Genomic DNA, 288,358 nt, shown 5'->3' with positions numbered 1-288,358 from the left:
CTGCCCTGTATTTTCACTATTAGCTCTGTCTGTACAAAGTGAACATAAAATCTCTGCTGTCATTGTGCTGGTACTTTCTCTTCTCTTTGCTCCATGACAGGGGAGAAAGAGGCTGTTTTTTATTTGACCAAGGTGAACGTGTTGCTTGTTTTTCTTCTGCATTCCTGACAAGTGAGGAGCAAATACCCATGTCAGACATGACTGAACAGGGAAAACCTGCTCCTTCTCTGCCTGGGAAGTGCAGTGAGTTGTAATTCAAACTGTCTTTGAAAAGGCAACTAGAGCTGTGAAATTAGGTGTTAGGAAAAAGCAAATTTATCCCCATTCATGGGCCATAGAATGGGCCCCTCTGCCTTTACCAAGCATGATGCAAAGCACCATAGATATTTTTAATGAATAAACAAGAGAAAAGTGATCTCATTGAAGATGTAGGGAGCATGGGGTAAAAGCAGGTGCCTGCCCTTGGAAGAATGCCAAATGGAGCCAACTATGCCCCCAAACACTGCTGATTTCTTCCTTTCTGTAGCAGCGGCATCAGCCAGGGGGTCCTGCAAACAGTACAGGCACCACGGGAGGGGATTGACCCAATGTATTAATGGCACTCGTTACCCCTTTTCACTTTCATCAAGATTTTTCTACAGTCACAACCAACATCATGAGTTTCAAATAAGAGAAACTGAGGCACAGACAAGAAGCCACAGTCACAGGTTTATTGCTAAGCTAGTCCTTGGGCTACTTAGCGAGCCAAATTTTCCCTGCCTGCCTTTGCCCCTAAGGCATATGACTATTCAGGTCATGAATACATATCGGTATTTAAAAATCCTTACACTGTGGCTCCTAGCATTCATACAGGATTTCCTAGAAGCTCTACAGCTTTCACACTCCCTTGCCCTCGGTATGCAAAAATGGTGTGAGGCATTTACAACTGCAGTGTACCAGAGCTCTCCAGCAGGTTCTTATTGGGTCCTGGTGGCAACCCAGGGAGATGGCACTGGAAATGCCCTGAGCAACATGGGCAGCAAAAGAGAGATGGTTCAAGTCATATTTGAGTTCAGGATCCTAGCCTTGTGCCTCGAATTCTCCCACCCTACTACTATGCCGCATATTAAGAGCCCTAATTCATCCCCTCTTCTCCTGAGCACTTCCCTCCTGTTATCCCCAACCAAGACCCCACTCCACTCCTTCTCGTTCCCAGATCCCCTTGCCTTTCTTGTCTCCCTGCCTCTGACCCTAAGACACTGTTAATTGCGTGGTAGGTTAGGCACTGGGACCATGCAAGCTTTTTTGCCTTACCCATATTCCTGCTGCTCTATGATGAGTCACCACATGAGAGCAGGTCCATCCCTAAAAATGGCATGAGCCTTCTACCCTACATATGCCTCAGGGAAGGCAGTGGCCTGCACACGTTACTGGCTGGCTGTTACTGCAGAGCAGCTTGTGAGCGGTAACTTGATTGGGGCAAGGCAAAACGTCTGAGCTGCTGGGACCACAGGCTGGGTGCCCAAAGCAGTCCTCGCATCTCCTGAATGATGTCCTCACTGGTAGCCCAGATCTGGCTCCCTTCTGCAGAAACCTGAGGCAAAGCCAGGAACTGGTCCAGATCTCCTACATCCCCATGGTGTGCTCTGTCCCATGGACCATGCTATGGCAATACCCTGTGGAGAGCCCTGGTCCTTGTCAGTCATCACTGCAATGCTGGGTCCTGAAAGATGGGAAGGGGTCCTTTCTCTTGCAGACTGAGAGGGCTGTGGAGCACTGCACAGTGCTTTGATTGCCTCTCTGGGGGTATTAACTCTCCTCACCAAAGAGTAACAGGAGTCAGACTTTCTATTCCTTCCTTGGAGGCCTGGTGAGCAGAGCTTAGCTCCCTACATGAGGTTTAGCTAAAGCAAAGCAAGCCCTCTCCCTGTGTTTTGCCCTTCAAGGGACAAGACATCCCTGACATGCCACATATCCTGTCTTTTCCTGATGCTGCCAGTGGCTTTCAGCTCTGGCAGACCTGTCAGGGTCTCTTTTTATTGTGCCTGTCAGTGCCAAATGATGCTTTCATTCTTCCTAATCCAGAGGAATGTTTAAGCCTGGGTGATCTCCCGAGGCCAGATGCTCTAATTAGCTGCCATTCACGATGGGAAGGAAGGCTGGGCTGGCAGGAGATAGCATTTTGTTACCTCTCAGAAGAGCAAGTCCGAGCTGCCGATCGGCCAGGCATAGCTCTCCTTGTGCCTGTTGAACGATTTCTGTTCAGAGCGAGACCCCGACAGGCACCCCAGCAAGGTGCTGCTGTCAGGACAGTCGGTGAAAGCACAGCCTGGCCCAACATGGGCTGTTACCCCAGGGAGATGATCTGTCCCACAGCTCGACCAGCCACCCTGGGTAGGGATCTTACACAGGGAGCCCCAGGCTTGCCTGGGTTCCCCACACAATGAGTGTGAGCAGAGACACTTTAGAAAACAGGAAAGAGTTAATACATTTGTGGAAGAAACCTTAGCACATGCTAGTTTTCCAGCTGGGATAAACAAGCCTATCCATCAGACCATCCGCAGGACGTCAGGAGGGAGTGAATTCCCTCAAGACAAATATCCCCTTTTCTGGGTGAGGTGTGTGTTGCAGAGCTGGGTTAGAGAAGCAATGGTCAGAGTCACCCAGGAGTGGCCGAATACAGCTGCAGTGCTGATGTGCTTTGCAAGCAGTTCAAGCACAGCTCCCGTGCTGCGGTGACCTCCGGCAACTGGCAGAAAGTCTGGGCTGCTCCAGGGACCTTTGGAAAACCCTCATCTCGGAGAAGATGAGAGCTGAAAACGGCTGCTGTGGGCAACATCGCCCCATCATGCAGGAACTGGACTGTGTTCCCACCGAGCCCTGGTCTGCACTGGGACTAAGCCCCCTGGGGAGACCAGCACTGCCCTCTGCCTGGGGACTGCCCCACACCCTCCCCAGCTCCCTGAGGGGTGCAGCGTTTCACTTGTGGGCCCTGGCTGCCTGCAGATTTGATGTACATCTCTTACTAAGGGAGGTGGGTCACTCCTGTGTTAGGTTAAACTTTCATCGCTAAAAAAAAAGACTTGTAACACCATTTTGTGGAGAAAGGGCCCCGGTAGCTTTTAACTTTATATTTCTCAATGACACAAGTACTCCTGTCTCTTCTTGAGATAAAACCCACGGTGCCTGTTCTTTATTAGGACTTTACCACTAATCTAGTCAGACATCTTGATGTTAAACCTGCACTTAAATTTTTTATGAAAGAGTACTCTTAGAACACGAGGCACTAAATACCTCCTGGATAACTGGCAAAAATCCCTGCTGAATGAACGCTCAAGATTTACTGACATGTTCCATGGTAGAGACCATGTAAAACATACAGCCTCACACTTACCTGCAGGAATATGTCAGCAAAGCTATTTGAAAGTTTCTTGAGTGGGGCATTTGGAATGTGGCTAGAAACAATGCAAAAGGAAGGAATATTTTGGAGAAGAAAAGTATTTCCTTCATTTTTTACAAAACCAAAGCTTATTTTAAATTCACACGTGAACAATTTAGGTAGAATTTGTCTCACCTCACATTAGGCACCTGGGAAAAACAGCATCTAATTTCAAACAAGTTATGCTAAGCTCCCGCATGGCCAGTGGAGAATAGCAGTCCTCCCCATCTTTGACACACGAGGTAGGGTGAGACGAGGTGGCCTCAGAGGTGCCTATTTCCTTCCGTTGTCTGTAGAGACAGTGTAGGTCAACCAGCTCGGGCATACATGTCTCACTTTTGGACAGCTCTGTTTTGGATAAATCTCACTCTTTACGACCCTCTCCAGAGGTACAAGGTGAAGACCTATATAAAGAGAGGAACATACTGGTGTCTTTGCCCTTGTTGTAAGTGGAAGACAGAAGGTCCTCACCCTCACTCAGAGGTCCTCACCTCATTTAATGTCTGTACAAGTCCAGCTGTACTCAGCAGTCCTGGTCTGGTGCTTGACCTCAGCGGAGTCAGGTACATACATAAACATCATGAGCAGGGCAGGAGCTATTCACATTTTGCTGTGAATGGTGGGAGGTTTGTGCTTCTGCAATGACTAAGACCCTGGCCTGGAGTTCAAGGTTCAATTCCTTCCCGCACCAGATTGCCTCCATGCCTTTGGTGAAGGTCATTTTGCCCTTCTGGTTCTCTCTTCCCTACAGCAAAGTGGAAATAACAATTTTTTAATGTCTGTTTTGTGTCCTCGAGGAAGAGTCTGCCCCTTCTGTGGAGAGGAGAGGAGGTTTGAAGCTTGCTGTTCTAGCAGGGGTATGTGGTGGACTCTGGTCACCCGTATGAATCCTTGGCTACAGAACTGTTAACACAGTCTCCTGTAGCCAACCCTGATCTCTGTAGCAACCTGGTTTTATAAAAATGGTCATATAGAGTTTAGCAAGGTCTGAATGCTGTTTTCTTATCTGCCGTTAGGTGGTGTTGGAGGAAGCAGGATAGACACAAGCACAGTCAGCAGAGTTTCAAGCTGTAAAAATCAGAGAATTCCTTAAACTTTTCATGGATGAAATAGTCTTTTGTCAGCTCCTCAAAGTAAACAAAAAACTGGTAGAGGACCATGACACAGTGTGCGTGTGAAAGAGGGGGAGCTGGGGAACGCAGGGAGCAAGCTGACACATTTGCGTTGGGGAAATGAAGCCGCGGCTCCCATGTTCTTGCAGAAGACAGCGTGCATCTGCTAGGGAGAACACAAAGAACAGCCCTTCTAGATATGGGAATTACCGGAGGAGGTGAAGGAGGGAAGAAAAGAGATGAAAACACTGCAAATTTTCTCCATGGCATTGCTGACACGCCAGTCGGGAGGAGGAGTGTGAGGGGGTGGAAGACTCTGCCAGAGCAAGATGAAAGGAAATGTGTGAACGAAGCAGTGCCTCTGTGGCTTGATCTTGGGAACAAAACCTTCCTAGCTGTTTGAGATCTTTTAAGGGCTGATGTGTGAAAACTCAGAGTTTGAGAAGAACGGGAAGAACACCACCCCCCTCCAAATAAACAAACCGCCGTGCACACATATCTCAGCTCTGCTTTAGTCTCCCTAGCTTTAATTTACCGTGACAGGTTGGTCTGGAAAATGATAAGTCTTGTCTTTTCCTGCCTCGTGATGCCAGTTCTGGCTGTCACATCACCTGCCAAGAAGATGTGATGGGTACTGTGAATACCCTGCAGGGAGTGTGGCCAACCTGGGCCAAGTAGCGCAGCAGTGTGGATGGGGGAGCTGCACGGCTACTTCATCTTGCAGCATATCATCGCATCTGTAGCCTTCCAGGCGACATTAGTGAAGGGACTATGGCCCCCTCGGTCTCCTCAATGCCTTTTTTTTGCCACTAATCTTATTCCAGTGTGACGGCTAATATTTGTATTGTTTTTACCTCTTTTTTTTCAGAGCAGAACCGTATATCCAGCAGGGTTAGATTTCACTGTCTTGCTAAACTGAATACGTGGTGGGGTTTGCAGGTGCTTACAAGGATTAGGAGCTCCAGTTCTATGGAATTTGGGCATCTGTTCCCTAAGGCTCTTTGCAAAACGCCAGCCTCAGATAACAATTTCAGTGCTAAGCCGATGACAGAGGTATTGTCACCTCAGCAGCAGGATAAAGCAAGTGTCACACTGGAGCACATACAGATATTGTGTTTCCAAGAAAAGCCAACACCAAGAACTGGAAGGTAAGAAACTGCTGCAGTCCGTTTTGGTGTAACACATCCTTTGCCTGAACCTTTAACAATTAGAAATTGATTTAAGATCCCCAAAGTTCAAATGGTTTGACCTGAGAAGCTTCTGATACTCACGAGGAAAATCTTGGCTGTTTTCAGCATCCAGAAGGAAATATCCCATCCTTTTCTGGAGCTGGCCATGTTTTTATCCTCACAGCTTTCATGGGTGTTTCTCTGTCTCCAGAGGTTGTCGCTTGGCACACACCACCGGACCATCTAAGCCTCCAAAAGGTTTCTCTCACTTCCAAGCTCCAGTCCTGACACTGGAGGGGTGGTTTTTAATAGAGTTTGAGAAAGAAATTAAGCCTTCCAGGCAGCTGAAATGTAATCAGCTTCTTGTTTTTAACTTGTGTCCTGGATGCTGGTGTGCTGCATTTTTCACTTTCTTCCTTTTCCTTCCTCACTCAGAGCATTTATTCCTGGGTAAAGGAATAACAGCTCTTCTCCGCTTGAGAAGCACGTCTGGTTTCAAGCCTGCATTGTGGTGTTCAAAGTTACTCAGTATGAAAGTGAAGTGCCCTTGGAGTTGCATGATGATACTTGAATCCCAGAGAGAGACAAAATTTAGCTAATGGTTTGGGTACTGGTAATTGCAAGGAATAAAAGACATTGAGGATGAGGTGCTGGAAACAACAGTGATAGATTCCAGGTGCCAGAACTGGAGCTGATGCTGGCTTCAAGCTAATCTGAACCCATGAATTGCCTGCATGACTTCATTTAACCTGATCCACTCACAGCCCTGTTTAATTACAAAGCCTCTTTTGTCAAAGCTGGCTCTTGGGTCTCAGAGATGTGGTAGCTTCTTCTTGAACCACGCTGGCTCTTTCTTCCGTAGAGATGTAAAAAACATTCAGAGAGTGACAGAGGCAACAGAGGTCACACCAAATTGCACCAGGCATTCAGTAGACCTAAAGTCCTTTTTTATTTCAGCTGTAACTGGGCATTGGTTTCTTGAATTTCTTCAGAGAACAGGAGGGTGCCTTTAAGAGACCAAGTATAGGCAGATTCAAAAATGCACTGGTATGTGCGTGAGTGTGCGTGTGCGTGTGTGTTTGTGTGTGTGTTTTTGTGTGTGTGTGTTTTTGTGTGCACTGCAGCCTTTGAGAGGCTGGAATAAATATTTGCCTGAGCAGGCATTTAGGAGTGCCTGCATTAGCTGACCTTGAATCTGACACCAAAGTTTCCTGATTACTTCTAGAAGTCTTTATGGGTGAGTGGGCAGTAACAGGGCAGCTTCATGCTCACAGCACACGTCAGTGATAAATTTTGTGCCCATGCAGCTCTGAAGGGACAGGTTGTAGCAGAAAGCCCAGGTACTGCAGGTTTTTCTGAGCTGCCACTGAGTTAATCGGTGGTTTGTTTGCACCTTAAATCCGGGGGGCAATTTTGGTGCTCACCTCTGGAGAAAGGACGTAACAGAGCTGAAGAAGAGAAGGGGTGATCAAGGATGTAGAACAGCTACTGATTAAAGATGGACTGCATAAGGTGGCAATCTTCAGCCTGGAAGGACATGACTGAGAGGGATGGGACATGGTAGAAGTGTATAAAACCATAAGTAGCATAGGGAAGGTGAATAAGGAGTAATCACTTAATGCAAGAAATAGGGAGTGTTGAATAAACTATCATCAGGTACAGGTTCAAAATGAGGAAAAGGAGAGGTTGCTTATGGGGAATTTGTGGAACTTATTGCCCCAGGATGCTGTGGCAGCCAAAAATTCATACCAGTTCAAGAAACAACGGGACAGCTTCATAAAAAAAAAAAAAAAACTGGGGCTAATAAGTGGACAGACATCATTTCAGGCTCACCCAGTCTTTGAGTCACAAATCAGTGCAGGGGAGAGCCGTAGATTGCCCCTACTCTCCCTTGGGCAGTCTCTGTTGAACCCTGTTGGAGACAGTATACTGGGCTAGCTGGGCAGTCGATTAGACACAGGGTGGACCAGCACTAAATATATTCACTCCTTATTTTTTTTGATTGTTTTGTAGGCAATCACTGCATCGTGGTATAAGACACAGTTGACCTGGTTTCTCTTGAGAGGAGTCAAATAGGAATGTAGGCTACCTGGAATCATTAAAAAGCCAGTGTTGTGTTTTCATAGCATTAGCAACACTGTTCTGGACCAATCTGCGTCCTGCTAGAGACATTCTTCATGATCAGGAACAAAGCTCCTTCACCTAAGGGTAGGATGTTTAAAAAAAAATAAATGCTCAGATACTCTAGTAATGACACCCACATAAATATTTGGATAGATAGAGGCCTCCCTTTGCAGAAGGAGTATGTGAAGAATGCTGAATACTGAGTAAAGAATCTAAATGGATGACCGAGTAGCTCACCAGGTTATTCCTGATATAAACACAGAAATGTTAAGGGACCAAGACTGTCCTCCTGGCTATGTTTTGCCTCAGTCCAATAGTTGTTAGGTTTAAAAAAGGGAAAAAGGGAAAAGAAAAGGAGGAATACTTCTCTTCAAAATGTTCAGGTCAACTTTTGAAGTAATATTGCTCATCTTGAGCTGTTGCCTTGAATGGAAAAAGCAAACACAGCAACCTTGAGAAGTCTGAAGATATTTCAAAAAAGTTTGATCCCAACTCTTTGGAGCCTCTTCTGTGACCTGAAGTAAGTTCTGGGCATATCTGGCAGTGGGCAGTGGTACCTGGTCAAATAGCTGGGTGGCCATGGCCATGTTGCTGGTTTCCAGATTAAATTTGGCTTTAGTTTCTACTCTTCAATTCTTGTCCTGCATTCTCTGCTAATGAGCCTTCTGGTACCCAGGATTACCTCCCCTTGAGGTATTTACACACCTCGGTCAAGTCTCCTTTTCATTTTTCTGTGTGATAAACTCAACGGATTCAGCTCTTAGGTATTATTGTGAGGAATTTTCTCCTGCCTATGAATCATTTTTGTGGTTATCATCTTCTGCATCCGCTCCTTTTTTTTTTTTTTTTAGCAGTCTTTTAAAAATAGCTGCATCACTGTCCTCTGGTTGGAAATTGTGACCTTTGGGCCATGTAAAAGACTTCATAGAGAGATCCGTGTTTCCATTTCCATTTTCCTGCCATATTTTTTCCCCTCTCAATCAAAATGGAAAGTTGTCAAGAATGCCAATATGTAGCTGTGATTACTGCCTCCTTCCTGACTGAACTGGGACCTTCCCAACTTAAAAACCCAGACTATGACACACTGATTTAAAAAGCCAAGGTACTCTGGAAGTGGGGGGAAAGCTGAAGCAAAGAAATTCAGAAGCTCTCCTTTGTCTTTTTGTTGCTGTCTTTGGTGAAACTTGCCCAAAGTAAGAAATATAGTGATTTCACAAATCTGAAATATATAGAAAATGTCTGGTTATTTATACTCTACATGACAAACAGCTGTCACTTTGCTTTGCTCTCTTACCACAGCCTACTAAAGCCCATCTAATAGGTACTGAAAAATCAGAGCAATTTATTAATGATGTATGTCAATGACAGGAGTTATAGCAAACTCTGGCCTGACTAGGAGCCGTGCATGTGTCGCTTGTTAGCACTGATGTGGAGGTGTCTGTGTGTATGTGCGTGCTGGTGTGGGCAGCCCAGCTTCCTTCACCCTCTCAGCAAAACTAAAGCTGTCACTTCTACACAGCCTGCAAGGGGGGGGGGGGGAAGAATTCGATCTCCAAAACCTCACATTGATTGACTGTAGCTTACAGTTTATGTCCAGGGTAATGTAGCTTAGAGGCATTTATTGCTGCTAGGTAAAAAGCAATTGTGCTCAACATTTTAGGGATCTGGAGACTATTTATCCTGTCAGACTTTGCTGGAGACTGCATGGGCTGCTCTAGCATCAAGGAGAATTTGCCTTGTTTTGTAGCCCTGGAGTGAAGCCTGGAATTAGGGGGTTGCGATTGGGAATACTGGAGAACGGCAAATGGCTGACAAATGGCTCTCTGCAGGGCTCTATAAATGATATTAAAATACCATGGCCAAGGACTAATTCTTCATTTCTCTGCTTTCTGGAAAACCCTGTAACCTCCATCAGAACCAAGAGCAGCACCAAGGTCTGCTATCAGATTTCTTCACTGGGATGAAGGGACATGGGTGTAGAGCCATTGCCAGAAAATGTAGCTGTTGTCCTCAGTGATCCTTTATATCTATGTCCTGTGTTTTTTGATGGTATCTTTTATACCTACAGAGTGCAGAGAGCTTGGAAAGGGAGCAGGATTGTGGTGCAGTTAGAAGAGAGCAAGATGCTCTCCTATTGCACCCATCACTTCAGCCACCTGCCTGATCAATCTTCAGGGCACATTTCTTTTGGATTGTACTCTGTTCAGAAGTTAAACCTTTAAGGACAACGTGGTCAGTGGCTTATTTAATGTGGGATATCACTAGTTATCTTCCTATTAGACAACTTTAGTCTTCCTATTAGTCCCCTGTTTCCCAGGGACTAGAAGTGGCCTGAGGGGACTGGTGGGACTCTGGTTCCTCTTCTGAATTGCCCCGCTGCTCCCTAGAAAATCATCTTTGCTTTTCTGCATGAATACCAGCCGTATGGCCGCATGTCCTGACATTCTCCCCCATCCCCAGAGAGGATGGTGTGGAGAGAGATGCTCAGTGCTTCCCCAGGCCTTTCAGGTACAGCCTTCTGCTTGCAGGACAAGGTCCTGTGTGGCTCAGTGTAGATATCTTGGCCAAAACACTTGGTGGATTTTGGGTAAAGGTTTCTCTTGATTTTTTGCTGTGTCCAGGCCAAGCCAGAATGCTTCCACCATGGGACAATGAAGGATAGGAGCAGACCCTGGTGTGAAACTGCCTTCTGCTTCTGCTCTCAGAGCCAGCTCTGCCTCTGTCAGCCCTCAGGGAAGAAGCATCCCCATCGAGGAGCTCAGGAGGAGAGCCGAGCACTAATTGCGTTTCCTATGGCTGCTCACAGCAAGGAAGAGCGATGGTGAAGAGGATTTGCCCTTTCCCAAGAACTCAGGATGTCGTGACTCAAGTCCTTGTGGTGCTGCAGATTTCCTGAGCGAATGGCCAAACTGTGTCGCTTCCCCCCTCTTCAGAAATAGGGGAAGCCACGCTTATCTCTGTCAGCTAAACTATTAAAAGCTCTGTGGCGATCAAATGCTACTGTCATGAAGGAGTAAATAAATGCCACAGGCAGCAGGAAGACCTAGAGCTGAGCTCAGTTCATGTGTCCTAGCCTTGTACTCCCACGCCTGTGGGACTAAACCAGGGACATCTTTCTAGCGGGCTGCTGGAGAGCTGCAGAGGATGGCCAACCTAACTCCCCCTCAGGAAAAGGGGGAGCCTGGTTTCTCCAAGGTTTGACTCAGTCTTAGCAATAACGAGATGAGTGGGAGTCCAGTTAGCACAGTCAGTGTTCACAGGCTGCTTCGTATCTCGGGCATCACCAGTTCTGGTCAGCTGCACTTTTGTGATTTTTTTTTTTTTTCCAAATCTTTAAAGTTATAATCTTGGTTCTCGATCGCAAGAGGATGTCTGCTTTCTATTTTAAAGTTGTGGTCAGAAAACAAGGCAGGAGGAAGTGTTGACTTGAAACACTGTGGTTATGTTCTTTGCCTGCTGTGCTTGGATCTTGGTTAGATCTTTTTATATCGAAGTTCACTCTGCTTCAGAACATTGTTTCCTTTGCGGTCAGGTACCTCCCCTGACCAGGGAGATACCTCTTGCACAGTGCTAACAACTGACCCAAGGGGAACATCATACAACTTATCTATGAGCGAGAAACGACAACGTTTAGATAAGTAGATAAGAGTGTGGGTGTTGCAAGCTTTTATTATACTCATGCACATGTACTCGGAAGCCGTGATCCTGAAACATATAACATATTCTTACCATTGCTGTGAGCTTGCTCAGTGCTTTCAAAGGGGCAGTGCAAATGCATCAAGCTGATGTCTCTGAGAAGGACAAGAGCTGCCCTTCCCTTAATTTGTGGAAACTATTCTCCACTCTCTCCACTTTTTTGTCCAGCACTACAGAAAACGTCTTCTTAATTTTGGTTCAGACTGGCTCTGTCTCCACAGTTCCACGTTTATTGTCAATAGTCCCTGAGAATCCCTCTACCTGGCAACAGACCACGTTAGCATGCGATTGATCACTGGAAAATATGCATGCCTTGACTCTGTTTACTTACTAGTATAGACATGACCTATCTGGAGAGGTCATTTAAACTCAGTTTTCTATCTGCCACGTGAATACAATACTGCTTTTAGAGGGGAGCTGTGAAAATAAAGCTTGGAACTTGGTGAAGCCCTTGGATATAAGAACTGTAAGGACATCAAGTGCATTTTACCGTCATGTGTCAGCTTTGGTCAAATTTCTCATATCATTACATTTTCTAGCACCTCCTCTGTGACAACCTGCTGTTGCTCCTCCTACTATGAAACCTGGGACCCAAAAGCACCGAGAGATTTCTTGACTGCAGCTTCTTGAATATCCTGAAATGGCTGAGCTGCACATAGGAAATAAAATAGTGTCAGGGCTATGATAACCCGCTGGTGAGAATATCCTCTCAAAGAGTGGTGAGAATAAATGCCTTCAGTAAGAAGAGATGTTTGCAAGTAGGGCAAAAAATACTTTGCTTGTACTGAAGAAAGCAAGATCAGTGCAACTAAGTTAATTTTATACACTGTTATAGAGGAGAATCAAAGCAAGAACATCAGTGCTGTGTAGGAAATCCCAACCTGTTCAGGTGCATGTTGCATGCTGGTCTCACAAGAGTCCCTTGGAGACATAAAGACAGTTCAAGGGCGACAATGTGACGCAGTACTAACAGCAACAGCAGACAGATAAGCTGACTCAGCAGGCCAGACCGATACTTCTGTAAAAGGAGACTGGATGGATGTTTCTGCCAGATCTTGGTGGGGCAAGGAAAAAGTCCCTCTCCTAGCTAATATGTTCTGCCTTCTTGGCAGAGAGTTGAGGCTGCTCCAGTTTAGCAGTGTGTTTTCCTTAATCTCCTTACTAAATCAGCAGAGCTGAAGTAATTTAAGCATCTGGTCTGAACTAATCTGTCTGATTTTGCCTGCAGAGATTTGGGAGAGCTCGTGCAAGCAGCTCAGCCAGCACATCAGTGCAATCACCCAAACTGGGGGAGGAAACACATTGAGGTGGCTCATGTCATCTCTCACCAGCACAGCTGGATCCGGAAGAGCATATTTGCCTCTAGCCCGAGGGCTTACATGTCATCACTGGAGCTCTATGAATACAGAAGAAATTGTGTAAATCTACCACTTTAATTGTACCCACACGAGGGGCTGTACTGGTATAACAGTACTGGCTGAATAAAAGCATGTTGCACCACCAGAATAGATATAACCAGTGGCTGAAATGGGGTTTTGTGCACACTTTGCCATACCAGCCCTTCTCATAGCATCAAACTGGCCATGCTGGTCAAACTGGCACCATACTGGTCCTTTTCAAAACTGGCCCTCTAGAGCACAAAATTTCATTCCAAGACACATCTATTTCCATCACTGATTAAACTGGTACAGACACTGTGTTGACCAGGCCTTATAATACATTCCAATAGATTTTTTGGTTTTTAGTCCCATTTGAAAGAGAAGAGATTTTCACCTTTTTCTTTGACAGCTTCTGCAAACTGAATTGAATAATCTCTCCTCGTTGGTACCCTGTGCACCTCTTTCCTTATGTAGCTGCAGATATTTCTCTTCAAAATCATCATGGCCTTTCTATATATCCTTCATCCTGTAAAGTGCTCACCATGCTGTCTTGAGCAAAGGTAGACCACAAGCTAGCATCAGCACTCACAGTAACCTGGGGCATGAAGTTAGAGGAAAAGGGCTTTGTGTGCTTGAAGGATGGAGGAAAGATGTTGCAGTGACAAATAAGCAATGCCCTAGCAAACCCTTGCAATTAAGCCTGTGCCTCTCAGAGCTGATGGAAATAGAAGGGACCTATAGATGAGGGCTGGCCTGCTCCAACAGGAAGACAATGAGAGGTCATGTCTGAGGAGACATGGAGTTGTGAGTGGAGGGCCAGGAGCATAATTACATGAGAGGTGTGCAGAAGCTGTCATTTTGGACGAAGGTACTGATTTTGGACAAAATGCAGCCTGTTCTCATCAGACCTGGGATTTGCTAGGGAAATGAGAGTTTCAGCAGAACGAAAACTGGTCCTGTTCTTGTCCTACTCTGTCCAGATCTGGCCTGGGGATAGAAGATAAGTAAAAGGTTGAATTTTCCTGGCTTCCTTCTCTCCTCCACCCCACAGCATGGGTAAGCATTCCTAGATCCACCAGCCTAACCGTTGTTCCCTGGGGTGTGCTGACTGTATTGATCCCTTGACTGTGAAGGATCCCAGAGTGATGAGATGTCAGATGAATCCTCCTTTAGAGGTTTGGACATGACATTCTGTATGAGTCATCTAGGCTCTCTCCATAGTGTCGAGGGAGACAGGCACCTCCAGACAGAGGTATATAAGAGAAGTGGGATGACACGCTCCAGAAGGGAGGTTAGGTCCTTGGATGCTAGCGTATTGGCCCCAGGGCCAAAGAACAGGACTCAGCATGTTTTCCTTACTGTTGCAGACATAATAGTATCTGGAAAGTGGGCATTTCCATAACCCTCTGGGTCACTGCAAGGACCAGCGCACTATAGCCTAGGGACTGATCACACACCCCAGTGATGGGACCACCTACGACTTGCCCCAAGGTAAAAGCCAATGTGACAAAGAAATGAGAAAGACTGAGCTCTAGCTTTGAGTTTCTCATCTGAAGTAATGGTGGATTAGAATGGAAATGTTATTGCTGCCATAAAGTCAACCAAGATCATATGGCTCCCCTGCAGTTTACTACCTCCATTTAGAAGGGCTCTGACACACATTCACAGAGGCTGCAGTTATATTAGCAGCAGCTTTGCAGTTATTAGAAGCTCTCTGAAGGGTCTTTGTGTGCCAAGCAACCATGCTTTTTATTAGCATCAATGGTATGTGTCAACTGTTGGCCTCTGTTTATGCTGGCATTAACAAGCGTTGGGAGGAAAATTGTGTTGTCAAGTGCAAGTCAAGCAGAAATAATGGTACTTGAATTCAGTTTCTGCATCCATAAAGTGATGGCATTTCTGGTCTTTAGCATCTATTTTATGTTTGTGTGTGACAGCAAAAATCTTGCAATCTCCCATTTTCCCTAGGATTAGTTTAATTTTGTCTTCTCTAAATATATTATTTTGGGGGGGTTAACAGCTGCTTGTTTGCACCCCTCATATCCACTCTGAATGCAGTCTCTTTCACAATAAGCAAAATCTCGCTTCCAAGCCATATCTGGACTACAAAGCTCCTGTATGAACTTCTGCCATCCTGCTCTTTGCAGGGAAGTCCCACTGTGTTAAGAGAAGCTCAGCTGATGTGCAGCTGCATTTTCAAAGCATGGATGTCTGCCCATGTTACTTCTCTGTGCCATGTCTGGAAAGAAGTGCAGGTTTCAGTAATGTAGCATGTCTCAGGAGCTTTGGATTTACTCCCCTCTTCTGATACTGACTCCCCAAGTGATTTTGGGGAAGTCACACACTGAGTCTCACTTTCCTGGCTGTAGAAGAGGAACACAGCCCTATCATTTTTTCTATCTTATATTTGGATTATGAGATTTTTGAATCAGGAATTGTCTGGCACATTTTGTGCCTGGATCAGTGAGGCCTTGATCTATGCTAGGGTCTGCAGGCATGTGTCTAATGCATCAACACTCTCTCTAGATCAGCGTGGCAGTCTGTGCTGGGTTTCAGCAAGGAGTTTGTGGCTTTTAGGCACACTCCTGACAAAAGGACACATGTCAGTATAGCAGAATCCCTGCAGCTGCACAGATGAAAACATCTGTCAGGTGGAAACTTCTGTAATTTTGCTAGGGCATCTCCTTGCCAAGCGCTGTATGGATAGAACACATGCTGTCTCATTAATGATCTATATGTTAGACTCTCCCAGGATTGAGTGAAGAGCCTGGGTCAGTGATGTGAGGAACCCAGGCAGCCACAAAACAGTCCGGGTAGACAACAGAGTTTCTCTGCTGTGCATCCTCCCTGATGCCAGTTCACGATCAGCTGGTACTCAGAAGCATGATGTTATCTACTTCGGAGAAACGTACCCCAAAGCCCACAGGCTTCAAAAACAGGATGAGCCAATGCCTCTTTCTGCCTTCACAAAGGATTCATTGCACACAAATGCCATAAATGCCCACAGCCCCCTTCTTTCCTTAATGAATAACCCTGAGAAGCACATAATTTTCAATTCTTTAGTTTTTCTTGGCTCTTTATTTAACCTGAAAACTAAGATGCATCCAAAGCTTTTGTCAATTATTCGGCAAGGGCCTCATTCATTTCTGTTATTCTCTGGAGAGTGAACAATAGTAAATCCCTCATCTCAGTTCTGAACATATGCTTGAAATTCATCATGAATAAGTTCTGCAATTCCTTTTTCTTCAACTCCCTGCCTGTGCTAATGCCCAGACAGCATGTACCTCCTAATGTATTTGCTTGATAAATTTAAAGGACCTCAGTGTAATTGATTTTTCACTGCTAATATTAGTCCAGCAAATCAGAACTCCTATCCATCCTGCCAAATGAGGAGAATTTATTGTTGAGGTAGAAGCTGTGCTGCCTGGTTTCAAATCATTCCTGACTTTGGGTGTTTCCCTTCTGCATTGTCAGCATGCTCAATTTCTTTGCAAGACCTGAATGCTGAATGCTGAGCTGTGGGATGTTCAAGTGAGTGACTCTGGAGTGATAGATAGTGTGTTCATACAGTGGTGTGTGCTAAAGCCAGTGGGGAGGGAGGCCAGGGGCTCCTTTATAATCTGATCCTCCTCAGCAAGAAGAGCGTGTGTGTCCTTCACATGAAGCTCTGTGCTGTACCACGCTTGTTTGTGCACAGCAGCTTGGGCCGGGTCCCAAACTGGGCATTTTGCACCTGTAAAACCACTTGGATTGACAGGTAATGTTTTTTAAACATCCTGTTTTTGTAGCATCAGATACAAAAGCTCATGTGCTGGCAGAAGGACAATCTATCCCCTTTTCTCTCTCCAATCTGTCAATAACGATATTCTCTCCAAATCATTACATTTCTATGGCCTGGCGGTTAATGATGACGCCTTGTTTTGTATCCACGGACTGGTAAGAATGATCTAAGATGTAAGAGTGGAGTGACTGGCCCTAAGGGTGTTAAATAGCTTTAATTGCAGTGATTTGAAACAGTGCAACCTTTGTTCTGAACCCGCAGACACGTTACTGTCAGCTGAGCAATGGTAGCTTGTCATAGGTGAGCTGTCAGTGGGGAGCAAATATGAAGCAATGAAAGGGGTTATGACAACTCACGTTGGCACAGCCCAAGAACACACCCATTAACTGGGGATTGGTACCTTGTTCCGTAACTTGTCACCCTCTAAAATCTTGTATTTATATTCACACTGATATTTTGCCAGTTGCATTAAAAAAGGAGCAAGCACGTAGCTTTTAGCAGTCCACCAGCAGAGTATTTTCATGCATTTCAAAAACTTCAGCTTTGAAGAGCTTGGTTAATTCATTGTCTGGCTTTTAACTGCCTCCAGGCAGCACTTTTTGCCTGAGGTATCCAGTACCCCCTGGAAACATCCTCTACAAAGTGAAACAAAACAGGCTTGTACTGTCTTTCAAAGCCCCATGACAAGACAGCTGGAGTAGCAGAGTATGCAGGCCCCTTTCTACCAACCAAGACCCAGGTGGAGGAAAGCAGTCAGCTAAAATAATGACAGCACGACCCTGGTGCTGCAGAGCTTCGAGTGGGCTGCACAGGCTGGCAGGAGACGAGCCTGCGGGTCGCACCGAGTCCTCCTCCAGCACAGTTAGCGGCTGAAGCAGACGGTGTTGATGCAGCATCTGCTGCAAAGTGATAGTCTGGGAACAGTCGATTCCCAGTCCTCCTTTGGATCCCGGTTGTCAGGAAGCTCTTGACAAAGAAGAAGAACAGGAGGCTGTTGAAAGCCACCTGCCTTTGTGCTCTGGAGAGAAGTGGTTTGACCAATCACTTCCTCCACAAGCAGACAGGAGGACAAGGAAGAGTTGTCTGATGAGGGAAGACTTTATCGAGTCCATTGCTGGCCTCAGTGCAAAATCTGAAGTTACTCCCCTAAATCTTTGCTGTTTCATTAAAACAAAAACAAGCACAAAATCAAATGGTTAGAAAATCTAACCATTTCTAACTCTAAATCTGAGTTAGAAACTCATACTGCTAAGTTCAGACAGGCCAAATTTCCTCTATTTTACTGGGTCATTTTTTTCTCCGAACAACCGCCCATCCTGCCCTTCCTACTGAAACAAGAGGGGTGTCACCTAACTTTAGATGTTTTAAAGATAGGTGCTAATTTTAAATTAGTCATCCAGACTCTTTCTACATCTGTCAAAAGAAAAAGACACCTCTAAAGTGTGCTTCATTCTCTGATGATGTATCTTAGGCTGTAGAGTAGGATTCAACTGTATATCAACAGGACTATGTCCCTGAGATAAAATTTTTGTGGTTGGACCTATGGACTGCATGTGTATTGCAGGTTCCTGCCCAGGCACTCTACAGTTCCCATCTTTCTAGGTGTCTCTTTTTCGGAAAAGCAATAACTGCTTGCACTTCTGTTCCTGAGATCACTGGTTCAGTTTCCTCATTTGTCAGTCACGAGGACATTTGTCACCTGTGCCCTGCTAAAATACGCTTTGATGTATTGCATGAGCTAATTCCCCTGACTTTGCCTCACAAATCTCTGTTTGTCTTGTTCATTAGCATAATTACTTCCCTGCATTAGCTGACGACTGTAATAAATGTCTCCGTTCCTCCTGTTGAAAGCTGTAGAGGTTGATAGCATGCTAATAAAAATCAATGGTACGGGTGACTTAACAGACGACTTTCCCTTCCCTATTTGGCTGGCTTTAGTAGAGCTCCCTTCCCCCACATGCTTAGCATCAAGGGAATTCAGGAGTTTGCATGCTAACAGTCTTGCCCAATGTAGAAGGCACTAGAAATTCCTTTGGAGAGCTCACGTTGATTATTTGCCTCTTGATAGCTAAGAGCAGTTGTGAGATACGAGGAATGTACTTGCATTGCATGGAGCACAGCTAATTCTTGAATGCAAGAATGACATTCTGTGCTAGAAATGATATAGTGAAGGAGCGGGATTTGGCTTTTAAGAAGACTTTAATGCAGTTCTTAGTCCTGTGAATTATATGCACCGACTGGGAATGAATTCCCTTTAAGTGCCATTTTCCATTCAAGCATTATTTTTGCCCTACTTTGTCTATTGCTACCGCCCATGGAAAAGATATCAGAACTGAAAAATAGATCTTGCAGTAAGAGACCTCACAAACACTATCTACCCTGCTGCAGTCAATAGGGGAATTGATTGCTGTCTTTCTTTAAAAGTACATCACTGAGAAGAAAATATTGGTTGCTAATGGGCTCTTTAATCTAGGCAAGAACAACAAAACACAGCAAGGAGCAAAGAATTAACTACAAGGGTGATTCACTCACTGGAGCAAACTCCTAAGGGAGTTATTGGTTTCTCCAACTCTCATGTTTGTGATCAGCTCTATTCGGTTGACTAAATGTGCTTAGTGCCTTTTGACATGACCTTGGGACATCGGGAAGGGGCTGGCAGAACCTGCAAGGTACTCAAAGTCTTCTGAAGTGGCAGCTAGACGCTAGGTGGGAGAACTCCATGGGTCTCAAATGACACTAGAAGTCTGTTTTTAGGCAACTAACTTATACCCCTAGGCTCTGGTTAGGGTTTAAGGAGAGAAGTTAGTACTTGTAGGGAGCAAGATATTTCACCTATTTATACATCCCCTTTAGGAGGTGACGAATTGCTCCCTTGACTGATTTCGTTTGGGGTGATGAGCTCAGCTGGAGGTATCTATGTCTGCTCAAATGAATGCCACCTACAAAACCTATGGGAGCAACTGGAATTGAGCCCTGTCTCTCCTGTCCCTCTCCTTTGTCTCTCTCACAAGACCAACATGAGGTCTCAGCTCCGACTCCTGAGAGCAAAAGGGCCCTTTGATACCTTCTGTAATAAGCATGCAAATTGCCCTGCCTCTGCAATTAGAGTAATTAGGGAAAATGATGTTTTGAGGTGCTGGCAACTCTAAGAATAAAACATTTCATTTGAATCAAAGTGTTCTGATCAAAGTTTCAGCATTAAGATAACAATAGAGCAATTAAGAGAAATTTCAAAATGAAAAGCTGGTGTGGGTGGAAATAGTTTCTTTCAAAAATGTCATCAAAACATCTGAACTCTTTAAGAATGTTTCTTTTCCTTTTGTTTTAGAATTTCTCATTTAGTAGAACAACATAGTAACGTGTGTGTGTCACAGGTTAGTACCACCTGTTCTCCTCTTTCCTCTTTTTCCCAGGACATTTTACTATACTCTGTATGATGTGGGAAAGGCTGTTTCCCAGATGTGGGCCCGAGACCATGATTTGACTGCTGAAATTTCCACACCTAAGGGCAAGTTTGTACAAAGAGTAGTCCAGTGAAGGCTATCCTGTTAGGCTCTCATTCCTTTCTAAAGATAAAAAAATGTGGAAAGACCCACCACAGGGGCTGAAAATTTATCTAACGGGCTCCAATAGTGTGCAAATTGTTCCGGTCTGCAGTGATGGTTTGTGAAAGAAAGAACCCGGGTGTAAAAAACAAAGGGAACCATGCCTAGGAAATAGCGCAGATTGCACCTTGCTTCAGGCAGCGAGGTATTTACTGTAAGAAATCCTGTCTGAGGTTGATCAAAAAGACTCTGTCTTGCTGACAAGTGAAATGGTTTCCTTGTACTGGGAAAAGAGACGAACCGTTAGTGAATGCCTCTGAGCATAAATGAATGCAGAGCACAGGAGCTGCTCTGACTCTGTAATGAATCCAGCTCAGGCTGAAATCATCTCACTACCCAGATAGGAATTCAGACTTGCCGTCACTGCGATCGTGCAGTATGACACAGCACTCCCTTGATGGGGCGTGATTCAGCCAAGATCAGGCTCTTATGCAATTGAGATGATCTTATGAACCCCTTCCCATGAGAAGGTAGGCAGAAAAAAAAACCAAACTCTCTAGGAAACATAGGATTTCGTCATGCATTCTGTGAGTGGTGAATGAAGGCTTTGGATGTAACCTAAACACACGTAGTCTAAACTGGTGAAATTCTAATTGCTTCAGCGGAGTGATCCAGTGTGATTTTTCAGGCTCGGATTTACCAGGAAGACCATTAGCTTCTCATTAACCTCCAGTTTGTGCTTTTCCTGCTGTGGCTGAGAACCCACCTGTCCTCCACGCAGAGACGTAGGCTGCTTCCTCATCCCCAAATGCTGGGGGTGGGAAAGGGCCTGATGTGCCCTTCAGAGGCGAAAAAAGGTGGTACCTCTCAGCCTGTCCACAGCCCTGTGATGTGGAGACAGAGCCAGATGGAAAAGAAGGGTCTGTTCTTTTCACTTGATGTGGTGGGAAGGAGCAGGAAGGAGATTCAAGGTGAGATTCGTATCTTCTGATTTTAGGCATCCAAAAGTTAGATGACCACATCTGAACTTCTCAAGCTGGGCTTCCCCTGTAACTGGAGGCTGGAAATAAGTCCTTCCAAAGGATTCCATTTGGATTGACCTTAGACTCTTATTTTAGGGTGAAGTGAGTGAATGTGCTCATTTCTCTCCATTGACTATAGAAGGAACCTGGGGGGAGAAGCTCAGACTCAAATATCTGCATTTTGAACATGTCAGATCCAGAAGAAGGGTACTCATCCTCACCTTCCTCACTGTCCTCAGAGCTGCACCTACCCCAGGTCCTCAGGAGAACAATAGTTACAGAGAAACTGGCCCATAGCCACATTGCAGCATCCAAAAAATCCACAATATCTTTAATCCTTTGGAAGCTGTACATTCATACAGAGTTATACATACCATGGTGGCTTCTAATAAGGGAGAGCTATACCAATGAAAAGGTGTTGTATACCAGTAAAACTCCTTCTCCATCTCTTGTAGAAATACACTAAACTGGGTACATATGGACAGAATTGGCATTCTCCGAACCAACTTTTAGCATTCATGGAAGAGATCCTTTCCTTAATCAGCTGCACTAGCTATACCTCCAACTAGCATGAACTGAGCTGGCCCATGGAGACATGGCAGTGCAAATTCTGGAGACAGTGTTAAGCCTACTCTGGATATATTCACTGCAGTATCTTTATTACCATCTTCATCAGCAACATGAAGAAGCCTAGCATACCCAGCAGTCATGAGCTAAACCACATCAGTTCAGGTTCGAATATGGAAAAAGATCTATGTGATAGTATTAAAGCAGAAAAGATATCATTAGAAGAGATCTTTGCAACTTAGAATTTTGCAGATATTAAACGGAGAACAAATGAATCTCTCAAGAGGTTACTGGATGTGACAGCTGGAACATTTCTTCACCAAATCCATACGGAATCAACAAAAAGGTGTTGTCATCTTAGACTTCATGTTGGTACGTAACAAAGATATGGTTGGAGAAAACAGTCTGTGGTCAAGTGATCACAGATTGTTTCACTTTGTATCAAATCAAAAGAGAAAGAGGTCTGAAACACATTTAGTTTTCAGATGGGCAACCTCTGTTAAATCAAAGGTGTTAGCTTTCAACCAAAGCTACCAAAGGCATTAGTGAGGTGAACTGGCCTGAGGAGCTTAGGGAGCTGAATGAAGGGGATCTGGAATCTCCTGAAGTCTGAGTAACAACACCTGAGCCCTAAACAACTCGTAGGAATAGAAATCTGTCTGGCTGAACAGCCACTTCTAAAAGGGTAATAAACTGCCCTCACCCCAGATACATAGAGTGGAAAGGAGAATCAGTGAGTCAGGAGAGAACTACAGGACCTATTAGCTGAATTTTAGTATGTAAATGGAAAAGGAGCAAAGTGCTTGAGAGTCCAGCTGAGAAGACCCCTGACCAACTTCCACCTCTGGAAGAATATCAACTGGTATTCACTTCCTAAGTGTGATCTGGAGCTCACAGGGGTGCCTGGGAAGGCTTCTTCCTTCCTATTCTACTTTATTAGGTTGAGTTTGGTGACCAAAATGTCATCACAAAATCTGTAGCTGTAACCCTCCGGACTGGCACAATTACGAACCATCATCTGTCTCGGGTCTGAGCTAGTGAAGGATCCTCTGCTGAGCTGACCAGACTGCATCTAGGCTTATGCTGAGAAGATCAGCCTCCTGGTTGGTCATCGGAAAACCTGTAAAGCACATGAATAACAATGAGAACAGGAGGATTTGGGTTTTGGTGAAGGCTGCTTGAATTTTCGACTGCAGGCACACAACCTATCATAAGAAGAGTCCACTCTATTAGGTGGGGGACTCATCTGACTGGGAAGAGCACTCCACAGTGATGAAGTCCACCCCTAGGTATGTCAGCCCAGATTCACGCTGTAGTTCCTGGAGTCAATATGATCTGCCATGCAGGTCAGCTTGTCATAAAGGAGGCATCTAACTTACGTCAGAAGAACCACTCAATAAAAGTGCCCATTTGTCTCCGCTGACTGTAAAGGTGGCTTGCAGTGATTAGCCCAGATGGAGATGTCCACACTACAGATGTCCACTGTTGGGTGAACTGAATCCCACCCAGTATAAACATCTGTGGATCTCTGCCTCTCCCAGCCAGACCACAAGTGGGAAATGTGGCAGATGGTCTCAAACGCTGATGTCATGATGTTGTGCTTTGTACTGCTAAGATGACATCAGATGATGGAGATTAGCTGCTGTGTCTTTCCCTTCTCTCAGCTGTGAACTCTTGAGTTTTAGTGATCGAACTTGTGGTGCACCGGGTTTTCTTTCCCTGCCAGTTTTGAGCAAACGACTTAGAACCCCTGCTGGTACGGGGCATAGCTTACTGCTCAGTTCCCACTAGACCCAATAAGTAATTTTTAGAATTAATTTTGTGTTTCAGCTGTGTCATCACATAAGTCAATTCCTTTCAGTACTTGCACTGACTATTGCTACAGCTAAATAAATTGCACTGGTTTGTTCATTTACACCACCTTAACTACAAAAGCTCTGCGGATATTTATGAGGCATTTTGGAGCACCATTTGGACAAAGATTGCATTCTTCTTGTTTATACTTAATGTGACACTTTGCTCAGGCTGGATTGTTATCTAGACATAGGAGAAAAGTAGCTTTTTGAACTTTCATATTTAGCTTGATAAAAGCAAGATAAAGTCTTCCATGAATGATGATGATAAGTGATCAATGTAAAAAACAGAGAGTCTGTCCTGTTCACTCACTTTTTTTGATCACTGATAGCATGCCTACACAATTGACATGCACAAAATATAAAGGCCAAGTAACCAAAACTTAATGGATGCTATAGTTAAGGCTGTCTGTCTGCACAACCTACGCATCCTGGGGTGGAGCTTCAGGATTCATATTCCTTCTGTCATCGCTTCCTTTTTTGCTTATTTTCTCATTAGTTATGATAAAACTGGGAAAGGAAAAAGTGAACTCCGAGAGAGGGGAAAGCAAACCTCTGAAATGATGAACACTGAATAAGCAACAACCATTTCCTTACTGAGACCTGCCATAGGTAAAGGGTTTAAATAGCCTTCACCCAGTCCTCTCCTTGCCTGCTGCCTGGCTCTATTTAAAGTGTATTTGGTTACATGGTCTAAGTTGTGATTATACCACTGGAGGCACGTCTACCAATAATGCATATTAATCTTAAAATGCCCTTCTCTGCCGGGAATACAAGATGTGCTTATCCATCTCAATCAAGATAAATCAAGAGCCTTTGTAAAAAAGATTTTCAGCTATAGGTCCAAGTAGCCTTGAAGCTGCAATTTGGGAAGAAAAATGTGATTAAACTTCTGGCAGTTTCTGATATGGGGGGGGATGTGAATATAGAGTGTTTAAACCAGTAGATTTACACATGGCCTCAATAGGCCTTGAAGCATTTTCATATATCCCTGATGGAGACACAATAAAGATGATTCTGTTACTCCCCTGTTAATTGCATTAGAATCTGGGCCTTGCTGAACCAACGTTGTTAACAGTGAGCAGAGACTTTTCAGCAGTGTTACCCAGAAGCTAGGAAAACATCCTGCGCTATTTCTTTGATTGCATCAGGCCAAGATGACAGGAAACTCAGGGCAAATACTGAGCTGAAGGAATGGTGTACATCACAGCTTCTGATACATTATTCAGATGTTACAGTATTGGAACTAAAGTTACACGGAGAAAATGAGACTCCCTTCTAATAGGGCATCTGTTTCTAGCAGCTGTCTGAGCACCACTGAGAGAAAAATAACAAGCTTCTGCAGGCCACCGCAGAGACTGGGATAAAGCAGAGGAAACTCCAACGATGTGCTTGCCTGGAAAGAGAGTGAGCATCTGGCTATTGCCTCTTCACCAAAACCTTCAGTCCTAGATTGGCGTGCTAAGATCTAAAACATTGTTCTTTCAAAATCCAGGAAGCACTGCTTGATGCTGACGAGTCACTGTATGCAGAATTATTGTGTTCAGAAACATAGACCTAAGGTCCTATGGCCTCCCTCCCTACCTAGCCTAAGGGACAAAGGCTAAGCTAGCATGGAATCAGGGAAAACTTCCACGGAGGGGTTCTGGAGAGGTCATCCAATCCATTTCCTTGCTCCCAACTCAGCATCACTTATATCCCTGCCTTTTTCTTACTGATAGCCATCTAGGCTGTTCCTAAAGATGTCCAGACATGGAGTGGTACTGGTATGGGTATCAGCTGGTTCTGGGGGGGAGTTGCTGGAGATATATGAGACTGAAGCTAAAGAAGCACAAAGCTCTAGCAGGGTATGGGCACTGTGTGCGTATGGGGGGCAGACAGGGAGAGGCATGTACGTTGGGGGCTAAGCCTGAGAGGACAGAAGAGGGTAAGGAGAAGTCATCCCCTAAGCCGAGCACCAGCATTGCTGCGCGACGAAGCGGTGATGGCAGGGAGTGGAGCTAGATGGGACTTGTTTCAAAAGCTGTTCAAAGTTACGAGGCCCAAATGCTGGCAACACAACCTGGGATGGAAACTCCAGGGCATCCTCTGGCAACTGATCCCAGCCCTTCACTTTTCTTTGTGGCTGCATTGCTCTGCTTAAAGCTTGATTTGAAACTACATTTGATCTAAATCTCAAAGCATGGCTGTCCAGTACTGAGGTCAATTGTGCAAGTCACTGGACAAGCAGCAGTTGGCTTGTTCTTCTTCCAGCTTACTGTTGGGGAACCGGGCAGAGCTGACTTCTGCTCCACAACTTGCTCAGGGTGGAAGAGAAAAATCAAATATCTCTTCCTGTGCATGAGCAGTCACTGCTGCTCAGCAGTTGTGTGGTAACTTCTGGCGGTGCCATAGCTCTGTCATTGTCTCCATGGGCGAACTTGTTGTTGCAGAGTGCAGGGTGCTGAGGATCACAGGGGGTGTTGTGAAGGCCTCCAAAGATCCTAGTCATGGTGGAAGGACTGGTGCCATCCCTCAACATGTTGTTCTTCCTTCCTGCTCATGACTCAGTCCAGCACCAGGGGTGGTGAAGGTAGCTCTTCTCTCAGACTTGCACCCTCTGGGACCAAATCAAAGTCACAAAGCCCTGATGCTGTGTCAACAGCAGAGAACCACTTTTCTCAAAAATTAGGCTTGAATTTTAATTCCAGGGCTAAACTGCTGTTTGAATAGCTGTTTTCTGCCTCCATCACTGCCCAGCACTCAGGTTTCCTTTATAGAGTATATTTGTCTCTATTTATCACAGAGGGGGTTGAGGGTGATGTTTAGATACCAGGCTGAGGAGTGTACTGCAAATTCTGTGGATAGAGACTATGATAAATACATAAAGCTTCCTCAGCTGAAAAGTACTGTCTGTATGGATACTGTCACGATGATGGATTAATTCATTGGCTTATTCTCTTTCCCATTTAATGTTGAGGGCCAGGCCCAGAAGTATTTCCCAGCACAGTCAGAATATGCTCCCAATCCCATGTCTTTGGCTTTGCTAATACTTTTCCGTAGCAGCCTCCCCCTTTTGTCCGGTGTAGCAACTGTGGAGCTCGTCCATATTTGCACACATTTCTAGGAATCTTTCAAAGTCAAAATCTCAATGTCATTCCACGTGTGATTTTGGTATCTGCTGAATAATGTAAGTAGTCCTGACAAATGAATGTGTTAGGCTATGTCAGAGGGGCAAAGCCTGCCCACCTTCCTGGAAATTGTCTGTTTGAGAAAAAAATACCATGTTAGGTATTTTACCATCAGATATTAGGAGAATTCAACAGCTGGAGAAGGATGGACTTTTTGCCGCAGCAAAGGGAGGTCATGCACCCCTGGTCCAGAGAGCAGTCACCAGGTACCTGAGGTCAAGGAGAAAACCACTGGCAGCAGAGCTTGCACTGTGCTGCATAGCTGGGAGCACATCTCCCCTCTCCTGGGACAGTATACATATACGCAGACATTTTGTGCTGGTATCCACTATGTGACATTGATATGTTTTCATTTTTTATTCATTTTCACCTGCTTTCAGCATGTTTGAGCAATGTAGCTGCCCATGTCTAGCACAGCTGACCACTTACAGTCTCCAGGGTCCACCATGAGATAGTCTAAGGCGGCAGTTTCTTGATTGCTCTGAGCTGATCCAAATGATCAGTACTACGATGTGCTAGAAGAAATAATGAAACTGCAGCCCAAGTCCAACCATTCTGGGCTTAATTGCTGTTAAAATACTAGGGAAACAGTAGACACTGTGGATTTTTAAGTCTTCAAGATCTTGCAGCACACCCCCAGACTTTATACAGCAACACAGAGAGTTCAAGGAACTCCCCAGAGAAAATAGGCTCTCATACAAATAGAAATGGAAGGAATGTTTGCTTAAAATGTTAAACATATTCTAATTAGTAAATAAAGAAAAGTGCAATTTAAATAAGGCATGAAGAATTCCTACGTGAGAGAATTATGCCACTTGTGAAATTCCTATGTGTAATAAAAGAGAAAGAAAACAGATGCAAAAGAAGATAAAGCTTTAGATTCAAAACTGAGTTTTGAATTTTTCTTTGAAAGTCACTTACTATCAGCCAGTCTAGTGGAGAAGAAACCTTCCCTAACCTACCCAAACGCAGAGGCTAAGTTTCCAAGGAACGGGAGCTTTTGCAGGTATGAACTTTATCACGAACACAGTCTCAACGCCTCAGCAAAAGCATCTTAGTGTCCCCTTTTTATTATCAGAAATGTAAAACACTCTTAATCCGTGGAAGACAACTGGATATTACTAATACTAAACAACCTTCACCTCTGCAAAGTACATTGATATAACTCCTGATAGCACCAAGTTATCTTATTCTGTAGAATGCCAACTGTTAATCATTTAATCAAGTCCGCTTTCTGACCTATGACCAAGGAAAGTCCCTGGCTCAGTTTTTACTCCTGAACCTTCTTACCCTTGTCAGACAGTTCTCTGCTGGCCTAAAGGCAGGGTGGAAATCTATTATCTGTGACTTTTATTCTATTATCTATTACTTTTATTCACGTTCTGCTAAGTTGCTGTTTATGTTACTATCTGGAGCTATGTTGTACTATTAAATATACTAAGGCTTAATAAACTAGTGACGGTGGAACAACAGGTCTGCAGTCTGCCCTGTGGAAGTGGTGCCGACGGTCCTTGGGTCGGTACAGCCGTGGTGGTTAGGGAGGAGAGCACAGCCTTGTGAGATGGCCTCCTCTCCAGAGAAGAGGAAGAGGGGCTACATCCATCCTAAATTTTCCCCAAGTAAATATTTGCTCTTCATGCCAGCCAAGAAAGTAAGAATCCAGTTTGCTTGTAGAAAGAGGTCATAATGGAGAAAGTGGGGTGTGATGGGTAAGGATAGAGATACAGGTTCTGATCCCAACACAAACTTCTTGCCTTCCCTTGGAAAACCATTTCATTTTTCTTCTACTGCCCATTTTCTGTCTTGCCTCTGTCTTCGTTAAGTACTTTTTGGAAGGATTTGTCCCTCAAAATCTGTGTGCTGCTTAAGTCTATGGGTTTCCAAGGCCTTTAGGTGTGATTTAGGTCACCCCTTCTTCCCAGCTGGTCACTGATTTCCCATGTGATGTTCAGCGCCGGGTGGTTAGTGATTCATGCAGGTACCTGACTGCTGTGGGAAGGGGGTGAAGCAAAGTAGAGCACTGAACAAGCAGCAGTAGCTTCTAAATCAACTTCTCCCACATCATTTTCAGAGAATTTGTCCTCCTGTTTCAGATCTTTCCACTTTGGACTCCACATCTTATAGCTGTATTATTTATGAGTCTCTATCAGCTGAAGTGATGCAGATCATGTTTTATTGATGTTCTTCTTTCAGACTAATCACATGCTATATGGCAGTCAGAGCATTTCCACTTCTCCTTTTCGTCAAGGATTGAAAGGATTGAAAGAGCCCTCCCCCACTGCAGAATGCTGAAGATTTCCAAAGGAGTTTTGGTGGAGGAATTGTCAAGACATTTATGTGTCCTTTAAGAAACACCGTCCCCCCACCAAGCACACACACATGTTTTCTCCTCTCTCTCTAATAGTTATCATGACCCAGAAGAAATACACAAACACTCACACTTGCAAAAGAAAAAAAAAAAAGAAAAGAAACAAATTCATTTTGTCAAAGGTCCATTTTCCTCCCCAGTGTATGTGCAGCCGCTACTGTACTACACCTGATCTTTGATTTTATAGGTGTCGAATGGGATACTCCATTACCTTTAATCAAATAAGCAGCTGGCAGAATCAGGGGCACACGATTTTGGGAAGTATCCAGAGGCACTTTGGAATTCAAGAACACTTTGTAAAAGTAGTCATAAAGTCAGGCTTCCCTTGTACCTGGTTGCCTATAAAAGTGGGGCTGCTGCCCTGGCAGTTTTAGGAAACAAACGGGGAAGTATGTAAGAAATCACAGCTCTATATTCAAAGTGCTTTACTTTCTTAGAGACTGCTGTATGCTCCATACGCAGAATTAATATGGATATTATATGTACAAGCAATGTGCTTGTTAATATTCAGAAAGCAGCAGCCTATGCTTCTTACTCTAGAGTCATGCTCTCAAAAAAATGGCAAATGGCACGTGACTGCCATGTGGGGCTAGCTCCAGGAATCTGACTTGTGTGGGCAAAAATAGCGGTGATGAGCTGGTGGCACATGGGGTGCTCATGTGCTGCAGTCCATGTGCTCACTCAGTGTCCTCGGTGCAGACACTGGCTGCAAGCCCACAGCCATAACGAGGAAAAGGTGCATCTGACTTTCCTGGGAAATTAGCAGCACTGGGAGCTGCTCTCTTGAAATTTCTTTTGCAGACTAATATCAGAAATTATGAACAGATAGTGTGCTTGCAGCTGTCCTAGTTTTTGGCAATGTCAGACAAATCTGGATGAGAGGGGGCAGCAGTCTACTGTGACTCCTTCCACCGTGCTCTTTGCCCAGTGGAGGTGGATGGGGTTAAAGAGTGGGGTTGCTAAGCCTCAGCTGAGCTGTACCTAGGCACCTTGAGGTCTCCACAGGTGTGTGTCATGGAGCTGAGGATCCTGACCCAGGTGCCTCAGTGGGGAAATGCCAAAATAGTGGCAGGTCCCATCAGCCCTTGCTAGCTGCTCAGGAAGCAGGGCTGGGGCAGCAGTGGAAGGGTGAGTGAGGAGGTGCTGATAGCTGGGGGGGGCAATCAGAGGTTGAACTTTCTTGCTGAGGCTCTTCCTGTTCTGCTAACAGCAGCTTTGACCACTGCTCATTCAAGGCAGGTAGAAGGTCCCTATGGAGAGCCAGGCCATGAGCTCTGCAGCATTGCTTCAGCAGAAGAAGGCTCTCCTGAGAGCTGAGAATCTCTGTCCTGAGGGCCACTACACCTAACCATAGGCTGCTCCTCTTCGCTTTTCACCTGAGGGAGAAAACTTTCTGGTAACACCCAGTCCTTGGAAAGGCTTCTAGCAAGGCTTCCCAATGGCTTTTATTGATTTGTGCCAAGCCTTGCAAGTCTGTCAGGTCTCATATGTTGAATGTGAGCTGACTCCATGCTTACCCACAGCATAGACAGTGCCTTGCATGTGCGCAGTGGTGGCCCCTCACCTGGTCCCTGGCCCATGAGCCAGGTGCAGCTGAGCTGCAATCTGTTGCCAGCAGTGCTGGGGGGAATGGAGGGTCTCGAGGAGGCAGGACTGAATCTGTGCCATGGTACAGCTCCTGTTGGACCCTGTGGTCACTGGTGTCTCTCCCTGTGCTTCATCCCAGACTTCTGAGCATTTGAAAGCTACAGCCCACGAGAGCTGTGATTTAGGGATCTTTGCAGCTCAGGTCAGAAGCAATGTGAGCAGGCTGGAGGCTTCCAGTGCCGCTGTTCACTGCTGAGGCACTAGGTCTGTCCAAGCTGCTTGCTGGCCTTAGCATAGGAAAGCAACAAGCCCGAAAAACTCCTAAATTGTTTCTGTGGCCCTCAGCTCTGTGTACTTCTAGGAGGCTCCTTCATAGAAGGGCTTTGCAGTTTAGACCTGACGCTCCTTTCCACCCTCTCAGTGCAGGGAAGGTTGTTTTTTCCCTGGAGAGGAGTTGCCTTTGCGCTGAGCTGTGTGTAAAATCGCTGTGAATCCTTTGCTTCGTTAAGAAAGGGAGCGTGTACGAAGTGAACCAGGCTCTGGGATTTTCCTAGGTCCATCCTGTGCTTTGATCAGCAAAAAGTAGCCATCTCAGGAGGGCATTTATTGGCTAGGGATGGAATCTCTTTGGTGGGCATCTTCAAAAGCTGTGCTCCCCCCGAATGCCGTGCAGATAATGATGAGTTGCTCTTTGAAGTTGTGATCTGCGTGCCTGGCGTGTCAAGCCTTCGCAGCATTCAAGATCCCTGCTTTGGGATCAAGAGCTTCTCTGCCTCAGTTAAATTATGTGCTAGGCACAGAGCTGCGTCCCTCTTAAACTGGAAGCAATGAAGAATTTAACAATCCTGCTGAGCACCGTGGACAAGGCAAGTGCAAGGAACTAAAGAGGAAAGTTGGTCACACTCTTGTCTAGCCAAAGCTAGTATCTTGGCACTGTAAAAGGGGGAACTCCTGTTAGTATCTTTTGCAGGAGGTGCTTTGACGTCTCCCTGGGGCGGGATGTCTGGTCGAGCTGCTGGCGATGTCTCTGGAAGGCCGGTACATCCTGTTTACCGACTGAAAGATTTTAAGGTTCTGCAGAGCTATTACTAAGAGCAGATGTCAATTGCTCCTCAGCATCTCCTATCAAAAGATATACTGTCCTCTGGGACCCTTTTAAAACTCATTTGCTTATAGTCAGTGGTCTTCCAGTTTTCTTTCCACAGATGGAGTGTGGCTTAAGGAAAAGCATCTCATGGAATCCCTCTATTCACGATCGTACAGACCACCTCCCTGAACTCCCCCAACCCATCCTGTAGTAGTATTGCAGCACGTGTAGTATAGTGGGGTAGCGCTGTGGAGTACTTTTAGCTGAGTTCCCATGACCACTTTGTATCTGGAAAGAAGGAAAAGTGTCAGCATCATATAACTAACCAGGTTTTCGAGACTGGCCAGCAGAAACGTCTGTCAAGCCAGTTTGAAAATGCTCTAACTGAAAGTATCCAGATCCAAATCCCAGCAGATGTAAACCAGCACAACTGCACAGGCTTTGGCAGGGCAACACCAGCTCCACTGACATCGCCTCTGACTTTCACTAACTGAGGATCTTTGGCTGCAAATGAACTATATCCATTTATTTCAGTGAAGAACCAATGTGGTTTCCATTTAGCTGCTCTAACGTACACCGCAGTGACTTTGGTGGGTGCAGAGCTGTATTAGCTCAGGATCTGGCCTTTCTTAATGCCTTGCCCTTCCTAACTCGACAACAAGTAATTAACCAGCTGCTGAGCTCAACCTCAGTTTGTAGCTGGTAAGGGAATTCACAGCTTTCAGACCACATAAATATTATCACGCTACAGACCATCACTTTCTCAACGTGAACTGCCAGCAGTAGTTACATTTACTGTGGTTGCTCTGATGGTGTGCATGCTAAGTAGGGGTGATGCTGCAAATATCTCACTGCAGAAATGTGAAGCTGTTAATGATGCTACCGTGTATTTCACTGAAGTAGATGCTTTAATTCTGATTTTGGAGAGTAGGAAAGCTGTGAAGAGTGGGTGGATGTGGCAGAGGAGATATCTGTATGAGGTTAAAAACACATTTGTGATCCTTCAGCCTGATGTTGTTTCTATAAAGGCAAAATGATTTTTTTTTTTTGCTAGTCCAATATTGGTAGCTGTTGTAAAAATCCTCATAAATTTTTAATGCTAGTAAAGAGCTCTAGTCAAGCATCCTTAAAGAAGTCAAGTTTCAAGTAACTGTGTTGGGTCCTCCTTTAATGTGAAATTCTCCGTTCTTCCTGCAACAGAGCTGCAGGCAAAAACACAGTGCTTTGGTTATTCTGAGCATCTGTGCATTTGACCCAATTACTGTACAGTATCTGTCAGTTGAAAGCAGCATATAATACAGAAAACGCCTGATGCTGGAAGCTAATTACTATTTCCTTTGTAACTGACTTAGGAGAGGGAAGAGGAGGAGTTGGGAAGAGGGGGCTATATTGGAGAAAGTATTTCAGGAGCTTGTGGTAGTTTTCATTTCGAGTGTGACTAGCGTCATTTCTGCTGTCGGTTCAATGCTGAACTTAAAAACATCATATATATATAATTGTGTGTGTGTATAAAAAGAAAGAAATATATCTGGAAGATCTGTGATGTATTTGGAATGACAGCAACTGTAGCATATAATTAAAGAAACAATCAATTTGTAGTTTAATAGACTTAGCTGCTCTTGCTGTCAGCAAAGAGAGCTATTTAACCTTTTCTGGACCAGGAAAGTCCTTCCTTGCCTGTGACAGTGGTGTAACTCATCAACATCTACCTGATTTGCACCAGCAAGGGAACTTGTTTTTAACCCTAGGCTTGAGAAACCAGTTGTGGGAATAGCCAGCAGGTGAAAGTTCCCTTAATTTCCAGTGGCCTTTCCATGTACAGGTGGTTTGACAGATTGGAGGATATGGAGCACCCTTCACACACTCAGTATTCAAACCAGCCCCTGCAGAACAAGTGAGTCTTAATACTGATGAATCCCTAGGATAGGGGGTGGAACAAGAAGTGGCATTCGCAGACTTGCGATGTGAGCAGCTCTGAAAACAGGAGGGGTAATGTATTGCATATCAAACCCCTTGGTTCGATATTGCAAAATTGATTTGCACACGCAGAGCAAACACAACATGCCCTGGAGCACCAGCCATGCTCTCAAGGTCAGGCAGACTCTGTGCCACATGGACGATGAATCTGATGTGTCCAGGATGCGCTGGACTCACTGTGCTTACAGTATGGACACAACATGGGTGACCCATACTGGAGATCTTCTCTATGCTAAGAAGAGACAATACTGCAAATACCTTATTGTGGGAATGTCGAGATCTTAGCGATGCCACTACACATTTGACTGAAGTACATTCACTTTCCAGTTCTGGATCGTTCTTTCTTAATTAATACCTGCTCTACAGTAGCTCTGGATGCTGTGCAATTTGTAAATGGTGTCTTCTCTGAAAATCATCCTAGTCAGAGAACAGTGCAGTGAATTAACAGGTAAATCAGGACAATGTTTTAAGGCTAAAGCCTTTTCCAGGGCAGACGTTCAGATTTAGAGGCACCGCAATGCTAAAAGTTCTAGTGTCGTCAGCTTGACTAGACAAACAACAATTGTGAAAAGCACTCAGATTGCCTCTTTGCCTGTTTTTTCAGAATGAGATCTTTCAGCTTTTTGATCTGAAGGAAATTTTAAGTTTTTACAATGCCATTTTTCTAAAAAAACCTTTACTAAAGATTCCTAGAAGAAAACGTTTGAAGATTGAACAGAGAGTTTCATGTAGCTTCAAACAATGCTTTTGAACCATTCATTAGCTGGAATTTGGGGAGGTTGGGGGGGAGAAGATTTTGATTATCCTGAAATGATTTTTTTCTGTCTGTACTATGAGCAAGCTGAAAAAGCAATGCTCTCAGAGCTCTATTAATTAGTTTTATAAGAGGCTGTGGGTTGCAGTTGATGAGAAGCTACTGCATAAGTAGCACCACATCGTTCTATAAAATTATGAAATATAAGTTTTTTTCCCTCTTTGATTTCTGCTATTGCATTTGTATGGGGAAGTCGCATATTTTGCTCTAGATGCTAGAAACTTTTATTTTGGAGACATAACAGTAAACATCCCTTTCCTGCTGTTCAAATTAGGAGGAAAAATTCTATGGGGTTTTGCCTGTCAAAGTGGGGCTGTCTGGTATGGCAGAGATTCATGCGAACTTTTTCTGAGATGTTGAGTTACATGGCTGCATCCCCTGGAGTCTCCAGTCTGGAGGGACTCTAGATCTTAAAATGCAATTAAATTGACATCGCTGGCTATATCTATATCATAAAAAGATTGGGCCTGGAATGGGTTTCTGGCTGTGAAGCCAGCATGGACATAGCCCTTGCACATGCAGCTGAACATTTTTATTCTCCAGATAGGGACAGAGGGATCCCTTGGTCAAACAGGCTGTTGCAAATGGTCCCTGACCCATGGCAACTCCTAACTGTGTCTGGGCAATGACCGGGAGGGTGCTGGCTGGGCTAGCTGGCCTGGGCCAAAACTGTGCCAGAGCCTTTTTAAGGGTTTAACAGTGTGAGCGAGCTTATGCTAGTTTTTGGTTACTGGTATGGACATTGCTGGAGAGTTTCTCCTTTTTTTTTTTCCTCAGGTCAGACTTCTCCAGCACACCAAACTGCTCTGGAGGGTTTTTGTTTGTATCTTGAGAAGAAAGGAGGACTTTCTTCTACTAACAGCGCAGGGCATGAGCTGGAGTGATTTGGTGTTAATATCTACCTCTTTCAGAGTCCACATTTAATGTAATTGCCAGATTATGTAGTTTGTCATTCCTCCTTCTGTAAATTATGAGAATAATATTTTTTCCTTTCTCATCCTCTTTGAGACCTTCAGAACAGGTATCCAAGGGCATCCAAGACATCCATAGAAGGCTGGCAGTTATGGTGCTGATGCAGTGAGAGACTTGTGTCCTTCTGGAGCAATATTTGGAGGCTGGTGAGGTACCAGAGCATCTCAAATGTCACTAGACACTCTTGTGTGGACAGCTGAACTAAGTCTGTTTCAGAAAAACTGTGGTGATGTCCACTATTGTGTGGCTTACAGGTGAGATTCGTGTACAAATTAAGATACTTCAAGGCCTTCCAAGACTAGGTGAAAAGCTGGGCTGTCATACCATCATTAATTCAGTGGATTTTTTTTTTTAAATATGGTTGACTTTCTGAATACAAGAAGTAAGGGATTGCTCTACACCTTTTCTCCGACAAGGAAGTCATTTGCAAAATTTAGCTTAATTCCAGAGAAACTCAGATTGATGATTTAATCACGAAATAGCCATGGCAGGGGAAGAGCATAATCATGGACTCGAATATATTTATGAATGCACAAAAGATGCAACCTTTTCTAGGGAAGAATAGAGGACACAGAGGACACAGATGTATTCCAAATTATTTTGTCTTTTTCTATATTTGTGCTTAAAAGAATCATCCTTATCCCAGCTCCTTTAGGATTTTATTTCATGAGGGAATCAGGGTTTTGCCCAGGTTGCTTGAATAAAGAGCTTTTTCCAACACTTGCATATTTATGCCTACAGCACTGCAAATTTAATGTATTCACCTCATTTATATGAATTATTTAAGAGCATAGCTCCTTAGGGGAGCATCAAAAAATTAGCCTCTGTGTTTGATCGAAATCCAAATGAGACCAATGGAGAGACTTCTCAGGCATTCCTCCCAGTCCATGCCTGGCTTATAACTAAGCTACCATGGGTGATATGAGTTATTGCCTAGTGACTACTCTGTTTGGACTAGGATGTGGAAGGTGTAGTATTTATTGCTTGCTTTGACCACTGGGTAACTTCCAACTAGTTTTGCTGCTTCTTTATGAATTTCAATATCTCTATCTGTAAAATGAGAGAAATGTTAATGGGTTCCTTGAAAAATGATTTGGGATAGATCCCTAAGCGATCGGGTTGATTAGCTCAACCTTAAACTGAGGTCATCAAAATCATGCTCAGCTGGTGCTTCGCTCCTGCTGGTTATAGTCAGATGTTGATCCAACACAAAGCCACTCCAGGCAGAGGTGCTCTAGCTACTCTACTCAGAGTTAGCTTAATTATCTGTATGATATGGTATTTCACTGTAGAAACCTGCGTGAAATTCCATGAAGAAAGTCTTCTTAAAAGCACTCACTCTTCTACTGATGACTGCATGTACAACCTCACAAGCCAACATACTGGATTCAATAAAGTAGATGTTCAGTTATCTTCCATTCCTGCACAGTCTGATCAATTTGGCATGCTGGGAAACCATTTGCTGGCTTGGGGTTCACACAAAAATACACTCAGGAAGGAGGCTGTGCAGTTTCCCAGTGGTTAAAGCTGTCACTTAGGCTGTGTGAGGCCAAGAGTTTCATCCCAGTCTAAATATTGCAGACCAGAGATCTGAATGCCCTGGCCAGGCTTAGCTGTCAGGCTTACAGCTGGATGCTTGACAACTGGATGGAAATTGATTCATTATTATAAATACTGGAGTAAAAATACCAAGGGAGATTTTAGACTTTTTTTTTGGAGAGAGCACTTTCATGTGCTATCTCTTGATGAGAGCTCACTAATCACCCAAGGAAAAAGTAATTGCCATTAATTCAGTGATTGAAACCATAAATAGAGTAGGCAGTGTCAGTGCTGAATTTGGTATCTGCATTATCTTCCAAAGCGTAACTTCTGCTAATTGAGCTAGATGAGAGTTCTTATTATCTGAGGACAGATATATTATTCTCTTTTGCCCATTAAAGAGAATAAGAAACATTCTGGGCATTAGGTACAAAACAGAGTTCACAAAGTGGTGTTGGAATTAGTGATAAGTCCACGCCAGGAAGCCGATGGATGATATTGTAGCACCATGTAGACTGACCAAGGTATGCTGAATTGCAGTGTTGACCATACTGAATAGTTCTCCATTAACACAGCATGTCTGAGATGAGGAACTTAGATGGAGAGTTCTATATATTGTTAGGTGAGTCATGCCTGAGGCCTTTCCAGATAGATCTGTGGTTATTATTGTGGGACAGGGATTCCTTGATTCCTCTTTGATCCTTTCCTGGATCACAACAAAAGTGTAGAGTCCACTGAGCGCTTTTAAGCTTCTACTTGGGCAAAATGCTCTTTTGGAAGTGCCAGTGCCATCCTTGTGAAGTTCAGCCAGAGCTCCAATTAGAGCCATGCCTGCAGCCAACCTCTGTGAACTGTCCCTTTTGATTAAAAATCATCAGAGATAAGTAGTAAGACCAGCCTTCAGGAATCTGAGGCCCGTGAGACCCATGGGAAAGTCTGGAGCAAGGAAGACTTACCCTCAGTGGAGGAGGATCAGGTTAGGAAACACTTAAACTGGACATACATAAGTCCATGAGCCCTAAAGCATGCACCCGTGAGTGCTGAGGGAGCTGGCTGATGTCATTGCAAGACCACTCTTGATTATTTATGAAAGGTCATGGTGATTGTGGGAGGTTCCTGAGGACTGGAAGAGAGCAAACATCACCCCTATCTTCAAGAAGGGCAAGAGAGAGGATTTGGGCAACTGCAGGCTAGTGATGGAGCAAATCCTCCTGAAAGCCATTTCCAAGCACGAAAGAACAGAAAGGTGATTGGGAGTAGTCAGCAAGGCTTTATGAAGGGGAAATCATGCTTAACCAGCCTGATAGCCTTTTATGATGAGATGACTGGCTTGGTGGATGAGGGGAGAGCAGTGGATGTTGTTTCTCAACTTTAGTAAGACTTTTGACATGGCCTCCTGTAATATCTTCACGGACAAGCTGATGAAATATGGGCCAGGTGAGCAGATGGTGAGGTGGACTGACAACTGGCTGAACTGCCAGGCTCAGAGGGTTGGGATCAGCTGCATGAAGTCCAGCTAGAGGCCAGTCACTAGTGCAATACTGCAGGCATTGACACTGGGGCCAATACTGTTTAAACACTTCATGAATGACCGGGATGATGGGAAAGAGTGCATGTTTGCAGATGACCCAAAAGTGGAAGGAGCAGCTGATATACCAAATGGTTGTGCTGCTGTTAAGAGGAACCTCAACTGGCTGGAGAAATTAACTTCATGAGGTTCCTCTCTGCCCAACAAAGGGAAATGCAAAGTCCTGAACCTTGAGAGCAGTAACCCCATGCACCAGTACAGCTTGGGGCCAACCAGCTCAAGAGTAGCTTTGCAGAAAAGGCCCTGGGAGTCCTGGTGGACAACAAGTTAACCATGGGCCAGCAACGTGTCCCTGTGGCAAAGAAGACTAAAGGTATCCTGGGCTGAATTAGGAGGAGCATCACCAGCAGGTTGAGGGAGGTAACCCTTCTCCATTCAGCCCTGGTGGGGCCACATCTGCAGTGCTGTGTCCAGTGTTGGGCTCCCCACTACAAGAGAGATCTGGATTTACTGGACTGAGTCCAGTGAAGGGCTGCAAAGGTGATTAAGGGACTGGAGCACTTCTCATACGAGGAGAGGCTGAGAGAGCTGGGACTGTTTAGCTTCAAGAAGAGAAAGGTTCAAGGGGATCTTATCAATGTATATAAATATCAGACAGGAAGGTGTAAAGAAGACGGAACCAGACTCTTTGTAGTGGTGTCCAGTGACAGGATGAGATGCAATGGGCACAAAATGAAACAACGGAAATTTTGTCCTAACATAAGAAAACACCTTTTTACTGTGAGGATAGTCAAACTGGAACAGGTTGCCCAGAGATGTTTTGCGGTTTCCATCCTTGGAGATACTCAAAAGCTGTCTGGACATGGTCCTGGGCAACCTGAGAGCGGGGGTGTTAGACCAGGTGATCTCCAGAGGTCCTTTCTAACTCCAACTATTCTGTGATTCTTTGAAGTGATCCGAAAGAGCCCTACTAGATGGCAGATGCCTCAGCTGTGGCACCATTCTCTCACGTCCATGACTGGATGTACCAAATGGGCCCCGTGTCCCATAACCCAATGCAGAGCTGTCTTGTGCATCAGCAGGGAAGAGACTTAAGAGATATCGGTCACTCAGCTTCAGAGACTGGGCTGGACAGCAGGACTCTTCTGTTTCTGGGTCTGACACAGACCTCTCGTTACTTCTGGCAAATGATTTGCTCCAATTGTGTCTCCGTTTTCCTGATCTGTAACATCAGGATAGCAATGTTTTCTAGAGTTGCACACTCTGGATTGTTTCCTGCAAACTCTTTGGACCAGAAACTAGTGTGACAATTTTCACAGAGCTGAGCACTCTCTCTCCAGTGCCAGAGCGGCCCTGATGTGTACTTTCCAGGAAAGATGGCTGTTCAGGGCAAGGCATCAGCCATCACGTTGAATCTTGCAGCAATAGCGAGTGATTTTCCCCTGCCCGTGAGTCCCTCAAACTATTTTTGAGATCCTGAGCCCTCAGGAACTATATGTTCACACATTTCACTTGGCAAAGTACAGTTGGCAAGTTTATTTTGATGCCCAAAAATCTCATGTCAAGGTCATACGAGATTTACTCTAGCAAAACACAAGATGATATTTCATCTTGCTATCACGAAGAGAAAAATAAACCCAAGCAACGTTTAAATAACAGTCAATTAAAAGATCCTTCCCAGGAAACCTGTGACACCTCCCAAAACCTTGCTGCACAGCGCAGATGCTGCAGCCTGGGAAACAACGCATTCAAGTGTATTTGACTTCCTGAACCATGCTCTGCAGGGCCGAATCCTCAATCTGGGGTGCAGATCAAATAGGGCATTCCAGGAGTGGATGGACAAAAGGGAGTAGGTTCGTTATTTGGGTGGGATTCATCTATATCTGTCAAATAGCTTGTTGTCCAGCCCAACTTAATTTGCTAGAGTTCAAAGCTCTTTCTAGAGCCTATGAAGGGAGGCAGGTGCCTCTGGAGAACAGTTCAGCCAACCCATCTGAGACCTGGTAGGACTTACAGGGAGTTGGCTAGTGGGCAGCTCGCTCCACTGGTCCAGAGATGGCCTAGGAAGTTGGTAGACTTCACTTCTCTCTCTTAGAGCAGTGCAATCAGGTGAGAGAAATCCCCATTTTAAGGAATTCAACCTCTTGGTTGAGAGTGCAGTCGAAGCGTTGTGCTGAGGCACTGAAGTGCTTTGCAAGGTCTTGGCTCCTCACCGAATCAGGCCCGTGCTCAGAAAACCACCTGCTCTCCCTTGAGAGTGAGCACATTTGATTTCCCATTGTCTGTGAAAGCTGCCCCGTGGATAATCTCATTTACATTCCTTCCCTGTTTCTTTGCAAATGATACTTCATAAACCCCCCACGTGTTGCGACGGATGCAAACAGCAGACTGGCTCAAGGAGCAATAACCATTTCCGCTGCTTAAATGGAAGCAGAGAGGATTTCCAAACTCAGCAATAAAAGCACAATTACCTCGGCTGCAGGTCTGACTGCTGAATGACTGGCGGAGCTGCAGCTGCTTCCAACTTTTACCAACAGCGCAGAAATGGGCCGGTGGCAAAAGCCTTTTCCACGTGTTTAGGAACAGTGGGGAAGAAATGAATGAACAAATCTGAGTTTGTGATAGTTTTTATCCGAATGAAGCCAGGTATGGGAAAGCATGGAGTTCTTCTGCAGGGCAGTCAGCTGGGATTTTGGGATGGTAGTGTTATTCCATAATCCTTCCATGTGTGTCTTGGGGCTGAAGGAAGATGCTCTACCCAAAACAGATTTGGTACAGAGTGTACTCAGCTCTTTGGTTCAACACAGCCTGATCTTGTTTAGCGTGAGGATGGAGTGCAAAGCCATTTTCCCCATGCCTTTTCTAAAGAATAGAGTTACCAGGAGGAATCGTAGACCAGGAGCTAAATCCCAGGTGGTGGAAATAAGCCAAGGTTCCCTACCACCTGATACAGTGTATAATCTTGGACAATTTCTACCTTAACCCTCTTCGCAGAACACAGAAGACTTCTTCCTTACCAAATGCATTGGTCTGAAATCTTTCAGTGGGGGCTCAGATATTGACTGCCAGATTTGTGAGGTGGCTGTGGCAGGTGAGAAGGAGGTAGGAGCTGCACGCGTTCATTGCTCTAGTGGGTTATTTTTCACTTGCACTTTCAAACATGGCACGCAAAGAATTTTTTGCCTTGTAAAACCAGCAAATGTGTTCACTGGCTTTGGTGCATGGCTACAGGTTTGCAAGGTTTTTTTCACAGTAGCAATTATTCATATTCATGTTACCAGGTATTCAAATCTTCTGATCTGGCAACACATTTAAGCACATACTTAGTTTAAAGTATAGAAAGAATTCACAGAGTCACAGGGTGGTTGAGGTTGGAAGGGACCCCTGGAGATCATCTACAACAAGGCTGTATTTGAGTCTTTGTGCTCCTCGGGGGGTGGGGGGGGTGGGGATGGTCACTGAGGTGATAAGGAACACGTGCATGGCAGATCTCCCTTTGTGCGTAATAGGAATTAAAACACATCGCAAGAGGTGTTTCCTCACCGCAGCCTGGCTCAGCTAGAAGCTGTAATACATTAATATGCAGCAGAGCCTTCTCTCTCCTTGGTGAAGAGGTGCAGTACATTGGCTAAAAGCCCACAATAGAGAGGAGGGTCTGGCAGCTGTTAGAGGCACTTGAGAGCTGATGCTATTAAAAAAAAAGAGATCAAAGCATATTAATTCATTGTCCTTCTTTCTCTTTTTTTCCACAGCATCCCAGACTGAAGAAAAACTTCTTTTCCCCCTGTGAACAATGCAGCAAGCAGCTGTTCATAACTGCAAGAAATACTCTTTCCAGGGTGAGTTTTTTCACTTGGTGCTTCACTGAGGCAGGCTGGAGACACAACATGATAAGAGTATTCAGATATGTTTCAGATGACTTAGGGGAACTCATACCTAGCTCCTTCACTAGTTTGCTGCATGGCTTTTGCTATGTTGCTGCACGGGCCTGTGCCTCAGTTTCCCTATGTGTAAAGTAGAAGACTAAAGTCCTGGCCTCCTTTAAAGAGCACTTTGAGATTTCTGGCTTAGAAGATCTATGCTGCTATTCAACCTGATGAGCATCTTAGCACAGGTAGAGATGAAGCACCAGGATGAATCTGCACCAGCTTCCCAGGCAAGGCATCTCATTTTTGGGCATCTCATTCCTGGTTCGCACCAGGATTTTTAGTGAAGTCCTGCAGCTTCTTCTTCAAAGCACATGCTGTTACTCTGGCAAAAGGAATCTCTTTTTGTCCAAGCACACTTGTCTGGACATTTGTCTCCATTTGTCCAGACACGCATACACTGCAAAGACCACAATGGCATTGGTGTGTTGACCAGGGACCTGACTCCAGTAAAACCAGGTCTGCAGATAGGATTTAACCACCTAGATAGTCCTGCTCATGTTTGAGGATATTTCTACAAAGTATGAGCATGAACATTCCCACACGTTGGGATTCATCATCTATATCGTAAAATTGTAATGATACTCCTTGGCGTGCTTTGTGCCAGGTCTAACTAGCCCTTTCCCAAAGAAATGCTGGGGGTGGCTCTGAGGGGAGCTGGTGTGTCTCCAATAACCATTCCTGATGAGCATTTGCATGGAGTCTCATATTTTTTAAGCTAAGAGAGTTTAATAAAATAGCTTTCCATGCCAGCCGGCCTTAGTGCCAGAGAATGATCCCAAACCCATTTCATTTATTGCAATAGTGGTAGCCTTATTGTTTATTCCAAGTGTTTTCTGGGGCCCCGTTGCACTGTCAGACCACACAGGGCATAAGGATATGCGGCATATTGCTTAGACTGCTTGATGGCATGAGCAGCATCCCAGAGCCATCTTTATGGTGTTTGCAATGACACCAGAAGTAAATCATGATGAAGAAGTCTAACCGTGCATGGAGCAGGCACCCTCTGCTCTTCATGGATTAAGGTATCTTTATTCCCTGCCCAAATTTCTCAGCAATGAGCGGAGTCAAACTTAATGTAGGACTGATGAATCACCTCCTGGGTAAATGTGTAGCTTTGACTTTTTTTTTTTAATATGATATTTATATCTACTTTTAGCAGTAAACAACTAGGGATCCTGACTTGTCTAGATCTGGCACCTGGTTAGAGTGGATCTTGTGACTTATTATGGAAACTAAGGTTACATATGTATTTGCCAGTTAGTGCCACAAACTTTCCTGGGAACTGGCACTGAAATACCTGTATGGTTAAATTATTAGAAAAGTGTGTCATGGTTTGGGACCATGCCAATAGTCTTTCTCCCAGGCAACTTTTGGGCATAGTTCAGGAATTAGCACAGCCTAAGAGGCAGTGGCTGTGCAATGATACTGCTCTTGAAGGAAGAATAATTTAATAGTAGGGATTTGAGCCATCTCACACCCATTGGTCTATAGCTTGATCTTGAGCATGCTGAATTTACCCTTGTAGCCATAAGCCAGGATGCAGGAAGGGTCTGCTGCCCCTCGGGGACTTTTCCCAAAACAGAAATTGAAATTTGTCACAATTGGGTGGGCAGGGTGGGAAGCACTCTTGCATTGCTCAAGTTGAATATCTTTTTTTTTTGAATTCCCAAAGTGTTATCTAACCTTGCCTGGACCTAATGCTGCTCTTAGTACCTCTGTGTTGAAGCCCTCTGAGGGGAGCACCAGGCAAGGACAAGTTTTTTGGAGGAAGAGGGCAAAGTGCAGCAGGTACCTTGCAGCACTTCCCTGTGTTGCCTGAGCCCATCCGTCCAGGTGAAAGTCAGGTGGGAGAAATGGCTTTCTGGCTGTGTTATCGTCCCCCTCCAAATCCCAGCTTTTTCCAGCCTTGGAGCTAGTGCAGTGACTCACTCCTGTCTTCTGCAGTGCCTCCTTTTTCATAGGCTCTTCTCAGGGCACAAATTGTCTGTAAATGAACTGGTCTGTTTTGTGGTTTGTTTATTCAATTTTCACCTTGGAGGCAGCATGAGCAGTCAGACGTGGGAGTATCGGTTTTGCATCTTTCTTCTCAGGTTTGTCAAACTCTGACGTTTTAACGCAGGATTAAGTTCAGCAAAACAGGCTAGAACAGAGAGCTGAAATGTTTATTCAGGTGCTCCAAGCAACATCCTTCAGGGTGCCTCATTTAAGGCTTTTGAGTTTGAAAATATTGGCCGTAACACTTCTATAACGCAGCTCCTCCTCCCCTGTGCCTGCTTTATTCGTATTTATACCGTGCTCGGAGCATCGGTGAGCAGCTCCTCAAACGTCTGCCTCCTTTTCGCACATATGAATGTGCAGTCCCTGCTCTTATTTATTGCATGCTTGTCTGACAGAGACAGGTAACCTTCATATTCTGGCATTCCTTAACTTCTGAAGGTTTGACCTTGCGACTTGAAAAGTGGCTTTGAAATGCAATCATTTCGGTGGGTAATATCCTTGTTTATAAAAAGAAGGAAATGGAAAAAATAGAACCACCAGCCAGTGGCATCAATCACCCTTCAAGCTCTAATCCCTCTTCTGAAGCAGGGGTAAGAATTTCTCAAAGAAACAGATTGCAAGATTAGGAAAGAAAAAGCTACCCTCATTGTTGGAGCCTGCTCAACCATTTCAGAAACATTTTCTCTCTAAAAAGTTATCGCAGGTGCGAAACTAGGATAGAAAAGAGTATCCAGCCTGAACTTTTAAATATACAAGCAAAAGAAAAGAGATTACTTTCTGGGGAAAGCTAGGTGAGCATAGTGTTAAGTAGTGCTACCAATTGTATTTTTATTAAAAGATTTTGGGCATATTTTTAGGCTTAAATGTAGGCAGCTCTATTAGTGACTCTGTTAGGAGAAGAGTTTATTAGTTCCATCTAATCAGGGGAGAGAAAGAGAGACATGTCCCGATAGCGATTCAGAATAAGGATATAATTTAGGATCTCTGAGGTGCTTCCTGGCAGACTGTCCCTTTTCTGCTCTCAGCTTGAGTTTCAGTCCAGCCATGGAGAGGGGGACAAAGATTTGGAGTGACTGTAGAAGAATCAAGGTAATGAGGTAATTTGATCATGACCAGGATTTTTAGACCTACCTGCAAAATAATTTTTTGGAGGGGAAAGATGGCATAACCAGCATGATGAAATCAGCACCACAACTCAGATGACGCTGTGCTTTAGATCAGTATCAGAGAAGCAAAGGCAAATGAAAGGAAAGTTTTGGGGTTGGTTGCTCTCTGCTGGGGCAGAAGGTGTTAGGGGAGATATTTCATCAGCTAAATGGCAGGGTACACTAAGTCAGGACACTGCCCTCCCCAGACACATTTGCTCTCTGTTGAAGTGGGGAGCATATATGAGGGTTCCTGGGGCAAGTGTCTGAGGTTGTGATGAGGATTTCATGATGAAATTTCTCTGCCAAAACCGTTATGTCTCCTTGGTCATGTAGCTGATGGGCCAAGGTGGTGGAGGAGGAGTCAGCTGTAACAGAAAGGAGACTGAAATCCAGGGTAACTGCCATCCCTGCGCTCCTACAGGTTTATGTTGTCCTGAGTCTATCTATCTAGCAATAAGCCACATCCTTCATTTCTAAAATTCGTGGTACAGGCTGTCTATATCATCCTGAAAACTTAAAGGGAAGGGAACATTTTCCTGACGTGGCTTCCTTGTCAGAAGGGACTAGTGTGAAGGCTCTACTTTGATCCCTTTCACAGCCTAGGAGTGCAGACACCTCCAGGATGAGTCAGAGAAGAGACACAACCCACACAGGAGCTTCTGAACAGCGCCTGGTCTTTAGTATCCAGTGCCCATGGGAGCTTTTGTACCCAGGTCCCTCAACCAGGCAACCTTGATCTCTCTCTCATGTCTTCCAGCCATATGTCCATATTCCCTTTGACTGCCTAGATGAATGCCCTCCCCATTTTTCCAGCTGTCCCTACTGTGGCTGCATCTGACATAGCCTGGAAATAATATGGATGCATTTGCAGAGTGGCAAGGTCAAGCTAAGAAGCCCAACAAAATATGAGAGCGTGCTGCATGCAACTGCTCAGGTATCTCCACCCCACAGTCCTTATAACCCATGCAATCTCTCTCTCTCTCTTTTTTTTTTTTCCATAAACTAAACTGTCCAAGGCCCTCATCACACTGGGAGTAGAAAATCTGAGCTGGTTTGACTAGTCCTTTTCAACTACCACACAGCCTCCCTGGGGATGCCAGTCTAGTGGGAACCTGAGGTGTTTCCTGTGCTCAACATCACATGATTTAGCAAAGAAAGATGAAGGGGCTTTTAGCTGAAATTTTTTCTAATGAAATTGTAGGAAGAAAAACAAATTTAAAGACACTAAATTCTTGAAGAAAAAATCATAATTTCAAATAAATCAGCCTTTCATCCCTTTATGGGAAATGAGAATTCAATAAAGGTTACAGTGTCTTCTATTTCACTTTAGCAGGATGTTGTGAAATGTCTCACCATAAATCTAATCTTCCCTTTCTGTGATTTAAACAAAGAAATGGTGTCATTTGGTGGCTTTTCTGCTTGCAGTAGCTAGTTTTTTTATCATGTGGGATATTTAGTCAATATGGCATACTTTGTGCCCAGGAAAAGAAACTGGGAACTCTCATTTTGTCTGCTGCGTTAAAAAAGTAGTCTACTTTTAGGCTTGACTTTACTGTTGCTAAATAGTGTTGTGCTCTGTGAATGGATCTGTTGATTATGATGAGATTTGCAGGTGGATTAGGTACTAATCAGCAATGAAGTAACATTAAGCTGGCACCATCTGGTTTATAAATTACTTGAGTAAATGTTTTTATGAAACCACGTTTCCCAATTCATTTTCATGCACTTACCACAGTTTGCCTTTTCTGATGAAACAAGCATTTTCCTCTTGACTCTTCAGCCACTTCCAAGCAATACTTATATAATTCCATATTTGGTTCAGATTCCGTCTCCCAAACTCAATAACCCTGTCACCCCAAGAACCCCCCAGAAATTCAAGTACACTGGCTTCTGTGTCAGGATTTTGGCTTTACAGCAATCCAATTGGGATCAAAGTATTGTACAGACCATGTCTTGGCCCACCTCAGAACTTTGAAGGCTGCATCAATCCTGCTTCATACATGGGGTTCTGGGATAAGCGACGTATCTTAAAGCCTGTGTTAGCACCTTAAGAGCTTAATCCAATAACCAGAGAAATAAATGGAAAGACTTGCTTTGACCTCATGAGGAGGTGTAGAAAGCCAGATGCAGTGAAGTTCATCATAGGTGCAACCTACATCGTACTCAGCCAGCAGCATGGCACAAAAGGAGAATGATTTTCAGGAACTCTCTGTGTGTTCCTTCAATACCGGCAAATCTTTTCTCACTTGAACAGACCACCCCAGAAATTTATTGATTTAACCACAAAACAATGAACGAGCATTAATCACAGCTGTAGACTCATCTTGTAATGCCAACTACTGTAAGGGGATGCTTTCTAAGGCATGAAAAGCCTTTCCTCCTGAGACGGTGGAGGATCTAGTCCAAAGCCACTGGAGAAAATTTGTCACTTTTCATTGTCTCTGGTAAATGCTGGACAAAGTCCCGAAATGTTTGGTTCACCCAGCAGCTGACCTCAGAGGGCTAGGATGACATACTTCTCTGGGACTGACATTTTGACTGAGATTCACCTCACTTAACTTCAGGAGTCGACAGCATCAGAAGACGCATCAGAGCTAGTTACTTCAGGCCACCTTTATAGCCACCAAGAGAAATGGTCTATGTTAGTGCATAATTTATTTATGTTTAAATGAAATGATTTGCTCCTTAAAATTTCTTATTTCTCTCCACTGTCTGTGAAGGCAGCTTGGAGTGACTTGTTCAGATGTAGATCTCACCCTGTATTTGCATTCAGACAGATGAAACTCATCTCTCAACTCCAGTTAACTTCATTTTTTCCCTCCCTCCCCCTACCAGAAGTCCTGCTACCCTTTTCCTACCAAGAGGCCCAACTCACCTAGAACCAATCATCATGGATGTGTTATCACACTTGGCTCCCGGTTCCCTATCCCTAAAAGAGCAGCTGGCCTTCCTGCCTTCCTGGAAGTCTCAGATAATCTAGAGTATCAAGTGGCATGTGATGCCTATGCATGGGACCAGAATAAAGCCAATAGCATTAAAACATTTCAATCAACATCAGCTATGAATTTACAGAATGGTTACAGTGAAGCTGTGGGGTCTGAAGCTTTGTGACAGTTCAGATAGGATGAAGGAAGCCTAAAGGTGGCATAAGGATTCATGTGGATCATTTTCTTCTTACCTGTTGCTGCATCAGAGCCTGGACAGACTCAAGTGATAACTTGAAATAGAATTTACTCCTCAGGGAGAAAACTCTTCCCGCAACTGGCCCAGCATTCCCAAACTGCTTAATGCAACTACTGTCATTAAATCCTTCAAGTGCATCGCTGGTATGTCCTGATCACATGCTATGAATTGGAAGTTAGGAAAAGATGTTTCCCCTAGGTCAGATTGGCAAAGATCATTGGAATTTTTCTCTCTTTGTGGTGTGGAGTGTGAATGACTGGCTTCCTAGGATCAACTGCCATTTTTTAAAAAGAAATCCCCTGCTATTGCAAAGACCTCTCTTACTCTTTTCCTGTGCACATTATACTGGTCTTTTACCTCTCACTAAAGGCCTTAAGTTTGTGATAGATTTCAGGAAGTGTCCCTGGTGTACAGCATGTGGAGCAGTGTTCTGTTGACCCTATGGAAAAGGACATCTATAGGACAGCTGCCCATGGTTTTGGAAACTAGACACCAGATTTCACATGGTCTTCACTCATTTTAAGCTTCTATGCTCAAATGACCTCTCTGATTTTTTACTAAGCAGTGCAGATCTCGGGCACATCCGTGCTTCTTGATTCCAGATCTTCCTGAAGGTGAAAGCCTGTCCCACCATGAGGTCAGGCAGGATGGGTGTGCAGCTGATGGTAAGCCTGTGTAGGTACTCTATGAGAAAGCATTTCTAAGAAGTGGCACTAGGCTCAGTTTGTCATACGTTGCAGTCACTTCTATTTTTGGAGGGTCAAAGGCAATCCCATTAAATCTCCAACAAAAGCAGCAGGCAGTAGCCAATTAACTTGTACTTATTAAAATGCTAGATCAGCAAAATCAGCCCAAGGTCAATCTTGAAATTCTTTATTGGCAGCAGTTGAATGCATTGGGACCCTGCCACTAACTTGGTCTGTAGACAATCAGTATCCAATGAATATTAATTGTGACAATGAATAAAGGTCATTCTCCAGGGTATTTCACATTTATAATGAAATATGGCACTAAAGTTAATAAGATCAGACATACCAGGTGAGGTCAAAGACCACACCAGCCCAGATGGGCCTTATTTGGGTATCGAATTTATCCCTGGATGTAAATTGTTCAAAGTCCAGGGACATGACACTAATGATGAGCAGTCTGTCATTCATAAAGCAGGGAAAGGAGAGGACGGAGAGCAGCTGAAGCATTATTGAAGTCCATATTGATACACAAATCTGTTGTGGATTGTAGGGCTGGAAATGAACAGAATAATCATCTAGTTCAATCCCTTGTAATTGCAGATATCTACCTATTAGTTGCCTAGTTTAGAACGATGCCTGAATGTCCTTAACTAAATATAGTATATATATATATATATATATATGTATATATATATGTATTTTTTTGCATAGTCCACAAAATAGCCTGCAGTGTCAGGCAACACACTTGACATACTGTCATGCTGCCCTAAAATGCAGTGGGTTGATCTGTATATTTGAAAATGTTAATCATCCTTCTGGATGGTCACTTATGTCTTGTAATAGAGGAATGGACCTCTCCAGATCCCATCCAGTTCTGTTGTCAAAGGTCCTAAAGCACAAACATGACCCAACTTGTTTAAGGCTTTTTTAAGGTAGGAAATTTTGCCTGTGTGCAAGCTATGCATAATTTAAGACTTATTTTGAGGTTTCAGCAGAGTTTTTTGGGGGGTTTATTGTTCTTTTTGTAGACCCCTTGCAGAAAGTTCTTTAAAAAGCAAAAAGAAAGGAGTCAGATTTTATTGTTTGTTGATTAATGCTGTGGTCATCCGTGTCAGAATCTGGTTTCTGCCAAACCTGAGCAATTTGGGAATTACTACTGACCTGTACACTGATCCAGGAGGGGTGTCCATCATAAGAAATAGAAAATGAATCACAGCAGAAGCAGCTCATAACACCGGAACCACACTTTTCACACCTGTCTTGCCTTTTTATTATTTCTTGTTTTTCCGTTCTTTGCTTTAGCAGTCTGGTTGTCTTTCCTTAAAGTTTTCCATGTGTCTGTGAGGAAACAGGTGCAGAGAGATAAAAAAATCACTTTGAAAGATTCAGGGTGTTTTTTCATCTAGGACAATATTTTTATTGCTGTCATATACTGTTAAGGAGTCAGTGGAAAAGGTCTGTTGTATTAGGAAAAGAGGAAACTTCCAACAGTTAGGGAAAAGCTCAGACCTCAACAGCCTTCAACCAAAAAAGGCCAAAAGATGTAATGTACATGTGTAATTACAGGCTTTTTTTTTGTTTGTGACAGTTTGCAGAATTTGTACGCTATGGCTTATGAATTCTAAATTATATCATAAAACTGCTGTAAATTCATTCTGCTGCTTGCTGTCTGGGCAGTGTCATTTGTCTCCCAAGTGAAAGACAGTGAAAGGTTATAAAATGATGATGGTTCCCCTACAACTGAAAGCCCCTTGGTTTGCTGGGATAGCTGATGCCTAGGGATACCAGTCAAAGGAATTTCATCCAAAGGGTCCAGAGCCTGGAGAATAGAAAATTCCTGAAAGGAAAATCAAATAATTTTTTGGTATTCATATTTGCTATTATTTCTAGGGTTTGTAAGTCAGAGAACCCAAGGCTGACTTTAAGGTTAGGTGAGGATGACTGTTACCTAGCCTAGCAAGAAGCAAGAAGCAGCATAAAAACAATTTGCATATAAAAAAGTAAAAGCGAAACAATAGTTATCATCTGTTACACCTCTCTACCTGATGAAAGTGGGGAATTAACAAGAGTGATGGATCTAATTCAATTAGTATTTTGCTGAAGAAGTAAGACATTGATGGGATGGGACCATGGTCAAAGGTACTTCTCCCTGCTCCAGAAAATAGGCAAAGGCTGGTTCTGCCACAACTAGAGACATTCAAGAAGAACTAGAAAGGACTGTCACATGCAAGAAGCTTAAATACAAAATGGGTGGAACTGGGACAACCTTTCACAGCATTGGTCTTAACCGTAGGATAAGTTACAGCAAAAGGAAAATGCCTGAGAGAAGAATGAGAATGCCTCCTCCACTGAGGAGGAAGAGATGATTTCAGCTGAAAGGTTTTCAGTGCCCAGAGGTGCTCACAAAAGCCCAAGGGCTGTTCCGAGGCGGTGAGGAACAGAAAGAGGACCAGGAAATCTGTCTTAACTTGCTCATCTCTAATGATACGTAAATGCTGTTTTCTGGAACCCATAACAAGTTGGTGTGTCTGCTTTCTTTAAGAAAGTAAATCTTGAGTGTACGTCTTTGGGATGTACACAAGTCAGGCATATGCATGTATGTGTGTGCCTGCTGCCTTACGCGAATGCTACTCAAACTTATATGGCTGATACAATCTTATACAGGCCTAATGCGACTCTCTTACCAACGTAAGGAGTGAACACTCCACTTAATCAAGTGTCATAAAATCATATTTGGGTGGTAGGACCCACCGTCTCAGAGGTGTTCTTTTGCTTGTTGAGTAATCTTAGCGAGATCTTCCTTCTCCAACTTAATTGACCAGTCAGAGAGAGAGAGAAAAAAAAAAAAAAACCTATAGAATGCTTTTACTTCAGTAAAACTGCATTTCAGTGAACTAAAAAGAGATTTGCATGTCTAAACATGTCTAAACATGCCCAGATTATCCCAGTGTCTGAGGATGAGCATCCTTTATTATTAATGGATGTAAATTAATTTATCAGTTATTACTAAATGAGGCCTTCAAATGCACCTTTGCAAGGGTCCCAGGCGCAAGAACACTGTGTTTTTCAGTCTGAGCAAGTTATTGCATGAAATTCAGGGAAATTTGTGAAAAACAAAGAAAAACAACCCCCAAGCTTAGCTATCTGTGATAATTGCAAACATTTGCACATCAGTTTATATTTAAGCAAGCCGCCACGACTTAGACAAATGGTGTCTCACTTGGTGTCAGATTGTTTACGCGGGAGAAGTCAGCCAGTAGAACTACTCCTTAACATCTCTGACTGGTGCAGGTCAAACAAACATAGCAGTCTACTGCAAAAACAGACCCACCTTGCTTATTTCAAAGATAAATGGTGATCTCTGCATGGCTCTGCGTATCCCCTGTTTCTCTGTCTTTTTTGCTTGGCAGATGAACATCTTCTCAAATTCCTAAAAGACATGAAATGACACACTGGGGTAAATGAGGGTTAATTGCAGCAAGGGACCAGAGCTGGATGGAAGGGGTGAAAACAGAGGGATGGAAAGGCAGTGAAACATGGTTGGCTCTTTACAATGATGATTGTGAGCTTGCTCTGTGCTTGGGGTGTCATTTATTTTTATTTTTTGCATTAGATGTGAAGCTTAGCGATGCAGCAGGCAGGACTAACAGCCATTATTCAGCCACTGCTTGCTGCCACTGGGGCAAGAATTTAACAGCAACACTCTCTGAATCTCTGCATGATCTGGAAGCTGCTCTAAATGGCACCAGTCACCGTGAAACTGGTAAATAAAAATCTCAAGTGGCTGGCTTCTAGCTGTTTCCTTTTGGAGGGGGGTGGGAGGGAAGGAAATGTTCCCAGCAGGCAGTATGGAAAAGGTAACTTTTTCTGCTTAAGGAGCAAGCTTATCTGTAGGGACACAAGCTGTGCCAGGCCAGTCCCCTCCGAGACAGAGAATGAGCCCTTGCCCCTTTTATTTAGTAGGGCAGACATAAGCACGGCGACGAGGGTATTAGCGAGGTTGCACATTAGTAGCAACCCATTTCCCCGTCTGTGTTGCCTGATAAGAAAGCCCATAGCTTTGTGGACATCGTGCCGTGACACCCTGTGATGTCTTTGAAGTTGAGGGCTTGTTTGGAGCAGGGTAAGCAGCTCTAATTTGGGCTGCTCCAAGGACAGTGGGATGAGTTTAGGCTAGGGTCAGGCTACAGCTACCAAGGAGGAGAGAGGAGCCGGGCTGTAAAGCCAAATAGGTGGATGTGGGAGAGAGCTGTGGAGAGCTGGGCTGGAAGAAGGATGTCAAAGGATGCAGCAGCAGCTCCTCTATCTCTCAACAAGTGGGGTAGTAGGCAGAGGCCTCTTGCACAGGCAAAGCAGGCAGCAGGACTATGGCCATTTTTTGCAGTCTAAGGACCTCTGCTGCTGAAGGCAAGTGACCTCATTGCATTTGTCAAGAGCTGCCCCATTTGACCTAGATCATCCTAGACAGCATGAGGAATTCAGCCAGGAGAAAAGCTCTCAGCAACTAATCTCTCTTCTGCTGTAAGAAGTCCTCATCTGACTGTGGCATATTCAGTGTGATGACTTGGATCCGCAAGGTCGTCCTCTCCTGAGAGCAGCCACTTCCCTCCCCCTCGCACTGTCTCTTGTGGTTATGAGCAGTGATGTAATGTGTAAGAGTGTTTACATTCTACTTAAGAATAACAGACTACTGGAAATAAGACATGGGAAAAAATGCAGTTCTAGCACTATCACTTAAGTTCTTTGAGAATAATAAGCAATGAAGTAAATTTAATATGCTCCCTGCTTAACCATTAGCTGCAGATGTCACAGTTCAACTTGAACTGGGAGGAGGGGAATGAGAGAGGTTCTAAAAACCTGCTGAAAATGAAGGTGACAGTGGCTTATCTGCTGGCCTTTCCCTGTCCCATCAGAAGCAATCAACACTTTCTATTACTTGCCCTTTCCGGACAGTTTTCATGCAATAGGGGCAGGAACAAATGGTTTGAGCCTTGGTGAGGAAGCGAACGGCAGCACATTTGCGTTCAGGAAGACAGAGGCAGTGGAGAACGTGGAAGAAGAAAGCAGGTGCATGAACATCCTAAAAGCTGTGGATCTTGGCCAGGATTCTTCAGCTATGGTCCTGTTTCTCCCACAGCTTTATCCAGAATTTGAAGAAAGCCATCTCTGTTCAGGAGCTTGGAAGTCATACTGTTGCTCGGACTGTACTAACTTGTACCTTGCCACTTATGGTTGCGACCAATGGGTTATATTCTGTATCCAGGAAAAAAGAGTCCTTGCTATGGAGAGCTTACTGTCACAATAAATCCAGATATGCGGTGGAGAGTGTATTGACCTTGCCTAGTCTTAGATGTCTCCAGTGCTGGCATACCCATTTGTCTTCAAGGCAAGAAATGGACACTTTGGGGGAGATTCATTTGCCTAAACAAAGGCTTCTAGTGTCGCTGTGGAGTATCATTCCAGGAGTACAGCTGCCCTCTCAGAAAGATGTGTATCTTCTCTAAGTCGTGTTACATCTTTCATTCCTGTGTAGATGTCTACAACACATTGTGTGTGTCGGGGGGGTCTCGCATGGCGTTAGACACCTAAATTTATACAATAGAGTCCTATTATCTAATGTGTGATTAATCTGATCAAATTTAGATGGCTACTTGAGATGAAAAGATTGTATTGTTGATGCGTTGCTTATATTGACCAAATCTCCAGTGACTATAAAGACAGCTTGGCTATAAAAGTGCAACCCAGAAAACCAAAATGACATGATTTCAACCTTAACAGATTAATACTAAAGTTGAAATTTGGGTCTGGGAAACTCACTAGTCTTAAACAGTTTCATAGACCATGAGTTATGTTGCTTCAGTTTTTGGCGACCATGAAATTTATATGTGAAAAAGACCCCCAAACATAACTCTACATTTGAGAGCAGACAGAACCAAGCAGAGCCAAACATGCATCTTTCATCACATGTGCAGAAGGAAAAATGGAGCAAGCAGAGGTCTGATTTGTTGTTGCTCCCATCTGGAGGGTAAACCTGACATTTCTCTTTGCCAATAGCAATTTATTCTGATGCAGACCCACAGGGAAAGTTTCTTCATGCTAAATCAACCATCAAAAGAAATGAACCTTGTGTTACAACAAAATGAGAAACTTAGTCACAATCTACATGGCTGGGTGCATAAATAATTTAAATATATGCTGCTGTAATTCAATATGTTAAACCAAAACCTCCCAAACAACCCCCTGAAAAACAAAAAGTGTATGTTTACTCTTATTTGATCTTTGGGGAGAAAAGGAACTTTTTATGACCTACACGGAAAATCACTGTGTTAATGATCATCTGGTGGGATGTTCTATTCCAGCTAATATTCTCTTTACTGGACCCATGTTCAAGTTCACTCTCTGCTGAAGTTGTCCAGAAAGATGCTCTAAAGAGTACTGTCAATGAAACAAGGTCAGAAGTTACTGGTATTGTATTAGTAAGTATTGATATTCCTGGAGGTACCAAATGCTTTTTTGTTTTTTTGAAGAAAAATATATTTTATATATGCATGATAACCTTCACTTAGTGCTAATGTAGCAAGGTTAAATATGTTCTTAACAACAGTCCTTTCTGATCATGAGCATATTTTAAATTGTAATACTCAAGGTTTCCATATTCAGTGGCCATCAAAAGATTCTTGTGACAAGAATTTGTATTCAATATTTAAGTGTAGCAGAAACAATAGAGTATTTTTTTAATGAAAGCATACTGGATGTACTGTGAGACATGTAGGTGTAGGTGCATATTTCAAGCAACACTATAGTTGTTGCCTCTTTCCTTCTCCTAATTTGAACTGAAATGACTTTGCATAGCATCTTCCTCTTCATCATCATATTTTGACTGGTATTTCCTCACAGAATACACATTTTTATTCACTAGAGCTTGTTACTAAGTTTTTGTGTTCACTGGGTAGACAGGAACCAGAGGAGGTGTGTTTCATAAGGTCAAGGACAGCTTTGGGTGCCGGTGATCCAGTCATGCATTGAATGTCCAGGTTCCCATTGACAACACCTCTGTAGTCATCACCCTAGACTTTTGCAGAGTGGCTTCACATACATCAGGCATCTCTAAATCCCTTCTTGATGGTTTACGTGCAATGTATTTTGGAAGAGGAGGTCTTTGCATGGTGGAAGCCAGCTAGAGTCAATTATACACCTTTCAAACAGAAGAACTGATAATCTCATTTACTGATATTAAAGGTGTTATTTTAGAGAAAGGCAGATGATATGCAACTACCTACAACTTCTTGAAACCATTGAAAAGCTGAACTATGCTTTCTTCACTACTTTGAATCCTTTCAGCAGGTTCTCAGCAAACTGTGGCTTTTCTCAACAGACTGACAGGATCTATCTGATCAACCCTCACCAGATTTATCAAGTTCTCAATCATTTCAAGCAAAAGATTTCCACGTTAGCTATGTCTTTTAGTATCCAAAGTCCTAAATCAACTAACCTGGACCCTGTGGTTGAATGGGTCTATCAGATCCGTTCTCCTGGCTGATGCTGTGAATTTTTATCTGTCTTGTTAAGATTAATTGAAGAAAGCAGTTCTATTTAACTGAGCCAGAGTTCAGATCTGAGGAAGTTAGAACAGGTTTAAATGGGGTAAATTATAATTCAGAATAATGAGAAACCGCATTGTCCACCTCACCAGCTTGCACTGTATTATATTTTATTTTTTTTGACTTGATTGTGAAAAGAAACAACTTTGGTAACAATGAGGTTCTACAGCCAGATTCTTTGTTGACAATAGTGAGGAATCTGTCATTCATCTTCATTGCCAAAGTGCTTCATACCTGTGTGCTGGCACTTCACCAGCTTTTTGCAAATCCTTTGCCTTTTCAAGTACTTGTTTTTCTTCTAACAAGAGATATGTTCTAGCTGAATACGTGTGATCCACTTGGTACCTGTCTCAAATACTCCCTAGAAATTTCTCCCTAACAGGAGTAATTACTGTCTTGCTCTTTGACTTAATAACACCTAAAAAGCTTTTTCACTGTGAACAGGCTGTAGCACTTCAGATAATATTGAATCTGAAGAATTTCACCCTTTTTCAAGGTTTGGGTAGCTTCCAGAACTGGAATATTACTCCGGGCAGCTCTCAAAAGTATGTTCCATGAATTTACATCTTGCAATGTAATTAGATTGACGTTTGAATAACAGGACTTGTGTGAATTATATATATCTTTTGTTGATATTAGGAAGGGTGCCCCTTGGCTCTTTTCTATTCACTGCTTAGCTCCATGGATGTGATCCTTAAGCTTCTAATCTGCAATAAGAATTATGTAAATCATAAATTACTTACAAATTAATCATCATGTACGTGAAAATAGTGAGCTGATGTAATATGATACTGATATTGCAGCAACCAGAGTTAATTTTGGTGACAATCTTGAAAGTACTACTCATGTAGAAAGACTGTTGTAGATAAAATAGTTCTGCTAAACCATACAAATAAGTTTAATTTTTCTTAGAAGTTGCCACCCTCAACAGTATAGATTACTAACCTAGCCCATACAATAATCTGAGATGGTAGCACCGACTCCAGCTTTTGTGTACCACTACTCTTTGTTTCGATAAGACTTGTTTCAATAAGTCTTTCCTAGGTTGAATAAATGCCTGATTTCAGTTGTGACTTTAGACAAACCCCTAATATCCTACAAAAGGAAAGAAGACTGTGCATCTAAAAGAGGCACCATTTGCAAAATTTTCTGAAACAGAGGATAGCTCTTTGGGCTGGTGATGGGAACTCTTACCAGGCTAGGAGACGGATTGCAGAGCAGGAGCACGCGAGCCCCAATTTCTTCCAGTTAATGCTTATAGAAAGTCACAGCAGTGCAAATGGAAAGAACTGAGAGATGCCAAGTTCTTCTATTTCGTAGTCTAATAAATAAATCAGTCTCATCCAACTATGTACAGTGGAAAAGGACTCGAACTTGGATCTTGCAGATCCAGGTTGTTGCTTTAGCTGTAGCTACTTGCTCTGGCTATCAGGTATGTTAGTGGAAGGGAGGCAGTGCTGTCTTTTTTCTTTTTTTGTGAGTGTATTTGTGTTTGTTGTGTTAATTTTTTTCCTTTTTTTTTATAATTCCAAATGGCAGAAGTTCAAATGCGTCATTTTGTATCACAAATGTTTCTTTTCAAATGACATTTTTTAGATTTCTCTGTTCAGGGAAAAACAAAACAAAACAAAACAAATTCATCTGCTTTAACATTTTGTTCAAAATAAACCACGTTTTTTTCCTTCCCTCCCCTCCTTTCCTCAGCAGCCAAACAAATGCAATCAGTTCTTCACACAAGACCTAATAATCAATCTAGCTCATGAAAGCCAAAACCTTCCTCTGACATGGGGGAGCTGGTGAGAGCCCAGAACTGAGGAGTACTCTCTAATTTTGATTCCAAGCTTTATTCTTGTCCAGCTCTGGCCACAATGAGAATAATCCTCTCAGAAACTGCCCATCTCTGGCCAGTAATGGAAGCAGGAAAGGAGAAAACCGTCCAGTCTTCCTCCCCACATCAGAAAAATGACTATGATTACAAATAACCTCTTCATTTACAAACAGTTCCTTGAAAATGTGACCAGCATGAACCAAGAAAGGGGTGAGTTCAGACAGCCAAGAAGACAAGGCTAGACATGCTTTGGCAGCGGGAGGGCCAGGCTGAGCAATTTGCACTCGTGCTTATTGCTGTCTCAGGGAGATTACTGTGGGCTATGAGATATGTGTGGACCTTCTCCCATCGTAGACCAGAATAGCTGGCATTTTCTCAAAGGCCAAAGAGCCTTGCTGGAAAAGCTCCTAAGTAGCTCTCTGTTTAGACTCCTCGCTACAAATCTAATGGGACACAAGGAGAGAGGGCTAGAGTTTTGCTGAGAACTAGATCACACACACTGATTTGGTGGGAAATACGTGATGGGATGCAATGAAAAGCTGCACCCAGTCAAAACCAGAAAACGCATTGCATGTAGAGCTCTGTAATAAATTCCTCCATCACTGCAGGCAGAAGCTATGTTTCTATCAGATGTCCATATTTATTAGCTGGGAGCAGACATGACATAAATATTATGGCTTCTAACTGTTACATGCTGTAGCGATCAGAATTAAGCTGTTGAAAAGAAACAACCACTGATTAGGCATCCCAGCAAGGTAAATCTTCAAGGATTAGGGGAGGCAGATTCTTGGCAGATGTAGACAGCTCAGTCTTAGGCTCCTGCCACTGCTATTTTCCTTCCTTTACAAAATAAGATTGGAATGTGCATTCAATTATTCAAATGTGGATTCAGGTGAAAAGTGACAATTGGGTGCAATGAACTGTCAGGACCTGCTGGAAGGAGATACAAATGTGTAGGTGTTGGTATGATATGGTTTTACCCTGATTTTCTTCATTTAGCCTACAGGTTATCACTGTGTTTCAAAAACAAATGCCCAGGTCCCACCCACACCTCTATGTTTCTACATACTTTGGTGTTGTCTGCTGGAAAATGCAAAACTCTCAAAAGCTAATGAAGCACTTGAAACTCATTCATGCAACATTTTGGCTAGAGACTCAGCTTTGACTCTTCTTTCTCCTTGATTTGGAGCTGACATGCATTGACAAGTCCTTGGTCTCAAGTGAGCAGAGTGGAGATATTCTCAATGGGAGAGCTTCATCCACTAGTGTAATGGGGGCAGGGATGGAAGGAGGGAATGCATTCAAGAGGACTATGGCCTCTAGGAGTGAGTTCATGACCAAGCACCCAAAGGGGAGACACCTATTGCCTTTTACACAAAACTCTTGCCTTCTCTGGTCTTTGGTTGCAAGGCCGATTTGTTTCAGAGATTGTTCCCACTACACGGGAAATGGCTATTTTGAGATGACCCTTGGATTTACCCAGTTTTGTTCATATGATCCAACAGAAGTTTTAATGCATGGGAAATTGTACTGGTAAGAATGCTTTCTCTGCTAGTATATGTCACCATCTGAGGAGGATATTTAGAGGCTTTCAGAAGTATATGGTAATGGAATTACAGCAGTAAGAAAGTGCTTAGGTTCTTTGTGCCACACTCCTTTGTGATCCTTAGACAATCTAGAGTCTTTCTAAACTTGTCTGAAGCCTACCAGACTTTTTCTATGGACTGTGTTGAGTCATAGTTCAAACCTTGTATCCCCAGTAGTGGGAATGAATGCAACTGGTTGCGTGCAGAGAGAAGATAATTTAACAACTAAAATTGATTCACTAAGCGGGAAATTGCTTTAATGTCATGGAGATCACGAAAGTCCTCATCTTGGCATTTTGCCATGGAAACCACAGGGGATCAAAGGAAAAGGATGCTTTTGGCCATTTTTAATCATGTCTCTTTTTTATCAATAATAATGTTTTTGCAGCCATGAAAAGCCACTTCACCACTGAACTGAGACTTACACAAATAAGCTCTGAAAGCCAAGCTCAAGAATTTCCAGATATATGTGATCACATGTTCTATCAAATTCAGTCTAACTTTGCGTGTCTAGGGAAAGTAGTTATGCTCATTATAAACGAGAAGGGATGGCTCTTCCACAAAGGACACAGAACAGGGATTTAGGATGTTTGCATTTTAGTGATGATTTTTTCCTCAGGATTCTTAGGTGACCTTCATCAAAGTCACTTACATTAATTAATTTCTGGGCAGTGACTGGAGTTCCTCATATGAAAGACGTTTTTTGGCAGCATGCGATTATTATTACTTCTATGGACACAGAATAAATGCAATTGGCTGAGCTTCTCTTTCCCTGGCCTTTGTGTTGTATTTTCCCAACTTTTGATTTAAGCCACAGAGGAATCCAGTCAAAGTCAGTATGCAGTATCTTTGCTTCTCAGAATGGCCTAGGGCATTAGACCCTTTGCTTTTAAATGAAAATGGTTAATCCATGCAGAAAGAAGAGACAGATATGGCAAAGACTTGTCATTTCTAGTAGTAGACTTGGCCTTTCTTCATCAGTTCTGTTAGCAGTGGGGTGTAAATCAGCTTAAGAAGGGGATGAGCTGTGGATCTGGCCCCATGTAGTAGAAAAAGGCTCAGTGATCTCTCACTGTGATTTATTTTCACTGATAAATATTCATGTGCATTAAATAACGTGTCTCTTATAAGAATAATTATTGTTCACTTGCTGTTGCATGCTAGGCATTTTTCCAACACAGAGAAAGACCCATGATTTATTTTGAGCAATAATTACCTGAAAAGACAGCTCTAAATCAAATGAGCACACAGCAAGGATGAAATATGTACATGATGCAGGGGCAGGTGCAGCACCACTGGGAAAGCTGGAGGGGAAGCTGCAAAGCTAAGGTCACTACATGAGGATCAGGAGGTATCTGGTCATCTGGAAGGCCTGGAAAGCTGCTGGGGATGAGCACATGGTCCCCACAGGCTGAGCATTACTACAGTGAGCCTTCTGCTCCAGGGACTAGCATACCGGGTGCCAGCGCTTGGCATGCATAGTGTGTCGAGGAGGCAGAGACAAACCGGGGTTCTGCAGCACCACCAGCATCATGAAGGGGCAGTGGAAAGGAAGAGAGCTAAAGTCTCATTAGCCCTGTTGGGTAATTCTGTGCCTGCAAGAAATATTAATTTAAATGGCCTGCTAATGAATTGGAATCAGCTAGTGTGGATTTGGAGGAATTTGCGAAATCCCTGTAAAAAGACCCGTCCATTTCTTCCCAAGGAGGGAGCTATTCTGAACCTGGAGTGCATGTGAAGGGAGTTAAGTGGTCAGATTTGTACTCCACATTCAACACTCCCCGTGAACTCTGTATTTTTGAAAATCAAGGCATTCCTTCTGGGGTGGATAAACAGCACATTTAGAAACCTCACGTAACCTCCAACCATGTCCCAAAGGCAAACTAAAGAAGTAAACGTTGCAGGGTGTTTAACCCAGACCCAGCTGTTGTGCTTAGCTTTACATCTGGAAGTTGTTAATTATCCACTCGTATAATTATTTTTACAGTCAGATCTATTGTGGATTTGCATGCATGTGTAAAGTGACGGGGTGCTGAAGTGCAGCACTCCACAGTAGTGAGGTTGATGGGTCTTGTGCGTATAGTTAAAAGAGCTGAGTGCAGGAGGTACTCATGATGCACGGATTATGGAATTTGTTCACACCACTAGCACTGTGGTATCATATGGTTATGACAAGCCCAGAGTCAAACCACTGCCTTGAGCTGGAACAAGAGAGAAGGAACAACCTGAGGACGAATTTGCTTTGCCAGGAAGTGTGATAAGTTAGCTCATCCTAAACTTAATGATGGTGGGAGAGAAGAAGTTCTCACACTCTAAAGATCCTGCTTGACGCTGACTCAATATCCCTGACTTCTCTCCCTGCACTATAAGATGCCCTTGGTCATTATATGCCGGGTGTTCCAGAGAATGCTGGATTGCAGCTCCCTTGTCATGGATAAAGCATTGCAATTTCATACAGTGGTGTGAGATTTCTGTGGGTGAAATGGATCCCCCACCTATGCTCTTGAAAAGCTGCTTACAGGTTCTCCTACCACGTGGCCCAGAGAATTGCCAGGCTGAGAGTGTTTGATACACAATGAGAATAAAGTTGTTTTTAACGTATTTTTGGGTTTACATGGTCTTGGAGGCTGGTTAGGAACTGCTACGTTCTATGACATAAAAGACGGGCCTTATTTTTGGTCTGTCTCAGAGGGGATGAATCTGGTTGCTTTCTGAATGCCACGACATTGCAAGATAGAGAATGATCCAATATCTAGCCCTAAATTTCTAACAATCAACAGGTGGATATGTGCATGCATGGGCATATATACCTGCAAATACAGGGATTCTTTTGGCTGTGACTGACCCAGCTGGCCGAGGAACTACTGCTGTTGAAAGGACCAGAGTCGCACACACCTCTGCAGGGTAAGGAAGGAACGGGTGGAAGGAGGTGGAGAGATATCTTGAACAGTGGCTTCTTCTAGAAACTGAATGTGTGGGCTAGACTTTTTGTGGTTTACCTCCATTTGACAGCCCTCGATCTTGGCAGAAAGACCATAACGTCTTTGAAGTTGCATGTTTATTTCCTCCAAAGGATGTTGCATCCAGCCACAGAGCACATGCGGTGGTGTTGCCTTTTTTGTGGTGGCTTTGGGCATCACTTCTGCCGGGATTGCTACTGATTCTTATATTGCCGTGGAGATTCTTGAAGAAGTTCTCCCATTTTGAGAGTGATTTGGTCTATCTGGCTAGCTGTGCAAAGTATGAGATTGCTATGAAACTCTAGGCAATCTCCTTACCAGCTCACTACCTCCTTTCTGTCTTTTCCTCCTCTACTGTCTCTGTTTGTGTCTTCTTCAGGCTTGAGGAAAAATAATTAAAATATCAGGTAGAACACCTAAGACACAATGTCTTCACATTGGTTTTATTGCTTGTTTTCAGCAGTGTCAACCACAGAGAACAACTTCCTCCAAAGCAAGGAGATGAACCAACCACAAAGGAAAAGAAATAGCCAATTCCTTGCATATTTACAGTCAGAACAAAATAAATAACAGGGCAAAAGGCCATGAAACAAGGCGGAGATTTTACCTGTGCCAAGCAAGCAGGCCTGTTCTCACTGGCATGAAGAATGCATCACAAGCACCTAGGTACATAAAAGTTCATAGAGAGGTGGTTTAACAGCGGTTCGCTGTTCACAGCCAGTTTTCATCACTCTTTGTAGTCAAAGCCTATTTACAGGAGGGCAGAGCAGAGGTGCTCGCAGTCTGAGTGAGAAAAAAGAGTCAGTTGGCACCAGCTACTGAACGAGAACAGCTTGATCTGTGTTTGAAACACAGAGTCTGAAAAATACACTCTTGAGTTCAAAAGCTCCTTTTTGAACTTAGATTTAGCATCCACAGAGTATCAAAAAAAATTTTTTTTTTTTAATGTGCTATTTCGATTTCTTCTATTTACAGGTTTACAGTATCCACAAAACTGGGGTCTGCGCTCAGCATGTGTAAATCACTAGCGGTCTGCTGATGCCAATTTACATGTCCTAAAGGCCTGGCCCTCAGAACCCAAATCGGGATTATTTCCCTTAGAGATCTGTTCGTGGAGTTTCCAGTCCCAATGTTTGTCTTCTTCCCTGTCATTTCACAGTACGGCAGAAATAACCAGGTTTTCAAAGGTAGGGCTCTTCACTATATAGGACAACGGGGTGCAAGCAAATGAGGAGTTAGGTCTTTCAGATGACAGGAGGTGGAAGAGGGAGCTTGCTGGCCCAGGAAACTCCTAATTGCTAAAAGCCATAGTTTATAGTCGTACAGATCTCTATGGGTTATACCAAGATCAGTCACTGTAATTATACCTCATCAATCTGGTATGTAAATACTGGGTTTGGAGATGGGGTGAAAAATTGAGTGGCTGAAAGAAAATGGATTGAAAACTATCCCCTTCTGGATTTTGGGAAGTCTGACTGGAAGTACCAGTCTGAGATTTAATTCTTTTCCCTGTTACAGTGGTTTAACTCCAGATTGATATCAGTAGAGTCATTCCAGATTGATACTAGTATAATTTGAGGCCAAGAGCTTGGCCTCCTGCCCTTCGAGGGTTTTCCACAGTCAGGAAGCGTTATGCTCCTTGCAGCCACGTGCATTGGTGTATGAAAAGTGCAAAGCTGCACTGCGAGTCAAGGAGTTCAGGATTGCAATCCTTGTCTCCGAGAATTTGGCACATTCAACTGGCGCGGAGAAGCCCTGGGAGGAAGCTCAGGGCTGTACGTGGGCTGTGCCAACGCTCCTGTTGGGAACCCTTCGCCTTTAGCTAAATGCGCTACCTGAAAACAGAGTCTGGGACACAGCGGAGAGAGGGCATGTTTTACACAGGCTGTTGTGGTAGAATCAGAGTCAACTTCCACAGAAGAAATATTGCTTCTCAGTCTCATTGCTTATGCTACCACATGCGTTTCCATGAGCCATAATCAAAGCAGGTGCTAACATGAACTTGTGCAGACAGAATAAACTGAGCTGCACAACGGCAAGTGTTGGCACTTCCAAGTTTGCCAAACTCCCTTTTAGTCTGAGAAAGCTTTCTTATCTCCTGTGAAAACCTATTTTTTTTTCCATGTTTAAACACATCTCTCTCACTCCACCATTGCTTTGGGTTTCTCCTGCACAGCTTCTGCTCGGAGGCTGTGGAGGATCAAAATTACCAGGAGCACACTGTGGTGGTGGTAGAAGAAGAGACTGGAGACAGACTCATCCCACCAAAACCATTGCATCCCCGCAATGGAGCCAAGCAAAAGTCATCCCTGAGCTTTATTTGCAATTTCATTTTGTTTTTTAAAAAGCTAATAGGCAGTCTTTTATTAGTAAGCAGGTACATCTCTCTCTGAAAGTATTTCCATGAGATTGGAGCAAAGATTTGGTGTTAATCCCTTCCTTCGCATAGCCGTGTGACACATACACCACACTACCTCATTGCCTCTGAGCTGAACTGGAATGAGGCGGGATATGGAGATGGAAGTAAATTGACTAATTAATATTTAAAAAAAAATTTCTCCAATAATACCTTCCTTGTGAAAAATATAACTGTTTCCTAGACAAAAAAAAGAAAAAAAAAAAAAAAGAAAGTAATATCAGATGTTTGGCCCCCTGGGCTTTTTTGGGCTCCCTTTTTTCTTTCCAAAATTGCAGTAACAATACTGCTGCAGAATAGTTCTCTTTTTAAAAAACAGATATGGTTAATGGCCAGAAATTCTGCCACAGCCCACTGTTTCTTTAAAGCTCTTTTTTAAACCCTAAATAGGGCCATATTCTCATTTCTTACCGCTTATGACAGGGCCACAAAGCCATGTAGGTCACAGCTGAGTAGAAACATCTGCAGTCTACTGATGACATTGAACCAGGTACCTCTGGATATGGAGAAAATTATTTAACTTTCATATTTTGATTGTTCCCTACTTAATAATAATTACTTAATAGTTTAATCACTGAAATCTAGAGTGATTAATCAACAGGAGTGAATTTGAGCTCTCACTGGTATAAATAGGAAATAAACTGTTCCAGGCTGAAGATGAAGGAATTGTCACAAAAAGTCGAATTCCAGTTTTATGCTGGTGTAAATCAGGAGGCACTGTAGCGAAGTGTTTGGTGCAACTGGGATCAGATTTTGGCCTGATTTCCATAAAGAGTTTTGGAGTCTAAATTTATGACCCTCAAATATATTTAAAAGCTTAACACATCCAGGTATGCTTCTTATCTTATTTTGCACCAAAGTAACACAGTTGCATTCACTGGAGTTATCCCTGTCTTACACTGGAGTTGAAAGAGGACAGATTTGTGCTTCATGAGAAATAGCAGTAGTTCTCGGCACTGGACCATGTATTCTGCCTTGGTTTGGGACAATGCAGTTCAGGTGGTCGTTTGGAGCTGCAGCGAGGTCTTCGAACTCTATTTTATTGCAGGGCTGGATAAAGGACACACTCATAAGGAGACCAAGTTATGGGGCCAAATTCCTGTGGTGGGTCACTCAGATGAGGGCCTGATCCAAATCCCAGAGCAGGCAGTGAAACACCTTTCGGTCACTTGATTGCTCATAACCACGGAGTGAAAAGCTCTGATTTCATCCCTGACTCCTCTGTTCTCCTGAAATATGAGGCCAGCACAGCTGGGCTGCCAGCTTTCCACTGCCTGCATCGCAAATACTGCCATGCCTGTCACAGCAGGTATGTTCAGCACATTCATTTCATCTCTGAAACACCCTTGACAGTAAAATGGCAACACAGCTGGATGTTCAGTGATGAAGTAATTGCAAGTAGGAGGCCTGAGGGTCATGTTCCCAGCACGTTAATGTAGTTAGCAGTTTTGAAGGGTAACCCTCAGTTTAGGTCACATCCTACCTTCAGGGTCCCATGCAGAATAGCCTTGTGGTGCAGATCAGGGGCTGCATAAGGCTCCGTGGCACGGGCAAATAAGCCGCCTAATTTTTCCCTGTCGCATCTCTTAAAGGCAAGCCTATTCATGCTGCCTTTGGCATATGTCTGATGCTGGCACAGGTTAGCACAAGGCTGAAACTAAAGAGAAGCTGTAAATACGAAGCCGCAGGTCCTCCTGCAAATGGAGTTATATGGCCAGGGAGGTGAAAGGGATGTTGAAGAACCACAGAGTTAAAATGCACAAGGTAGCTCATACTGCTTGGGTTTCTCCTGCAGTAAGGTTGCCTAAAATAGATGGGAAGGGTTTCCCTCACATCTTTCAAAAGGAGATGGCTGACGATGGTTTTCACTTATGCTCAACAGCTCTGTGCTCAAATTCCTCCTTGGCTTGTCTGGGACCCAGGATTCGAGTTCACATCTCAGGTGCCTCAGTGAAGGCATTAACAGGATTTGGCAGTGCTTTCCTGCAGCCCACCACATTAGCTGCATGTAAATAGGTACCACAACAGATGAAGATGGTGAAAAACTTTGCAGTCTGATGGCTCAAACCTTTCCAGACTGACATTGCTCCCAAACTTTGAAACAGTAAAAAGAAGCTTGTTATACTAGGTGGAACAACTTGGAGGCTGAGAACGCTTTCCCTTACCTCTTTTGGACTTCCTAGCAGCTAGCCATTCACTTGGGAAATTGCAGAATTGGGCCAAATCCCTGCTTTGAACCATGCATGGGAGAAGGACTGGTGGGGTTGGTGGGACTTCTCCATATTACCTTCTGTGTGAGTTCTAATCTAGCTCTGAAAGTGCCCACCAGAGCAGCACCAGCACTGAAAACAGAGAGGGGTCCTTGCCTCTGAGAACCTCACTGGGATTTAGATGTGGACTTTGTTGCAGGGGGTATCAGGGCATAAGGGCTTCTGTACAAGCAACATGGGGGAATTTTAAGCATCCTCATGGTTTCTCTGGATTGTGGGAATTAGAGAGCTGCTAAGAGGGTATTTTGAAGATCTCATGGCATGTCAGCGTTGGATTCTAATTGTTAATAATATGGTTTCAGTGTAACGTAGCCATAACACAGATGGCTTGCACCTGGTCAGCCTGGGGACCAGTCAGTAATATAACTCCAGGAGCATGGAGCTCAGCATGACCACCTGCGTGATTGCCTACCTATCCTCCTAGGTTTTGCAGCTGCAGTCTGGGTAGCCATGGCTACTGTGCGGTTTGTTGGTAGACACACAGATGCTTAAAACAAACAAACAGACAAAAAAACCCAAAGAACAAAACCCAAACCCACCAAATTAAAGATATTTCCCTTCAGTGAGCTACCCTTCATTTGGAAAGAAGACGTCTTGGTGCTGGAAGTACGTGGTGCACAAATTGAGACCTCTGAACCCTGAAAGAGGAGTCTAGCTTCCCTTCCATGTACACACGTTACTTTGATGATCCAGATTTTGTCATGCTGACAGGGCTCCTATATGTTATAATAGGATGACAGCAGCCCTATTGTTAAGTGTATACCTGGGCTGGGCAATGATTTCACACTTTTTGGTGAAAAACTGGTGTAACCCCATTCAAACCAGTTGGGCAGGACACACATATAAAAACAATCATGAGCATCCTAGCATTGTCTATCTTCTGCCTGGGTTTGGGATTGAGTCAAAGGCAGGGTCTCTAAGTGTGAGTTGCCCATGGAGTGCTGCTAACAGGCGACTTTGATCTCCCCAGCTGTCAGCCTGGCTCTTGTGAGCAGAATTGAGCTTCACCCCACTCCTTCTCCCCTCTGCCAAGAGAAGAAAAGAAAAAGAAAGATTCCCTTGGTCTTAACAGCATCTGTGTACATTCTTCAAATAGGGATTGCCCCAATATGGAAACTAATAGGCCTTTAGAAAAGAGGCAAGATGCACATGCATGTTTTAAAGATCTAACAGTGCCTTCATCACAGGATGAAAGCTCCCTGAAAAAGCTGAAGCAGAAATCAATTTAATAGTTCCTTCACTCCTTCCTGACTCCTGGAGTGCCAGTTACGTGCTGAGCCAACCTTGTTTTGATGAAAGCAATTTTGCTTGCTGCTGTGAAGCTAATTTTTTCATCTGGAGAGTGGCTCCTTACGGTGGGTCTGATTCAATTAAGGATTACAGGGTTCTATATCTCCCGTTCCTGGCAGTGTGTGTTAAGCAAGTGCAAACAAATTGCAGACCAATTGTTTTCCCCTGATCCCTAATGATCCTGGGTGCGGTAATGCACCAAGATCTATAGGCGAACTTAAACAAAATGAAAAACACAGCCGTGCTCTGCTTTTAGCCATCTGTACCTGGATTTTATACATGCAAACTGAGTTTCCTGTTCATTGAAACCAACCAAACAAACTTCGATGTCATGAACATAGCGCAGAGAAGGGCATTCACATTGTTCCTTCTCAGCAAGCTGCTTTTCAGTAGGAACACCCAAGGCGTTTGGAAAGCTTTTGCTAACAAGGATGGGATGGACGGCAGGCAATTAGCAGAAGACACTCCAATGTTGGGATATCCTCTGAGGGGTCTTCCTGGTGCTGTAGCTTCTTCTTCGCAAATGTAAAACGCAGGGACGGGGGCCGTGTGCTGGCCTCTCCCCTTCCTGCTTGTTTTTTCTGTTCCTTCTCCCTGCTGTCCCTGACTCTATCTTCAGTGCCTTATCACTACCCCTTATCAACTGGATTTTTGGCACATTCATACATTTGGCATTTTTTCCACTTCTTGCTTCCCTCTCTCTGTGACTGGCTCATTTAAAAAAAAGTGCAATTTATCTGTTTCAGAGCCGCCAGTTCTGGTAAAGCCACCAAGGACTCGGGCTCCCTTTGCCCTCCTTACTTCATTATTTACGACACAACATGACCTTCCAGGCTCTCCTCAAGTGACTAAGGTCTTTACTCATAGTTATCAACCCCTGAGGGCATAAACTTAGAGTGAGAGGTCTGAAAAGAGGGAGAAGAAAAGTATTTCTCTGTTTCTTGGCTTGTCTGATCTTGTTCTGGATGCCAGTGGCTTTTCCAGTTTTGTGTCCTCTGTTGGCTCATGAGGAGCATTTCATTTCACAAGGGTTTGTTATCATATCACTGATTCCCGGGGATCCTTCTCCCTCTCTCTGTTTCTCTCTCGGTTGCTCGGTGCTCAGAGAGTCTCTCCCCATCACACCAGAGAGAATTCGGCCTGAAAGCCAGAGCACCGGCGTGTCTTTGGTGAGCACTTGGTCAGCATGGAGATCTGGGTGCTGAAGTTGGTGCCGTTGCTGCCCAAGGAAGGGTGGTGATACTTCATATCTGAGCCCAGGAACTGTTCCAGATGCCACCTCCGCCACTTTCGCTTGAGCTCAGCTTGGACCTAAGCCGTGGAAAGACAAGACAGTTAGCAGAGGGGAATGTTTTCTGTTGCTCTAACTCGACTGTATGAGCAGCAATGGGGACCCACTTACTAAGGGGTCAAACTGCTGCTGCTTGGCTTTGGCTGTTAAGGTGGCCAGGGTGACTGTCTGAATGCAATTCCCTGAGCAATCAAGGGTGCTTTCCCGGAGCAGGAAGAAGCAGTTGAATGGGACTCTGAGATTCACCTTATATTTTAAGGAATTATTTCATAAAGGTCATTAAACTGACATAATCTGGAAAGAACTTTGAGCCACGTAGAAGAGTCGTGACACTCCAGCCAGTAAATTACCAGAGCAGAAGTCCATCAGCTTCTGCAGAAAGGAAAGCACAGTGAATTGCTCATCTGATACAACGAAGGTGCTAGACTACTAAACTTCAATGGCAACCTCTTTTATGCTTTTTTTCACTGCCCTATTTTCATCCAAGTACAAATGATTTAACTATATGTTGTTTGTAAAGCCATCGGTACAGATGTGCTTTTTTTGATAGAGGCTCCTTGTTCCTGCTCAGGGGGTTCACATACATCAGCTGGTTTACACTGTCCAGATTCAACTCCTGAACACATTTGGCCACAGTTCCTGTCCCCTCACGTAGGCTTCCAGTGCAAAGTTTTAAATAATAGTATGAATTACATACAGCAGCTGTGTTTGAGGGTCTCTGGGTTCAGCAAGCACAGGAAGAGTAGACTGATGCTAACCCCAGGACTGGAAACGTGGGAAAGGCAAAATCAATGCCCGTGAGCTGGAAGCAAGCTCATGTGGCACTGGTCTGTGGCTAACGAGTCATGTCAAGGCCTGTTTGAGTTTTGGACCATGGGTAAGGTTGCATGGTACTGCCCTGCTCCCTGCAAGCCCACTGACAAAGGTCTCTGCTGGAAGCAGGACATTATGTGCCCTCTGTTCCACTGTGTGATGTACACACAGCCTCGGCGTGGCTGAAAGCAGCAGCAGAGCAGTAAGAGAGCAAATTGTGATTCTGGACACTCTTCCTCTCCCCAGGAAGCTGGAACAAAAAACCCAGATCACAGCTGCTCCTTTCTTGTCTGCGCTCAGTTTACTGAGCTGACTGCGCTCCAGCTGACAGCGGCTCAACGCTGTTAGCTGCTCACACCTACTCAGTGCCTCTGTGATGTTGGTTTAATGAGTCTCTACTGAATTTCTGCTGGGCATGGTAGAAAAATGTATCACTGCACTAACAAGCCTCCATCTTGGCAATGGGCCTGATTCTGGGCCTTAACGTTACAGGCAAAATTCTTTAGGTTTTAAAAGGATGAGGTGGAGCATTCAGAGACACTGAGCATGGGTAGGGCTTAGAGGATGGGTTTTATCCTTCCTTGCTGAAGGTGCTCCCTTCTGATGAGGGTTTATGCAAGGTTATGGGAATTCTGCTGATCTTGTCTACCTCATGAATAAAGGAAGGACTCAGCAGTACCAATACTTAAGTGTGCAAGCAAGCCCTACTATGTTTATTAAATGAGTTGGAAACTGTCAGGCAAACGGTTGAGCTGTTTTTCTGGAGTGAGTTATTTCACTTGCAAGCTTTCCCCCTGTGTGGTAATCTCAGGAACGGGACGCTCCCCAGTCCTCCCGGCAGGAGCATTCCCTCTGCCTTAGTTGCAAACGTGAACCCCGCAGCCTTGTTGATCTTACCTCCCCATTGAGGAAACAGTACAGGACAGCCACCACAAATCCCTGGGGGAAAGAACAGGCTCTTAGCAACTCACAGGTTACATCCCCTGATATCACAACCCAGACCCAACCGCAGCCCTGGGCAAAGGGCATGTGGCCAGGGACCTGCTGAGATGCCCTTCAGAGGTCCCTTGACTGTATTTTCCCTATAAAAGGAGCAGGTTAAGGTATATTACAGCAGATGCATGGGCGCGAGTTCAAAGTTTGCTCCAGAGTGGTGTTTAAAGCCATCCACAGTCGGCTCAGGTCTAAGTGGGGTACGTGGTCATTCAGACTGGGACATGAAAGGCAACCGGATGGGATCCTAGACCCAGCTTTCCTGTATGCTGTTGGCATGGAGAGATCTAACCCTGCTAAACAGAGCACCATCAAGGCCAGAATAACCTTTGGCGCAGTGTAGGACTTAAACTGTTCCTTTCATATCTCACCTACGGTGACATCTCATTTTCCAGAATCCCAGTTTCACTGAAAGAATAAAATAAAACTTGTCTCCAGCCCTTACAGTTGTGAACACTAAAGACAAGAAGTGAGTGTAAGGCATTTCAGAGAGGTCTGCTTGAAACAACAGCTCTGAGTAGGTCCACTTATCTCTCAAAAGAGTGATGTCAGATGCAAAGTGACAATGATGTAAACATGGACGTTAACTCATTCACCACTGAACAAAGTATACAACTGACGTTGCATGGGTACACGGTAATGCACAGCTCCTGCCTGCAAACTGTGAGAACACTAAGCTTCTAGAGCTAACTAATGGATGGATGCAGTGGTACGAAATGCATAAATAAGTGCTTCTTTTCATGCAACACCAGGGCCAAGGTTGATAACCCAGCACTGGAACTGACTGAAGTGAAGTGTGTGGGAGGGTCTAAAAAGCAGACTTCGTCATGGCTCCCTCAAGATTAATGCAGAGGACGACACCATTTTCCACCCTTAGAGTAAATCTGCCTCCTACACCAATGAACTGGAATCCTGCTTGGACAGGATCTAAAGGCAGGACTTGCCTTATAATAAACAGAAGAGATAGCGGGTGCAAGTCAACTGGTCGAAGATGCTCCAGGCTCCCTTTAGTGGCCAGAAAGACACTCTGCCTGAAGGTGATTTATCTCATCTTACAATGTAAATGATAGATCAACTGAACTGAGGTGCTGGTTTTCTCTCTTAAGTATAAAAAAACCATATTGGGACTAGCTTATAGAGGTATATTTTCTTTTTAGGTGCCTAAAAGGAGGAGAGAGAATCTCCACACTGGAATTCCAGGAGGCAAAATATAAAATAATCTCCCATCCCTGCCACACTGGAGTGAATAGCTTTTTCCCCAGAGGTATAAGAGCACTATTGGGTATGTCCAGGAAAAACCCAGCTCACACGTTTGCTTATTCCCCTTGTCATCCTTGTTACATTTCTCCATGCTGATAGACCTGGTGACTACCTGGGGGCAGCAAAGGACGGCTTACCTGGAATGACCCAACCACGAGCTCAAAGACAAGCTTAACTTCTGCTTTGAAATTGTCAGGGAAGAAAGCAAACATGATGTAGTGAATGCCAAAGAGAGGGATCAGCAGCAAGGTGGACTTGGCCAGTCTCCTGTTGGAAAGAAAAACATAAGCCATAAAAGGAAGGAAGGAAGGAAGGAAGGAAGGAAGGAAGAGGAGCCAAAGGACAAGCTGGTGAGAAAACCTGCAGCTGAGCTTTGTGCAACTCTGAAACTTTAATTTGCTGTGCTACGTATTTGGCAATTACCTGGTCAGATAGATCACAGTGGTGTAGCCTGTATCATGCAAGGTAAGTGCCTTTGTTTCCCTTCAGGAATTGTGAGCACTTACACTGAGGTCCTGGGAACATATGGCCTTTCAATAGCTGCTTAGTGCGAGACAGTGACAGGAGGCTGCTCAAGCCAGGAGGGCTTGGGGATGTTTGGGGGTCGAGTTGAGATCGGCTCCTCAGAGCCTAAGCTGCCACGGATCCCTCTGAAGGTCTGGGCTGTGATGTGATGAAATGTGGAGCCAGATTCTCAGCTGGGCACAGCCAACTTATGCCGGTTCACGCTAACCAAGGACTGCGCTGGGAGGATTTCCACAGGCTTAGTTCCCTCTTTGTTAACAGCCCTCAAAGAAATACGTGTGCCTTCAGCTGAGGCATAATGATCAGCCCTATATTATTTCTCCTTGGCCTGCAGACTGCAGATGGCTGGTTATTTCAGATGTGGTGACAACATAAAATGTGACATCTTTATTCCCAGTACCTTCAATAGAGGTATTTCTTTCCCCCTTCCTCTCTTCTTCCCCTCCCACTGGAGATCTTTTTTCATCTCTACAAGCTAAATCATCATCTAGCGCTGTCTTTGTTTGCTTGGGATTTCTGAAAATTACAGCTTCTGGGAGAGAAATGGTATGTTTAGCTCAGAATAATGACAGGCTATCGCACAATGAATGTCTCCAAAGAAGGGGGATGAACAATATTAGTGCTTAACGGCACCAGGCAGGGTAATCAGAGGTCTAATTAGGAAGAGATTATAATTTATTAAATCTAATCATTATTAAAATCTCGCTGACAAAAATAAAATGGAATAAAAGACTTAAGGATGTCTCAGGGGGTTCTGACTCCCTTGGACACCCACATGCTCATGTGTCTCCCTCTCCCAGAGGCTTCTGGAGGAATTGAAGCTAAGGCTGGAATGTCAGAAGTACTTGTTCTTCCATTTGCAAACCCTTCACCGCTGAAGTCCCACCAGGCTCAGTCCTCCCAGGCCATCTTCATTTATTTGTCATCTGTATAAGCCTCCTGCGAAGGCTGATGTGACAGTTTTATGCAGACGATGCTCATCATTGTATCTCCCAACAGACCTTTCCAGCTTTCCCTGGGCCTGGCCCAAAGACAGTTTGTCGTTAAGGCATTGGTTAGAAGCTGTAGTTCCCCGAGGAAAACCTGATTGACAGCATGGCTGGAAAGCAGCTGGCTGCAACCTATTCCAGGCAAAACCAATGCCTTTAGGAAGCTGAGAAACTTCCCAAGAATTTGCCTTTCACACTGCATCTCTCACTAGCAGGCACATCTCTCGTAGTGAATGCACCTAAAACCTGAGTCCTCCTGGATGTCCTGCTCTGCCAGAAGATGTCCTGTCCCCAGATGAGCAAGGACAGTCACTATCACGAGTGACCGATCAGAGCACCACATTCCTCGCTGTCAGACGCTGCTCTGGCCAGTATGATCCAGACATCCAGGAGATCCAGCCCTAGCTCCCCCCAGCTTCTGACACACAAGAAAGCAAATCACTTTCTAAGCAGATCACACTTCAGTGAGGACCAATACTGGCTTTGCAAGGACCTCTCCTCTCCTTTCTCCCCAGTCTTTCAGGAACAAGCCAAACCGAAGGAGTTCGATGCAATGCTACCTTCATGTAACATATCATAGAGATGCTATTTACAACCTTCGACTGATTAGAAAATTCTATTGTATCACTGCAGACAACAGCAAGGCCTCAGTTACAGCTTTTTTCCCTCTTGGCTGAACTGTAGCAATGAACAGGGCCTATAAGCCAAACACTAGGAACCTCATCCTCCAATTTGCACAACACACCAAATCAGTCTCTTGCTCCCGACACTGAGCTCCCCCAGAATATTGAGTTATGTTTCATATCTCATGTTGACTTCAAGGCATGGTCCCTACGGCCTGACCCCCTGAAATCACACAATGATGAGGAACATTATCAAAAATTATCTTCCTCAAGCATGGTGGACTTTCTTCCGTCAGGCTAAAGCCTGACTGTGCAGGTGGCAGAACTGTCTGGGAGGTTGGCCAAAGCTGGTTAATTCTGCCTGCTGGAAGTCATGGGTTCTCAAAAATCTCATTAGCTTCCACTCCTAGCACAAGGTGCACTTCTTAGACCTATCCTCTCTGACAGATTTATGGTGACAGGTAATTTAGGGAAAATACACCTCTATTAGCCTGCACCAAACTGACTCCTCTCCTTGGGAGTGGATAAGAATGAACCTTAAGCTAGCTGTACTCCTGAACACATAAAGGAAGGGTGCCCAGAAAGCTCTGATGATAATATTGATCTATGAACATGTACAGAATAGAATGAGATGAATTTTGCTCAAGATTTATATTACAGAAAACAAGGTGTTTTCTCCTTCTATTTGCCTGAAGTATTGCTGTTCCATTCTTGCGTGAGGCTCTGTCGTTTCCAGAAAACTGTTTCGGGAGACATGCTTTCACAATTTCCAATACAGTAAAGCCCAGCTCAGTGTCTGTAGTACTAATGAGTGAGTCAGCAGCACACCTGAACTTCCAGCCTGCAGCTAAACTGAAACCGGTTGGGATTGAACAATGCTGTCAACATGTCAACATATTATTTTTAAAAAATAAACAATGTAAGGGAGAAAGAAACAGAAGAGAAAAGGAGGGAGAAATGTAAATGAGAGATCCCTGACGTTGTTAGATTAAAATATATTTATCCCAGATTGGCAGGAGGAACCCACACATATTATTAGCAACGGTTTTTGGTAAGACCTCTTGAGTCATCCAGACCAAATCCCTGAAGCTAGCAGCAGCATTTCAGGTACTAAGGGTGTGATATGTAAAAGGAATCTGGTACCTAAAATTGCAGATTGCATACCCGACAGCATTTCTAAAAGGGTCTGGACTCCAAATGCCTCTGCAGTGAGGTGTCAAAATATTAAAAACTTAGGACCACACTCCTCCCCCTGGGTGGGATCCAGCCTCAGATTGAGACATTTAACATTAATTGTACAGGTGAATGTGGTGTCTAGAGTCCCACTGCAGTCAATGCATCCAGTGGAGCCTTTCAGATGCCCTAGCGGAGCCTGGCTGATGGTCAACTGCCACTGTATAAGGCTACAAGGCTCCCATAGGTCCTGTGTCTTATATGCCAGGTCCAGGCAAGTATCTCAAATGTCCTAAGGCATCTCATATGGCTTTGGATGCCTATGTGCAGGCACCTCAATCAAGCCCTAGATCTCAGGTGACTATAATGCAGTTTAGACTCTCAGCTCACATTTAGATACCTAAATTTGTGTGTCATAATCTGAGAGTGGAATCTCATCTCAGATATCTCAGTTATCAAGTCTAACAATGCACTTGAATTAGAAGCAGTGAGTGATAATGGATGTTTCATCTCAGACTCTGAAGAAAATGGAAAGAGTAATGATTCCAAGGTTAAACAGCAGGGAGGATGGCAATATTCATTTGCCTAAGTATAGGCACCTAGTGCCATCCGAGATGCTTTTCCAGAAGGAGGAGGATGGTGAGAAACTGAAGATGTTGTCAAGATCACTGGTACTTCAGAAATGGTTCGTGCTTAGCAGGCCAGAGCAGGGAAGTCCATATTACTGCCCTGCCATGCTAGGTTTGTTCACAAGGCAAAAAGAGACTTCCTGGCAGCTTCCACTTCTGGAAATGTAAAGAAAAGAAGCCCTAAACCCAAAGGTCAGCACGACCTCATAGGTAATCAGGGCATAACCCTTCCTGCGCATGTCAGCTGCACTTCTAGGGAGACGCATTCATTGAGCCAATTGCTCAAGACGGGGATACAGTCTTCTGACAGCACTGCTTAGTACGAGAACATATTTCAATATGCTGATTTAATCTATGTACCTGGCCAAAGCTGTCACAGTCCTTGGGCTAGGAAGATAAAATGCCCAACTGCAAATGCATAAAGGGATGTGGTAGAAAGCACAGGTACCAATAATGTCGGCTTGTTAGTGATGACAGAAAAAGAGTAATTGGTTTTGGCTGCTGCAGGGAGAGGTTAAGGTCAAATACTGGAATTTCCCATCATAAATTTGAGAATGTCTAGGAGCGAATTTACCATCGCTACAGAGAGAGAGACTTGTGTTGTGGTTGGTAAATGTTTAAGGACCATATTGACATTAATTCTTCCATCTTGCAGAAGCACAAACTGAGTTCAGACCCTCCAAGGTACCTAACTGTACAGCTCCCTCCAAACACTAGGAATATTTTATAAGCAGTAAGTAGGTAGACACTGGATTCTCTTTCCATTTCAGTTCTTTTCTAGGAATCCTTTTAATAAATATCCAGGATATTTGAAATACTGAGCCAGCACAGTGATGAGAGGCAAAAATGAGCTGAAGCCTGAACTTTTTTTTTTTTTGCATTGAAGGCAGAATAAATCCATGGGGATAGACAGATTTTTTGCACCCTGAAAATGCTGCAACTGAGACCACTCTTGGCCACTGAGACAAATGCTCATCTCGCCTTCATGCTGTTCATTATAAACAGCCTCATTAAGGTCACCCTTATACCCCTGGAATAAAAGTTTTACTCTAAGCAAAGGTGCTGAGCCAGTGCTACTTCTCAACAGTGAAGAGAAATGAGTACATTTCGGGATGGATTTATCTGATCTAGTTCAGGGGTCTTCTTTAGGATGAGGGAAATTTGCTGTAGATGGCTGCTCTTTGCTCCTGATCAGAATCTCTCTGGCTTCAGAATCCAATAAATATTGAATCTACAAACGAAAAACCCTTTTCATTTTTCGTGATCATTACTGTTGTTCTCACTTCTTCATTGCTAATCCCAGGAGAAAGCCTTCTTGCCTGTCTGTCCAAATTGACATAAAACACGCCCAGCCATTTTAGCAGATGTCCCATTTCCTGATTTCCGATCATCTTTAATCAATTAAAAAATACATGATTCTGATCCGTCATATACAGACAGATGAAATACTCCTTGGTCCAGCTAACAGCCCAACCAAACAGGCTTCTCAAAGTCATAGAATATAGTCAAAAAAGTCTAGGACTTACAAATACTGGCTGGTTTCATTGTGCCCAACATCTGGGGAATGCAACTTCTGGACTAGGATACGGATAATGCAAATGAAGAGAATGAAGTTCACCTGTTGGGATGGGGAGAAAGGAGACAGAGAGAGAGGAAAAAACAAAAATTATTCTCCTGCAGTATTTTTCTCCAGTGAAAAGAGCTGATCGTTAGAGGGGCTTCCTTTCACTGCAATATTTTTGCCATGGAGCAAGCCGTTGTTAAAAAGCCATGAGCAGAGACCCCCACTCTGTGAGCACACAGTAAACCGACACAGGATGGCAGCCAGCTTGGGCCTGACATCAGCCTGCTTGGGACTTTGTGTCATACATCCCAAGTATGATGATGTCAAACCCATAGAGCACAGCTATGCACGACGTCCTGCTGCGCGGGGGGGTGTGCCGACGACAGGGTGGGAAAAGAGCCTTGGGAGCGAGCGGAGCGACGGACGTCAAAGCCCTCGGGAGACGGTGACATGCGACCTGCTGCTGAGCATGTCAAGACTGAGGCAGTGAGCCAAAGAAACCAAACCAAAACACAAAGCAGTATCTACTCAAGCAGGCCCTACCTGATGCTACTGGGCACATGTCCTCTGGAGACCTTGGGATATAACGACACAGTGGAAAACTCTCTCTCCTACTAGATTAGACCAGGCTAGCCCAGAGGAATCTAGCTAATACCTAACTTTTAGACGGTGCCTTTCACTGAAAAAAAGCCCTCGAAGTGCTCTACTAAAATACTCAGGCAAGGTTAAACTTACTTTGTAGCAAAGGTGTAGAGATAGGGTTGTGAATTTCTTAATGGCACATAGTAGATGGCATAAGTTGAATGCAAATTTATCCACTTTTAAAGGCCTATCCACTGAACCAGGCTGTTATTCATGCAATATATGCAGTAGAAAAGTGATGACAGACTTCCGTGGACTTAGTTTAGTTTGACACCTGACCTCTTTTTTTTTTTTAATCTTTTCATGGTCAGTGAATGCATAAATGATTCTGATTTTTAGACATTTAAAGACTGGAAGGAATTGTGTTAACCAGCTAATCTGATTTCCAATAAAACAGATTGTAAACTTTCCTCCAGCAATTCCTACATTTATCTGAACAACAGGTGAATGAACTAGACTGAGGCATATCTCTCATTTAGACATTTATCCTTTGCTCAAAGGCTACGAGTGACTGCAAATTAATTGTATTTCTTGATTACGACATAATTATTGCTTTTTATCCATCCCATACCCTTTATTTCAGTTTCTGTTCATATTAATTTACTTATAAAAAGTAGTTTGCATCTGACTCGATGGCAAGTAAAATTTACCAGTTCAGAACAGAATTATCTGGATCAGTGGGTTTCATCAGCATTGATAGCACACAGGCTGTAGTGCTGAAGGTAAGATCTGAGCTGCTTCCCAGGCTCCCGCTATGTGTTAAACCCCGTATCAGCTCATAGCCATCAAGAGCAAACACTGGGCACATAAAGAAAGAGGGAAGCAGTGAGTCAGATGGAGTATGATTACAAGCTTAGTAAGGCCTTAGCGCTGCATGATAGAAGATACGCCTGTCAGGCAACTGGAGAAGTTGTCTAGTTTATTTCTCAGCCTACAATAGGATCAAAGGCTCTTGATCTCTTCACCATGCTTAAATATATTTAGGTTGGAAACATTTTTCTAATGTTTAAGCTATATATGTCTTGCTTCAGTTGAAGTCTATGCTTTATCCAGTGGACATGGAGATAAATGTTGCGCTTCTCCTTGCAGAAACCTGCTATGCACCTGATAGCTGTTATCATGTCCTTCCTTTGTGACAGATTTATATAATATCTGCAGAAGGAAAATCAGATATTGCTGGGTAGATTTGGTTTGGAAATGATTTATTGGGCAGAGGGAAACACAGACTTGTTGAGCCCAGGAGAATAGGGTGTATTCCTTTACCAAAAGGTTATCTCAGGAAAATGCTATCTACAGCTCTCTATGACAATATATGTATTTCGAGATGTGTAATCTAGATATTTTAATCTTTCCAGTAAGGTGAATAAAGTTAGAAGCAATTATTTAAAATGTTTCATTTTGGGATGTTTGTATGAGAAATGCTACAGGAAAGGTCTTGCAAAAGGCATAATGTATGTGGAGTAAGGAGAATATATGTCTAAGAGAAGATTTCACTTTAAAAGAGATATATTTGGCTTTATTTCTGTTGTTTTCATTTTTCTTCCCTCCCACACATACTTGCCTTGATTTGAGAAAACTCAAAGCTAAATTTAACTTGAGTTCATCTGATTTCATGTTTGGGCTCAATACCTGGCAGAGGAAATGCATAATATTCAACATGAGTGGAAGTATTTAGAGTTCCTCAGAAGTGTTATGGTTCCTGTGGCCAGAACTGATCATCTCTGGGCAAGTGAGCCAAACACTTCTGTTGATTTCTCTTGCAATTAGCCAAGCCTCTCAAGAACTTACTTCTAAAACACGTAGCTGGAATCCAACCGTGTATTGGATTCTATAAGAGGCAAATATCTGGGGGAACGAATCTAACCTTTTTTTTTTGCCAGGTACAAATTCAAAGTAGGACTTGGCCCCTATCCCTTTGCAGTGTTGACATCTACAACTGAAAAAGTCACCCTGGGCTCTCCATATGGTCAGCTCGGAGAAACAAAAACATTCACGGCACAATTCATCTGATCTAATTTAGACATCTATTGGTTCATTAGAGAAGATGAGCCTTTCCTGGAACAATAATCACGTTCCTAGATCTCCACTGGCTACACACACCTGTGGCTACCCCACCAGAGTGCCCAGGGTGACTAGCTGAGATGGAGGTGTCCAGAGTTAAATGAAATGAGTTCCACCTCAGTTGCTCAATAATTCAAACTCTTTCCATAATCAGCGCTTAAAGATAAAGATGTTTATTCAGAGGGTGAGCTTCCTCAAATTGAGACAGACCTTCAGTATTCAATGGGATGTTATCTGTCAACACATTTTCCATGGACTTTTTCTGTGTCTGCAGGTGGATTTTACAGAATACTTCTCAAGCCCCACCTCCCTCCCCACTTAGTATTAAAGAGGGCTTTTCAGCCAGCAGAATATACTGATACTTTACCAAAATAGACACCAAAATAGGAGTTTTAATGATCCACCAGAATGGGGATTCCATTATTTCCTCCCAACACCTAAAAAAAAAAAAAAAAAGAAAAAGAAAAAAAGACTTGAAGTATCAAGTAAAGCAAGCAAGCAGCTAATCTTCTCAGGTACTTGTTTTTCCCGAATTTCAAAAGATAGGTCTGCTAGGTTATGTGAAGAGGACGAAACATGGTGTGCATGAATTGAGAAGGGCTGAAGACTTGCTTTGCAGTTGCTTTGAGGACTGGTAGGTAGCACTCACTCCAGCTACAATATTATGACCTCTTTCCCCCTCGGATGCGACTGGCGCTTTGGGCAGTAGCATTGGACAGAAGATGCTCATGTCAGGGTGAATGTGTGGGAGGACAGAGATTCACTTTGTCCTACACTAAGGTCTGCTAGAAGGAAATGTTATCACAACCAAGTTTTGTGGGGCTTCCGATACTATCCATGAATATGGATGGAGATTGCGTTAAGCACAGAGAAATTAGCACCATCAGAAGAAAACACGCCTTTCTGAAGAAGAGGTCAGAAAGCCTGATGCCATCGGATTAAATTTAGCTAGCCACCTCTGAGCTATAGATCTAGTCAAATGAGTTCATAAGGTCCAAGGTTTGATTTATTTCATCCTAAAGTCAGAATGTAGGTGAGAAAATGAATCAAACTCCCAAAGCGTCTATTTCTCTTCACTGATCACAAAGGAGATGAAGCAGACTAGACTGTACGTATTTCATATATCTATGACTGAAATGAACTATCCATCATTTCTTCCCCCAAAATATTTATTTTCATGCTTTTAGATGTTTATTTTAGCAATTTTTCATATAAAAGGCTGACTTCAGAACAATACTTGGCCCATTTAAAAGATATTTGCCAGTGTAAATAGAATTCTGGAAAATCTCGCATGGGTTTATTAGAAATTTTAATGGGAGCTGCTATCCAGCAAACAAATTCTAGCAAAATATTTCTCAACCTTTGAGTCATAGAGCAAATGGTCAGAGAGCTACTTCGTGATCAGGCCAGTAAGTTATCTCTTATTTTATATAGGAGGTGATTTTTTTTTTATTTGAAGTCTGAATTCACTGGAGTCACAATGACCTGTTCTGGAGTGTGTTGTCTCCAAAAGTTACCATTCTTCATAAGGACTTCTGATTTTCCTTGGTTACAGAGGAGCTGAACAATAACATGGTGTTCAAGGTATTCTCACGAGGGTCTGAGCATGTCAAGGGTTAATGTGGAATTTGGAATGAGCAAATTGGGCTTCTCCGTGTGACAGCCACATCAGACTCACTCAGACATCACTGGAGAAAACCTGAAATTTCAGACTAGTGGAAGATTGGCTGAGTTTGGAAATGGATAAGACTAAAAGTGAATCTTGTGGTTCAAATTGAAGTGAAATTAAACAGAAGAAATTTTCATAAAACCTAAGAAATAGTACAAGAGACCTTCATGATTGAAGCCCAGAAGACTTCAACTGAGGTAGGGTCATCACTTCTTTGAGAGACAGCATACAGTGGACTACAGGTTATTCAAAAATGAGGAATGCATCTTCCAGAGAGAAATGATCAGTTTGTGGTAGTCTGCAAACCACAGCACTCACCTAGGTAACTTGAAAATGCATTTTAGAGCCAACATGTGAATGAGAGAATAGGAATAAAGTGAAAACTATGACAATTACTTGGAATACATTTCTCTACGGACCTCACAACTATCAGGTGATTGAAGGCTCGTTTTTAGGAGACCATTCATGAAAACTGATCTGCATTCATGTTTGAAATAGATTAATGGAACCTGTTGTAGACATTTTGCTCTGGATTCACCTCATCTAACACTAAATTCTGACAGTGCAAATAATGGTCGATTTTAGGCTTCGACTTTAGGATGAAACGAATTACACTCCGTAGGCTACACTGACTAGATCTCCACTAGCTATAAATGGAGACTAGAATGAATTGCTCAGATACAGATGTTTATATTTAGTCAGGTGTATGCTACCCTTTCATTTAGAATTAAAGTGGTCCTAATTATATCTAGTGCACTTCATTTTCAAAATGAATTCAGGCAGTCTGAATAAAGGTCACTTTAATTTGGAGTTAGAATGTTTAAATAGGGGTATACTGCAGTTTAACTAATGCTACATAACTAGGCTTTTTTTAATTGGGATTAATTTCCTGTAATTTCTCTATGTAGGCAATTTTAGTATGCAAAAAAAAAAATCTGCATTAGGTATTAGCATATCCTGTAAATTCATATCCTGCTTTACTTTGCAAAAAAAAGTAGAGCTTCAAAGACCCAGGAAAATGCAAAGAAAGTCTGTATTTTTAATATGACTTGCTGGAGCTGAGTGGGAATATATGCTAATATATATACTAAAACTCTGGTAGCCAGAGTGGTTAAATACTGATGTCTATCTCATTACAGAGGCTATTTATTAATGGAGTAAATAAGGTCAGTCTTTTGCAGAAAGAGTGACACCACAAAAGAAGTCAGTAGCCCTCAGGAAATGTGTTAGCATGACTATACATCAAAAACACAATGTGAAATCTGAGCTGCTTTTCTCCCTGAAATAAGGACAAACCAGGACACATTTGGAGAGAGAGAGAATGCAAGGGAGAAAATGGAGTTAACCATATGCTGTAAATGCAGGAAGGAAGGGCATGCACAGTGAGTACATAATGAGCACCTGATTCTGTAATTCTCCAGAGTTTTTTCTCATAAACATTCAAATTACTCTAGTTTGACTGCTTGAGTGAAAGCATGAGGGAGGACTGGAGGATCAGATCCTATTTACTTGCATATATCCTTGGGTTCCTCTAATATCTGCCCCATTTAGTTAGCTGCATTTTAGCTTCTTATATAAAGTATCAAAGGCAGCTTTTAGGTTAAAGAAGATGAAGAACAGATCCAAAGATATGTTTGGGGAAGAAGAAAAAAGAGTTTTTAGTATTTTTTGTGGGAGAGCTAATGAGTGTTTATTCAGTTTCTGCTGCACTAGCCTACACAGGGTCATTTCTGCAGGATTCAAAGCACAGCTCGGAGCGTGGGGCAGCTGCTCAGCTATGCAGGACCACAGGACCAAGTGGGACCATCTGGGCCATCCAGTGATTTCCCTGCAATTATCCTGCAATTTCCTGCAATTTATAAGAGCTCTTTAATTAGAGAAGGGTCCAAAGATCATCAGTTTTACTGCACACTACAAGCCACAAAGCACCTCCCTAAATCCAACAACAAACTAAGGACTCGTAGGAAATGCCACCAACCGTAATGGTAGCACGTGACCTTCACTTAACTCTCCCAGAACAACGAGTCTGCCCAGAGAGGTCTGTTTTCTATTCTCCTGTACAAATAGGGCTGCGATGAAGATATTAACAGGGCAGCAAGAGGAAATGAAATGCGTTGCTGCAGCGGCATCAGGATTGGCATCTGCCAGCCCAAGTGGGTAACGTGAAATGAAATCCATGCTACCGACGTGACAGTAGTGCTAATGACACTCAAGTTTCTGGTGGTCGCCTTGCTTATGTTCAGCAAGGTGGAAAGATCAGTAGGAAGTTCCCAAGGCGCATCCAAATGTGACCTGGATGGGGGAAGGAGAGCTTTGCCAGCGTGAGGCTATTCCCCTGTCACGTGCACTGGAGCATATGCTGATTGTGCTAATGAATATATGAGTGCAAGACTCATCAGCATCCTCCCTTCTCCGGGAAACCTGTGCCTCATTCCCCATTCACTCTAATATCAGAGGAATTACCTATGAAAAACACTGATATTTAGAACCAAACCCCACATTTTCGACTTCTAACATGTTCTTCCAGGAGTGTGAGATCATTTTGGTGAAACTCATTTAACCAAATCAATCCACAAGGTAACTCCAGTAATGTTAATGCAGGTTAATTTTGGTTAATATACTTGACATATCCTCCTAATACCCCATAATCCAAACACCGTCTTTCCTAACAGCCCATAGCCCACTCATGATTTTAGCCAGGGTCTGTTCACTAATTCCCTGCAAATATCCTGACAATCAGACTGGGAAACAAAGAGGTTAAGTGACTCGCCTAAGGTTACATAAAGAACATGTCTTCAGGGAGGCCTGGGAGTGTTTCCCAGGCATTGGAGGTACGGGAATGCCTTGGCTGTACTCTGACCGCCCGTGGGGTTAGGTCAGGAAGGAAGCTGCAGCAGATGACTGGGTTTCTCAAACTGCAGGACTTTCCTTGGCCTTCCCTGAAGGTACATCAGTTATGAAGGAATGAGAATGGAGTCCGTAGGCTTACCCAACATCGAAGCGGTAAATCCTGACAATAGTCCACGCGGTGATGAACACAGAAGGGGCACCTGGCAAGAGAAGACATGGTGTTCCTGTCACAAATCACTACCCATGTTTTCAAGGCTGCTCTGCCCCACTCTCCATCATCTCTCCTGAATGACTGAGATGGTGGCTTCCCTTAATGGTATGCAAATACGTCAGGTCTTCAGTGCTCAGAGGCCAAACAAACAACATGTTGCCTTTCTCTCTCACTGACCATGTAAGATGAGTTTCCTGTAAACTGCTCCCTACCTGATTTATCCTTCTGTTGCAATGCCTACAAAAAACTGATGATGGTGAAACACAAGGAATACGCGTCATCCCATCTCATTTGAGACATCTATAGTGTGCAACATCTGCATCTAAGCCAGTCACCACAGGCTCTCTTTAGCATCAGTGGAGAGAAGTATGTACTTCTAAGACACAGTTCTGAGCTACTTTAGATGTTTGTTTTAGGACAAGAAATATTCGCTCGATCACCTTGACTGTATTGACTGTATCTCCACTATCTATAAAAGGGGAGCCTGGAGTGACTAGATGTCTGTAGTTGGTCAGATGAATCTATTTCTGCCCCTCGCTCCATGATCTACTGTCTGACTAGGGCGGTCATGTTATGCCCTTGTAGTCCCTCTTTTTTCTAGCTCTGTCTGTTGTTTTTGATTACATTTAGATAGGAAATGCTCCAGGAAGGAAACTTCTCCTTGTTCTGTGTTACTCACAGTATTTCATGTTGTCTGTTGTGATTTCTAAGTGCAAAGGTAATGCAAACAATAAGAACTATAATGAGGGTGTCCAAATCATCAGTTCTTGCATGATGCATTTCAGATCCATCACTGAAGCTCTCGAAAATGAGGATGAATGAAATGACAAAAGTTCCTTCAAGCACCCATTCTTTATTTGAATTGTCCTTCCTCACCCAAACAACCTCAGAATTTCTCAAGGTGTCTACAGTATATGTAAGAATTGTTCATATACATATAAGTGCAAGAGATTTCCTTTGATTTAAAATCATTAGCTCCACAAAGATTTCTTTAAAATCTTCCAGCTCTACAGTGCTCACAGAAAGAGTACCTGTGAGCAAGGCGGGTTTAAAGAAGGTCTGACCTGATTAACCTCATCTGAAACAAAGCCTGCTAACATCACCTTTTCTCATGCTTATAGCACAGAGAACAATCTCTCTTCAGCAGTGTGAACCCAAGCATAACTCCTGTCACTTTTGATGGAAGTTACTCTATGGCTAGCTGATCAAATCCTGAGTCCAGGATTAATGTGCCATGTCCCTGTACATGACACAAACGCTTTTTTTACTTTTCAAGATTATTCCCCACTCTAATTATTTCCTGGTTTCAGCTATCAAGAACATGGAACAGAGAGCCATTTTGCCTGCTTATATATAAACCTTAAGCTAGAAAGCTTAAAGGAGAAAAGAGATCTCCGTTGTCTCTTGGGAGAAAGAAGAAAAGCTAGTCTGGTAGGATTAATTTGCATAAATTAGCATTTCAGCTGTGGGCAACTTGTGCAGTTTCATTTTGTCTTCCTTATTTTATTTTATATTGTTTTGTGTGTGTGTGAGACCGGATTCACATTAAAGATGGAGAAATCATGAATGCAGTAAGCAGAAGGTTATCAGCATTAGCACATAGGGATGTGCAATGGGATCTCTGTGGACAGCTAGACCGAATGAGGGGAGACAGTGAGGGATTCCAGTGTCTGTTGGAAGAGCTCAGTCCAGGAGCCCAGCTTTGCTCTGGGATCCACCCTTACAATTTAAGGACCATGCATGATACTGACTTCGGGATACCCGCCCAGCCAGGTGGAAGAACATGAGTGCGGCTGTCCAGGACCTAATCTAGCAGCTGTGGCTCAGAGTCAGACAGAGTTTGCAGGTGGGACAGAGTCTCCTGGTGATTGTCAATAAACCCCCATCCTCACCACCACACCCCATAACTGCTGTTAAAAATGCCTGCCAGGATCACCTCCTGGCATTCGGGTTTGAGAAGAGGCATACCCCAGCCAATCAAGATGTACCACCAAAAGTACTTCCTCTCTGAAAAGAAGGAGATGACCAACAGGGTGTGAAGATACAAGCCTTCCACAAGCAGCCAGAAGAAGTTGGCCATGACGCAGTACTGAAAGAAAACCATCACAGCTTTGCAGCCGACCTGTAAGAGAAGAAATGGACAGTGGTGAATTGCAGAACGTTTCCATCGTAAACACACCAAATCACAGTAAACTTTGCCCTATGTGTAACTTTGGGATTCTTTTTTGAAGAACCTGTATTTTTTATGGAATGAGCTCTCCCACAGAAAGCCAAAAGGCCTGTCTAGCTTGCTGGGGGCAGGCAGGATCTGGCTTGCTCGACGTGTGCTGACCCCTGCATGGTGAGCGCAGCATGCCTACTTGAGCGAGCCAGCTCAGGTCGGGATGCCGTTTGACTGTGTTAGCCTAGCGAAGCACTCAAGCGCGGAAACCCTGCTGAGTGGTGACGGGCTGATACGCTGAACTATGATCCCCGCCAGCACGGTGCCGCTCTCTGTAGATTTTGGATGTACGTCTATGGGAAGGTGCCTCAGTGGCAAAGCTGATGCCAAGAGGCCCTGCCATGATGTGCAACCCGGCCTCTCTGCTGTGCCAGTGCTTGGCGTGTGCGGCCGAGCTTTGAAGTAAACTGCTGCACTGGTTCGGAAGAACCCTCCAAAAAGGTGCTACTTGGAACTGAGATCAATTCAGCGAGCTGGTTTACGTGCAGCCCATGAGCCCTTGGTTCAGCACAATGGAGGTGGTGGGCACCAGAGAGGCGAAAACAAGCAATGGAGAATGAGTGGGGATTTTTTTAAGCTAGTTTTACCACTGAAGTCAGCATCCTGATGAACCCTGAGTGACGTGGGCAGCCCTTCCCTTCTGGGGGACCGCGATGCACTTTCTGATATAGGAATATCTTCAGATTCCTTATAGATACCAGCCTCCAGAGGGAAAGGGAAATTGCAGGCTGTATTCAACACCCTGTGCACAAATTCAATCTGGGCACGAATTGCTCCGTGCACAATTTCAACGTGCACGCTGCACAGCAGCATAATGTGTACAACGTGCACCTCAGCCAGCACGAGAAGGGTAAGAGTTCTCCTGCTGCACCACTCCAGAGACAAATTTCCAAGCCCCTTCGATTCCCAGTGGCGCTGCCTGCTAGTATTACCTGGACCCCTGAACCTGAAGCAATGAAGGCTCTGACTTAAACAGGCAGACTTCCCAGGGGATAAAAAACCAACTCCCCAAACCTATATGAATTAGCTCTTGAAAGCAAAGTCAGTACAGATCACCTTATGGCCTGGTAGATATGGTAAAAACTAAAGGGGTTTGGAGACAGGGGTTTGAAGAAGGCCAAGTCTACAAAGAACTGTGAACGCTCAGTTAAAAAAAGGCTGATGATGTATCTTTTTTTTTAAATAAAGAAAAGAGTAAAGAGGAGAAGCAGGGCGAACACTAATGAGCATGGAGAGATTTGATTGCCTTGGAAGGGAACAGATCTGAAAGGGGAAGGAGGATTGTTTTTCCTCAGAAAATGAATAATTAAACACAATAACCTGCTGTGTGAAGATTTCACTGCAGCACAGAAATGGGACATTTTGCAGTTAATGGGAATGGTCAGCTTAAAAAAGAAAAAAAAAATGGATGGGAAATTTACCTCTGACTCTCAGGGGCCAAGTCTACTGCAAAACTCGAAGGTGGAAATCAGCTGCCCAAAGAGACACGCTAGCATTGGCCTTTGCACCAGCACCTGATGCATCCAAGTGCAGCCACAGCTGGACCTGTACACCTGGGAGCCTTGTGTGTGCAAGGCCTCCTTCCTCTAGCAATAGCTTCCTCTCCTCCAGAAAATGTTTTCCAGGAAGACACTGGTTGCATTGCTGCTGTCTAAGCATCTTCGAGACGATGAGTTGGCAATAGCCTCATTGATTTCGGTGAGTCTGCTTGGGTAACACCCTGCTCTTACCAGCGCAAGGGCATCAGTCTGGCTTGTAGCGCTCCTTAACAAGCTCCCTGCACACTGCGCTGCTTCCCTGGTGCTGTGCGTGTGCATTACACTGAATTTAGAGCATTATCGATTTGCACCAGTGACAAGCTCTCATTTCTCCCTGTTCCCCTCTCCTGCTGAAAACAGTTGCTATGTAACACACTGGTTAAAAAAGAAGCGCAGAAAGTGTTTTCTCGGTGCCACATGTTTGAGAGAGACACTTGTCCCCACCGATCACTCAAAATTAATTCAGCCCTCCCCTAGCACCCGCCAGTATGTCACGCTGGGGATCCTCATGTGCTCCTGCTAATCAATTTATATGCACATCAGCTCCCTCCTGCGAGCCAGATGGCATAAGCAGAAATTTGCTGCGGGGTGGGAGGGGGGGGAAGGTGGAGGCAGAGCAGACAGTTAACCCTGCGGGAGGGAAGGTGACACAGAGCTGAGCCGACAAGGGCCCACGATGTGGCAGCTTCCTCCCTATGGCTTCCCTATGCTCTCTGCTCCTCTCCGCTATTACACGCGCACGGGCTGCGTGACATTGGCACACCTCATCTCTTCTGCCCAAAGCCTGCTTGCCCGCTTTGTGCATCCGCAGCCAGTGGGGATTTACTGGTGTGAGTGTGCCCAGCAGGGTTTGACCCTAATTCAGCAGCTCACAGACGAAGGGGTAGATTTAAGGGACCAATCTTGATGCATCTCAATCGCACGCTCCCCAAACGTGGATTTACTTTGGCGGGGGGATTGAACCTTGGGGAATCTTTCCTGGATGGTTGTGTTGAAACTACAGCAGAAGTATGAGGCTGGAGCACATCATGAGGAACTGGAATACGTTACGGGACAGGGAAAGGCTGCTGACAAAAAGTGCATGTGAGTTCTGCATAAAAGAGGCTCTCAGGCAGGCATTTCCAAACTGAATTTGTAGAGCTACTAATGTCACAGAGAGGAAACTGTTGAACACAGTTGTCTGGCAGCAGAAACCTCAAGTCTGGGTGACCAAATATATCAGCACTTTTTCCACAAGCAGTGGCAACTACTGCATTTTTTGTAGAATCTAGCCCTGTCTTCTTCTCTAATATGGTTGTGGCTTGTAACTGCCCAGAGATGAATCACACACACGGACAACAGCTGGTTCCTGCAGCTCCTCCTCTAAAGTGGTGGTAGCAGGACCACCTGAGGGGGGTGGTAGCAAGAACAGAACAGTTATTGGCTCTGTGCTGGGAGATATTTGTCTATTTGAGCAGTTGCTGCCACCCCAGCCACTTTTTGCTTTGCCCGGAGAAAAGATATTTTTATGTATTGCTTTGTGGACATGGCAATAACGAATTGCAGTCTGGGATCTCCTGCAACATGGGAATGTCTCTGTTGCATTGGAACAGATTTGGATGCACTATCTGGGACCAAACTCAAGTGGGTTCCTACAATGAAGCTGTATTAGCACAGGCTAGAATGGCACAGGCTAGTCCCTGTAGGTGGGACTCTAAATCTTGATACCTATGAGGTCATCATCTTCTCCTGAGCTAGCCCCCAGGACCCCCTTTCTAGCCAGTGGAGATATAGTCAATATAGTCAACAGAGTCCAGGGTGTGATCTGTCTCATCTGCACGTAGACACCTAAAGCAGAGCAGATGTATTGTAAAAGTGCCCCTTTCCCCACCAGCTACGCAGAGAACCTGGGAAACCCAGTCTAGCTGGAGACATGCTACTGCAGATGTCCTGCAACTCATGAGATGATGATTCTTATCTTACAAAGTAACTCATGGTACTTTCTTGCTGCCTAGGCTTCTTGCTACCATTACCTGAGCTACATAAGTCTAAACTAGGCTAGATTTTTCAAAGAGAGAAGCAGTTTCACTGTTGATTGCAGTGTTGTTCTCTCCTTGAATCCTCTTTGATAGGCAACTCAGGGACACATTTGGAAAGCAGCCCCGTCTGGCTGTTGAGAGACTTCCTCTTCCTTATGATATGCAGCACTTGGTAATGGGGTTTCTACCTTCCTGATCGATCCAATTCAGACTCAGAATAGCTGTTATAATGTTGGGAAATAAAATTCCTGTTTATGTAAGATGCTTTACCCTTTAGATGACAGGCACTAGGTAGAGATGAGGTATAACATCTCACTAGAAGACTTTTTTTCATAAAGAGCAGACCCCACAATGTGTCAGGGTTGAAAGACTAATATAGGCTATGTTTAGAAAAGTCATTTTCAGCAGGAAAAGCAGCATTACAACACTACTTTTTCTATTCTCTTCCCTTTCACTATCTTGTATACAAAAGCCTGTTTCGCTGTCTTTCTACAGGCAGCTTGCCCTGCTCACGTCCACACAAGATATGGCAGTGAGGTGGTCTTCCTCGGCTTTGATGCTGTCACATCTAGCCAAGTGGTCCTTCTCTGCTCCCCCCCTTAGTGACTGCATTAGACATAGGCTATTTGCTTTTCCCCTCAAGGCCAATCCCTTCTACATGTGCTGTCAGTCATCAACTGCTGAGACACTGGTTCTGCCTCCAGCCAATGAGGGATGGAAACCTTTTTTACCCAAACAAGCACTTTTGTGTTTTTCTTTAATTCATCATACTCAATAACAGAATTTCACGTCACTTATTTCAGAAGTTTACTTGAGGACGAGATGAATCATGCCTTAAGTCTACTATATGGAGCAACTCTCCATAGATGCGATGTAGCCATCCATCTATGTTGTAAGCATCTACACTTAGTTCAATTAACTGAGGACTGCTTAACTGAGGACAATCTAAAAAGCAGACACTTGGCAAGATTAAGCAGTTTAAATGTAGGCTTCCAGTGCCTTTTTAGGCACTGTCAGGTATTCTGTCTGGTCTCTAGCTGTTGTTCTAGGAGGATGCAGGTTTCCTACAGGCCCTGTATCATTTCCATCAGTGCTGTGCAGATCTTTGGGATAGCCACAGGCCTCTTAAAGGGTACAAGATGCCCATGTTCAGATGGCAGAAGCCTGCCCATTATGGAGAATCCTTAAAGGTGCTGAGCTAGCAAGACTGGGAAAAATCGTACTTATCACACTGTACTAAAGTAATGTCCTGAAGTACATGAGGAAGGCTGTTTTCCACAAATGTAGAGGCACCTTTGAATTTGATTTCTATTATTTTGCACTTTAGATGGATATTCACGCCTGTGCAAAATGAGTGCAAAGTACTTGTCTTGCTGGTCATGGAGCATTTAGCACTTCCTATGCATGGGTGTGAATGTCTCCCTTCTCGACAGGAATCAGGCCTGTGACTTTCAAAGCACTGATTATATCATGCGAGTGCCATTTATTGCCCTCTGAGTCAAAGCTGCTCCTGAGCACTCACTGATTTAGGCACTGACAAGTGCAAGGGCCGAAAGGCTAACGGGGGAATAGAGAAGGCAAAGAGATTGCATTTGCTTTGAAAGAGAAGAAGGCTTTTTGCAATCGTTTTACAGCACATATTTAATGTGCTGTTGATACTTGGGAATGCAGGCTGGCCCTTCAAAAAGGAGAGGGGAGATTAGGGATGAAGTGCAGAGCTGGTTAGACAGCTGCTGTGATGTGAAGACCTGTGCCAGTAGCTGGGGAGCTGGACCAGAATTTTAGGGTGTCAACAGTGGGCCAAATTCAGAGTTTACTGTAATGACGGGGAAGGACCCGTCATTACCCACAGCATTTGTGTGCTATGTCCGCTGAGCAAAACCACAGTCCACTTTGTCAGACCGTAGGAAAAGTGTGTTCAAGATAGAACCAGAGTTTCTGAGACAGAGGCAAGGAGAAGGGGCATTTCAGTGGGAAAAGCAAGACTAAGCAATGACCAGAGGCTACGAGGCTTCTGTGCTGTGGCTATTAGCCCTTTATACTTTCAAATAATGTCATCCCCGAGAAAAAAATGTCTTTCTCATAAAACTGGTGCACTGACCAGCTGATCCACACAGGAAAATGCAGTCACGATGCTGGAGGCAGTGATTAACTCAGAGCTGAATATGCTGCTTCATTAAATACACATATCATACCCCTCAGCGATAATGACTCTGATCGAGGTATCCCTGCTCGTTAATAACTGCTGAGGATTGGCAGTCTTGACCAGCCACTGAACTTCTCTAGCCCAGTATAAGCAGCTCAGTTGGACAAGAGTTGGCCTGAGAACGCCTTGGTTTTGAGGAAGGCTGAAGGATTTAGATCAAGGAAATACAAAGGGGCCTGGAGATATATTGCGACGTAAAGGGTCTGCCTGAGTCTGATCGCCCCAAGCATGGGAAACGGCGTGCTGGCCAGAATAACCGCTCTGGGAGTCACCGCCTCTAATCCTGGGCTATGCCACAGCTCCTGGCATTATTTATAAAGTCCGGACAGTGCCTTCAGCTCTGTCTCCGGTGCCCTCAGTGAAAATGCGGGCTCAGATTAGCTTCAATCAGTCAAGAAACCTTGAGGTCTCCAAATCCTCTTTAAGGATCTCGGGTCCTTTCACGTGGCCTACCACTGCTGGAGCAGGAGCAAATGACTAACAGAGATTTCTCCAGGCCTCTTCAACAGAAGACAGCTGAAACCTCATTTTCTCAGTGATAGATTTATCCAGTGCTTTGCTTTTATATTGGCCAGAAGACATGACCTATCCAAAAGGCTAGTTGCTGTGTGACTCAAGCTGAATTTGCCCACAGCAACAGCTGCTCTTCTCCTCATCCCGGTCAAGGAGGCTTCCTAGATGTTATTTAAAAGCTTTTTATTATCCCACTCATGATCCTGTTTCCGAGGCTTGCCTCGAGGATGTGGCAGCACAGAGCAAGCACCTTCTGCTGTGGAGATGATGAAGCCAGGGTTTTCAGGCACAGACTGGCCTAGCCCTAGATCTTCATGCTGCCACTTCAGATCCTTATATCATAAATCAAGCAGGTAACTAAATTTGGGAGTTAATCTTGTATTTGCACAATCTCGACATCCTAAAACAGGACTGAATCCCATCCAAATTGGGATAAAAAATATTTTTTTATGTTGAGGCAGCTATCTCAGCCAAGCTATTGAGTAATCAATAGGGAGGAGGTAATAACGAAATAATTGCTCTGCTTGTAAGATTTCAAGATACGATTAATTCCCCATCTCACTATCTGGACACTGGAGTTGACTCAACTAACAAATTGGAAATCATTATATAATCCACATACGGTACAGCACTGTACACAGCTATGCATTGTCCACTAATTTCCATGCATGTTGCATGGAGATATCAGAATAGACATAGTTTACAAACTTACATTTTTATTTTTCATGGGACACTTCTCTCTGCTTTTAATTTTACTTCTATTTTATAAAGTTGTTTTCTTTCTGAGAGGACAAAATGCTGATGGGAGAGGTGGATATCCTGTACTGGCCTAGGTATTCCTGCCTCTGTTAAGAAAGGAAGGGGGGGGGAAATTTTCTATGTGGTTTTCCCTAGGAAGATGTTCTCCAAGCTGTTATCCTTTACTGGAAAGAGAAAGAAAAGGCTTCTCTTCTCCTTTTCACTGGGGATTTTTATCCCAACTAGAGGCTAGAGCAACCTTCTTTTACAAATCGTCTTCAGAGAGAGATGAGAGATGGATTTTCAGTAGTGATTGCTGATCCTGCCTTGGACCTTTCCTCAGGAGGTGGCAAAAATATACTTTTGCATCTTTACAGCGTCAGGCTATTTCTCGTCTCATTCCATGCTTAAGGCTATTGGCTATTACATATTATCTTTTCACTACTTAGTTGGCTTTGACAGAAGAGTGGAGAAACATGCAACACCCAAGCTTCTGCAGCAGAAACTACAGAAGAGAAGGCATTTGCAGAAGTTGACACAGTGAACCGAAAATGCGACTTTCAAGAGATTTGTTATCTCAGCCTTCTGCTGCTGTGTTGAGTCTTCTGCAGACAATCTGGCTACACAGGGTGATGGCTTGACCCCACAGAGGCCAATGGCAAAGCCCCTGCTGACTTCCAGAGGGCTTTGCTCCGGAGGCCTAATGTGCAGAAATTCTGCATGACGTCAATGGGAATTATTGACAGAAATAAAGCAGCTTCTTAGGGGGTGATTCTGTTCCTCAGAAAATGAGCCCTAAGGTCAAGCCAATTTGCTGATCCACAAAAAAATGAAAGGAGAATAAAGAGTGTTAACTTACCCTTGGCACATTCAGCCTTTTGTATAACAACAGAAAAACAAATTAAAAACACAAACAAACAAGACCGGCTGGCAAAAAGCCATCACTTTATTTCTCCCTGCTCTTTAACTGTAGTTTTAGCCTTGATTCAAACAGGTTAACAAGAAAAAAAAAAGACCCCTAAGGTTTATGTTCTACCAGGCAAGAGATCCAAGGTCCATTCAAACGGGACTTAACTTCCTAAATCACTTGGGTGCCTTTGGCTCCTTCCTGCCTTCCCTATTGTGGAGTCTGACAAACAAGTAATTTTAAATGCTAAATTGCCATGCTAGTGGGTGGCTCAGCAAGTTTTACAACAGAAATGTCGGGTGCTGAGAACCTAACCCTATCTGAGGGTATAAACTGACTAAAGAAATTCTTAAAATGCCATCTTGATTGAAGCAAAGTGGCTTCTGATCAAGGCACTTAACCTACGTTTGTGAGCACCTTGGCTACAGTAAATTCTCATTTACCAATAACTAAAACAAGAAACCCTTTAAAGATCTTCATGGGATTAGTAGTCTTAAATCTTGATGATGGACCCTCCACTCCTGCTGCCCTTAGAAGCTTCAGCTGCAAGTCCACCCTATAAAATGTATGGCAGATGGATCAACATGATGGAATTCAGAGAGAGCTCATGGCCATCATCTATCTCAGGCACAGAGGTACGAGGTCTGAAGCACACCTTTTCCTGTTAACATGCTACTGTGCATCAAGGGAGGCCCAGAAACATTATGCAAGAGTGCTCTTAAGCCCTGGCAATAGCAAATTAATTCCATTTATCTTACCCCCCCCCCTTTCCTCCAGGTCTCGATGCAGTACATTTTCATGCACCCTTCATTGCCTAAGAGCATTTACCCCACGTCAGCTGTCACAGGGCAATTTATTAAGCCATTACAACCTGGATTTATCGACTGAGCTTGTAGATCTGTTACCGCTTTCACAAAGTAGAAATATTATTTCTAGACAAATGAGCTGCATAGCACAGCCATATACATGCACGCACACACAGCATAAGCAAGCTAAGTCTTGCCTGCTCCCACCCTGACATGGAAGGATGGAGACATCAGGAAGAAGCTATTAGGCTCAGTTTCCATGTTTTTTTCTTCTTCTGCCAGCACTTCTACTTGTAGTCCTGATACACTACTTGTATCAGGAGTGGGCCAGTAAAGAACCTGAACAAAGCATTGTCTCTCTAGCAACAACTTAACCCGTTTGGACCCCAATGTCCCATGAGATAACCCCGGACTTTCTTCATGCTTTCCCGTCTTTTATGGCAGCTGAAAGCCAGTTGGAAATAGCAAGACTTTTAAAACTCCATCTCTGCTAATATGGAAGTTACACAAGACAACCTCTGTTTTATGAGCTTCCAACACAGAAAAACACGACGGGGTCAGATCCTCAGCTGACAGAAACCTGCTGAACACTATTAAAATAAATGGAGCTATACCAATTTACACCAACAAAAGACGTGGTCCACATCGCTGCACTTTACGCCTTCCCACACAGGCTTCCTCAAAGATAACACAATCTGTTGAATTCAGTAGGAAGCTCTTATGTCTGCTTTACCTCACATAAGAAGCAAGTTTAAGCCCTGTGACTTTAATCCTCAAGGCTATTTAAGCATTTCGCTTCCACTGACTTTAATAGGGGTTACATAACTAACAGCCTCTGAGGGTCTGGGCCTTTCCATTTTTGTCTATTAGGAATAGTAGTTTGATTTTTTTTAGGAGTATTTTAGGAGTATTTTTCTTGTGAGTATTTCTAAGACGGTGATTAGCTCTAGCTGGTCAAGCCTCTGAGTCAGATGACTCAAAGCTGAGTCATTAAAATAGAATTATCTTGATAAATTGGGTAACTCTCCCTCTTTTGTGCTCATCAGTTGGAGAATCATAATGGGGCTTCTGAACGCAACCTCAGTAATAAGGGAAGCCAATCGCAAATCAGCAGCCACAAGAAGGTGATCAGGGCCTTAACAATGCACGTCATTGCACTTGTCACATCCGATCTCATTATTGGCAATACTGCACTGCTTTAAGGTGCCAGCCCGTGACTAGGGCACTGCTGTGTCAGGCATGATAGGGTCATTTATTCAAAGGAAGAGCCTGCTCCGAAGGTCTTACAGTCTGATGTGCCATCTTAACTTCTGCCTTCGTTCCTGGGCCATTCCTACGAGCAAAGGAGATGGCGAGGGGATAACTCATCCAAGCATAACCATGCAAGACCATGTTAGAACTTGGCCAGGCAGATGTTCTCCTGAAAGTGAATGGACTAGCTGGTCTAGCTGATCTCAAGGGCTGGATGATATGACTAGTCCAAGAAACAGATGGGACAAAACTCTGAATGTAATAGTTGCTCCTTGAAGGAATGGATCATTTCATCCCTTCCCTGTGGAGCATTATCCTTTGTGGGACTGGCTACCAGCTCCTGTGATCAACTGACAGGGAAAGAACCCAGCAAGGGCTCCCACCGGTTCCCCCTCTGTTGCTGCCCATCCATTCTCCGGTGGAACTAGGTGGTGAAATCCTGTTTCCACTTTTAGGGATGCCCAGATTGGCTAATTTACAGCTGAAATCCAGACCCTTCCCCTGCTTCTACTGCAAACCCCACATCTCTAAAGCAGAACCCCAGTTCTATGGCATGGACCTTCCTCACCTTCCCAGCCTGGCATGCCTCCAGCTCCACAAAGAGGGAGCCCAGCTTCATGTCCTGCTGGCATTCATCACCTCCCTATCTCACAATGACAATGTGTCAGCTTTAGCTTCTCTGATGCTCATGATTTCCTTCACTCTCCATCACTGCACATTCCCTTTCCAAACTCAGACCTCAAGCCCATGCTCCCTTCTTCTCTCACAACCCATTTTGCGGAGCTCCACCTCCCAACACCATAACCCTTCTTCCCAACCCCTTTTCCTTTTTACTGTTTACTTTTTAGTGCTGACTCTGACTGTGGTTGAGACCCTGTGCTGGGTACGGTGCAGCAACCAAGGCTGCAAGCGTGGTAGCCATAAGCAACTGTCTCACCAGCAAAGAAGGAATTTACTGTTTGTCAGCTGCTCCATAGTAATATTACCTCTGTGAAAACCCTTTCCCTAGGGGATGTAAGAGACAGCTTACACCTTCTTCATAAATGCCAGAGCATGGGCTTGTACATGTGGGGGCTCTTTGGCTGCAGAAAAGGTGATGAGATACCACCTTCTTGGATGGAGTATCAGCTTGCACCTACTGGTCCTTTTTCAGAGTCTGATCTCTGGATGGACAATTTCGATATCTGAACAAGGATATGAACAAGATGGGGTGGATGGTTACCCCACTGCACATGCTCCTGGCTGCTACTGACCATGGACAGGAAACAGTCCAAACCTCTTATTTATAGCTTCTCACTGCTTCACACATCCTTCATTCACTAAACTTGCCGGTATATCTTCAAATTAACTCTGGCACTGAACTGACATGAATACGAGGCATTATCTCTGTCCGACTGTCTCTCTCTCTCTTTTTTTACTGTTAGGTAATGTTTGCATCATTAGGGCCTCTGTTAATGAAAGAATCTAGTTATAGCTTTTTTTCTTTCTTTCCTTCTCCTCCCTCCCCTCTCCCCCGTTTTCTGGTACTTCCTGGAAGTGTCTCAATACCTTTGGTGAAGTGAACCTTAAAGTCCTAGTGTGAGATTTGAAAGAGAATTGGCAAACATATGTCTCCATTCTGTTCCCCAGCTCTCTTTCTCTTGTTTTCTACTTCTTTGTACTATTTACAGGAGCTTTCTCTAGCTATTTTTTTCCCCTCTGTCATTTCTTTTGCTGTAAAAATTAGATTTTAGCTGTGAGGAGAAAGTCAGCAGATACAGGAATAATATTCTTCAGTAGCTGCTAGGCAGATGGAAATCTCTTAATCTAACCTGATGGTAAAGATTCAGACCAAGGGGTGACATTGCACCATGAAGAGATGGGTCTGTTACATTTGTGCTACTATCACAGAGATTCTTAGCAGAATCATAAGTAGAGATCGAATGCTGTTAAAAAGCCCAGAAAGAGGAACTGAAGCCAGTCCATCACAACGCCTGTGTCCCTAAGCCAACAGCAACCTTTTTGGCTGTGTTTCACAGGATTTTGTGGACAGGGTGAGGCAGTTCAGGTCAGACAGGAGTGGAGCAGCTCAGTGAGAAACCTCTGCTCTATGTGAGCTGTGATTTTTTCCTTTGCTCCTCGTGATGCTCATTGGCATGAAAAACAAATGTGGCTGCCATCTATTAGGTGGGAATGGTGAGGGTCTCCTTCAGCTGATCATACAAGAGCATGGTGGACCTCATTTCTGAGGAAGGACAGACTGCAATGCCCTTCCTTACCTCGGGCAGCTCCTTTGTGCCTGGCTGGTCCCGAGGAACTCAGTGGATGGGGTACAACTTTGCAGTATCAGATTGAGCTACCGAAAAAGTGTCAGTTAATGTATTTACACACTTTAGGGCTTCACTCAACTCCAATTAAGTCAAGGGAAAGATTCCTGTTGTCTTTAGACAGAGTCGTGCCAGGCTCTTCCCCGGAGCCAGTCAGCCAAAGTTCAGCAGATGCTAACAAGAGCTTGCTCTCCTCTCTGTAGGTGGAAGTAGATGTCTTTCTCAGAGGATGTAACCTGAGGAAAGGGGTGAGTTTTACATTTCCTACTCGCTGTCTTTCTCGGATGCCTCACGCAGCACTTTCTTATTTCAGAGCAGAGTAGGGGGGGCCTTCTCTTCTTTAAAATGCTGTTGGATGAGCCAGAGGCTGTGCTGGTGCCCTCATCTCTATACCACATCAACAGGCTAGTGGCTTTTCCTGTGGTGCAAGATATTAATGTTCAGTTCCTTTCTGAAACATGGCCTTCCTGTTGCATTATAAAATTATACAATAGTCTGTTCTAGGAACTTCAGGGACTGTTTCCTTGTTTTATACGAAAGTTAAAGAGCACTGAGAAACTGCAGGAAAAATCTGTGTAGCAGGACCTCTGCCCCTCCCTCCCAGATGAAATCTCTACCCACCAGGCCAGAAATTCTTGCTCCTTATGGCCTTCTGAACCTTGAGTTCACTTTTACACAGAAAACACCCCACAATGGGTTTTTGGAAGGCCAGCCTTCTCTGAAGGTCAGTCCACGTGCTGCTGCATGTGCCACAGGATCACCATTGTGCCTAAGGACGAGCCTAATTGATCTGGGCAGTTGGGAAAGGGCAAGGAGCGCGAGACATTTGTAAAGCTATTGTGGCTTTGCTGCTGAGTTTCCTTAACAGGGGACAAAGGGCCGGTGCCACTCTGCATAGGACCTGCAATCAATGGCCATTGGAGCATGCTACATTTAGTTATGAAAACCAGCCTTGCTTGCCAACTCAGGGTCTCCGCCACATGAAAGGCAGGCTGAAATTTTGAAATTTTCCTCCAACCACAACAACTTTTCTGTCCCCCAGGCATAGATTTATCAAGGAAGAAGGATCAAGGAATTTAAGGAGGCTACAGAGACTACAAACCATTACACAAACACCATCCAGCGCAAAGCACGTATTTTGGCTCACATGATGGCTCAGTGATACTCAGTGATACTCATCACATATATTTTGGCTGCATTGGCCTCAATTCCCTGAAATGCTTATTGCACTGAATGCTTATTGAACACTGCAACTGCTCGGGCACTGTGACCCATGGAAATGCCCAACAAGCTAAATTTCCAGGGCCTTCATATTGAACAGATCAATGGTAATCCAAAGCTATTTGAATTTAAGAAAGAAAAGTCTTGCTGTAGAGTTAACACTGCAGTTAGTTTCCTGCATTTGGTAAAATGAAGCAAAAAATGTTACTGCAGCAAAGCCTACAGACAAGTTTGTCTTTTTCAATTACATATGCACCTACATGAAGTGGAGTTCCTACCTGACTGGAGTATTGACACATATGTTTGTGGATAGGTTAAAATTTTTTTATGATGTGGCTGGTGTATAAAACATCATATTAGGTCTTCTTACTGCAACAGGTAATGCTAAACACAGGAATTAGGTCCCTTCATCAGGAATGCTGGGAGACGCCTCCATTCATTTGGATTTTATAGCCCCGATTCTATTCTAGGAGGAGGGTGCCTTTATCCTTTTTTTCTCAAATGAACTAAGTGAAGTATTTTCTTTTCTACTAAAACATCATTATTTCCTTGGTTCACCCCTATTCTAAAACAGCATAGTGGTGACAGCATTCAGTAAATTGAACTGTTTCTTCAAATCTGTCCTCAAACTGAATGAGATCAAGGCCATACTCATATTCTTGCCATTTTCAAAGGAAACAAGCAACCTTCAGAAAACTGTATACATAGTCCCAAGCATATGAACTAGTACCCAGGTCTTCCAAGATAAAACTTTATCCTGCAAATCCAAAACACAAACAACCCAATCATTTAACCTAACTTAGGTCAACCTAACCCAACCAAACCCAACCTAATATAAGTTTTTTTGCAAGCAGATAATTATTATGAGAGGCATTTTGATTGCATTTCAGGTAGGTCCTTTTTTGCCTATGACCTTGTAAGTAAGTTATCCAAAATGTTGGGTCAGGATGGATACAGATTTTGCAATGGGTAAGTTCAATCTAGTGCAGCAGAGACAGATCTGTTCCATGTATTTTTATAACCCTTGTGTAGCATTCAGCCATTCACCCTGAATTGGCATTGGCAACGAAAATCCTCTAATGGGGAGAAACACACAAAATAGTGGTAGCCATGGATCTGGCTGAAAGCACACCGGCTTCCAGGAACTGCGGAGTTCTTCAGGACAAAGTCCTGTATTTATACACAGAAGTGTTGCAGTGGTGGCAAACACTTTTCACACAGTCTTCTGCTATCATGCCTCAGCCATGACCTGGTAGAAACTCCCACAGGGGTGAGAGGTTAGTTCAGGCTCCATGGATCACTGGGTTCTTGGCTTCTCTACTGTGTTTCTCTGCTGTGTTCAGTCCCCTGCTGCATCCTCCCATTGCTTTTACCGGCAAGTAACTCTTCTAATTTTATGAATTCATTATGGAGGTGGAGGTTTTGTTTTTTTTTTTGGACTTCTGGTCACATCTCACTGTCTCCATGATTTTAATTTCCTGCCTGAATTTATTCATGACTGGTGTCTTCTTGCGTCAATATGGCCTTTAAATCAACAGCTCTTCTCCTGCCTTCACGTTTGCTTCAACTGATTACACTGAGTGTGAGTGAGTTATTTTTGCAAAGTGAAAAATTTCTCAGCTCCTTTTCTCCCTCCTTTATCAGCCCAGTGGAGAAGTCTGTTACACACAGTTACGACAGGATTCAGATCCAGATGAAAACTTAAATTTTGCTTTTTATATATAAACTTCTATATGTAAGCCAGCTGTCTAAACTCCTGGGGAAATCTGGTCAATGCAATCAGTGGAGAGAGCTATTAAGCTTACTGAGTGCAGGTGCCTTCTTCAAAGCAAGGTGAATAGCTCTCCAGACCCCACTGAGTGTATTAATTAGATCTCTATTGATGGTGATTGTAGTTTACACACTTAGCTTATGTATAGGTACTTGCCTTGTTAAAAGTCTAAAGTTACTTGTCTGAATCTGGAGCTGACTCCCGCTCTCACTGACATGAGGGGTTTGATGAACTTCCCTGAATACAGTTCTCTAAGTCTCTTTTGATGAGGCTGTCGAAGACATCAGCCTGGGGCTAGGAGATAGACACAGGGCTAATGGGACAGCTCAAAAAGGAGGAGATGCCTACAAACTTTTGAGCATTATTATTTATTTTATGCCCTTTCCATCCAAACTAAACAGTAGCAATTGGGTTTTTGTTTCTTCTCAAATGACTGAAAACTGATATCTTCCCAAAATGCTGTCTCACATGCATTTTAAAGTAATTTTGGCGCATCAATTAAGAGGGGCAAACAGGACAAGGCGAAAACTTCAATGTGAATGGCTACTTACTAAGCTCAGCAAGCAGTGTTCAGATTCTCCACTCTCAAAAAGGATGGCATCTTTTATGAAGACTGCGATAGCTCTCATTATGAAGGACACGAAGAGGTGCATGTGAATATAATTTCGAGTACAGTGTAGTTTTCTGTTGAGAAGCAAGAGAAGAAACAACATTTCTGAACAGCAAGGCTATTCAAAAGCATTATTTATCTATTTGCATGTTTCTTCTGCCAAGATACAGACTTTCAATTAAACATTAGAAACTTTGAGACTGACTATATTCTGACGTGACTCACTGAAGATCCACTTAAGCCTTTTTAAAGCCACAAAAGATGTGTCATTCCGTGTGTCTACAACAGTGTTGCTATTTTTCCCATTGTCAGAAAGAAGGTCAAAATATAGAATGACAGAAAATAGTTCCAACATACTGCTTTCCATTGAAAAAGAGATGCTTTTGACTAAGCAGACTTTGCTCCTGATAAAGGTCTCTTTTCTATAGAACATTTGTACTGTAATGATTCTTTTAGAAGTGAAATATTTCTGGAGGAAGAGAAATAAATTCTTAGCAACCCTTGCCAAAATTAACACATACTGCATATTTTCTGGAGCAATATGAACTATATTTTTATTTAAAAATGACTAGGTATTAATTATACTAAGAATTGCGCTAGGCTTACTCTTTCCCTTACCTGCTAATATATTCTGAAGATCTATTTTGATCAAATAAGTCTGCCTTTCAAGTGAGACTTTACATCAGCTAAAAGTGAAAGGCCTAATACTCTGGAAATGGGTACTTTGTACAGTCATCAGAAGCAGAACAGACCTCACTCAGCAACTTGATCAAATTACCACCTCCTAATGAGTCACTGCGCATCAGCAGATTTTGTGCTCTTAATCTCTGATGATGGCAAGATAATGTGACCGAGCTGAGTCCTCTGATCTTGCAGGTGAAGCCAAGTCAAATTACACTGTTTGCCACAGATGAAGAGTGCGAACCCAGACAGTTTCAGCAGTTTAGCTGGCACCTCGTACTTTGCTGAGATGAGATAATTTGATCGTGGGTCTGATTCACTCCTTTGCTTACGAGAGGAGTGGAGAGAGTGTGTATGCTGGGAGGTGCAAAGGAAGCGGTTATCTCTGCTCAAGGATTGTGAAGGGTCATGAAAAATATAAATAAAAAAAAATACAATATGAAAAAATATATAAATTTGAGAGTTACTGTAGAATATGCTGCTTCCTACATTTTTGTGGGGCAATGATTTCTGGACCAGACTATAATAAATTTGCAATGATATAGCAAGAAAGGTACTTAAATGAAACCACCAGACAGTGGTGTAAGGAGATGGAATACAGACCTAGCAGATTCTTCCATCTCATTGAAGTTTTGCTCTCTGCTGTTCTCTCTGTATTTAAACAACCTTATAATAGGAGACTACCCCATATGCAGGCTTCTTCAGTGGAGACACCCAAATTCAGATGCCTGAATCTATTGTAAGCAATAGAGATTGAGGATGAATTCAGTTGTTGGAACCAGACATTTAATGCCATTTGATGTGCTGTAGAGTACCTGTCTGCCAATCCACAAAGGCTTGTGCCTCCTGAAGGTCCTGCTTCATATCTGCCAACCCTGTGCATGTCACAGTGGCCCTAGCATGTCTCAAATGGCACTAGCTGCCTATGTCTTGCCCTAGATCTGCGTGGGCTATAGTAGGAGACACTTCTGAAGTGCACTTTTGGAGGTAGTTCTGGGGCGTAATTAATCTGTCACATTTTAAATACCTTCTTTAGTTGAAATGCATCATCCTTAGAATCCATATGTACCATAACTAGGTCTCTGTGGACCATAAAGAGAACATGGGGTGACTAGCTCAGATATAGAGATCTACCTCATAAGACTATGCATTTCGTCAGAAAATTCCTGCTCTATATAATTAGACTGGGGTTGTACCTCTCATGCAAAGGTTGCAATTCACATATCGGAAAACAGCGACACCAAAAGACAGAACTTTCCTCTCCTGTCCACCTTAGACATGACAGAAATCTTCTGGTATCCATGTATGACACACATGGCCTATAACCAAGACAGTCATTTATCTGCGCTTAAACAGCCACTATTTCCTCTGAGACATCCCCTTACCTTTGCCTTTTTTGCTCATGGTCTTACCTGAAGAGACATAAAATGAACATAGCAGCTGTGAGAGCAATGAGCGATAAGGTATATCCAATGGTGTAGCCGGTCTTGACTGTGCCGTAGAATGATGTCGTTTGCTAACGTGAAGAAAAGAAACAAAACAGGACTTTCAAAGAGCTGCCAACACGCTTTCCTAAACAAACACAGCATACACCATCATTGAGTTTTTACTAATTTTTTTGGTGAAACCAGGAATAAGACAGAAGTGTCTGGTTGCAGCAGAGCTTGTATCACACCATAACCAGGTCACAATTTCACAGGGAAAAGGTTTCTAGAGGAAGGAGTTTTATTTGACAGTCACATAGACAGTTACATGGTTATAATCTTGTGAAACAAGAGTGACTAATATTCAGTTAAGCAGTGCATTGACATGTCAGCACTGACTATGATGAATTTATTTTATTAATGAAGGTTGAGGACAGAACTGGTGCGAAAATTGCTTTTGCTTCTGTGGAAGACATAGATTTTGTTTTGGCAAGGAAAAAGAAACAGTCCTAAAATGTTCTCACTGAAAGCACACATATGTTCATTCAAAAATATGTGTTAATTTGGAGGTTAGTTCATGGCTTCTCTTTTAGACATGAAAGATAGCACATGGAGGGAGTCTCTGAGCATGGAGCATTGTGGGACTTTAATCTGACATGGAAACCTGGTCTAAAGAAAATGGGGAAATAAGGAATCAAAACTCCATCTCTCATAAGGCTCTGCAGCAACACTCTAAATTCATATATTTTGATTATCAGCTTAAAAAAAAAAGATCAGTTGGTTCTTGGGCATTTCTTTTATTCATGAAGAATCCATATTTTCATGACAAGACAACTCCATTTGTGGAAAGTCTTAAAATCTAGCCCTTGCCATCATTTTCAATTAAAAAAACACGCCAAAAAATCCCAGAAAAAGCAGTTTTGACCGAAAATCTAAACCCAACCCTGTCTGGGAAATCACTCTTTGATTACAGTGAGGACTGACATTTTTATATGTTATTTTCATAGGCCTTGTTGAGTAGTAGGAACTTTACAGAACCGGCGAGGCAGAGGTGAGAGGTAATCCTCCAGCATTTGTACAGGGCAGCTTGGAGGAGCAATAAAATAAGATGGAAATTTCAGGCAGTGCAAAGGTTACAGTGGTCATGTCTATATTGCTTCATGGGCAAGGAGAGATCTAGCCAGGCAGAAGGAGAGAGCTTGTGGCGGGGGACTGAGTTGGAGGAAGAGGTCATCCTACACATATTTGGGAGAGCAGAGAGGAAGGTATAAGGGAGGGAAGGAAATAAAGATATACCATTGGAGATATCAGTAGTGGGCTGGCAAACAGAAACTGCCAAGTGGGAATACAGGTATGGGCCTCTTGCTCTTAGTTATTCACAAAAGCAGGTTATGCCCAGAAGGATCTTAGAGTTATTCAGTAAGCAATTCTGTGCCCCTCTATTTTATGATAACTGGTCCTTCTTGCGTATAGAGAGATGGTTCTGCATTCAACTTTAATGTGGCATGTGGAGTTCTCTCTGCTCTGGAAACAGCACATAATTAATTCTCACTCTTCATTTGTACTTGCTAAGGATGATCACCTCCTATTTTACACAAGTCAAAGTAGAGAATTTTACCCCAAATCATAAATAGAATTGGAATTTCACTTTTAATGCTCAGATTACTAAAATATTCATATTAGAAGAACACGGATTTAGAGATGTAAAGGAAATGCATGCTTTAGCTCTAAACCTAGATGTGCTATTGACTTACTGCAAGAAATTGGACAACTTTATCATTCTCTTTCTGACTTCTAAAAACCTCTGCTTACTTTCACAGGCATGCTATAAGAGCAGCTAGTTAAAGTAGGTGCTATACTGAGAGCAATTCAGAATCAACTTCCTTAACTTCTGTTGAGCAGCCTCTATGTTTTTCCTGTGGTAACTGAGGTGAGACTGTGAACCATTTACATTTGTAATGAGCGTGAGGCAGCAGAAATGCTGATGACAGGTCTTTGCACGACCCTGCACCCAAAAAAGCTTGGAGTTCATCTCACCTGCTTTAACTCTCTAAGGCTAAACTTATCCAGGCTCCCTCTAGAGTAAATTCTCCTTGGAGAGAAATGGGGGATGAACTGACCTGTGGAGGTGCCTATTTCTCTTCATTGCCTCTAGATGGAGCCTATGGGGACATCTAGGGTGGACGGCTCTGACCAGATGAAGGCACACAGTGGGGAAGCTGTGCATCCCTTCTGACAGCATGGTAGCAAAACAACTCCCAGTTTCTTAACATACGGTTCTTCAAAGTCAGGTTGGACAAGGAATCATTATCACCGCAAGGATCACAGGTGCACTATGTCGGTGCCTACACCATCTGCTTTCCAAGGACGGCTAGAATTTAGGAATAAAATCTTACACACATCCCTTACTTATTTTTTGTACTTTTGTTGTTTCTGACTTGAGACCAGCAGACGTTAAAAGTGCATTTTAGGCATGGATGGTTATCAGTCTGTTCTGGACCTCATGCCTCATACAGCCTGCTGTTCTCCTTTTTTTTTCTATTCCCCTTGTTTCTTCCTCCCCAAGCTGACAGCCAATTCAAAAAAAAAGAAAAAGAAAAAGAAAAACTATTCTTCACAAGCTAGTACTGCATGTTCACTCTCCTCGGCCACCTTTTCACACAAAGTAGACTTAAACAGCATGACAAAACTGCAGAAATAAAAAGAAAATAATTAAGAGAGAATTAAAAGAACACAATATGTGTTCTCTTGGTAACGAGGCATTCTGGCAACGCTGCAGTCCTTTGGGTCACCAAGGCATGTCACAGGAATTCCCAAATCCCTTTGCAGCTGGAACATAAACCCGAGCTCTTGGTGGAGGGCCTTCGCGTTGCAGACCGGCAACAATGGCCTTCACAATGCGGAAATGGCGCCATACATTTTGGTCATAGAAACGGGACACTTGAAGATGTGAAGTGGCAGCTGACCCCAAAAGCAGACTAAAGCTCTCCCGTCAGTAGATCCCTGAAATTCTTTGTGTAACTTTCCCTTTGGTATTTTCTGTATTCCTTCACTATTAATGCTGGCTATGTTCAGTTCAGATTTTCCATTAACTGTTTGAGCGCTTTCGTAATGTGTGGTCATACACAAAGATCCTTCACTGCATATATTTGCTCATTAATAAGATTCCTATGTCCAACATTCACAAATACTGACATATGTCATGTGGCAGAAAAAGGCATGGATTTAAAACACACATATAGTTGTAGTGAAATACAATGCCATTCTAGCATGAGCTTTTTCTTGTTGACTATGGGACAGCTGTAGGTAACTAGCTTAGATTAGATGTTGAACTTTTAGTTAGGTGAGATGAATCCTGCTTTTAAAAAACACTTTTGTTATCCTCTTTAGACTTAACCTTTCATGTCTCAGCATGCAGCTACCCAGTAACAATCTTCTTTCTGTGTAAATGCCAATATGCTACAATATTTTAAAGTTAATTACACATAGGTCACTAATTACTAATTTACATACAGGCAATATCCTTGAGAGCTTGCATATTTCCTTACAAAATATATAAATATTTCAAGGGACAGCTTGGACTAACGTTTCAAACTTGAATATGTAAAATCAAGCACCTGAAGTTACACATGGGCATCACAGTGACATTGCTCTGATCTTCTCTGGTGCTGAGCTCCTGCCACTTTCTTGGAAATCAAAGGGAGGGTCAGCTCCTTGACCAGAAGGACACTCGACCTCTGCTTCTAGGGATCCTCAAGAGGATCGTTCCTTCTTGAGGGATCACAGTGGGAATGGAAATATTGGGCAGGGGAAGATCATGTGATTCTGTTGTCTATCCCTGATGAATCTTGCTGACTATCTATCCAGGTTTACCTACCTCTTCCTCTGGAGTGCTGTTGAAATCGTATCCACAAGCTAGGGTGTACGGCGCAGGGTACACATCTGTCCAACCTTGGCTTGTACAATTCCTGGTCACATTCCCTGGAAGGATGATGAAAAGAATGATTAAAAAAGACATGTAAGGCTTGCTGTTAAACAAAGGGCTTCCTACTATATATTCAATGGCAAATCATACTTCTCTTAACATCTAGAATAAAAGTTTTGCACTCTTCCATTATTATGAAGTGCTCATTACACAGAACACATAAATGGGAGGGACCAGTTGGGTCATAAAGTTCAGTCCTCAGAAATTAGTAGATGTTTAATATGGAGTGCCCACAGAACAACTCTTCTAGTGGTATCACAATGCAAATTGGACCTGGACCCATAGTTGTAGGCAACATAAGGAAATATTATTTGAGACTGTCTCTATTCCTGGAGAATTTATGATCTAAACAGAGTACTGAGATATTTACTTCCTTCACTTTGCTTGTGAGAAGCCAAGATATACATGGATAAAGTGCTCATTTCATGTTATACAAGTAAAATGGGAGGGCAGGGAAATGAATGCAGTCCTCAAAATCCATGCCTTGCCTGCAACACAAGCCTGAACTTTACTCAAATATGATTCCAGGGAAATCTACTGCAGGGAAATATATCAAATTTGTCAATGAACGGAGAAAAACCAGAAACTGGCAAGCTGAATTGCATGTTTTAACATGTACACTCAGTGGAAGGAGAATTCTTGGACCTCTACGTAAGTTGGGTGCTTCAGGCCTCTAACAGGCTGGGAGGAGCTGCTTAATTAATTTAAGGACATCTCTATCCTTCAGTCAAAAAAGACAAAACTGTGAAGTTCCCATGCCTCTTTGGTACTCTCTTTGTACTTCTTGGTCCATCTGGGATTGTAAGGAGGCTATCCAGTGTGTATCAAGCAAAGCTGTCCTCACTTCATAAGACATTTCTGCTTCCTGTTCAAACTGGACTGGGTGACTATTAGAACTCATCTGTTGTTCAAAATTGGCCAAAGAAGTGCAAAGTATCCCTAGAAAGACTTTAGTGGCAGCACCTTCATTTGTTCCTGGTAAGTGCTCACTCCTCTGTGAAAACAAGCTCTCTCTGAACAGAGCTAAAGACATTATTGTCAGGAGCACAGGATGCCAAATTTAGTCTTCCTTTTGATTTCTATAATAATTGGAAATTCAGTGTGACTCCCCAGGGTTATTCGTTATTGCGAGGGGTCCTGTTTTGCTAGGGGCTATGCAGACATTAATCAAATAAAAGAAGGCAAGAGGCCAACAAACTGACCAAGATAGACCTTATGCTAAAAGGTTCATAATATGAAAAGCCAAGAAAGACGTTTGTCAGAGGGAAACAACACAGCAGCAATACATCAAACAGTGCACTGCAAGGACCCCAGCATCCACTCTGACCATTGATCCCTACCCTGCCTATTGCATGCAAATCACATCGTTGTGTTGTTAATTTGAACATTTCACAGGTCAACTGGTTGGCATTCCTTTGGCATCATTTATCACATAAAACTGTTTGCCACTCCTGACTGGGCAGTAGTACAATAAATCATAATGAAAAAAAAAGTAGTAAATAGTCAAAACTTGCTTATGACTTCTTAGATGAAGAATTACACCAGCGAACCCCCAAAGCTTTGCAAACATTTCCAACAATGGTATTCTTTGCACACAGAAGTAATAAAACTTCTGCAAATGGGAGCAAATCGATTATGCAGTTATGAGTCATGAAAATGCTCAAGCATCACCTCCAGGAATTTCTGACTATTGAGTCACCTGGACACCTTCCTAACTATAGATCTGATGTATCTTGCACTGAAATCAGCAGCCGTCTATCCACTGATCTTCCTGAATTCTTGTGACAGGTGGACTTTGACACTAAACTTCTTCCTGTAATTCTTCCTTACGACAGATCTAAACTTCACGAAAGCTCTAGTGCATTAGTCCATTTTAACAGCTGCCCCCAAAGTAGTTAACTTTAGCACAGTTTGCTGGATTGCTATTCCCCAGGTTTTCTCTGCATGGTGATTATTTGCATTTCTTTTTTCCCAGCGTTCATATCAGGACCATAAAAGATCCTGTCTGTGCAAATAAATCATTACCACTGAGAGTTTTTTTTTTTTTTTTTGAAGAGTTATATAATTTCTGTCGCTTCTTCCTCATTACAATAGATCCCATCATGCGAATTTTTCTGCCTCCTATTTCCTGCTGAAGACTCCTCCTCTCTGTTTGAGGATGCCTTTAGCTTTCATGGTGGTTTTGATTCCTTGCTTCTTATCCTGAGCAAACAAACAGGTGCTTGTTTCAGCTTCATTCATTTCCTCATACACTCATATTTCTCCTTTTTAAACACACTTCCCCACTACTGTTTGCTTCTTTTGTAATTCTTCTCAAGGTTCTCAGAGTACTTTCCAAAGCTGTCTTAATTCTACTACGGCAGAGGGAAGGAAAATGATACAGCATCACTGGGACGAGACTTGGTCTCCAGCCCAAATCTTATACTAAATAAGCAAACAAACTAAAACACACAAGAAAGACAGCAAATCTGGCAAACCTATCCACCGTGTTTTTCCCTGTTGCCAGTGACTACTGCTGTGCGCTCGCACACAGAGGTAACCTTCCATCAATCCTCTGCTGAGATCAGGGACTCAGGAGGCCACGAAACATCGCTTCCCCTTCAGGGGAAGCTGAATAAAAAGCAGCTCTCTGAGAGGAACCCATAAAGCAAAGTTTACTTTTATCACTTTGCTCCAGATCTGGAAGCATGGATGACTGATTCTCTGCTGATAAGTGAAAAGAAAATGATTTTTTTAAAACAAAACCAAACAAAAGTGTTTTTAATAGTCCTCTCAAACCCTGGAGTCCAACACAGTGCAATTGCTCACGTCTTGCTAGAAATGCATGAGGTTTTAAAAAAAATTCCTCCTGATTATAGGGAATCTCACTTCCCACAGAAGTTTTTACCACTTTTTCCTGCTCAGGTCACTTTTCGATTCACAAATTCAAGCACATGGTCTGATAAAACAAATCTTTCTCATAGTAACTCTCATGTTCTGCACTAGATGCCTGGGAGGTGCAAAAAGGACAAAGTTAGAAGATATAGATTTTACCACACTACAATATTGGCTCAAGTGATGGATGATGTCTCCCCTCAGCACAGACAACATTTCTAATTACTGCTTGACATTAGGTTGATTCCTTTCCATTCTGAAAATGAACATAAAACTTGGGAAATTACCCTACAGGCTTAGTTCTTATTCTGAGCATCACCTAATGGACGGGTAGTGAACTTCAGACTGAGGTATTAAAATTAGATTTTTACGTTATGGGCTCAAATCCCAGCTTGGTTGCAGACCTTCAGTGAAGCTATAACCAGTTCATTTGATCTCCCAGGGTCACAGTTTCCCATTAATATGTATGGCTTTAGCAATAATGTCTGCTCTTCTGTCACTGTTCTGCTCTTCAGCAAAGCATTCAAAGTACTGGAAGTTTTTCATGATGTTTGCCAGAATGGTTTCTCATTAACACTGTTTGTGTAATATAAATTCTCCCCAGAATGATACTAATGAAGTATTTTGAGGCTGCAAAACCTAAGTGGCAGTATCAGAGAAGGCAGAGCTTTACGGTATTTCTGCACTGGGGAAACAGTATCTCCAGCTTGCGGAAGGTCTCAAGGTTTCTGCAACTTTCCCATTCCCTGTCAGATTGAAGCTAAATCATTTCAAACTCGATGGTGCGCGAGTCCTCAGCAAAGCAGACCAGCAGAAGTCAGAGGGCTCTCAGCATGCCAGCTCCTTCACCGTGGGCTTTTCTCTTAGTGGATGCCAGGACACAGGGGTTTAAAGATAAGGTTTTAAAGGGAACAAGGTGATGACTTTTTCATATTGGCTTCCTCCCAGGCATGAGGGGATGGACTTACAAAGGAAGCAAAACAGCAGTGCAGAAATCTTAAACAAAAAGTTTGTTCTCTAAAACTGGCAAATACATTGTGCAGAGGTAATCCTTACACACGCTAAAGGAACCGTAGCTGCCGCTGGAGAACCAGGATGGGAAACTAAGCAGTCAACTTTCCAAAACCAAGCTGATGACGTAAAAGCCACTGTTAACAGAAGGGAGTATCTAGTGTAAATACGAGGCTAGACCTTTGGCTCTTTTATCAGTGTTTATGACAGTCACGGAACAAAACGCTATTGAAATGCAAGGGGCAAAGCAGCAGGCCTGAATAACCAGTTTGTGGGAAGTTTTAAGGCTCGAGCGTAGCACGACAGGCTGTAAGCATTTAATCAAATCACCGCATTTCTTGGTGCAGCCACCGATATGAGACTTGCCTCTTTGCAGATGTCCTGACCATGCCAGTGCAGAAGCGTTAGCAGCTCCGGGCGCAGCCCCAGTGCGGGCAGCGAGCCGGCAGGGTCTCTGAGCAGAGCTCTCCCACGGCCAAGGCCAGCCAGTGTGCAGCAAGCTAAACGCTCACTGATTGCAAAATTAATCAGCGGCAGTGACAGGACGGGCCATCCAAGTCAACGTGAACTGCTGGGTTTTATATACAGCGCTTACTCACGCCTGTGTTCCTTGAAGCTCTGCTTCCAGCGTGCCACGATGATTAATGGTTGTATAGACGAAGCATGAGGAGAAATTGCACCTCCTCCGTGCACTTCTCCATCTTTCTGGTAACGTGCCTGCCATGGGCAGGACTTTGCCATCTGGCCCAGCAGCTGCTCATGTTTTAAACAAATGCTTCTTTAGAGTTCACAAAGCCTTAGCTAATTTGCTAATCTACACGATTTGATGGCATGCTTATTATGAAAATGGAATTGATGGTTGTAAGCAATTAGCTGAATGTTCCAGTCTTTCCTCCTGATTAGCTTCTGCGACTGTACAAAATCCGGCATACGGCTCATGCCTATCCTAAGCGGTGTGTCCTCGCTTCCAGGGTGATTCAGAAACTGGCTGCTCTGGGAAGCAAAGGCAGGGGGAAGGAAACCCCCTCTCCACAAAAATGATCTGGACTGGCCAAAAACTTTCCGTCAACAAGTTCTGAGACAATTTTTTGTTTAAAAAGAAGTGTTTCTTTCTAGTGTAAAAAGTCCAATCAAATAAAAAAGACCCAACCCCCCCAAACTCAAGAAGGGAATGTCCAAGTATTCCTGCTTTTACTCCAATTTTTGGATGTTCAAATTACCATAATTTTTGAATTCAGTTTCTTCTGTGGAAAAACCCATTCTCCTCCCCTCTTCCTCTCCCACACCCCTCTATCTTCTTTAGTTATATCTATAAATAGCTCTGTAAACTCTCCACCTCTGATGGTCACCAACATGCTGCCCCTCAGCCCAAAGTAGGGGACTACCTCTGCAGTGATATGGCAAAGAAGAAAAGCAGACAGAAGCTGTGTCAACTAAGCTTGCAGTACGTCACTTCATAAGCCATTATGTGATGGTTTTGCCTGCGCTGAGTTTCTTTTCAGACCTGAGATGGCTCCAAAATAATTAATCAGCTACGGTTTCCTTGCTAGAAGGTAAGTGAAGGATTTCCTCACTGTACTCAGCAAGTTTTGCGTAGAGACTGGGAATATTCTGCTCATAGAGAGAAGGTTGTGTGGGTTTTGGACTTTCTTCTGCCCCCTCTTCCCTGGAAGTGCTCCTTTAGCCCATTAAAAGCACTGACAGGCCAAACTGGAGTGAAGTATGATAGCACAGGAAAGCTACCAATCAAGTCAAGCATGAAAGACGACGTCTGGTGAATTCACTGCCACAGAGGTCACTGAATCACAGAAAATGTGGCTGCTTGAAATAACGAGTGACCTTTCTAGCCTGGAAGATCTATTGCAGAAGACAATCTTTGCACTTGCATGCACTTGCACCTCCTCAGGCCAGCAAACCTCTTCTGTTTCTCCTCACTGTCCGGTTCCTATGTTTTAAGTTCATCCTTTATGTGTTCAAACCATTACATTGCAATAAAGCAAATAATTGCATCAATGCCTCAGTAAAGGGGACCCATTCAAATACAGCATACAATAGCAGAAATCAGGACAGACCCAAGTCTCAGCTTTAAGCTCACTTACAAACTATCTGAAAGAGTTTGGGAAAAAAAAAAATCATTAATGGGTCCTTTTGGTCAGCGTAAACCTCTGATTCGACATAATACTTCAACAAATGCAAATTCTCTTTTCTTCACCTGTTTCTCTGTGACATATAGGGTCTCCAAACAGCATTTCTTGCCATGCTTCTGGACATTACCCCACTTCCACAGAGTAACACGCACGAATCTTGCCTGCTACAAACACATCCTAGTGGATGCAGACCTACCAGAGGTTTACTTACCCTCCTCAAATTCACCTTCATCACACATCTGCACTGCCATGGGACAGTGCATGACCCTGTCGGCTTTTGGGTAAGTCTGAGCAGAGCTAAATGTTGCAGCACAGTTGTGTCCAATGTGCCTACAGCTGGGCATACTCTAATAACTTACCGAGATGGTGCTGACAGAAGCTGTTTGCTGCAGACTCTTCCCCTCCCTCTAAGCCGGCTGGCTGTATGCACAAGTTGACTTGACTGCAGATGCACAGGCAAGTCCCTCTGCACTGTTGTGTTCACTGCTAAAATCCAAGCCTGGCTCCAGTGGTGCACAACACAAGTCCATCAGTTCTCCCCCTCCACATTGACCTGATTTCTTTATTCAGTGATCTCCCCATTCCTTAGCAGGCTTCCAGGCTTTCAGGGTGGGCTCAGACCTGTGGATTGCATTGGGGATTCCCACATTGCCGGCAGCAGATGCTTTGGAAGAAATGTAAAAAGCAGTAAGCCTGTCCACCTTGAGAAACTGTATCCTCCTAGTTCCCTCATATGGAGTTGCATATGGGCTAGTGTTTCATATACCTACCGCTGAATTTATCTTATTCCTATCCTCTGAATTTATCTTACATCTTTTTGATAATTCTGATATCTATTTATACTTTTGGCTTACATCAACACATTCCAGGTCCATCAGCCTTACCATTTCTTTATATATTGTGTGAAACCATATCTCCCTTTGCTTATTTTAGACCTGCTGGTGGACAACTGCAATACAGTGCCTCTTCTCTCCTACACCATGAGACCAGGCAAACAATCATTCCCCATTTATTTGTTCATGACTCTGACATACACTCTATTCACCTTCACCCTATTCACTTTACACCCTTAGTCCATATTTTTCTGAAGTGTGTTAATCTATCTGCTCTCCGTGTACAATGTCCATCCATACCTCTATTCATTCTCCTCACTCTTCCTCTCTCATCCTCTTCTCCTTTCTCCTGTTGAATTGTTACCGTGATGGTGGCCCTATTCGCCATCTGTTCCACCAGACCTGAATCCCTCCACTATCACTTGATGGATTTGCTCAGCTGCACCTTCCATCAGGTCTTCTCACCTCTCCTTCACTCCCTCTGTTTTCTGCACACAGGCTCAACTCCAAGGCTTCTTCCTTTGTCTCCAAGATCCTCATAGCCCTATATAAGGGGTCTAACTCAACTCTGCAGTGAATACTTTTCTTGATCACTGTTCCTCAGGGAAAATGAAGAGACATTCTTCCCAGGATCAGTTGATCAAGGTGGAATGATTTTCCTCACAAAGGAAGGACTATCACATCTTTACTACCTTCTTCTCCAAGGGCAAGGGGCACCTCTTTAACCTGCCTTTTCCAATAGAAACACACTAAACTGAGGAAAAAAAATCTTCCACGGGAGAACACTGCATATATAATTTATTAACTGGGACAGAGTTTTTGGAACAGAAACACAAAAACTGCAAAACTTATAATTCAATTTCTTGATGTATAAACTTGTTTGGGAGTGATGTGGAAGAGATATGAATTGAAATGACTTTGCGGATTAGGTTTTACCACCCAGTAAAGGGCCTAACAGAGGAACTAACTGATTTATTCAAGGCATAATGGAAGAGAAGTAAGGAGTCAGTGGAAGTGAGATTAAAAACAGAAAATTCTCTTTAGAAAAGATGTTTGATCTGAGTAAGAGTTAAATATTGTGCAGATGAACAGAACAAATATGAAGAGATAATTGTGTTTGAAGCAATTTGTTGCATATGCCTAACTCTCAAAAGGTTTTTCTCAATTTCTTTTTGTCTCTCAGCTGTTGCAAGTACCCACATCAGACTCAGAAATATGTCTGAAAGTTTGTCATAGTTGAGATCTTAGCTCTTTGAACTTACTGGGAGAAAACAACTTATTGGCTTTCATTGGGAGCCTGAATTCATACCAAGAGATCTGAGGTCAGTCATAGCTAAGGGACGTTCTCCTTAATTTCCCTCTTGCTTCTTTTGCCCTTTCCGGTAATAGCTTCTAAAAGAGAGGGGAAGGTCTGCTTTGAGTAGCAATCTTCTGCTTTTCTATCATCATATTCCATGGCCTGAAATTGATTTTTTTCAAACAGAAGCTATTAAAGCAATAGCAGCTCTTACCATTTACTTTTCTTGATATTCTGCTGAGCCCACTGGAACATCTCCAGTTTTCTCAACTCTACTGTTACTGGGAAACACCTGAGATTTCCAGACAGAGTTACAACTCATGCTTAATTGGATGTAGAAGCGGCTAGATCTGGGAGAAGCTTGTATGGTAAGTCATAACAAAGGTATTTTCAGAGCTTGTTTTATCTGCCTCAGTCACAGTGTCATAAAATCATTTTTTCAGTACACTTCCTGCCAACATGGTATATTGAACAGACCATCAAAATATGACATGGTGTCAGCATGTTCCACCACAGACTTCAGTTTCTTTGTTTGCTCTTTTCCACATCATTTTGGTCTTCAGTTATTACTGCCACATCTCCAGTGCCTGAAGCTTACTGCATCCTTGATTTCCTGAGACCCGCGGTTTTTCCTTCTCTTCCCCTCTCCTTCCTGCACATCACATTGCTAAGTGTGGAGATCTTGATTCTTAATAAATAGAATAGATAATTCCTCCCTTCATAACATTATATATTCTTTTTAATTAGGAATTTGAAAACTCTGCTTGTTTTCTCACAACAAAAGTACAGCTGTCAAGCTTTAGGACAAATTTTTCATTAAATCTTTAGACATTGCAATAATGTTCTAAGGAATTCTAAGGAATATTTACAAGAGTAAAACACACAGCTCTTGATAAATGGAGATGTAACAACTCCACAACCATCGACTGGCAACAGGTTTTCCACCTGAGTCCCTCCCAGTAGACACACAACAACATGTGCACTGGTATCACTGGATCTACGTGACCTGGGGGTGCCCTGCACAACACATGAGCATGGTGGGGAGGTTCAGCTGCTAAGAAATCCCCATGCCTTTGGAGTGTCTGTCCTTCAGAGGAGCAGGGCAAATGCCTTTTGACATTCAGTTACAAATGAATCTCAAACGTCTAAAGCAAAAACAAGCTTTAAATAAGCCCTACATCTGGAAAACCACCTGTCTTGCCAGTTGATTGCACTGCTTCATGTTGCTGGAGCTGGCTAACACGAAGGGTGCACTCTTAAAAGCGGATGTAAAATCAACACTGATCTATGGAAATGGAGTAATTTGGCCCTGATTTCTGCCTTGGGCCTTCCGTTGTTCATGACAAATGAGCAAAATGGATGTCAGACAGGGCTGGAGGCTGCCCTGATGGTCACGGGAAGCAGGAGCCATGGCCCACCTCTCCCCTTCCTGTGATATCAATGGTGCAAATAATTGGCACAATTCCACATAAATAAGAAACGTTTCTGGCAAATCTGCCCTTGCGATACCTGCCTTGTGATTTGGACTGAGGCTACTTTGCACCAGAACAGGTTGAGGGCTCTCAGTGAACCAACCTGCATAACAGGTATACTCAACTGCTTGTTTTGTTTTAAATGAGGATTATAGTAAACAAATAGTGGGTCTGATCATTTTTGGGTTCTCAATGAAAGTGGTAATGTCTTTGCTCATCGGACCTTCTCCTTCTCCTTCCCTCCCCCCCCCCCCCCATTTTGTTCAGTTTTCTTTCCAGTTTCAAAAGCAACACAGAAAAAAAAGGAGAAAAGAAATCCAGGAAAAGAATGCTGGCCCAAAAAAGAGAAATGAAGACATTTTCCAAGCAAATGAGAATCATTTTTTTGGGGGGGGGGATATGAACATCATTCTGCATTTTTGTTTGTTTCCATCTACTCATTATAGATCTTCTTTGCATGAACAAAACACAGGGGCTCATCTCACCTAACTTTTGCCATGGAAATGTAGGGAGTTTACAGTAATCTAATCTAAAGTAGACACTCAGGTTCCCTGTATAGTCCATACTATACCTTCACAGGGCATGTTATTTTATCTTAAAACATATCATGGAATGACTAATGCCCTGGAAATGCCTCCCTTTCGCCACTAGCTAGAGGGAGAGATTAGACAAGGTATTTAGATTGGATGCTTAACTATGAGGTGCCTACAGTGAGGTGGAAGGAGTCTCGCTTGTACATCTGATTAACTAAAAAGAAAGGCAGCAGAATAACTAAGCCCTGAGTCCATATCTATGTTCTACTTATGAATTTCCTTCTTCTAATGCAGGATGAGGCCATACTCTGTCCCAGGAATCACCCTAAGGCAGCGGGGACTCAGGAGTGTTTGGAGGCCTCCTTGCAGAGCACCTGAGGACCCCACAAGCCCAAATGTGCCAGGTGGGTCAGCGTATTACCAGTCCTTCTCCCACAGCCTTCCTAGATGGAAGGTGGGCAGGATGCAGATTTATAGTGAATCCAGGGATCAAGCTATCAAAGCTTTTGCTCTGAGATCAGTGTAGCAGCTTGCAGGTGACATCAAGGGAGCTGCCTGCGGCAGTCTGCTTAATCACTTGCTCAAAGACCTACAGGGGCTCATTCTCATGTTATTTCATGGAGACCTCTTCTCTTTGCTCTGTGCGTTTGTGTGCGTGTGCCAGAACTGGAAGAGGTGGGGAGTAGTGATTGCTGGGTTCTGCTTCATCCTGAACCATTAGGAACCAGGTGTTGCCAGCAAATAACATACATCCAGTGGATTTGACTCAATTGCCTCTGTTCTAACGAAGACAGATAATGCTACAAAGGATTAGTCAACATGTGCCAAAGAGAAGGTATGGAGAGAGGTTGTCATTTCCAAAACTCTCCACAGGTGAGTCATGAAAAAGAATGAGAAGACACAGTTAGGTCTTTGCTGTCTATCATACTACACTTGTGAAAAGGCCATCAGACAGAGGCCGGTAATAATATGAACCATGTCTTGAGTGTGTAAGCTCTTAAAACAGCTGGGATGGAACTAGGATCAAACGACAATTAGAATAACACTGGGCATACTATTAAGAAACAGAATGACAAAAGATAACAAAAAGCTCTTCATTTATATTTGTTGAGTTGAAATACAGCATAGAGAGAAAGACATATTTTAAATTCAAACCAAAAAGTTGTCTGGCAGAAGAGTATGAACTTGGAAATTTAAAATGACAGAAGACATGGAAAAATCAAAAACAAAATGAAGACTTAATCTTCATGATGCACCATGATTTAAAACATTCATAATAACATCCATGGTTTCTCAGGTAAATCTTGGGGCTGTGCTTATTCAGAAAAGGGCTTGTTTAAAGACATTAGGTCAGATTTTGAATGCTAATGATGGTATAAGAATAACTTGGGTTCCTCTAGGTTTAAAAGATTGTAAACCCAGAGAAGAATTTGTTCTTTATCTATAAGACAATATTTGCAAAAAGCTCCATTAACTTGCAATAATAATAAAAGCACAAGTAATTTAGATGCATCTGAAAATTTTATCCATGTGTTTGTGGATGAGCAGATTTGGTCCACTTGCAGCTAAAATCCCAAGTGGACTTTCCTCTATGAGCAGTGGGGAAAGAAAGGCATCTTCAGGGCTGATTCAAACCACAGAGAAACACCTCCAGGCTAGATGGGATATGCCTCTCCTGCTGTTGACTACAAGAGATAACCTACATGTCTGGCTAGACTAAATATTGAGCTTTCATATGGCTAAAGTTAGGTGAGATGATGCTTCTCCTAATTACCTGCACCATGTAGACAGAAAGGATCAGGGCTGAACTCAGTTAAAAAGCATCTTTATTAATATTTGCTCTTGTTTAAATTCAAGAATCTTTAAATCACTTGACCAGATTGAATCATCTTTCTCATGTAGCCTGGACATTTTGGATCCCTGTTTCCATGCAGAAAAATAAAAGCACACTTGTTTCATTAATCAATACTGCTAAATACCCTTGTCATTTTGAGATTTGCATGAAGGGGAAAAGATTACAAACCTAAACATTTACTGCTGCCATGCACAAATATGTATCTTAGAAGTGACATACAATACAACTGCCAGTTTGTACAGCTGGTGTTAGACAGCCACAGGAGTTGTTACATGACTCTCATTTCACCTTAATTCTTGCTTGGAGAATTGCACAAAACCTCTTGAATGAGCCATGGAAATCAGTCTAACAAACTGTAAGTGCATATAAAAGCTGTCAATGATAAGCACGGATAATTTTATGCTCATTCTAAGACTCCAGCAAGCCAGGAAAAGTATTGCTTCCATGGAGATCCAAAGTCAGATACAACCTGGAGAATTTGCTTCTCAGCAGGTAGGATTTGTGACTGTGAAACAGGACCAAGAGCAGCAGCTTGGAGCTAAAAAATGTCCTAAGCCTTCCGGAGAGCATTCTTAGCAATGAGAGTCAGAGGAGGGGACATGATTTTACCTGAGACAGGAACTCAAGATTCACCTGAGACCAACGCTCAAGTCCTGGCTTGCCTTCATGACTCATAATGCACAAATCATAACCTAATATTCAGCTGCAGATTTGAGTCCCTCATTCTGCTGGCAGTCACTGAGCTACACAGCCAGGTCTCTTTCCCTCTCTGTCTCTTTGGATCAGTGAACATGAAATGCAGTGGGTCCATCAGAAGAACATACAGAAGCAGTCCTGGAGATGTCCTGGATCCTTAATATCTTCTAATCACTTTAAAAGCTCATCAAATACCATCTCTAAACTCTGTCTTTAATTCTTCCACAAATCCTCATTGGAACCTTCTTCCAATTTCTAGTCTGACTGTATTCATAGCAGTTTACAGCCATCTGTTTTTGTTCCAGTGTTGGATTTTGGCTTGAAATGCTGTTTTCACTCCTTGAAATTCCACTCTTGAAATGGAAACTCACCCTTTCTGTTACTAAACTAAGCAAGTGCTGCTGAGCCACATTCTTCCAGTCTTTTCTAGCATGATGGACTTTATCAGAATACCCATCTTTTCCAACTTTAGTTCATTTTCGTCATTTGCATGTAACAGGGGAGACTAAAAGGCAGTGACAACATTTTTCTGAAATCTTTGTAGGAGCAGACAATTCATTTCCCATCATCTTCTATTCTGGAGGAAGAAGAGTAGCACTGGAGAGCTACCCTACCCCAGTGGTTCACAGTTTATCTCAGGAACCTTCTACATATTAAACACAGCCCAAGGATCTGCCTGGTACAAGGCACATGATTAAGGAATGATAATGTCCAGTACTCAAGAGGATAAGTGAGAACTTAATAGGTGCTTCAGCTGGACAATTAAACTTTTATTTTCACAATCTGTGATCAATGATATATCGGGCAAATTTCCAGATCAATTTCCTGACTACTTCTGTAACTTAACTATTTTGCTTTATTTTTGCATGGATGTCACAATAGTTTTCTGAGAACTTCTGCTGTCTTGTTGTGACCTTGGGTTAGAACTGCACCCTGATGGAGAAGGTCATGTCTAAACGCAACAGGAAGATGGCAAGGCATGAACCAGTGCTGGCTGGTAATACCAGCTAGAATCTCTGATAGAAAATGACTTCCCATCTGTATGAAAAGGCACTGATGACAACATCTGTTTCAGAGGGCACTGCCACAAACAATTAGGCTAAACCTGTTAAGTTGTGCAGTCTCCACTAGTTTGGCAAAAGCATAAATTCATGGTGTGGGATCCATCAGTGTCAGCAAATTCTATTTCCTAGAATCACTCGTGTCCAGTGTTTGGCAGTGGATTTCAAACACTGGGAAAGGGTTAGTATTGGATATGAAAATGATAAGGATGAATGAAGAAAAGGGATGAAGACATTTATTTATTGGAGAGGGAAATCAGGAATTCCTGGAGTAGGGGAGGGAAGATATGTTTGAAGTCACAAAGATATTCGAAACTGTGGTGATGTTGTTTCAAGACATTCAACCAATATTGAAGGATTTTGAGCTGACTATGTATAGACCTATCTCAAGAGGATGCACCTGCATCCAGGCTACTTAGCTCCACACACTGCATCTGCCATGCCAGTGTGACTCTGGAAACAGGCACCACTGGTCTGCAGAAATGCAGAAGTTGGACAGGTCTGTTACAGATGGCTTGAGAAAAAAAATACACTAAACGAGGAAACAGAAGTAAAACATATGCACGAGGAAGGAGAAAGGAGAGCAGAAGTGAATTTAAAACACCAGAGGAAACAAGGTAGGTAGCTACACAGCAGCAGTGAATTGTGCTGGGGTTTGACTATGAGGTGAGCACCTCCAACGTGGAGTTTGGCAATCCTGAAACCCAGAAAGCAATCTCCCTCTTTGAGTGGGATGGCATAGTTCAGCGAGCTCGGTTATTCCCACCCCCCCAACCCCTTAAGCAACTCATCTCATAGTTGAAGCTTAAAAAATGTCAGTGCTAATTTATACTGCTTAACTCTTGCAGTATGGACAATTTGTTTTTGGAGAAACTGCAGGAAACAAATCCCTATTACAAATGTCATCTTCACTATGTATTGAAAGAAAGCTGGAACACTCTGGTACAGAGATCACAAGTAATGCACTTTAATAAAGCAAGGTGCCAAAAATATTTTCATCCATCTCCTTCACATGGTACTGACGAATGTCAGGAAATAATGAAAATCTTCTGGATTTGTGAATGGCATAAAAATTTAATGTCAAATGACATCAGGACTATGCTAGGCATTTTAAGGTTTCCAAATACCAAGATACATTTTATCCTTTATTTACCATGAGATAGGATATTAGTCATCTGAAGAACGTATTCTCCATTAGGCAGGCAAATCACACTAACTCTTTGTTTCCCAATATTTCACCCTTTTCTTGCTATAAATATAAAAAAGATTTCCTCTTGCCCACAACTTTGGTATAAGCTTTCACGTTCTGGCAAAGGGATCAAAGAGGAGGATGTAAACATTTACCAGATAATTAATTTCCTTGAGGACTATTCAGTGATACTCATCACTACAGAGGAAAAACAAACTTGCATGATACTAATTTTGCAAGGAGTCTTGTAAAACAAGGGGCAAGATTACATTCACTTTACGTATGACCATGGCTGCATTTTCACATTTGTAAATGATCATACAAAGTGCACAGCTCAGAGAAATTCAAAGATGTTGTTTTCGCCTTGGAAATGGCATCAGTTTGTCTGTTTACAGAAGGAGATGCTAACATATACGTTTGGCAAAGGTGGGATTCATCCATGTTGTAAGACATCTACATCTGTCACAGCCACTCCACAATCATTCTGTTGTCAATGGAGAGAAACAGGCGGTTTTAAGATGCTATTCAACTCATCCTGAAGTAGACGTCTAAAAGTCAGCTGAACTGAACCTTTAAAGAGTCTATTTCTCACCACTGACAGTAAAACAATCTCAGAGGCAGATTTCCATACGGTAGACTCTAAAATTAGCTGATATTAATGCCATTCCAGGGTAGCATTCGGTTTCCCAAATATAGGTATTTAGTGCCAACTGAGACATTCTCACGGATTTCTTAGACGTCCCAGGGTATCTCTAATAGCTCTATATGTTATGTTGAGGAAACTGTATTGAGCCCTCAGCATCTACAGTGTAGATGCCCATCTGTGAGCTTAGTGCTTCCACTACACTCAACAGACACCTGATCAATACAGCAAATTATGTCAACAGAGCTGTTTAGGTCTCTAAATACAGACATCCCTTGGCTGCACTGACTAAATTACTGTTGACTTTAATGGGAACCTAGGCACCCAGCTTGTACGTGTACAACTGCATTAGAAACAGCAGAAGTTAAGAGCACTGAATTCCCTTCCTCCCACAGAGCAAGTCACTCTGCTTCCTCATACTCAGTGGGAAGAAGGCATTTTCAAGGTGCCATTCAACAGATCTCTTTAGATGGTTACTTTAAGATGAGATGAATCATATTCTAGCCATCACTGACCAAATGGACCAGCTCTTCAATGGCAGGAAACCCTTGATGACCATCAGATGCAGACAACTACATTTAACCAGACGAAATTCGTCCCAAGAAACGGGAGGTTCACATGAGAACCCCCTGCAGAAGGCTGCTGACATTGTCAGCTGCAAGACCAGATGACATTTACTGAGCTCACTGCTCCCAGAACAGCACAAATGCCAGCAGCCAAGCTACAACACGGATATGCAGAGAAGGGTCATGGGCTGGTTTGTATTTGAGGCTGTTTCCTGGCCTGGCACTTTCAGGTAAGCGCACAGGGAGCCCAAGTGGTGCCCTGACTGCTCTTAATGGAGTCTAGACTTCTCTCAGAATAGGAACCACCCATTGGCCTAAACATAGGTCTTTTGAGATGCCCTTAGGTTTTTGAGATCTCTAACGACACATGAGCCATAGGGGATCTACACCCTTCTGCAAGGGCCACCCGAGATGTCCTAGGGCATCTCAGAGGGCAACACAGGCCCCTGAGTGGGCAAACGCATTGAGTCTCATAAGCCTATCTTAGTGCATGGTTAAAGGCATCCTGCTTTCATTTGCTTAAGTTTAACACAGCTCCAGTGACATATATATACATACATATATCATATATGTTCCTCATTGCTCTGCTCTGGTGGGATGAAACACTGGAAAACTTTCTTAGTTGGAAACTTTATTGGTACTTCTGAGATAGTTTCTTTCTATCCGTTTATCTGACTCTGATGGGTCTCTAAGATGCAGTGAGTGAATGCTGGGCTCAGGAGACAGGAGGACACAGAGCATCAACTGAAAGCAATTCCTCCACATAGCTGGAGAAGAGCTCAGTGGTCTTCTTGTGCCAGCTGGGACGTTACAACAGCTTCTGCCTGCTTTTCCTGGGTGCTGATTCAGCAGCGATGAAATACTGGGGAGTTTTGGAAACAGGGAGATTACAGGATTAGGACGGGACTCCAGAGATTTTTCGTCTTCCCTTTTGGCTCTGCTAAGACTTTATGTGTGGCCTTGGGCAAGTCATCTAATCAGTGTGTGCTCATTAAGCAGTGCTTGGTCTGTTAAACAGGGACAATACTGTATCCTTACTGACCCTCATAACCTGTCTTGTGTGTTTGGAGTGCAAGCCTGTAAAAGCGGACACTTATTAGCTTGCTGCATAACCTCCACAGCAAAAGAGCCTTTTTCTCCGTGGAGGCCTGCAGGGCTACTATAATAAAAATACTAAATAATGACTGTAAACCAGCAGGAGACAAAGAGCCCTGTTGCTGTTTGCCCTCGAGACCCGAGTTTTAAATTAAAGCTTCCGAGATGTGCCGACCAGCACATTAACCTGCTTTCTCCATTAGCCTTCCCTGCCCATTATTTGTTAGGATAATTTCTTGGCTAGTGGCCAAATATGTTATTTCGACAGAAAAATATTTTATTACATTCGGTTTCAGCTTATTTTATGTCAGAGACAATTAACACAGTGCTAAACTGTCCATCTTGTACAACAAACATACTATTGCATACATTGATTAAATTTTCGCTGCACACCACCAATAAGATTGAATTTCACCAGGAGCCATTTTTGCATTCCTATGATCTCGAGTAGTATGTTGTGCTGTAACAAGGATTGGGAGGATGCCCCAATGGTTTGGGTATTCATCTACGGCTTGGAGACCTCCTTACTTTGTGCAAATCCTGAGTCCCTCTGAGCCTGTTCTCCCTCTATCTGTACTGAGAAGTTTTTGTTATGATATGATGCAACACACTACAGGCAGTGAAGCCATAAAACCATTTCATTGAGATGAATTGTCTGGTTTTGCTTACCGAGGAAATTGGTGAGGAATCTGAAGTACTTTGGACACGGCCTCACCACAACTTCTCCCACCTCTGCTTTGGGCCAGCATGTAATGTTGTCCCATTGCCTTCTGCAACCTGGAAAAAGAGAAAAGCTGGTGGTAGAACAAGCACGAGTGACTGCTGGGTACACAGTGTATGAGGCCAGAGCAGAAGAACCATGGCATAGCAGATCAGTGGTGCAAAGGCATGTGGAACCTACCACCAAGATGCAGGACCTTGTAGGAAGGAGGACTCCACTACCTTGGTAGCTCAACTACCTTGGTGGAGCTGGTGGGGTGTGAATCACGGTCACCTGCTGAACAAAGGGTTATATTCTTTTTCATTAATTTACCAGCAGTTCCTAAATGCCTGAAATGGAAGATGTTTTAAAAAATCTTCTCAAATCAAATAGGGCTTTAGGAACTTATGTTTTTTGCCCCAAATGAGGAGTACAAGCTGGAAAGAAGAGCATAAGGCCTGGAGTACGCAGGAGTATTTTCTTTAAACATGTAGCTTTCAACAACCCCAGTCCCTGAAATTCAGCACTGGAGGTGTCTGTAGTTTTCAGAAATTCACACACAGAGAACAGCACATCTGTGCAGCACTGGACAAATCAGGGTTAACAATGAACAGTGCCTTTCTTAGACGAAAAAAAGCAGAAACGCTTAAATAAATGTCTCTCTTCCCTGCCCTTACCTCTCCATGTCACATTAAAACACCTGATCTGAAAATGCACAGATGTGCAAAACATGCTCCCACTCCTCTGCTTTCCCCAAACTTCTGTTGCTAGCATTGCTTCCCTGTGAAATTAGATGGTTGTGCAGGCAATGTGCTCAGCAGGAAGAGGACACTGATAACATCCAAGGGATCAGGAGCCAAATCCTGATACAAATCTCAAGAATTTGCTTTTGCTTTAAAAAGGGAGAAGGCCCAAGAGGCTCCAGGAGGCTGAGGAGGGACAGTGCCGTCCCCATGAGTTGCTCTCTACAGAAGGGAGTGTACTACGGTGGCATAAGGTTGTGGTATAAGCCCTACCCAAGCTAGGAAAGAAGCAATAACCAATGGAGCAAACTTCAGACTGAAACCATAGGATTTTATCAAAATTAAACATTTCCAAATAATCTTTCGAATTGAATAGCAACTTTCTGTGAGAAAAAAGGCCAGGTGCATCCTTTCTCTAGAGTTATAATATGGTGTTCTGATTTGCCATTCCATTTTGAACATTTCCAGTTCTTCATAAGGCATTAATGATTTAACATACATGCTACACTGTTGAATATTGTAACATTAGCACTGAAGCCAAAAGGAGTTGGTTGACCTGAATTTAAACATTTCAGGCTTGTTTTTGCCTCAGCACGCTTCAGATTTTAGGATTTTTTCTACGATTTTGAAACCATTTTTTTCCCCCTTGAAATTTCCAACAGACGTGCACTTCAATTTTGGCCTGAATTAGATAGATGGGTTGTCATCAGACCTCCCTAAGAGTCACTTCTTCATAGCACCTTTGCTCTGCAGTTCTTTGTCATGCCCCATTACACTGAAACACTTCCCCAACTGTGAGTAAAGTGTTGTTGTTAAGGTCAACAGCCTCGCGAGAGAAGCCAGAATATGAAGAAGAAAGCTTTGAGATAATACATTTCACTTGTGAGCAAAGGGAACTATGAAAACCACTGTCAAGCTGCATTTCTTTGATAATTGTATCCTGCTCTGAAGTACCTCTTTTAAATCGTCTTTTACCTCTCATGCTAAGAAAAAGCTTGGCGTCATCATCAGTTGTTTCAGACGGAGGCAGCTTGCTATCTCAGATCAATGAAGGGAGCACGCAAATGCTTTGAAGCTGAAAAAGAAACCTCAGCTCTCTTTCAGTTATCGCACAAGTTTTTCCTTCATTCTTTCATGAGTAAATAGAACTTTTCAAATAAAGTCCTGAGGTGAGTTTACTGGAGCCTGAAAAGGGAATAGTTGACAATACCTTCTCGGTGCAAGCTCTACTGCATCACTCATTAAAATTCAATTTTCAGATTTCTAATATCAGTTACAAAGCTCAGTTCCCACAGAATCATATTTATCTGCTACCAAACAGCCAGTAGCTCCAAAAGTATTATGATATTAGGTATTCTGCTCATGGAAAATAGATGATTTCATGACAGAGTCTTTCAAATTCTACAATCTTTACCTCCATCAGCCCTGATAATTATAATGCACCCATTACCCCAGGACAGACTGTAATGCAAAATAAAATACAAGATGATAGTATGAGATGGCTTGTTAAATATTCTGAATTACGCACTTTGAGAATATTTGTGATTCCTGCCTTTTTCTATGAAAGTATTTTTCACCGCCACTGGCAATGCATGTTAGAAGCTCAGTCTTGCTCAGCATTGTAGCAAAAGCGCTCTTCGATTTAAATAAGATGAAGACGTATGACACTGGATTTACAAGATACACAGAGTGGATCTTTAAAAATTATTGCATCTGCAAAGACCTCTTATGTCTGCCTATTAAGTCTTCTAATACCATTCTTCCTTGCTGGACTCCCACGTTGCTGACATTATTTGTGTAGTTGTCAGGGAGGGTCCAGGTTTTATGGGTGGGATTCATATACCTCAATTTATGTATCTACAAGTTAGATGTGTCAGTAAACCTGGAGAAGTCAATGGGAACAGGAGCTCTGGCTGGCATGTCACATCACCCCAGGATGGTTATCTAAAGTAGAGCAAATGAGTAATTCTCCGGAGGTATCCTCTTATCTCCAATGATCAGAAGGTGGCCTGCCATGACTAGCTCATAGATATTTACCTTTGAGGTATCTGAAACTAAGTGAGATACAATTAACTCATACTAACTCTAAATCAGTAAAAAACTTAACGTCTAATGCTTACATTATAATAACTTGTATGGAATGCAAGTTTCTTGTTTGAAATGCAAGACAGAAAAAAAGCACTCCCTTTTGAAATGGATTAGACAATACGAAGATCTGGCACCTGTAAGATGCTTTGAATCTGCAGTCCAATGCTTAGTGCTTATGCTGCAGTCAGCCTATACGATGTCAGATGTAAGTTTGTGCCTGTTGTCCAAACCAGGATGCAGACAGCCTTTATCAAACGGTCTCCAGAAAATTGTATTCTTTCTCCAGAAAGAAGACAAAAAGAAGTCTATCAGCAGACTGATGGACTTTTCCCTGGCAAACTGCTGCGAGCAGGGGGCAAGGCAAGGGCAGGCAATATGGAGTCATGTCACTACAACAGACCAATATCTGGAAAAAAAAACATCTGAGAAAGAGCTGCTATGTGTCTCATAAAAGGGGAATCTCTGTCTTCCCTTTGGCATCACTTGGCCTTCACAGATCCAAGAATGAGTTTGTTTTGCCTGACCAAACCAAATCTAGTGATTATTAAGGGCTTCTCCAAAAATTAACTATAAATGATGTCTTCTCCCTTGCACTGAATGCCTGCAGGAAAGATGCAAAGGACTTCATCAATCCTCATCCAAGGCAGCAGGTGGGAACAAATCATGCATTCACCTTTCACTTATATTGCGATCCTAGCAAACAGTACGGCAAACCCTTTAATGCCATTTCAATCAAAAGAACTGCTCTGTTCCTTTGCTTTTTGCCAAAAACCAAAGAACACACACTGCTGTTCCACCAAGGGCTGTCTTTTGCCTTGCAAAGGATCAGAAGTGAGTCTGGAGGAGCAGTGGGTAAAAGCAAGCATCTGACTTTTTCAAAGACGGGAGCATTTAGCACATCCCTGGGTAATCAGGTGTACTCTTTAAACTCATGCCATTATGTGTATATATATATATGTGTGTGTGTGTGTGTATGTGTGTATGTATGTATGTATAAAGACTCTTTTGCTTTTCAACTGTTTTAACTGTGACTTCCAGACACTCTGCTTTGTCATGCTCTTGCCTGGCAGATTGTGAAGTGCTCTCTGGAGCCAAATATCTTCTTCTGGAGACCACAGGGAGAAATGCTTTACCACTCTAACGAAGCTGCCTTTTAGCCTTCCTTCAGATAAGCAGATCAAACCGCTCATCCTCTTGCTGTAAACAACGCAATCAGCGTAATTAACAGCAGCCATCTCTCTCCCTCTTGAAGAGGGCTCCCCAAGTCTTGCTTGAGGAGAACCATCAGTGAAGGGGTCGAAGGCTGTTGGCTGCACGCCAGACCCAGATCTTCACCTTCAATGCTCAACCTCCCTCTTTGCAAGCCAGGTGCCCGGGTTGCCCCAGCTGTAGGTGGCCAGGCTTTGGGGAGCCCTCCTCTAAGAGGCTCACATTGCAGCATGGATGGAGGCTTCCCCCCACAGCTCTTCTCCTTGCCCATTTGCCAGCGGTCACCACCCCAGGGCGACAGGACATGCCTGTCCCCAGCTGCCACCGCTCACTGGCCAACATCTGCGATGTCTGAAGGCGCTGACACCATCTCTACCAGACTCAGCTGTGGTGGTTTAAATAACCCCCCCCCCCCGGCTACAGGAGATGGTAGCCTTTTCTGCCATCATTGCCAAATGTGAATAAAAGCTCAGGCTCTCACTTTCTCTCCCCTTAAAAGGTTAATAAACGGAAAACAGGTCAATCTGTACGAGGCACAGGTATACGGTGGGTTGCAGAACTGGCAGATTAGAGTGCAAAGAACATTTCTTGCAGTTATATCTACACTCGCAGCAAATATACAGTCAATTCTTATCCGGGAAGCAGCAGAGAACAACTTTCCCTCATGAATAAACATGAATCTACAGAGCTCTGGCATGGCTCTGAGATGTGACTGGGTTTGGCTGAGGAAAGAAATGAAAGAAATGAAACTGAAAACAGTAGGCTGGTGCTGCGGTAAGGTCTTAATCCAGGTGAACTCCCAATTCAGAAAAAAATCCTTTCGGCACTTTTCTCATTCACATCAAATGCTCCCTAACGGGCTGGAGTCACTCCAGGTCTCTTTTGGAAGACATTAGCTCAGAGGAGTCTTGCTCTTTCAATACATGTTCAGATGCGGAGATGCTCATTAGATGCCCAGGGTATCTCAGGATCGCCGTACGCCTCTCACTAGCCACGGGCTGACAACAGCAAGGCAAAGTGCATCTTCATCAAGCCAAGCTGAGCTATCCCTAGTACCTTCCCAGGCAATAACCTGGTGTGCTTCCAATGGAAACTCATTTTCACTCCGGTTTGATATCAGCAGACAGTTTCCAACCTCTCTGGAGTTAGGGCTGTAAACAGCTATTAGGTGACATTTATTCCCCCACTGACAGCTTGTGCGGAAGTTATATCTAGATGTCCTTCCCTGCTTTGCCCAGTTTGCTTTCTTTACAAATGATTATCATTGCATTTGATATTCTTTGATCCAGCCTAGCACTAAGTTTTCACCTGACTGAAGAAAACAGACCGAAAAAGATGGGCTCTGCAACAATTTGCCGAGTATCAGTCACAGAGAGACACGTTGAATTCAGTCACATCAGAAGGTAGGAAAACCGATCCTCAGTCTGGGCTTATTACTAAGCAGGGCAAAACCTGAAGGCGAAACACACTTCCATTTCCTCTTAACAGTTCAGTGCTATATCCTTCTTTTTTTTTTATAAACACCAAAGTGCTTCTATTTACGACGTCTCAGTTTAACTTCCTTCCCTTCCTTTCTTTGTTCTCCTTGCTGCAGCCAAGTTGAGGTAACCCCCTCCGGCCCGTACCACGCCAGCTGAGCCAGGCCAGCGGCGAGGGCTCTTGGGGCTGGTGCGGCTTGCTGCGCCAACGCCATCCCCACCTTTGCACGCAGGGCAACGCAGAAAGAGGGGGAGCCTGGCCAGGGGTGAGGCGCACCACCACGAGCTCAGCTGAAGGAACATACCCTGCATGTTAGCATCTCCATTTCGCTTGCCTCAAGCACAGAGCAAGAGAGCAGCACAGATCTGCTGTTCCTACCTCCAGAAAAGCCCATGGTGAGCTGGGGATTTAGCGAAGTATATAAATGGGCTTAAGGGCACAGAAATACTGCCCCGGCACAGCCTCCCAGCCTAACCAATGAGCAGAGGCTGAGATTGCCTGAATCAATGATAGCTTTCTATTTAAATCTTTAAAAATGTATGTAATAATAAAAAAATCCCAAATAGATTCTTCTTCTTCTATATATATTTTTTAAATAAATGCAATTAAATTTTGTTTTTGAACCCATGGAAATTTTTAAAATGTATAACCTCCTGGAGCAGGGAGTTGCACAGTTTAACTATGCACTGAGTGAAGAAGCACATGCTTTTCTGCATTTGCTTTGAACCTGCTCAGTGCTGGTTTCATTAGGAATTGCCTGGTTCCTTTACGAATACAGAAATATTTATAACCTATTCACAATCTCTCTTTCCCTGGGGAGAAAAACCATAAAATCCTCTTTTATATCCCTCCTCAAGCATCTCTTTTTCCAAGCTGAGGTGTCCTGGCTTATTTAATTGCTTCTTGTAGGGAAACTATTCCCTATCATTTCTCCTTTGTACCTTTTCTATTTCTCCTTCTACTCCCTCCTTCCCTGCCCTGGACTTGCAGAATGGATTTTACCTTATTTTTATGCGACAGATTACTTTTGACCAGGGCTAGCTGGGCACCAAGATTTCACTATATAACTCTCCCACTCTTCATCCCCCACTTAAATTCAAATCTTTCCCTTCCGTATTCCCTCCTGGGACTTCCTCCCCCATCCCCATTCCCCCCCACATGCATCCTGGGGCATCGCTCCTCCCCAGCTCCTCCTCGCTGTGTTTTTATTTTTATCAGCTCCGAGGCTCTGTTCTGAAGCAAACGTTCCCTCTTTCAACTCTGCATGGCATTGCATTTGCTTCGGATGCTTTTTGCCTGTCATGCTGCCTGCTATCGCTCCAGCACTATAGGCAAGGGCAGGATGTGACAGAGAAACCACTTTGCTAAAGGAAAACCACAGTCCTGCCAGAGATGCGAAACCCTCACACTGTAGCATTTCCTTCCCACTGCCGATTTGCACTTCGTGGCACACAGACGCTCCTTAATTCTCCCCCCGGTGAAGAATCTGCAGTCCAAATTCAGCACAAAATGGACCTGGGCAATGAGAGCAAGCAAAAAGGATTCCCAGACTGAGCACAAGTGGAAAGAGTTTATCTTGGTCTTTGCCTCAGTATCTGAAGTGAGAGAGAGAAACATTGATTTTACAAGCTGCAAAATATTAAAACTACCGTTATTCGCTGTAACAAATGGCTTGCATTTCTGCAGTGACTTCTAGTAGAAGCTGTCCAGGCACTCAACAGGAAATGTCGAGATGTCTTCTTAAACATTTGCAGAAATTTGTGTCAAAGACATATAAAGGAAACCTCAGTCCAAGCCCCCAGACTGAGTCACTCTAAGCAGCATGAAAGAAATCACCAGAGAATATTTCTGGAGGATTATTTTTAAGCATGAAAATCCTATGAGCTTTTCCATCATCAAAGTCTAGTAGAAAACGTGAAAAAAAGAGTTTCTAATCTTTCAGCCTTTCTGTAACCAACAAACCAAATCATTCTTTTCACAAATGAACTTCGTGAGCTGAGCACTTCTGTCTAATTCCAGAATGTCTGAACTGAAACAAAAGATGCCAAGATTTAAGACAAAGATTTATAAACAGAGTTGCTCAAACTTATCTCCTCACCAGCATTTAGTCAACAGGCAGTTCTGTAGCGCCCTGACATGTAGCATGCTGAAAAGGTTATTCTAGGGCTTCCTCATTCCTTGTTGAAATCCTCCTGCTCTTGTAGAAGTTATGGAGAACCAGCTTTAGCTCCTTTAAATTTAGGTACCTAACCTCCCTGTACGGCTTTTCCCATGTTGGCACCCCCAATGGCAATTCACAGTGAAGACGATTAAGCTCATCCTCAAGAAATGTTTCTTCGACTCTAGGGGAGGCAACAGTGACTACGCTGATGGTGCAGGGACTAACTCAGGCTGTAGCTCCTCTGCACCTCTCCACCTCACCTACCAGACATAGATCGAGGTGCTGTGAGAAGTGTGTTAATGATTTTGTGGGGCTTCCCAACAAAGGAAGGATGGGACATGAGTGCAGCAGCTCTCGCTGATGGCCCAAGTGCTGTGAAAATCAGGAGACTTTTCCTCAGCTTTCCAACATTTGGCCCGACCAGTGTGAATTCCTTGACTTGCCTAAATGTGCGTGGCAGATGACTGAATGGCAGCACCAAGACCAGTGCTCAGGAGACCTGGCTTCCCTAATGAAATGCAAACCTTCCTACTGACCTACTCAGCTAGACCTGCTCCTTGAAGGCAAACAGGAGAGTGACAGTCTTCCCTTGGCAATGTGCCGAGGGTGTATCAGTCTGCAATCAGCTTCGGAGAGCTCTCTCCTAAAGCAATTAACAGCATGATGAAGAGGAGTATTTATTTTTAAGTGACTTACCTTGTTGTTATTCCACAGGCTCACCCTGTACCCTCAAGATCAAAGGACTTGCTTTGGCAAGGGAAGAGATTCTCAGCCAAAGCTGTGATCTCTGCTTTGTTGCTCTTCTTCAAGGCAAATATTGGGCTCAGATAAAATACCCCACTAGAAACACACTGTAGCTACAGACTGCCTGTCCCAGCTACTAGAAAGATACAGCTGATGCTGGCTATGATTCTGCTGTCCTCTTCCACAGCTGGAGAGGGCTTCATCCATGTGAAGCCTTTACAATCTGGCTCTCATATTAAATGTCCTGGAATAGTTGCTCATTTTACCCATAAAATTGAGGGGCAGTTGCAGAGGAAGGAAAGGTTGTGTGGAAGACCTACACCTTGGCTCTGCAGGGAGGGGTGAAAGGAACAGAAAGGCATTTCCACCTAGGGTTTGATTTTAAATTAAGGCATATTTTATGGTTAGAAGAAAAGGAAAAAAAGAAAAGCTAAATCCGCGAGGCACCTACAGTTTACATGTTTTCTGTAAGAGAAGCCCTGTATAGACCTGGTAGATGTAAAGCATGGTACCTCTGACCTCAACTTCTACAGTTCTCTATAATTTCATTTTCCTATGTTAAAAGTTCCATATATCAAGAAATAAAGGCACCTAGGTTACAGAACATCCAGTGCACAGTAAAATCAGTGGAAAAAGTCACCAATGGCTTTGGCAGGTTTTGGATCACAGCCATATATTATAACGGGAGCTCAACATAATTTATGGCATATGCAACATTTTCCAATAAACTTATCCAAAGTAAAAAGGGTGAATATCATCATGAAAGTTCCCTGATACAGTCAGCAGGAAAAGAAAAGAAAAAAAAAAAGTTCAGGAAGGAGACTTCTGGAGAAATCTGATGGGACAGGAGGGGGACAAATACAAATGATTGTCAGAAACAAACTCAAAGCTCTGCATAAACAGATTTCATCTGAGCAGTTATTCAAAGCTTTGCAAATGCTTTGTTTTCCTTTGGTCTGTAGCAATGGCATTTTCTCCTGCTTATTTTTATAACCTTTGCATAACTGACTCTGTGCATTTATATATTATCCCATGCTAAAATAAAAAGTAACCAAAAAGCCTGAAGGCATTTCCAAATGTTAGATATTCTCCAAACTAAAATGCCTTTTTCAGTACAAGATTTATGTCCATTAAATGGCTGTTAATCCCCCAAAGCTACAAGACAGCTGTTCCTAAGTCAAATAAACACTGCTGTTTATTAGAAAGGTTGCAGCCAGGACATTTCAGCAACAGGCAAAACAAAAGGCAAAGCCTCCACCCCTGCAGTGTATTAAGGCAGAAAACAGATGTTGTAATGCCTTATCTCATGAGCGTGTCCATAGAAAGGTGAGGTCAAGGCAAAAATCAGCTCTTAGCTGTACAAGGCAGAGTGATTATGTGTTGCGTAGATCCGCATTTGAATTTCATCTCTATAACGGGAGTCCTGCTGGATATGACAGGTGTCTGGACTTCAGATAATAGAGCAGGCTTGGACTGCGACAAGGGGCTCCCGAGGGCTTGATTTAGGTACCCAGAAGTAGACATTTAACATCACTTGTGATATCCCAGGATATATGAAACATTCTTAGAGGGGCTGGTGGATATGCCACGAGACACTTCTGAAATGACGAATGGACACTGGCTATCCAAGAGCATCTCGAATGGCATTGCACATCTATGTGTGGACAGCTGAATCAAACCCTCTTATAGTGGGAGTCCAGACACCTACCTCAAACAGACAGCTGAATTTAGATGATTTAATCCATGGGCTGAAGCCATCCCTTTCTGCTCATACACTGCTCTAGAGCTTCCTCGCCCTCTGCTCTCAGAGACACACCATGCATGTCCATGGCAGTTGGCTAGGTTAACATTTTTGATGTGTTGCTAATGGGTCAGGATCACCCTCTGTCCAAGGATCTGTCTTTCCTGACTGTATATTTGACTGCTCTGAACCAAGGGGACAGAGTCTGCCTGCAGGCAACATTCCTCTGCAGGCCTTCTCAGGCTGGGGCCAGGCACTGCCTTCTGGCTGCACCAGTGCCATCTGATGCTACAACACTGAGTCTCCCTTGGACATCTGCCAAGACGTTTATCCCTCCTGGAAGCTACCACCCTTCAAATCTGCCAGTGCAGTGGCTCGTCTGAATGCCCCCTCCAATACTTCATTGAGATTAAAACAGCAGGTTTTTGATAATAAAAACCCACCCAGATCTCTGTGAAAGTAGGGAGTGCCCACGTGAGCACTTGGGAGGTCTCAGGGTTGTACCACCAGGGGCCTTGATGCAGCCAGGAAAAGCACCACCTTCCCAGCCTTGGGTGAGCGGTCCATCCCCCCCCTTCTGTATGCACTACCTAGAGCACACAAATGAAGCCCTTGTGCTGCAGTCAGCCACGCAGTGCCTGGTCTGATGATGGAGGACCTGGCAAGCTGTAGATAAGAGGGCCGTCATACAAACCCAGACCTATGCATCATACATCCTGGGAGGTCTTACGCAACTGGGAAGGTAAGAATTCACTTGAACTTTTACAAGCAAGGAACTATTAATTATTTCTTATCTTACTGCACTATAAACAGATGGTGATGAATAAACAGACTCCTCATTTAAACTTCATTAACGTTTTTCCAGTCTGACTTTTAATTTCCATATGTTCACTGCTTCTTCTCCCATCAAACATGCCTTGACTTCTTGCAAAGAGATGGACAAAGAAACCCAAGCTCCAAATTTGGTCCGTCAAGCCAGTGCCCACCGCAGGTCTCTGGAACTGTGAAGGCAGTTTATGGAGGATAAGCACCATGGGCTGTTCCCCACTTGGATTTGTTTGCATGCAACAGTGCTGATGATGAGCTTGCAGGACTCAGCTCAGTCGCCCACAAGAAGTGTGAAGCGTGTCCAAGTTACTCACATGTGAACTGGGATGGGGGTACGTTTGGCATTATTTTCTTTCATATTTTTGACTTTTCTGACTTTTTGATTGGGTTTCAAATCCTGCTTGGAATTCAGACAGGTCTAGACTGCAAATATAAAGTGTAGCGCTGAAGTACCTAAGCTATCATTAAACAAATCAGTAGTAGAAGCAACTCAACTATAGCAGCTCCTTGATGGCTACTAGCAATCCCCACACTGGAACTTATAAAATCACCTCAGCTATCCCCACATTAGTGAACTGTAGGGTACAGATATATAAAACAGCAGTCTGACCCCGTGAGATGCTGACAGCCTCCAGCTGTGAAATTCTGGACTCACTTCACTTTCACTTAACTTCAGCAAGAATTTAGAATCCAAATCAAGCAGGTTTTCCCTTTTGGAGAAAAACAAATCCTAACAAACCATAAAGTGAGGGAAGTTCCATAGAGGTAAGTGCAAAGTCCTTCACCTGGGGAAGAATAACCCCTTGCATAAGTACAGGCTCCGAGCTGACCATCTAGAGAGCAGCTTTGCAGAGAAGGACCTGGGAGTCCTGTTGGACAAGAAGTTGACCATGAGCCAGCAATGCATCCTCGTGGCAAAGGCCAATGGTATCCTGGGCTGCATTGCCAGCAGGTGGAGGGAAGTGATCCTTCCCCCCTATTCTGCACTGCTGGGGCCACACCTGGAGTGCTGCGTCCAATGCTGACCTCCCCAGTACAAGAAAGGCATGGACCTGCTGGAGCAAGTCCAGCGAAGGGCCACTAAGACGATTAAGGGACTGGAGCATCTCTCATGAGGAGAGGCTGAGAGAGCTGGGACTGTTGAGCCTGGAAAAGAGAAAGCTCTGGAGGGATCTTATCAGTGTGTATAAATATCTGATAGAAGGATGTAAAGCAGATGGAGCCAGACTCTTCTCAGCAGTGTCCAGTACCAGGATGAGAGGCAATGGGCACAAACTGAAATACAAGAAATTCCATCTGAACATAAGAAAATACTTCTTCATTGCGAGGGTGGTTAAAAAACTGGAACAGTTATCTAGAGAGGTTGTGGAGTCTTAACCCTTGGAGATATTCAAAACTTGACTGGACATGGCCCTGAGCAACCTGGTGTGGTTGACCCTGCTTTGAGCAGGGAGGTTGGACTAAACCGTCTCCAGAGGTCCCTGCTGACCTCAACCATTCTGTGATTCTAAGCCAAGGAACAACGTTAATGAAGAAAACTGCATCCCTTCTGCTTAGATCATTAGGCTCTGTTGTCAGGAATCTTCTGTTGTTTAATGGTCTTCTCTATCTTGAATATTTTCACTCACACCCAAACCTCCATGCCACTGAAGTAATCACCAAGTTCTGGTCAGTATTCCCGCACCAGAGTGCTGTCAGATATTCCCGCCGCTCTCCAGGAAGGCCGTTTACCTTACAGCATCATGCTTTCCTGCACAACGGCACAGCCTACACAGCTGTTCACCCCATGCAAACATGCATCACGCAGTACCTTGTTCAATGCCATCCTTAAATGACTCTCACACTTCCGAAAGAATATCTGATTGTGGAGGGAATTGATTAGCAATAACGAGATAAACAGATAATGAGCACAGACAGCTGACCTCAACTTGACTGCTTTGGCTGTCTCACTGTTAAAAAAACAAGAAAGAAAGAGAGGTTTACTTTTTTCTTTTCTTTTTTTTTTGATCGGATACTTCAAATTAAACCGAGCTGTTTGTAAGCTGCAGCCCTGGAGAGAGGAAGTTTTCCTTCCAAAAAAACAAAACAAAATCCCTTAGTTTGTGCTCTGGGATTGTTACATAACGAAAGCGAGTGCGAGTCAGCAAGAAGCAATGCAGTTAAGGTGGTGAGATTTGCCTCGCAGCATGCCTTTGGGCCCTCAGCAACACTCCATATGGGAAGAGATTTGCCACTGTCTTCAGGCCTGGAAAGCAAAACTCCCCTCAGCCATCCTTTCCTAATCCGTGAGAGTTTCCCTACTGTTGCTAACTGCATTATCAGCTAAGCAGTGTACTGCATACAGATGTCCTGAGTGAAAAAGTGTCAGGAGTAAAACCCTGGTTTTCAGTGCGTCTGGGTTCACGTTTTTGGCTTTTGAAATCTGCACATAAGCATTTTCAAAGTAACTAGAGGACTGAGGAACTCAACTCATTATATGCTCCTAAAACTACTAGGCACCTAGGAGAACCCCAGGCTGTAGGATTGCTTTGCCATATTTACTTATTTAAGATTGCATTGCAGGAGACACCGCCGGAGAAGCAGTCCTGCATGCATTTCTCCCAGTACTGCCAGAGAGCAAAGAGAAAAGCAAGAAGACACCCCAGGAGGGCTGCTGGGCAGTGTGAAGCCTCCTCCAGGAGCAGGTGCTTGGCAGAACAGGAACTCCTTTCTGCAGGGTGATTCCCAAAAGCATCCCATCGTCCTCATCCGGCAGGGAGGCAGGGAGAGCTCTCCGTGAAGGGATTCACATCTCAGGCCTGACTTGGCTGAAGTCATCCTGGAGTTGCCCTGGGACAGCGAAGAGCAGAATTTGTTTCTTCCTCCAGGACCAAACTCAGCTCTCAAGGGAGGCTTCAGGACGAAAAGGAAGACTCCCGCGTGCTTTGGCTGATGAAACTTTGGGATGAACTGGGATCCTCTTGAACTACACAGCTGAACCCACAGAGCTGACCTGTTACCAGTTGCATAAAATACACCGACCTTGCAGAAAGCAGTGCCGTGGAGTCACTGGCAGTATAAATGCACCGAGATGATGCTGTGCTAAATGTCTCTGCTATGATGGATGCCGGAGGACTTTCAGGACTGGAGCTCTTACCTCTTCGTGCCCATTAATGTACTGCAGTGCTTGGCACTGGGAACTAGAGCAATGCCTTTTTTGTGTGTGTGTTAGATATAACTTGAGCTTCCCTGAGGAACTCCCTAAGCAGCTCATTGGGAAAAAAGACTTGCAGCCATATCACCAACAAAAACTGCACCCGCAGCCATTAGAGACTGATGTAAAATACTACATACAGATTTATTTTGGAGAAGAAAGGAGGGGAAAGAGAAGAGGTAATCTAACTTGGATGCCCTGAATTTTCTCTTTGAGGGTGTTATTTCCCTCCAGGTGCAGAGTAGCTTCCTGAGAATTGAAATTGTCAGTGCTGCCAAAGTGCTGCATTTTCCATTATTCTGTCTTCACAAGGTGCTTTTATAACTCCAGATCACAAAACAGCCATGCAGCTTTCAATCTGTTTGTTTGTCCTTACCTTACCCCTGTTAAGTAGCAGATATTACTATTTCTATTTTAAAGGAGGAAAACTAAGGCCAAGAGACTCAGGAGCCAACTTAATTTCAGCAATAGCACTGCTGTAGTTGCAATAATTTATGGATATCAAGTGGGGTAAAGTTTTCAGGGAAAACAACCACTAGAGTAGCATGGAGTGGGATTAAAACATGTTTAGGATGGAAAATTAAGGCAGTCACAGTGCATGATTCATGTTTGCATCATGTCATTACAACCACAAATGAGCTGGGTCATTAGTCGTATCTTATCTATTGCACCCCAGCCATGCCTGCTGTGAGTGGCCCACGTCCAGAAAGAAAAGCCAGGCACCTCACACATGACAAAACTACAGATTTCACTAGTCCAATACTGGGGTATAGCTGTGTTTGATGGAACCCAACAGCACCTTCTCCTTGGCTGCATGATGGAGGGAAGTATGACCGAAATTCATTTCCCAACACATCGAAACCCAGCAAAGAGACATCTATATCACCTTACAGAAAAGGTATAGGCAAGGTCACAACTGTCTTTTAGCAACACAGTAACTCTCCTCAAACCAACGGGAGCTGTGGACTTTCACACACTGCCTAGCTGGGCCAAGTTAGCCCATGGCTATCTGCAGTTGAGGATCACCGAGGATATTGGATACTTACCTATTGGGATAGTCCATGCTGCTGGGATCCGAGATTAAAGCTAAATGGCATATGCCTATACATGCTACAGTTGTGTTTACACACAGGGAACTCAGTTTAGCTGCCTGAGACATCTCATACCATTTGAGACACCTTAGGGCACTGGTCTAGAAAACAGAATGTACAGGAGACCCATGTCTTATTGAAGCAGCAGCCAGTGGCCTGGTGAGACGTGCTTGAGCCTCTTACATTGCATGAGACATCTATGTTTAGACCACTCCTTAAGGGCACAGATACCCTTGTGGATATGCCTTAAATACCTTAAGCCATTTCAAACCATGCTTATTTCAAGATAACTGAATTACATGCCCATGTGGGAACTGATTAAATCATTACTGGCTATAGTGGAAGCGTAGATATGTTGCTCACATGCTTTTAAAAATACAGGCATTTTATTTGTTCCATAGTGCTGGTGAATATCAGACCAATGATCCAAGTCCTGCAACCTCCCACTTCCCTGGTGGGAAATAACCCACCAGGTTATTTCATCTCATTTACAGAGTGTGCCAAGGAAAGAGTGCTAGTCCCTCCTAGGAACTAGAATACTATTGAGCTTTATGACTGCAGCACCACATACAAGACTGCTGGAAATCAGACCACAAGGATTTCATAAAACTGAAGAGGTCCTGTACAAAATGCAAAGTTCCAGTGACCAGGATTTAAAGAATCTATTGAAAACTGAATTTCCACAACCAAAACTTTTTCTTGTTTCGCTAAAGATATGGTTAAATCAAATTCTCACCCTTGTCTGAATTAACTCCCACCCAGTATTCAGCCTGGAAGTCTCCATATAACAGACTAGTGCAATAGGTGCAGCCGTGCTCTCAGCAGTCTCTTTCTAAAGGACTTTCATTCCCTGTGCATTCCTCCATAGTTTGCATTGAAATTGAGACGACGCAGTTTGTATGTCATCTCCTGCATTGAACAGGGAAGTTTCATACAATTTGCACAGTAACAAGTTTTTAACGAGATTTTTAAATAATGCTACAAATCTGTGAACACACAGATTCATCATTTGTAATGATGGAACTGGGACTTCACCTTATTTGTCCAAATCCCCTCCACACCAGTGAACAACAGGACGGCGTTCATCCGAGTAATGTGGTTATTTTCAACACAGCTATCTGTTTGAGCTGTTCACCAAGACTCCCATCATACTTATTGAAGATCTAGTCATCAGAGTCAAGAGACTCTGAACACGATTCATCTCATCCTAAAAGAGGTGGCCTATACTTGGCCTATACTTGGCCAGAATAAGTTAGAGATACCTAAAATTAGGTGAAAGAAATCCCTCAGCAAAAGTCATTCCCATGTGATGACTTCTATATTCAATCTCAATTATCACTGCGCATCTTTACCAGTTATCTTAGCATCGAGGCAAAATAACAGGGCAGTAGATTGCAAGGGAAGTCCAGCACATGAAATCCAATCTTGTGTGCAACATGCAACCACATCTTACAGACCCTTTCATAAACTGGGCAAGCTCTCATGAAATCAATAAAACTCCTTGCCCCAGATCTCCTCTAGCAAGGCTGTTCAATATCCTCTGATGGTCAGAAACTTCCTTTAAAGTCCAGATTTCAAATTCATAGCCAGCTTATTCTGGCTTGTTACCTAAAACTGGTCTTCCCTGCTGTTTTTCTCCCTAATGACATCTTCTGCAGGCTATCCTGTGCTGAAAAGCTAACCTCTTCTCCTCAGACCTGGTCACCCCATTCCATTTGTGACCCCTGTGTCTCTCCTCTATCCCTGCTTGAGTCTCCTCAAACATGGACATCTTCATGGACACTAAATCACACTCCTAAAGGAACAGAGAGGCTCTGGTCTTGCCAATAAGTAGTATCTGTGATCCAGGCCTGCTCATAATAGCAACAGCAATTGGAACCTACTATCAGCTCTGAAAATGCAAAGATTTAATTTGAAAGAAAGCACAGATTTAATGCTTTCCATGCAAATACACCCACTATAATGAATGGTTTTGCAAAAACAAAGTAGTGTTAAGAGAGACATTATTGTTTATAAGTGGATATTGTTTATAGTGCTTATCCTGAGCTAGTGATCAAGCTCACTGCTACCATCAGGTGTGGTTAATAAATGACTAATTATTTGACACATCAGATTACACCTGTGATTAATCCCTTCTAATCAATACAATTGATAATGGCTTCTAAACAAAGCTTTATTTCCAGAACGTACTGAAATTGCATGTCTCCTTAATTCAACTCATTTAATTAGAAAGGATAATAAATTGGTTGTTAAACCTCAAGTGATTTTCTTTTTGCTAACAGGATGTTGTATGTGTGGAAGGCAATACACACACCTGCTCATAAATCAAGGCAATACATTGTGGATGGCAGGGAATCTCAATTGCTTTCCATTCTCCTTCCCTGTGGGACTGAAATTTCCTGGAAGATTTAGCACAGAGGTTTTGTGCTAGGATTTTTCTCTTTCCAGCAACACTCCTTAGATTAATGGTAATTGCTCTCATAATTTGGGAGCTGCAAGATCTCTCTCCACCAAAAACCCTGTACCCAAAGTTTTATTTTGCAACTGTGCCCAGTTACATTCATCGAGTTAGGGAACCTCACTAAAGAAAAACAGCTTTTCTTCCTACTTGTGCTCACATACTTGTGCCATGGACACTCCAAGGGGGAAACATGCCATTTGGGCACTTAAAAGTTAGCTGTCCACGTGACTTTCAAAACAGGCATCTTCAGAAGATGATTCACCAGATGTATCATAGCCACTCATTAGAAAAGCCAGATTAATTGTTCTTTAAAGATGCCTGTTTCTGTTGACTGCAAAGGAGGTTGTGAAAGTCTAGCTCAGATTCTGATGTCTAACTCTTAAATGCCTACTGATGCATGGGGGCAAATGGATGCCAACTGCTTTCCGCACAGTTGGCGCTGTAATATTTGGTTGGATACATGCTGTGGAGAAACATGTCCACACGCAGTGTTCCACATTGATGTCATCACTGACCACTTTGACCCAGGATGTGCACACATACACAAATGACATCTTACATTGACTCAAGAGTAACAGATACTCTCTGGATGACTAAAAATATTTCATAGTGCTCACCACCATGATTTCAGAATCAGTCCAGTTTAATGACTACTGATAGTGAGTTGTAGAAATGCAGAATCCTTTCAATCCAGTATTTCAACATTCCAGTATGAAAACCAACCCCAGAAGATTTTTAGATACTTGCTACTGCTTGGATATAAAGGGCTTGAAATATGACTGAGTATGTTATTATGTTAGAACCAGGCAAAATACTTTCAACCATCTATTCAGTGGAGAAAAAAAAAGTGTTTTGGAGTATACCTGGGTGAATTTAGGACCTAAGCTGCTGAGACTTTCCAAAGGGGGGGGGGGAGGAAATGAGGAAAATCATTTTGAAAAAGCAGGAAAAAATATTTAACGCTAAGTATTTATTCTTTCATTTTGAATGCAACTGTATTTAATTGAATTTCTTTAAATGCCCCTGAAAATTAAATAAAACATTTAGCTGGCTTTCAAATGAATGTTTTTAACTACCCTGACTTTTCCCTTCTTTACTAGATTCCAAGAGAACATTTCTTCAAACTGCTCTATTTAACTGTAAAAGGATATTTGAAATATTTTCCAAATCAAAGGAAAGCATAACTTAGCAGATAAAAGCAGGAGCCAAAAGCCATCCTTGCATTCAGTAAAGCTCCTCCAGGGATAGGCTTGGCACAAAAATGTTACTCTACCATTAATACGGAGCATGCAGAGCAAGCCTTCTGTCTAGCCTAATCAAAAGCAACAGTGAGTGAAAGAGGATGAGAAAACATCTTTCACTCCTTCAAGAAGTGGGATGCAAATTTCATGCAGGATATGCATCTTCCTACCCCTTTCCCTGGCAATGTGATCCCTTGTTTTCAGAGCCTGGTGGTCTATCATTGGTCCTACACCTTTTTCACTCACAAAACCAGGACCTGTAACTTGAGAGAGGCACCTGGAGGAGGAGAGGTCGAACACCCAAGAGTGAGGCAGTCCTCACTCTTGGAGCTTTGACAACATCGCTGTGGACAGGACAGGACCAAAAACACCAGCTTTCTCTCTGTGCCTTCCAGAGTCTGGGCGGTTGAGCCAAAAATCTCCTTATCCCAAGCCGAGTGCAGGCCACCCACTGGGGAACTGCACCAGCACAGGCTCTTCTGACCCCATCCCATGTCCTGTCTTGCAGTTTGGTCTGTAAGCTCACCCCTCTTGGCCATGTGCTGTAGCCTCTCTCCTGAAGAAAGGAGTGGATTAGGGTCCTGGAAAGCCTTCCAAGAGAACTGCCTCATGTAGCGTGTGCTTCATGTCACATGAACAACGAGGGGCTTTGCAGCCACCTGATCCAACCTCATAAATATCTTGCAACCTTGGAGCACATCCTTCCTGCCTCCGCTCTGCCTCCAGGACAGAAGCAACCTTGGCACTGGGATAGGAAAGCAGTTCAATAGAAGGAGTAGGTGGCCATAATTTTCCCTGAAGCAAACCCAGGGCCCATGAAAGTTTCAGTCTTTCAGAGCCCAGGGAAGAGTTGGTTAAAGGCACTTTCAGTTAAGAGACATCTCTCTCTCGGCTTGAACACATTGAGACACCTAAGCTAGGCTTTCTCAGCCAGGAGATGGTGGGTGATCTCCAGGAAGCTATTCAAACTTTTGATTGAATCACACTTTGGAAGTGCCTACTTCTCTCCATGGACTCCTCGCAATGCAAGAGCTCCACATTGGCTGGAATGAATCCAGCCACAGCATCTGCTGTCCTGCTCCTGCAGCAGGAGGAGTGAGAAACAGCACAGTCAAGGTAGATGCGAAGCTGGGTGATGCTGGCTTGCAGACCAGGGAGGGAAAAGAGCTGCCCCATACCTGAGGTCTGGTTATCCCCGGGCAGCTCCGCCAAGCACTGGTGGCGCTCTTCTTCAATCTCCTGCATGATGCTGCACTCCGGACGTGTGCTGGACACCTACAGAAAGAGTAGAGAAGAAAAGAGTGAGGCCAACCATCTCAAGGATGCGTTCCAGGTGATTCACGGCCAGCCGAGCTCTCTCGGGTCGCTGCACAACAGGGATGTGCATCCAGCCTTATTTTACATGTGCTTGAGGGAAGGGAGTACAACCCAGTGACAGCTGAAAAAACAGGATTTCCCTTCTTGCCTTCCTTGAAAAACCTGCCTTTTTCTGACAACTAGGAGCAGTTCTGCTTCGTTATTCTCTGGGAGCCCTGCTTGACTAACTGAACACCAGCAGCTATCTAGGGCAGAAAGATGGCAGCTTTAAAATCCATGCCAATAGCAGCAGGATCTCTGCTTACACAGTTTATTCCCTCCATGCTCACGTAGTCTGCCTTCTGGCTCATGCTAACTCAATGCGGAAAAAAAGCCAAATCAACGGCTAAGAATGAAATCTCAGATGCAGATTAAGAGATCAGGGAGCTAAAAAGCAGGAAATTCCCAATGACAAAACTTTTTCCCCCCAAGTGGTTTCTTCTCAGTAAGATCTAATTATATTATGTTTGTAATCCAACAGTGTCTATAAAGGCCCAGGTAATTAATCAGGGACTCCTTACATCACATACTTTATGAACTACCTCAATCACTAAATGTGGATCGTAACAATCTGCACTCCAAAAAAGGAGCCAGGAGCTACACAAGAGGCTGCATAATACAATTTTGTTAGCGTTACCAACATGCTCTCAATTTGGAGGGAATACCTGATTTCTCTGCTATGGCAATAGCAAGTAGAAATCTAGGTACCATTCCTCAAGGCGCTGTATGAAACCAAACAAAAAACACCTCATCTTTCAAAGAGTTTGCATCCAGCCGGAGAAACCTATTTAGAAACTCAGCCGCAAAGAGAAATGATGTGAAGAGAGCAGCAGTCACAGCACGAGGTTATGCAGTCACTGTTGACCGCAATGTAGGAAAAACATGAGTTGAGTGAGCTTCTGGGACAGATCTGAGGAGCACAGGAACAGCCTTTTCATGTTGGAACTCACTGATTCAGTGTTTGCTATTGTTGAGTTTGGGAAAAAGCATACATTTTTATTCAAAATAAGCATAGAAAGAAAAAAAAAAAGACCTTTTCATACTTCTCATTTGAAAATGTGCATGTTATTTTTCTACCCATATATTTGCCAAACAAGTTTTTAAGACAGAAAGCCCAGAAATCCTTTGAAGGAGCAATTGTTTAATATAAGTTGCCCTTTGGATTAAAATTATAAAGCAATTTAGCATATTAACTTTTATCCTCACCATCTCCTATTAACCCAGCCTGGTCTCTTCTCTCTTCTACCACATGCCTTGCTCAGATTGTAATTTTCTTTAGGTTGGGAATAGGCCTTCATTAGTAGTGTGTAAACAAATGTTTTTTGCTAGCCTGTAAGGGGGTGAATAATTTGGAGATGTCTTGATGCTCAAAAGTTTCCTTTTCCCAAAGAGAAACAGATCTAAAAAAATTTTATTCTTGCTCATCTGAAATACCATATACTCATTTCGTTTTAACTTCTAGTGTTTCTTCCCCTTTTACTTTATCTTTAAAAAAAAGTGAGGGGTTTCCAGAACACTTGCTTAAAAAGAAAGATTGAAATGTTCTGTTTTCAAAACATTCTGTTTTTTTCCAAGGAAAGTTAAAATTCTCTGGACTTAAACTATTGCCAAATTCATCTCACATCTATAAATAGCTTGGGTTCACTTTATAAATTAATTCATACAGCTCCAACTTTGATCAGGGTTCGAAAAGCACTTTGTACTTTCATAACATAATTTTACAATTTTTTATGCAGCAAATTTTCTCCCGAGCCCATTAACAAGTACTTCACAGCTGTGTCTCCCCTTCACTAAAAATTCAAGCCTAGATTAGTTGATTGCATATTTACCTCTATAGCTTGATATTTACTTCTAAGAAAATGTTTTATTATCACCTTTCAAAAAACAGAGGCTGATGCATTGTTAGCATTCTGAAAAGTGGGCTCTTGACAGAGTCAGGTAAATTTGTACAGCTGTAATGTAAAAAATGTTGCCTTTCTCAATCCAGTCCCAGAGGAAAGGCATCTGTGTTAGGCAAAAAGCGCTGGAAAAAACAGCGTTCAATAACTAAAACCCCAAGACACAGGCAATCTGGCTTTTGTAGGGCTGGTGCCGACTTGGCGTGAGATTTTAAGCCAGGTGGATGGCTCTAAAGACTGAAGAAGTATTTGGGTGCCCAATCCCCACTGCTTTCAGGAAGAGCTGGACACTGAGGTGGGATTTAGTCTCCTGAATAGAGGTATCTAGTCTCAACCGAGATGTCCTAGGGTATCCCTCCTGGCCAACAGCCTTCACTCCAGGAGGGCATGGTCCCACATAGATCCTACCTGGCATCTGCCAGTCCTATCCAGCTGCCCTCAGATATGCTAAGCTCTCTAAAACAGCGCTAGATACCTATGTTTACGGTGGGGATGTATCTCACCTCATTTTAGCTGGAGAAAAGCTATGCGTTTAGTCTGAACTAATTTTTACCCTCCCTTCTAGTCAACACCATCAGCCAGCGTCAGCCCTGGAGGTGTTCATCCCCCTTTGCTGGCTGTGGTTGGACCAGTTCAGACTGAAAAAAACAACTGTTTAGCTGCAGAAGGTCAGCGATGTGAATTTAATGCCTAAAGACCTTTAACTGAATCAAGGTCAACAGACACTCACATTTGAGGCCTTCTAATTTATGGCTCATTTTCCACACTCACTGAATAAGTAAATAAATAACTCAGACAAACGCAGCAACCCCTTTCTTCCTCCCCAGTGATAACCCTACAACCTGCATACTGCAACTGCTGTTGCTGCAGGCCAGAAAAGCCAGCAGGAAAACCACAGTTTTGACTATGATTAGGAAACAAGAGAGTGTTCCTTTTTTGTTGGCAGGTCAACAGTCCAGCTGGTGGGATGGTGATAGGGCAACGCATTCGATTGCCTTAATTCATCTCCCAATTGACAAAATGCTCATGACTGAACAGTTTCCAGTAGAGCTGGGAATTTTGCTTGCCAAAACGTGTTTTCCCTGGGATCAGAGGCTAAACAACACTCCTTCCTTGATGTATTCCTTCCCGAAAAGGCTGAAGCGGACTTTCTGGATAGCTTGGTAAGAGCTCACTTTACTTATTCCCCAGCTCTTTTTTTTTTGCCCTGTGGAGAGTGCAGTGATTTTGGGCTTTGGCATCCTTCACAGCAGCAGGCAGATGAGAACACAGACATGTGGCTGAAGACTACACCAATTCATGTTTCCTACACAAAAAGTGTAAATAAAGGGAAAGTGTGACCAGCTTTGGTTACTTCACATTGACATCTGCTAGTAAACAGTAATCCAGTTTCCTGGGTATATCCAGGATGTGTAGCTAGCTGAAAAATCAATAAAATCTCCCTTGCTAAGCTCTTCTGGAATGCATGAGGTATCATGTAAGAATTGTGCTGGATTTGTCAGGGGCTGTTTTTCCTGCAGGCACTCTTAAGTCCTTAGCAGAAAGACGAAGGGAATGTTTTTCTGGACATGATTTCTGTAGCTCTGAATTCTGCAGCAACTCTCAGGTGGAATTATCCCCAAAGTCTTTGTTAATGAGAGTTTTCCTTCCCACAGGATCCCAACAATTATTAAGAGGATTACTGCACAGTCTGCTACTGCAAAGAAAGGCATTGTGCACATTTTTTAATTAAATACAATTCAAAGGATTGTCAGAGTCTGAAGGAGCCACAGAAATATTCAGGTCTCATCCATGATGTCTGTCTCCAGCAGGACCAGGGCTAACCATGGGCCAGCTCCTTTGCTCATATGGCAACTCTGCAAAGGCAGGTGGGATCCACAGTGATGCCACAGCTGTAGGCACACAGGAATACAGGTCCACGAGAAGTAACTGGGCTTCAGCACCTCTCTGTTCCTCAATCCCAGAGTGTTCCTGGGCTCACCTGGAGCTCATTGCATGGAGACTCCAGCAGAGAGGCTTGGCCTTGGGTACCAGAGTTACCACAGTGATAACTGGATTTGGAATCAAACAGGAAAGGAGGAGAACAGAAAAGCCTATGGAAGATGAAGTTACATCCCTCACCCATTTCTGTTCAGCTCCCAGAGCCTACACGGCAATGACACTTGGGCATATTTCTGCTAGTTATCTGAATAAAGATACCTTCCTGGAAGCTATAGGAGGGAGTAACAGTGTAAAACAAGAGCATCCATTGCCTTCCTACAGTTTCTATAACACGGCTTTGTAGTCACTGCTGTAGGTGGAGATGAAGTCTCTCAACCCTTTTCCATGTGGACAACAAAGAAAACAAAACATTTTAGTAGGTAGGTCTTAGTTCTGACAGTCCTATTTTTTCCCCCTCAGTCTCAGACTAATTCAGTGCTATTTCAGATGTCAGGACAGCTGAACAAACAGCAAAATTACATCAGTAGATTCTGGATAAGAACCAAGACTCAGCAGCATAAACCAAAGAAGCTACTCTGGCTAGGCTATGTCAGAAGAAGAGCTTCAGTCCAGTCCTTCATTTGTGCTCATTATTTATATGACCACGGGACTGAAGGAACCTCTTAGGCAACAATCTTGGCTCATGATTCCTTTGACAGCTTCATCCAGCTCTTAAAATTAGATTTGCAGTTTCTTTTTAGTTTCTTCCTTTTGAACATCCTCAGGAAAATGGAGTTTTATTCATAAAAACCCTCTGAATGAACCAAAAAATACAATGGTTCAAGAGCAAGAATGAGCAAAGAGAGTGGACCAATGGAAGATACCAACAAAGGACTTCTGTCTTCACCTATGGGTAACACAGTTTCTAAAAATAACACCGTCAAAGCTGAGAGCTGCAAAAGCTTTCGTGGCCTTGACCAAAAAAAAAAAAAAAAAAAAGACATTAATCATTTATGGAGAATTATAATTGTTTGTTCTACTAAAGGACCTTTGCCTAAGGATGCAAAAGCACATTACAAATATGTCATGACAGCATGGGGAAGTGAGCGTTAGACACCAGTAATATAGGCATAAACTGAGAGATAAGGCCAAGTTCAAAACACATCAAACACCCTGTGTGGCCTTCATAAGGTCAGTAAAGAAACTTTAGTTTCACGATAAATTGTGAAAACAATTACTTTTTTTTTTTTAAGCAGAGACAGGCTATATTCCACTGTGACCTCTACTCATGTTTTAAGCACACTTCACTGCAAGTAGGCCATCTGTAAGGGACTCTGAGTGCGAGGGCAGCAGCATATGTCCCTAGGAGGTTTTTCCAAATAAAAGAGGTCCAGGCAAATACCCAAGTATCCTGACTCTCAGTTTGCTGTTCAAACCACTCCATTTTATGCTTCTGCCAAATACAGTCATGCCAATAACAGATCTATCATTTGACAAGGAAAGCAGATGTTCTTCCTGCTCATCTAAGCAGGCCCTGTCAAACAAAGGCAGCTTGCCCAAATCAATCCATCAGCTTGGAGGCATGGAGACTTCATTTAGGCTGATTGTCCCCTCTGTGCAAACAGGGTTGGAAGATCATGGAAACACGTGCAGAGCATTTTGCAAAGAGCTTGGAGACCCAGAAGAAAAGGGAAGCTGAGCAGCTGTGTTGCTTAACTCCTTGGTGACAAGCTTGTATATCCCTCTCTTGGAAAGCAGAGCTGAACTAGGGTCTTAAGCAGGAAGCAATACCCAGGCACTGGAGTAATGACACGCAGTATATTAAAAGAGAGGCAACTCTTCACTAAATTCCCTCTACTGAGTAGGAGGGGGCCCTGACGGCTGGATAAGCACATTTAGCTCCTTAAAATATCATCTTGAGTAGGTAAGTATGAATTTCCTTTTCAGGAAGCTCAGAATGAAGGATTTTAATTCAGGCTATTGCAGAAATACAGGGAAGCCATAACACTGAGATCAGTAGTGTTTAGATCTACAATTCAGGGCACAGAGGAGCAAAATGTCATGGTATCTCTGTTATGGTTGCAGAAAAAAAACAAGCAAGAAAGGATAGTTATATGCCCAAGATTACACAGGAATAGCAAAGGAAGGAAAGAAGGGGACTCCGCTATCTAGCTTTTGCAGTAATCAGAGGGCAGCAAAGTAGCTCACAGGTTGCCCTGAAATACTGGTCATTAACTGCTTTTAATTTACTTTAACCTTTGAGTCTAAAGAGCAGAGCTTGGTTAAGGAAAATTTTGCTCTTTTACTTAAGGAATATCTGGCATCTGGGTTCATAAACTGATCAAACCTTCTGGAGGAAATTCAGCTCCAAAGCTTCTGTTCAGTCAATTACAGAAAGAGCAGGAAGACAAATAAAATTCCCGTTCAGAACTCCTCAGCTCCCAGGACTCAGCTGGGGAGCCACTGAGCCAAATGTACATGTCTACAGTATGGACATCTACATCTGAGTAGTTCACGTTGATTCTCCTTCCTAGTCTGTGGAGAGAAACAGGCACTTGTAGGCCATGATTCACTTTATAACTGTATACTTTTTAACTGTCTAAACTGTCTAGGAACTGTCTAAAATAGGTTAAATGAAATTTACTTTATACCATTTCAGAAAGGGAGACTTAAGCAACTGGCTGAGGAGTGGCTATCTACACGGCCGGTATCTAAAGTTAAATGAGATAAACCCCACAGATCTGGGCTCAACTCTAAACTGAACAATTATGCTCCTAACAGTCCCATCCTTACCCAGCATACTCCAAGAAGAGATGTGAGATGGTAGTTGGCAGGATCCCTGTTGAGAAGTTGGGTGAAAGACTGCTAAGTGCTCCAATACATTTACATGATTGGTTGTTTCAAGATATATTTACTCTGAAATGCTGTTGTTCCAAAAAAGGTACCTGGCTTCATGAGAATGAGGTGGTACCTGTTAATCCTGTCCTGAACTGCTGCCCACCCAGCACTGGGTCATCTCCTGAGTAGCCACCTCTTGACTGCTGTGCACAGAAGAAAGGGTCCCTCATGCAACTGCTGCCTCAGAACAAAGCACTGAGTGGATGTCTCAGGAAAACCTGCTGGTTGCTTGTGTTCGCTCCTGTCTCCTCTGTCCTGGTCCATACCCTAACTCCTGACAAAGCCTCTATCGATCCAGCTCTGCTTCTTGCGCTGGTCAATGGTGGGGAGCCTGACCTAGTCCTGCCTGCTCCTCATTGCATCTCCTGGTGCTTCACTTCACTCCAGCCGTGGCACCTGACTCTCATTTTCCTCCCAAACCCAACTCAGATGTAACCAACCACCCAGAGCACCTGCTGTAACATGGAAGAAGGGTTGGATTGATCCCAGATCTGCTCAGATGGTCCCAGCAAGTTGCCAGGCTTTGGCTGGGGTAGAGAGCAGAAGAGGTTCTCAGATCCAGAGCAACAGAGGCTGGTGGTCTGAGCAATGCCTTGGGGAGCTCACCGCCACATTAGAGTGCAGTTCAGTGTGGAGGCTGTGACAAAATAAGAGATTGATGAAAATTACAATGCAGCACCCGTGGTTTCTTCCCATGAACTTCATGTTCTCAATCAGACCCTAGATCTCTCCCACTGTCTGGGAGTCGTATACACAGACCATGTACACAGTGTTTGACAAATAGGACTCCACAAGCCTCTCATGAGGCAGGCATGCTATTGGATGTTATTTATAACCAGGGAGCTACAGGATAAAGAAATCTAGATTTCTCTAGTTCTCAGAATTACTGTGGTTGTCTGGTTTGAGGAACCATGGTTTTGGTTGGTAACATGGGCAGCTCCTTTTAACCTTTAGAAGAATTGAAAGCTCTGAGAATGAGTAGAAATCCAGTGTCAGAGGGAAACCTGCACTATGAGAAGAGCATAGGCAGGAGTGACTGCCACCTGACTTGCTCACCTTTCATGCTGGGAACTCTCAGAGCTGCACTAAGAAGCAGCTTCACCTGGAGCTCTACGGCTGTCTGTAGACCACACTTCCCATGCACACTTTTTTTTCCCCCTCAGCCTTTTCTTCACACATCTGGGGAAGGACTGTGAGCAAGCAGGGTGGCAATGTTACAGAGCAGTTTAGCAGCCAGTGTCCCAGGTATGGCTTTTCCTATGCAGAATAGGTACTTTGAGGCTCAGTGGCAGCCAGCAATGTGGATGAAAGATGGCATTTGGCATTTACAGGGTGCCCTCTCCTTACTTTGCAGGGCACGTGCAGCCTTAGCATCTCCAGCTGAACAGTCAAAAACAGAGACATTCAGTATTCGGAGTACTCAATGACTGCAATTTTCCCGAGGTCAGTGAACAGTTAGTGACTTCAGAAGATGCATCTTCCAATCTTGAGACCCAGCAATCACAAGAAAGAAAATACTGGATCAGAGCACAGGTCAGTCAAGCTCAGTATCCCTTCCCCAAGGGCAGTCAGGAGGAGATAAAGAAAGAAGAAATATAGAATGCATAGGAAACAAGGCATTGCATATAATAATCTCTGCTATCACAGAATCAAGAATGGTTGAGGTTGGAAGGGACCTCTGGAGATCATCTAGTCCAACCCCCCTGCTCAAGCAGGGTCACCTACAGCACGTTGCACAGGATCGCGTCCAGGCAGGTTTTGAATATCTCCAGACAAGGAGACTCCACAACCTCTCTGGGCAACCTGTTCCAGTGCTCTGTCACCCTCACAGGGAAGAAGTTTTTCCTCATGTTCAGATGGAAGTGTCCGCGTTTCAGTTTGTGCCCATTGCCTTGCGTCCTGTCGCTCGGCACCACTGAAAAGAGTCTGGCTCCATCCTCTCGACACCCTCCCTTCAGATACTTGTACACATTGATAAGATCTCCTCTCAGCCTTCTCTTCTCCAAGCTAAACAGGCCCAGCTCTCTCAGCCTTTCCTCATAAGAGAGATGCTCCAGTCCCCTAATCATCTTTGTAGCCCTTCGCTGCACTTGCTCCAGTAGTGCCACATCCCTCTTGTACTGGGGAGCCCAGCACTGGACGCAGTACTCCAGATGGGGCCTCACCAGGGCTGAGTAGAGGGGGAGAATCACCTCCCTCCACCTGCTGGCAACACTCTTCCTCATGCAGCCCAGCATACCATTGGCCTTCTTGGCCACAAGGGCACATTGCTGCCTCATACTTAACTTGGTGTCCACCAGCACTCCCAGGTCCTTCTCTGCAGAGCTGCTTTCCAGCAGGTTGACCCCCAACCTGTACTGGTGCATGGGGTTATTCCTCCCCAGGTGCAGGACCCTGCACTTCCCTTTGTTGAACTTCATGAGGTTCCTCTCCGCTCACCTCTCCAGCCTGTCCAGGTCTCTCTGAATGGCAGCACAGCCCTCTGGGGTATCGGCCACTCCTCCCAGTTTTGTATCATCAGCAAACTTGCTGAGGGTGCACTCTGTCCCTTCATCCAGGTCACTGATGAAGAAGTTGAACAAGACTGGACCCAGTACTGACCCCTGGGGGACACCGCTAGCTACAGGCCTCCAACTAGACTCTCCACATCAGTGGAGCACAACCCTCTGAGCTCTGCCAGCCAGCCAGTTCTCAAGCCACCTCGCTGGCCACTCATCTAACCCACACTTCCTGAGCTTACCTATGAGGATGTTACAGGAGACAGTGTGGAAAGCCTTCCTGAAGTCAAGGTCGACAACATCCACTGCTCTCGCCTCATCTACCCAGGCAGTCATTCCAGCATAGAAGGCTATCAGATGGGTTAAGCATCATTTCCCCTCGGGGAAGGCACGCTGACCACTCCTGCTCGCCTTCTTGTCCGCCACAGCCTTAGAGACGGCCCCCAGGACGAGCTGCTCCATCACCTTTCGAGGGATGGAGGTGAGCCTGACTGGCCTGTAGTTCCCTGGGTGCTCCTTCTTGCCCTTTTTGAAGAGTGGGGTGACGCTGGCTTTCTTCCGGTCCTCAGGCACCTCTCCTGTTCTCCAGGACCTTGCAGAGATGATGGAGAGTGGCCTAGCAATAACATCCGCCAGCTCCCTCAGCACTCGTGGGTGCATCCCAGCGGGGCCCATGGATTTGTGGGTGTCAGGTTTCACTAAATGATCGCTAACCCCATCCTCCTCAACCAAGGGGAAGTCTTCCTTTCTCCAGACTTTCGCTCTTGCCTCCAGCGTCTGAGAGTCCTGAGGGCTGGCCTGAGCAGGAAAGACTGACGCAAAGGCGGCATTCAGTAACTCTGCCTTCTCTCACCAGGGCAGCCACCCCATTCAGCAGCGGGCCCGCATTTTCCCTAGTCTTCCTTTTGCTCCTGATGTATGCGAAGAAGCCCTTCTTCTTGTCCTTGACATCCCTTGCCAGATTTAATTCCAAATGGGCCCTGGCCTTCCTCGTCGCATCCCTGCAGACGCTGACAACGTGCCTATAGTCCTCCCAGGTGGCCTGTCGCCCTTTCCACATTCTCTCTACTTCCTTCTTCTGGCTGAGTTTTGCCAGGAGCTCCTTGCTCAGCCAATGCAGGCCTCCCGCCTCCTTACTCATAGGGATGCTCCGATCTTGAGCTGGCAGGAAGTGACGCTTGACTAGCAACCAGCTCTCTTGGGCACCCCCTGCTCCTTCTAGGGCCCTAACCCATGGGATTCCTCCAAGTAGGTCCCTGAAGAGGCCAAAGTTTGCTCTGCTGAAGTCCAGGGTTGCGATCCTGCTTATTGCCCTGCCTCCTCCTCGCAGCATCCTGAACTCCACCATCTTGTGGTCACTGCCCCCAAGGCTGCCCCCGACCTTCGCATCTTCGGCCAGTCCTTCTCTGTTTGTTAGTACGAGGTGCAGCAGCACACCTCTCCTCGTTGGCTCCTCCACCACCTGTGTCAAAAAGTTATCACCAATGCTCTGCAGCAACTTCCTGGAGTGTTTGTGCCTAGCTGTGCTGTGTCTCCAGTAGCTATCAGGCTGGTTGAAGTCCCCCCCCTCCATGAGAACTGGCGCCCGTGATCGTGAGGCTACGTCCAGCCGCCTGCAGAAGGCCTCCGCCACTTCCTCTTCCCGATCAGGTGGCCTGTAGTAAACACCCACCACAGTGTCCCCCATGATAGCCTGCCCTTTAATCCTTCCCCATAAGCTCTCGACTCGCTCTTCAGCCACCCCTAGGCAGAGCTCGATGCATTCCAGTTGCTCTCTCACCTAAAGAGCAACTCCACCACCTCGCTTTCCTGGCCTGTCTTTCCGAAAAAGCACGTAGCCATCCATGACAGCATTTCAGTCATGTGAGCTAGCCCACCGTGTTTCTGTAATGGCAATGAGATCACAGCCGTGCTACCGCACACAGAACTCTAGTTCTTCCTGTTTGTTCCCCATGCTGCGTGCATTGGCGTACAGGCATTTCAGAGAGCTGATCAAGCGAGCAGGTTTCCCAGGAGGGGTACAAGAGGATCCTCCATAGCCACATCCCATGTGCACTTCCCTGGCTGCATTCACCTGCTGGAGGCAACCTGACTTGAGCTGTCTTTTGCCAACTACCCTGGCACTATAACTCTCCCCTTCCCTCGTCTTTCCTAGTTTAAAGCCCTCCTTACCAGGTTGGCCAACCTGTTGGCAAAGACCCGCGTGCCCCACTTAGTGAGGCAGATCCCATCTCTCCCCAGCAGTTGCTGATCTTCAAACAGGGTCCCATGGTCGTAGAAACCAAAACCCTGTTGCCAACACCAGCGGCGCAGCCAGTCATTAACTTGGAAAGTCCATCTCCTCCTCCTCTCATCCATCCCCCTCACTGGCAGGATTGAGGAGAAGATGACCTGGGCTCCCAGACCCTTGACCACCAACCCTAGAGCTCTGAAATCCTGCTTGATGGTCTCCAGTTTGCCCTTGGTGTCATTAGCGCCCACATGGAAGAGCAGCAGTGGGTAATAGTCCGAAGCGTGGACAAGCCTTGGCAGTCTTTCCATGATGTCTCTCACATGAGCCCCTGGCAGGCCACAAACCTCTCTAGACAAGAGGTCAGGTCGGCAGATAGGTGCCTCCGTCCCCTGCAGCAGGGAGTCCCCCACAACAATCACCCGCCGCTTCTTCCGGGCGTTCCGGCAAGGCACGGGGTCTGTTGTCCCAGTTACTCCCCTTGCAGCCATGCCCATCTCCTTCTCATCCTGGAGGGCACTAAACCTGTTCCTGTTCTTCAGCTTCAAAGATATGATATATGCCCTCCTTTCAAGCTGTCACCATGGTGCCTTTTAAAAATACACTCAATGATAAAGTTTTAATCTTCTTAGCAATAAATACCTTCAACAACTTTTTTTTAAACCAACATCAGGACCAACACCAGGGGATCTTACTCTTCATATGCCACTTTCCATCCTGAAAAAAGTGCCCCTAAGAGGTGTTTGTGCTTCAAGATAGAGCCCCCAAAATATAAAGGTGTTGGGAAAAGATAACATTTGCTTATAGTACATTAAGAGACTGGGAAGAAATGAATCTTCTCCCTTTTAAAGTAATCCAAAATTATTTAATCAGCAAGGCTATGGGTGAGGATATTACTTATAGATTTATAAGGCATCCTTTATAAAGCATCAGAGCTCACTATAAAGAGATCCTTCATGGATGGCCAGAGGAATAAAACTGTGTCTTCCAGAGAGAAGAGCCTACTGTGATGACCTCCATACTGAGGCTGCATTTCAAAACAAAGGATTGCTCCTGATAATGAGGAACTCAAGAGTACTCCAATGACTCAGAGCCATTAGAGCTATCATCTTTAATAAATCGGGACATGGCCATTCCTCCCTTCATTGGCTGGGGTTTAGAAGGAAGCAAAAGAGTAGGTCACTTCCTAACACACGTGAGGGAGTGCTAGGTTAGGACAACTGCAGGGAGCATTGCTGCAGTGAAGAACAAAGACTCACAAGAATGGGGAAAATCATTCGGGGAGGAATGGAAGAGATCCTTACCCTAGGATGTGCATGATGGACAGACAGAGATGGCTTTGATTTAGAAGAACAGAACATGCTAGAGATCACTATATGGTTTTCCGAAACTCTCCTAGGTAAAGGCTGCTAATTACATTTACGCTTGGGAGCCTCAGATTCAGCAGTTGTCTTTGATATCCTCACTGTACCTGGTAGACAGTCTATACAGAGAAGTCAGTCTATCAGAGCAATTGATAAGGAGGCACATATTCTCATAAGGACTTAATAGACTGACTAAGGATGGAGATTTTTAGGAAGGACTAACATTCCTGGAGGAGACAGTAAACAAGACCTGAAACTATCAGCATTCACTCTGCACAGTTTTAAAAGGTCTCTGTGAACGGTTAGTATGAAAGTCACTTCTAGTTAAACATGGGAATAATTCAAAGTGTTTCCATGCTTCCTTGCTGAAAAGAAGGATTTAAAGCTACAGGTTAAGATGGTCATAATATGAACCTAAGAGCTTTGGACACACATGAAAATCTTAAAATTCAAGTTGACACACACTCGCATGTACTGTCTAAACCAGGCATGCATATGGCATCGCCATTTGAAGAGAGCACTGATGCCTTCCTAGGAGCCTGAGGGCCCCACCTAACACATCTGAAACAAAGCTGACAGCCCCACCACCTTCCACTTAACAACACTCAGCAAAGCCTGGAGATCCCGGAATACGAGGCTGCTGTGACTGGGGCCGCACCTTAAATATCAACATTTCTGCTGAATACATGGCTGAGCTTCAAGTGAAAACGATGAATAAAGTGAAGCGTCAGGTGCTAGAAATACCAGCGTTACAAATCAAAGCGGCCCACAGTAGCTAGTGCCATGGTTTGAGCATGGCTAGGCTTGGCCAGGATGGAGTTTACCAGTGGCTTTAAGGAGGCAAGGATTTCACCCTCTAGCTTCTTGTGTGGCCTTTGCTATCCCAGTTTGGCTGCTAGCTATCGCTTTGCTTCCCTTTGCTCCCTGAAGCAAAGTCAACTTGCAGCTGCTTTCCACCATGCAACTAAATTGTGATGAACTGGCTACTCAGGCAGATAATTAATTCCACTTTATTGGGCTGGGCACTTCGTTTTGTCATTCCTTACCTGCTAGCAACACAGCTGGGGAAAAAGTGCAGGGAGAAGCTGTTTCTGCTTTGTCTATTTGAAAAGGAAAACGAACGAGGGCGCAAGTGATGTGGAAAATGATGTGAGCGCTCAGATGGCAGAACTGAATCTTGGCAGTACAGTATCACCCAGACCACTCAAAGGCGATGTCACCAGCCACAGATCTCAAAATGCTTTACGAAGAAAGTGTCTCTAGCCTCTTTTGACAGATGAAGAAACCAAGGCAGAAAACCCCAAATCGTCCAGCAAGCCAGTAGTGTAGAAAAGATCCCTCAAGATGTGTCAGTCCAGGCCAGTTTTGTGTGGCTGTCTCTCCAAACACCTTCCCAAGATAAGATAGAAGAAATCACAAAAATACTTAAATACCTCACACTCTTTGAAACAAGATTTGCATATCTCTAAAAGACCTTTCCATGTGCCAGTGCACACTGATGTCCACCCCCGTCAGAGGAGCTGTCACACTTTGTATAGAATATTTAAATGTTCTCCTCAGAATACCTGGCTCAGCCAGCAAAAAGTCAACAGAGAAAAAGAGAATTTGGGTGGAATAAAGAGGGAGAAAGGAGTCAATCTTTGTTCCCTGGGACAAAGGGAAGAACTTCAAATCTCACTTTAGGAACACTAGATAATCGGAAACTAATAGATGAAAAAGATAATATCTGAGATGGACTGGAGGAGAGATCAGAACAGCTGGACAGAATGGCAGATGGCTCTGGGAAGAAAACATTGTTTAGAGCAGTAGAAACAGTAGAAAACCTACGAGAATTGCTAGAAGTCTAGTCCTTGCTATCAAGACCAACTCAGTTAAGCAGAAAAGTCTTTCAGCATCATGAATAAAAGGAGAATGCCACCAGTGTGTGTGTGTGGGGAAGTGAGATTGCTGTGCACAGCGCTGAAATTAAAGACACAACGAAACATATCCCAAACAAATGTGAATTCGCATGCAGCCCCCCCATCCCTTTCCATTTGTCCACTGACTTCTCCAACTATTTTGAGATAAAAATGTAAGTTTGTTAATGCAAGGTGGAATAGTGATACACAGTGACTTCTCTTGCATAACTGAGAAGAACAACAGAGCTGACTGAACACAAACAAGGGTATGAAAACTGTTACATATGAGGCGAAAGCCATTCAAAAGAGAACATGCTCAAATTAGATAGTGGGAATGGTACCATCTGACTGAAAGTCAACAAATTCAATTTTTTTGTGCATCAGAAGGAGGAAAAAGGATCCAGGCACCTCTCAGCAAGTTAATCTGAGCACAAAAGTACACAAAACTTTTGAACACTACTTGAAGGAAAGAATAATTGGGAGAACGGCAGCAAGCAGAGATTTGGATAAAATAGATGTGGTTTATCAAAAGTAAATCATGGCAATCTAAGCTGATAGCTTTCCTTGATAATGTCCCTGGGTTTTTTTTTTGGACAGAGGAAAATCATTGGATCTAATCTTTCTTAACTCCAGCAAGCAGTCTGATGGCATGCTGAAAGGAAATGACTGCCACTATAGATGGTGGAGATTAATACAAGAACTGGAAGGCAACTAAGGCAGTGGCTAGTGGGAAGAGGCAGGTTGGGTGAAAGCAGAAATACAGAGCCACAGGGAGGTTTGCAATGGTGTTATTTAAGGATCCAGCTTGGGACAGATGCCAGTTAAAATTTTCTGAATGTTTTTCTAAAATCATCATTTGCTGATGACACAAAGCTGGGAGGCCTTGTCTACACAGAGGAAGAACAGCCGATGCTCTTGATGACTGGCTTTATTAATTAGGGAATGAAATGCAGTGCTAAAAAGAAAGAGGAAAGTATTCAGGAGGCTACTAACAAAAAGGTCCATGAGAACAGGGAACCCTCTCAGCTGGAAATGACGGAGCAGAAAGCCCTGGTAGTTCAGTCAGTCACAGGATGCTTTTGAGCTGCCAAGTGGAGAAGAAAAACACTAAAAGGTTCTTTCCTCATCGTACCTCAAATTATCCTCAAATTACACAGAAGAACTTCGGAACTCAACTCAAACATTTTCAGATTAAACAAAACTGTTTATTTTGGTGATTAAACAAATCCCAGGTGAAGGAAATGGGGGGGGGGGGGAAGCTCCTTCTGAGGTCTCAGCAAGGTAAAAGTGTGTTCATATTGTGCAGCACTTGGAAGAGATTAGGCTGCAAAGTCAGAGATGTGTCCAAGCCCCTGTTACCTCTGATAGCAAGAGTTTCAAACACAAACCTGCTCTGAAGCTCAAAAGCACGATTCAGAATGAGGCGCTAGTGTGTGATCAAATGTGAGCACAGCACCTAGCCCAAGGGGAGGACACAAGCCTTCTTGTGCCGTCAAAACTCTCTGTACTGACAATCCAACATTTTCCTTTTGTTATTCTTTGCCTCCCTGAGATTCACTCCTTTCAATACTGATGAGAAAGGACTCATTGCCCATGCTGATGCTGGCCACAGCGAGAACAGATCTAGCTACAAATGAAAGAGGTACAGAGCAGGAGGAAGACACGTCAGGAGGATGACACCGCCAAGCTGTATGGATCTGTCAGTTCTCTAAAACGGACATGACAGGTCTTCTCCTGCCTGTCCAGGACAAGACCAGGAAGATGGGGCTAATGCTCTATGGAAAGGGGGACCTGCAGCCATAGCATTTGGATCAGACACTATAGACAAAACAGTGCTGTTTAGAGAAAGAAGAGAAAGGGGCAGACGGGAATGTTCTAGGTCAAGGAGTATTAAGCTCTTGGAAAGCCACATTTTAGCAACTTTGGTGGTGTCACTAATACAGAAATGCTGGTGTTTTAGCTCTCATCTTTTTCTATAGCAGCTGAGTTTTCTTTCTCACTCAGCAAAAAAAGGCCAAATGTCCCCAGCTAAAGAGAATAGAGGTGCCACCAACTGTGTCCACTGACCCAGCCTAAATGAGTTTTTCATCACCCGAGCAGCAACTGCAGCTGAAACATCAAAAAAACAGAGATCCCTAACTTTCTCTGGCTCACGTACAACGAGGCTGACTAAAACATTACAGGCTACACTAGATTTTGTTCTTACTGCCGGCTGTTCCTTTAACCTCCTAACTTTATCTAAAGAGTACAGGGAAGATGAGAATCCAACACATACAAGGATTGGGACTGCTGTGCTCAACTACGGCTCCAGGCAGCTGCCCATTCAGAAGACACCACAGATCTGCAGGACCACAGCAGGTTCTCAGCTCCATGTCTGTCACCAACACAGGATGCAAGGAGCCCTTGGAAGATTCCCTTCTCCACATGGTCTCCATCTCCGACAGACCTCTTGCGGCATTTTCTGAACATCCTCACAGAGAGCAAAGCTCTTTTGTTGCTCCAAAGAGCAGGGGGGTGCAGAACCTGTCACGCGTGTGCAGACATGCCTGCAAATGACCAATGCAGATTTGCCTACAACTGGAGATGGAGGCAAGGTCCCTTAAAAAGGGACAGAAAAGAATAATTTAGAGGGGGGTGATGGTGCCTCTGGTAAATGCCCAGCCAAGCTGCAAACCTCCCCCAAAGAACGAATACTATAAACTGAACTGTAGAAGCAAGCTTTAAAAATGGGGTTGAGTATGAACACAGTGACATGAATTATAAATAGAGGCTAGCAAAAGAGACTCAAGATAGTGACGGTGAGAGACACAGGATTAATCAGTCCTTCAGAGCCATGAAGCTGATAAGTCTGGATTTTCATCCCTCCTCCATGCCTTAGCACCACCTGTTTGCCCTGCAACTCCTCATTCAGAACCTGATCTCTCCTGGCTCCCCTTCAGCATCCTTTGGTGCTGAATGCTTGGTCACATCAAACCAGGAGATGGCAATGATACCAGATGGGTATCCCAGAAGGTGCAGTCCTGCAGATTAGCTCCATTAATGCTGCAAAACCAGAAAAAAATAAAAAAGAAAGAAGAAAACAAGAAGAAACCAAATTTGGTTCTGGGGAAGAAAGCATGAAACCAAGACAAAAACAATCTTGCAGGCTCCCAACAGCTTCTTTAAGTATTTAAATTGACTATGCTGAGAAAGAAGCAGTAGCATGCTGAGCAAGAGGAATATCAGCAAGGAACACAGGAACCATCTACTCCCCCAGAGGCTGTACGAGCATTCATCTCTAGAGGAGTGAAAGAGGGGGAAAAGGAAAATTGCTCTTAAGAAATCAGTCCTACCTGTAAAAGCCTGTTGCTTATTCCTCCCTAGTGTTATGTGACTTTCAGATACTGAATATAGGTTGGGCTAACAGAGGAGCAGATACTAAGGTGTCCCCTTGATTTCACTGGGATTTCAGTTGTAAAATGACCTTATGAAGCAGCATGACTTCAAATCGAAGCTCAGCTCTTCTGTGCATGCATAAAGAAACTGCTCTGCACAAAACCAACATTAAGAGCTGTCATTTTACTAATATAGCCTAGGAATCTACCAATACTACCCCGATGGTATTGAGCAATGATTTCTTTTACACTAGAAGAAGTTTGAGATACAGATGCTCTGGCAAGCTGAATACAAGAGCCTAAACCCCAGAAAAAGCTCAATCCTTTATTAGTGACATTAGTAGTATGCTTCCAGCTAATAACGTGATCATGGCCTGATTAACTACCGCTCTCCACTTAAAGCTGGTGGAAATCTATCCAACAAAATAGCAAAGTAGCACAGGTACGAGTTATCTTTTACTGTTTTGACCAACCTTGGCAGCCTTTCTGCAGGGATTTCACCTACCGTTTCCAGATAGCTGGCACAACACACACCTTGGCTAATTGAAAAAAAAAAAAAACAGTGAATATTGAGAATGACATTATGAGAATGATTTAAGGTCTGGAAAACCCACCTCACAGTGCAAAAGGAAAGACAACCCAGCTAAAGTTGTCCAGAAAAAAAAAAAAAAAAGACAAATCAATCACAAACAGCAAGTATCTAAACCATAAGAAGATTTCCTACCGAGGATAACTACTTAATGTAAAAAAAAAAAAAAAAAAAAAAAAAAAAAGGATTAACAAATTCCTGTGGCTGAACTCTCTAACGAGACAAATGCGGATTAAAAGTAAAGTGAACGGTTTAAGACTGAATGGCATGACCTATCAAAAGAGTCTTTCAAGACTGTCGCATCAAATCACGCAGTTTTGTACTGCTGTTCCAAAGCAGAAGTTAACGGTCAGCGTTATGCAGAGAGTCCGACTACATTTTACAGCAGTCCCTCCAGCCTTGGAATCAGGGAAAAATAAATCATGTCCTTGTGACAGAGCCGAGGGACCCTCACTGGAGGGACGGCATTCCCTAAAGACTCAGTAACAGGGCTGTAGGCGAAGATAAGAGCAGGACGTTCGAGCCAGTTGTACGGGTAGTTATTGCAGACAAATCTTGCCATTCCTAGATGCCTCTTTGTCTATTCTTTCTTTGTTTTTAGCTTTTATATTCTAACTCAAATATTAACTTCAAGTTAGGTCCGTGCCCAAGTTTAAATGAAAGATACAGAGAATTTAGAGAAACCTCTGTCTGTACTTGCCTACCTACAAACACACATGCAGATTTCTCTCAAGTACGTTCCCCTTGTGCAGTCAAGCAGGGTAGTCACGTTCCTTACCTCAAAAGGTAAAATTTCTAAGAAAATCATGTCCTTGCTTCATAGAAGAACATAGAAAAACTGAAGATTTGTGGGGCTTAATCTGGAAATTGCGTTATAAAATCATTTTGAATCGGCTGAGAGAAAAAGGAGCATGTGCAATTCTTGGGATTCTTCTTTTAGCTATCTATTTTTCCAAGTTCACAGATTGAGGGGGAAAAAGAAAAGATTAGGAGGATCCTTAAGGGATGATCTATTTTACCCTTCTGTGACATGTGAGAAGAAAAAGTCCCAGCAACGGTTTCTGACAGGCTTTGGCCACATCTCTTCTCAAGTGCCCCCACCGACAGGGACCCCACGGTATCCCCAGCTCATCCATTCCCAGGCTTCTCTACGTTGACCATCAGAAAGATGTTTTCTAGTGGGTGAGATACTAAATCTCCGTGTCTGCAATTTAAGCTCAGAATTTCTAGTTCTATCCAGACTGGTTATGGAGAACAGACTTTTTCCCTCCCTTCTTATTTACAGCAGTCTTTTCACATACTTAAAGACAAGTCGCAATTTTTCTCCTCAGTGTTTTGTTCTCTACAATAAACATCCCCACTTCTTTCACTCTCCCTCCCCTCCCCCCAACTGTTTTCTAGACCTTCATCATTCTTCCTGGAGTCTCTCCAGCATGGTTCACGGTCAGTTTTTACCCCAAAATGGACATATTGCTCCAGTTATGACTCTACCAGTGATGACTCGACTCTGTTTCTTTAACCATAACAAAAGTTTGATTCCAGATGGTTATTATTTATGTTATTGAAAGCCTAACATAATGAGCAGTCAAACATAAGAGGGGTCGCCTACATGTGCAGCCTCTGCTCGGGAGCCTTCACATTGAAAATAGACTAAAACATGAAAAAAGACAGAGGAGTTCTGATTTTACAGGTGGATAAGACAAGCTCAGAAAGTTGAGGAGCACAAGACATTCCAGCAGAACCAGAAACAGAACATAACTCTTTCAAATTCCTTATCAAAGTCTTAATAACAAAATTATCTTTCAACAAATTCTGGTAACATCAGTGTAGCAGGCAAACGCCGCAATTCAATGAACTTAACACTGCACAAAGCCACTTACCGCTGAACAAGAAGAATAAACTGAAAGCACTAACTTCTCCTTGAAGAGCAGCAGAAAAGCTGTGAGAATACAGCCTCTGCCTTCGTACCGCCCAACCCTCTAATTGCCAGCACAGGTTCCTATGTCTCTTTGATATATATGTGCACTTTGAAATGGAAAAGTAAAAATATAGATTTACCCTGCAAAGGCAACAGTAGTTAATAAACAAAGCTTCCCACGAAGAAAGCTAGCTTTTCCCCATTTCAGTTCCTTGCCATTTATACAAGCACAGCAAGTTGCATGCACATGTGAACCTCAGAGCTCCCTAAACAGCCTCACAACACACCTCCAACTTTCCTTATTGCAAATAAGGACTGAAGCGCCTGTACATGTCAGGAAGCTTAAACTAACATAGAAGGAATAGAGGCAACCAGGGAGACGATTCTATGGAGGAGGCCTCTCTTACCCAGCTCGCCGCGGTCTTCTCTTTTTTCCAGGCTATTGCACGGCTGAACAGGACCAACCAGACTACAGGTCTCTCCATCACCCCCTAAACACTGCCACCTCAGCCTCTGAGCCTCAATATCCTTTGGGGTGAGCAGAACTGAATGCAGCTGCTCTTGAAAATGCTATTTTCTACCCAGATCTGTCTCTGAGATCTTAACACTCCTCAGCATTGATGTGAGCGGCACAGGTCTCCAGGGAGCTGCCTGTGAAGCTGTGTGAGGTCTCTCTTCCTAGACCCCAGGCACACCAAGTGCCGTGTTCAAACACAAGCATTCAATGAGTAGTCACTAGCACAGGGTGACACTTCCACAGCTGCAGTGCTTGCTCCTTGCCCTACCGCTTTTGTTAGTAACTACATTAAGCATCCGACTCCATCTGAGATGGCTGCAGCTCCTCACTGGCCTCTAGTGTGTGTCCCTCCTGAAATACAACCAGCTGCTTCAGCCTTTTTAGATCATTTCTAATCCATGACATGCCTTCACTTTTAAACCTGTGACAGCTTGACATGGCACTGCTGTCTTCTCTGATAGCTCTACAGCAATCAATGCAAGGCACTCAAGCAATTCTCAGCCTACACCAGGATTTTGTTTGGGTATTAGTTCAAGACGCAACTGGAAAAAAAAGTCACCTTCTAAGCCATCCAAACTTACCTTCTCTCCCTTTAATGACAGTGAATCCAGCCAAGGGTATGAAAGAGGATAAACCTCATGGCCTCAAGAAGCTCTGGATGTATGTAGAGATGAGTCAGTGCAGGCAGATTTGAAAGAGCTGAGATAGCCCTTTCAGATAGCTCATGCTGCCATCAAAGTTTCTAGTTTTCATAAAGTTTTTTTCTTGAAAACTTCATAAAGTTTTCCTTAGGGGAAAATAACCCCCAAACCCAAGCCATCTTAAAGCAATTAAGGTCTAACAACAACAACAAAAAAAAAATCCAGCCCCCTTTCCCTCCAAAGTTTCATCTCAAACAGAGGTTTCTTGGCCCCATTACAAACTCCTGGAAGTCACAGGTTTCCAGCAGAAGGCATTCACCACAGTAACAACTCAAACATGTACACACAGCAAACATATTCCAAGAACTCTCTGAAAACATTAACTCACAAAACCCAGCCAAATTTTTAAGTTTGCCATCCAAGACAAATGAATAGGAGTGTTCCTATTCTATAAACACAGACATATCTCTGGACACAAAGACACTTATCATGGGGTTCTCATTTGCACATATTCTATCTATTGAAAACAGAGTTTCTCCCACCATCAGGGAATGAAAGGAAATCCTGTTTCATCACTGTCACTGTTAAAGACTAATGCATCCACAGAGTTTTGTGCAGACCATCATAATATAAGGCATGCTTGCTTTTTCTTCTCTGGTATTATTAATTATACTGAAAATAAAATTGTTAATGAAACTGCACTTAAATTGTTCACATCAATGATAAAACTATCTCCCAGTGAAACGAATGAGCGATTTCACCTCTCTCAGAGGATATCCATGAGCTGCAGCAAATTTCACTGCACTGATACAATATTTATCAAAAGTTGAGTTTTGAGTGAGCAACGGTTCTGGGAAGTGGATGACTGCATTTGTGTGCTTCTTCTCTGTTGGTCCTTCATACCTTTCCCAGGGACCTATGCCTACACTTTCAGGAAGATGCAATTAGGATGCTTTTATCTCTTTCCCACTCCAAATGCTGATCTATATATACAAGACGACAGCTCCAGCATGTTGTGATATCAGACTTTGTCTCGATAGGTCCAAGCAAATACTCCATGTGTCCTGTGAAGAAGGTACAGCAAGCAAGCAATTTACCTGGGAATCTCTCTGAGCTTCTCCACCTTAGAAATCCTATTAAAATCTCCCCATCCTCCCTCAATTTATGCTTCTGTAAGAAAACCTGCCTTCACTCCTTTTGTGACCTGTGCCTCCTACCTGCCAAATAACCTTCTCCCCTGATGGCTTAACACCCACCCTAATCATGGAGTTCCTCCTTCATCACGTGCCCCAGCTGCTGGACACGGTGCTGTGGGACAGGTCAGAGTTCTTCTGGGAGGGCTGATCAGGTGGCCAGAAGGCAACAATCCAAGCCAACCATAATTTCCCAATCAAAATGATTGAGTAAAACCTAACCTTGGTTCAACAATGAACTAAAAGAGGCAATTGGAAGTGAAAAAAAACCCAAAAACAACTGAATTCCGAAACCCAATCACCCAAATCCAGAGATGAAGAAAGATGAAAAACTATAGCATAAAAACCCTATAACTTAGAAACATGAAATGGAAACCTCAGGACATCAGGAAAGAGCTGCAGCTGATGGGAATAAAAGATTAATGAGAAGTTATTATTTTCAGGTTTTTACAAAGGCATTGCAACAAACAAAATCCTACAGATGCTACAGCCCAACAGAGGAAAGTGCAATGTGCAATTTCGATCTGTATTTGGAAAGCAACAAGGCAATGTGCTTGTATCTGATGATGATGAAGAAGCTTTTTCCAGTCCATTAGTAACAAAGACGGATGTTAAACAACATCTACGAGGGATAAACATTTAAAATAAGCAGGCCTGGATAACTTGCACCTAAGAGCACTTACAATATCTGGCTGAGAATGTCTATTTGAATGCAGTCAAATGCAAAATCTGCACTCCAGAAAGAAGGAGTTTAGCACAGATCTCCAGCATGGCAGCCTGAATTCTGGAAAGCAGTAACGTGGAGGAGGATTTAGGGATTAGAAAAGATAAATAATTCAGCATGAACACCCAGTATGCGCTGCTGGAAAAAAGGCTAACACAATTGTTTGCTGTATGAACTGAACAGCAATGAAGAATAGGGAGGTAATTCTCCTTTTCTATATGGTGTTGCAAAGACCTGGGCCATAGCCCCGATATCAGGCCAAGAAGGCAATTCTAAGCTGGTCAGACAAAATGTCTCAGAGTGATTGACTCAAGTGCCATCAGCTTGGCTTTAGCAATAGGAGGATTACGGGAAAACAAGACCCAAATATAATTTGTAAGGGCCAACTTTATATTCCCTACATTTAGGGGCTCAGTTCATTTGCCTGAACATAGGTACCTTGTATCATTTGAGACAATCCGGGTATCCATGATATCTGCATGGGATAGGCAGATAGGACATGGGACTTACAGGAGCCCTGCATTCTTCTGGAGCAGCACCTAGATGCCCTGAATGTCTCCAGAGGTTCTCTACTATAAGGCAATTCAGTCTAGCACAGAGAGCCACAATGAGATGCAAAGAAGTGGAAACCCATGCAAATTCATGACTCTCTCCAGGACATCTAGCTTAATAGCTAGGGTGATAATCCACCAGGGCACTGAGCCAATGGATGTGCTGAATTGTCCTTTTCAACTCCACAGAAGAAGACAGGCTGACAGGCTGAAGAGTCAACAAAGTGTTAGCTATGCTTTAATCAGAGACAGGCTGTTGGATTCAACTTACTGGAAGTAACCCGGTGAAAATTAGTTGCTTTCAATGTACTAGTCAAATAAAATAATCTACCATTCCCATCGGGGATAACTCTAATTTTAATATAACTACAATTACACAGACTTCCTGCATTTCTGATATCAGATCTTGGCCTAGGCACTGAGATGCTACACTACAGTTGGATTTTCTCAAATAGCTGTTGGCGTACAATTTGTGGGACCCCACTCGCTTTTGCTGCTATATATTTGGAAACAAACACATATGAATAAGGTAGTTTCTGCCTCAATAATTTTCTGATCTTCAAGAGGAGGAAATGATGCATAGAAATTCTTGTAAACTTCACTTTAAGGTCACCTGTGTTTGATTAATGACCTTTTGTTAAAAAAAAAAAAGAAAACAGTCAGGTGTATCAGATAGTATGAGCCCAAACACAGAGCAGAGACTTCAAACTTTATATATTCAGGCCATGACGCAAGAGGAGACACAGCAAGGTCTTACTCATGCCGCTGGAGCCACTGAGTGCTGCCAACGTGCAGGTTTCATCAGGAGTCTTGCAGTACTTGCCCTTTGCCCAGCACAGTGAGGGCATCCTGCCAAACACAGAAACAGCAGCAACATGTTTCTGCTTGTCTCAATTGCAGAGAAAAGAAAGATCCCAAAAGTTTGTAGTCCAGGAAACAAACAGTTATGAGAAATTCAATTCCCGTTACTTTTTCGGAACTGATTCATGATTTCTGTTGCTGTTTCTGCGGTTGACAGAACTGACCAGCAGCTATTGGTATTTCACCAGTGCAGACTGGTGATGCTGTGCCAGTCTTTGCACATACACAAACACACATGGACATATACAAAGACACCCACGGCAGAATTCATTTGCCTAAAGTTTGGTGTCCAGCGCCATTTGAAACACTCCAGTACAGCTGGGACAGCATGCGGACCAGCTGGTATGGGAGACCCGTGGCCTTCTGCACAGGCAGCTGGGAGCCCAAGAGTATCTCCAACGGTGCAAGACCCTACGTGTGGGCATCTAAATCAGCCCCGAAACTTCAGTGACCATAATGAAATGATTAGATCTCAGTCTACAAGCTGAATCCCACCTTGGGGACATTTTTACAGAACAAAAGAAGGGTCTGCATCCAGTTCTTACTACAGGCTCAGGGATGTTGGCCACCTAGCTGCCCTCTGCATCTGATACAACCTTCTCTATTCCTGCTCAGGGGAGAAGCAAGAAAGGAGCCTAGGGGAAGGAGCTGTTCTGCTGTTCTCAGGAAGAAGTGACACCATTCTTCATTTTCTTTGGTATCTTCTGATCTTCAAAGCAGAGGCATCCATGTTGTCAGTTCTGGGCTGGCAGGACATACAGCCCAGGCTTGGAGTACTCAGCCTGGGACACAGTGAACTTGGCTGCATCTGCTGATTATGAACTACTTGGATGCACTTCACAAAAACAAATGGACCGTGCAATCCCTGGGACTGCAGATGTGCTCTGGGACAGCGTTTCAACCCACTTTCCATCTGGGGTGCCCATCTGTGTAAAAGAAGGTTGCTTTGTGCATTGTTTATCAGCCTAATCTGGGCGTTAAGCTGGGAACATGGTTCCAGAACACATCTGCAGCGCTGGGATTTCACAATCCAACTGCTTTACATTTTCGGTGAAGAATGTAACCTCTTCCCCCAGGCTCAGCTATGGGTGGTCAGAGCCAAAACGCATCTCAGCAGCACAAGGTCATACTGCCATGGCAGAGGTTGCTCTATCCGGGGGAACGTTCCCAAACAAGGTAGCAGAGGCAACAGGCATCACGTTCGAGAAGGACAGGATGCCTCAAGGAGCTTTTCCCAGCTCCCCAGCCTTCCAGCTAGGAGGATATTCTGTTTAGCGTTTAGAGCCACTTAGCCCTCGCCTGCCCACCGCAGGGACAGATTGTGTTTGCCATCATCTGTTTCTTACTGCTAACTTCCTTCAGCTGGATCTCCTGCCCCAAGGGGTTGCTTCCTGTCAAGAGCATCCCATTCCCAGCCCTGCACACATTACTAAGTATTGCTATTTGTAGATGAGAATTTATGGTGCTATGACATAGCACAAAGCCGGACTGCTTTTAAATCACGGCGAAACAGGCACTGAGAGGCACGGCTGTGCCTTGTATATCCCTTATAGGCTTAGTAAGCTATGAGTATTTCCAAAAGAAGTGGCTTCTCTAAGTGTGGAAATACGGCTTTTATTTTCTTTTGATTCCGAAATAACCAGGCTGATGATCAAGAGATTCACACAGAAGGCACAGCAAGGGGACAGGGTGAGGAAAGCAGGGAACGAGCATCAGCACCTAGAATCAAATATTAGTACCTTATTACTATGCATATAATATAATATAAAGCCTACTACTTCAGTGGTCACGATCACACTTACTGTCACTTTTAAGTGCTAGGCTTCACGCGTTCACAAAACTACAGGCGAGGAGAGAGCTCTCTTCCTCCACAACTTTCCCAACCTGGGCAAGGAGTCATTCACTGCTGCACACTCCCAGTAGGACCGTCCAGCTAAACATCCAAAGCTGAGGCTTGCAAAGTGCTTTAGGAAAACGAAACCCAAGGATCCTGCCCCATGTAGCACGGGATGGAAATCAGGAGCCTGATCAGGCAGCTCTGTGCTTTCCCTCCGAGGATAGCCTACTGTTTATTTACAGCGACACTCCAGACTATAACTGTGTTGTTTTCCTTTTAATGAGGGGGAAGCAATTATAATTGGACTGAAAATGCCTTTGTGGGTGAATAAATGAAATAAAAAAATATTAAAAAAAAATCTGTGAGACCCTTGGGAGTTCTGGGTGATGTTTCTAAGATGCATTTCTGGTCCAGCCCCTCTTTTTCCCTTGAAAGATGTGGAGGTATACTGGCTTTTGGGAAAGATATGTCATTCATGCCCTCAACGATAAGAGCTGCTATCAGACAGCTGTTACTAGAGTTGCATGATAGTATATCACCTCATGTAAAAGCCTAATAGCCTAGCCAGATAAGACTGAGCAATGCGAGTGAACAGAATAACCATTATTTGCTCCTAGGTGTACAGCCACTTTCTACCAAACACCACTAAATGTCCCTCAGACTCTTAGCCTAGTAGCAGGCCTGGCCTTTACTCTACGAAATTAAATGCAACATAGAAAAAGGATAAAAAAAATAGTTAAGTGCTTTCCTCAGCATCGGAGTACCTGTATTACCTCAAAATATATAGCTCTTCTCTGAAAAGCCATTGTTTAAAAGGAGATGAAGGTCAATGATGGCTCCCCAAGTGCAGCAGCCCTCCGGGATACCATAATTAACGCATGCCAACTTCTGCATTGTTTCACCAGAATGCAGTGGCTGGTGTCAGTCCTTAATGACTCCACAACTTGGACAGTCAAGTACTATTTTTTGCAAAGTTGATCAGAAAAAGTTTTCAGCTCAAGTCTGGAAAGAGGTTTTGATTCATGCTTCCAGATTCCTAACATGCAGCCTCAACTGTTTCCTGCCTCTCTAACCAAAAACACAAGAAGAGAGATTATTTCATCCTCTCTTCCATCCCTGAGACTCCTGTAGAACCCAAAAGCTTATACAAGCTGGATTCTCTCTTTTTCTTCTCTTGCATCAACGAGATCACTCCTTCCAGAGGCTGGAACGATCGGTAAGTAGCACTTTCGCAACCCAGTCCCAATGGGACTGAAACGGGTTGCAAACCCTGTCTGTATGCACTTGCATTTAACATAGACTTCTTCACCCAACTCGCAGATCTTCGGAGAGCTCTTATGTACAACTAAGAGGAACCATCCACTCTGCAGAAAATATGTGGAGTCAAAGCTGGGGTTTCTTATTGGTCCTTTTGCTAATGAGATGTGGGAGGAAAAAAAATCCCAATACTTCCTACAAAGAGTAGGAAAATGACCCTGACTTGGGATCCAAACCACACTGGATTAAAACTCTTTGGAATGGGAAGAACTTCTTCTTTTTTTTTTTTTTGATCTACAGTAATTTGACATAAAAATTAAATCCAGCTGGAATGGCTTCTTAATTAAAATCATACGTTGCTTATCAGAGTGACAACACTTAACTGATTACAAGGGAAACATGCAAACCTCTGGCATCTTGTTCCTCCTTCTCCAGCCAGGCTGTGCAGCAAAGTCTCTCTGGTTAAACCATGCTGTAACCCTTTGGAGGCCACCCCACAGGACCTCTTCTCACCCCATTTACGATCACAAAAACTCATATAGCAACTATATAAAAAGATCTACTTAAAGCCAGCTCCCTTGCTCTGGCCAAACCTGGTGGAGTTCACTCTTCTTTTCATTTGCTGACTCCTAAAAATTTCCCAGTGGAAGTACATAATCTCCACATATTTAATTTCAACTCCCTGGCTGTGCTCTAATTTATCTTCATAGACAACTGAAAGGTTTCCCATTGTCTCAAAAGGGCCCTCAGGCCAAAGCCTGAAACCATTCATCCGACCCACTTTTAGCAAATACGCCACAGCCTCCCAACCCAGTGGTTAAGGACCATTTTTCACATGCACTGTCACCCTGACTTGTTGCCAGAGTCAAGCAATTTTGCTCAAGGACTCTTCTGATGGTGCCAACAAAGGTGGTGCTCACGGGGCACGACATCACGGGCTACGCTACCTACCCCCCCGAGATGTTCCCCAAGGAACCGTGCGTCATTGGTCCCAGCCTCCATGCCATGGGGAACACTGCTGTTCCTTGCGTTAGCTTGGGGTGTGGGGTTTCAGCCTTCCAGGATTGCTCCCGTAACAATTTCTATGAGCATTAAACCCGCAGTCAGATCCTCAGATGGTGCAGCACAGCAACGTTAACGTCAGCGAAGCTAAGCTGATTTATTCTGCCTCAGGATGGTAACTGCAAGGAAGGATTTTCCCCAGCACAAGTATTCATTAAATTTCTAGGGCTGAATGAATATGTGACTGATTGCCTGAATGCTTTTATCTTTCTGTTTTCAATGCCAGTCCCTGTTATGGAAAGGGAAGTTGAGGCAGATGCTAAAATTGAGGTCTTGAACCCATGTTGTCTGTAAAAATCCTACGGTACTTTCTATCAGAATAGGGTTGTCAGAGGAACTCAGTAGCATTTTCCTGACTAACAGGAAGGATACTACTTCATTTGGTGAAGTTATTTTATTTTTTGTTCCAGTAAGAGCATTGCAACCACAAGGTGCTGGATCTCAGAGGCTGAAATAACCATCTCCCAAACTAACCTGCGAATAGACACGTTGACCTCCAGATGTCTCCCACATAATGAAGAAAATGCAGTTTTGCCCTTCTCACTCCTGACCCTCAGATGTGCCAGTTTTAGCCACAACATTTAAATGCCACCCGCGGGAAAACATAATTTGGGGGTACACTCTAACAATCAACAGGAGACATCAAAACCCAGATCTCCTTGGTCAGGACTTTCTGTTAGGTGCTTAAATGTCTTTAAAATCTAGATCTAGCCTAACATCATATTTCCAAGCCTGGAAATTTTCTTACCCAATTAAATCTGCTGCTGTTGAAGTAAGTTAGACATCTCCAAACTAAGACTGGATATGCTTCTAACTAATAGTTTTGATTGAATGGCCTTCAAAACTGAAACTGTTCCACTAATAGTATCCAGTCATTATCCCTTCTCTGTATGTGTCATTCTTCCAACCTGAAAATTAAGAAAGTGATATTTCCCTCTCTCCTAGAAATGGTTGTGCCATCATTTAAAGGCGAGACTTTAGCACATTCTGGCCATTTTCTGGCCCAAAAAAAGAAAGTAAAAAAAAAAACCTCTCTCCCCTGTCAAGGAAAATAACTCAGCACTTGTGAAGTTTTTAAATCTCTTGATGGGAAGAAAAAAAAGAAAATAATACTTCATTTTTAGCTCCTCTCCAATCAATCAAAAAATTAACACCCTCCCCCCCCCCCCAAGGATAAATCACTTCCTGACTACTGCAACTTTGCAAGCAAAAAAACACCTTCCCCAAAATCTCCCTTAAGTAAAAGGCTAGCTTTTGTTAAAGACAAGACATGGAAGGGAAATGCTCAGCAAGATCTAGCGTGCAGTGATCAGTCAAGCTTTTCTATATATTGGCCTCAAGATTCATTAAACCTCATTTCACAGTAACCACACGTCTCACACCCAGAGGTCAGCTGCAGCCACTAAGTGGGTGAACTGCACAGAAGTAAAATTATTTCCCCAGTACAGGGCTCAGAATTGGTGTACAATTTACAGACCTACAAGACTTACAAGAAACGGAGTTCATCTGGTCTGTGAGACACTGTGTTGGGACTGTCAACCCAATTCACTGGCTGGACATTGAGCACGTAGCCAGGGTCATCATTCTGATGAAAACCTTTCTCTATCTCTATTATTCAAATCACTTCTTCCTCCCCACTCCCAAAACAACCTGAATGACGACACCATTGACTACTGCAGGAAGGCCAGAGTCCACGGTGGATGAATCCCTCAAAACAAGGGGCAACGGTGGCAGAGAACAGTGACTCCTGTCACATGCAGAGCAAAGCCCTCCAGTTTGCACTTCCAGCTTGAACTTCCTGCAACAGGAACATGTCCTGCAAGAAGCCCATAAGCACACACACAAGCACACACCTTCAAAAAAAGAGACCAAGGAAAACTTTGCCAAGACAGGCATCATTAGTGCAACCTTCTCAACCTTGCAAGCTGCAAGTTGGGGGGACTATGTGAAACCCTAGAGAGATCCCGCCCAGCTCCAGACAAACTGGCAGCTTCCAGAGACCACCTGTCTCCACCTCCTACTCTCATCAGTCTCAAAGTTGAAAATACTCCAAGTCCATGTCCAAGCATCTCCAAGTCCATCCATCTTCCCATTGCCACATTCACGGGATTCTGAGGACTGCTAATGCCCCAAGGTGTACCCAGCCTCCTGTAACACTTCCCCTTCCCCTTCCCAGTGGTAGATCTGTACTGCGATGATGCCTCACTCCTAGCTAAAGATGGTTTTGATCACAAAGTTTATTTCCTTGAGCAGGAGTGCTGGCATTACAGCGTGAATAGGTTGTGAGAGCTCAGTTTGGATATACTGGTCCACTCAAACCCCCAGCTTTGGAGCACACAGTGCATCTGATACCACCTTTACAAGTTTGCAACCCAGAAAGTGATTGACCCTGGTCTTCGGCTGCAAGACCACCCTTAGCAGAGAGTCCATTTACAGAGCCTGGGACTGAATTAAGAGCTTCTCAGCCTCATCCTATGCCTGAACTGTGGCTCCTTCTCCCTATGTGTAGCCAAAATGATTGCTCCATCTCCTTCTGCTCATGGTTAATCCAGTGGACATTGTTCCTTGCCTGTATCTCTCCCCAGGCTACTTTGCAAGGGAAACAAGCATTTATTTTTAGTTGTGCTGTACCCTGGTTGTTTGGGCTCTCCTCCCTCGGGCTGCGATGCATATTTAATATTTTTTCCAGAGCTGACAGCCCAGGAACCTTAGTGCTAATCTGGCAGGGAAGAAATAATTACACAACAGAGGGGCACCAACCTGCCAGGCATTTTAATACCCCTTCTAGAAAGAGAGGAATGACTCTTCAGTAGTCCCATAGTGGGGAAGAAAGCAAGTCTGCATCAAAAATACAGTTGCTATTTAATTATTATTAATTGTGCAATAACAAATTCTGTCAGATCTCCAACAGAGAGGTACAGGAGGAGAAAAATATTATTAGGGCAATATGCAGAGAAAAATTGGACTGGAAAAAGGCAGTGCAGGAGAGATGACTGTGCACCTAGGTCTCTCAGAGTTGCCAGCACCAGCTGTCCCTAGCAATGCTACAGCTCTAGGATGTTTCTGGACAGCAGGGATCCAAGTGGGATCAGCAGACCCTGTGACCAACTTGCACAAAAGATTCATCTCCAGGGTGCAGTGTGATAGCACGCAGATTTTCAGGCTAGTCTTGGACCAGAAAGCAGGCCAAAAGCATTTAGGGAGCAGCACTTGTGGAGGTTTGAGCAACTTTTGCTATGGTAAAGCAATGCCACATTTGGCTGGAGACACTGATGCTCTGCTGTGTGCAGGACCCCATGAGGACACAGCATGCACAAGGTCTAGGAATTGTACCACCTGCTCCAAAGCCAGGCCAGGGACCACTCCATGGCTGAGCCACCTGAAGACCTCCTAGACCTTTTGCAGCTAGAAGTTGTGGCCACTGCCTCCTTGCTTCTCTTGCCCAGTGCTTGCAGCTGCCCTTCCCCACAGCACGATAACCCTCCTCATCCCTCCTCGCTCTGTCCCCAGGCATCTTCCACCATCTCCTTGCCCGCTTCCCCTTGCCAGCCCCCAACCTCTCAGCTTGCCACAGCCACTCGGGTTATTTTCCCTCCTGCATCTGTTGTTGCAAAGAGTTAATACATCGCTGCTGAGCGCACGAGTCGTCTTGGCTTTACAAAACGGGTCCACCAGCTCTCTACTCAACTGCTCTTGAGTTTAGCGTTTCTGGTGCTGCTTCAGTAAATCTTAGTTTTGTTTTCTCTCCTTGTAACAATAACACACAATAAAAAAACCCTCAGCAAATGACCAAAGCTTAAGCTTTAGAGCTAGGTTCAAAGATGATTTTTCCAGATGCTTATTGTTCCCTTAAGACAATTCTGAGGTTCAGGTGAGGTAGACCCAAAGCAACGAGCTCCAACTGCTAATTTCCTTTCCATCTACAAAAAAATCAGGGCTTGACCTACACAGTTTAACCAGTAAATTTGGTTCTGGCAACAGCCTTCCAAAAGAACATGGTAAAAAAAAAAAAAAAAAACTTTAAGAACTTGAAGGTAAATATCTGTATGAATGTGATAGGAGCCTTGTGATAGCACAGAGACTTCTTGTAGCCATGATCATCTAGTGCTATAAGGGCGATAGCGATTTTTATTAGCCTAATAAAGCTGGGGGGAAAAAAAAAAAGCTTTTGAAGTTTGTCTTTAACTCTGAAACAAAATCAGGAAACTTCAGGCTACATATAAGTTTGAAATAATTGTCCTGATTGTAGTCAAGTTAGTTAATTAAAGAGAAAAGGGTAATCAACACTTGTAGAGCAGATGAATCTCTTAGCCAGGGAGTAGCTGGTAAGATTGCCAGCACTCGCTGGGCTGCAGGGGCAGGTGGGAATTATCACTTATGTGACAGCAAAAGCTAGCAGATGTGGAGCCACCAGATGTGGAGAAAACTGCAGCGGGTCATAAAAGCTACGGCTCTGCTGAGTCCGAGGGTTTTAATACCCAGAAGGACTATGAATGGTGATTTGCAGCCTTGGCTTCTGGAGATATTTCGTAGGTCTCAGATTTGGTAGGACTGAAAGACCATTGCTCGTAGCAATGGTTTTGTAAAAAAAATAAAAATAAATAAATATAAAAATCGCTCGAGGCAGTACACTTTTCTCTCAAACCGTCCTTCTGACAAACATCTTCAGGCTAAACCCAGAGCAATTGCTACTTAGCTTTGTTTCTCCTTCAGACCTCAGGAAGTGTCTCCATGCCTGAAAGTATATCTGATTTTTTTTTTTAATAATCTATTTCAGCCATTTCAATATAAGCTGTTATTTCTCTTGACAAACCTTGCCTCATCTGTACTGTAGGCAAACAGCCCACAGATAAGCCCTTGACACGCTGTTTGCCGAAGCGCGCGTATGACTTCCCAGGGGGAGGGAGGAGAGGGCAGGGCAAGGAGGCACAAAGGTGAATTTTGCCCAAGGCGGTTGCGGCGAAAGAAGTGGCGTGGAGGGGATGAGACAGCAGGAATTCCCACGCCCGAATGCAGCGCCCCTGCCCCGGCTGCAAAGCGCTGGCTGCAGAAGACGGAGAAAGCTTCGCACGCGGAAACTGTGCAAGCTCTAGAAGCGGGTCGTCTCAGGTATTGCTATCCGGAGGGAAAAAATAAAGAAAGAAAGAAAAGAGGACACTGTACAACAAGTGACAGGGAGTAAGGAAAAACAAGAAGTGGAAAACCCCCGCCACCACCTCCTTGAAAGAAATCATTGCAGCAATGGAATTTAAGTGCGCGGCACAGCAAAGGCTCACGCAGCTCCGCAGCCGTGTTTAATGTTACACCCCCAAAAATGCAAGCTGTCCGGCGGCCCACGCTGGAGCACGTCAGTAATTCTTCACGTAATGTTTCTGGCCTCCTTTCAGTGCCCCGTGAAGCTGGGAACCGTCTTGGCAGCAGCGTTTTCCCGTCCTTGATTATTCCAAGCAGAAGGGGAACCTGCTTCTATTGCGAAAGGGAGGGGGAGGGGGAAATAATTATCGTTAAGAACCGGGGTGAAAATGAGAGATAAGCAGAGAGACGGATGCCGACACGACAGGGGAGTGTGTGAATGACATAACGCTTCTTGGGAGAAACTCACTCACCCCCCGTTTCTGCGAGAGGGCACATCTGCCAGGGCAGTGGGCTCTAATCTGTGCGCAGCACTCCTGGGGGCCGGGCAAGGTGATTTAAGCGAGCAAGGATATATGGCCCGCATAGCCACAAAGGGGGTGAACCTTCTAAAGGGGTTCGCACCCCCCCTGATAAATAGCTACAGGCCCATACGGGGAAAGAGGCTGGAAAAAATCATTGCATTCACCTGAGTTATGAGCTAAATTTGGCAACAGCAGAATAACGGTGGAAGAGGCACAATCTCCAGCAGGCTTTGGATTCTGGCTGCATTTGCAAGCCGAGCGTGTAAAAATGCTGAGAGTCAGTGTTGAACCAGCTTTGCCTTTTGCTGTAAGTGCACAGAGCTCTTACGGATTTTTGGGGAGAAAGGGGGTACATTCAGTATGTTGCATTTCATTTCCTTTTTTGCCTTGCAAAGGGATAGGTTCGTTAAAGTTTGAACTGCAGCAGTCTGACAATTTTCAAGAAATAGGAGAGAAGAGGAAAAAAAAGATGCTTCTGAGTACTGAATAAAGCAGGCTGCGGGGAAAAATTCATCGCGAGCAGTCCTCTTCTGCTTTCATTCTTATACAACACCTGAGGAACCTCGGGGTGAGGTTCAGCTTGCAGCTTGATACCTCCAAACACAGGTGTCTACACGGGGGCTAGGAGACTGGACTGACACTATAGTCAACGAGGGCTCAAAAAGGTGCTTAAATATAGCCCTGTGGTGCCATTTGAGATGACTTTGTGTGGTGGGTTCAAGGCATCCACACGGGGTGGGCAGATAACCCAGCATCTTCAGGAAAAGGAGACGTGGGGCACCTCTCCGATGGCAGGACATGCCTGAGAGCGGGCAACTGAACCGACCCTCAAAACGTCCCTGACCACAACAGGGTCTTTGACATGTAGGTGGCACATAGACACCTACGTATACCCACCGAAACATAGGTGTCTTCATCCGTGTGCCGAATCCCACCCCAAGGTGGTCTGCAAGGAAGTTCACAGGCTGCTTAGCTGGGATAGAAAATGACATTTATAAGGGCCCTGGAGACACTGGCAGCTCAGTTGTTGGTTGTGATGTTACAGATCACTAGGTATTAATTGAAACATCTGTTAAATCCAGAATCAAGGCTGGAGCCCTGAAGAAACACCTTTTATAAAGCCACCCTACAGATTTCAGCTTTACAAAGGAGACGCAAATTATTGCTATTTTCCCCTCCAGACAGTAATTATATTTAAATAGATTTTTTTTTCCCCTGCTTCCCTCTTTATCAGATAGGCTTTCATAGGGATGACGATTAAAAAAACGTGACGCTGATGCTGTAGTGGGTTTTACAGCTGACTGGCAGGAGTGGGAACGTCCCTGAGTCTGCAGCGAAAGCCAGAAAGGCATCGCGGGGACGGCGGCTCAGCCGACGGAGAGCACAGTTCCCCCATCTCCTCCCGCGTTCAACCAAACACAGATCACCAAAGCCAAGCTGTGACGTCCAGAAGAGTTTCCCAGAGCAGCCAGTACCACCGAGTCTGTCCTCCAGCCCACCGGTGAAACATATTAGAAAATAATCCTGATTCGGTTCCAGCTTAATAAATAATCCTGATTCAGTTTGACCGCTTGAATTTCAGTGCAAATGAGGGAAGTGTAAATCTCCACCTGCCTGCAGTGGGAATGGTGAAACGGATGGCCAGCAACTGCCCTGGGGGTAAGAAGTCTACCCAATGTGACTAATGACCGAGTTTTAAGGCTGTTTCCATGCACTGTTTCAGTTGACTGGGTATGTGATTTTGGCTAATGCAAAGTATATCAGGGTTTCCAAAATTCACATCCAGCTCAGAAGCTAAAACAGGTCTTTAAGTCCCGGAAATACTACGTATTGATGCAAAAATAAAAGTTATGGCCGTAGATAAAACCTGGCACAACAAAACGCCGCTAAAGCAGCACTAACGTGTGCTTTCCCGCTGGAAGCAGCCCACGACACACATCCATCCTTGCACAAAAAACGTCCCCAAACTCCCTGTATAAACCAACCGGAGGCAAGGGATATAACTCCGAAGAAATGCCTCACCTGCTTCCCCTTCGCAGCCCTGCCGGCTCGCTTCCAGCGGTTCAAGCCACGCTCGGACAGGCCATTTATATTTGCGCGGATCAGCACTTACTAAACATAATTGCTCTTGCTATTCTCTCTCTTCCCGCATTAGGGTTTATGTATGAGGCTAAGCAGTTTAAAAGTGGTTTGTAACAAAGCTAATAGTCAGCAGATGCTTTTAGTGAGGCTGAAGTTTCGGGAGGAGAAAAAACCTTGCGCTTTATTAATAGCATCCTTATCAGCAGGAAACTTCACACTTCTACTTACATCTGCAGAAGCCTTTAGGTTTTCTAAGAAACTCGGTGCTGCTGGAGTCCGGTATTACCCCGTCAAGCAGACCAAAGGGTTGTATAACGACTGAAGGAACAACCAGCAGCTTCAGGGATACCATCTGCATCCTGAGCCGTCCCCAAGGCACCTTCTGCATGTTAATGAATGGATTCTCCCTGCATTGCTGGTCTTGCAATGTGAAAGGTGAAGCTCGTGCCTGGAGAGATGAATCATCCCAGAGGGATCTCTGGCAGTTCAGGCATACCGCCAAGCAAGTTAGCAGGTTGCTAGAAAAGGGAAGGGCGACCAGAGGATCGCTCAGCTGGCGAGCAGCCTCCCGACCCCGGCACGGGACCTCCCGGCCCCAGCCTTAGCTGTGTTAGCTCTGGACGGAGGCCAACCTGATAGCCGGCACTGCTTCCCTGCCCCTTCCGCACCTCGAAACACAGGGGCTGATCTTGCTTCCCCTGCAGTCCTCTGGGATCTCGTTTTCTGAGGCACAGGCATCTCCTTGCTTGGCTTGGTTCCCACCCAAGCGAAGCTATGAGAGCTCGTGACTCCTGGAAAAGCATCTAGGAGTCCGCAGCTCCGGGGACTCTGGGGGGAGGGAACAGTGAAATGGCAAGTGCTCAGCACTCATTGAAGGAAATCCTGATAGACCACGCGGGGCAGGAGGACGGACCTCCATGGGCCACAGATGGACTCAGCAAGTCTCCCGTAGGGAACGGGAGCTCCTCACCCTCCTGTTTGTTCACGCGCTGGCACAGCTCTCCTCTATCCCACCGGCTGGACCTCAGCTCCAGCCTTTCTCCTGCTCTGGGGGCTCCAGGCACCTATGATCCCGTTCGTCTCTACTTCCATCCCTAGGCTGAGGATTTTTCCTAGCCGCATTTCTTTCTTTTTGCTACTCCCTCCAAAATTAAAAAAAAAAAATTTTTTTTTTTGGTTCTTACAAAGGACTTCCCTTTGCAGGAATTTGTCTTTATAACATGGAAGAGAGCAAGCCGATGAGACCAGAGAACAGGGCTGTTTCCCCTCAGCCGGTGCAATGCAGGAGCGATCCCATTCACAGCAATGAAATTACACTACTACACTTGCTCTGAAAGCAGGATGTGACCCATTCTGTTCATAAAACCAAGCTAAGTCCTGCTCTCATCAAAACTTGAGTACCAATTTTTTCTTTGCCCCATTAATTTGACTCCTTTCCTGAATTTGAGCCACCAATCCCATTCAGAGTGAGACTAATCTCCCTCTTCAGATCTGATGTAAAACTTCTTCTTGTCTTAGGTCTCATTGACCGACGCAGTGTCTAGTGCCCTTTCTCAGATGGTCAATGAATGGGACACTCATTGCTGGACGGGGAGACGTTTTTCACCTGTCCCCCAGGCTCTCTTTCCATCTACAACAAGGATGTGCGTCTACAAACTGCAGCCCAAATACCGGGTAAGCTCCCAGCCCTACCGGACTGTGCAAGTTGGCACGTGATGTGGCAGTCAGAAGACTGATGTCCAGGAGATACCAATCTTTCCAGTTGTTTCTACTGGAGACCATCTGGTAAATGGTACTGTTTTTTCACGAAAAAATCACACAGAATAACCCCTAAAGAGACATGATACAGTATACCCCACGCAGCGACACAGGGCAGAGACAGGTCAAGAACCTGGCTGAGACATGGGCTGAGGGACACTTTCACACGTCACCTGCAGACGTCAGAAGACTCAAAGGGCTTTCAGGCAACTACAACAAGTCACAGACTCGCATGGCTCATCATCACCACAGCCCTTTCCTAAGCCTCTTTTCTTGAGGCCTCGTTGTCTTCTCATTCCCAAGGTACCCTCACAGTGGAGCAGATGGTGCACTAGGCTCAGGAGGACCCAAACACAGACCTCCACTGGTACCAACACTCACTCATGCTCCTGTTCCCAGTTTGCCAAACCGGGAGAGCACCCTGCTGCTTTGCACCCACCAGCTCCTGTGAAACCTTCTTGGATACTCCAGCGCGAAGAGCAGCAGCCGGTGAAGTCACGCCGCTACGTGCTGATGGAAATGAGAACAAAACGTAACGGGAGTTTCACAAGCCAGCACTGGCCAGACGTACACAAAACAAGACGCATCCTACTTTGACTGCATTTTTATTCGGAGTAGCTGTCTGGTTGCTACACTGCTGTTGATACCAGCAGAAGGGGTTTGAACCAGAGTATTTTTAAGCCACTATTAAAAAAAAAAAAAAGGAAACAACCCCCCTCTGCCAATCTCCTAATTAACAAGCCAGCCAATGCTCTCTGTCCACGGGCCCATCTGACCTCAGAGGCCAAAAATTTGGCAACCACCCCTCCCTCTCAAAAGCACCTTGAAGGACTCATCTCCTTTTATGATGTATCATGGTTCCCCTCTTGCTTGGTTCTCCAAAATTTTCGTGCTGGAGACCAGCCTAGCAGCTGCCAGGGAGGGTGCGATAGCGATGGTGTGAACAGCCCGGCTGACATGCTGGTGGGCTGGAGTAACATGCTATGGAAAATGCAGCCTTAAATATTCCATGCAGGATTTTTCTCAGACACCATGTTTCTGCCTATGTGTTCTTTTGCCTTGCTGTACCCTAAGTAAGAGCTTCTAAAGCATCTGTACTAGTGAAAACCTTCTTCCAAAGTTATACAGAGACAAGAAAACTTCCAGAGTTACCCAGAAATGGTTGAATGGAGCTAGGCAATTGGTTCTCTTAAATGTCTTTAAAAAGATCAGCCACACACTGTACATGCTTAAATATTAATAAAACACAAAACCTAGCAATACACTGAGGTTTTGTGACGAGGCCTTTTTTAACGTGTATCGTCACTGCTAAAGGACTTCAGGTTGGGTGCAAAAATGACATTAGAGGATTCTAGTGAGCACCATACATCTTCCCCCCAAAGCATTAATTATTTTTGTTTCAATGTATTTATTTCAATTCTCAGATTCTCAGCCAACGGCAGGATGAAAAAGCAGCAGATACGGCTGAAGGCGTTGCCCCGTGAGCTTAAGTTTAACAAATTGTTTTAAAGGGATCCTCTTTCTAGCATTTTACATTCGGGCTGCTGAAGGACCAGAACTTGGTTTTGCATTCCTTTCCCTCATGCTTATACTCCATAGCTGGAGTGGAATAAAACTCTGAAGAAAAGCCCAAATTACACCAGCCAGGCAGATTTGGCTAATTCAATGTGCTTTCAGGCTGTGGAATCCACCAATTGCTTTGAATTATCCACATCTCATTTACCGGACACATACTGAAAAAAACTGCTGCTGTTTGTAGCTTCCTGGCCCAGATTCTTATTTTAGTTACATGCCTGAAAAAGGTAAAACAATCCATCACAACCTAGTAGGGATGATCCTCGATTTACACCAAAACAGTACAAATCCACCACTTCTCCAAAAGGTTAAAATTGACCAGTGCGGGAAGCCTGATGGACGTGGCCTGATCAATTACAGCAAATAAGATTTGCCCGATTTCCTTTTTCCATGTTTGTAGATCACGGGGCACAGGGGCGAAAGTTTATAACAGCAATTAGAAAACGCTTGGCTGCAACAGTTTTATAGCACCAAACTTCTGGACCAGCCAATAATTGCTGTTCAAGGCCTTCCCAAGGACACACCAATAAAAATTATCACAATAAATTATAAGCAAAATATCACTGGGTAATCTTAGATCCCAGAGTCAGGCTGTTACACTTTCTGGGTTACTTTTGCTTTAAAAGCGAATGCCAATTCCCAGGCTCAAAGCGAGAAACAAAACAACAGGGATTCTCTCCAGCATTTCAGCATTATGACGGAAACTTTACACACTTCGGCATTAGTCACCTTGCAGATCAACGCAGATGCTTATCGTGCGAGTCTTTCTAACCCACCGGCATGAACCAGGTCCCAGTGACATTAACATAAGGCAAAAAGCAACCGATGGCTCCACTAAAGCAAAGGAAGACAGTGAGATAAAGCGCGGAGCGACAGAATAGCACCGGGGAGGTCAGGGTCGAAACGGGACCCGCGGGCTGCACCTAGGCTGTGGCTTGCCGCTGTCCCGCAGCTTCGGGAGTTTGTGCTTAGTGCCAGGAACCATCAACCCAAGTGCACTGACACCTGGCAGCGTACGGGCCCGATCCTGCAAACACGCGCGCGTTAAACTTCAGCAGACCCGGTGACTAACTCGCTGCAGGAGTTGGCCCCAAAGGACCTCATCCTGCCAACAACATTTAAGGAGACGGGACTTCTGCCACGGGTTTCAGTGGAAGCGGGATCTGGAGCAGTTCCAGCAAGCTGATGAGAACTCTACTCCCTTCTTCTGATTTCCTTGCCTTGAGCTATTTTGCATCTTCCCAAAAAGCAGTCTGTAGAATGGCAGGAACTAAATGTCTGGTCATTTTTGGATTCTTTAACCCATTTTCCCAGCCTGTTCTTCCTCAAACAAAGTCTTGGGTGATGCAGATGGTTGGGTGGGTCATACCGACAACCACAAAAATTGAAATAATGCTATTTGTCTCATTTCATAAGGGGAGAGGAGAAAAGAGACGGGAGTGATGCAGTGCAAAACCTGCATTACTTTTCACACTCGGAGGCTCGGTTTGGTTGGCCTTGCTCTGCTCACCGGGGATCAGAGCGGCTTTCCAAGCGAACCCCTGCCACCGGCCGAGCCAAGAAGCGACTTGCCGCCAAGTCCCGACAGCACAACCTAGTTTCTGTGGGCAACCTCCCTCAGCCCAACAGGATGCTGGTGAGGCAATCCCACCTTTTTAAAGGAAGAAAACAAACGTGGGACGGGATTAGAAGAGGGAAACTCAGCCACATCCAGCTCCCAATCCCCCATCCAGCTGGTTAAAACGAGCTAAACTGGAAATCACATGCTGCGAGGAGACAAGTCACAAGAACTGAGGAGCTTCAGCAAAGCGTTCGGTAGCCCCACGCCTGCACTGTTTGCACAGAGAATTAGCTTTTGCACACATGGGTGTGTGTGTGTGTGCATGTGTGTCTGTGTGCGCACGCACACACATCGCCAAGAGAAACAACCACGTTTGCTAATTGTACCGCGTGCTACGAGCCATCTGCACCTGGGGAGGGGGGAGGAAATCACACCGCCCCAATCAGGAACCTGCGAGCATGGGAATCACGAGCGGAAGGGACTCCAAAAACACAGCCTTCGGTCCCAGCTTCTGCGCTTTCCTCGGACATCGCGGCCACGTGAAGGTTTAAGTGTCCGAGAGCCGCACTTTGCACAACTTCTTTGGGGAAAGCGTTCTTCAAGCAGAGAGCGCGCGCCCGCCCGGGAGTCCCCTGCCCTGGTACCACCGCGCTTCCTCTGGGAAATTTCATCCCGTTCCTGCCACCCCGGGGCAGGGGGGGAGCTTTTTATGAAACCATCGCACTCCTAAACAGAAAACACAGCAAATGGAAAGCCAGCCCTGAAACAAAACGCTAACGAAGCCAGAGTGAATGCCGCTAGTTCAAAAGATCGCCGCACTCTTGAAGAGAAAGTATACACCGGGCGAAAATAAATAAATAAATAAATAAATAAATAAGGAGTGATTGCTATTTTCTAAATCAGCCGAGGAGGGGGGGAAAAAGAGCCCAGCAACCAAAGATACACCTGTCTTTCACCGATCGCACTTCCAAAGTTGCCGAAAGTTTGCCCGCGGCGAACCGCCTCCGCCATAGGCAGCGCGGAAGGGGAAGGCGCAAGGCGAAAGCAAAGCGCCGCTGCGCGCAGCGCCGCGCCCGCGGAGGAGGCACTCACCGCGCAGAGGAGGCAGCCGAGCAGCGGCACCAGGACGTGCAGCACCGCGGGCTCCATGCTGCTGCTGCTGCCGCCGCTGCCGCCGCTGCTGCCGCTGCTGCCGGCGCCGGGCGGCCGCTCCGCTGCGCTCCGGGCGCTGCGCGTGCGGCCGCGGCGCCCCGGCTGCGCGCATCGAGGGCGGGAGGAGGCGGCGCCGCTGCCCGCGCTCCGCGCTGCTGCTCCGCTCCGCGCCGCTCCGCCGGGCCGGGCCGGCACCGCCCCCTCCCGCCCGCCGCTCGCCCCAGGTGCGCGCTCCCCTGCCCGCCTTCGCTCCCCCCTTCCTTTCTTCCCGCTCTTCTTCCTCCCCCTCCTCTTCTCCCCCCCCCTTTCTTGTTCCCTTTATTCCCGTTTCCCCCTATACCCGTTTCCCCCCTTCTCCATTCCTTTTCTCCTTCCCCCCTCCTTTTCTCCTTCCCCCTTCCTTTCTCCTTCCCCCTTCCTTTTCTCCTTCCCCCCTCCTTTTCTCCTTTCCCCCCTCCTTTTCTCCTTCCCTCCTTCCTTTCTCCTTCCCTCCTTCCTTTTCTCCTTCCCTCCTTCCTTTTCTCCTTCCCCCCTTCCTTTCTCCTTCCCTCCTTCCTTTTCTCCTTCCCTCCTTCCTTTTCTCCTTCCCCCCTTCCTTTTCTCCTTTCCCCCCTCCTTTTCTCCTTTCCCCCCTCCTTTTCTCCTTTCCCCCCTTCCTTTTCTCCTTTCCCCCCTCCTTTTCTCCTTTCCCCCTCCTTTTCTCCTTTCCCCCCTCCTTTTCTCCTTTCCCCCCTTCCTTTTCTCCTTCCCCCTTCCTTTTCTCCTTTCCCCCTCCTTTTCTCCTTCCCCCTTCCTTTTCTCCTTTTTCCCTTTGTCCTTAATTTTCCCCCTTCCCCTTTTTCTTCCTTTGTTCTTTTGCCATTTTGCCGTCTTTTATTTCCCTCCCTTTCCCCCTTCTCTTCCCCCCTTCCCCCTTCCTTTCCCCCTTCCCCCCTTTTCCCCCTTCCCCTTTCTTTCCTGCTTTCCCCCTTTTCTTTCCCTGCCTTTCCCCCTTTTCTCTTCCCCCTTTCCCCCTTTCCTTTCCCCTTCTCCCTTTTCTTTCCCCCTTTCTCCCCTTTCTTTCCTGCTTTCCCCCTTTTCTTCCCCCTCTCCCCCTTTTCTATTCCCCCCTTTCTCCCTTCTTTCTTCTCCCCTCTTTTCCCCTTTTTTCACTTCCCCCTTTTCCCTCTTCTTTTGGTCCCCCTTCCCCTTCTTTCCCTTCTTTACCTTTCCATTCTTTCTTTTTCTTTTTCTTTTTTCCCTTTTTCCCCTATTTCCCTTTTTCTGTTTTCTTTTTCCCTTCTTTTTACCCTTTTCCCACCTTTTGTTTTTCCTTTCCCCTTTTTCCCCCTTTCCCACTTTTCTTTTTCCATTTCCATTTTCCCTTTTTTCTTCTTCCATTTTCCCCTTTTTCTATTTCCACCTTTTCCCCTTCTTGCCTTTTCCCCTTTTCCTTTTTCCCTTCTTTCCTTTATTCTTCCTCTGTTTCTTTTTCCCCCTTTAACCTTCTTTTCATATTTCCTTTTTTTCCCCCTCTCTCCAATTCATTGCAACAAGATTCAGGGAAACTGAGGCAGCAGAGCTTGATTTTCACTTTTCACCCACCAAGCAGTGCAGTCACTGCGTGATTCCTCCAGCTCCGGAGCGAGATGCCTGCAGAGCTGTAGCCTGGTGGGGAAAAGCAGCCCCCGCTTTGGGGCTCCCTGCGGGGTGCAGGAGACCCCAGGGAAGGTGCTGGGGCAGAGCGGGGTGGTTGCTCCCAGGTGTTAGACTCAGTGAGGCCGCGGGAGATGCTCCAGACAGGGATGAGTGAGGCTGGAAAAGGACCGGAACGGTTGGTCGGAGAATTGGGGAATCTGGCTTTCTCTGAAATAGCCATTTGGTTGGAAGGAGTTGGGTGAGCCACCAAAGCTGACAAATCCCAGCCTGATTCAGTGAGCTGTTTTGCCCTGTCCCTGTCCCTCTCCCCACAAAAAAGGCTTGGGAAAAAAAAAAAAGGGGAGAAAAAAGCACCAAGGTCTGTGCCAGGGACAACATTTTGGGATTTCTCATTTCAGAAGAACAGCTCAAGGCCTAATGTACCTGCACATTTTATGTAAATGTAGAAATCCCTCCTGGTTCCAGCACGATGTGGAACGTTTCATTTCATATCAAGGGAAATGTTCCGTTTGACTTGAAAGAAACCACAGGTATGAGCTTGCTTTAGTGCAAAAACCAAAACAAGTCCTATAAATAACAGTAACAATGAGAAAAATAATATCCTCCTTATTTCTTCTTTCTCCCTGATCTTGCCAGATTTTCAAGCTCAAACTAATGGACAGATTGTGGTCTTACAAGCAGAAAGGTGAAAAGAAGAAATCCTGCTTTCCCCATATGTGGAAAGCCCTAGAAACAGTTCCCTAATTCCAGGCATTTAAACTTATTGACACTACCATAAAACCTGCTGTTTTTAGGGAAAGGGTTTAATGGGTTAAAGGCCTCAAGCCTGTAGTCAAGCACCTCCAGCCTCTTGCTCATGGACATAGGCCATTAAAATATATCCGAAGGATTTTTTTGTCCTTTTTCTTTTCTTTTTTCTTTTCTTTTTTTTTTACATTTGACATGAAAGATTCCAGTCTCATCTCTTGTTTTTCGTAGTAGGCCTCATGGAGGCTTATAAGTGCCAGTGTAAAAAAAACAACAACAAAAAAACACAGAAAAGAGAGAGACAAGATGTTAATTACATCAATTACTTGTACAATGATTTGAACATGCGGCATAGCTATATAAAGCTCAGCTCAGCTCAGCTCATAAAATGACAGGGGAATGGCCATTTAGCTGGTCACCGCATCTCACAGCTAATAATAGCCACTTTATGTTTGCTTATTTCATTTATTCTTGTGGCCTGAATGCTTTCAAGTAGCCCGTTAAAGACATATTTCCCTGTGCGGGGAGACAGGAAGGTCCTGGCCGATGTTGCTCTTTAGATGCTTTGCAGAGAGTGAATCTGAATGATGGGTGTCTCGCAGCAATGGTTTTGCAGGAAAAGTCTCAAGCACTTTCGAGTGGTGCATTTTGCCCAACGGACTGGAGCAGATGGAGGTCCACCTAGTCCAATATCTCGATAGGCGAGACGCTCTTTGGCCTGGAGCCTGCGCATCCTTTTTGCCCTCCTCTGTACCTGTCCTGATCCCAGTGTACCTGTTTGGGACCTGGGGAGGGAGTCAAAACGGTTTGAATCATTGGTGCACTGTGCTTTTTGCAGCGATGGTCACTGATTAAATCTTTATTCTTTTCCCTGGCTGGGGTGGGGGTGGGAGCATTTTGAGGTATTGAGCTGACTTTCCGATTATCTATTATATCATTATATTATCTATCTATCTGACCCTGATTATCTATCATAATTCCAACATCTGTTCCCCAAGGGATGGTTCTGAGCCCCTCTCTGTGTATGCCAGACTGGATGTGTTTTGGGAGATTTTGCTCATTTGCTTCACTTTCCGTTAAACCATGCTGAAGTTCAGCTTCCAGTTTATTGCTCTGCCAGGAGGCTGGTACTTGCCCCTCTGTGTTTCCATCTGATATACTTCTGCGAAAGGTTTTATGAGGATTCAAGACTATAATGTGAGATTGGGAGGGTAGTAGCCGCATAATGTTTAATGGGTTCTTAGCAAATAGATTGATGTAGCAGACTAGAAGGCATTTTTCACATCTCAGCCATGAACAGTTCGAGAGAGTCTTGATCTAATTCCTGCTCAGATCAATAGCAGCACAGTTATCTCAGTGGCCACTGGCCTAGCCTAGTGACTGCTGTCACTGCCTCACCTCATTTCTGTTATTTAACCCTCTTTCTTCTTTAACACAGGTCTAGGACAAAGTGGGATGTTCAGGCATCAATCGTAAGATGTCTTATCTTTCTGGACATTGCCTGGGAAAATATCTTACCAGGAAATGAGATACCAAGTTAGTTCTGTCTAGGGCTGCTGTCTAGCAGCCTGTCTTTGGTGGAGACTAATAGTAGAGGCCTTGGGTAAATAAAAGCAATGGGGGTTCTTCCTCTCTGCCTCCAGCAATCAGCAAGACGAAGACTGTTAACAGTTCTGTCTAAAAGGACAGTGTCTGGGAGCTGACTCATGCAGCAGTTCTCCAAAGGTTGGATATGCAGTTCTGCACGCCTGGGGTTATATTCTCCGTTTAGCTCTCTCCAAACCCAACACAGTGCATCTATTCTGCTTTCCACTTTGTGAGTTTATTTGAATAAGTAATAGCATCACATTCCACAAACTAGCTGTGAAATATATTTCCATGTATTATTTGCATTGGGATTAGAGACAGGAAAACATTCACTCTGATGTTTTGCAAATAGAACAGTTATATTCATCTACGAGACTTCATCATTTGTGAAGTGTGGCATAAACAATTGCTCGTTTAAGTCTCCGGAGTTATCCATCACTGGGGAAGGATTTCAGACTTGGTGGATCTAATGTGGTTCTGTACTCCAGCCCTCCCCATGAATTTCTTTTTGTAGGTCTCCCCTTATTTAGCATTAATGCTTTGGACCAGGTCTTGGGCTGGCTTAACTAGCATCACTCTGCTATCGGAAAGATCTATCAATTTACTCCAAATACTTATCTGGTGCAGTCTCCTATTCCAATGTCATAATGACATATACGAATTTAGCGGTCTATCTTTAAAATGAAGCTCTGTGGATCTGTGCACCCATTTCTGCCAAGAACTACAGGTAGTCCACAGGTACGCAGGACTGATCAGATCTAGTAGGACATCTTTCTGTGAACCTGTTGGGACACTTAGCCAAAGCTCCTTTCCAAGTCTTGAATTGCAATAAGTGAGATCTTAACATCTTTCTCACACTGGAGCAAAAGCTAGTCCAGAGAGCAACACTAGCAATCAAGAAAGGGAACTACTTCACTCTCTAATTTATTAACAAAGTTTAGCGGTGATGTATTTAAATTTGGTGACTTATTTAAATTTCAGCACCTTGAGGGAGCAGCTATTGGGTATTAAATAACCCTTTAGTAGGAAAAAAAAAAAAAAGCAAAAGCCTGAGTCAATGGCTGTTAGCTGAAAGCAGGAAAATTCAAATGAAGAATAAGAACTTCTACCCCCTCAAAAGATAATGATAATGAACATGATTAATATAAAAAATAATGAAAGCGATTAATGGTTGTAGAAAACTCCACATGGGAGTTTAGGGTTCTCCATCTCTTCATGCCTTTGCATGAAGACTGGATGCCTTTCGAGAAAGATTGGCTCAAGACAGGGCGTCAATGAAAAGTAGTGACCTGAGAGGTACATGAGTATGAGTTTTATCAGTCCCTTCTAAGCTTAACTGATGAATTCAGTTTATCTAAGTATGGATGTTTAGAATTTAAATATCTCCACTTGACCACTTCAAAACCATCTTTTATCTAATCTATTTTGTATACCTACTTCAGGATGAAATGACTTGTGCCCTGGATTCTATTGACTACATTGACTATATTTCCACTTACTCTAAAGGGATTTCATGTGACAAGCATGACTGTCAATGTCTACCTATGAACACCTACTTTTCACCAGCTGAAGCTAGTCTATATCCATAAAACTTCTTTACTGAATGATTTTCTTGGCAGCTCTGAACAGCTGATGTGATGTCATTCAATGTAACTAATGCTTCCAACATCTGACCGAACCTGAATTGTCTCTGTCCTCACCATTCACAATTCTGGTTACTCTATAGCCAAAACCAGCAAAGAAAGTTAAGTATCAAGTCCATGCCACTTCAGTAAAAAATGTGTCTTGTAAGTACAAGGAGTTATTATGTTATGGTGAAAAAGCTTTCAAAAGTAAAGAAAATAAACAAGGTGCTAAAACTGAAACGAGCTGCCTAATGTTTTTGTATACAGTCATCAGCTTTATCAACAATCCATAAAATATATATTGTGAGCCCCTTTTATAGCTTACATTTAACTATCAAAACCAGAGAAGTTAAAACAGCTGAAACATCAACCAGTTGTTTCAGTGATTTAGTGATGAGCTTGAACACAGAAAGCTGTATTTGATTTGATGGTTTCACATAAGCAATTGTACAAGCCAGAAATAATGGGAAGGGTCAGATTTTCAGCTGGTGCAAATCACTGTCACATCATATGCGTGGGATTTCTTTGTTTTATAGTATCTGGTTTTATTTATAGTCCTCAGCATATAGATCATACTTACCTTTACTCAAGCTGTTTTGCACAATGTGATTATTAATGATTAATTATTATTAACTTCATATTAGTGCCTGCAGCCTCCAGTTGTGGGTCAGGTTCACACTATGCTGTACTAACACTGAATAAAAAGGTTTTCCTCTGCCAGGCTTATGCCATCAGTAAAAGACGAGATACAGAAAGGCAGATTCAGGCGATTATGTACTCAGTGAGGCAGTACTGTCAGTGTGATAGGTCATAGGTTAGAACACTGTCCTGGACCATTCTCAGGTTTTGTCTGGGTGGAGAATATAGAAACAGGGTCTTTTAAAAAGTTGTGAGCTTTGAGTGGTGCTAACCACGCTTTGGTTAGAAGCACTGCGTGCGTAGGCCTATGCGCAACTCGGCCCTCCAGTCTGTTGTATAAACGTTTATTGAGGTCTTCAACATGTTGCTGTGATTTATTTGCATTTTTCTGTGAGTGGAGTAAAAGAGATAACCCTTAGGATTTCAGTAAATGAGATCATTAAGGAAGGTGACATGGAGAAAAATGACAATCTTTGATTAAGAAAGAGAACTCCATTCATCGTGATGTCTTCTGTATATGCACAAATCCAGCAAACAAGATCTTTGCTGAACCTGAGTTTGACCATCAGCCAAATCTATGTGTTTTAGGCAATATACACTCTCCATTCTCCTACCTTAATGCTGATCCTAACTATAAATACCTGATCTGTAAAGCATCTTTCCTCCACTTGCCATCTGCTTTGAGTTCTCTCCAAGGATCAATATCTTGCTTCAGACATGGACGTCATCCACAGAGGTCCTCAGAGGAGAACCATCACCCATGAAGACTGCTGCCCTCAGAGTCAAAATGCCCTCCCCAGCTGTGAGGCTGGTTATCCAGGAGCACTGCTGTGGCATTGCAAATGGTTCAGAGAAGAGTCCTGAGAGCAAGGGAAGATTGGAACCCCTCTTGTGAAGAAAGACCTGATGAGCTCCATCTGCTTGGGTTTATATGTAGGGGGTTAACAGGAGATTTAATGGTGTCTCTAGTCAATGAAGACTCAAGAGAGATTCAGCAAACCAAATGTCTGTGCAAGATGATCTGAATTGCTCTCCAGGCTCCACTGACTGGACTGACTGCCTCTCCACTGGCTGCTGTGGGACTTCAGACACCTACAGGATGACCCTGAAATTTAAGAGCTGGAGCTGAATCTCACCCAAGATGTTCATTGACTTCTGTTGCTCAGAAAGTCAGGGGAATAGCTTGTGAAGGTCCCTGTTAATCCTCTAGCTATGCCTCTGCTGTTCAGTGGAGCAGAAAGGCTTCTGAAGCAGCCACATGGCCGGCCCAGCTGCAGGTTTGTTGTGGTGAGGCATTGTGCACAGATGCCAGTGTGATCCTAGGAGCAACAGAGAAGCGATCTGGCCACCCTCCAGCAGGGCGAAGAGCTCAGACCTACATCTTCCCATTCTAGAGCTGGCTTAGTCACGGGCGGTTAAGCAGCGGAGATGTTCTCTTAGAAATCTCCACCGGTTCAACAACATACTCGCACAGAGCTATGAAAGCAGCTGAGGTGGATACAGCATAGCAGAACGTGAAATGCCTGAAGAGCACGAGCATGGGTGGAATATTTTAATTAAAATGATCTGTTTGATACAAGCAGACAATGGTCTTGTCCTCAGTCTCTGGGGCAAGGGCAAATTACTCAGCTCCTGTTGCTCCTTTCCTCACTCTGTAGGCTAAAGATAGTAATAATTACCTACTAAACTCCTAGGAGAGTTAAGGATTAATTGCTTCATAGGGCTCAATATTTATTTTCACACAATCAGTACCACTGGGAGCAGGAAAATAAGCTTGGCAATTACTATTACACTTCCACAGGGGACCATTCACTCATGAGGTATTTTGATAAAAATAATAATCTTAAAAATAATTCAAAAAATATTTTTTTGTGTTTGAGCAGAAAAAGACAAACTCTTCAGGGCTCAGGAAAAACAAAGAAAACCCTCCCATACAAACAAACAAACAAACAAACAACAACTTTCTCTGAACTTGGAACGACAGTCTGCTGGAAATAGAACAAATCAAGTTGAGCAGAAAACTATTCGTTATTAAAACAGCATTATTTACCCTGTGAACACGGTGTAACTCCTCCAGGGTATATGATGTGCTAAAGACGCAGTGGAAACAGAGTACCTGCCTTTCCCCACAGACTTTCCTCCGTAGAGCCTTGCAGCATAAAGGAGGACAAAGAAGCAATAAGAGTAGTGCTATGTGTGCAGGAATGGATATGCAGAACACCTAGCAGTACAAGGACCGTGTTTCTTAAGACAAACTATGTCCAGGGGAGGCAGGTTTCCTCCCAGGTCGTGGTCACCAAGAAGAAACATTGTTCTCTCACGAAGAAGAGTCTGGCTGCAGAACCCATATGCAAGAGGACACCTGCTTTCTTTATTGACACCAGAGATGACATAAACTAAAAGCTTGAGCTAAAAGCATGACGCTCTACAGAGTGAGATAAAGCCTCTGGCTTATCAACAGAGGATGTGGCAGAGCGGACATTTTTGTGGAGCAGTCAGGAAGTGGAACATTTTACACACCCTGATCAAATGCATCAGAGGGCTGCTCTGTGCAGAGAATATTTGTTGCTGACATCCACAGACTGAGCTCCAAACAGTTTCTGCGTGGGTGAGGAGAACCACTGTGGCTCATATCATGAACTGTGTTTAAGACATCACCAGCTGAAAACATATTTTTCTCCATTAGAACTAATTCTTGTATTAAATGTTGTTTTATGTTGTAAATAAATGTTGTAAGTCCTGTTGTAGACTGGGAAAGTGCAATACACAGTGAATAGGAGATAACTCCAGCAGCTCTTCCAAGCAGTCTACTTATAATGGTTTTCCGAGATTCCAGGTTTCATTTGCCTCTAACTCTACCAGCTGTGGACAAAATCTCATAAACCTGTGAGACCGGGCATGCCTGAGTTTGCAGGGAGCCTGAAACCGTGGTTCTGAGAAGTCTGAACTGCTACATTCCTCTCAACCAGGTTTAAAATGGGAAAGGATGACATTTTAAATGTCAGCGATGTTCATTGCCTTTGTCCTGTTGATAAAGTCTGCTCGGTCTGTCCATATGGGCAGCTGGTCTGGGGATCATGAGTACTATCACCCGGAGAGGTCTGACAGAGCCCTGGGGAGTCGTGGGCTCTGAATCACGGGATAGCAAGACCCAAGGACGTAAGTGGAGAACGGGAGCGCCTCCTTTGGCTCATGGTGCCCAGCAGAGCATTTGTGGCCAGACTGCAGAGCACCGTCCCCTTTGGGTAGGCCGACTGGGCTGAATTACATTTCTCCCTTTTCTAAATTCAGCCCCAGCAGGAGGAAAGGTCCAGCTGACCTCCAAATAGCTAAACATGCACCAAGACACTCACTGGGATTTATCTGTTGCAAGAGCTCCTGCTATTTTTAAAATTTCCCAGTCCTCTTCCAAAATCAACAGCAAATACAGCCTGCCTTATCTCCCCCACCCTCACCCTTGTGCATGAAAGGAGTGAGCTCTTCTGTCTCAGCAGACTGTTAACAGCCTTGGTCTTTTCGGCTGTCTTCAAGTCTGCTACCTGCATAAAACGGGTAGACCTCATTGGCCGTTGGCCAGCTATACATTAACCTCTGAGCCAGCTGGGCTTTTCCCTCAGCATTACTAGGCTGCCTGTAGGCATCTGCCAGGTACATTGTGCAGAAACCAGAGCGTGCAACTGGAGCTTGGGCCTCGTACGTGGCAATCGAGAAGAGGGAGAGGGAATACAGCCTCCTGCAAAGAACAGAGCGTTCTCACAGCCTGCGAGGAGACCGCCCAACCTGAAACTTGCTGTCTATCATAATCCTCAGAAATCCAGTCTTTTACAATTAAACTAGAAACTCTTTGACTGGCTGGTGCGAACTCTGCAGGTGTCTGCCTGCTTGGAGGACTCTCCTGGGAATTCACTGTCTTGCACCCCAAACCAACCAATGCCAGCACCTTTACATCAGTGAAGAATAATCTCCTGTGGCCCCAGGGGCTTTTTTGACAGTCTGTGAATAGCCTCTGTCAGACTATTGATTTTTCTTCTGTTTGTTTAACTGGGATATCCCTTGTTTCCGACTCAAACTTGCTGTTCCCAATCCTTCTTGCAGCAAAGATACGAGAACACCTCTGCTTGTCCCTTAGTGTTACCCTCTCCTGGAGAGGAAGAGTCCGACCAGACACCACAGCTGGGAGCTCTTCTTCCTTACCTTTTCATCATGAATCTGATTGTAAAGAAATACTTACTGTCTGCTGCAGTTTAGGTCTCTTTCTTTAGCTGCTGAATATCACAAAGACCTGTGCTACTTGCGTAAATCCCTCTGATGCATTTCCTAAGTGTATCTGCTGCCTCCAGGTTCTATTTGTGCAAGCAAATTAAGCATCCTTACTATTTGTTAAGCAAAACATTACAACTATCAATGAAGCAAATTGTGGTGTTCTAAGTCCCTTTAACGCACACACAAAAAAAACCCAGTTTCTGGGATGATAAGAAATGACAGTTCATTCTCTTGAATGAATGTTGTCTGGGAAGAATTAGTCTGATATACATGGCATTTTCCAGTCCATTTTGTTTTGTCAGACAGCTCTTTTCTTCTTTATAAGCAAAAAATGGTTTTGTGCTCAAAACCTACCAGAAGACAGGGAAACCTTCTTCTAATCCAGGGGTATTTGCAGACTAAATCATGTTAGATTTAACTGGATTCACAACAAAGGATTTTCCACTGTTCCTGCCATTTTTTTGATAGCATAAATGTCACTGACTTAATTATATTCTAGAACCAATGAATTCTCTGGAGAGGCCCTGTTCTCATTTGCTGTATCAAAAACTAAAGATAAACAGCAGCGAAGGAGTTAAAGTGCATGACATTACTTTGATGCCTGTGAATTGCAGCCATCTCCACGAGTTTTAACATTAGCCTTTTTAGGAAAAGGGTTTTAAACTGGATGGCATTGTAGCCATCAAGAAAATATCAAGCATATAAAGACACGCTTCCCGTAGCGAGCTAAACATTATCCGAGAAGATGACATAATGTATGTCAAGGGAAGCGAAACACCAGGCTTCAGCGCCTTTGAGTGACGATACTGGCATTGAACATATCGAACTTTCCCAACGTGTTGTCTCTGTGCTGGTCTTTCCTGCATTACCTGGTGACTCCGACAGGGATTTCACAGCAAGCTGATGGGTCTTTCTCAAGGGCGGAAGATTTTGGGGCCAGATTCTCCCTCTGAGATGCCTGTGTTGCTGTGCCCGGGACCGACTCACCATACATTAGAGGGGTAAATCTTCCTTGGCATAGATTCAGGAAGGTTCACTAGGATGTAGTGGGGTCTTATTTATTTACTTCAACTAAAAATCTGTCTCTTGACGTTTATAGCATCAACCTGCTCCCTACACGCTGTCTTACCCCTCTATTTACACAGCATCTTCTGCGTTTTTACAGTGTGTTGTCTTCTTCTGTGTCCATCTCTTGGATTGTAAACCCTTCAGAGCAGAGCTGTTTTTTATTTCTGTGTTGCGTGCTGTCAGGCGCATTTTGGTCAGCAAGCAAGTACTTGGGCGAGGAATAGCAAAGAGCAATCTACTCGTGCTACACAATTTTGTGCAGGGTAGGAGTGGCAGCTTTTCCTGATTCATCCTGGTCTGGGGATATTGTGCAAATGGGGCTGTATGCCATTTGCAAAGGAGCAAATATTCTTATAGAAAAACTAAGGACAGAATCAAGCATATGCTTGAGCATATGCTCAAGATATGCTTATGGAAAATTTTATTCTCAGGCACGGAAGTTCTTGGTTACAGGTAAGATAGGTGACTAGGCTTTTAAAATAAATATCTTTACTGACCCCACTGAGATCCTGCTACCTTGAGGCATTCGTATCAAATAAGATTCCCAGGAGAAACTGGAGGTGACCCGTGCGCTTTGCACATAAAACAGCCCATTGACAAGAGCAGCTGGGCTAGATGACTTACAATATCTTTTCCCTCTTTAATGCCACTAGTTCTCTGAGGGTGAATTCAAAGGCAGCTGTGCCATATCTCATACTGTTTGGGGAGGTGAGTGGGTTGTACTCACTCCGCAGTGAGTCATCCCCATCTTGTTTAACTGCAGCTTACCAATTTTCATTTGTTTATGTGTGTGTTCCAGGCATATCTGATTGATGATGCATGCAGCTCTGGAAACTTACTGCATCAAGTTGCCACACTCTCTGTCAAAGTTTTTCAGCAATATGGGCGGAGGACCACAGAGCAGAGCACTGGATGTGCAAATAGAGTTTGCAGAGCTGAAGACCTTCTTTACCTATTTATCCATGCCCATGCCAAGTCAAGATTCTCTCCTACTCTGTATATGAAGGATAACTATATAACGTAAGTCCATAATCAACTCCAAAGTGAAAGCCAGTCTTCTGATTTGCTTAGAAGTAAGAAAAACATTATTTTAAATAATGTAAAGCTAACAAGCAATCTCTTACTTGCGGGTTGTAGTCAGCTAAGGCTCCATTTTAAGAAACCATGTGTAATGGGGCAATGAGCTTAGACCTGTGCTCAGCTTCAGCTGCATGCTCAAAGACCGTTGGAGCTGATGGGGTTACAGTAAGTGCTTAAAGTTAAACATCTGTTTGAATTGTTTGCCATTCAGGGACTTATTCTTGCATATCCTTCGGTGCTTTCCTGAGCCGGGTCAGATGTGTCCCAAGTCATGTAAATAGCATTCTACTTCAGAGCAGCCAGTAAGGCCCAGAAAAAGAGTCAAACATTTTATAAAGAGTTAGATATCAATAGTGACTGTATTCTGTCTTCCCACTGCTGCTTCACCTTCCCCCGAGCTAAACAGCAGCAGTGCATGCAACATGCACCCTGCATACCCAGGCTGCAACACGTACTCTGCCAAGGTGGTGGTTGGGTTTTAACTCTTTAGTGTACGCAGGGTGAAACCTGTTTCACCTCAGGGAGAAGTGACTGCATTTATACCTCCTCTGACAACCTCCTTTCTGCCCTCCAGGCTATTCCTCGATAGACTGTTCAGCGAAAGGGCCCTGTAATAAAAGTCAGTATTTACATGCTTTTTTTAGTCATGGTCGTACAAACAAGCACACTCCCTGTCAAGGGACAGGCTGTAAACAGTGAAAGTTATCACAGGGCACCATGGTTTGCATCCTTAGATAATCTTCTGGCTTTACTGGAGCCGCTGTGTCCTTTGTACATATAAAAGGAACATCAGTCCCTTATATAGCCTCTTAGTTGGACTTTCTGGGTGGAAGCTGTTTGCCTAAGCATTGGCAGCTGGTGTCATCTGAGATATCCCATCGTAGCCACGTGAACGTGACAGACATGATACAGCATTTACAATACACCTATGTTCTTCTCAACCCACAGCTAAGGCCAGGCAAGATGCAGGCACTATGCTGGAAGAAACATTGCTCTTCCAAGAGGGGATTGTAGGTCTTGAGCTACGGAGCATTGTGTGACAGGTCCTCATGTGTCTCTCAAGGGTGATTTTGTCTCAGCAGAGATGATTAGGCATGCCAAGCCATCACTGGCACCACCACAGAGCACAGCAACCTTGTTTGATTGTGTAGTAATTTGCATCTGGCTCCAAGAACTCAAGGGCACCCTTTAGGGACTTCTCATCCCAGTGCAGTCCAAGGGTGTCCTGCCTTGAGGCTGGTCAGAAATCTGTGCTAGGTATTCCTCAGGGCAGGTGGGTCATTCTGCTAGCCTGCCCCTCCTTAACTTTCAGGTAACTGGGTCCAGTCCTGGTCCTCTGATGTTGTGTAAATGTGTCCTGAAGAGTCTCCCCAGGCTTTGTATGATCATTGGGGGCTTAACCCCTGGAGTCCAGGGCATGATGCAGCTCATCCCAGTGTAAACATCTGAAACTGGTCAGATGAATCCCACTCTAAAAACAGGTGTCTCTGTCCTTGGACTATAATGCAGCTCTGGGGTGACTAGTTCAGATGTAGAGGTGTTTACTGAGGATGTCTAAAGCTGGGTGACATGGATTTCACTGGGAGTCATGTTTTTGGTCGTGACTACTTTAACAGAAAGCACCTGTGGGATCCATTCTTGGCCACCTTGACCATAGCTTAGACCTGTCCCCTGGGCAATGCTCTCTTTTAGGAGTGCTTGGTCACAACTAGTGGTGTCTTCTCAAGACCTGCCTTGTGCTGTTTTTGGACATGTAGCAGGTCATTTCAGGCATAAAAATGGTGGTCTACATGGAAATCTTGGTGTTGAAATGTTTTCAGACACTAGGCTGTCTAGGGTTTAATTCTGAGAAACAGCATGGCTTGTAAACTGGGATCCAAGATTCAAACCCAGTACAGCTCTCTTTCTCCAGCTATTTTGGCAAGCTGAGTCTTCTTCTTTTTTTAGCTATTCAGTTTGCTTAGATTTTAGGCTTTTTTGTGGTAGGTGCTATTTGTTGCTAATGACTGTTCAATGCATAAAGCCTGTAAGTGCAATGGTAATACAAACAGTAATAATCTGAGCTGAAATTATGTGCTTGGACCTATTTCTGCTTTGAATTTGGAAGCAGGGAACCAATTAGCTGTGGGTTCCTTCAAAAGATGGTCATGCTTGAGATCCAGACAACTTAACGAATAAATTAAAAGTTATTTCAGGTTTTATGCCCCCTATAGAGCACTCCTGTAAACTGTTGTGGCTTTATAACCTGTAAAAAAACACACCAAAACATGTTTTGTATCTCCCTAGTGGCTTGTGAAAGATGCACGCAAGTAAGAAAGATAGTGATTTCTATTGAAATAGAGAAATCTAATGTGCTGTGAAAGGATGAAATGCAAGAAGCTGACAAGATATCCATACTTTTCAATTTCTTTTAGCTATAGCAATGGTGGTTGTTGCTTGAAATAATTGCCTGTGTAAATGTTTTCAGAGAAGGCTAATTTTGCAGTTGTCTTTATAGTTCTACCATCTTCCCCTGGTGGCAGTGCTTTCTGCCTAACTTACTTTCACAAGGATAACACTTTGATTTTGGTAGTTAATTAAACATCATAAATTATCTTAAACTATTCAGAAATATCAGTGTTACTCTGTACAGTCCGTTCATTCCCAAAGCCTTTTAAGTCTTCCCCATATATCTATTGATTAAAGAAAGGGAAAAATAGAGGCAGATAGCTAAAAAATCCCCAGTTTTCATTGGGAGGATTTTCAAAAATTCCTTTTCTTATCTAGCCAGGAGTGAATTTAAAGTCACTTTGTGGAAGCGATCTGAAGAATATTTCTAGATGCTAAGCCATCTGTAACCTCAGCATACGACTTACTTATGATCCTCTTGCATGTATGTCTCATAACAGTGACAATATTCTCACCGATACACCATGGAGATCTTGGGCCAGCTTTCATTTTCAGACGTACGAACTTTGCTGGCCCTGCACAGTGAGCGCTGTGGGGCAGAGCGGTCTGCCCATAGCCACGTGACGTCCACTCAACGCGGCTGCGAGGTGTGTCTGCCCAGGGCTTGACTCCTGGCTGCACGTTTCTTTCCCATGGCACGACAGGGAGTGCCAGGACTCTGGCCTCCCGTGCTGGCCAGGCGTTCCCACAGGGTTGGGTTGCATTCAGGTCGTGAGTCCTTTGTATTTGCACGGAAGGTGATTTAAGGAAAGCAACTATCTGGAGTCCAAGGGGTAGCTAAGCTGTCATGCAGACATACCCAACACTCAGATGCTGGGTTTAATCAGCACACTATTTATAGTCTCAGGCAATTATTCACAAATATGCCACACTGATAAGCTAGATCAACAGACAGAAAGATAAATTATAATAGAGGTACCAGGGAAAACTCACACCAGCATGATGAGAAACGAATCCAAAGCAGAGCCCAACCTTCAAATGTTCCCAGACTTGAGAAATACAGATTCAGTCCCCAGAGGTGGATGCACGTCTCCACCATGGGCTGAACCAGAACCGTACTTCCTGGAGGATGGTCCCGTTTTGATCTGAACAGGGTACAGTGCTCTCTCCCTTGGCAGGAAAACCACCCATGGGCCTCTTCTAGGCAGTGCAGTGTTGTGTCTGCTCTCCAAAACTACTGCTCAGGGAGGTGGAAAGTAGATATTCAATCAGGTCTTCACAGCGAAATAAAAACGTGAGAGAAGCATGATGTTCCTGAAAATTAATTCACTGATTAACTTATGGGCTGATTAACTTGGATGTATCACCACAACGATGTGATTATTTTGCTTCTTATACCATGACTGGCTTGTCTGCTGATGTTTTGGATCAGCTTTGAGGTATGTTTTCTTGCCATTTCAAAGCACCTACAACAGCTGTCTTACAGTCGTGAGCACAGAAGATCATTTGCAAAGTCCGTGTTTTAACAGTATGTCAGTAGCAATACTCTCTAATAGTAATCTGGTGTACTGCGATATCTTTAGCTGTAGACACATACCAAGCAACAGGTTCTGTAACTATGTAGAACAATTTATCATATGGGTATCTGGAAATTTATGAGGCACCACCAGTCAAATTTAATTCACATCAATCTCCAGTAAAGTCATTTGAACCATAAGAGGGATGAATTGCACTCAGATGTGATACAGAAATGGAATCAATTCCAAAAATACAGTCAGTTTTTCAGCAAAATCCTATAAAATCAATCTTCCACTTCAGAATATAGCCCAAAGGCTTGAAATTCACTGAAATTACTCACATGCAAAAATGAATGTTTAATTACATGCTTATTTGGGAGGAGAAATATAAGACTGCGTCCCTGGATTCATTTTTCAGGCTCATTTAGTAGTCCTTATATTGAACATCCTCTTTTGATTCTGGACTTTAAAATAAAATAGAAAATCAATATAGAATTTTGCCGTGTGCAAAAGGGTCCATTTCAGTTTTAGCTGTCCAAGTAAGAATTAAATGAGATGCTTAGAGGTTGCCATACTGGACCAAGTCACGGTCTATCTGCTCATATAGCCTGTCTTTGATAGCAACAAGCATGTGGCAGGCCTTTCAAATTTTTGGAAACCTAGTATACACTGGGCAATATCATGGAGACAGTCAGCTGTTCATGTAATAGATGCATGCTTCTGAGTAGTGTCGTGTGATGGGCGTGGACTCAGGTCACACAGTAAGAGAAACCCTATAACAGTAGGCTGCTGTTGGGGAATGAGCTTTCTAACGGTAGCTTCCCTGCAATGTGGCAAACCACCAAGGTCCCTTTCTTGCATTGGAACCTCAAAGTTCAGAGGCAGTTGGCTGATCTGCCAATATCAGTGCCTGATGCATGGGATCCTACAGTGGGAGCAGAGCAGCTTTACGGCACTGCAAATCCATGAGATCCTGGGACAAGGTGAGTGGCTCCAAGACAGGAAATTTAAAAAGTGAGCATTATAATTAAAGAGTAAAAGGTGGCAGGTCTGTTTTGGTTATAGGTAGAAGGACTCATGAGCTCTGGGATAATTTAACCATGTGGGAACTTTCTTCCTAATCCTATTTCTCAGTTGTGGACAATGTAAATCCTTTCCCCAAAACTCTCTAGTAGTTTTAAACCACAGTATTTACTGCTGCATATGCTTTTCAAAATCTTGACCTCAGTTCTATCTTTCAGGAACTGCTTGTATTGTTTAACTGTATGGGAAAGTAGCCCATTGAATCAGCTAGCATTTCAGGGCTTTCCATGGATTTAAAGGTCAGATGGGATCATTAGCTCATCTACCCTGATCTCTTACATATTACAGGGGATAAAATTCATTTCACCTATTTATTTAACTAGTGGAGGTGGAGATAGACTACCAGCTCTAAACTGAGCTGGTTTCCCTCTGCTCCCTATATAGTCAGTGGAAAAGGACTATTCCCTCCACAGGGAGATTCTTCCCAGGCTAAGCTACATGTTGAATATGGGAGGTATAAATTGCTGTGACTGTGGGCTTCATATAGTGAGTTCACTAAATAGTCTTTGGCTGAAGCATAGCCTCTAGGAAGGTGAGCAGTTCGTGCCTGAAAGTATCAAGAGATGAAGAAACCACTGCTTATCCACCCTTTCTTGTTTTACTGGTTTCTCACCCTCATTATCAGAAACTTCTGCCTTATTTCTAAACTGACTCTGGGTGACTGCACCTTCCATGACTGGGTGTAGAAACAGATAAATGCCCTTTACCCACATCTTACCTGGGCCTGGCCAGGAATACCAATAGCATAGTTTACACAGTTTTGTTTACCAGTATATCACTGCTTCAACCACTAGTTTCTCCTACGTCATTCTTTGAATACTTTCATACCTGTATGTCTTTTTAGATATCTATGAATCATGCACTGAACTCCAATGATAACATCGACTGGATTGACATTGATTATAAAGGGAACCTCGTGTAACTACCTCAAATGGAGATACATGTCTTCTCCTATGATGGATCCATCCCCATTCTCTGCTTCTGGCTACCTCATCTCCCCAAAGACTTAGTAGACAGTGAGAGATCTTCAGAGGTAGGTGATTGTTGGAGTGAGGGAGGGGACCCCAGAGTAACGATGAGTCTCAATATGAGTATGGTCGTTCTCCCTTTATTAGAGCTTACACAAAGTATATATATCGACAAGCAATACGCATGCGCTAGCAATAGTTACATGATTGGTTACAGTTTCTGTCCATAACTATAAAGCGGATACATGATTGGTGCAAGGTTGCTGACCGCGCTCCATCGACATGTATGGAACCTAGTTCCGTCCAGACTTGTTTACCAGTTTCGTGAATACCCTCTTTTGTAGTGCTCAAGGCCGCTATACGGCCACGTTCAGCAGGCCTCAGCAGGTTCGCTTGCCTTGGCCTAGATAAGGCCGCTTTCAGCAGGCTCGCTTGCCTTGGCCTAGATTCCTTCCTCTACCCCGAAGACGGGATTGCTCATCCCAATCAGAGCATGCCCGCTCTCAGTTAACCATTCCTCCACAGGTGATAAAAAGATTTCCAAAAGAGACAGAGGGAAGGCAAGGAGTGTGGAGATAAATGTGAAGGGATGTGATAGAAGAATACAAATTATGCAGTGGTGTTGAGAAAAGTTGGGCATACTTATTTCCCCTGATACTAAAACAAGGTGACTCTGATAAAACTAAATGGTGACTATTTTAAAGTTAGTAAAAGGAAACTTGCTTACTTACAGAGACCATAATTAGCCTGAATTAATTGCCACAAGATAAATTTAAAGCCAAAAGCAAGATTAAGAAGGAGAACACAGAGCAGTAGGTGGCATTTATAGATGACCATATTCCACCGAAAGTCAGTGCATAATAAGGAATATCTACTGCAGCATTAAACAGAAATAACTCATGCTTCAGAGTACAAACTAATAACTAAAAATGGAGGGTACAAATCAATAAAAAGCTAGTAGGCTGTGAACCTTTGTAGGCAGCTTCTTCTGAAATATATAATATTAATCCTTGTTGGATACAAACATATCTGTGAAACTTTGATATTCTTCCCTGTCATAGTACCTGAGCATATCATAGTTTGAATGAATGTTTCTTATGACACCTCTTTGGAGTAGGAAGTACGTACATGGATGGGGAAAAGTCTTGGAAAACATAAGGAATGCATTCACACTTCCTGTAGATATAGACTAATTTAGATATCAAGTCAAACTCTTTTCACTGACTGTATAAGCAGATGGAAAGGGCAGCCCTAAACTTTGTGTCATCTGTTTTGATCTCTAGAGCAAAAGGGCCATGGGATTTGTGATTAGGATGTTGAGCACCTGTAATATATGGTCTGATTAGAGCCCTGAAGGATTTGTCCAAGAAAAAGGACAATGCATAATTGAATTCAGGTTTACTAGCCCTAATCATTGAATCCAGTCTATCTGTATATAGAATGAGATCTAATATCCATTTGAGCCTGAGAACTCCTAGGTTTCTACTTCAGTGAACTTTCATGTTGACATGTTCCTCTCTACAGCTGAGCATGTATTATTATTTTTGTTTATTTTGGATGAATAATACTTGCATTAATGAATACATGTTTTGGAGGATCAAAGTATTTGTCAGTTGAATGGCTGAATTAGGTGAGTAACTTCCAGGAAAAATGTGGATTGGGGCTGAAAGGTATTAAAACAGTAAAATTTTCCCCCATGTTTACTTTATTCTTACTTTATGGACCATGGAATCATAGAAATATCGGTGTCGGCTGGAGGGTTTTTTGGTTCATCTAGCCCAGTGTCCTGTCTGAAACAGGAGCATCACCAGCACTAGATGAGATCAGCTGTGGCTTATCTGGCTGAGTCCTGAAAACCTCCAAGCATGGAGACTGCACAGCCTCTGAGGGCAACTTGTTCCAGTGCTGCACTACCCTCTTAGCGAAAATCCATAAGTCTGACCTTAATCCACCTCCTTTTTGCGGGAGGCCATCTCCCTCAACTGCTCTGCATGAGGCATACGATCCAGGCCCCTGACCCTTTCGATAGCCCTGTGCCTGATCAGAGCTGTGTGCTTCTCTGTATTGATGCACCCTCTGCCAAGGGGGGTTGGGGGAAAGAAAGAGATTGTGGATATATTCCCAGTTTTCAAATATGGTCTTAGTGATTATATGGTTATATTGCTCTATATGGATTATATTCAGTATCCTTAACATGTGGAATGATGATCTATTCACAGGTTAAACAGGGATGGCTGGGCTAGTGTGGAGAGGGAATAGATTAAATCATTTCTTGTGGTCCCTTCTAGGCTTACAGTGTATGTTTCTGTATCCTGAGTGCTTGTCTTGACATTTTAGATTTAGCTTGGATATAGGCAGCAATCCTCCAACTGTTGCAGCATGCACCATTGATTCATTAAGCTAAAGTAAATACAGCTGAACCATGAGGATTCATTAATAGTGACCATTTCTGCCTGTGGACTCAATGTGTTTTCAAAACAGTGTTCTACATCCTCGTTAGCATCTTGTTCACATTCATGGATTCACTTGTCGAGTGCCAAGAGAAGAAACAAAGAATGCATAAAATCGATTCTCAGCACTGATGTTTAACTCTCTGGGAATTCAGTGTTTGCTTCATCTTTCCGGGATGCTGGTTTGACACAGGTAAATTCATTGATTGTAGTGAAGTTCTAAAGTAGAAGTACTGATGGATCAAATACAGAGGAAGGAGATTGAAAGGTACAGGACTCTTTCAGCCCCTTTAATAGTACATCTGCTAGCTTGAGATCATTTCTCATATATTCTAAATCATTTTTATATATATGTATATGCATATGGATGCATGTGTACGTGTGTGTGTGTGTGTGTGTGTGTGTGTGTGTGTATATATATATACACTCTGATTATAGCATTCCGGTCTCTTTAAGACTCCTTGAATAACCTCCCAGGAATTTTCTAAAAGGCAATCACAAAGAGATTTTTTTATTCCTTTCCAAGCAATGAATTTGCTTCTGGATACATGAGTAGTCCTTTCTGATGTTGTCTGTCTTAGATCTCTTTCAGCACTGCAAAATGACAAAAAGGTAAATTAAATTTATCCGTTTGGATGCTTTGAATTGGCACTCAATGTCAACAGTTCCAGAGAGGATCTTTGGACCAAATTTAACCAAAGAGAATTGCTAAACGATTTATGGAGAGAATGGGTAGACTCTTTATTTAAATGCTTCTTTCAACTCTTTTCCTGGACAGTGGTTATAAGAAGCCAGTCAATCATTTCTGTGTTCACAGCCGCTCTCACAACAAAGAAACTCTCTGACATTTCCCTGTTCTGTGCAGTGTGATACACCTATGATCTCCCTCTGCTTTGCTTTAACTGTACTCTCTCCAGGACTGAGGTTTTCCTTGCTCTTGGGAGAAAGCTCAAAGATGATTGAAGGAGGCATTGAGCACAAAGCCACTGGAAGCTGTTGCCTCCAAACCATCAGGTGCATTTGGGACCTGATTCCTCTGCATAGCGGGCAACAGTGAACATACTGTCAAGATATAACCAGGCATTTTTTAGTGAAAATGAAGAGCTGGCAAAACAATAGTGTAGCACGGAGAAGGCAAGGCTTGGGCAAGAGATGTGGAAACAACAACCGTAAAGATGAGATTCATTTCACGTAGCTCCAGACACCAGCGTCTGACTGGATTTCCCTAGGGTCCCTTTAGGCTGTAGTTCAATTAAACTGAAATATGCCAAATGAATCACGCTCTAGTAGTGTCGCACCTTATCTGGCATAAATGATTTCTGTTGATGTCAGTCTCAGATAAGAAGTAAATGAGAGATGTAGTCTAAACAATTTCCACTGGTCCGCCCACGAGTTATGGCCACAGTAAAAGAAAAAAAGAGTTGTGTCCCTCTGAGTCGCCTGTGAAGTTTTCAGCAGTGCCCACCACACCGCCTGTCTTGGAAGGCAGACAGAGCAGTGGTGTATTTACGGGCAAGGTGCTGTGTACTGGTGGATAACTAACGCAGCAAGGGGCCTGGTGGGTCCACGTGGCTTTCCAGGATGCTGTGAAAAGGGCAAGCACCTTGGTGGTAGCTGTTGATCATGGAGCAGAACAGAGCATGTTCACATGCCTGGGATGCTCAGACACAAGGTCCAGTGGGATAACACAAACTGGCATTGGAGAGGGGCTAAGTCAGCTGCTAGACTTTGCTCTCAGGTGATTTAGGAGTGCTCATATGCTCTTTTCCACCAGATATGCTGTGACAATAATCTCCAACAGAGTGACAGAGGAGGCAGCCTGGCTGGTAACTGCTTGAATCTCAAGCTAGAGCTTGGCTGAACGGGCAGCCCAGGTTTTCCCATCTACAGAGCAGCGCTAATACTCTTCTCACTTTCGCAAAGCGTTTTGTGCTCTCCAGGGGACAGCACAAGGTAGGAGCTAATGATGATGATGACCTTAGCGAGATGCTTTGCAGACACATAGCAATATCAGTGGTGAGGGCTGGTTTGTTGCAAAATGCAGTTAGAGATGCTCTTTGAAGTCTATGCCAGCTCCCCTCTGGGATGAAGGAGGAAAACAATGCACATCAGTGAATGTCATTTTCACAGAGAAATGACTCCAGAGGAGAAGTCCACAAGGCAGAAGAAGCCACTACTGGCAGAAGAAATTCATATTCTCTATTTGTTGGATGGGAAAGCAACCCACTTAGTAATAACTTGGAGAAACAGATATAGCAAAAAAGACAGCTAGGATGCCAATAAGCTGTGGCAAAGAACACATGCTTTTTATTAGCTCATTTATTAGCTAATAGCTATTAGCTATTTTTACTAGCTTACTTATTATTAGTGTGTTCCTTGGTTGAACAGAAATTAAAAAAAAAAAAATACTAGGCAATGTAATTGAAGAGACGTGATAAGGGTGAACTTTAATAAGTGAGCTGGTCATAAAGAGGATTATCCTGGAGGAGGAACCACAGGACTCAGCTAAGGATATTTAACAGATGGGCAGCATTATCTTAACCACCATCCAAAATAGCATATATTTCATTTTGCTATATCCAGAGGCCCAGGTAGCGTGGTCAGCCTGGAAGTGCAAAGGGAAGTAAAATGGCAACCATGGAAGAGAGAGAGATGAGGTAGGACAAGCTTGGGAGCTGCAGAGTTAGAGATTTTGGCTGACATGAGAGAATCATTGTTCTATTTGCAGAAAAAAAGTAAAATCCCGAAACTAGCCCTGCATCTGGATGAGCAGACAGGATTCGGGAAGGGTTGGATGATGAAAGGATGAGTGTGTCTGAGATATATATTGGGGATGGTGCCTATTTAGGCCACCAAGAATGACATTCAGCTGACCCTGCACATGAGCTAATTAACCTCAGTGTCTTTCTGGACAAGACAGGTCCAGTCAGTAGGGTCTATGGAGTTTAGTGCATGATTTGTTTGTTTCTAAAATAGCTGCCTGCGTTTGGGCAGATGGACAATACTCTGAAATGCCTTTTTCTCTCCATTAACTATAAAGGAAACCAGGATAAATCCTGCAGAAAGTGTCTCTGTTGTGGATATATCACCTTAGGTGAGATGCATCCCAGCCAAGAGGCTCCTTCTGTATCTTTAGAGAGAGCAGATCTACCTTGGGATTATAATGGGGACCTTTTAAAAGTCAGCTAGGTTGACTCATACAATCTGAAAATGTCTCTCTAGGCTAGTATTTCTAAAAGCTATTAGAAACCTAATTCCCCTTGAAATTAGGTATTGAAGAACCTTTAAAATTCTTGCTTTATGCAATGAGACTCTTCCTTTGCAGAAAGTCAGAGGAATCCCACTTAGATTTTACTGGGAAACCTGCAAGATGCTGATTACATGAAATGAGAAGTCTTTCAGTCCGCTCCCATTCTGAGAGCTGCAGCCACTTGGCTTGAATGCCCCTTGATGCTATAAAAAATGTTGATACCTTTGGCTTTGCATATGCTGAAAAGTACTGACTTTGGACACAAGCCAGCTTATGCATGATTTTGTCTAATGCTCATTGAATATAACTTGCAGGAGATCTTAAAGCTGTTCAGTAGAAGCACGGAATCAAATTTAGAGGCAGAGGGACTTTTTTAATTGCCTTCTGAAACCAGCTGGGTAAAAGAAATCATCTACTAAGCAGCTATGGAAACTCTGAAAGGCCACATCGATACCATGGATGAAGATATGTAGTTTTTCCAGTTCACACCAAGCGTGGTACATTGAGTCCAGCAAGAGTAACTGTGGTTGTTAGCATGCAACACACATATGCTCCTTAATTATAAGAGTGATGTTTCTGGATTATCATGCTCAGCTATGATAAGTCTGCATTTGTTGCAAAGAAATCTGAGGAGGACATCAGCCCTGGCAAACAGTAGAGAGGAAAAATGGAGCGTAAGCTGCATGAAAGTTTTGTTAACATGCAGCTGTTTTTTCCATCAAATTACACTTGTTCGATAAAGTTTGCAGTTCCAAAACATACAAGGACTGGGGGGGGGACATATAAACATAGAGGTCGAGGACGGGGAAAATGCCTTAGTGCTATGAGGGCAGAGAACCTGGTAAATAAAGAGAGAACCTTAGTTAATGGTTATCCTCTATGTAAAGATCAGCCCCTTGAGGTTAACAGGCTGAATGTTTTTCTCTGCTCTTTAACGTCTGGAGTGTGAGATCTAGGTTTCTGGACTGGGCTCAAATCTGATATAAATAACTGGTCTTGGAAAGCAAGTTGTGAAAGCTCAGCCTATTCAAGCTAGCTTCCTTTGGCCTCACTGTTTCAAAAGCCTTACCTTGTGCTAGAATCCAACCCATGAAGCAGTTCAAAATACTCAGTTAATGTTTGTTCCAACCCATCTTCATTTTCTTACATTTTCCGTACTTTCTGAGTCTGGCACCAGCTGCTGGGACAACCATAAAAATGTGGAAAAATGGGCAGGTTAAATTTATTTTTATCTCAACAACTATTAAATCGGAATCTCATTTAGCATCTCAGTTCTGTGAATAATCTGGGCTGAAATAGAAGGTTTAGATGAGATTCAGGTATTCCCTAAAAATTTTGGTTATTATTATTCTAGAATTAACGTTGGTAACAAGCACACTATATTGTGTTAAGTACAGTACAAACTCATTATGGGAGATAATCCTGGCTCTACTTTCGTTGCAACAGAGCTGAAAAATTTCTTTTTGTACTTTCCACAAAAAATTGAAAATTTATGTCAGTTAAAACATTGAGAGAGTTCATGTCCAGTTTACCAGAAAAGTTTTTTTTAAAAATAAAATGTCCAGATAGTCTTTTTTTGAAATAACAGTTTCATTTCTAATTTTGAAGATGATGTTATTAAAAAAATATTCTCCATAAAAGATTTTTTTTAAAAAAATGGACAAATGTTCAGTTTGGTATTAAATGGAATTGTTTGTTTGGCACAGAACAGTTTTTTCCCCCTTTTTTCATTCATTAAGAAATTAAAGTCTTTGACCCCAAACATTCCTTTTCCATCTTTACTTTATTATTTCTTTTTGGCACTACAATAAACTTAAAACTCAGTTTTTCATACAACAACAGTCAACAGAGATTGTATCAACAAGGCGACCAACAGGAAAAAGCTCAGTAGCTGAAGGGAGGAGGCAGGACCCTGCTGCCTTCCAGCTCTGTGCTCCACCAGTTAGCTCACCCTGCCTCCGTGAAACTTCTTGGACACCGTAATAAATATGTCTGAGGCTTGAAAGACAGATAGCTTTCAGTCCATAAAAACAATATTTTTTCCCGTAGATAATATAACCATCACTGAAAGAACTTTGCAGCTCACAGGGTGTTACGCTCTGCTTCCTGTGAATATGAAGCTCCTGATTTATTTCTGTTTTATTTCAGTTTCCAATTTGAGGAAGAATATAATTGCAAACCACCTCTGGGAGTTTGGGGGTATTATTTTTTCCCCTGTCATTATTCATTTGGAACGGCATAGTTCTTAGGTGGCGTTCTCACAGGCAACATGCAGTCAGATAGCACAACCTCGTTCAAGGAATACTGATAAGCTGTCTTTCCCCTCACTTCAATCGTATACATTAAACCTACCAAACATGTTCCTGTATGCCACTTTCTGTGCCTATGATGCTCTGCGCAGCAAAAATCATTAACAATAGGCATACTGAGAAGGTAAAAAGACTGTAAAAATGTCCTTACTGGGCTAACCCCTCAAGACATCTCTCCAAGCATCCTATCTCTAGTATGCTCAAAGCAGTTGCCCAGGGAAGGATGTAAGATTAGGGCAAGTTTCCCTGGTATTCTCTCAACCTCCCACAATCTGAGACTTGGATACGAGCTGGAGACCTGGCGGCCTCCTGAGATCAGGGGGTGTGTTTGTGTGTAGCAGCTTTCTTGGGTTTTCCTTTTCTGGATATATCCAATTGCTTTCTGAACTCTTGCAACTTTTAGCTGAAACCTGCTTCAAGGAATTTCACAGGTTAACATCCCTTCCCTTTTGCTTGTTTTGAACTTACCACTTGCTAGTTTCGTTTGATGCCAGACAGTTATTGGGCTAGAAGAGGCAGAGAACATTTGTTACCTTTTCATCTTCTCTGCCACTGCTCATGTCACTCTTCGTTTTATAAATGTCCATCATGTCCCTCTTCAGTCATCCCATTGCCAAACTAGCTACCAGCCTATTCAGTTGCTCCTCATTCAGATACAATTCCTCGCTTTAGTGATGTGTCTTCCCTGGAGCTTTTCAAGAGTTAATATATCCCTTCTGCATGGAGGTGACCAGAACTGCATAGAGTTTTCCAGCCACAATCACGTTATACCTCATCTCAACGGTGGATAATGCTTTGGATAATGCAATAATGCATATTAATGGATAATAATGGAAAGTGCAACGCTTTCTATTTTTTTGTTTATTTCTTTCCTCATGACTCTTAACGTTTCATTTGCTTTTTGACTGCTACTTACTGCTGAAGTGACATTTTCATAAAAGTATTACTGTCCCAAGACCTCATTCTTGAGTGATAACAGCCATATCAGAGCTTTCCATCACACAAGAACGACCTTTCCATCTTCAAAATTGCAATCTGACCCTTCCTGCTGAGGACTAAAGACTTAGTCACTGCCACTTCCATCATGCCTTTTTAACTGGGTTTGTGCAAAGCTGAGAGAGGCAAAACGATCCTTCATTTGTGACAGAGCTATGGAGCAACAGTACTTCACTTTCTGGGTTAGAGCTAACCTTCGCTTCCACAGACACCATGCAAATAGTGTGGAAGTTTGAAGCCATCTTTACAACCTCAGACCATGATGAATGCTACTATTACTTATATGGCTATAAATCCCAGAAGCCCCCAAACATGTACAGGGACCCAGGCTGTGCAGACACAGAACAAAGGGACAGATTCTCTCTAAGGGCTCTTATAACTTAATTCATGATGTGTGCAACTCTCTGTGTGTTTGTGATTAGGTGTGGGTGGTATGTGGCATGCACATGGTAGGATACTGATAAGTTATAGGGTGGATGATAATATTTTTTTGGAGCTGAAGGTTGCTTGTTTAGAGAGAGAAGGACACCAAGGCTGCTGAAAGGTTAAATATTGCTGCTGCGTGGAATTGTTTCTTCCTTACGACTCCTACTCTATATTTGTCACTCCACAGCACAGAACAAAGTATTGTGTAAGGTGAGAGTGGAGGATGGACGCTGTATTTTTTGAAAGAAAAGAATCATCTTTTTATGACAGTAGCAAAATAAGCAGACTTTTAATATAACAATCATACATCTCACCCACCTACCTTAAAAATATAACTCTGTTATTCTGTAGCATCAGTAGCAATTACTCTTATTTTGTGGAATCCACTGCTGGTTGAGAAACATCAGGGTTTCAAAATATGTTCTCATTAAAAAGTAGATATATTGTGATTAAATCCTTTAAGCTGTCTTTTGATTTTTTTTCATATGCTTCATTCATCTTGTATACACTGGAAGAACATGATGCCAAGAAGAAAATCTCTGGTTTACAGGGATTTCAAAACTCGCACTGATTAATGAAAAAGAGTAAAGGCAAAATTCAGAGAAAATCTCCTTCTCCTCTCTTGTAGTTGATTTGCATCACAGATGTTACACGCAAACTCTCTGTCCCCGGCCAATGACTAAGTTGTCTAGGGCAGCCTGTGATTCAGCATGCGAGACAATCTCATTGGGGACAGCCATGGGGAAATGTTGACAGTGGTGGTGTTGCAGGGGACAGGCACTCCACAGGGCCTTGTTGCCAGAGTATTTACTCAGCTCCTGGGGTGGATGAGGGTGGGGTGACTCAGAAGAGCCAGTTTCTAGTTAGTTTTGATACCTCTACAAAAGCAGTTGGCAATAGTAGCGCAGACAGAAGGGGTGGAACTAAGAATTCCAGCAGTAAATGCTCAGTTTCTAAATCCAGGAGTCCCAAGTTTAATCCCAAATTCTGGAAAATCAGTGTTTTCCATTTCCTAAACTAAACACATATCCTAATTGCAAAACCAAACCAAACCAAACCAAACCAAAAACCCTCTGACACATGCTAAAAATACATGCAGCCCTCAGACTTGTGCAATGAGATTATTACATTTCTGTCCACGCAGTCAGAGTTGTTTATATCAGTAGATCACATAAACAAATCCCAACAATAAATACCAAACCAAACACAAATCATGGGCTTGTTGGCAAGAGGCTGGAATGTGAATGGTGTCTTTGTTCAATATGCAGGCTACTGAATGACTCCACGCTGGGAAAAAAACAATCCTATTGTGAAAGAGAACTGAGAACGCATTACCAAAATGAACATCATACATAGTGTGCTGTATAGACCTATGCAATATTAACGTTGTAAGGGTAAGTTTTTTTCCCCTGTGTAACATTGATTTAATGCTCCTCTGTGTTGATGGTCACTTAATATCCTTAAATCATCACAGCAGTCAGTGGAGGAATGCTGATTACTGCCAGACCTGGGTCTGACCTGAGTACTTTTCATTATAGTTCTATTTATTTTTATTAAACAAATGGATAACTTAGTGATCTGGCAGGTTTTGGGGGTTTTCACTCAGAGGAAAAGCTTCAAAGCTTTCAGTATAGCATAAGGAATATGACCCGAAGCCTAACTCATGGTAAGTGGAAGGAATCCCACTTTGGAGTGGGCTTTGAATCCAGCCCAGAAGTGGTGATTACAGTTCCCCCATTAATTAATCCCATCAAATGGCAACGGTGACGAAGTGTTCAGCCCATACCCAGGAGAGGAAAAAGACTTAGTTTAGGGTGGATGAGCATTGGCAGAGCTGTTAGGCTCCTGAGAGTAGACTAAAAGAGCAATTGAATTTCGGGATTCAAGGGAATTCAGTATTGCTTGGGAATCAGGGCTAGAAGAGCAGAATGGACACATGTCAGGATTAAGAGTGCAATAGCCCAGGCTGTAGGGCGGGTGAAGAAGGAGTAAGATGTACATTTTAATGATATCAAGATTAATTTCATCCAATATCAAACATATTAGCAAGAGCCTTCCCTTCCCACTACCAGATTCGAGATTACAATGTGGTTCTTCTGAAATCCATCATTTAATTTAACAGGCTTAGCATGAAGATGTTAGTCATATTCATACTTCCTCTTTATTCCTTCGCCATTATGCCTGTTGTTTTGAGTCTGTGACAGAATAAATGGGAACTGAGAGACAGGATGAATAAGATGAATGTTGAGCAGCTCTACCTATCTGCCAGCTTCAGAGGAGAGAGGAGAAAAAAATGGCGATATTTTAGGGAAGTCAGAAACATTACCCACTGCAGCTGAAGTCATAAGATGTATTAGCTAAAGTAACAAGATGGATTAATTGCATTCTTGTTGTGATGATTAATTGTGTTATGTTGATATTGTCCATGGCTGAGTGATGTGTGTTGCCTCCCCTCTTGCTTCCTACCGGTGGAAAACAGGAGTAGATACGTTATTAAAGGGATTTCTATTCATTTTCAGCAAAGGAGATTCCTGCTTCATTTCCAGATATGTCAGTCAGCATGACTAGCAGCAGATCATGGCTTCACATAGGTTAGGGTCCTGTACGAGTAGGGTAGGGACCTTGGTAGGGAGAGGAGAGTCAGTATGAAGATGAAGGCACACAGATTTTTATGTTAGTGTATAGTTGTCTACATACACTAAGCCCTTTCCCCTCTCACAGTCGATGGAGAGCTAGGGCACATTTTACTTGTCCAGGCTTGGGGATCTAATACCGTTGGAGATACTCTATGGTGTCCCACCTACCTCCAGCTGCTGCTCCAGGAGGGTTTTGGTCTTTTGTCAGCCTTTCTCACATCTGTTGGTCTTATGTGGGTGTCTTAGACAGCTTCAAGGTCCAAACTCCTATGTTTAGGCAAGGGAGTCCCAGTCAAGGGACTTGAGAGAGCTATTCAGCTCACCCTAAAAAAGACAAGTAAATCTGATAAGCCGCAGTGCTCTTTAGGCTCCTCTACTGTTATTGGCTGAAATGGGTGTTTAGACTCTTCATTCAGATGTAGACATGCACAGCTACACACCAAAATATAAGTGTCCCTCTGTGAGCTGAATCCCACCCCAAATATTCTTCTCTAGAAAGGCTTCAGCCTAACTGGAAGATCAACCTTGTTATCTGCCCTTCAGAGAAAGACAATGGAATGGACAAGTAGAAAGATTTGGGAATAGAAAGAGGTATAGGATACCTGCCTGCAATTCCTCATTTCACTGCAAACTTCCAGTGCTCTATAGGGAAAGATACATTGGGCCATATCATCAGAGATGTGTAGGTTCTTATGACAGCCTCAAAACTTCCACTTAGATACCCCTCTTTGCCCCTCCAAGACTGACCTTGTCTGGATGCCTCTAAGTTCTCTGGAAATATGTTCACACGATGCATGTGGCAAAGACCTGGTGCGGCCAGGGTCACTTGGCTCCAGACTGTTTCCAGATTTGATCAGTGGTTCTTTCTAGTAAAATATGAAACTCTACCATCGGGAATGTGTAGCACCTCTCTTATTACAAGATTGAAGCAGACAGTGAATGTAGTGAGGTGACAGCCACCTTCAGTTCCACCAGTCTCCTTAGTGTGTTTATGAAAGATTCTGGAATTACAGGACAGATTCATAAGTAGCAAAAAATGGAAAAAAATAACATTATCAAGCTGACATACTACACTAGAAATGGATTCAAGAAAGATTATCCAGACCTTAAAATCTTGAAGATCTGATATGATCTGTCAGGTCAAGGTTAAAATGCCAGCCCTATTTTGAGGATTACAGAGTTTCCATAGTGCCCATGCTACATTATTCTGAAAGTGATAATTCTCTTTAAATAGTCCATTAAGGAAGATAAAGGGATTCCCATGATTTTCCTGGTTGCGAGATTGCATCTAATGAAAATTTTTCTTTGTGTGGAAGAAGGCAGAGGCTCTGAACAATCATTGGCCCATATTGGTTTGAGGTCCATTTCTACAATCTGTTTCCATATGGCAGAACAACAATAATATTAGGGCTGTCCTAAAACCACATATACAACATTTGAATGCAATTCCACTGGAAAACTTAATATAGTATGTATTATTAACATGCAGATCTAGAAAAAATAGAAGAATAAAAGGAATTGAGGCCATTGCTGATAGACACTCTTGTTTTTGAAGGAAGAAGAAGCCAGAGCTGTCACCACTGTCAGAAAACATGCAAGTTATAAGCAGAATCCATTAGCTACTCAGGTGGAGTAGAACAATGAAGTATTTATGTCATCAAGAAATTACATTTTGCATCCACGAAGACCAGGAGTTCAGGGAGTGCCTATATTATTTCCCCAGATTATATAAGACAAAAAAGACAAATGGAAGGGATATGCCTAAGACATTGTTGAAAATGAAGTAGGAAAGTCCTACTGAAAAGGGAGCAAAGCACTCTGTGAGAAGGAAATCATATGAATAATCAAGACTGGCAGGAGTTGAGAGGCAGCAGAGTACAGAGAGTCCCAGCGTACAGAAACCTCTAAGACCTGTAGAGAAGAACTACCACTTATATCCTGCAAACAAGGACTTTCCAAGTTCAGCTGGCTACATCAGTGGATTTAATAATTGCTGTTTGATGCACTTTCATATTCAATTAATAATAATAATAACCCACCGAGGCAAGTATTGAGATTATCTTGGTTGAAAACTGCTGGTAAATGGGTTTCAGAACTTTTGGATTTCACCAGGAAATTCCATATTGGAAAAATGACCCCAGATTTCAACTACTGATTTTGAAAATTTGCCAAATATAAAAAAATTCATGAAAAACTGTGCAAAGAGTGTGGGCCTGACATCATTTCAGGTTGTTGAAAAAGCAAAATAATGTGGGATGATTTTCAGAAATTATGGCAAACATACAACCAAGAAAATACAACTAATTGAACCCCACAGAGGGAAAACAACACATCTTCTTTCTAAAATCAGCAGAGTAATACGCATTTGGAAGACTCTCAGGGCTAATGAGAAGTGAGCAGAAATTGTGCAGGATGACAAAACGAATTGGTAAGAATGTTGTCCAATCCAGTGCAAAGGGACTGGATTTGGTAAGGTCTGAAATAGCATTCTGAGATGCAAGAGAGCTTCTGGGACCCAGCTTAAACTGTTAGTTCAATAAATAAACCTAGTGCACCAATAGCTGCATACAAATAGTCTGGAAACAGAATGAACTGTAATTCCAGGAGAAGACAGATTCTTTAGGAAGGAAATGTAAGAGATCACAAAATACTAAAGCAAAAATGAAGATATTCTCTTTCCAAAGCCAGCTGAAGTCATTTGACTAATGTATTTTCATTTGAACCCTCAGATTTAGTGGAAAGTCCTAAAATAGCTGATAATTGTGGTTATTTTCTTAAAAGTTCAACAGTAATGTGCTGTGACTTACAAGCCTTGTAAATTTGTTGCTGAGGAGCCTTCAATGACTTTGCACTGAAATATGGGTTCCCTTTTCAAAGAAGCCAAATCAAGAGGAAAAAAAATCTTTAGAATCAGTCATCTTAAAACAAATCTACATGTATTCAGTACGGCAACTCCTTGTCACTCACAAGCAATATTCCAGCTTGAACATTTTGACCACATTATACTGTTGCGCTTGGAGCAGTAGAGAAAGGCATGAAGTTAAACTGGCAAAAGGGTTTGAAAATGTTTATGTTTATATAAGAGTTGCTGAAGCAACAGCATATTTAAATTGTTAAATTTTTTCATTTTAAAAATGCATTTATTTCTTTAAAATAGATTTAAATTAATACAAAAGTATTAAACAAACCCCAAATAAAACATTTTACTATGGTTCGATCAAAATCCTCTGAGGTTGTCTAGAATGGTGTGGAAGAAAGAGGGTTATTCCCCTCACTATTCTTTTTATTTCAACCTTTATTATTTTTTCTTGTCTTGCTCTTTTGCTTTGGGGCATGAGGAATGGGATCACTTATTAAATCAAAAAATACAGCTGTGGCCACCTCCAATTATACTAATTCAATCACTCAACTAGCAAAGCATCTTTTAGGTACAAATCAAAACATCTTGCACAAAAGCACCCAGCCAACCCCTGTCCCAGACCCTACTAAATCCTAATCAGAAATTTCCAATTTCTGTTGTATGCTTCAATCTTTATGAGGTCTGACAATCTTATCCTTCCTTGAGGACACCCATCTTACCCTTCATATAGATGATTCTGGTCATTTGGCAACTGACTTGCCTCCATTATTCTTGTCAGGAGATGAGATATATCCATACAGAATAATTTATTCTCTTGGAAAACTTCAAAGACCACCATCTGAATTAAGAAGGCTAAATGAAATTCCACCAAGCATTGGGTTGACTATCTTTTCCAAAACTGCCATTTGGTCCATAGATACAAGCTAAAAAAACAGTGTAGAAACTTATTTAGTAGAAGAGTTTCACAAACATGGGATAACTTTTGTTTACATTAAGTTACTGTATGTGAGATCCGTGAAATCGATGGTATAGACACAGGCTTCTTCAAATTAGATTTAATACTAATTCTGAGTATGTGTAGCATTGCTTTTGTTAATAGCAAATTAAATTCTGTGTGAGAAGTAGAAGCTACCTGCTAAGAGCTGGATAAAGGGCTTAAACCTTGCTATAAGGAGGGCTGGCATGTCATTGGGCAAAAAAGGGATCCCATTAAGCAAAATATTCATGAAAAGCTGGATTACTAAATAATCAAAGTCTTCAAAAAGCTAAATCTTACTATTCAGAGTGTAACATGAAGAGCAATAGTAACCTGTTAGCCAAGTATCCAGGCCTTTCCCTATGAGTATCGCTCAGTGAGGAAATACAACTTTCATTCTGGAAGCATCTTACCTTTTTCTTTGCTTTATTTTCTGTTCATTTCTTCCTAATGATCTCCTTTGGTAGAACCAATGCAGGTACTCAGGCAGGAGAATATCAGGCAGGGAAACTGAGGTGCCTAAAATAACCAGATTGAACAAATGGACCATAAATACAACCAAAGCCAAAGGGAAGGGAAAGGAAGAAAGGGAATAATTTTAGACATCTGCTTTCCATGCATGTTTAATTTTTTAACATAAACTGATCATTACAGGTTATCCAAATTCTAATATCACTGTAGTGGGCTATGCACTGTCTGTAGGAAGACACTGTCTGAATAAGTCCCAGTGTAGCACTAGATGAGTGATGAGTCATTCAGGTTGCAAGGCTCACTTTAAGATATCTAGGGAAAAGCAAAGGAGAATGTTAATTAGAAGAGAGGTTATTGAAACAAGATTCTCTTCTGTTTATTAACAGCCTAGAGGATTAAGGGAGGAACAGTGGAATATGCAGTGGACCTTTAATTAATCTGTATACCTTTACAGGGAATTTGCAAGAATTCAGCATGGTTGTGTATGTATTTCTGAGACAATGAAGAAGCAAGAGGGACAAATGTCTGCTTTGTTGAGAGTCAGAGGAGGAGAAAAAATTTAATGCAATTTTTAGGTTTGCATTTGACAACATAAAATCTAGGAAATTACTTCAGGATCACAAGAGGCATTTCTGTACAAATATAAGAAGCTAGGCAAATGAATGTTTAAAAAGAAAACACATACAAGACCAAGCCTGGTAGATGAGTAGCTTGTATGTGCATGTGGATTGATGACAAAGTCATCTGGAGACACTCCCATGGAGGACATATTTCACAAGCCACAGCAAAGTTGACAAAACACAAGCCTTCTCTTACATTTTAAGAGATTTTAAGAGATTTTAAGAGAGACATGGCACCACTGGAGCAAGTCCAGCGGAGGGCTACGGAGATGATTAGGGGACTGGAGCATCTCTCTTATGAGGAAAGACTGAGAGAGATGGGCCTGTTCAGCCTGGAGAAGAGAAGACTGAGAGGGGAGCTTATCAATGTATACAAATATCTTAAGGGAGGGTGTCAAGAGGATGGAGCCAGACTCTTTTCAGTGGTGTCCAGCAACAGGACATGAGGCAATGGGCACAAACTGAAACACAGGGAGTTCTGTGTGAACATGAGGGAAAACTTCTTCACTGTGAGGGTGACAGAGCACTGGAACAGGTTGCCCAGAGAGGTTGTAGAGTCTCCTTCTCTGGAGATATTCAAAACCTGCCTGGACACTATCCTGTACAATGTGCTCTAGGTGACCCTGCTTGAACAGGGGGGTTGGACTTAGACAATCTCCAGAGGTCCCTTCTAACCGCAACCATTCTGTGAATTCTGTGATACATTGGTCAACTAATTAGCCTCACCCATTTCGTAAGGCAGGGGTAATTCATCCCACTTATATTAAGCAACTATTTTAGGATCACTCTCTGAATATGCCAGTCTGTCTTTTTTGACTTCAGAAGGAGCTTAAAATACCCCGTGTCTGAATAGATACCTGACATAGATAGTCAGTGCTGGATAAGATGTATCCCATGTTAAGTGACAGAGGTTATTGTAACTTGGATTGCTTTTATGCTGGATGATTTTAAATCCAGTGGAATTCTCTTTGTGTAACTTTAGATTACTTCAGTGTAAACAGGTACACTGAAGCAAGACTGTTCTATTGACAATGGAAAGGCATAGGTATTTTGGAGTCACTATCTGTCTTGTTTAGATGCCTTCTTCAGGACTGAGTGAATTCTGTTCTGGACTCTGCTGACTAGATCTCATCTGACTGTCAAGGGAATCTTCATCACCATAGACATTCAGATCAGATCAGAAGAATTCCTGGGGTAACTATAGTGATTTTCACAGTCACAGCAATACAGGATGGCCAGGATGTTGATCTATAAAAGCCCTTCAGAGATGAGTGCTTGCCAAAGAAAACACAATTATGAATTTATGTTGGCACTGATGCTAACAAAAACCATCAGAAATCTGCTGGAAACCCTTTTTCAATGTATTGGCGGGAAAGGAGCAAGTGATCCCAAATAGAGTCAGGCACTCATTTATTTGGAAGCTAGCACCATGGACAGTGACAGTTGGTCTGGTAGCGAGGCGACGCTTTCCTGTCTGTCCTCGCCAGCTTCTAAGGGAAATAAAGATGCAAATCCTGCTTGACTGTAGATTCAAGGGGCCCTTTGAATTTATTTCACATTTCTATTGGAAGACCTCAGCAGGAATTAAAAATATTGGTTGTGACACATGCATTTTCTTCCCAGGAAAGACAATATAATCCCTGTTTTATGCAAGAAGAACAAAACCACAAAGGCTGCATTTTTCAAAGAGCAGATGATAATAGGCTGTAATTAATCAGTACCACACACAAAAAAAAAACTATCCTGCATATATTTTACCCTCTAAGTTATACTTTATTGCCTCATTCTGTTACTCTTGTGATGTGAGTAAGGTTTGGAAACAGCATTTTGGGAGCAGTTCTCAGGCTGCTGCTCACATCAAATCCCAAGATAATAGCAGGAGACCAAAGCTAATCTGGCAAGCAAACTCAGCTGATGTGACAAGAGCTTACTGAATTGTTTCAATGTTTTGATTAAGAAATGCCTCAGGAGTTATAAAGTGTTTACAGAGAAAATGCTATTGTTACCTGCTTATTTTCAGGACTTCCTGTCTCCATCTTTACCACTAGATTATTATGAGGTTATTTTCCCCCCTCATCCTGTTAATCAACAATTTGCTCAACTTTAATTTCTAAATAAGAAGAACTGCATTATGTTGAAAAGCAGCGACAGCCAAATGGAGATCACTTCCCACTTTCTGTGCTGAACATAGGAAATAATTTCTGTGCCTCTGTGTACACACCTCTGAGCACCACCAGGACAATGAGTCCTTTACCTCTGTCTGGCTTGGTGTTTTTTTTTTTTCCTCATAATGCATCCGGATTCTTTACAATGATCCACAGGCACAAATTTACTTCTCTTAATGGAAATGACATTCATTTATGCAGCGAGTAGTCTAAATAACATTAGGCTATTTAAGATAATGTAGGTTTCATAGGCCTGCTAGGTGATAAAGTTTTCTTATTATTGCCAAATTTGTTGCCTTTGCATTTTCTCCTGACATTTTAAGAGAAAAGGGGTGAAATCTAGAGGGGACTCTGAGAGCTATCACAGATGATTAGATTTCCAAGACTTCATGAGTTATCATGGATTATCTTTTAGCCTATGGCAAACACAAGGTAGAACAGCAGGTATAAACCCACACAACCTCTGCAAGGCCAGAAGGGGCCATTTCCCCAGAATAACAGGGCAGTTGGTGCTGCTTTCACTCAGCAGTGTATCTGGCTTCCCTGAAAGAAGGGCGGTCTGTGACAGCAGATATGCCTGCCCGTGTGGCAGGAATATGCTCTATGTACTGATACATCAAGATGCCTGAACATCCACTGCACCTTTCCACCAACCTCAGGCTGTGAAGGAGGCAATGCATCTTTTTTTGCAGGGGAGAATAACTGTTAAGGGAGCTCTCCCACCTTCTGAAGTCTGATCTTACGGATGTGCTTCTAGGAGAAATATTTATGATATGAGCACCACACATAAACACATTTTTAAAACCAATTGAGGTCTGCCAGTCCTGTTCATAGTGAATTCTGGGGTGCAGTGTTACTCCCCAGGCCAGACTCAGCATGCAGGGTGTTACTGTAGATATCCTATTTACCACCTCATTCCAAAAATGGTCCAGGACCATCAGGACCTCCTGCCTCATGAGAGAGACCTTGTAACACATCGTTAGGCTCCTATCTGGCAGAAGAGGTTCCAGGAGAGGCCAGAAGACATCGGACATGGTGGCAAGAGAGCTGTTTAGCCATTCACTGCCCACCAAATTGTGTAATGGGATATTAAGCTGTGGCAAGATGAACAGGAAGATAATGGGGCACAGTTGGAGAGATCAGGGGGCCTGGAGCTTGAGGCCACCACCCTTCCAGGGTGCTCCTGGAGGTCTGGCAGTGAATCAGTTTGTATTCATAGTGTCAGAGCTAATGTAACTGTATAGGTGTATTCAGAGAAATTAAAAGACATTTCCAATAAGAAGATACAGGGGTCTGCAAGTTAGTATATTTGGCTCTCGGTGTTTTGTGGTCCAGACTCCTTTCCTTCTGGAATGCTCTCCGCTGGCCCCATGAATTTGGCATCACTATTGAGAAAAAGTAATATCTTCAGCCCTGTATTTTTTCCATCTTCTCATTTATTCCTCATCTGTGCTTTGATTGTTAAAGAATCTCTTGTTAGGTGGGTGATACAGGCTTAAAATGCCTCAGGCTGTGTTCTGAACAGCAGGCTAATACACCAAAAGCAGGTCTAACACTACTACTGCGGTCCAAGGAAAGTAATTACCTATGCCTGTTACAGGATGCCCAGTCAGGGGTCCACGTGGGGTAGTTTGGCTCTGAACTAGCTTAGCAGACTGGGCTCAGCCTGCTGCTCCAGCTAGTTTTTGGGCTCCAGTGGTGCGTGCGTGCGTGCGTGCGTGTGTGTGCGCGCGCGCATGTGTGTGTGTGTGTGTGTGTGCCTTAGTTTGTCAAAACCAGTGCAACTCAAGGCATGAGCAGAACTGCAGGTGTCTAGAAAGCTTTCAGGTGAAAAGGGATGGTGCTGAGAGAGTTAAAGTGCCTCTGGGCTTCCGTGACTCCTGAGAGAGTTTTGTTAGTGTTGGCACCTGTTTGGATTCCCATTTAAAATGCAATTTGGATCCTGTAGAAGGGCCCAGTATCTCTTTATGCCAACAGCAGTTATGAAAAAAAAGGAGGCCACGAGGGAAGGATTTGTGCCATCATCTCTCTGGCACCCCTTCTGCTGGGACTTTCTTTTACTGGATCTATAACCTGTCATTTACGCAGCAGTGAACAGCTTGTCATTGCTTTAACTGCATGAGACACAGAGGCAAGGATTCACATATTCTCCTGTTTCTGATTGCCTTAAGGGTCTTCACAGTGCTGTGGGTCTGCACAATGCCATATATAAAACTTCCAGCTGCTAACACATGGCATTTAAATGTCCCTTCAGGCCTTATATGAAGCTTTTGTGCTCGGGTCAGCTGTGATATTAATCATTAATAACAGCACATTTGTCTCCTTGTATAGTCCAGCTGTGACATTAATTACCACTGGGGTCATAGATCAGGCTCAGAATCATGCTGCTAACCTAAACTAATTGATCCCTCTTTTGATAAAGCTCAAACTCTTTTTCTCTTTACTGACTCAGTTGTCATTAACTGTTCTCCCTTTAGACTGGGCCCTCTTTCCTTTGCATAAAAAAGGATGATAAAATATAGAGGAGCCCAGTATTACAGGAACAGAATGAGACATACCTTAAGTTAAAGTTTGCAGGTGGGAAGCCAAATAAGCTGAAGGTTAAAAAAAACAAACTAAAACAAAACAAATAATAAAAAGACACACTGCAATAAAAGCCACTGAGATATAGCAGACAAAAAGCCTGTTTATTTGAGAGTCAGGTACCCCAAGCTCCTTGCCCAATCAGTCATTTTTCTCTGTGGATGTGCTCAAAATAGACAGTTGCAGTCTGGAGAGATGATGGGCGTACCATCATTGGGTAAGGATCTCCATACCTGGGTGAGTGTGTGAGAAATATATTTGACCAAATGTCCACATTTTCATGAATCTCTGTCAATAAAATGTCATTTTAGAACCATCACCCCCTCCTGAGAAGCAGACAGAACTGCCTGGCTCTCTCACTACCTCTTTATTCTGTTTATCCACAGCAGCATGGGATTATCTGAGAGGAGAGGGGAGAGGAATAGAGAGTTTACAGACATCTAAACAGATGCTGTATTCATCACGCTACCTTGGAGTAGATATTTGTCTATGTATATATATATATAGTTTATGCTCAGTTGTCTGTATAAAAACCCCTCTGTCTTTGCAAAGATGCTACCTAACTGACTGAGATCATTGCTTCTAAAAGTCAATCACAAATCCAATTCTAAGGAATAAAACTGAACTATAGAGGGGGTGGCCTGATCCACATTCTCCTCTGGACAGACAAGAGGATGGAAGGAACCTAGTGGGCTTTGACTTGAATCTCTGAGGGCCTAAATTTATTATATGTGTTACAGAATTGGCTAGAGTATTTTTTTTTTGTGTGTGTGTATGTGTGTAAGCACAATAATTGCATGAAAAAGCCAATTTTTACAGGTGTTGACAGAAACAAGTAGATGTAACAGCCACCTTTGGGGGAATGTTAATGAAGACCCACTGAAGATGTGGGCCTCCTGTCCTATTCCACACTAACTCTCTAAGCTGCTGAAAGCCTGATTATAAGTTGCTGGAATGAGCTTTCATTTTTGAATGGTGTCATTTTCTGCCATGTAGTTTGCAGTATGTATTCACGAGAGTGTCCAGCTTAAGCAGGAACATTTAACCTCTGCAGCAGGTTCCACGCAGTATTTCAGTTTTTTTTCTCTTCCAGCTTCACAGGCACATCTTTGAAAGGCTCAGAGACTCAGCCGAGTTATTACTGCTAAGAGGAGTGCCCTTATTGGAATTTTATAGGTAGCAATGTGAAGGCTGAGATGGGGGAAATGGTTTGTTTGGCGTCACACAGTGCGTCATGGTTTTTGGAAAAACTTCTCTCACTCACAAACTACAGTGCTCCTAAATTGCATCAACACAGCATTTCACAAGCCTGAAGCAATGTGAGTCAGGAAGCTCTGAATGCTGTAGCCTTTGCAGAGAAAAGAAACTCCTCTTTCAGGTTTGCATCTGCTTTTAATATCAGGTACTGTCATACTGAATATCAGCTATGTAAATTTTGGTAATGGGGTGGGAGCAGCTTTTGGATCTGCAATACAGACAATGCTCAGGAGGAAGAATATGAATATGTTTTTAAAATGTTTCATATCTGCAGTTACAGCAAATTGTAAGAGCTGGAATAGGGGATACTTATATAGACTTCTTCCACAGCAGGAGGCAAACTGTCATTCTGAGCTCATTCTCTGCTCTTAATACATAATCCCCAAACATATCTAGTTTCACTAGGGAGTCTCAGTAAAATGATATTCCTTCATAATAGCCAGGCGTGAAAATTAAGTCACAGCAAACAAAAACAGGTACCAAAAGTATTAAGACAATAAACCATTATATTTAAGTGTCTGAACTCCCCAATATTGAAGGAGCTTACATTCATTGGGTGACTCACTGTTGAGTAGTAGATATGAATATTTTTAAGGCCGAGAGATTTTTTCCAGGCCTCTGTGTAATAAAGTCCAGAAAATTTCACCTGCTAATTCTCAAAGAAAGACCAAATCCAGATGCTCACTCTACACTCTTCAGCAGTACTGACTACTTTGTTTCCTTTACTTTTTTCCCTGCATTTCAAGAGCTCCCAGACACATAAAACCTAGAAAAATGTGAGGAATACAACTGGGAACAAAGGCAAAGAAGGTAGGGATTAAATCCAGTCTTGTCTATTCTTATGGCAGGACACATTTCATGTCAAATCCTCTTATCCCCATCCCATCATACAATTTCATGGTGCTACCATGGGCCAGCTGTTGCATACCTTGTTTTGCCATGTAAGCAAGTCTGATATACCTACAAAGATGACCTGAACTCTGTTTGCTGTTGTAGAAAGTCAGTATGGGATTCAGTTGCCTAAAGAGCCACCTACTGCCATTTGAGATGCCATAGGATTTCCCTCTGGACACCAGCTGTCATTCCAGGTGTGCACTGGTCTTCTGCGGCTTCCACATTATGTCTGTGAGCCTGGTTCAAGTGTCTCAGACACCCTATGCTCACAAATGGCACTAGATAGCTATGTTTAGGCAACTGAATCCTGTCCTTAGGGTGGCTTTGAACCTGCCAATTAAGACATCTAAATTTAGGCATCTCTATGTGCAGGTATATATATAAACCAGATGCCTGAGCTTCCCTAATAGCAAAGGAAAATCTAGTCTATACAGAGAAGGGAATTTAGCAGAGATATTCAGCTAACCACATACAGGTGCGTACTCTAGGGTGTTCCTTTCACAGTGTGCTTCACCCATAACTCAAGGGGGTTGGGCCATATTGCCTCCATAGATCCCTTCCAACCTAAATTATTTTATGATTCAAATTTCCGTCCAAAGCACGCTAGTCTGTGTTTAAAGGAGAGACTCATACCTTGACAAGATACGGCTTCCAGACAAGTTATAGCTCAACCTAACACTGTGGTGAAAATGATTCTTAGAAACCAAGGAAAGTGTCTGGATTTTCCATCAAAGATTCCTTTATTGTTAGCCCCCATTAAGTTTCTTCTGGATAACCAAGTTCTGCAACTGGTAATCTGGCTGCAGTTGTTCTCCTGAGGGACACCAGGCCTGATACCCTGACCAGCTGAGGAACGAGTCCAGTAAGTCCAGCTGGGGCTATCACATGTGCCAGGCATAGGAGGTTACCCCAGCAGTTGCTTTCTGCAGCTGAACATGTCACTTGGCAACAGTGAAGTCTGTTTCTCTCCTGGTTCCTTTTTTTGTCCTAGCCCTTGGGTCCAGCTACTCATCAGCCCACCTGCCCTTGTCCTAACCTTGTCCATATGCTGCGCTTCCTGAATTTCAGCGTGGTCTCTTCTTTTCTCACCTTTCCATCTTCTTACCTCTCTTGATAAAGGCCTAACTCCTGACCTTTGCATGCCTTGACCACAGTACCTTGCCTCTTGCTCCTGAGTCCATCCTGCTGGTAACCATTGCTCATGGAGGCTCACAGGCTCACATCTTGCTTGTCTGCCTGATTGATAGACCAATAAGGTTAAAATGCACCATCAGGTGTGTTCTCTTGCCTTACCATTAACAGGCAATTCTCTGCCCTCCACCCCCTTTTTCTCTGAAGTTTTACTGAATATACGTGACTGGCTACCTCAACAACAAGCATTTAAATAGAAAGTAGGGAGAAGCTCATTAATTTCTGCAGGAAATGTATCTTTCTCACTGTTAGTTTTGCTAAACTCTTAAGATAATATTACCTGCAGAAAGTCTTTTCAAGTTGTGTCTGAGATTCAGTGAATTACAACAGCTTATCTGCAAATCAAAATATTGCAAACATAAGATCCAGCTCAACACCATTCAACACAAAACCCTTATTGCACTGGAAAGCTGGCTTCCCAGCTGTGTAAAATTCTGTTTCTACATCTGATGAGTTGAAAGGTAATTAGGATGTGGTGGGAAAGGAAGCTGTATTCAAGCATAGTGTGTATTCTGAAACCGTCTCCAAATCCCATACAGATGCCTATTTCTGTAAATTATTATAGGTTAGTGAAAGCTTTGCAAATTTGACTTTTAAAATATTATGGAGAAGCATCGATCCATTGAGATTGATTTGGGACTTTCTCGCAGTTTCAATTCATCTATCCCCAGACTCTGCCAGGGTCAGATTCAGAAAGATTTTTTTTTTCCTTTCATAAGGTCAAAAGTCCTAAATTTAAAATAAATTAAAACTTGCAATATGCAAGAAAAAAAAAAGAAAAAAAAAAGATGACTTTACTTTCATCTTTCAAATAACAGCATGAGATACTGGATATGGCATAAAAATTCAAGTCCCTATGACATAAAGTCAAGTCTAGGTCACTAACATGGTGCCATGCAATCTTTTTGTTATATACTGAACTCTACCCTAAGAGTAGGTAGAAAATGACAGTCACTGTTTATCAGCCCAACCAATCTCCTGCTTTACAATAAGTGCTAAACTAGCCTAATATCAATCATTTTTAGAAAAAGCAGAGCAAAGTTTATACCAGGGCATGCAAAAGTCCCCTGTGATGTCTGCATTTATGGTTAAAGCAAAAACAGTCAATAGAAATTTTTAGCTGGTTGGGTAAATCACTCAAAAGTCTGGCTACATAAAGCAGTAAATGTACCAGACATGACTTCAACGGAGTTATGTCGTTCACAGCATTTTGCCCCCACTTTGCATTCTGTTCTGAACATTTAGATGATGGATGTGCTCATAATCATTTTTGTGCTCTTTTGCTCATGTCTCAGTAGAAGATGTGGAGTTGTCATAATTGGGCAACACTTTCATGGAAGTTAATGGAAGTTCCCCAGAGTGGAGAATGAATGACAACTGTGGGAGCTGCCTGTGTGCAAAAGGGTAATAATGCTTTTCCAAAGAAGAGGAAATGGGGCTCTTCTCTGTATAAATAATGGGCTCAAACTTCTGTACTCCCTGAAATACAAGGATTTTCGCTCTTTCAGAGGATGAAATATGTTGGCAAATATGCCATGCTCCTGGGTGTATTACAGGAGAAAAGTGGGAATGTAAAAGGAACTGATCAGGCTGATGAGAGCAAGGATGGTGGCCGTCTAATCTTGACTGAGAGCCACTGGGGTGTATCCAACCATCCGCACCTTCAGTAATCATTCTGCAGGGGGAAAAAACATATTTCAGTGCAGAGTAAGATTGGAGAGAAGAGAGGAAGATGGTGGAGATCTTTGCAAATAATGATTCCAGTCTTCTGCTGTCACACACAACCACAGCCATTTCATAATCAGGTCAAACTCCATCCTAAAAGTAGTTTGCACTTTCGCCTGGAACTCTACTACTTTTATCAATGTGCTGTCCCAGAACTTCATCACTTTTAGATGCTTAAGAATGGTTTGACCCTGATTGAAGAGCAGAAAAAAAAGCAGGAAAAACAGCAAAGCAGCAAAGTTCATGCCCATTAGAAGACTTCTGGATCTGAACCAGTAACCTAAATGAATATTTTTTCAGTTGCTCACATTTTGGAGTGTTGACTGTCCTTTACTTCAAGGGATTGAGAGGGATGTATTAAAATCCATCTTATATCCTGAGGATCTAAATGTGTGGGAGTTGTTTCTCTTCTTCTGTAAAAAAACCCAGCGTTTATATGTCCCAGCTTTCTCTTTCTGTTGTGTTCATGTTTCAAGTGAAGAGGAAAACAGCAGAAGAGGCTGCATATTTTAGCTTAGACTTTCTCATGTAGAGTATATTAACTCAAGTGTGGGGAGCTATAATGAAAAACCTCATGCAAATCTCAGCTTTTCCTGTTTTTAACTTGCTGACACGTTTAATCGTGCTTGTGAGGACTGTGAACTTTTTAAACAAAATGTTTCACAATAACACCACAGCTTTTTTATTGTACTATGAACATTGCGAGTGCATCATAAAACATGCTCATGCCTTTTATACTGTAATATGCAGAACATATTAAAACTAAAGGCCAAAGTTACCTTTGTCAGGCTTAAAGCGTACAAGCCAGAAAATGAATAGAAAAATAAATGTATCAGCCTTCACCCACTTTCAATTTAAACCCATCCAGCCATAACTCACAGGTATGCAGAGGAGCTAAGGTTCAATGGGCAATAGTTCAATCTTTGTGGAAGCGTTATTTCCAAAGCAAAGGAAAGAAGGCTTTCAGACTTCTCCGACTACTCTGTGGATGGCATCCTGGCATCGGAAAGAGCACGGTTTGCAAAGATGAGACATGGGATCAACACCACTGAGCCCATCTGTGGCTATTTGCAAGGTCGAGCAGCAAGACTGGAACAAAGCCCACTGCAAGCACTACTAAGCATGCCAGTATGCTCTGAGCCAGCAATCAGTGTCCTGAAGAGTATCTCCTGCTCCATTTATGCCCCCTAAACCTTAACCTGCTTTCTGTGTTGATCAATGGAAAACAACAGTGTCCCTCTTCTAATTTTGAGGAATGCAAGGCTAACAAGGCTCTGTCACAGAGTCTGAATGTGGTCTGATTTTCTGGTTGGATATAAGTGAAAACATATCCTGTTGCCCTCAGTATGTCACATATTTGTATTCTTTTCCACTTTGTTACTGCCATGGACTGCGCTGGCTCTTGAGTTTCCTTTTCTCTTTCCCTGAATAAAATTTAGTAAATACAAAATAAAGTTAAAAAAGGCTGGCTGGAGTCTTCCCTAAGCATCTGGGAGTATGTGCTTTCTGTTGATTCTCATTTATAGCTAAGACTTTAGCTCGCAGAACTGGGTGTCCAAATTGACATACACAAATGTGTGGGGAAAATAATTCTCAAAGATCTGTCACAGACAATGAATGGCAAAGGAAACGGAAAGGAAAAGATTTATCCTCTGCAGCCTGGGTGGTTGTATGCAAGTTTTTTTCTGCTTCCTGTCAAATTCTCAAGGTGAAGCAGATGTGGTTCAGATTCACAGCCGAAACAATGGGTCCTGCATAGGTGGGCATGGCACAGACAAATTACAGACAAGCAGGGACAATGAAAGACTATGTCAAATAATAGCATTGCCCTTTGAGAAAATAAACAACTGGAATAATTTACTATTCAAATCCACCTAGCTTTAGGTAATACTAATTGATGCTTGTTTTGAAAGGGGAGAAGAAAATGACTCTCACGGATCTAGTGGTTCTTACCACGGCATTGGGGCATTTCTCTGTAAAACCTTTTATTAAGGTAATAAAATGTCTTTTGTGTTATGGAGGCAGTAGAACCAAGCCCACAAGGGTGATTGATTGGTTATTTACAGTGCAGACCTGTGAGATCTCAATTTAAAGGGTGGTTTCATATAAATGACAAGAAAAGTACAAGGTCTGCACGTTAAAAGGCATTGTTCACCAATGAACCTCTCTTGTGTGTCTCCTTTGTGTTACCTCTTTATCATCTTCTTGCTTGGCCCTGCTGACTCCAAGTCATTAACCCCCTCTATGGAAAATGAAGGGTTAAATCTGTGGATATACACAAATTAACATTTCTCACAAGATGCCCCTCTGCCCACAAACATCATCCAGAACATTAGGATAAAACTCAGCTGAAACTGCGTTTCTGTCAAGCTTGGGACCTCATTTCTCAGCATTGCTGCTCATTATTTGGACCTACCTTAGGTGGGTTATTTATTAGGATGTGGGGAAACATGGTCAAGGGAGACATATATTGTCCTCTCTCATCTTTCCTACTGCCCTGTGGAGGTCAGGGATAAAACTGGACACAGACTAGGAAGGAACGGCTTTTCAGGGACAGCAGCAACGTTGTCTGTATAACTAAGATATGATCCCTTAAATAATACCTGAGACAGTTCATAAATTCGGGTATGGGAACTTTGGCAACCTGTGGCCGTATTTCCAGAGCAGATTCCCTGGCTGAGACCTCAGTGATCTACACGTACTAATGGTGTGCTAATGACTGCATTTGCTCCCGGACCACGCTTGGCACCTCCAAGCAGACGAGAGGTTCTGGCAGGTGGAGGTGCACAAATCTCCTGATACTGGTGCCACGATGAAGAGATGGAGAACATGATGAAGAGCATTCCTCCTTTCCATAATCTCTGTTTAATAAGCAACTGTGACTTTCTTCTTTCCTCAGTGCTGCAGGCAACACTTCAAGCTAATCAGAAGGAATGACAGACTGGTCCCCTTTGTATACAGTTGACAGCACTGGTTACTCTATCCTAAAAGGATTTTCAGAACAGAAAGGCTCAGAGAAGGATGCAACAAACACTAAAAGATGGGGGTGGGGGAGCAGGACTGTGATCTAACTGAAAAACAAAAAACGAAAAACAAACAAACAAAAAAGCACAACCCTAAACAGAATTCAAGGAAAAGACTGGTAGCTTCACAAGGCAAAGGGGACAATTGATAAGTAGTAAAAATAAAGCAACAGGATGCAGAAGGGAGGTACGATTGTTATTCTTTTCTCATAAAGCCAAATACGCAAGGGAATTGAACAAAATTAAATAAAGGATATTCTTTTTTCATTCAACTCATTATTAGACTGACCTCACTAGCTACATCATACCAGTAAATTAAACAGCACATTGAGACCTTCAGTGGCACTGGAATATTATGTTCTGTACTGGTAAATTTTGGTCCAACCAACTAGCACTCATTATCTTGGTTCAGGACTTAGTACAAGCCAGAGACCTTTTTCCATAGGCAGTTTATAGGTGTTCGTATTGTTCTGGTGGCTGAAAAAGTTTAGTATTACACACAGGTGATTCTGCACCAGTTGGCCTCAGAACCTGGGAACATTCCTGAGCACATTTAATTTCCTAGTATGGATGTAGCTACAGTGACAGGGTTCTTTCTAGGGCTAAATATTTAACAAGATTCCTGAAAGGTTCGAACACTTACATGGTGCCAAGAATGAGAGAAAACGCCATTAATGACAAAACTCTCCAGCTTTAGAGTTTTCAACCATTTTTGTGATTGGAAATGAGGAGGAAATCTCATGGTGGGGTAAATTGCCTCCGCAGAGTGGTATTTCTTAACCTCTCTTCTTAGCATCTGACTAAGGTTGATTTCTCAGTGCAGTAGATGTCTGTTCCCATCTGGCAAGTGATATGACCTTTTACTCCTCTATGAAAGATTAAAATGCTGGGATGGGAGAGAAGAGTATGTTTAAGAATAAATAAAAAAGAAGACAAAAGCAGCCAAACCATTTTAGCACAACTGATTTGATTTCCTTTGTGTTGGCATAGGTTTTCTGCGAAGAAGGAGAAGATGGGAACATTCACGAGTGATATGTCTCCCTGGAAGAATCATACATTACGCTTTGAATGAAAATTGGCTTAACGCTAACAAGGTTTGAGGCCTTGTTTATCCCATCCACACAGAAGCATGGATCAGACTTGAAGGCCTATGATGGTTTTATTTGTAGATGATTTTGCCTAGTGCTAGTTATCTTTGACAGCATTTACTTTGATTGAGTTTATTCCCCTTGATGTGATTACACATATGATATGTGCATTGGGCGAAAGGTCGCTGCTAATGCCATTGCTGCTAAATCCTGTTTAAATTCTTTGCGTCATGCAAAATCCCTGTTCCACCTTGGAGCCATATAAATCTGTTAGATTTAATCGATAAAGACTATGTTAGAGGAACGCAGTCACTAAGCAATAACACTGGTGGCTCCATTCTTCTAGTCAGTAAAAAATTAATGCAAACAGACTTTCACCAAGCATGGTCTAGGGAGCCCGGCAGCACCAAGTCCGTAATGAGCTTCTGAGACACACTCCTCTCTGCTACGCTTGGAAATCTGGAACAACTCTATTAGCCACTATGGATTTTGGTCTATGTGTAGGCTTTGCCCCACTTGGGACAGCTGTTTAGGAAGCTCTTTCTACTTTTCTGTACCGTGCTCAGCGAAGAGAAGCCTTTCTAAAGTAAAACATCACCTAATTTAGTTTGCTTTAAACACAGCGCTATAGACTTCTGCAGTTCAGCAGCTGATTTCAAGGGATATGGCCATCTGCGAACCCGGGTCTGTGTGGATCTCTGGAGGCAGCGTCAACGTCTCCACGCTTTTCCACCCCAGCTGTGACTCACATCTCTGAGAACAGAGTTTGGCTCCAGGTCTCTAAGCTGAGCCAGCCGAATTTCTCTCTAAGGTGGTTATTGCTATCTTCAACTTCAAGGAATCATATTAGCACAAACTCTGAGTTAGAGTCATACACAGGGCTCGTGTATGTGTCAGAAAGATAAATATACTTTCTTCGCCTGTGGATTCTCTTAGGTCCAGACTGACTTTGTGTTTAGTTTAGTTCCCACTTGGAGGAAGTTTGGATGAATTTGGCTACACAGTACATTACATATTTATTCTCAAAGTGAAGTAAGTTGCCTTGCAGAAAGGCTTTTAGCACGAACTAAAGGTGCGTTTGAAGGCATTGGTCCCAAATAACTAGAGTGCACAAGTTTTCACCTTTCTTTACTGCACACCAAATCCATATTTAAAAAAGATTTTAGACCCTTAACATTTTTTTTTAGGTGCCAAGTCCACTCTTCAGGAATTACTGACATTCCTGAGACTCCTGCTGAGCTGCCAGCTCACACTGTCAGTGCCCAAAGATCCCAACGGTTAAGCTCCTTAAGGATTTCTGCTGGTGGCTACTGTAGGGCTATCTGGCTGTTTAAGACTCAGGCTGAAATGTGGTACCACTGTCCTGATTAAGGCAGTTTTGTTAATAAGCTGGACAAACGCTAGAGTCTGAAATGAACAATTTTCTGTTCTTTCTGTCTTTTTTACTCCCTAAACTGTTTTCCTTGCATAGTCATTCGCTTACCTGTTAAGTTAAAGACTAATATTTGTAAGGTCATATACTGGTTCCACATGAAAGATGGCATAAAAATAGATCATTTATGAGTGCAAACAATGAAATTCTAGTACGTTCCCACCTTCCACAGGCTTGGCTTCCCGTGCCCAACATGGAGCACAGGCAAGCAAGCAAGGCAGTTGTTTGGGGTGCAAAAGAGTCTTGAGTCCCTCCTCTTATGGAGATACTTCCAGGCATGTCCTTTACCTGCAGAGCAGCAGAACAACCTGGGACATGTCCTGAGGAGGAGTTCATTCAGGGTTATTGTCATCTGCCTGCAACTGCAGGCAACTATAACTCAGATCTTCTTTTACCAACCCCACACACATCCTTCCCTTCTCCATCCCTCCCAGGGTTAGAAGAAGCTCCCCAATGCAGATACAGCTCTTAGCCCTGTGACAACAACCAAAAGTCACAACTGTGGTGAGCACAGGAAGAGAGCAGGAGATCCCAGCAGTTTAGGGACCTGCTGCACCAGAGGATTTGAGGTGAAGGATTAAACAGGTTTATTGCCTTTTTTAGAATCCCTTAGCAAGAGCCTGATTCTGTCAAGGCCTTGAGTAGGAAACTCAGAGGTGGCAAATAACCACTTGTGAATGTTTAAACGATTAGGAGATGTGATGCCTAAGTCCTCGTTATGAATCAGCATTATCAGTATGCAATATCTAAGCAATCTGTACACATCTAGGGTGTGTTTCTTACCACCAACTTTATTTTCCCTTTTCCGTTGTCTGGATTGTTCATTGCCCACAAAGCCCCTTTGACTGTACTGTGTTATTGTACAGCAAAAAGGCATGCACAAACACTGCTGTATGTTATGACACCCCTTACTGCTTGCCAGAAAAATTTGCGATGTATGATAGGAAATTCTGAAGCCTCTTTGACTGGAAGATCTGTGCCATCTGTGCCAAGAGAGACATGAAACTGGTGGGAATACAAAAAATACAGACACTGCCCACCTGAGGAAATCATTCACTAAATGACCACGATACTGCGTCACTGAACACTGAAATTCTCAAGGCACTTCTCCCTGAGCTGCTGTTCGTCTTACAGAAATCCGGTACCTTGTTCTTTTTCCTTTTCTGAATTAAAATGAGTTTTGTACTAGCCAGGTTTCATTACCTTGTTTATCCTTTCAACATACTTGTGTAGCTCAAACTCACAAAACATATCACGATTTTGTTTGCAGATTATTTTTACCTCCCACGAAATAACCAAGAGAACATTTAGTTTGATTGCATTCATTTATTTTCCTATTAGTATGTTTGTAGCAGATATAATAGGAAAGCAAAAGATTCCACCATATATTTTATTTATGTGAGTTATCTGAATAGCAAAAATGCAGAGCCTGATTTAAACTCGAAAAATTACAGAGTTTTGGCATCCAGAGTTCTAATTGAAACTATTATACAGAGAATTTACAAGCTGAAAAGCTTACATGGATGTCACTTGCAGAATTGAAACTTCCTTCTCCTCCTCTCATTGCACTCAAAGTTTAGGGTTGCTCAAAACTATGCAGAGAACATTTAATCGAGGTCTGCCAAAAGTGTATCAACCCCAGAGCAGTGAGGATCAATCAGAAATAAACTATCTTTATGGCGTTCAGCGAAGTCTCTAAAGGAGGGCTTAATTTTTCTGTATTCAGCCAGATACACTGGTTTGTGAGCCACCCTTGTGCTGCATGGTCTAAAGCTAGGATATTGGTGCAAAGTCTCTAGATATTTGATGAAAGCTGTGAAAATAACCAGGTGCTCTCCCTATATCGTGTTATAGTCTTCAGCACTGCATCACTTTTGGGAGCAGCCTACCTCTCCTTGGAGGTGTGCGGAGAAGACTAACTGGAAAAGTGCGATGAAATTCCTCCTTTTATTAGGATTACTGGCATGTAGCAGGTCTTGTGATTATTTTTCCTCCGGTATTTTTGAAATGGAAAGGCCAGGATTTCCACCCGTGGAATGGGCAGGTAGTGTACCTGGCTGTTTGCTGCCTACGTCACAGGAATACCTTATGGAGGAGTTTTTTAAAAACAGGCTCTATCCAGCAGAGATGAATAAAATGAGCCTGGGTTGCTATTTTTGAAGCAGTTTTATTTTTATGAGTGTTCCCAAGGATGGGGACATTTGATCCATTTCGTAATTGTTTTTGTGTCCTGCTGCATGTAAGGCACTATAAAAGGTACTTTATTAGTATAGCTGAGGGGAAAATCCTGGCTCATAGTTCACTAAAAACCATCTCTTGATGAGTCAGTATATTTCTACTTCTTTCCACCTCCAAGCAATTATTCTGATCTATTGAACAGCATAAATGAATCAGATGGCTTCTATTAGCTATATAGATACAATCTGTAAAGTTAAAATGGAAGAAAATGGACTTAGATGTGAATTTTTTATTAAAAAGGGGGAAAAAAAATCCCCAAACCATCACTGACTGGAAAGGTGAATCTAGGCAAAGTAGAAATAAGGCACTAGCCCTTAAAGCGAGTGTGTTTAGTGCGCAGAACAGGTTATCAAAAAGCCTGGTAAATAGTGCATGGCTTGAGGTGTTCAGGCCCAAATGAGATATTTTTTATTTCGCTCTCTAAGCCAATCCCGCCATCTGAAGTTAAACCAAGGTCTATGCAAATGAAACTTGAACTACAGATCTAATTACCTGATGTCAAAGTGAAAAGAAATACCTAATCTAAATGTCAGAAAGCTGTGAATGAAATTAAACTGTTTCCTGGGAGAATTTGTCTGCGTCTCAGCTTTGGATTAAACTATTTCTACTAGTACTATACTCAGAAATCGATCGTGCTCACCTTGGCCGCAGATAGGAACAGGCTGTGTCAGAAGTCGAGTGCAGGCACCTTTGGGCTGGTTTCTGGTGGAAGTGACTCTTCCACCCTCAATTCTCTGTATTCTCAGGGGCAGCCATTTGGTTCTGCCTCACTTGGTGGGGCGCCTCTGAGTTTAGATACCTCTAATGCAGATGTCTCTGTGTGAGTTGGAGGCTCCTTCCCTCCAGCTTCCTAAATGGGGAAAGAACTTTTATAGCATAGTTTGTCCAACCTATTGTAGACACCTACTTCAGGACCTGTAGGGTCCTGCACTCTGAATTTTCTGGGGAGTTTTCCTCTGACTGAAAGGCAGCCTAGGAGACAGCAGGAACTTATTTTTAGTCAGATGAATCCCATGCTGAGTATCTTGGGCTTTTTGCACTGTTTTATCTGTTATCAGCTCTTTCTTTGTATCTAGTTTGGAGACAGTTGTGCCTCTTTAGGTTAAGACTAGCTAACCAAAGGTAAAGTTTCATCCTGAATTATTTTGGTTATGCCTCAGTGAAAGCCTTAACTAAATGTCGTACGGATGCCTGTGCTGAGCTCCACGTTGCTGAGGCTGTGCTGTTATTAGTATTCTGTTATACCTTGGACTGTCGTGTAGATAAATCTTTCAACACCTGGCATTTTCTGATGTAGAAACTGGCCTTTTGGCATTCAGCTGGAAGTTAAGAGAAGACTTTGCACTGGGCATTGCTCACCCGTAACACATTTCATTAAACCACTGCCTTTATGTGCAGAATGCACCCACCATGTGCCTTTCCCAGTAAGAGCAGCAGAATGCAAAATGCACAGAGAAATTTGAACCTGCTCTCCTCCACTTTCCCCTCTCTCCCCAGAATAGCCACAGAACTGTGTCAAAGGAAATTGCTGCATCATTTTCCAGACTGATGCTAGTTTTAAAATTCACTCTCCCAGATGCAGTTTATTGCTGACAAAGATTTGCACTAAACAATAACAAAAAAAAAAAGTAAAGAAAAGAAAAATGAGGCTTAGAGTCATTTTGTCTGTGTGTTTGCATTTGCTTCTTGTAGTATCACTGGATAATTAGCCATTTTATTTGCAGGCAGGTCTACAGCTCGTCTTCTGGACTGTCCACTGTATCTGTTTCAAAGCCCAATGCTCCACCAGTGACATCTACTGGCTAACACCACCCTTGGCATCACACGCAGAGTGGTCTGTCCAGGCATGGTCCAAGCCCAAGGCAGCATGGAAAAGTAGAGGCAATGTCCCTAGAAAACTATTACTGTTGAAACGCTGAACCATGCAATGGGTCTGCTCAGGTATGAAACCCTCAAAACTCTTCTGGTCGGTCCCCATTCCTGGATTGCGGTCAGTCTTTTCATTATTGTTAAAATAGCATTCAGAAGTATGGGAAGGCCTGATGCACGCTTCTGGACACGACTGTTTTGACGAATGTCCGGTGTGTATGTCTGATTTACAGCTGTAGTGCCTCCTATTGAATAACATATATTTTGAGATCAGCCCATCTTTAGCTCTGTTGTCTTGCTCTTATTCATTCATTGAGGAGAATTATTGTAGATGCTGGTTTTACTCTTGCAAAATGGAAAACTTTTGGCCACTGGTTTCAGCCAACAAAAGCCATGTGACTATAGAATGAGAAAACTGCCAGCTATTCAGTTAGCTGTAATTCAGTTTCCAAGAAGATTCCCATTGCCTGACCTCTAGTAAGTGAACTGTAAGCCATAGGCATGTGATTGGTAAATACCTATAGGAAACACAAAGAATTGTCTTGAAAAGGGGATTTCCTGTCTATTTGCATACAGTGATGTGTTATATTTGCTCTCCGCTACATACATCTCTGAGTTAAATTTGGCAATCTTAAACTGCTATACCTTCATTAGTATTTGGTTGAATCCTTCCTCCAAAACAAATAATAAAAAATAAAAGGCAAACATCCAGCTGAATTCTAAAGTTCAATCATGTTTGTGCCCTTTAATATTCACTATTTGCAAACATTACTCAACATCCAGTCCCCGTTAGCGATGAACTGCTGGTTGTTTATTTGAAGCCATTGAACCATGTAAGGCAGGCAACACTTTGTAGCCTAGCAGCAAGTCAAAAATAAACCATGCTGTGTGAAACACTGACGAGCAATGGTGCTTCTATCTTTTATTTTTTTAACATTCTGTGTCTTGGCCAAATAGGAGTGATGTTTAAACAACTAGTGAAAAACACCTTTTTGCGCAACACCTTTTTGCAAAGCTGTTCCTCTGCCCAGATCCCAAAGTTCTGCTTCACTTGGTGTAAAAGAAAGGTCACTCTTTTTTTTTTTTTTAATAGGAACTATGAGACAACTTTCTGAGTAAGGTTACTGCCATTTTACCTACATTGAAAAGACACATTTTTTGCGTCCTCTTTGCTATGAAGAACTAAGGGAACAGACTTCAGCTGTTTCCACTGTGGGAAACCTTCCTAATAATGTTATTTCACCTTAGTGTTTCTGTCAGCACAAAGTCATAGTGAAAAACTAATGGATAAGGTCTATTTCTACTAAATAGAAATATCACTGTGATCATTACAAGGACCGTATAACCTCATTTCTCACTCCTGGAAATGCAATACAAATCCTCAGTTTTGTACAATAAAAACATCTGTATTGCAAGTTGTAACACAGTCTTCATATTATAACAGGCACTTTTAATTGGAAAAATAGCCAAATGTTAAAAAGAAAAAAAAAATTGTCCTAGGGTCAGAGGAGCACTCTACAGGGCCCAGAAAAGACATGGACCACATGTTGTCATGTGGATACACCGCTGTGCTTTAGAGGTGCTAATCTTAAACAGGACAGACAAGAGCTGTTCTGTATCATCTGGGCTGGGGACCAGGGAAGTCTCCCTGTAGTGGATGCATCTAGAAGTGTAGATATAGCCTAAGGCTTTCCAGGTCTTAGCCTAAGGCTTTTTTGGTGGGAACTGTGGGAGTTCAGCAGATAGTCATTTCTAGCATTTGCTTCAAAATAATTTAACCTGCTACAGACCCTTCTTTAAATACAATGAGTATTCACAGACTAACTTATCTTGCAGCCAGTTGGTCATTTCTAGGTTGGCGGGCTTACAAGGTGGTATTATCTGTTGAGCTCCTGCAATTCTGTAGTTTGTGGGCAACTCACATCTATATCTTGGTTCAGTTTGAGAATGAGAGAATTCCTCATTTATTTTCCCAAGCAGAGAATGGAATAGAAAATTCAGTTCTGCTGAGTAAGAGTCATTTTGCTGGACTTTAGCTGACTACAAGGTAGGCATTTACATGAGAGCTAGTCACAGTGTGGCCCCTTATAGTAATCAGTAGAGAGGAACAGGAGAATTAGGGCCATGATTCATCTGAGATAATTTGAAGTGTATTTGAGAAAGAATTGCCCTCTGAAAGGGCTTTTTTCTTTCCATTGACTAATGTTCAAATATGGATGATATCTACACTATAAATTTCTACAGCTCATGATTCCCAATTTTCACTGTTGTTGAAACCTGAACAAGTTTGTTTCAATTCGCCAAAGTCAGATAAGAGCAGATACTCTTAGAATTTCTTCTTTCAGTTCTTTTTCCCCATACTTGTTTTCAGTTTGGTCTCCCACAGATTATGAGCTGCTTGGGGAAGAGGTTAATTCCCTCTGAACAACAAACACAGCCAGATCCTCTAAATAATAACAAAATTCCTACTGTACTCTAACATACTCAAATTTAAATTGCAAAAATCTTGGTAGCACATTTATTTGCTTACCTCTTTTGGCTTTTTTGAATTGGAACCAGTTTAAATCAACCCAGCGTTTCTGTTATAGTGGATCATGCAAAATATGGGATTCATGTAGAACACGGCAAAACTGAGCAGATGCAAATCCCAGTTTAATTAAAATGAAAGAAGCAGGATATTGGTTAAGGTGTCATTTTAGAAAGAGTTTCCAAGGCTCAGATGCAGTATTTAACTGGAAGAAACAGCCAATATTACCTTTTTTATTTGGTTAAGTTTTGAAGTTTTTGCTGACTAGTTATTCTGGAGAAAAGCAATCCAAAAATCTTCCTTTGATAGCAGTGAAATTTTCACTTGAATCAGGGGCTACTGGAAAAAGAGATCTATCTAACCTGATTTGATTTGGAATCTTTGGTCTATTCTCATGCAAAAGCCAGAGTTTGGTTGTACATAACAAAGACACATTCCTGCTCCAGCTTACAGTCCTCAGTTCCCATTGATTTTGCTTAAAAAAGTAGAGACTTTAGGACTGAATGCAAAGCTTTCCATATTCAGACCTCAAGGACACTGAGACAGATCTTGGTGCAATTATAAACACAGTCCCATGGGTCTAGCTTCCTTTTACCTTGGGCTATAAACATCCTTAGCTTTTTCCTTAACAAATTCCTCCCTTCCCCCCCAAACATTAAAAATTTACTATGGAATCTGGTTGACAGCTGAAAGATGAATTATATTCCTGATGTGAGAAGGGTAAGTATCACATTACCTAATGTATTAGAGTAAAAGAAAAAGGTTCATGGCTCCCTAGGGTGGAAATAATATTTATGAGAAATAATAAAAGATGAAACTTAGAAATATGGGCTCAGCTGAACAACTCTATAAATAAAGAAGAACACATCAGGGGAACTAACCAGGTGTGGAAACCACCATAAATTGTACCTTCAAGAAGATGGTGACTTGTAATGATAGAACATTAAGATCATCATTCAAATGTGCTGTCTCTAGAAGAAGCTTCTTGTTGTCTCATTTACTGCATGCTAAACTCCTTCATGATGAATGGTAATGTAAAAAATGACACAATTCCTTTAAAGAGCCCAGTGCTGCCCATGAGATGTAACATTTAGAAGTAGTACATTACTAGATGATTATGCAATATTTATGACCAGTTTCTCACTTTACAAAACCAGAGAAGTGGGGTTCAGGTAACTCAAGCTGTGATTTGTATCTCCTGATTTTAGATATCTAAATATTAAGTGACTATATCTAAGCTGGTTATAATAGGCTCCCTTTACAGACAATAGAGAGAGAAAGTGAGATGCATTGACTGAGATGAATTGCCCTCTGGAAGCGCTGATTTCTCTCCATTATTGCTAAAGGGAATCCATAGTGATCAGTTCAGACTTAGGCATCCAAAAATTAGACTTTAAAGTCAGGTTATATGATTCATATTGAAATGATCATTTTATGTTACAAATTTATTTAGTGGAAAAGGAGGCTAGAGAACTGTTAAGCTATGGAAAAGAAGGAATTACCAGATTTACCAAAGAGAGCAGCAGTTATTTCACCACTATTTATCACAGATTTTCTTTTAACTCATCCAATGGGCACAGGAAAATAGGAAAATGAGCTCTTAACTTCTATAACTCAAGAGATCCTGAATTTAAGAACTGAATCCCTTTCTCTGCTTGTTGCATCCTTCATCCTTCATCAGTGATCAGCATACTGCTGTTGGGATCTCCGGTCTTGTTCTTGCCAGCAGTTGTTGTCTCTTGTAAGTGTCAATGTTATTATCATTTTACTGATTCTTTAAGCCACGAAGGATGATGTGAGTCTGTCCAAATGGCTGTCTCATGCAGTCTGCTGGCTGCCAGTCACTTCCAGGTGTGGATTAAACCTATATATAAGGTATTTCTGTGCTAGCAGGGTGGATCTACGTTTTATTTTGCTCCCCTGTTTTCTGAGTGAAACCAGTTCTGCTGCAAGGAAAAGATTCTTGCTTGGAAGGTTTTGCGTCATTTTTTAACTCCACTAATACAGAAGAAACCAGCAGCTTTAACACACTTATACATGCCCCCAAAATTTGAAGCTTGTGGGGAATCATCTGTGCATTGTTCTTGGCATAAAGCATAGATTTTGAGTTGAGGTTAATGGGCCAATGTCTCTCCCTTTGCTTTGTATCCAAAAATGCTTGATAGGGAAGATTAAGCAGTGATAACACAGGTGTTATATGAGGAGAAAGAAGGCATTTGAGGTGACAGCCAACTACAACTGAATAGGAAAACCACAGTGTCCAAAGACTTGGGCACTGTCCTCTCTCCTTACTACAGAAATTGCCAATCTGCAGATGTTGTGTTCTTGCAAGCCAGAAAAGTTAAATCCTGTAGCATAGAGTGTGACTTCCCCCTCTGTCCTGAGCAAAGGGTGACCCAGGTCCCAGCTGTGGCAATAGCAGGAGAGAGGATAAGTTGCTGACTCTAATCGTGTTCCCTTAGTGAGTGTGGGAGAGAGGATGGGGTGGCTGCGATTGCATCGCCTCTATAGCAGATGAACACAAGGAACATGGAGCTTTGGTCATCCTAACCCCATACCTTTCCCTGTGCTCCTCTTATGGAGCAGCACAGGTCAAAAACAAACACGTCCTTCCCTGCTTTAGGCCCCATCACATAAAGTAAAGTCTAGCAGAACAGAAAGATCAATACCTTCCTCCATTTCATTCTCCAGTGAAGCCAAATTAGAGCTGCAGCCACATCCCTTATAGCTTAAGCTTTGACACCACAATGTTGCAACAAGCCTGGCTGATGAATAGGCATTCCTTGGAAGGCTGAGCAGGAAAACAAATCCTCTTCTGGCCTTGTTTCCATTCTGTGGTAAGCAAAGGGTATGATCTGCTTCAACAGCTCCCTGAGGTTCGTTGAGTTGAAGATGCTGTTTACCCTGTTCCCAAATGCAGACTGAATCTGCTGTGGTCAGGGAGTCAACGTGAGCAATGTGATGAACTGTTGCCTTTCTGACATCAAGACTCAAAACTAAGAGCGAGCAGGCGAACCACTGAAAGTCAAGAGGGAAGAGCCTGACTCCTGGCTGGTGCTGCTGTATGTCAGTCCCCAGATGCAAATCAGCACGAGCACCCACCACTACAAGCAGAGCACACTAATGCATGCTGAATCTCAAGGAGGTACAGTGTTATGTCTTTATCAGGTTTCTAAACCACTCAGTGTATTTAAATTCTTGGTGGCAAGCCATATCTGGCTTGTTGCACATTTCAGCCTTCAGGAAAGTTTTCTTTCAGCTTAATTTGCTTTATCAAAGTGAAACACGCACATACACATACCTAAAGAGGTAATTCACATGAAAGCACATCAGAATTTCATGAAACTTTCCTCTTCCAGAGGCGGTTGCATTGAAGGGGCAGGTTAACTTTGAAAGTCAGTATAAAATGAACAAGTTCTTCTACAGGATGTTCTCAATATGCATCTATCCAAGCTGTATTTGTTTACAGCAGAAACAATCTGAACTCTTTTATGCTCCTGTTGGTACTATAGAACCACAGAAAAGCAGTCTGGATAGTCTGGATTACTCTGCTGTCATGATTAAAGCTGTCCAATGCACAAATGTCTATTGGCTGGCAATTTCAGAATGTTTTGGGACAAGGCAAAGCAGCTAATTTTTAAAACAATTTTCAGTGAATTGCAATTCCAATTCTGACACTTCTTTGAAAAAAAAAATCAGAATTAAACATCAGAAAAGCAGAATGACTTGCTTAAGAAATGTAAAACCAATATATTTCCATATTTTCATTTTTTCCAAAGTTTTAAGATGAACAATTCAACAGAAACTAAACAAATTAATAAGGACAGCTGCTGTTATTCTGCCTGTATTTTTCACATTTAAAAAAGTAAAACTACAGCATGTAACACAAGCTACAGAATACAAGAAAGGTAAACCGAAAAGGATGTCTAAACCTTCCCTGGCTCAAAGCAAGATAATTCCTGTGTATCATTCCTAATAAATACTTATCTGACCTGCCCCTAAAATTCTCTATTGCCAGATACTCCACTCCTTGCCCAGACAATTTTTTTCCATTTCTTTATATCCTCATTGTAAGAAAATTCCTAAATTCTGACTTCCATGCTATGATTTAAGCCCATTTCTTCTTGTTCTATCCGTAGAGATCCCTATCCAGGGATATGGAGAATAGACTATCCCCATTCACCTTGCAATGGAGCTTTGGGTTCTTGACAGCTATTAGCATGTTCCTCCCCAGTTTTCTGTTCCTTAGGCTAAAGATCTCCGGTTCCTGCAGTCTTTATTCACTGAATTTTCCTGAGCAGCCAAGTGTTTAAATTCCCCTCTCTTAGACTTCACTGAGTGGCTCTTCCTCTTTCATGGAGTTCGGTGCCCAAGACATCAACATCACACTCCTGCCAAGTTCTGGATAGTTCTGCAAGATTATTCAGGCTATTTTTCCTGCATCCAGTTCTGGGCTTGAGTACGATTCAGCAGGTCCCATCTCTCGGGTACCAAGAGAAACTTCTCCTTTGTGAGCATCTCTGGGTCGTGGTGATGCCTTTGGAGGTAGCTCGCTATTCAGTTTGATGCTAGTTTTACTGTATTTACATTTAATTATGTTTGCATGAGTATATTTACACTGACATCATATTTTTGGATTGCAGTGTACATAGCCTGACTAACAATTTCTCCTATCTGCAGGCCAAACATCTCTTAATAGTAATTGCCTTTTTAGCAAGCACAAATCATCACTGACTCTTGCTCACCCATTTTAACCTCTTTTCCTGAAAAGCTGTTGTCTCACCTGCTATTTCCCATCCTGTCTTTGTGGAGTCAGCTGTTACTGATAAAGTGCAATATCTTATGCTTGCCCCATTCAATTTTATCTTTTTTTCAGATGATTTTTCTTCTGTGTCATGAACCTTATGAATGCCAATCCTGTCCACCAGTGTTCTTGCAGTCCCTCCTGGCCCATTTAATGAACATATCCTCTACTTGATCATTCACGTCATTAAAAGATATTAAATGCAGAACCGACCCCTAAAGAACCCTAAAGGCACATACTTGCATTTTTACAGGATATTCTCTAGCTATGGTATAGAGTGGATATATACCTACAGAATAAGAATTTCACCAAGACCAGATTTTCCTTAATTTCTTATGAGAATGTCAGCAGAAACAGTGTTAGAAGCCTTGCCGATACCATAATGCACATCATCAACTTTTTCCTTTCCTATTCACAAAGTGCACAAGAAAATTACACTTACTTAAAATGATTTCCACTCAACAAATTTACACTGGCTATTACTCATCTCTTTGCAATTATGATGAGAGAGGTTTGTCATTTTTATTCCGAAGGGATTCAAGCCCCTAAGGAGCACACATTGTGTTTTCAAAAGCTATTTAGTCACTTAAGAACAGAAATTCTTTTGGCTTTCAGTGAGACATATGTCCTGTGATGAAACTGGCAAGCAGATGAATCCTGAACACACGTCAGGAATTGGAAGGTGTAGCAAGTATATGGCAGTGGGGTCAATCTTAGACCTTGGTATTCAGCAGATATGCAACTCTTGGGACAAATACCATGTGGAGCCATGGAAGTCCTGCTGTGTTTTCTGATTTCCTAGGCATTAGTAATTTTAAATGCCTAGTTCTTCTGGAAAACAGAGCTAAAACTTTGTTGGCAGTATAATTCAAAGGTCACCTTGCAGCTTATGTATATAATTCCAAGTTATATAAATATATCTAAATATATCATATATAAATATATCTAAATCTATAGTGTTGAAGAGTTCTGAGAGGGTTTTGTAAGTTTTAATGAAATCTATGAAGCTTGAATAACAATGGGACCAGCACTGGAGAGAGCTGATTTAATATTGTGTTGGATGTGTTTAGAGGAGCTATTATCATGCCTTCGGACTGCAGTGTAGAAATAACCTCAATCACAAACTTTCGCTTTTATCCTTCTTGCTTTGTAGAGGAAGACTAAGTGTTTTCCTTCCATACTTTCTCGGATATACAAATGAAATCTGTGGCTACATCCCAGTTACTTTGTTATGCCACAAAGCTAGCATGGCAGCACATGTATTTAAGCCCAGGCTGACTATACTAACTGACCACAGATCTCCTCTGTCTTTACTCCAGCTTAATTTCCAGCTATTCTAGTCCTGTGCTTCTGCTTCAGGCCCAGTTTCATGTTGGGTCCTTGGCTCTGTTCTCCTGTCTAATTTCAGCATTTGGAGTTATCACTCCAGTTCTGTCTAGGTTTTTCTGCTCTAACCATCGGGCATGACTGACAACCAGATTGTTAAATCAGCCAGCAGGTGAATGGGGAGAGGACTAAAAGAGGTAGAGAGGTATTTTTAGGTTGTACATGAAATCTGACTGCTCCTTCATAACCTTGCACCCAAGGATCAGCGACTTAAGCATAAGCGCAGAAAAGGGCTGATTCCTCTTTCATCCTTTGCATAGGGGTGCAGTCTATCTGGCCCACAAATTTGATCAGTTTCCTATTTCTGGACACTACTGTTACTCAGCCTGATTTTTGTTTGTCTTGCTCTCTCCTGAATATTCTGTACTGAGTCAGTGCCGGGTGACCTTCACTATAACCAGACAAAAAGGATTCCATGAAGATACATACGGCTAGAAAAAAGCATAATCTGCCTCTGATAAAATGGCTATAAGTATCTAGAGAATTTAAAGTAGAGTTGGGGAGACCTTATCTGTCAAGAAAATATTGTATTCTTGTTTGGTTTCTGTTTAATTTTTTTTTTCTTCTGCAGCTTTGGAGCATGAAAATGAATGTTTGAACCAGGAGCAACGCAGCTAGGCTGGACCCCAGGCAATCTTGTGCAAAATCCCTAGGCACAATCTGGAATCAGAATGGAGCAAGTGCCTGATCAGAGGAATTTTCCATCCAGGACTTTGTGATCAAGGTAAAGTTGGGCACCATGATACGTGTTGGTAGATCTATTGGGTTATCAAGATTATCACATCCCAACTTTCAGTTGTCTACAGATTTCATGTCTAGCTGAAGGTAGCCTTCTTGGTCTCCTGTGAAATCACCAGAGAGAAATGGGAACCTCTGTAGTTACAGGTCAGACCATCACATATAGGATCTAATGTATGGGAGATATATTGCTCTCTGGAGTTGTCTACTTCTCTCTATTGATTATTGAGGGAATCTCATCCCCAAACTAGTCTTCTGCTATTGAACCAACTGCTTTTATCAGTTGATCAAATTAATCTTAAAATTAACTAGGCTGGTTTCCTTCTCCAACATACTGAAAGATTGTTCTGAAATATAACTCTTCTATGGTTAAAAATACATTAAAAAGTGTAGCCTACAATTATGGGAAGACTGTTTATATCTATTTGTTCTCATATCAGAAGCATCAGAAAATGTTTTCATTCTTGTCTCTTTGCCAATAATTAGGAAAAATAACAAACACAGTCAACCATTCTCAAACTGAGATGTAGGACACAATAAGGGCATAAAGAAGGAACTGATGGGAATGTGTATGTGTGTGTGCCAGAAAAGTCAATTTCTTGCCGTGAGATTTTCTTTTATGATGCTGAAGTTAATAATAACAGCATAAAAGACAGAGCTAATCTTTCCTATTCCTTTGAAATTGTATCTTTAGGTTAGCTTTTCCATTTTCCAGGGGAAGCTTTTTTGAGATTGTGACTTTGTTTTATTCTGCTAGCTCATATTTGATGTTTGTCATTCCACACATGCAGTGTTTTCTTCTATGAATTACACAGATTCACAATGGTTACCTTAACAACACTTACAGAAATCTGTTAGAAAGACACAAGGAAGCAAGTGCCTCGTTCTCTCTTTATTCTGATGCTTCCACATTACTGCAGTGAAGAAAAGGAGTGAGTTAAAGCTGAGGAATGGCAGTATGTATTACATCTTGGTGCACTGAACAATTTAAGGGACTAGATTTTCAGCTGATTCAAATTGTTGTAGCTCTCCTGAATAAGGACATATGATAATGTGGCTCAGCTGGACTCTAGGGCCAGCATCTGCCTTTCAACTTGTTGCAAGATTTACAGTAATTAGTGTTCACGAGAAAAGAATAAAATATATTTGCAAAGAATGGTAACATTTGATACCTGTAAAGTTATAAAAAAGCTCCTACTTGGTTCTTAACTTTTCCATTTTCTGAGTAATGTGTTGATGTCATACTGAAACATGCTAAATTCTTTATATATATTGGGGGAGAGGGGAGAAAAAGGCAGTGTAGAAATTAAAACCTTTAAGAGTTGAAGAAGTCACATTCTTTCTAAAATATATTACATAATTGTTACATAATTACATAATTTGCTAAAAAATAGAGGCTAGACTAAGCTGAGTAATAGAAAAAAATTGCATTGTATATGAGATAGGGAAGGAAGCATTCAGCATTTTAGATCATTTAATTTGCCCTCAGCTATAACCTGTTAAACTTTTTCTTTCCTTCTGAGCTTATTATTTTCAAAGTTTCCATCAGCCACTGATTAGGGAGTGTCAATCATTTAGGCTGCTGGAAGAATCCAAACACAATGAAAGAAACAGTCAGAGTCTTTCAAAAATAACCATACATGGCTTGAACACTTGAAGCACGTTGTGCACCGCGGCGCAACAGGACTTGACTTTGCCCATCAGTATTTCTTCCAAAAGGATTTGCCTACTGACATTTGAGTGATGAGGTGGCATTTGCTTTTGGGAGACGTGTCTGGTGTCATGCATTCTTTGCAGCGACTCTCTTCTGTTATCATGTAAAGGTCATTTCAGTAGAGCAGGGTGCATTTGTACGCTTCCCGAGAAAGAGATTCTGGGCATGAAGCATAAGCTGAATAGTAAGTGTGCTAGTTTTCGGGAATCTGTTTTTTTTTTTTTTTTTTTGTCTTTTCCAACAAAATGCGCAGGAGTAAAATGATACCAAAAACCCTGCTTCCGCGCTGTGGTGTTGCAATGTTTCTTAATAAATAAACAAACAAACAAGCGGCTCTTGACTAGAAAAGGATAATTTCGTTTTCGTTGTGAAAAGCCCATGATTTTGATGGTTTGATTTTATCCAGGACCCATGTGGCAGTCAGCCTCCAGGAAGCGGTATTTCCTAGCACGCAGTGCAAATGCTCAGTGACGAGCGTTAGCCAAGGTTAAACTGCATGGGTCACTCCTGCACTCTACAGACATCTGCACGCAGTATATTAAGCTTGGGTTTGAGCCTTAGGTTTTGACCCAGCAGGTGAACTAACCGATGTGTTATGTTCAACTCCAAAAACACCGGCAGGCAGGAGCTAACACTTCCCACTGAGCCTGTGCTGCAGTCATCTGCGCGAGTACTGCGGAGGAATCTGCTGATTCCTCTGTTCCCAGGAGCAAAAATCAGTTTGCAAATCTGCCCTATTAAAAGCATGGGGAATGGAGAGGAGAAAACATAAAGAGCAAGATTCTTTTTAAGACACCTGTGATTTGATCCAGGCACCCTATATAGGCATCTAATATCCTTAAAGGTCTCCCTGAGCTTACCATCTGGCTCCAGCTGTCGGTCTGAAAGGGTGCAGGCCCTGTTTTACATCTGCCAGCTCATGTGGATGCTTCAGATACCTTAGGACATTTCAAATGGCACTATAAAACTTTGTGTTATAGGCAATGAAATTGGACTGCTTCTTTTATGCTTGTAATTACTGGTTGTCTAATCACATTTATGCCAATGGAGTATGTAGTAAATGGTCAATAGAGAAGGTCAATACAGTCAGTAGGTCCTGGAAGGTTATTCAGCTTGTCTAAAAGTAGGTATCAACTTGTCTGTGTACTGAATAATGCTGCAGACTCCACTGATTACTCTGCCTGGGTTTTTAATGACTATAATGAGAGTTTAAAAGTCTAACTCACATGTAGAACATCTTGTTGCCTAAGTTCAGATATCTTAATCTTGAGTTAAATCCCGCCCAGGGAGTCTTTCTTCTCTCTTTTGCTCTGTTCCTGGACAACAGAATACCCTGAGCCATGGTGGCTACCTGACTACATTCACATTACAGTGGGTCCTCATGTAGGATTTGCCTTGCCAGGCTGACCTTCTGAGGGCAGAAGGGTTTTGCACCCTGACGGCTAGGGCATGTAAACCATAGTTGAGAAATAAAGACTAACTAAAGCTCTGACTTGGTACAGACCTTGAATGAAAAGAAAAAAAATGTTACTTGCAAACAGATAAAAAAGATTGGAAAATATAAATTATTGACTTATGGCTTTGATTGTATTTCCAAAGATGTATCAGAGCAAATGCCAGCCAAGGCTGGTCAGGTAGTTTTCTTAGCACAGTTTTGCTTCACACATGTATGTGCTGGCCATGATCAGAAAGGACAGTCACTACAGGTTGTCTGGGGTACTGAGCACTGGGATCTCTGGCCATAAATGCCCTGAAGAGATGATGGGAATATTTCACCTGATGGTACAGTCCTGTACATCCAGCTTCAAGAGTACCAGGTGTGTACAAGTCTACATCCCAAAATGATGCACATTTCTTTGCCAATTCCATGGACTTGTCTTTTGAGAGACTCCAGGAAATCAAATATTACAGTTGACAGAGAACAGAAAAAAGAAATCCCCACTTAGTCTGATACTAGACAACTTACACTTGTCATGACATAACTATGAACAAATAGATTATACCTCCACGGTAAGGCTGAAACTAGCTCCTCATTATGCTAGAAATTCACCCTTGCTCAGAGAATACATACAAAATATGGACTCCACAAAAATATTGTTTGATCCTAATATAAAGATTCTGAACCACAGCCAGCTTCTACACAACAATACAAAAGAAAACAAAAAGGGTGTGAAGCTTTGCATGCTAATTCTTACAAGTCATTCCTGGCATATTTGGGAAAAGATATTTAAGGTATCTGAAAGATTTCTAAATATTTGTTTGACATTTTATTTGGGTATATTAGCAAACTGAGAGTGACCAGTCAAGTAGCAGTTCCTGGAGGGCTCATATGGCTCAGGGAGCACTAACATAGCAGTACTATTGCCTGTGCTCAAGCTGGCTTGCTCATGTGATCCATATTCTTTCTAATCTATATTTCTTATGGCTAAGGATACAGCATAACTAATAGCAGGTACTGATCTGACATCAGAATGTCTGTGGTCTTGCCCAAAAGGTATCATTTAGAAGGCATCAGAACTTAAACTATGTTTAAGATAAAATCAAATTGTTTAGCAGCTGGTGAACAGGAAAACAAATGAGCAGAAGAACCACCTGATGAATTTATAGCAATCAAGTTTATTTGCCTATGGTATAAAATGCAAACAGGCTGTGGGAGTAGGAGGGAGGGTCATTAATAGAGGCTTAAATGTAAAATCAATCTATTGTTACACTGAACTATTCTCAGCCTGGTTTCTTAGCATTAGTCAGTTGTGTTAAGCCACAAAAGCAAACAAAATTTCAAACCTACCAACAGCAACGTCTGCAAATTATTTCTGTTATTGCTGCCTTGGAAACACCATTACAGATACCCTAATCTTGTAAAATTTCTATTGGGAAATATCTTTTTTTTCTTATTTTCCATTGTGAAATCAGAAAGATAGAGCCAGAAAAGATGTCAAAGTTACAGCAAGTAATCAAAGATTCCAAAAAGTGCTTTTAAAGGGTGGTTTAAATTGGCTGTATGATGTGAGCATCCCCCAAATTTGTATTTATTATACCGAATAATATCAATTCTCTAAAATTAGGTCATTATGAAAAATGACTTGTCTTTGATTCTCTTCTCCCTCCAAGATAATGAAACAGTACTCGTTAGTAGAAAGGATCCTCTCTACCCAGACCCTAGAGGTCTACCACACTACCTCTACCACTTCAGGGTGAATATATATATTATTATAAGCATCAAACCCAGCTATGCTCCTCATTCCAAGCAGCACGTTCCTGGGGTGGGGGAATCACTTGCCTAGAGAGCAGCTGTCATCCCCTAATGTGAATCATCTGAAATATTAGCTGGGAAATCTTTATGGAAAAGTCTTTACAATCAGTTGGCAAAGCGGAGGAAAAAATTGTTTTTCACTGCTCTGCTCAGTTCAGGGTTTTCTCCCATGGCCCCAGTTGCTGTGCTACCTGAATCCCACACGTTCAGTGTCAATTTACAGAAAAGTAACCAAAGCCTGTAAAATATTTCAAGGTAAAGGCACATAAAGCTGTTTGTTGTTGGATACGAGGGAAAGAGGAGCTGCTCGGTTTCATCTACCAGCTGAGTGAGTATAGCTGAATGTGTTCAGTTTAAAACATGACCTTTTTCAGCTGTGTTTTCTGTACAGTTGGTGGTGAACACTGATCCCACGAAGTGTCATCAGACCAGAACGTCTCATCTGCTCCAGCACAAAGTCTGATAGCTTTGTGTTCACTTTCATGAGTTTGCATTTTCCATTTCCCCAGCTGCTCTGCAGTGGTGATGGCCTTTGGCAGAAGTGGAGGAGCACCTGGAATTGTTCCAGCCTTTGGCTAAAGTTGTGCGGGTCAACAACCAAGAAGCACCCACACTGCTACCTCCACACTGGCCAACAGGTGGTAACCTGTTTGATTGCTAGCACTTGGTTGTGGGGTTTGCTCTGAAGCAAAAATATGTGGTGACTAGGGCAGACGAATCCTATTCAGATATAAAACATATGAAGATCCACACATGAAGTGGCCTAAAGTACAGAACAAGAAAGGGCATAGGACTCTTCTGGACAGATATGTTAATTGGGATTACAGAGAGTTTGAAACTAATGCAGAATAAGTATTTGCAACGAACACTGTGCAGAAATGCTTTCATTCTTTGTTAAGAATGCCCACAAAGTCATATCCTACGAGAAGCCCTCCTGCACAAATGGATATCATGCTTTTAATTTTTTTCACACTAACAAAAAAAAAACAACCCCCCCCCCCAGCAACTCCCCTCCTTCCTCCCCTCCCCTCTGAGAACACACACTTCTGACTTTAAGGCATAAGAAAACGTGAGGAGGTAATGAGGTGCCTTGCTCAAATCGCATGTGACATGTCAGATGCTAACCTGTACACAGCAGGTTCAACTGAAACCAATTTATATAAATTGTGGATGCAGGCAAGAGGGCTTGACAGAGATGGAAAGAACAGACATCCTTAGCTATTAACTATTATTCTATGCTACAATCCTACAGACTGGACTACTGCGAACCTTTCTCTGGGTTTGGTGTTTATTTTCCTTAATAAGTTGAGCATTTAATTGTGCAACAGCGGTAGGATTCTTGATCATATTCCAGAAAAAGGTTCGTACAACCTTCTCTCATCGCAGAAATCCCTAGAAGCTCTCAGATCACGGTGAGAGACAGCTCCTGAGCGAGGAAGTTCACACCGCAGGCAGTTAAGGAGAAGGAAGAGTGAGAAATGAAAGAGAGGTGCACTGAACCATGCATGAAGCGGCACATTCAAAGACCGTATCCTGCAGACTACAGCTGGGAATTGACCTCAGGTCTCCTGAGCCGAGGTGCCACAGCCTGGCTGCTCAACCATGCTGTTCCTCTACTGCAAATTCAGGCTTTTCTGCTACGGTCTACAGAACCCCCTGGGGAGGCCAGAAGTGGTTGTAGCAGTTAATAAGGAGGTAAAACAAACTGAAGAGATCAAAACCATGACAAGAAATGCAGTTCGGCTGTCACATGATATCAGTGGGATTTTTGCTGTCGACCTCAGTAGAAGCAAGAACTAGCCCAGGTCTTCTTTAAATAATTTACGCTTCATTTATGGAGCTCTAACTTGCCCCTACCACAACGAGGTGAAGGAAAAAAAAAAAAAAAAGGCTGATAGAGAGTAAGGGAACAGGGAAAATGTTTTGATGAAAGGCTGTAATTTCATAAACTGGAAGAAGGGAGATTAAATCTTAGGTAATAGTGTTATCTTATTTCTTATTTGGAAAGTTAGGTTACTATGTTATTAAGTTATTGATCAGGCCTCCAAAATCAAGCTCCCTCCGCTGGAGGAGAGCTGATCCCACTGCTAAAATAATAGATATACTTTGTTTATTAAATCCTATTGACCCATGTATAGATTAACTGCATGCTGTGTAGAACATAAGTACACCACAATAAGAAGTGTCCTGGGTGCTAAAAAATACTACTTGCATTTAATTCTAGCTGTTTATTGCAATAGTTCTGCAAAATTATATCTACTTCTGCCTAAAATAATACCTTCAAACAAAATATAAATCAGCTCTTCTATTTCTTGATTGCTGCTTCTGCTTGCAGATCTTTCCTGAAGGCCTAGTTTTGAAGAAATTTCTCCCCCTCTCTGCTTTTTATCTATTAACAAGAGGGAAATTAGTTTGTACAGTGTCATTTGCAGTTCATCCCTCTCTGCCATTGCTCTACAGTCCTTTTCTCTTGATCATGGTAGTTACATATATGAGATTCTTGCAGCTTGTGCTGTGGATCTAGTTGGAGGCTTGAGGAAAAAAGACCTGTAAGATGCCTCCATACAAATGTGGTTTGAAATGCACTAGAACTGGAAAGCAAAGGAAATACATTCAGAACTTCCAGGACAGTGTCCTTTCCTCAGCATCCTCCAGAGCATCTTCTGTTGTTACTCTCTTCTTTGTTCTTTTGCTTTGACCTGTATATATCTTTCACAGCTGTCTCAAAAGACATTGCATTTAGGGCTTGATTCTGTGATTTCATACAACTTCATCCCTTCTTTTTCCCTGATTCTCTTTGATTCTTTCCTTCCATTTCCCTCTTTATCACTTCTTCAGGGAGCTAGGTCAGCTGCAATTTCATTTACAGTCTTATTTATTCCCCTAAATTTCCTTATTTTATTGTCTTTGGCCACAAGAATCACAAGAAAACATTTGGTATTGTTTAACGTCAGCTAATTTGAACATGTCAACAGCTCTGTTTACCTTTAGGGACAGAATTTTCAATCCTTCAAATATTTACCACAGCTGCAACACTTCATTCCTGGGAAACATGGGAGGAAAAAGAACACCCAGAAAGAAAATGGTAACAATAGCAAGAAAGAAACTGAACACAATGACATGGGCTTTGCCTTCTTTGGTCCAAAACAGACTATTGTTGAAGCCAAAATTGGTAGGATGTGTAAAGAAAGGCAGCTGAAGTAACTACATTAATGATTTCCAAGACCCTTTATGGTGCATCTTGTAGCTATACATGGTAGAAATATCCTCTAACCATAAATTTTCACGCAGAAGGTTTATATCTCTAAAATTTTATCTAAAATTTTTTCCACTTATAGTATGACTTATAGCATTTCACACTAGGTGGTTTGAAAACAAGACCCCAGTTTCAAAAATGCTTGCTTAAAGGGAAATATGTTTCACTTAACCCTCACGGTCTAGGTTTCTTTGGCTTTCTCTATGGTCACCGGAGAGAGCTAAGTGCCTTCAGCCATTGTAATTTAAGTCTCCTCTTATCTCTGCTATGGTATATCAGATCTGCTTCAGCAAGTTAAAAAAAAAAAAAAAAGTTTAGTAGAGGTTAAACTTTTAAAAAAGCTGGTCTAGGCAGAGCGTCATCATACACAACATCCCAATATGCTTTTCAGAAAGAAATAAAATAAGATAATGTCCAATCAGGATAATGACCATATCCACCAAAGCAAACAAATTAAAGCAAACAAAGCAACACATAGGGATGGAACAGAGCAAGGAGAAAAATAAGACCTTTCCACCCCTTATTAAAACATGGAAATGTGGGTAACTAGATAAAATTATGTCCCCGACGAGGAGGATGTGATTCAGCCTTTTTATCAGGCAAACGTCCTCTATGGAAAAAATAACAATCCAGAATATAGAAAACGAACAATTAGATGCAATGCAAGGAGAAGCAAAGACACACTTTAAGAAAGGAAGATTCAACCACAATTTTCTCTTTTGTTTCTCATTTTTACTTCTCAGCACGTTAGTGTTTTAGATAGAAGTACAGTATAAGGCCAGATGTCAGCAGTAAGGGCACGGATGTAGCAAACAATTCCAGTTTCCAGATTTGGGAAGAAGGAAAACAAGCTAAGAGGAAATTAGCTGGGCTGAGAATTGAAAATTATTAGTTCTTTCCTGTATACTTACAAAATTCTTTTTAGGATGTTATTCAAAATATGTCTAACAAATGATCTTCGGCATGTATGTGCTAGGGATTGCTCATCTTTCTATTGGTTCACTTAAATCACTGTTTTAAGCAGTGCATAAGTACTTACTACAGTAAGTTTTAACAGATTTGCAATGTATATGCTTTGGACAGGCTCATACTGTGCTGTGGAGCAGTCAAAGCTTTTGGTGCTCATGGTGTCACTGAAGCACTGTGAGGTCTCAGATAGGCTACTTCAGTAGGAATTTTTCAAGGACCATACCAAGTTTAGTTGCAAACTTCTCAAAACATTAAAACAAGGATTGGAAACCTGACATCAAGTCAATCAGGTTTTATACATAGTCACCTGGAGGTAGAGTCCTCTCCTTTTTCATGCTAATTTCACCTTGATCCCACATCATTTCCCTTCACGAAATTGCCCAGCTATTTAGCCTTCCTTCACTTATTTCTTCCCTAGATAATTTAATCTGCCTGTTTTAACAATACATCTGCAAATATTTCAGACTTCTGGAGGCACATGAGAGAGAAGCGTGCTTGGATCTTGAAATACAGTCTTTTTTTGATAGCTAAATTTTTGTCACACTTGGATTAATAGTCCACTTTCAGTGTAATCTGTGCAGCAAATTTGATCAGCACCTCACTGTCTTGGTATTCCAGCACAATAGGCTCTCTGCTACACCCCTGCGCATGACAATCTATGAAATGAACATTTCTAATGGGAAAAATGCAGCCTGTATTGCAAATGATGATCCAGCTCTCATGGGAAGAACACCAATTAAATTGTAAAGCTTGCAATTTGGACAGAATTGCCTATAATTTTTCTCTCCTCAAGGCTTCAGTTGGCTTTGGAGTGAGATGTGTGATTATCTGTCCATGCCACTATCAGGGAAATTTAATAGGTGGCATGTGATAGTAAAATGAATGAGAATTAACTCACGCAAATAACAGAAAAATCAGATTTTATTAACATAACATAAAAAGGGAGAAAAAAAAGAGATGGTTTTGTTCTTTGCCTGCCTAGCTCTTTAAACTCACAGCCAGTCCTTAACAACAATGCCAGATTTTTCCTGATGCTGTATTCTCTTAATATTTGATGATTGTTTTTAAAAAATTCCTAAGCTGGTGAAAATGAATAAAGCTCAGCAGATTCCCAGTTACTTAGTTCCCAGCTAACAGTAGAAAAAGTGAAAAAGAACAAGACATAAGAGAAAAGAAAAAGAAATGGAACCATATTTAGCCTTCATGAATGCTATCAAGAGCTTGAAAATGTGACCAGAGAGCAATTTTAAAGAAGAAAAGGTGGCAAAAAAATTATGGCTTGTTTAGTCTAGCAAATGAAGACAGGTGGGGGACAGGCTGGCATGAACATTGCAAGGTAAATGCCAAGAAGGAGAAGACTCTTCAGGCCAGAGAGTAACAATGGCAGAGAAGCACATGAACATTAACTGGAATTTAGAAGAAAATCTCTAGATATGAAAACACCGGTGCTCCTAAAGAGACTCTTCTGGGAGCCTTGCAGGTATAAAAAGCTTTATTGCTTTGAAGAAGGAAGAATACGAGTGGGTGCTGATGCTGAACACTGAGATGCCAGAGAGCCTGTGTCTATGCTCCAGGCCTATGCTCCTAAGGCAAAAACAAAAGAATCTTTTTTTCCCCTCCCTTTTAATCTCTGGATCCTTAAGTCAGTGCTGCAGGCTTTTCCCTCTTTTATTTTAAGTCTTTCTGGATTGGCAAAACCAATGGGATGATTAGTCAGCAGGATTAATGATGCTTTTATAATTTTTCTTAGCTGAACAAAGGAACTATCCAGATAAAGAAATTTAGAATAATGAAGTCTTCAGTGGCAGCCACTTGTGCTTTGAGGGATGCATGCTTTCTTTCTCCTACATGTCTTCTTCAACTGACTCCAGCAATCTAGCAGTTGATAGGATGAAAGACAACACACAGAACTTGCAATAAAGGAAAACCAGTTAGATATCGGAAAAGAAGTTTTCACGATGAGGGAGGCCAGAGAACTGGGGACCAGAAATGCTGTAAAATCGCCATCCCTGGAGATATGTGAAAGAGCGGTCTGAAAAAAAAAAAAAAAGACAAAGAAAAGACTACGTAAAAGACTACGTAAAAGACTACGTAGTGACACTCTCACGCCAGTGCTGCATGGCTACTCAAGAACTCAATGCACCTTACAAATTGCTGTAGCTCCTAGTACAGAGCCAAGGTCACCCTTCAGGACACACCAGTACAAACACAAGACCAAGGAGACCATTTCCTCCAGAAAACATTCCTATTACGAACAAATATTTGTTCGACATTTGCTCAACTAATCTTTTGCCATGTTGTAAATGTCTGAGATCGTGTAGCTTAGAAGTCTATGACGTAGATGAGTCTCCTTAGGGATCCCGTGTAATTATGCCCTATCACATCTGGCAGATAAGCAGGTGGGAGCAGAACAGTTATTTGGGCTAATGGTGCCTAATTTGGCAGACTTCCATGTTGTGAAAAGGTAAATAAAAGAATGACTTGAACATAGTTTTCCTTGCAGAAACAAAAAAAGATGATTGTTAGTCTCAATTCATAAATTTTGACTTTTTTTTTTTTTTTTGATTTCTTCTACAAACTCTAAGGGGGAAAATTCGGGGATGGCTAAATTGTGGCATAAGCCATATGGAAGATTGTGTCTGTGTAACTAGGCATATGGGTGACTTGCTGCTATCAGGAGCTGTGCTGTTCCTCTGCTCCTTAGCTACCAGCGGCCTTAACCCGAAGGGGCTATAGCTTGCCATTTTGCGGCAGCAGCGACAGCTGGAACCTGTCCCTTAAGAATAGCCCTGCAGGGTTTGTTTTAGGCTCAGACTGTAACAAAACCCCAAGTGGAACAAGAACAAAGCCACTTAGAGTTGACGTATATGCTAATTAAAGAAATTTTATTAAAACTTGCCTGTTATCTTAACTAGGTTTACATAATCTGGATATTTCTCTGAGGAAGGTACTTACATGGCCCTTGAACATATGAAAGTTTTGGAGGGCCTCACAATTTCTGAGATACTTATCTTCATGCAGACTTGGCCCAAATTCCGCAGGCAATCTGAAGCAGTGGCTTCAACACCAGAGCTTTGAGGGCATTAAGTATAGACGTGAATTTTCCTGCAAAAGCCTATAAGCAGTCCAAGTCTGAGTACTGGCTATCTAATTCAAACATGGCATGCATTTATGTTCAGAAGGAGACCTCATTAATCTTTGGAACTTGCCATGTGTGTAGGCAACAGAGTCATTTTGTCATTAGCTTTGTCCGTGAGAGGCTGGGATGATCCACATGGCGTGTACTCCAACCACCCTTGTCTTCTTGGCGTGGATACCAGAAAACAGTGGTTGGTTGTACTAAGTCACTTGGAATGGTTTTAATAAGAACTGTGTGAAATATATCCAACACGGCTATTCTGGTTTAAAAGCAGTGCAGATTTGCCAAAAGCGAAATTGCTCTAAACAATGTGTCAAGCATGGCAAATCTCCATATTTAAAAAAGTTTCAGACTTCTGAAACCCTTTAAATGTGCTGCCTGATATTTTCCAACAGGAAAACAAAACAGTTTTTAATTTGGAATGGTTTTGGCTCCAAAATATGTACAGTTGTGATGGTCAAAGTGCTTTAAAAGTTGGAACTTTGAATATTAAAAACATACTAAAAAGAAAATGCTATGATTGGTCCAGACTGGATGATTATTGGAATGGGCAGGAGAGGTTAGTGGTTTCTGACATTTAAATTAAGACATCCAAGAGACAATAAAAACATGGAAAACTGAGTCTGTGAAGTAAAATGGAAGTTATATCCCAAAGGACATCTGTTGTTGGGAGACATACTGTAGGGGGCCAATCTTTCATATAGCCTATATATCCTTGGTGAGAAACTGTTTCTCTTCCTTTACAGACCCAAGAATGGCCATGTCTTCATTGAAATAGGCTGAAAGGAGATTTATTTTAAGAATACCACGTCTGTGACCCAGCCTGGCAAAATGAGTAGTTTGCATATACTGAACTCTGAAAAACTAGAGGAACATTCATTCTCTTCTTTGTTATGCTTTTGGGCGTGACTATGAGTGATATTTCCCTTCTGTCCCTCACCACTTTCCTTCCCACTATAAGCTTTCAAGGAGAAGATTGTCTGTTACTACTTACTTTTGCAATAAGAGGTCCTTTACCTCTGTAGGGACCTCATTTATAGTATTAGTGACATTCTATGATCATACTATTCATTTACATCAAAATTTGATGAACTGTTCTTTTAGTTGGCAGGATTTCACCTTCAGTTGTGAATGAGCTACATACTAGGATCAAAGTGTTGCCAGTGAAAGGTGTTTTGCAAAAAAAAAAGGAAAAAAAAGAAAAGAAAAGCCCAACAAAAGGCAATCACTGCATGGTTTGGGGCAAAGTCCCCCAAATCACTTCACAGGAACATGCACTTCCAAAGGTTTTTGCACATTGTTTTTACAGTTTTATATATATATATATATATATTTACTTTTTGCTTTCTTTGCTGTCAGATTTTTAATCCCCAGGATGAGCAATAATATTTGAGAATGACATTTTGTGCTATGACCCCAAGATCTTTCATCTCAATAGGATGCCTCATTTTTTAATCTTCTGCCCAGGTCAAGGTCTTCACCCTCACCTTTATCCCAAAGGATCATCACTTTCTAATTTTCCGTTACTGTGTTTAGCTGGGAATCTGAACATTTTTCATCTCCAAAGACCTGGTTCTGGCCACTGACACCTCAATTAATGATTATTTTCATTGCATAAGTAATGTGCTTTTAAAGATACTACCTACCCTAACAATCTCAGTAAGATAACATCTGGAAAAAAGGACACATTCATGCATGTTCTTGTTTAAATATTTTAAAATTATTAGAAGAAGTAAAAACAAAAAAAAGCCTATCTATGAAGTAAACTTTAACAGGATTTACACAGAAAGAACATAATGCCAAAAAAGGTTTTAAATTGTTTTCAGCTTTTCCTACAATGTGCTTGGAACATGATGGTTTCTTAGTAAATTAAGACATTAAAAGCAGATGGCTCAGAACACGGCAGTTCCATGAAGTGGCTGAAATAAACCCACTTCTCCATTCTTTTGCAAGACTTAGCAATTACTGAGCAAAGGGTACTTCTGCAACTGCTCTCACGTGCAACTCCTGGGTGATGTTTGTGGGGTTTTCAAATGTGGGTACTTCTATGAGCCCTGGTGGAGACAGAGATGTCATTCGGTACGCAGTTTATCTTTAGAAGAAGAAACACTCTCATCATATCACCTAAGCATTTAGCATGGGATTCATCTGAAGATCTACAGATCTCTACATTCAGGCCCATCACCTTGGTCTTCCTTTCCAGGCAATGGTGACCTACTCTGTACATCCAGTTCATTTAAGGAAAAATTAATCTTCTCCTAAAAAAGCACATGTTCAAAATAGATTAGAGAATCACACCAGAAAGAACGATTTCTCTCTGATTAACAGCTAGTGTGGCCTCAGGGTTACCACTCCCCTGTTTTGTATATACTTATCTAGAGGCTAAATCACTGAGGAGGGATAAAGGGGAGCAACTCTCTCTGTTCCCAGAGAGGGTAGGAGATGTAAAGAATGAATCTTTTGAAATCGTTCCAAGTTTTAAACCCTGCTCACACCGTATATAAAATGCATGATGGGGAAGGAACTCATTCCTGGGGAGATCACCTTCAGGGGACATCCCCAACCTTAGAAAGAGCATCCCCCTGCTGCCTGAATCACCCTTTGCCAGTCCCGTGCTTCTCAGGCTCTTTATTCCCCAAAGGCACAGCAGAAAGGATGGAGAACAGCTCTTCGTATTGAACATCTAAAGCTCCAGACTGTTTCTCCAACCAGAAGGCCTTCTCAGTATCTGAGGAGTTTCTCTTTCTGGGGGGACTGAACCTCTCTTCGTGTGTAAGCAGGTCGTGAGGATGTGTGGGGCAAGGCTAGGGGACACCTAGTTGGAGGATGGAGACTGAGATGAGGTGGGACTCTGATACCATGTCACTCAAACAACAGCACTGCTGGGAAAGCACAGGGAGGTAATGCCTGGGATTCAAGAAATTTCAGATCAAATATGGGACCTTAGAGGTCTCTGGGTTTACATGACAGCAGAGAGGGAGTTGTTTGGATCACAGTTTGGATAGAAGCTGCTTGCTTCATACATCTATGTCTGCAGTGATCAGCCTAGAGTTGCATAACAAACTTGAGGCCAGAAAATTAAATTCAAGTCAGTTCTATCTGGCAGAGCATTGTTCCATCGTACAGTTCACTTCTTCCTAGATTAAAGAATCATCAGTAATGGGCATAAGAAACGCAGTTTATGTGACGCCCAATTAGCTTCTATACAATTCCAGGGAAAGTCCCACAGCCACTCAGCTGGTAATACATGAAAACAAACAAACAAAAAGCTAATTTTCTTGAACAGAGTTCTGACTCATTAATAAGCAACAGCATCCTATTACTCACCTAGCCTGTAGGTGAATTTAGAGCACAGAGGAATAAAAAGAACATAAAGATAGGGACCCGCCACAGACTTCTTCTCAGCATACAACAGCTTGCTAAAGAATAAACAATGCACAGTTTTTCAGAGGTGAGAATTATGCATGTTTATGTAAAGAATGTGAGCTTATAAAGTATACAAGCATCCTTTATAGCTTAAATTCACTTTCATCACAAGATTAATTTTACTTCATCCTTACCACAGGGACTGACTATGACCTGCAGCTGAATAATTTTTGCATCAGGAAAATGAATTCTTAAAGATTCTCATAAACCTCCAAATTTCAGTCTATAGTCAGGCTAGGAGTCTTTAACATTTAATAGCAACCTATTCCTTGAAAACGAGGCATGTCAAATAGGTGAGTCTGCAGGGAATGACTCAAATTGACAATTAGTTTACTACTGCTTAATTAGTTAATCTCGGTCAGATGAGGTGTAGCAAGAGAAAAATGTACATGCTTGTAGCTTGCAGAAAAGACAAAACCCTCCTGTTAAAGCCGAACAAAATCAGACCTTTGTGTATTCTGACAAATAAAATTTCCTACTTTTCATCTGACAAAGTAACCGTGTTAGAGTCCTTCAGAAGGGCGTAACTGTGGTGGAGGAAGGGGATCTGTCTGTGCCTGTAGCCCCTGCCACATACTCAATTTGCTGAGGTCCAGGACTTGCTTACCCACCCACATTACAAAACACAACTGTATAATATTAGCTTCTGAACGCAACTTCAGTATAACTTCAGGGGGTTTATATAGACTGGCTTTTACATGGATTTCATTTCCTCTTGGTCACAAATCCTCTTTTTTCAGCTTGTCCTTGTTGATACAAGAGAAAGATGCTTGATGAAAACCTTGAAGATGCTCATATGTATAGTTACAACAGCTTCATTTCTTCTAAAACCTACCTCTGTGTGACATTGAAAACGGGTGGAGATACATCCATCTCTTGGAGACAGGATCAATTCTTCTCCAAGGATTGTAGCAAACAACACGTATGTTATCTTGAGGCACCTGGCTACACTGTGTGAAGTCAACACTTAGGTGGTTATGCCAGAAAACCACCTCAATACTTGGCAACATAGAGCTTTTATTTCCTTCAAAAATAAATCCTCTCACTCATTGTCCCTAGACTTTTTCCAGATCACTTCAAGTTTTGCCACCGGATGGACTTCACCTTGTCCCATCATTTTTATCCCAGATTTTTCACTGCTTTGCCTTTTGCAATGATGTAGGGAATATGGGGATGCAGTTTGCAAGACAGATGTTACACAGACAAGAATTGCTTTGGATTATTTCAACGCTAGTCCCAGCGTAGTTCCAAACAAAGTAATTAGGATGTTGCAGAACAAACAAGAATAGCAGAGATGAGTGGGCTTTACTGCTGCTAGTGAAATTAATTCCATCCTTTCCAGATTATTTTCCCAAAGATAAAATGAACAGGGCAACATCTGGGTATCATCTGGGATTTAGTTTACTCTTAGGTGTATAGTGGGAGTATCAGACAACCAATACAGAGAAAATTGATAATTTTTTTTTCTTGGGAGAAAAAGGGAAAGTGCAGTTATTACTTGTGATGGTCCAAATTCATTCATCCAGAAGCCATCCAGAAGCCATCACCAATTTTCATGAATATCTAAAGCCCATCAGGGTCTAATTTGTTCAAAGCATCTGCAAAGTCTAGCTCTCTAGCTGGCCAGTATCTCTCATGTTTGTTGTGCTCCATTAACTATGTGCTGCTAACAGTGAAGTTATAGAAACCTTAGCTTTCCTCCTTCCCCCATTTAATCTGCATTTGCAAGTGACTTTAAGAAATTATGGTGACCAAAGGACTGGAGTAATTGCAGGCAGAGGTCGGTGAAACTATGAGTACCAGCTATTCAGACTTACCACCTTCTTCTCCCCTCTAAAAATACAGTCAGGTGGTCCAGGATTTTTTTTGAATTTCTTTTTACATTTACTGAATTATTCAGGGAAAAAAAAGAAGTCGTGGAAACCTACAAAACTGCAAATGTTTGTTCAAAACAAAGCCACATTCACTTCTCAATGTAAAATAGCTTTTAATTTTGAAATGTAAATTGTTTTGCAAACCCATGGAAGACTTGAAAAATGTCTTCAGTTTATGTTTTCAGTTTAAACAAAACATTTTGTTCAATTCCAAGAGCTTTTGCAACTTTTTAGTAGTTTAGAAAATGTGCATATGAATATTTTTCTTCACAAATGGCCTTAAAAAAGTCATTTAATCACAAAACTCTAGTTTTGGCACACAAAGAGATCAATTATCTCCCAGGTGCTTGCAAGCCTCATGGACAGGTAGATTTTTCAGACAGATCTGAAAGAAAATAATGCTGTGTGGAGCTATGGAGTTTTATAGGTAACATCTTTGTTTAAAGAGTACAAAAGAAATGGAGAGGTCATTTCTTTATTTTGTATACTCCTTAATACAATGAGGTCCTAGCACATAACAACAGATCTTATTATTTGTATTAGTGTTATTATCACAGCACTAAAACTCTGATATAAGAATATGTAGACAGATCAGATTGATTAGATTTGAAACGGACAAGAAATCATAGTCAAATTACCCAAGCAATTGTATCCAGCAGAAAATATGCATCGTCTGGTCTCTGTTTCACTTCTTGTGAAAGCATTGACTGGAGACTAAATAGCCTCTTCAGTTCCTCTATGAAGCCAGCGATAATTCATTTAAACAAGAGGGGGTGAAGAGAACCTGTAAGATCTTGCTGATGAAGGAAGCCCCACCACTGATATTCAAGAGACTAATAGTTAACTTTCACAAGTGCTTAACCTATAGTTTTCTTTAAAAAAAGCTTGCATGGCATTAACCTATTACTAAGGCAATAAAACAAGCTTCATGTTCTTCGCAACGGCACAACCTGCAGTGAATACATTGGGCCTGATACAGGTTGTTGCCTGCTGGGATATAAGATATGTGAAGTCAACAGTGAACTGTACAGCATCTAATTTAATGTATCTTAGAAAATTACTATTCCCATATGTAAGCTTCTGTAGCAGTCAGCACAGGAAAAACATGAGCACTCTGAATTCAGTCCAAAGTCCTGTAGCTTAGCTCCAATCCACTTTCATCAGCAGCTTTAAAATTAATCTTCGTTTTTTCAGCTATCTACTCATACAGGAGCAGTAAACTGTTGCAATTCCCATGTCATAAACACTTGGGCAAAGGAGGGTAGAGACATCCTGAAAAGCTGTAGCCATTTCTGGTTTGAATATCTGTGAATATCTGTATTGCACACAAAATGAAGGACTGGACCACAAAGGGGATTTATGTCATGTCCACATCATGAAAGCAGTATTTGATCATGACTTGGGTAGTGATTCTAGACCTGTGTGGACCGTTAACATGTTAGACCCTTGGTGAAACTCACTCATATGCTTAAGTGACTACGAAGACTTGACTTTAGGGGTGCCAAAACGTAGAAGAGGAAGACTTTGGATAGATACAAACCTGGGCATAGCACTTCCAATTGCCCCTGGGACACTCCCTGCCCAGTATGTAGGTGTCTTTTAAATTTGAGCCTGAAGAGGCTTCTGTCCCATCTGGTGTGAATGTCACCTAAAGGTAGGCTTTGAATCCTTCCACAGAAAGGAGCTACTCTTAATTCTGTCTTCCTCATTGTGTTAGAAATAAACACATGGCAAGTATCACACAGACCTACAGGAGATCCACACCCTTCAGAGAGGAAGCTGGAAGCCAGGTAAAATACTGCATGATGCCCAGAATGACTCATTGTGTACATACTTAGGCAGTCCTCTCCCAGATCTCCACTGACTATAAGGGGGCCTTAGACATCTCTCTGAAATGTGGACACCTGTCTTCAGACACATCAGTTGTCTCAACCTCGAGCCACCCAAAAGTATTTCTGAAATGTGACCTTCAATCCTATCTTCAGTCCTTCGAAACACATAAACAAATGCGTTATTTTCAGTGTATCAGCAGTCTCAGTGATAGCTGTGAGGTTCATTTTGTTATAAATTATTAAACATGTGCTATACATCACAGTTTAATGTGGATGTGCCTTAGATTTTGAATTAGATTTAATATTATTGTAACTGTTTTCACTTCACTCCCTTGTTTGCACCAACCACCCACACCTTGTTGAGATTAGCAGCACCTTCGGGCAAAAATTGCATGTGCTTGTGTTGAATGGGGTTCGGGAACTGAAGTGTTACTACCTTTCTTGTCTCTGTGCCCGAGACTGAAAGCAGCACTTAAATGACGTGTAAAGCCTAGCCAAGGACTTTGGAAATGGAGTCACACTTAGATTTATGTGAATTTAATTTACAGTAACATAGAAATGATATGGGCTAGAATGGAAGGAAGCAGTTACCCAGAAGAACTTCAAGCTTATTCTTTGATCTTGCAATTGCTTAAATGTCATTTGCTCCTGCAGAGCAACATTTCAGAAAAGGGATGAAAATGGTATCTGAATACGAAGAGGATAAAGAAAGGTGTTAGAAATGGATCATTTTGTCTCTCCAACACAGCGCACGTTTCTGATAACGAAGGGTGGGTGTCTACCTTCATGGGCACAAGGTGTTGGATGCCAGAATCCTCTTTACTGTAGTGGGGAGACACACAGCAGGAATAAATAGCTGAGAATCCCCCCCAAAAGACAAAAAAACTCAGCAAAAGTTATCCCTCCCCCAACTAAGTGTACCTGAGGATTATTAGAACAAACTACCGGAGCATGAGGTGCACTTACCACCCTGTGATGTTTATAAAAGTAAGATAAGGAACGCTCCTAGAAGTTAGGATTTAGCCAAATACAAATTAGCCTTTAATCAGACAAATGTTGCTGGCGCAGCTCAGTGGCTGGAAGGCGGCTGGGCTCCTGCCTTTAAAGGCAATGCAGCTCCTGCTCCTGCTTTGCGGGTCAGAGCAGTTCAAACAACCTAGGAAAACAGCGCTGTCTTGGTGGCATCAGGGGATGAGCTGGAAGGTGCTTTCCTACCCATAAATATTTGTCTCATTCTTTACAGAGACAGATCAGGGCCGTTTCACTTCTGCCTCTGATGCACCGGCGTGCTCACAGTTGGATGCTCATCGCCAGATTTTCTTGAGCAGCAGTTTGATCTGGTCCTGACTGTTTTATAGTCCCAGGGAAATGCAAAGACCAAGCAATCATTATCCTCAAGAATGAGCACTACCATTCAAGGTTTGACCTCCTTATATAATATTCAAATAATACAGATTCATTTTTGCAGAAGATAAATGTTGTTGTCCAGAGCAGAGCCAGCCTGGCAGTGCATTTCCTATTCGGTGGCAGTGCCTCTTGCCCATAGCTGAGTGTAAATTGGGAGAGTGCACTCTGCTAGGACTGGGAAGATCAGAGGTATATGGGAAGGATTTTAAATCCTGCAGCCCACACTCTGAAAAATTAGCGAGGTCAGGGCTCGGAATATGCAATTCCCCGAGTCCTTTGAATGCAAGTAAAATCTTTTCTATTGTTAAAGCTTCTTGAATAGGCACAGAATTGTGAAGCTTGAGAGAACATTTAACAGGGAGAGGTGGGGAGCCCAATCTCCGCGGAGCACAATTGACAGCAGCCAGAGCTTGGGTTAGTATTTCTGCAGCCGTCTTATCACAGGCTGTGTCTGTACTTCTGCTTTTTCAAGCTCTGAAGTGCGGTTTACCTCAGCTTTTCAAAGACCAAGGATATCCACAAGAAAACCTTTTCAGAAACAGTCATTCACACTTGGTACCGAGGCAATAGCTAGGCTTCCTCTTTCCCCCATTTAAAAGCACCCATCCTCAGCGGAGCAGGACTCCTCTGCACCGCCAGGATCCTGCGGATGCTGCCTCCCCCAGGGCTGCACCCCACCACGTTAACTGCTGGCTTGGCGTTTAGAAAAGAATGGGCCACATGCCCACCTTATAAAGGGATGCAACGCAATCAGGGAACTTAGGCTATAGGGGACAGAGAGACACATGAATTACTTCCCCTACTGCAGGTTACACTTGCATACAGGTCTGAAAAAAGTCTGGGATAGCTGCTCCCAGTATGGCTTTGCTCTGTAATAAATTTACTTTTGCACCCAATACCCCTTGGCTGGATGTGTGTTCTGAGATGACAGGGGAAGGCACGGTTGGGGGGTCCTAATCATCATTTACAAAGAGTCTTTTTACAACCCTGAAATATGGCTTAGGCTGTTCTGCAAATGAACCCCTGCAAAAATTGAGTGATTGTGAACAGCATGAAAATGTCAAAACCACCTAGTTTAGTCAACTCAAAATCAGCTTCCTTTGGAACAATGAGTATGTTTCTCCTTGCCAGGGGTCTTCCTAAGCCTGAATTTTCAGCTGTCAGCACCTACCTGCTTTAGCATTTGACCTCTCCAAAAGGATTCAATGAGCATGATTTGGGTCTGTTTTGTACACTCGTCCTGTGCCAGGAAGGAAAGGGCTCTGTTTTGCTCAAGCTTACAAGAAACAAACAAATAAACAATATTGAACAAGAAAGCAATGAAAAGTAAAATCAAGTTTGGCTTGGAACTTACAGTCTGTATCAGGAGCAACATTTCACAAAGTTAGGAATAACTAAAAATTGGAAATTACAATAGAAACTCTTCATCAAATTTCTGTAAAGGCCTATCTGCCTTGCATGGAGAGTAAATTTATTAAACAATAAATTGAGTGAAATGTAGCTCTATAGGGAAAATCTGCAATATTTTCAGATTTATAACTCTATATGGGACATATTAGCTATTTTGGTCTTTCTTTTCTTCTGTCTTGTTCAGGATACTTTCTTAAAAGTATCCTGAACTTTCTTAAAAGTATCCTATCTTGTTCAGGATACTTCATCAATTCTATTGGAAGATTTCTAACAACCTTCCATGGATTTTTGAGGAAGTCTAGGTAGATGACCTGACCACATTCAATGACTTCTTTATGTTCAAAGTTTTGTATTAATTGAAACCTCTCCACTTTTAGGAAGAATTCTGCTTGCCCCTCCTCCCCCTAAATTCACTTTTGCAAGGCAACTTGTGCAAGGTAGCAAAGTAATATTATTAATCTCCCCTCTTTATCCTGGTGATCTGCATGCAACAAGTGGTTGAATGCGGGTGTCAGGAGGTGTCAAGGATGCGTATGAGCAGATTCTCTGAGCAAGTGGCATGCCCAATAAAGAAGACAGTGCTTGAAAAACTCCCCATGTCTCACAGCACATGAAAACAAGGCAGCACTGTGGGGGGAAACTGAGGCAGGAGGGCTAAGACTTCCCCTGTATCTTTTACAAAAGGTGGAGCTTTCTGACCTACCACAGGTGATCCATCACAGCACTCCAGTCGTGTAGAGGCACTTTCTTGTTTACATGCATACACTTGGGGTGATTCCACTTCGGCTATGTTTTGTTGATCAAGAGGTCCCTTCTGTTTACACCAGACCCTTTGGTTGCCAACCCCATCCACCACTTCCTTACTTGGCCCTTGATCATGTTCTCCCACCCCCATCTTTCCTAGTTTAAAGCCCTTCTTATCAGTTTGGCCACCTTGTTGGCAAAATTACTTTTGCCCCATTTTGTTGGGTGGATCCTATCTCTACCAAGCAGTTGTCTGTCAGAGGATCCCATGGTCGTAGAAACCAAAACCCTGTTGTTGACGCCAGCTGCACAACCAATTATCAACCCACAGGATCTATTTGGTCCTCCTCAGGCCCTTCCCCCTCACCAACAGGACCGAGAAGACCCCACCTGGGCCTCCCTGCCCTTGACTATTGCCCCTAGAGCCGTGTAGTCACACTTGATACTTCCCAGGTCTCCCCTGGCACCCATGTTGGTGCCCACATGGAAGAGCAGCAGGGGTAATAGTCCGCAGCCTGGACAAACCTCAGCAGCCTCTCCACAGCATCCCGAATGCGAGATCCCAGCAAGCAGCAAACCTCCCTGGACGGCAGGTCAGGTTGACAGATGGGTGCCTCCATCCCCTGCAGCAGGATCACTCACCGCTTCCTCCTGGTGCTCCTGGGTGCCCGAGGTTCAGCTGACATGGATGCTCCATTCGACAGTGTTCTCAGCTCTTTGATAGCTTAATTTCCCTTCCATATCTGGAATATCTGATTTTTCCAGTATTTTTGAAAGAAAAAACTTTAATTTATATTTCCACAACACCCAAAGACCGTCATGTACAGGACCACACTGTGTGAGACTGTATATACACCATGTAAAATATTGTCCCTGGATCAATTTTGGGCACTCTGTGTAACCGTACAGCGTATCTGCCGTATGTAGTGCCATGAAATTCAAAGTTACGCGGTTCAAGAATATAAGGTTAACATACAGCATAACTCCAGGTACATTTCAAGTCACAGATGTGATTCAGATTTAGATGTCTACATGTAAGCTTTGCCTGTGAGCGGGATGCCTCAGATCAAATTACAGTTAACGGAAATCTAGCCAATGCAGTCAGAGGATCCCGCAGACTTAGCTGACTGAGTGTCACAGCTTATTTGATATGGTCTGTAATATCTTTTTTGGCCTACAGTTGCCATTCCAGATGGACTTAGGTCTCTGCTATGCCTCATGTTACATCTGCCAGCCCTCTGTTGTTGTCTTGAACACCCCAGATCTTCCCAAGTGGCACTATGCGTGGGCAATTGACTCGAACCCTGTGTGTCTTCTTCAGTGTGAGCTGATTTGTTGTCTATGCTCCACTGCCTCTATTAACTACTTCTCCACGGGGTACAATGTAAGCCTAAAAAACAGCTCAGATGATAGATACGTATAAATGTAAATATTTCCCTTTGCAAACTGAATCCCAGCCTTAGTATATACCAACGTTCAGCATTCAAGTCTGACACCAGATCTCCATAAATTCATGGGAGACAATGGTCAAAGCCAGGCTTTAGTGGAGAATTTACATGTAAAGGCAATAACTAGAGGCCTGTCTCTAACGATGGATCATGTTGCAAATACCTACTCCACACTTTATAATTAATAATACAGAGGGAATCAATCTGGCTAAGAAACCAACTTCACCTCCCCTTGAAAAAAAAAAAGGAAACAAAACAAGGAACCAAAATAACAAAATGCAGACACGCACCGATGAGCAGAATCTGATATAGTCCTCTACAATAGACAAAACAGCACTTGTTTTCAGTTGGGGCCATATTTGCCTGTTCTTGTGTTTGAGTGTTTCAAAACTGTCTGCCATTCTGATTCGCTTCTCGCTGAAATGGACTGTGAGTGCTCACACGGCAGTTCCTGTACCTCTCCCAGAGGGTGCTGATGTTTTAAGTCCCATTCTCCAAGCAAGCCTTCCACTATAACCCCGTCCTGTTTTGTATATTTTGCCTAACTACAAAATGTGCAGTGTACTGCTTGCTATTGCACCCAAAGTGACCTCTGGATTTGGATGGATGTTGCTGCAAATGCACAAGGACTTTTTTTTGTTGCCTTCTCAGCATCTTTCAATTTCATATTCTATTCTGCTTACACAGTCAGTGTGCAGAGACGCTTCTCCTTGTCTAAACTGCTTCCTTTCCTAATGTTTCAAGACGTTTTGAGGGCAGCAGTCAGAGAACAGTCAGTGATTCAGAAGGGCGAGGATAGCGAATTTTACCTGCTGAGATGCAAGAGCTGTCAGCCCGTTCCAGATAAACTGCAGCCTGACAGCTTCGAAACAAGTGATACAGGCAGGTGAAAATGACATCTCTGAAGACTAAGCTCCACAAAATAATTCAGTGCTTGTATTTTAATGTGTCCAGGTTGCTGCTTGTTCAGATGGGCGAAACAGTTGTCTGGGAATCAAGAGAATCTGTTTCGAGGTTCTTGGTTGGGGACAGAGTCTTTTTGTTACTGCAAACATTATTTTATCCCTTTGCGTTCTTCGAACTACCTCCCAATTATTTCATGGGGTTTTTTTGAGGCTCCCTCACTTGGTTCTGTGTAGTCATGAACTGTAATTCACTATTACTCCACTCCAGCAAAACATTGACCTTTAGTTTCAGGAGCACTCTGGGAATCTTGATTAAAAAAAAAGTTTCAAAACACTTGATAAATAATGAATCCCCAATCTAATCATTCCAAAACTGACAATCCAGCAAATCATTCTGCTCTTATCTAAGCAAGCTCATGCTGAAAAACATGAGATATAAGTATTTGGTATGACCTCTTCAAAAGTAATTCAAACCAAAACCTTTGGATAATTCATCAGCAGCAAATGAAATGAAGTAGCTTTAGGTTAATTTCAACTATGATATTATTACAGTGATGGTATTGATAGCTATCTCCATTAAAAAATGATATATATATTATTAAAAATTCAGTTGTTGCCTGCATTAGTCTATCTTAAGGAACAGCTTTGGAGACATAATATGGGTCAGCAAAGAAACAGTTTCACTTTCAGGGGGCGATGTACATTGGTAGAGATAAGAATTACTTGCTCTGTTGGTGATATTCCTCTCTTCTCCTCCCCTTTGCTACCAAGGATCTACATATAACTGGGGGGAATCCAGGAGAGACTGATGTGCAGTTTCCATGGTGTTTACAGGACTCTGTGCATTTACATTGTTTAAAGTGTTTCTGGTCCAAGACAGTTTTGTTGCCTTTCTGGAGCTCAAAACTGCCTCTTCTGTGCTTCATTTGCTTAGTTTTGCCAACAGTCAAATGGTGTGATGCAGCCAAACTGAGTACCAAATCCAAGTCTATTCAAAACTATGTGCTATTAGAATCATCTTAACGCATTAAGATTTTAATGTTAATATCAATTAAAAGAATGTCAATTGCAGAAGAATTGCTGAGGCCAAAAGAATTATTGGAGTTGACATGGGATAAACTAAGCAACCCAATTTTATATATCCATCACCTGTGTTTCATTGGATGAGTCATCTAATACATATCGGTCATGATCAGTGAATAGGAACATTGAGGTCTGTAGTGCTCACAAGACAGATGTCTCTTGGAACAAGTAGATTTTTGACTCCCAGCAGCAGAAATCAATTATCTGTAGAACAAATAGTGAGTCTAGACTAATGTGATTTTTGGACTGTACCTTTACCAATCATTGATCTACTCACAGCAACTAGAAATTTTAATTTGTTCCTGCACCAACCAAGATGGCACGTAACGTTCACCACTGCATCTGACACCACCATTTTAGAGTAACCTCAACGGTTTCCATGAAGAGGTTGCATTTTCCATGCCTGCAGTTGCAATCACTCAATATTCAGTATAAAGCCACTGTCTGGAAAAGAGCTGCACTTATTTATGCTATCTAAGGAGCTAGCCTTGGATCTGCTAATTCTATTCTGCTATGCTAGTGTCTTGCAAATGATTCAGTGTGAATGGGATGATGGTTTTTGCTTATAAGGTCATGCATTGCACAGGGGGAAAGATATTTTTAATCAATAAGCCCCATGTTCTAACAGTTAACTAATTCTTTACTTACTTTCTCTATCAGCAGTATCCAATCTCATCACAGATTTCTGGGAAACCCCGATTGCCTTCAACCTCATTTAACCTCAAAAGAGAACAACTGGAGAATTATATGCAGGTATTTTCAAGGAAGACGGCTGTAACCCACTGAGTTTCAGATTGGCTTGGTTGCCTCTGAAGGTCTGTCAAAACACCAACCTCAGTGGTAAAATGACTGCAAGTTTATGGTATTGGAAATCTGGGTATATGCTTCAGTGCTGGTGTTATGCTAATACTTCAACAAGGCTCTATTTCATAACCTCTCTGCTTTTTACTGGTGGAAGGACATGACTGTGTGGCAGATGAGAAGAGTCTGTGGTCTTTTTTTGTCTTTTACCTACTACGCATCTGCTTCTTATTTGCAATGTAGCCACATGGATGGAAAGAAAAAAAAAACAAAAAACAACAATGCAATTATCTCTGTGACAAGCTGTTTAGGACCATCAGAACATTACCTCTGAAGAGATGGACTGTCTAGGGCCAAATGACGTTAGCCTGCTACTTAATATTTCTTTTGGGAGGAACTTGTTCTCAAAATCTTATACTGGAGATGACTGACGATGACAAAAATACCAAGATTTTCTCTCTTCTGTACCTTAGTTTCCACTCTCTCCTTCAGATTTTTTTGTCATAGAGGAATAGCTTCTCTATAAGAGCAGACATGAATACTAAGAAAGACAATGGGGTAAAAATATGTCATAGATTGATTTGAAGCTAAAGTTAATGGAGACACTAAGAACTAAGCAAACCCTATTGCTTTCTGGAGGGTTATGTTTACTGTACTGGTAAAACAAACAGATAATCTCAGAAATGTCTGGGTCACCAGATCCTCTGGCCAGAGACTCCAAAGCCATGTTCCTCTCCAGTAAAAAGTTTTCTTTTCTATAGCAAATGGCTACGCTCATTGTCTACTATGTAAGGTTTTAGCACTTCTATATCTGTGACATGGTATTAGCACAATGCTATACAGGCTCCTCTAGGCTAAATCGAAGCACACGTGGTTTCATGGTTTCACAATCCCTTTTTGTAAAGGTGTCAGAACAGTTCTGTATTAGATTACATTTACATCCTCTTCTAGGTGTTCATGTCCCATCCCTATTGCAGAGTGCTGGTCCATCTTGGGTCAATAAATATTTCCCTTACTCTGTTTTCCTTTGTCTCTGTTACTTGGCAGGCGTAGACAGTTCATCTGTTCTTTGCAACTTTTATGGGGCCTGCTTTGACCCATTCTTTGGCAAAATCTCTGTGTGATGAACCATAGCAACTTGCAGTCCAGCAAGCCCTACAACATGTTTTTAGTGATCACAATATTGCAAACAACAAAGTCCTAGATGGGCTTACCAGGTCATAGCTGATCAAGGCCAAAGTCGGCCATAGCAGGAATGGTATATAAATAGTCAATGGTTAGGGACCTAATACTAGTGTCTCCAAACATACATCAAATTAATATAATTCAAGTTATAAGTATTTGCAAGGTCTAGCTTTTAGTATTTACTTTTCCACAGAGCTCTTAAAATTCTTAAAAGAAGACTGTTTGGAGCATATGAATTATTTAAATTGCATTAATAATTGGGAGCTAAACAATTTGTTTGTGCAATCTCAAGGACAATAAAAAGAGATTACAGTTCCAGGCATTTGCCTTAGCCTTCTGCTTATGCTGTGAAATATATGTTGCCCATTAATATTCCTGTGTTTTATTCCTGTTTCATTTACAGTAGCAACTGGAAGTCATAAATACACCAACGTAACCTAAACATTCAGTCCCTCAGAACAATCAATAATCAGTTCATCATGTGCTATTATTGACAAATGTTTTTAAGGATTTTGAAAGCTTTGACCTTTTTGAATTCACTGAGGACTATGAATCTCAACTCAATTTACTATATCAAAGCTTTCAGCAAGGAATATTGGTTCCACTCTGTGTTTAATAAAAGAAGAGGATCTTTGGGGTGCCTGTCGGTAGGAAAATGTCATTATGTCTAGTGTGGGCTCTTCTGTTCTTTATTTATTTCCCTTGTATCCCCCTTGTTGATAGGGTTAAGTTTCCAGAAGAAGTACTTGTTTTTTGCTCTTTGTTCATATCATGTCTAGCACAAAAGGGTTATATGTGCTTCAACAATGACATCTTTCATTATCATGAACTTTGGAAAAATTCCTTAGAGGGAATAGTGCATTTAGAGCGGTAGAAGGACACAATGACTTGGAACACTTTGTTCTGAGTTGGCAGGGAAAGGATGCTGTGATGAAAGTGTGAGATGATTCAGCCATGGCAGTAGCAGTGAAGTGAGTGAAATTAATGTTATTAATATGATAGAACTAAGGAAAAGTGGCAAGATTGAAGAGGAATGAGAAAGGAATATCCTAAGGGAAATTTTTACTGTCCAGGAGAGAGCACGATTTCAATGGTGCAGAGGTGGAAGTCATTACCAGGAAGATTGTGGGGAGGCAATAGGACTTCCAAGGGATATGTTCCACATGGTCTTCAGAAGAGTGTAGGTTTCTTTTAGGTTTTGTTTCACATTTGCTTGTCCTGTGCAGATGTCCAATACTCGGCAACATCTAAAATGGCACAGCATGCCTATCTTTTAACGACTGAATTTTCCCCCAGATGTTACACCCAAACCAAGTGGACCTGTGCTGACAGATGCCTGGGCCATAAGTCCTGAAGGTTAGATGGACGTGGAAACCTGTCGGGTGTGAGTGGATTGCTCTGGAAGGGCAAGTGTTTGACATTGTCCGTCACATGTTAATAGATTTCTGAGAGTCACTTCATGCTGTGCTTCTCTTGGATTTAGCACTTCAGAAGTGTGTATTGTCAAATATAGCAGAGATAAGTGCCCAAATGGCAGTTCATAGCTAATCCTAAATACATGGCAGCTGTGGAGGATGCAGGAGAAGGGGCAGATGAGTCACCTTGTTGAGGTGGAGCTTTTCAACATTCAGTGTTGCTTTATTATCTAATAAGTGGGGCTACTTTTGTAAGCACAGATGAGATCATGTGCTTCTTCCTGATTAGAGCCCATTACTCTGCAGACTTTCCTTCTACTCCAGTTTTGATTACATTTCTGTTTGTAAGCTGTTCCAGTAGTTTGTAACCACTACTTACCAGAGACAGCAGCTCAGTAAGGCTTGGTGCATCCATGCACCTATCCTGGCTGGCAATCTTAAAAGATCTCAAAATACCCAATAATAATCTTGTCTTCCTGGCAACAAAGACATGATTTGTCAAACCTCTTGTACTTATTTCAGCTTGAGTAATACATGTCAAGTGAGACACTCTTAAAGGGGATGCCATTCTTGTAAGCTTACATTGTAAAGCAATGGCAGAAAAGAAGAGACAGGCAGGTCTCAGCCAGTGAATCACACAGTGCAGGATGGCAATGAAGGGAAGGGAGGAAAAACACTCAAGGTGGCTTTCCTCATGTTATATTATTTAGAGATAAACATAAATGAAAAACACTGGCAACTATGAATGCTTCAACACCCACCCCTCCCACAGGGACTCTCACCTGCTCTTTGGACTGAACTGCGTTTAATTGCATCATTTCAGGTGGCCATTTCTATAGAGCTGGAAAAACAGAGCTCCTGGGTGACGCTGGAAGTCATGCGACACCTTTGTTGAACGCAGCAGCAGGGGAGGATAAAGTGTTTGAAAACACCTGTGGCAAATGAATAACAAAGAAGAGGATCACTGGAGGCAAGCACACTGAATTTTTGTTTATATAGGGAGAATGTAGATATGCCTCACTGAACACTGTGCAAACGGTCATAGTGTCTTTCTAAAGCCCATTGGGCCTGAGTTCAGCAATATGACGGATAGTTCAATTTACTGAGCAAGGAAAGAGCTCTCCTTGAATGTTAGACACTAATCTTCTGATTGAACTGAACTGCCAGGGAGACCTGCCCTGTGAAGTTTGCTAATAAGAATTGATTCAGCTATTGATAAGGATTTAAAAGGTTGATGCATGGGATATTAACAAAGTATCGAATTTAACTGTTCCCCCGTTGGTGTTACACCCAGAAGGTGTAAGGCTTCTTCTTCTTTTTTTTTTTTTTTTGCTTTTTGGAAAATTAATAAACATCATCACTATTTCAAAGGACATTTGCAAGATTTAATTAAGGTTTGGGCATGCATTCTTCATGTCCAACATTGTTCAACTTCTTCATCAATGACCTGGATGAAGGGACAGAGTGCACCCTCAGCCAGTTTGCTGACGATACAAAACTGGGAGGAGTGGCCGATACATCAGAGGGCTGTGCTGCCATTCAGAGAGACCTGGACAGGCTGGA

At 43.0% G+C, this 288,358-nt stretch overlaps 1 protein-coding gene across 1 annotated transcript; it reads right to left on the bottom strand.

Annotated features, from left to right (window-relative positions):
- Window positions 1–69,573: 69,573 nt before the first annotated feature.
- On the bottom strand, window positions 69,574–192,445 carry LOC106498925 (vasoactive intestinal polypeptide receptor). The gene is made up of 13 exons (XM_067292003.1): window positions 192,358–192,445; window positions 149,225–149,321; window positions 129,037–129,144; window positions 110,988–111,091; window positions 107,099–107,202; window positions 104,947–105,079; window positions 88,868–89,021; window positions 86,828–86,888; window positions 82,537–82,606; window positions 79,429–79,520; window positions 74,101–74,230; window positions 72,608–72,649; window positions 69,574–70,917 (listed from the first exon to the last, which is right to left on the bottom strand). The coding sequence occupies exons 1-13, from the start codon at window positions 192,412–192,414 to the stop codon at window positions 70,726–70,728; spliced, it is 1,344 nt and encodes a 447-aa protein (XP_067148104.1). The 5' UTR covers window positions 192,415–192,445; the 3' UTR covers window positions 69,574–70,725.
- Between the last annotated feature and the right edge of the window lie 95,913 nt (window positions 192,446–288,358).

This window comes from Apteryx mantelli, chromosome 2 (genome assembly GCF_036417845.1).
Source record: "Apteryx mantelli isolate bAptMan1 chromosome 2, bAptMan1.hap1, whole genome shotgun sequence".
NCBI lineage: Eukaryota > Metazoa > Chordata > Aves > Apterygiformes > Apterygidae > Apteryx > Apteryx mantelli.
This window is presented reverse-complemented; position numbering and strand designations above follow the sequence as displayed.

Coding starts and splice junctions, on each gene's coding strand:
- LOC106498925 (XM_067292003.1), bottom strand. CDS start 192,414: ATGGAGCCCGCGGTGCTGCACGTCCTGGTGCCGCTGCTCGGCTGCCTC. Junction 149,322..192,357: donor TCGGCTGCCTCCTCTGCGCG/GTGAGTGCCTCC, acceptor CTCTTTCTGTAG/GTGTCCAGCACACGTCCGGA. Junction 74,231..79,428: donor AATGAAACCAGCCAGTATTT/GTAAGTCCTAGA, acceptor TCTTTCCAACAG/GAGACTGGCCAAGTCCACCT.